Source organism: Gymnodraco acuticeps, unplaced genomic scaffold (genome assembly GCF_902827175.1).
Source record: "Gymnodraco acuticeps unplaced genomic scaffold, fGymAcu1.1, whole genome shotgun sequence".
Taxonomy (NCBI): Eukaryota; Metazoa; Chordata; class Actinopteri; order Perciformes; family Bathydraconidae; genus Gymnodraco; species Gymnodraco acuticeps.
In genome coordinates, this window is record NW_022990054.1 from 784,957 (window position 1) to 1,046,163 (window position 261,207).

General features: G+C 41.8%; 11 protein-coding genes across 24 annotated transcripts in view; 6 read left to right on the forward strand and 5 right to left on the reverse strand.

Moving 5' to 3' along the window:
* Nucleotides 1–58,308: 58,308 nt before the first annotated feature.
* Nucleotides 58,309–59,882, reverse strand: ascl1b (achaete-scute family bHLH transcription factor 1b). Its single transcript, XM_034215956.1, has one exon. It carries the CDS (start codon nt 59,705–59,707, stop codon nt 59,111–59,113), a length of 597 nt encoding a protein of 198 aa, XP_034071847.1. The 5' UTR covers nt 59,708–59,882; the 3' UTR covers nt 58,309–59,110.
* Nucleotides 59,883–65,583: 5,701 nt separating this feature from the next.
* Nucleotides 65,584–69,543, forward strand: irf7 (interferon regulatory factor 7). Its single transcript, XM_034215926.1, has 10 exons — nt 65,584–65,722; nt 66,109–66,262; nt 66,713–66,884; nt 66,970–67,073; nt 67,195–67,246; nt 67,376–67,486; nt 67,572–67,774; nt 68,173–68,374; nt 68,485–68,600; nt 68,721–69,543. The coding sequence occupies exons 1-10, from the start codon at nt 65,715–65,717 to the stop codon at nt 68,907–68,909; spliced, it is 1,311 nt and encodes a 436-aa protein (XP_034071817.1). The 5' UTR covers nt 65,584–65,714; the 3' UTR covers nt 68,910–69,543.
* A 403-nt stretch (nt 69,544–69,946) lies between these two features.
* Nucleotides 69,947–86,438, reverse strand: phrf1 (PHD and ring finger domains 1). Of its 7 annotated transcripts, none has more exons than XM_034215934.1 (20): nt 86,355–86,438; nt 84,325–84,478; nt 84,046–84,204; nt 83,527–83,723; nt 83,295–83,378; nt 83,061–83,194; nt 82,727–82,818; nt 82,351–82,529; nt 81,875–82,007; nt 81,617–81,738; nt 81,272–81,465; nt 80,902–81,024; nt 77,409–77,563; nt 74,776–76,357; nt 74,506–74,718; nt 73,244–74,394; nt 72,522–72,598; nt 71,949–72,062; nt 71,672–71,800; nt 69,947–71,555 (listed from the first exon to the last, which is right to left on the reverse strand). In XM_034215934.1, the coding sequence occupies exons 2-20, from the start codon at nt 84,410–84,412 to the stop codon at nt 71,403–71,405; spliced, it is 5,079 nt and encodes a 1,692-aa protein (XP_034071825.1). In that variant the 5' UTR covers nt 84,413–84,478; nt 86,355–86,438; the 3' UTR covers nt 69,947–71,402. The 7 variants fall into 7 exon arrangements, with proteins under 7 accessions (XP_034071825.1, XP_034071824.1, XP_034071820.1 ...); XM_034215933.1 differs by having other exon boundaries at nt 72,513–72,598; XM_034215929.1 differs by adding an exon at nt 84,624–85,223 and having other exon boundaries at nt 72,513–72,598; nt 74,506–76,357.
* Nucleotides 86,439–90,792: 4,354 nt separating this feature from the next.
* On the reverse strand, nt 90,793–125,819 carry rassf7a (Ras association domain family member 7a). 4 transcript variants are annotated; one of them, XM_034215938.1, is made up of 6 exons: nt 125,722–125,819; nt 96,868–97,064; nt 95,185–96,119; nt 92,828–93,002; nt 92,639–92,746; nt 90,793–91,080 (listed from the first exon to the last, which is right to left on the reverse strand). In XM_034215938.1, exons 2-6 carry the CDS (start codon nt 96,968–96,970, stop codon nt 91,049–91,051), a joined length of 1,353 nt encoding a protein of 450 aa, XP_034071829.1. In that variant the 5' UTR covers nt 96,971–97,064; nt 125,722–125,819; the 3' UTR covers nt 90,793–91,048. The 4 variants fall into 4 exon arrangements, with proteins under 4 accessions (XP_034071829.1, XP_034071830.1, XP_034071831.1 ...); XM_034215939.1 differs by lacking the exon at nt 125,722–125,819 and adding an exon at nt 121,249–121,434; XM_034215940.1 differs by lacking the exon at nt 125,722–125,819 and adding an exon at nt 112,672–113,125 and having other exon boundaries at nt 96,868–96,979.
* A 3,062-nt stretch (nt 125,820–128,881) lies between these two features.
* lrrc56 (leucine rich repeat containing 56) lies at nt 128,882–147,571 on the reverse strand. The gene is made up of 13 exons (XM_034215955.1): nt 147,473–147,571; nt 146,560–146,734; nt 145,840–145,927; nt 144,735–144,795; nt 143,479–143,575; nt 142,912–143,109; nt 132,809–132,986; nt 132,529–132,723; nt 132,224–132,291; nt 131,296–131,438; nt 130,768–130,973; nt 130,279–130,627; nt 128,882–129,788 (listed from the first exon to the last, which is right to left on the reverse strand). Exons 2-13 carry the CDS (start codon nt 146,719–146,721, stop codon nt 129,611–129,613), a joined length of 1,923 nt encoding a protein of 640 aa, XP_034071846.1. The 5' UTR covers nt 146,722–146,734; nt 147,473–147,571; the 3' UTR covers nt 128,882–129,610.
* Nucleotides 147,572–148,323: 752 nt separating this feature from the next.
* Nucleotides 148,324–163,082, forward strand: LOC117545900 (GTPase HRas). Its single transcript, XM_034215906.1, has 6 exons — nt 148,324–148,628; nt 156,228–156,377; nt 157,181–157,359; nt 159,155–159,314; nt 159,992–160,116; nt 160,441–163,082. Exons 2-5 carry the CDS (start codon nt 156,267–156,269, stop codon nt 160,109–160,111), a joined length of 570 nt encoding a protein of 189 aa, XP_034071797.1. The 5' UTR covers nt 148,324–148,628; nt 156,228–156,266; the 3' UTR covers nt 160,112–160,116; nt 160,441–163,082.
* A 780-nt stretch (nt 163,083–163,862) lies between these two features.
* Nucleotides 163,863–165,146, forward strand: zgc:123278 (uncharacterized protein LOC641569 homolog). The gene is made up of 6 exons (XM_034215881.1): nt 163,863–163,874; nt 163,998–164,082; nt 164,183–164,248; nt 164,412–164,575; nt 164,688–164,790; nt 165,031–165,146. The coding sequence occupies exons 1-6, from the start codon at nt 163,863–163,865 to the stop codon at nt 165,144–165,146; spliced, it is 546 nt and encodes a 181-aa protein (XP_034071772.1).
* A 681-nt stretch (nt 165,147–165,827) lies between these two features.
* Nucleotides 165,828–173,435, forward strand: tsg101a (tumor susceptibility 101a). The gene is made up of 10 exons (XM_034215874.1): nt 165,828–166,209; nt 167,382–167,469; nt 167,584–167,649; nt 168,046–168,209; nt 168,454–168,580; nt 169,896–169,953; nt 170,176–170,270; nt 171,319–171,521; nt 171,614–171,853; nt 172,099–173,435. The coding sequence occupies exons 1-10, from the start codon at nt 166,168–166,170 to the stop codon at nt 172,186–172,188; spliced, it is 1,173 nt and encodes a 390-aa protein (XP_034071765.1). The 5' UTR covers nt 165,828–166,167; the 3' UTR covers nt 172,189–173,435.
* A 325-nt stretch (nt 173,436–173,760) lies between these two features.
* ldha (lactate dehydrogenase A4) lies at nt 173,761–182,693 on the reverse strand. Its single transcript, XM_034215875.1, has 8 exons — nt 182,539–182,693; nt 180,325–180,450; nt 177,301–177,415; nt 176,996–177,169; nt 176,678–176,851; nt 176,434–176,551; nt 174,955–175,078; nt 173,761–174,846 (listed from the first exon to the last, which is right to left on the reverse strand). Exons 2-8 carry the CDS (start codon nt 180,448–180,450, stop codon nt 174,682–174,684), a joined length of 996 nt encoding a protein of 331 aa, XP_034071766.1. The 5' UTR covers nt 182,539–182,693; the 3' UTR covers nt 173,761–174,681.
* A 22,060-nt stretch (nt 182,694–204,753) lies between these two features.
* On the forward strand, nt 204,754–207,138 carry LOC117545882. Its single transcript, XM_034215854.1, has 2 exons — nt 204,754–205,165; nt 205,389–207,138. Exon 2 carries the CDS (start codon nt 205,884–205,886, stop codon nt 206,910–206,912), a length of 1,029 nt encoding a protein of 342 aa, XP_034071745.1. The 5' UTR covers nt 204,754–205,165; nt 205,389–205,883; the 3' UTR covers nt 206,913–207,138.
* A 22,452-nt stretch (nt 207,139–229,590) lies between these two features.
* The window catches only part of brsk2a (BR serine/threonine kinase 2a), a 180,591-nt gene continuing 148,974 nt past the window's right edge, over nt 229,591–261,207 (forward strand). For all 5 annotated transcript variants that reach the window (XM_034215950.1, XM_034215954.1, XM_034215952.1 and 2 more), the window contains exon 1: nt 229,591–229,933. In XM_034215950.1, coding sequence (XP_034071841.1) covers nt 229,840–229,933 — 94 coding nt within the window. In that variant the 5' untranslated portion in view covers nt 229,591–229,839. The remainder of the gene's footprint in view (nt 229,934–261,207) is intronic.

A 261,207-nucleotide genomic window follows, 5' to 3' on the forward strand; every position in this document is an offset into this window, starting at 1 on the left:
CTCATCGCGGTATGAGAGCTGCGCACAGCAACACGCTAGGGACTGCACAGATGTGCGATGTAAATATTCCCATGCTCGTGCACATATGCAGACTCTGTGAATGTTTTTTTTAGGGGTGCCCCTAAAGAACCCAGCCCTGTTTGCTGTTTTCATGTTTTATTCAATGTCTGTTCATTGTGTGGGATATTCTCTAATGTGTTGAGTTATTTCACAAACAGCAGAAGATGTATTGCCATGCTATTGCTAACTACCCAAAGTTTAAAAGTATCATACATCTTCAGGACAAAGTTCACTCATCTCAATTTCACCTATTTATTATGGCTCTGTCAAACTAAAATGCTTACATTATAGCCTTGTGGCCTACCTCAGAGAAACTTTAAAAAACATATTGGATTGTTGGGTGTATGTCTTCTCAAACCTCAAAGTAGACCGGCTGTTCTCCAAAAGGAGCTGAATGTCCATAAGCATGTTGACCTCTTAGGGTCAGAAATCATTGTGTCCTCTCCTTCCACTGTGTGGTCTCTGGTGTATAATTGACATTTAATGAAGGCCTCCGTTTGCGTGGGGCCATAATGGCACTGGTTAAAAGAATGGAGACAGAAGGGGGTGACAAAGAGGGATAGGGAGAAATATGGGGAAACATGTTAAAAAAATAGAATCATAAAAAGTGAAAAAAGGAAGGTATGGTTTAGCGATGTTGGTTAAAAAAAAAGGTGTCAACCGAAGTAGAGACCGAACATGGGAACGAAGAAAGAAGCTCGGTAACAGGCGTGGAGGACAACAGCCTGTTGTCTGACTGCCAACCCCATCTGCCTACTTTCACATCACCTCCGTCAACCACAGAGAGTGAGAGTGCTAGTGAGAGAGATGGAGAGAGGGAAAATGGACACGCTAATGTGCCCTGTGTTGACACCATGCCCTAATGTGTCATCTTAATAGCATACCACTGCATGAGAGGAGCACCCAAGTGATCTGTTTAAATATGACGAAGATGAATCACTGTTATATAACCTGTGCTGCTGCTGTTATATTCTACTTGGGGCATGTCTGGGTTCAAGAGCATTAAACACATCTCTTAATGTGTGTAATCATCTGTCACAGTCTACATCTTACACATTCTCCTTAAGGATTGGATCAAAGTGGTCCATTCTATTCACAGACCAAACAGCCGACGAACCTCTAGGTAATGAAAAGTTGTGTGTTCTTCTGCCCGTCATCTCATTTGCCTACCTCTTAGAAATGTACTCTGTGTTTCTAAGGAGTGGCTGTTTTTGTATCTGTTTCAAACCAACCGAAGTTGGCTAGGTATCAAAGTCTTCACTTAGGGGAAAACCACGCCGAATCACAATGGTCCAACAAATGTGAAAAGTAAACAACTGTGTGGTTAGAGGTTAGCCATTGTGGTGTCTGACTTAATAATGCTGCAGTAAAAAGGGTTTTGCCTGAGGTCAGACAACTGTGACCTAACAAACACAACGGAAAGCACTGATAAGAAGAGTTGGGAAATGTTAATGCGAGTGGAGGGGAAACCCACAAAATATCTGTATCGTGGAAACAACTTATTTTCTCTTTTAGCAAAGCTGGAGGATGAGCAAACAACATGTTAGATTTCCTGCTTCATTTTAGCATCATAATCCCCCATACGGTGAGTTAGGGTAAATGTATAGTTTCCCATGAGCAGGCAGCTTAAACAATGCCAACACTTTTGCCTACTGTACATAAGGTTTGAACTGAAGTCCACTTAAGAATAAAAAACTCAGAATTGGTTTTCTAGTTCGATTACACGGTTGGAATGCATTTATTTTCTTGTCTTGTCTTCACTATGGGTTCCTTCGAATATAGAGCAAGCAATTGCTTGTTAGAATAAATTGAGCAAAGAAATATTTTTCCAACTCTTACCCTTACCTTTTTTTGTTTCTGTAAAGCAACCTTGAAGAGTCCAAGGCAGGCAAAAAACTATTAAAGCCTCCATTTCTCTGGGGTTTTAAAACACTCTAAAATAGAGAGCTGTGCAGCAGATTCCCCCCTCGGGGAGGGGCTCAGAAGGACCGTTCTTCCAAAACAAACTTTGCTCACAGCTCCGTGATCTGTTTGCTTGATTATAGATTAATGCTGCCTGTCGTTCACTTCACACTGTCGCCTTTATAGCATGATTTAGTTATTGTGTAGGCTCCCTGCGCACAACACACATGCTTCAATATTACATCTGAGATATTCTGACCAGTTTTCAGTAATTGGCTATATAGATACATTGGATCTTTGAGCAGGAATCACCATGAGCCACATCTTTATGTCTATTTAAAGTCCTACTTATCACCTGTGTCTGCGCTAAGAGAGAAGCATAATCTCTTAATGTCTACTACTGTATATCAAAATAGACACACACACACACACACACACACACACACACACACACACACAAACACACACACACTGAGTCACTTTCAACATCCTGCTTCCCTGCCCGGTTATTCCCCTTACTGTAACTGTCTCCCATCCATTCAGTGCCTGTAATCGCACACCTAAAAACGATGGAAGTAGCATGTGTGCTTGTGTGTGTGTGTGTGTGCGTGTGTGTGTGTGTGTGTGTGTGTGTGTGTGTGTGTGTGTATATGAGTATTGCTGTATGAACATGCACATATGTTCAACACAAACAGATTTAAAGAAATTCATCTGTCAACACAAAACACACTAACGACACAGGAAGGCAAACAGTAAATTATGCACACGTGTTTTGTGTGTGTGCGTGCGTGCGTGTGTGTGTGTGTGTTTTGACAGGTAGAGGTAGACAGACTAGCTTCTTAACCGATTTGGCATTTTGCATGAAACTAAAATATCCACATACTGTTCATACTGTTCTATAAATATTAAACATAAACTGACAGTATCAATATGGAATAATGTGTGCTTTCTAACATATTTGTTGTGTGCGTATGTTTCTCATGCTGTCTTGGAGATTGGCATGTGAGAGTTAATGGCTTGTAACTGCGTGTCAGGATTACCTGGCCCACAGCTATTCTCGCTATAATGACAAATCATTAGCTAAATCACAATAAAGATACCTGCAAGACTCCAACTGTTCACTGCCTTCCTAAATACAGTAAACATAAAGATAACTGAATAAAGACACGTCTTTCTTCAGCTCTAGCGCTTGTTGATGGTCTTCCCTTACTCAAACAAACAGAAGTACAAAGAAGAAATGCTGCAGTGTGGTTTGCCTGTCACTAGCGATCAGGTGTTCACACATGGGGAGATGGAGGAAGAGCAGTGTGCATACCTGGCCCTCTCCCCTGCAGCTCACCTGTCAATCACAGCATGTCACGGCCCTCAACATGGGGATTAGTGCTCACACAGAAGTAATCATCTCAGTCACTTCATTCACATGTAACTGCAGCCAGTTATCTAAACCAGTGGTTCTCAACTGGTGGGTCGCGACCCAAAAGTGGGTCGCGGACCAGTTTTAAGTGGGTCGCGCATGTGTGAGTGAATAAAAAAAAAAAAAAACATGGAAAAAAGTCAAACTTTTTATGAAGGCCGGGATGTCCAATGCTGCGCGCGCAGTCACCGTTTGCTGCGTCTTGGGTAGGAAGCGTCTTGGTCGTTGTCATGACAACGCCCAATGTCATGATAACGTGCTGCCTTACGTTATCAGTATTTACCGCTCATTCATTCAAATTGTAAACATGGCGAAACGCAGGTATGATTCTGAATATATTAAGTATGGATTTTCATACATTGAAGATAAAAGAGAGGGACCAAAACCTCAGTGTGTTGTTTGCAGTGAAATACTGGCACGAGAGAGCATGAAGCCGTCAAAAATGAAGCAGCATTTGGAAACGAAACACTCCGCTTATAAAGATAAACCTGTTGAGTTCTTTCAAAGACGACTCACAGAGCTGAGGACATCGCAACAGTGCCTGACTTCTTCATGTTCGAAACAAGAGCAGGCCCTCCGTGCATCTTACCTCGTAGCTCAGCGTATTGCAAAGAGCAAAAAGCCCCACACCATTGCAGAGGACCTTATTTTACCTGCCGCCATCGACATGGTCAGAGAGCTGCTGGATCAATCTGCGGTGGATAAACTGAAGACCATACCACTGTCAAACGATACAATCAGTAGGCGGATTGAAGACATGTCCGATGACATTCAACAACAGACCACAGCTCGCATCAAGGCAAGTGCTCACTATGCATTACAGATGGACGAGTCCACAGACATCGCGAGCCATGCTATTTTACTTGTTTATGTGAGGCGATGTGTGGGAAGGGGACTTACAGGAGCAATTTCTCTGCACTAGAGATCTTCAAACTACCACAACTGCGGAGGACATGTTTAGTTCTGTGGACTTGTACTTGGGTTCGGTGGGCCTAAACTGGGATCTGTGTGTCGGAATCACAACTGATGGCGCTGCCTCTATGACTGGAAAACATTCAGGGGTGGTGAAGAGAATACTAGAAAAAGCCCCTAATGCGACTTGGCAACACTGTTTTTTTGCATCAAGAGGCTTTAGCAGCAAAGGACATGGTGCCAGTGCGGTGAACCACATTAAACGCAGCGCAAAGAGCACCCGGTGCTTTCAAAAGCTGTGCCAAGACCTGGGCAGTGAGCACATACAGGTGCTGTATCATGCAGAAGTTCGCTGGCTTTCGAGGGGAAAGGTACTCTCACGCTTCTACGAGCTTAGAACAGAAATTGCAGCCTTCTTTGCGCAGAACAGATCGCCTCTTGCTGACATGTTTAGTGATGATGTGTGGCTCGCACGAGTAGCTTACCTTGCTGATGTGTTTGAACCATAGACTGTATATATAAATGGACGTAGGGTCCGTGACGTCACCCATAGGATTCTGCAGAGTTGCCGTGAAGCCCTTAGTAGGCGGAGTCGGCCACTAACAGCTCGACAGTGACGTCAGAGTTCAACTCCCGCCTGCTCCAAATAAGGGCAAAGAGGCGGAGCCGAGGCGGGACCTGCTGCCACCGAGCTGGAAGTTCCAGAGCTAGCTGAAGCTACCAAGCTAAGCTAACATGCTCCCCATCTGCACACTGCCGTCGCATTTTACGTTTCTAAGGTAAGCGGACATGAAACTATTCAGCAAAACTAAATAATAATCTAAGTTATTGAGCTTTTAGCATAATACTTCAGAATCTTAAAACCCCTTAACGTTTGTATGCAATTGTGCTAAATTCAACACTGGAATCAAGCAAATATTAATATGTTTGCATGACATTAGTTATTTATATTTTGATATCACTTAACTATATGTGTAATACATTTAAGTCAAGCTAAGGTACATGTGATGGTAACTAGTTAGTGCTCTTACCTGTGAGGCCTCCTCCAAACAGCATAATAACCAGACTGTATCATTAAAACTAAGTACCAGTTCTAGATCCTTGACTTTAGACAAACCATTCAAAAGACAAAATGTATTTAAAGACCAATCTTTATTTGAATGTGCCTCTCAACCTGAGATATTAGTTATACAGTAATAGTATTGACAATCTAAAAAAACTGAGCAACTCAACTTTATGTTTCTTATTGTCTAAAGCATTTATTATTTTCATTTTCCCCTCTAATATTCAGTGTGGACGGATTGAGACAGCATGGTGTCCAGAGAGCAGCAGAGACTTCAGGGAGAAACCTCCGTGTGATGGACGTCCACTCTGTTGGTTTGGAGAGGACTGAGGGTCTTTCCTCAGCGAGGAGGACCAGGGCTGATGAAAGAGCCCATGCTGGGCAAAGCTGATACCAACTGCACAGGCCTAGTCTGTCACTTTATTTGACTAAATGTGTTTACTTATACATTTAATAGGTTTACTCCTTCTGTCCATATGTGCTTTTTATTTAAAACATGTTTGATTAACTTTTGGTTCACATTTCAATAAATTGTATTTGCACTCCTTTCGTCCATTATTCTTACTGAAAATGTTATATTACACATTCACATCTGACTGAAGATTGGCCCCATTTATTTGTGACGTTGCAAACTCTGCGGTACAAGGCACAAGTGATGTGAAAATCATCAAGTGAGGCAAATATAAATAATCAGCGGATGGAGTGTAGATGTGGAAATAGCTGCATTCGATCAGCTGACTGTTTTTACAATAAAAGTAGTTTCTTAGTGAATGTCCTGTACTGGTCTTAAAATCTCATAACATCAGCTTTTAATGTTCCTCTTGGATGTTCTTCTTGACCCTCAGAGCAGGAGAAAATGTCGTGTCTTTCAGGCATGTCCTTTCCTAACAAAAATGACAGGAAACATAAAACATATTATTGCAGAACAAGTGTGTTATTTATGAAAGTGGTGTGTTTGTGTGTTTAGGGGCTGTCGATATAATTATTTTGTAATTGTAATGTTTTTTTTTATTTCAACAGTGAGCTACAAAGACAATCAGATTATGAATGAACAGTATGAAGTTCATCAACATTGAAATATATGTTATTATCAAAATAATATTTAACTGTTATCAAAACGTAGTGCAACTGTAGAAGCTTGCTCTGTTGTCTCACTGAAAGAATAACTTTTACCACGTTTTTTTACAGACAATATTGAGAGATAAATAGTAGCAGTTCTCACTAGGTGTTATATATCTTTGCCTTCAATACATTAAATTAGAAAGCTGACAAAGTCATATTGCTAAATATCTAAATGTAACTTTTTGCATGGAAAAAACCCTCAACTTAACTGATGTGTAGGTGATCTAGTATTGTTTAATGGAATGTATATCAGTGTATTCAAGTCAATACTTCATTTATTTAAACCAATATCTTTCTTGATTCTTTGTACAGTATGAAAAATAGTGGAGTAGAGTCTTTGTACCTGTGCTGAAGTTCACTGCTGTGAGGAGTCCAGTTCTGTCTCTCACTCTCTGGTCCAGCCTGTCTGCATCACCTGGACACTTTAAACAAACAGATATATATATATATATATATATATATATATATATATATATATATATATATATATATATATATATATATGTATGTAAAGTACCATGTGTACAAACAATATAACTGATTCTCTTCTGTTGAACATGTTGGATTGTGTATTGTCCGAGTCAGGGTCTTTTTTAATTTACTGTAACTTTGGAAGTTGTGTTACCAATGCTTACTGTTTATTTGATACCCATTTGGTAATGCAATTAATAAAAACAACAAGGTTTGGGTTCGTTCTTCAGATGACTGTGACGTTAACGTGTAAGCTCGATAATGAACTCCAGCTCAACCAACCATATTGTAATATCTAAGTAATCATCTTGAAATATGACATTAATAATTGTAATATACACATCTTATTGTGAGGTTGATTTCACATACACTACTTAGACATTAGCTTGTCTACATACTTGAGCATAGCCAATTTAAATTAACCTTAGATGCATACAGTTCCTACCTACATAATAAAATATCTCTCTAAGTTACAAGGATGTAACCTTATTTTATCAACCTTAAACAGAAGCCGTTTGTTCTACAGTATTATCCCACTTAACGCTTAACACTTGTCTATTTCGTTTTAACCTTTATACAGTCTATGATTTTAACTTGGAGGCTACGATTAGCATCGTTGGCACCGATGTAGCTACCACTAGCTTACATGCTAACCCAAGCCTTACCATTCATTACGTAGCTGATTAAAATCATTAACACATAAATAAAGCACTCGAATTTCACTTACCGCAAAACCGCATTCATAGCGAGTCACAATAGTCCGATATATAAGCATGAAGAACAAACAACCACGGCCGGCTACAAGTTGTGTTTCCTGGATGAGCTGAGCAGGCAGAGTCCCTGTAGTCCCTGCTTCACGGAGCAGGTAGCAGAGAGACAAGAAGCTAACAGCGGCAGTCACTTTACATAGCCGTCACTCAATGTGACCACGCCCTAATTTATGCACAAATTTAAGACCTAATATAAATAAAAGGGTCGCGTTAGAAAACAATTCACTCACAGATCCATAATCATGAAGGTGGAATCTAACTATATCGATAATAAAAATGTATGGAGCCAGGGGTAGAAACATGTTTTTTTCTGCTGTAAAATTGGGCATTTTAACATGGGGGTCTATGGAAATTGCTCCTTTCTGCAGCCATCGCCTATCGGCCAATATATGAACTGCAGTGTGTGGCACTTCCGTATTGGCCGCTTGGTTTGAACATTTAAACACAGTAAATGTTTCAATGCAAGGGAGGGGACACAATGTGTTCGAACAATCGGAGAAAATCGAGGCGTTCAAAAAAAAGATCGCCTTGTGGGCAAATCATGTTTCCAGGGAGAGGCTGGACATGTTTCCAAATGCGTGTCATGAGGCAAAAGAACTGGACACTGCAGGCAAAAATGCCCTGAATGAAACTATCAGGGCACATCTAAGCAGGGCCGCCCCTCCCTACAGGCCAATCACGCAGGCTGCATGGGGCCCCGCCTTGCGCAGGGGGCCCCGCCCAGAGGGCCTCAGCTGCTGTGCGCAGTTCTCCGCTCAGTTCTCCGCTCACCCCCCGCGAGAGTGAGAGTGAGAGGTGAGACAAGAGCCGCATTCACACCGCAGGACTTTCCCCGGTACTTTGATTCTTTAGTTCCGTTAGTACCAATAATGTCGCGTTCACACCGCCGGGACTACTCAGTGCCGGGAACTCTTTTGGCCATTTTCAGTCCCTGCTAGAGAGGTGGTACTAACCTGGTGATAAAAGAGTGCCAATTTATATTCTATTTCTATTGGCTGGGCGAATTGCAAACCACGCCCCGTTAGACTCTGAATTTTTTCCTCGCTACAAAACCACATCCACACCTGAGCGAGTAGTTTTGTTGTACTTTAAAGCAGTTATGACCACACGTACTACAACACCGGAGCGGTGGAATGATGAGTAAGTGTCGGCGCTTCTGGCAATTTACTCTGAAGACGGGATGCAGCAGCTTCTACAGAAAGCAGTTCCCAACTCCAAATGTTTTGAGCGATGTTCGCAAAAGCTACTTGAGCTGGGAATCGTGCACAGTGCACACGGATGCCGGGTAAAAATAAAGAAACTCAGGCAGGACTATAAAAAAATTAAAGACCACAATAATAAGAGTGGTAACGATGTTCTATTGTTATTATATATATATTGCCACTGTTTTTTAATACTGACACCTAACTTGCACTAAGGTGTTTCTGCTGCTATATATATTGCCACTGTTACATTGTTTTGAAACTACTTACACTTTATTTTACATTTCACACTTTTATTTAACTTCAATTTACATGCATACGACACACCTGGAACAGCGTGATGCCGTTATTGTTATGTATTGACTGTGCAATAAAACAAACAAACTGGCGAAGCTTTATTTATTGTGTCCCACCTCAAATTTGCAGAATAGAAGAATGTGAGAGCAGACAGGTGTCGGTGGTTGAATTTATCTACAATGTTGCAACCTTGTGCAGCAATGGCACGGGCAGAAACACAAGTCTTACACACATAAACACAAGTAATATATCATGTCATTTGTTTTAGATAAATAAGGGAAAAACACCAAACAAGGGTTAATGTCCTTTTCCAAAATCAGCCTGAGGGGGTAATATATAATAAATACATAAAGATAAAGTCCATTGTTATAATGGGGTATTTTATTTGTAAATTACCCTTATTACCTCCATCATGTCTGAGGTCGGAAAGTAAACAAACGCCTCATACAGCGGGTGGGCTTTATACCCCCTCCCCCGTGTAGTTCTTCTTCTCTCGTTTTTTTTTGTACTCGCCGTGAAGTGGTTTGCGGCCTGTCAGTAAACCCAGAGAAGAAGAAGACGAAGTGACGTCAGCGTAATCTTGCCTCAGGGAAAGTACTGCGGTGTGAATGCGATTGGCACTAGTCCCCTGGCGGATTCAGTGCCGTGGTACTTTAGTGCCGGCACTAAAGTACGGCAAGTCCTGCGGTGTGAAAGCGGCTAAGGGGAGCACGTTTGTAACCCGACACCGTTGCAATGAATCGACATCTGACCAATCACGACTTTGATATGGCCACTAGTGCAGGTGAAGAGATGTTGGTGAAAAGACAGTTTCAGTCCGGCACAAGCAAGAGGGGAAAAAAACAAAACATGAAGAAACTAGAGCATCACTTGCATCAACTTGCGAATGTTGTATAAGTCAAATTGCCAATTGCCATATTAAAACATCAGCTGCAATTCAGGACATGAAGAAGGCAGTCTCTGCAGAGCATACAGGCTAATGGAGATGCAGTTATTTCCAGCATTCTTTATTTACCATTCATTCAAGTATGTTATGCCTTTGATCTGCTAATGTACAGGAGGAAGAGTGATACACTGTCTGTCTAGTTGGCTTACATAACAGTTAAAGTTTACAGCCTAAAAAACATGGAGCATTTTTTCCCCTTTTATTCATTTTTATGTCAATTTGCAGATTTCATGGTGATGCTCAGCCTCTCCCCTTAACTCCTAACAGCCATCATCATGTCAACCACAACACAGAGAAACACTGAAAGAAATGTGTGTGTAGTTGTTGATACATTGCTGACAGAGGGAACTAGAATACAGATTTAAGAAATATCCGTTTTTGAGCATGTTATAAGCATGTTTTGTCTTGACTATATTACAGCTATATTATAATAAAATAATATAGTATTTATATTATTGAATTGATTATGATTATTATTATTATTATTAGTAGAAGTAGTTTATTTGCATTAATTATATTTTAATCTTTTTGAGGCTAGTATTTGGCAGGAAATGCAGACGTATTCACCTGTAAACACATACTGAACGACATACATGCACATTTACCATTTACCTCACTGTATACAAAAGTAACTGTGTTGATAATAATAATAAACAGGAATTATATTTGCAAAGTAGCCTACTTTGTTTCCAAATATATTTTGTTTCACTCCTGTCGGTTGGGGGGGGGGGGGGGGCCTCATCTCACAATGATGTCGCTTGGGGCCCCAAGTTGCATCTAAGCAAACTGCAGGATCGGTTCAACGATTACTTCCCTGAGAAACACGGGGATGATGACTGGGTACGGGATCCTTTCGGAGTCGAGATGGAAAGCGTCACGTTGCCGAGCAACGAAGAAAACTGGTGGAGCTGTCATGTGATCGGTCGCTGAAAAAAAAATTCACTGAGGTAACCCTGCCCCAGTTCTGTGATTACTGAGTATGCATCCCTTGCCACACATGCAATCAAAATCATCCTGCCATTCAGCACTACCTATCCAACCCAGTCTCACGGCATTTCGTGTTCACCAACACGATTTTTAATCTATTGATTCGTGTTCACCAACACGATTTGCCCCTTTTTTTCGTGTTGCACAGCACGATTTTAAAAGCAATGTATTTCTACTGCCTGCAGCACGTCTTTTTCTCCGGTCGGGTCGAGGAAGACCGGAAGCTGTGTGGTTCATAAAAACATGTTCTTACTCAATATCAAGCCACAGTTATTGCTTTTATTTGAAATCGTATAATTTCGGACTTTTGTTGCCGTCTGTGAGGAAAATAAATGGGGCTCAGAGCCTCAGAATACGGAAATCTGTATTTTTAAATATTTTTTTCCTTCTAATTCGATATTCTTTTCAAAATAACACCCTGTTATTTACTCACCAATAACACACAATTATCCTTGCTTTTATTTATTGGTTTAATTCCATAATCTCGGGCTTTTTTGGCGTCCGTCAGGAACTGAATTTCAAAATAAAATTAACCGGAAACAGACGTAGGCCTATAAGGGACATTTCGAGCATCATTGCGATTGTCAACATTTCTGAGTTTAGGATGGCCGAAGACACTACACTACCCATAATCCCCAGCTATCGTTTAGGACTACAGTCCCCGTAAGGTTACGCAGAGCGTCAAACAGCTGTGTGAAATGGAACGAAACCACGCCAGACTATCCAAAACTGGAATCGAACGCCCCCCCAGAACTACACATGCTGGCTATTGTGTTTCGCAAAATGTTCTATGGGACGTCTCTACTGAACGTTTTCGTTTTTCCCACAATTAGAAGTTGCCAGTATTAAACACATTGGTGTTATCAAATGTAAAACATATAATTCATAAATGGGTGAAAATCGCTTGTGTCCATAATGCGCAGCATTAATACCCACATGACAGCTCATTGTTACTTTGTAATTCTACTCCACTACAATTCAGAGGTTAACCTGGTATTTTTACTCCACTGCATTTATTTGAGTTACTTTGCAGATTCTGATTAATTATGTGAAATATAAACAACCCTTAAATCAGACTTTAGTTACACCTGAGTAAAATTCAGGTAAGGTGATTGTCAAGTGCCAACAATCAGGAGAGATATTTGATAGTTGGTGCTTGAGAAGACTAAACATGTATCTGCAATTGACATGAATGGAAACGAGTAATAAAGTATATTCATTACTCGTTATTCTCTACTAATAGTTAATTAAAGACTGTATATTATGGCTATTTTGCACATCCCTTTCAAGATTTTCAAAGGTGTATTGACATATCATATACACAACTACGGTGTAGTTATGCAATGAATGAAACACTTGGGTCACAGGTTCCTCAACAGTGCATTACAAGACATCTATCAATATGTGTGTACCTCCACCATTAAACTGTCATATTCTGCACATTTCTTATTCTATCTACATACATAAGAGTATAATTCATATGTATAATATCAGTTCAAATAAGTGCTTCAACATAGTTAACATTGCAGGAAAGCAATATATTAGACGTTAAGTACTTTGTCAGGCTTAATATTTATCTGTAGATAGATACCCCCAACGTTTTTTTCTTATTTAAAAGAAGACTTTAATCTGTTATTTAATGTTTAAATAAAGGTTAATTCGTTTTTCTGTTTTCTGTTTTGCACCTCCTCCTATTAATATCTTTGTACATTCTGCACTAAACTGTTTTATTGTAGAGATCACTTATAGTATCTTCTTGATTTTTTATATTCTATATTTATACTTTCCCCCTATGAAAGTATGTACTCTTAATATTTTTTTAATCAAATAAAACACAATAATTCAATAACGTGCTTTAACCACTAGGCGGTGCACACAAGGTACACACAGCCATAATAACTTTGTATTATTAGTGTAGGACACTTTTGTTTTCGTACAACATCTGAAAATGTGTAGTTTTATGCATGCTTTCACATAATTTTACAGCATATTGCTATACTATTTCAGACTCAGTATTTACATTCTTACATTCAAAGAAAATCAGTAATATCTTTAAAAACTACAGTCCTTTTATATCAGCTGTGCATCGTTATGGTGTAAATATAACCTATCTGTGAATTAGATCAAATGTAAAAGTCAGCCGAATTAGTGTTGATACTGCAAGGAGACGTATTGTGTGAAGATAAATTGAAGATGTTGTTTAATTGTTGAATATATTTATGATCCACGTCAAGTATTCAGTTTCGGCGGCATTTTCTCAGTTTTTCCAAAGGTCTTCTCATCAGGGCTCTATAAATAAAGAACTACGGCAGATCTGTAATATACAATGCAGCCGAACCGTGTATTACAATGCCGTTATGTGATGACTTTCAAAGAGAAAAGCAAGAGCGCTCGGAATTAAGTATTCTTTTATTCTTTTAAAATGTTTTCCGGATTTCATATCATATAAACACCAAATCCCAGCATGCATTGCGGCTAAAACATCCAATAAGCGAGCTTAAAACCATAGCTGAGAATCTTGGGTAATCGCTCGAAATGCCTACATCTGTTTCCGGTTATTTTTATTTTGAAATTCAGTTCCTGACAGACGCCAAAAAAGCCAGAGATTATGGAATCAAACCAATAAATAAAAGCAAGGATAATTGTGTGTTATTGGTGAGTAAATAACAGTGTGTTATTTTGAAAAGAATAACAAATTAGAAGGAAAAAAAGATTTAAAAAATACAGATTTCAGTATCCTGAGGCTCTGAGCCCCATTTATTTTCCTCACAGACGGCAACAAAAGTCCGAAATTATACGATTTCAAATAAAAGCAATAACTGTGGCTTGATATTGAGTAAGAACATGTTTTTATGAACCACACAGCTTCCGGTCTTCCTCGACCCGACCGGAGAAAAAGACGTGCTGCAGGCAGTAGAAATACATTGCTTTTAAAATCGTGCTGTGCAACACGAAAAAAAAAGGGGCAAATCGTGTTGGTGAACACGAATCAATAGATTAAAAATCGTGTTGGTGAACACGAAATGCCGTGAGACTGGGTTGACCTATCTCTGTGAAAGTGGCTTCTCAGCTCTGGTCCAGCTGAAGACAAAACAGAGGAACAAATTGAACATTGAGCATGACCTCAGAGTTGCTTTGTCTACCATCACCCCAGACTTTGAGACCCTTGTCAGGAACAACAAGCATCCCCAGCTGTCCCACTAGCTTCCTCCAAACTAAGATGTGTTACAGTAAGTTCAGTAAATGCTGACACTAAATATTTGTCACAATACAATGTTGTTCAGAATGTATCCCAGATAAGCTCTTCTACAGTTCAATTTTGGTTCTTGAAACTTTAATAACATTATCCTTTTACACTAAAAAGCATGCCTGTATATGTACTTTTTACTATTATTCGTTATAATCATTCTGTCTGTGCTGTTATTTATTTATTATTTATCATCATAACTATTTGTTTATGGGATATTTGCACTCTTTATTTTGTTGTTTATTTCTTGACTCTATAAGTACTGTTACTGTTTTAATTGTATTTATTTTTTATTCTAAATCTGGTTTGAATGTATATTTTGTGTTTGTTGGGGGGGATTATAATACAACATACACACAGTTCTGTATTCTTCTCATGCCTTCTCAAAAGCATGCCTGTTATTGAAGATAAGTCTGCCTTTTTATGTAATACAACACAAGTGTGCCTTTTTATTTATTACATACAATACAATTTTGACTCTAAAAACGTGATGACCATCACCAATTTAAACTTGTTTAAAAAGCATACTGTAGTTCTGTGAAGGGATATAATCTGCCTTGCATGGCACTAACAATGTTGAAGATGTGGTTGTGTTCCCATGGACTACATTTATTGAAATGTTCTTCTGAAACTGTTCTTCACTTTTATATTACTGCACTACTTTTTGTGAATTAAATTTGTGTGGTTCAAAATGGTGGGTCGCGACTCATTGACGAAGGAAAAAGTGGGTCCCGAGGCCAAACCAGTTGAGAACCACTGATCTAAACAATTAGGAACATTATTAATTTGCATTCAACTTTTCAACTCTGCACCTATATTTTTATTTAACTACTAACTATTAAAGGTCCCCTATTTTAGTTTTTCATCAATATATTATAGGTCTCAGATATATACAAAACATGTCTCTGAATACCAAACAGAACACCCATTGCAGCATCCCATAATCCCCTCTGTTTCAACCCTGTTTCAAAAGTGCTGATTCTCTGTCTTTTACTTTAAATGAAAATAAGGAGCCACTCCCCAATGCCCCTAGGGGGAGATTCAGGTGATAAGGTGTGGGGGGTGTTACCTTGGTTGGCTATTGGCTAATGGTTACACAAGCCAAAAAATCGTTATGACATCATAACGTTTCCAAAATCTGTTCAGCTCATTTTCAGACAGGTTTTTATATAAATGGATCAGGACAAAAAGTGAGCGGATCTTTTTTCCTAGAACAGAGGGGGAACATGTTCATGTATAAAAGACATGAAAAAGTGGATTTTGCATAATAGGTGACCTTTAAATACTAAAAGCTTTGTTCCAGTTTTTTGTTGATTTTTATTATTCATGTCTGTTCAAATCACATGTTAAACACTAAATAAAGCCAATAAAGTAGGAGAACTAAAACCTATTTAAATGTTATTTGTTAGGAGTTATTCATTTTCTTCATGTCTCCATATTTATCAATATGTCTCATAAGGGATATTTTTTGGAATGATCGTCATGTAATTGAGACATTTCTCTATAATTATTTTAACAGAGATGATATTTCAAAACTGATATTTTCTACTATCAATTTTACATGTTCGGTTCAAGTTCAAACATAGCCTTAAGCTAGCAAGAGAGAGAAGTTAAAAGGTCAGAGATGTAAAAAAAAAAAGATGACACTGTTATCTATCATATTTCCACACTGATGCATACTTCACCTTGAAAGATGTTTGGTGGGAAAATAGAAGAACCACTGCCTGGAGGTCCATTTCAGGCAGTTGTGATCTCTGATCAGGCAGTTGATAGCAACCACAAATATATTTAGCAGATGAGAAATTCAGTGTATCTTCATTTATTAGGTAATGAATTGACTTCCTATGGTATCCGAGCTGTAAAATAGTTCCTCACTGTATAATGCAGTCATTTATTGAACTGAATGCATGTTTGTTTAATGACAGTAACACTTAAAGGTCATTATCTCCAGTCTAATATGGTGAAATAAGAATAATAATTTAACAAATAATTTAGTGTGTGTGTGTGTGTGTGCGCGTGTGTGTGTGTGTGTGTGTGTGTGTGTGTGTGTGTGTGTGTGTGTGTGTGTGTGTGTGTGTGTGTGTGTGTGTGTGTGTGTGTGTGTGTGTGTGTGTGTGTGTTTTGACAGGTAGAGGTAGACAGACTAGCCTCTTATCCGATTTGGCATTGTACATGAAACTAAAATATCCACAATACTGTGCATACCGTTCTATAAACATTAAACATAAACTGACAGTATCAATATGGAACAATGCGTGCTTTCTAACATATTTTGTTATCGTTTTTGTAATGAACTAGGCAAATTCACTCTCCCTCAACCTGCCTACTGACTTGTTTCCATGTGTAATTAAATATAAAGACATAGAAAGGAACAACAATGGAAACAGAGGATTTAAAAAAACTCACAAATATGTTGGTCAATCCAGTTTGAATTTCGTTCATGGTTTGTTTGCTTGCAGTTACATATGTGCATGAATACATGTATGAACAGGGTGGGGGTGCCCAGCAGCATCAGGGACAGTCAGCAGTAATTTCTTGTGCTTGACGGAGCTGTCAGAATGCATCGGCTCGCCCCCTGTCTTTCAGGAGCGCAGGGCATGCATTCCTCCATCAGAAAATGGATGAAAGAGACCTGGGACTTCTGGAAGGTGTCTTCATCCACAAGGACAGACAGATCCACACAAAGAAAGGTACGGCAGACTTGTGAACATACAGAATCTGACAGTGCGAGTCAGACATGTCCTGAATCCCCTGACCATACCAAGTGCTAATGCACCTCAGTGAGGGACATCAGAACCTGGTGTACACATGGCATTTTACTTCACAAAGCAACCAGACTAAAAGACTAAAAGTTATTGTGAACAATCACAGTAAAATGTATTGTTTATGCTGTTTACATTCTCCTCTGAACTTTGTGCTGATGCTGACACACATGCTCACATAGTCAAATCCCTCCTAGCTCCAGGCTTCTTTCATTCTCTGCTGTGTGCTGAGACGTGAGCAGACCTGCCTGTAACATCACATGGAAAAATAAAGCAAGAATAGCCCTTAACTGCCAACTGACTTCTAATGTGTTCTGGGTTGTGAACGTTTATTTTTGTTTCAACATATAATAAAAGTGTATGTATGTGAAGAGCAATTACTTTAAAATGAAGGTGGGCAATGTTTTTTTACTAAAGGCATTTTATGACTTTGACTCCTATCCCAGCTACATTATATAACTGCATGTGAACCTAATGCCAAGGGTTAATTCATAAATCATGCCTCACAAGTATCAAAATACATTCCTTAAAGTTCAATCCTTTCTCATAACTGTGACATATAAAACTCATAACTCATACTTATGACTGTGAATACATTTGATTGAATGCCAACTGCAGAATTGTGAGACTTGTGCTGAAAAAAGATAAATGTCTCTCCTGTTTTCAGTATTTAAGACGTTACTGAATTCTTGTTTAGTCACCAGACTGGGGTTGTCACCCTTGGCATGTCACAACAACAACTCACCGATATCTGACTCCTTCTTCATGCTTGATGTAAATATAAACACAGGCAGGAGCTGCCTTTACAGCTCCAGTGTTGTGTGTGTTTTTGGAAGCCTCACACTTGGAGGGATGGAGCGGTTGGGCGATGCTTTGATTGTCTGCTGCCAACGCCTTGTCTGTTTGTTTACTGTACAGTAAAGATAAGCACAACCCAAAACATAGTCAACGCTTGTCCTTTTCTCTGGAATGCCAATGGACTTCTCGGAAGGCAATAAGCTCTGAATCAGTGAGGAGTTGTTATTTTAAACAAAGCAGAGTTGTTTGATCCAACTGCAATATAATTCATCAAGGTGATGATGTCGTTGACGCACATTGGGTAGATTTTGACTAGATCAGTGGTTAACATCAAATGGATGAATCTAGATGTGGTGTACTGATTTTTTACACAACTTTATCTGACGCATTTGACATAATTATAAACTATGCATTGTTGAATAAATGTTCAAAAGGTTAAAAATGTGTTTAGAAAATTGGCAAATGGCAAATGAAATGGAGAAACCAAATAATTCAATGTAATTGCAGCATTTTCCCCCATGGGGCGAAGTAAAAAAACGGTTGCATATAGTTTGGCTGGTGAAATTGGGAATTCTGTTTATATATAGCCTAAGCATCATGTACTACCATTGCTTTGAGGGAACAGAGATATTTCAAAACATAGAAACTCACTGAACTTTGAAGAACAAGGATAATTGTGTGTTATTGTTGAGTAAATAACAGTGTGTTATTTAGAAAAGAATAGCAAATTAGAAGGAAAAAAATATTTTAAAAATACAGATTTCAGTATTCTGAGGCTCTGAGCCCCATTTCTTTTCCTCATGGACGGCAAAAAAAGTCCCACATTATACGATTTAAAATTAAAAACAATAATCGTGGCTTGATATTGAGTAAGAACATGTTTTTATGAACCACACAGCTTCCGGTCTTCCTCGACCCGACCGGACAAAAATAAGTGTTGCAGGCACGAAACATACTACCAATAGAAATACATTGCTTTCAAAATCGTTCTGTGTGACAGGAAAAAAAGAAGAAGGTGAAAATCGTGTTGGTGAACACGATTCAATAGATTAAATGTCGTGAGACTGGGTTGGAATATTGGTGTTTCTGCACATTTTTCTATAGTGCATCATTTTCTACATACAGAAAAAAGCCCATAAAAGTAAGTGTGCTTTAGATTGAGCACCACAGTGTGTAATTGAAAAAAGCGTCTTCTACTATGAAGTGTTTGCCATTTAGTGCAAAAGTTGGGGTTCGATAAGAATTGATGTTGTTTTGAGTCATTATACAGTATATATACGTTTTTTTGCAACTCAGATACGTAATTGTATGGGACGATGTCAGCTTTCATCGAGCAGCCACCGTCCAAAACTGGTTCGTTGACCACCCACAATTTTTGCTTCTGTATCTTCCACCCCCCTACTCTCCATTTCTAAATCCGATAGAAGAGTTATTTTCGGCATGTCGGTGGAAGGTGTATGACCGTCAGCCATACGAGCGCTTGACTCTTTTGGAGGCAATGGAAGAGGCATGTGATGACATTGATGTGAGTGGATACAACACTCAAGACGCTTCTTCCCTCGATGATTAGCAAGGGAAGATATTGCTTGTGATCGATGAGGTGCTGTAGCCAGACCCAGCTAGGCGGCGAGATGCACCCTAAGCACTTTTCTCTCTTCTGTTCTTGTGTTTAAAAAAATTATGTTTTCATTTCACATTTACTGTGTTTGAGGCATCATTTTTGCTTACATAACCGTTACTATTTGTTCTGCATGAATGTTGCACCAATTGTTATTGGAGAAAAATAAAAGTATAACAACAGTATATTTGTGTCTTTATATGCAGAATTCTCTACATAGAGGAAAAAGATGAGTGTGCTTTAGATAAAGCACCACAGTGTGTAGTTGGTTGGACAAAGTGGCTTGTACTATAAGTGAAGTGTGTGCCATTTGGTAATGAAAAATAAAATAAAATGAGAATATAATACATAATACAATCATAAAAACTTGAAAAATAATATTTAAATATATTTAATATGAAAACAAAACAAACAAAAAATGAGAATGAAATACATTACTTTTTAGAAACATTTTTATATAAAACTGGACAATTATATTGAATAAAAAAATGTTTTACGACAAAAAATAATTATTACAAATAAAACTAAAGTAACGAGCCTGTTTAGAAAATGTAAGAAGTAGAAAGTAAAAAGTCGTCCGAAAAATAAGTAGTGCTGATACCAGACAAATGTACTTAAGTAAAGTAACAAAGTATTTGTACTCCACTACTTCCCACCTCTGACCTTCCTCTGTTGCAGTATAAACTGATAAATGTTCCATTTGAGACCCAGGTATGTACAATAATAGTAAACACACATACACTTATCTTACGATTTGTAGAATACAGTTTATCTTGTATGTTTCCCAAAACTTGAATTTAATAAAATGAAAAAATATAATGACATTTCTTCAAAACAATGCCTTTATGGCCTCTATAAAATAATGCAAAGAGAAGCCAAGGGCCTCCTCTAAATCATTAAAGAATACACAACCACACCCCCACATGCTTCCACACACATAGCATGCGCACACACACACACACACACACACACACACACACACACACACACACACACACACACACACACACACACACACACACACACACACACACACACACACACACACACACACACACACACACACACACACACACACACACACACATACACACACACACACACACACACACACACACACACACACACACACACACAATCCAAAAAGTGTATAGGCACATACTCTCACATAATTGCACAGCACAATCCTGTTTTCTTTGTTTTTTCTGATCAGCCTTTTTAATTGTGCGTTCTTGCATCTCGCTTGGTGTATTTACAGAAAGCGTAACAAGGCCATTGGAGCCAATTATACAAAGAACGGCCTCTAAACGCATCGTCCGGGCGGAGGAATCACAGAAATATTTATCCTGTTTAAAAGTTTAGGAAGGGGAGAAAGGGCCTTGGCACTAAACCCTTTAGTGAGGCAAGGGGAATGAAAACCTCCAGTGTAAAAGGACCTATTAGTCTCAGGACATGGGCATTAGCATGATAGTAGACTTAGCCTCAGGGCTGAAGGAGAGGGACGCTGTCTCTGCGCTTTCAGCTCGCAGGAGAAGGGGGGTTCCTATACATAAACACACACACACACACAATTTCTCTGATAGGCAGGGAAATGCAAAGTGGGGCCCTATACAGAGCATGAGGCACCCAGTAAATAAGGAGGTGGAGGAGGCAGGGAGGAGAGAGGGCGGGTCGGGTAGTGAAGAAGGGCGATGAAGAGAGGGGAGAATTAAACTTGCTCACAACAGACCAAGAAGAAGAGAACCATTAAAAGATGTAAGGAGCAATTTGTAAAACTGCAAACTACAACAATGCTTTGCGAGCATGAATACGGTGTTTATACCTTCTTTTGTATCTAACAGTCTCTCTTAAAGCTGCAAATGTTCTACGCTGCACCAGTCTGTAATGATAAATTAACAGGTGAATTGTATTCCAACCAAAAATGCCCTCCTAAAATCTCTACGTTTTCATGCTCAGCAAAGAAGAAAAGAAGGGATGCTTGAGTAGAGGAGGTTCAAACGGATGGGAGGATTCAACCTGTGCAAAAACACGTTGACCAACCCTTCACGCCGAGTTTGCGGAGAAAGAGACGGTAGGGGAAACCCAGTCAACTCCAAACACACACACAAACAAACACCCAGTGTACATTCAAACACAAGCACAATCATGTGCGGCCATACAAACATGCAAATGTGTGTGTGCGTGGGTGGTAGATGAAGGGACTAGCCTCCGTCTGGGGTCACACAGGGCAGTTATGTACAAAGCATGTGTTGATATAGTGTAAAGATGGAGGACACACAAGCAACTCATGCAGGGAGAGGGCAACAAGTGGAGAGAATGAACCTCATTGTATGTCCGTTAGCGAGATGGCGAGCGTGGAGGGGTGGTGGTGGTGGTTTTGGTGGGAGGGGGGTTCTAAAACTAAACAACAAAACTGAAAGTGCATACTGGCATTGAACCGTGCACCAAGAAACAATCAATGGGCAGTGGAAGGAGGGAGGGCAGGTTAAAGAGAGGGGACACCTCCAGTCAGTCCCTGAAATATGATAAATGGGCTGTTTAATGTCTGCATTCATAGTTTTGAGACAAGGCAAGACATTGAGGGATTAGGCCGTGAGAGTCAATATTAGAGTTGGTGGCACTAGGAAAGCCCTGTCTGGTTAAACACAGTAGGGCATAAAGCGTTTCCAGCTGATGTCAATGTTTGAACAATGCTTCGAATCATTTGCACAGAGATGAGGTCTGCCTTAGTTTATCTAATAGATCAGGCGCTGGTGTGGGGCTGATAGAGGGTCCTGCATAGTAAGTAAGTAAGTAATGTTCTGAATGGACTGATAGAAGGTGATGAAAACTATCATATCCTGATTTAGAAGCACATATATCCCAGTTGTTCAACTATGATTATGCATAAGCTGTAATATGTTGGTGGCCAGTGTCACAAAACAACTGAAAATATCCACAGTGCATTTATCATCAAATGTTTTTGATCAATCATATCGCTCAGTGTTCTTCTCTTGGTATAGTTTTTCAAAACTTGAAATGAAACCGAAACAGATATGAGTAAGAATAATTTAATTTTATGAAGTATGATTTGAAATTCAACCCAAACTGAAAGGAAATGTGCTTGCACCTGTTCCTCATTCAATTTCATTGACTTCCCATAGTCTCAAAACCATGAAACACACACAATTAAATAATGGTGCCAACATTCAGACAGCCTCTCCTCAAAGGCATGTTGGTCTTCCAGTGAGGCATTTACTTAGCAATTGATATTTCCATCACACTGCCTTTAATATGTGAAAGCAGTTTCATAAGCAGAAGACAGAGAGAACCGTGTTCTCTCACAAAACTACACTAAAACAAAACGTGTTTACTCAATACATCCACACATGCATGCACTCACACACAAATACACAACCTCACCAACACTTGAACTCCACGACAAAAGGAACTCTCTGCTGAGACCAATTATGCCTCCTGAAAGTGTCTTTGAAAAAGTGGTTAATGAGTTAAGAAGAAGGGCATGGCTTAATTATGAGGGGCGGGGCTAACTCTGACCAATTAAAAACAGGAACTCTTTTGAGAGCATGATGCCTCTCAAAAATATCCACAACAACTGGTAAACTAGTTTAGCTATGGACGGTGAATCTGCATACAATTAAGCACCTCTTTGTGATAGGCCACTCCCCCTGCCACACAGCTGTTTTTATTGTAATAATGAATTGCAGTTTGCACACCCATTGTCCTCCTACACAGATTAGTTTGTTTTCATTCACTTATTATCTCTGAACAGGACTGTGCATATTTGACACCTACTTCACTTATTTATACGGTTTGGTGGGATTACTATTTCTACCTGTGCAGACATCTATTCAGCAGGAATAATGCAAACACCTGCATGGATCAGCATGGCTTTCAATCATATTGTTATGTATACCTTCTATTTTAAGCAACTCACACAATCAAAAATATATTTGTGATGGGATGAAAAAACAGTAGGTGGTCAGCAGAAATCTGTATCATTTGGGAAAAGCTTTGGGCAGGCACAGATAGAGTCAGTAGTAACAGTGACAGATTTACCCCCGCAGTTTCTAAATCTGGAACACCAAGAATGCTGGGCAGCATTGACTGATTTCAGAACATCTCCTCAATTCTCTCTACAGTCCTTAGAGTCCTTTTTCCAGTGTGAAACAGAAATGCAAAAATGTTTGTATGTGGTAGGCAAGAAGTATACTGTTTTTGTTGTGGTTGATCAAGAATGTCTTTAACATCTGAATCTTGACACATACAGAATCCTTTCATAACTCATGTGTTGCAATCAACAAGTCCTCCAACTCATACGACCAACTAGGTCGATTGTTCAAGCCCTTATTACGACCAAATAGGTCGATTGTTCAAGCGCTTATTACGACCTGTAGTCACGTTTTAAGGTTTTCGACCTCTAGTGCTCCCGTTGACTGCAAATGCTCCGGAGGGTCGTATATTCACAAATAACCCTCTCTGGAAAATCTTAAATTGTAGGATAGTTTGGCCATTAAAATGCTTTTTGATTAGATAGTACTTTTGGAATCCACGTCCAGTGGATGTGTAAGATCTATAGTTTAATAGATATGACGAAGATTATTTGAGGTCTCGCCAGGAGAACGTGTAACGGCAGCGTCCATGTAAAGTTAGCGTCAACCCTCACGGGGTGAAAACAGTATTTCCGGTCTCGAAGTTTTCATAATAAAACCGTATTCCCCTCACTGTCAAATGCTTTTAAAGTTATATATGCAGTACTCATACACTAAAAAACATCAGTTTATCCTTGTTAATTACACGACATTAATTGGTTTCAATTGTGTACACTGCTTTTGTGTTTTTCTTTTTCCCTTTCGATTCTGAGAGACACATTTCTGTTTTCACAGGTTTTGATAGGCTTAAACATCAAACTACCCATAATCCTCAGCTATCGTTGAAGCTCGGTGATTGGAGGTTTTAGCCGCAATGCACGTTTGGATATGGTGTTTATGCAATGTGAAATCCGAAAACATAATCTCTTTTTTTTTAAAAATACTTTATTCCGAGTGTGCTTGCTTTTGTCTTTGAAAGTCATCACATAACGGCATTGTAATACACGGTTCGGCTGCATTAAATATTACACATCTGCCGTAGTTCTCTATTTATAGAGCCCTGATTAGAAGACCTTTAGACAAACTGGAAGAAATGCCGCCGAAACTGAATACGTGACGTCGATCATAAATATATCAGCAATTAAACAACATCTTCAATTTCTCTTCACACAATACGTCTCCTTGCAGTATCAACACTAATTCGGCTGACTTTTATATTTGATCCAAGGTTATATTTACACCATAACGGTGCACAGCTGATATAAAAGGATTTGTCGTTTTTAAAGAAATTACTGATTTTCCTTGCATTAAAGAATGTAAATACTTAGTTGAGAGAATAGTAAGGGGTTTTGGGTGATGGGAGACACATCTATGGATTCCGAATTGCAATAGCTTACCATTAAATGACGGGTATACCTTTCTGTCTATGATGTTTTACAAATCAGATATTAATGTGTCGAACTACAATATGTGAAATAATATAGCAATATCCTGTACAATTATGTGAAAACATGAATAAAAATACACATCTTCAGATGTTATACATACATAAGTGTCCTACACTAATAATACAAAGTTATTGTGGCATTGTATGCTGTGTGTTATTTGTAACATCTTCAAAAGCTTGGCGTAACCTTGGCGCACTGCCACTCCAACATCCAATCACAGAGCTTGAGGACTAATCACGGGGTTTGTCAAGCAAAGCGGATGTTGTAGTCCCAAACGATAGCTGAGGATTATGGGTAGTGTAGTGTCTGCGGCCATCCTATACTCCGAAAAAACGATTTGTTTCTCCGAATCGAAGGTTGAATTGAATTGATTTATTTAAAACAAGGGACAGTGTACATTAATCAACATATTAAAAACATGTGAAAGTACTCAAATTAGCCAAAAGGCTAGTTTTCACCGATAGTCCCTTTGCCAGATGGTGATAGACATCCTAAAAGCAATAATGAAAATACCACGACCTTGTTATACCATTGTACATATTTACAATAGATGACATCACTGAATACAGATAAGAGCAAGTCATGATAATAAATAAAACATTCACAATACGCACTCATACTAACACCTACACCCACACATCAGTGCTGACACTGTTGATTATTAATGAGCCACTTTTTAATACTGTGCTTGAATGTGTAGTAGGATGAGGACTCTCTTTTTGGTTGTGGTATTGAATTCCATTGATGGGATGCGTGGAATGAAAAGACAGCCTGGCTGAATGCACTTTTCCTAAATGGGATGGTGCAGTCTCCCCTAGCCGTACCTCGAGTAACCCTGGTTGAGGTGGACTTTAGGCTGATGAAGCCAGCCAGAGGAGGAGGAGCCAACCCACGAGTGATTTTATAAACTAAGCAGATGTTTTTGTAAACTATGAGATTTTCCCAGCTGAACAGATTATACTTTAATGTTACAATGATGATACCAGAATGGCTTTTTGTCTAGTGTTTTGAGTGCTTGTTTATACAGTGATTCCAGTGGTTTTAGAGCTGTAGAGTGTACATTAGACCAGCTTATCAGACAGTAGTTGATGTGGGAGAGGACCATTGAGTGCAGGTATAGCTTAGCTGCGCAGTTGATAGGAAGTTTCTAATGTATCTGTAATTTGACAGATTGAACTTTACTTTATTGCAGACCTTTTTGATATGGGTTTTGAAATTGAGGTTTGTGTCAATATACTCCTAAGCAGTGGCGGCTGGTGGAAAATATTTTAGGTGGGGCTGTGGAAATGGTGACCAAACACCGTCCGGGGGGATGCTACCCCGGTAAAAAAAAAATGTAGGTAGCAAAATACGGAGATATGCTCACCTTTGCTGTTATTCTGATCAAAAACGAGAAAAACGCGGCTGAAGGTTAATCCATAGGTTAATCCAATGTGTCTGTCACTTTGAAAAAATTATTGATGATCCATAATTCAATTTGTATGTAAAAAACGGAGTTTTCATATTAGCTGCTAATGAGAGCTTCCAGAGTGTATGACAGCTCCCTGTTTTGTCTCCTTGGATACGAGTCAAAACAACTCACAGACTGCCTTGGGCCGGGCGCTGAAATTGTAGCCCTTGGACCATCAGATCTGACGACGCTGATTGGCGGAAATTATGTTTCGGCGGCATAGTACTTTTCAGGTAGCAACAGTCAGCACTTGGTTGGCTGCTGCTGCACTTAGGGCTCTTTTCTTAACGCCCAGACGAGAGAGGGTAATGAAACACGGGCAAAGATTTCCTGCGGCCAGGCAGGAAACCCATGACTTATCAGTAACTTTAGACATCGTAATACAATTTTAAACGAGATTTTATTGTAGATTATACATTTTTCTGATACTAACTATATAATATGTACCTTGTTTATTAAAAATTAAAATTAAAATTAAAAAAAATATATATATTTTTTAAATATATTCTTTTATTTTTAATGACAATCTAAAATGTGGGAAGAGGGGGGGCGACGCCTCTAGCACCCCTATGGGTCGGCTGCCACTGCTCCTAACCCCCTAATCGCACCAGGAGCGTCTGCGCTGCGGCTGCGCTGCGGCTGCGCTGCGGCTGCGCTGCGGCTGCGCTGCGGCTGCGCTGCGGCTGCGCCGCGCTGCGACCTCCTCCTGCGTCCTAACCCACCAGGCGCGTTTCAAAACGTTGCGGAAGCGGAGCGTCGTGTGTGCAGCCTCGCAGTTGTTGGATGAACATTCCACTTCCTGCGCCGCGTCAAAAATAGGATTCATCCTATATTTTAGAAATTCCTTGCGGTGAGGAGCTTCTGGGACGCTTCGAGCCGCGGCGCAGCGCGGCGCAGCGTGTCTGGTGGAATAGCAGCCATTGACTAGAGTGGTCGCGATCGCTAAAAACGCCGCAGCCGCAGCGCAGACGCTCCTGGTGGGATTAGGGGGTAAGTACTTGTACTCCGAGACAACCTGAAGTCTCCTTCAAGAAAAGAAAACATCTTGTTCTGTTATACTGCTGTGGCCCTTGGAGAAGATCATACACACTGTCTTTGAGATATTTGGTTAAAAACACAAAAGTATTGTACACAATTTAAACCAATCAATGTTGTGTAATTAACAAGGATACTGATGATTTTTAGTGGATGAGTAATGCAGATATCACTGTGTAATCATTTAACAGTGAGAGGAATACTTCCGGTTTTATTATGAAAACTTTGAGACCGGAAATACTGTTTTCACCCCGTGAGCCAACTTTACATGGACGCTGTGCGGAAAGACGTAGTATATACACGTTCTCCTGGCGAGACCTCAAATAATCTTCGTAATATCTATCAAACTATAGATCCTACACATCCACTGGACCTGGATTCTAAAAGTACAATATACACTTCTTGCTAGAAATCAAATCAAAAATCATTTTAATGGCCAAACTATCCTACAATTTAGGATTTTCCAGAGAGGGTTATTAGTGAATATGCGACCCTCTGGAGCGTTTGCAATCGCACATGCCGCAAATTGTTGTTTCTTACACGACCACTAGAGGTGCTAAACTTTAAAACGTGACTATAGGTCGTAATAAGCTGCTGAACAATCAACCTATTTGGTCGTTTTTTGGAGGAGGACAGGCTGGTTGCAATACAGCATGCAGTGGCTATCCATTTAACACTTGAGCAGTTAGCGTAATGCACAGGTAAAACCTTAAAATAAATCAAATAAAACAGGGGTTTCATCGTTAAACCCACCTTTGTTAAAACAATTTTGCAGCTCATGTTTCAACAGTTTGTTTAGATCCATATGATATACTATGACCCATTATAATAGTATCGCAGGAGTCCAAGGTTGTGACTGCAAATTAAAAATGGCCACACACGACACTGCAGTGCAAATCCTCTTGCAGTATGGCAGATATGACAGATGAGATGCACACCACCTTAATGATTTCACTGATAATGCATCAGTATTTTTATAGGGAGTTAACACTTGGGACTCTAATGTTAATGCTCTTTCGAATAACTGTTCTACAAGTGTTTGCATGAGCATGCCATTTAGGCAATAGCAAACAGGAACCATACAGTTATGTGTGGGGGTGCAGTGTGTGTGTATGCAGAGGTATCCCTATAAGACAGGGGGAATATGCTTGGCCCGCCTACAGCTGTGATGAATGGGTCTGAGGCTTTGTACCACAATGCCGCTCACTTCATTACTGTCACATGGACCAGATGGTCCCTTTCACCGTAGCATCACATGTACACACACACAGACACACACAGACACATACGCACACATACACACTTTCCGGGGATTCCGTCATTTTGTGATGTGTGCACACACAGGGACAAGGAGGCTTAATGAATTCTACACCACATGCAGCTTCTGCACTCAGCTGAGGCATTCATTTACAGATCTGAAGAGCAACCAAACAAAAAATTAGATCATGAGTATGAAATGTTAGACAAACAAAACAGGGGGTAATTGAATGAAATATGGAATAAACAAAGACCTGTGATCCATCTTCCAGATGGAATTTTTGTTGGTACTTGGGTATCTTGATTTGCTGGCAGAGAAGCACAAAATCCCAAGATGTTTGAAGGAAAACAACAATGTGTTTGTGTTTGTGTGCGAGTGTGTGTGGGTATTGATGCCTTAGGGATCGCAGGTTACACGCTCTTCTTTTCACTGTGTACCTCGGTGTTCAGTGTATGACAAACACACACATAGTTTAAAGTTTGAGCAACTGCTTTCCTTTTTTATGCATGCAAACACAATGACTAAATCAAACATGAAATATGCCAACAATCACATTAAACATTGCATTTGTTTTAACAGTTAAAGGGCATAATAGATTGGCTAAAAAAATATATATCTGATTTTCATCTTACCCACTTGTGTTTCTACCATATTCATCCAGACCCCAAAGTCCTTAGCCTGTGGGTGTGTGTCACATTTGTGAAGGCCCACTGCTTTAACAACTTTCTGTTCTGCCTTAAACCAAATTCCCCCACTGGAGCCTGACCGTTATCCTTCTCCTTACACATGGGTCACAAAATAATAAGTCCCCGCTTACTCAGTCACACCGGAGCATCTCTGGAGCGTGTTAATGTGAAGGGCAAATCGTGCAGGAGCAAAGCAGGCTGAGCTGTGGGGTGGAGAAGTGTGAAAGAGCAGGGTGGTGGGTGGGGAGGTCACCTCTGGGGAGACAGTTGGCATGTTATGATGGATGTACAGTAAGTCTTACTGGATCATTGTTATACTACTTTAGACATCCAATCTTCTCCTGTGTCCTTTCCTTGCTAATGTTATTTCAATTAAGTTTCCACCAACATATCATCACACTCAGCCACATTACTGTAATTATGGTTTCAACTTGTGCATTTTAATGTATTTCTTCTCTTTCTTTTTCTTAGTCCAAACCATTTCTCACCTGTCCAGCAAACAAAAACGCTCTTTGGCAAACACTTGCAGTCTGAGGAGCAAAGATCACAGGGCTTCACACTTTGAGGTTACACCTGCCAATAAGCGGGTGCTGTAAACTCTATCTTTAACTTAGCACACACACGTTTGGAAACACTATCTAACTGAAAATCAGAGCAACTGATACAGGCACTGAGACCACACGCCAAACAGCCCCCAGTCCAAGCTTTATCTCTGGATGGAGCGAGTCCAGACTACCTGGTCCCAGTATTATCTTATTGGTTTAACATTAAGCAAACTGTGGCAGCACACCAGACCCACAGCTATTGGTTCCTCTTTGCATTTTTATTTACTCTCTTTTCCTTCAGCTATCTTGAAGAGGGCTATTAAAGATGCATCTTTCTTATTTACAAGCGAACCAAGATAGGGTGTGCGTGTCTCTTTGGGTCCATGTGTGTTTAGGTATTTTTACTTAAGAGGTCAGAAGGAATGGCAAAGAAAGAGAAAATCATGTTGAGGAAAAGGGACGTCTAATGGCGATGATATTATATGCAAAAATAACAAAAATCACTTATTTCACTCACTAATTACTTGTATGTTTATGTCAAAAAAGGTAACAAAACTGCCTTTCAAAACCACATGTGCGTACATGTTAACACAGTGTACAACAATATACAAACAGTGGATAAATGAATGGACTTTCTTTTGGACCATTAGTGGGGTAACTGGTCCCGCAGTGGGCAGCAGATGCAAGGCTACTTCCTAACCATTCAACAATAGCTCCCAGGCCATGCTGTCCATCCATCTGTAATTGTCCAATACAGTAAAGAATCCCTGCAGGAAAACCAACTGGCATTCTTCTGTTGTGTCCATTGTAATAAAAACATCACAGGGATGGATCACTAGGAAGACGATCCAACCTAATTCTCTGATCCCAAACCGAAAAGAAGGTCAGGAAGGGACTTTGATTGATCAGGGAACAAATAGGACAGATTCTACAGGCCTGCCTTTCTCTGCACACACAAGAATCTGAATAGCTAACTTATTTAATTTCCGCGGCCTGTGGCTTCATTCCTGTCAAAGTCTGATGGAGTAGCTGGCTTCAGTAGGTGGCTCGTAATGTCTTGAAGGTTCATACATGCTACTGCTGCTGCTGGAGGTCTTCACTGCAGTCTCTAAGGTGAGTGAATGTGGACCCCCCAGTAGAGGTGAAAGCACATCACACATTCCTGTATCTACAAGGAGATTACTTATCACTGCAGTGACACTGTACTTCTCTGAGTAAAACACCCATGACGTAGTATACATATTTCTTTAAGGAACCAGGCCTTATTACATATTGTCCAAAAAATACAAATAAATGAAGTGATTTAAATTATTCTATGTGTCATATTGATTGTAGCTCAGTGATCTATAGTTTATGAGTTGGAAGTTGTCACAGCATGACTAACAGTATGCTTTTGGGCATCAAACTCTCGGAACATGTAAAGCTTCCACAAGTTGTATGAGCTAAAAATATATTGAAGAAGACCTCTCTGAACCAGTAGGCAACACAACAAATACATTCAGAGATGGAGAGGTGACCAAGAGGGCAAGCCAGAATTTACTTTCCCAAACTTTGGGAAAAGGGCAACCCAGTCTCATGGCCTTTCGTGTTATAGTCACGACATTTAATCTATTGATTCGTGTTCACCAACACGATTTTCTCCTTTTTTTCGTGTCACACAGAACGATTTTAAAAGCAATGTATTTCTATTGGTAGTATGTTTCGTGCCTGCAACACGTCTTTTTGTCCGGTCGGGTCTTGGAAGACCGGAAGCTGTGGGGTTCATAAAAACATCTTCTTACTCAATATCAAGCCACGATTATTGTTTTTATTTTAAATGGTATAATGTCGGACTTTTTTTGTCGTCTGTGAGGAAAATAAATGGGGCTCAGAGCCTCAAAATACTGAAATCTGTATTTTTAAAATCTTAATTCTATCATCTCTGGCTTTTTAGCCGTTCCTCGGGAACTGAATTTCAAAATAACGTCACCGGAAACAGACGTAGGCCTATAAGGGAAATTTCGAGCATCATTGCGATACACACCACTAACCCACTGAACTGATTACCCAAGATCCTCAGCTAAGCTCGGTGATTGGATTGTTTAGCCACAATGCATGTAGGGATATGGTGTTTATGCGATATGAAATCCGAAAAACATTTTTTTTTAAAAGAAAATAATACTTTATTCCGAGTGTGCTTGCTTTTCTCTTTGAAAGTCATCACATAACGGCATTGTAATACACAGTTCGGTGGCATTAAATATTACATATCTGCCGTAGTTCTCTATTTATAGAGCCCTGATGAGAAGACTTCTAGACAAACTGGAAGAACTGCCACGGAAACTGAATACGTGACGTGGATCATAAATATATCAGCAATTAAACAACATCTTCAATTTCTCTTCACGCAATACGTCTCCTTGCAGTATCAATACTAATTCGGCTGACTTTTATATTTGATCCAATTGGTAGATAGGTTATATTTACACCATAACGGTGCACAGCTGATATGAAAGGACTTGTAGTTTTTAAAGATATTACTGATTTTCTTTGAATATAAGAATGTAAATACTGAGTTGAAAGAATAGTCAGGGGTTTTGGGTGATGGGAGACACACCTATGGATTCAGAATTTCAATAGCTTACCATTAAATGACGGATATACCTTTCTCTCTGGGATGTTTTACAAATCAGATATTAGAAGTAAAACATGTGAAATAATACAGCAATATCCTGTAAAATTATGTGAAAACATGAATAAAACTACACATCTTCAGATGTTATGTATACACAAGTGTCCTACACTAATAATACAAAGTTATTATGGCTGTGGTGTACCCTGTAATAATAATAATAATAATTCATTTATTTTATATAGGCGCCTTTCAAGGCTCTCAAGGTCGCCGTACAAACACATAAAAAAACAAGATACACAATACCTAACACCAGCATAAGAAACATAAACAAGACAATGCAACAAATCAAATAAATAAAACAGAGGATGTGTGATGGATAATGATCAGGGTGGATATGCGAGTGTGAAGAGATATGTTTTGAGGCATGATTTGAAAATGGGGAGAGAGTCAGTGTTGCGGATGTCAGGTGGGAGGGAGTTCCAGAGGCGGGGTGCAGAGCGGCTGAAGGCTCTAGACCCCATGGTGGTTAAACGGAAGGGGGGTGCAGTGAGGCTGAGGGAAGCAGAAGACCTGAGAGTGCGGATGGGTGTGTTGATGTGCAGGAGGTCGGAGAGGTACAGAGGAGTGAGGTTATGGATGGCCTTAAAGGCGAGGAGCAGAATCTTAAAAACGATACGGGATTTGACGGGGAGCCAGTGAAGTTGCTGAAGAACAGGAGTGATGTGGTTAATGGAGGGGACATATGATATGTCAATAAACCTTAGAAAATCTTGAAAGGGATGTGCAAAATAGCCATTATATACAGTCTTTAATTAACTATTAGTAGAGAATAACGAAGTGAAGGAGTTCAAGTATCTCGGGGTCTTGTTCTCGAGTGAGGGAACAATGGACCGTGAGATGGGCCGGAGAATCGGAGCAGCGCACCGTTGTGACGAAAAGGGAGCTGAGCCAGAAGGCAAAGCTCTCTGTCTACCGGGCCATTTTCGTTCCTACCCTCACCTATGGTCATGAAGGATGGGTCATGACCGAAAGAACGAGATCGCGGATACAAGCGGCCGAGATGGGTTTTCTCCGCAGGGTGGCTGGTGTTTCCCTTAGGGATAAGGTGAGAAGTTCAGTCATCCGGGAGGGACTTGGAGTTGAACCGCTCCTCCTTCGCGTCGAAAGGAGCCAGTTGAGGTGGTTCGGGCACCTAGTTAGGATGCTACCTGGGCGCCTCCCTAGGGAGGTGTTCCAGGCACGTCCAGCTGGGAAGAGACCAAGGGGTAGACCTAGGACCAGGTGGAGGGATTATATCTATTCGCTGGCCTGGGAGCGCCTTGGGATCCCCCAGTCAGAGCTGGTTGATGTGGCCAGGGAAAATAAAGTTTGGGGCTCTCTGCTGGAACTGCTACCCCCGCGACCCGACCACGGATAAGCGGGAGAAGATGGATGGATGGATGGATGGATAGAGAATAACGAGTAATGAATATACTTTATAGGAATCTGCAGATACATGTTTATTCTTCTCAAGCACCAACTATCAAATATCTCTCCTGATTGTTGGCATTTGATAATCACCTTCCCTGAATTTTACTCAGGTGTAACTAAAGCCTGATTTAAGGGTTGTTTATATTTCACATCATTAATCAGAATCTGCAAAGTAACTAAAATAAATGTAGTGGAGTAAAAATACCAGGTTAACCTCTGAATTGTAGTGGAGTAGAATTACAAAGTAACAATGAGCTGTGGGTATATATTAATGCTGCCCATTATGGATACAAGCGATTTTCACCCATTTGTTAATTATATGTTTTAAATGTGTACACACCAATTTGTTTCCTATCGCCTAAACCTCCAGGGGTGTACACAGTTTAATACTGTCAACTTCTAATTTTGGGAAAAATGAAAACGTCTTTTAAAACTACAATTCCCAGTAGAGATGTGCCCATAGAACATGTTGCGAAACACAATAGACAGCATGTGTAGTTCTGGGGGGGGGGGCGTTCAAGTCCAGTTTTGGATAGTCTGCCGTGATTTCGGCCTTCAACACGAAATGCCGTGAGACTGGGTTGGAAAAGGGACAACAATGTAGTACATTAACTTAGATCAATAATATAAACTTAATTATAAATGTTAAAGCAAAATTAAATGGTGTATCAACAGTGAGTTAGCTACTGTACAGCCCTAAATAATATCACCCAAAGTACTTTATGGTAGTATTCATGCTAGCTGTGTTGTTGCTAGTACCATGTAGGCCTATGCTAGCTTAGTTGTTTTCATGCTAGCAAGCCAAGGCAATTAATCTTTGACACAAGCTTTTTGGATTGGTAGAGTTTTAGTACTGATTTACTTTAATGTAGAGGAATAAGCCTCAAGCTCTACCTGGTATTTTCTAGACACTTATCAAACAAAAAGGGAAGAAAGAAATTGGAAAAACAGACAAATGTAATCAGCCAATGTGTTACAGGGCTTATTCAGTGCTATACAGAAGCTTTCAACTTGAGTTTTGAGGCACAGGTATTTTACAAAAACGTAATACTTAATGATTCACCTCAGCGTCGGTTCAACCATTGACATATTTTGTTCTGTTTAACCGTATTAACTGTAGTAAATATACTGCTGTACAACCACAGTGTTTTTATTACAACCTGAAACCCTATTTACTTGTAATGACCTTTAAAAAAGGGTATCTTTATTTGTACTAGCATGCAACTAACTTGCATCTAGGAAGTCAAACAAGTTATATAAGTTACAGATAATTCTGTGAGCACAGGACAATTACTGTCTTGATATGAAGGCATATTTATATGGGTTTAGTTGAAAGATGTCAAGACGATAATCTCTGCTAAAGCCCAAGCCTGGACTCTGCCCGGTTAAGAGGAATTGAGGAAGGAGGGATGAAGGGTTTCATCCTTTATTGCCCATAAAGACACAAGAGTGGAGTCACATGTGTGCAGTAAAAAGCGCTCGACACCTGCTGGGATGTTGACTTAAAATCTTTATCACCAATATCTAATCGCTCACGTTTTCCCCCTGATAAATGGGCTCATGTCGGAATTCTCCCCCTCTTACTTAAAGACATGCTAAACACAGGTGTGGGTATGTGTTGGTGTGTGTTTGACAGATAGAGAGGATATCTGAGGACCTGTGTATTTATTCACATATGGTTGACTGGGTTAATGCTTAAGCAGGTGTAGGTGGGATATTGATGCCGTTGTGTTTGCCTGTGGATTCTATATACCTGGAGGCAGGGGCGCCGCCAGGGATTTGGGCCCCATGAAAAGATAATCACATTGGTTACTTAAACATTTTTTTCTTAATGTTCTTAAATGGTTTGGGCCCCTGTCAGTCACGGGCCCTTATAATCGTCCTAACTTTTCACCCCCTTACGGCGCCCCTGCCTGGAGGGACCATGAACCGGACAAGATCTAAAAAGAGATTGGGGTTGTTATCTAACAAACTGTTATTAATGTTGAGCAGAACAAACCTGCTGCCACACGCTGAATTTAACTGAAAACTCAACGCACGTGCACAAAAATTCAAAGAGAGAAAGGCTGTTTATGCTTATTATGATGCGGATAATTCAATTGAATGAATGTGGTGAGTCACTGCTTTCTTTTTCTTTCTGTCTTTCTTTCTCCAAGAAATGCTCCTGACATTCCTTTCAATGACTTAAAAAGCAGAAAAAATCAAGTGATGTTCAAAGCTGAAAACAGACTAAAGTTTTCTTTAGATAAATAACAATGAAAGGTATTTTTTGGGTGCTCTGTGTGATGTGAGAAAAGCAGATCTTACACACTTCAAAGTGTTTAGCATTACACTCTTTGATTCTGTTAATCCCGGGAGTCAAATGACAAGAGCTGCCTCTTGTTCACATGGGAGGGCATGGTCCAAAAAACTGTTACCGCCGGCCTGACACAAAAACACAGGGAGGAGAAGAAGCAAAGTGCTCTCTACCTGAGTCTAAATATTGACTGTGAAGTCTGCCACTTCTTCCAGTTATGCTTGACTGCTATTCACTCAAGAACAGGGTGATTAAAGATGAAAGCACTGCACTTCAGGGAAGACATTACAAAAGCACAAACCAGAAAAGGCTGATTGTTGTTGCTAAGACTGTTTTTTTCTGATGAAAACCAAGTGTGTTAAGCGAACTGCTATAAGACCAAACATCAGCCATTGCCTCAGCATTGATGTGCACCTCTGTGTGCAGGTACACACAACAGATTGGTCAGGTTTCAGGAGTGACAGTATTTGTGATGTTTTGTGTGTTGTAAAATAGCAGAGCGGCAACAACATTTGGCACAGGGACTCTAGGCTAAACCTGAACGTGTTTGTGTGTGTGGGTGCACATGTAAAACGTGACTACTGTCAGTAAAACTAAAGTCTCAACACACCCCAAGGTGCATGTTATAATGGTCGAAATACAATGTGAACAGACTCAAACACCCCTACACACACACACAAGCACACTTACATACATTCACACACGCAGAAACAAGCATTGCATTGTTTCGCCTGAAAAGGTCAACTGCAGAGTAAGATGTAAAACTTGTTTGCTTGAGTATTTACATTTTTTGTCACGTTCTTGTACGACAATTAAGAGAACAACATTGTACTTTATTCAGCTACAGTACATTTATTTGAAATATTTGAAACCTATACTTACAAATACAAGCATAAGTTGACGTTTTAAACAATGTATAAAGTACTACACCCACATTTGTAATTTTTCCGCAGAAATTAAGTACTTCTACTTTTGATACTTTGAGTACATTTGCTTAAAATAGGATTTTGAATGCAAAACCTAAAGGACCTGAATTCTCATTTTATTGTTTTTCTGTTTACATAATGCATACATATATTTTTGTGACTTATCTGTACATGTTAATGATGATTATTAACATACTCATGTCATTACAGGCCTGCCTAAAAACCAAATGTACAGCTTTACGATGTTTGAGTGAAATCTGTCCTCAGTGGTTTTACAGCATTCTTTAATTGAGCCAATGCAGCCTAATTATCTTAAATACTCTTCCGCCTTAATAACTCTAATAGAATGTGTTTGCTTGCTTATCTGTAAGTAATGCAATAAACAGTAATCTACAAATGAAAGTGAAGACAAAATACATACCTTAGAGACAGCCCATCTACTGTGCAGGTGAGTACACACACCTCTCAAAATGGTCAGCAGATAGGAGCCGTCACTGAACAATAGAAGCAGGGCTGAGGCCCAGACTGCCTGCGCTGCAACTGCAGGGAAAGGCAGACAGATACTGATAGTGTATGACCTGATAAAAAGAGAGTTGGTGAGAGAATGAGAAAAGGAAGACCTCCTACCAGCAAGGCCACACAGGATCAGCCTTCAATGCATCTGACCCCCAGTCGGCTTCCGTTTGTGTTTGCTTGTTTGTTTTTGTTTACTACAGGGGTAGCGCATCCAAATCCCAGTGGTGGTGGTGAACTGGCACGCTGCTCTCTGTTAGAACTGTGTGTGTTTTTATTTATTTGACATACTGGGCACATAGATTGTTCAGTTCCCTGGCATCAATGAATACGGTTGAAATTGGATTACACAGTGACTTGTCTTCAGCTCTGTCTTTCACCCTTTTTTTTTTTAGCCTTGCTCTGGACCCAACCCTTCTCTTAGGCCTTTAAAGCCATGCTGATGAGCCTGACTGGCCCTAGCTCTCAAGGCCAGTAATAATCTCTCTTTAGAAGGCTGAGAGGGTGAAGTGAGCCATAAGAACCCTCTCTGTCAGCTTTAACCGGCCAGCAGAAAGAAAAAGTCATAATTATAGTATTCTCTCTGGCTGGATTTAAATAAAGCTTCCTGGCTGGGCCCCTATAGACACACACTCTCTCCACACACACACACACACACACACACACACACACACACACACACACACACACACACAAACACACACACGCACTTCAATAAAGAGGCACTAATCAATCAGGGGTTCCCCTGCCACGGCTTCATTGGAGCCTCTGTCTGAAAGAAGGACTGACAGCCCTCAACCTCCCGGTATTGTCAGACAAGACTGATTAGGCTTCTGACTGGCTACCTCAGCCACCAGCTAGAAAAGCACGGAGGTCAAGGGGTCTCCATTTGAAATCGACGAGCACTGAAAAGTTCTGGACACCTGCTTTTTAAAGTGATGCTTGTCACCGAAGTTCTATCCTCCGTTTTTGTTATTTGCTATATGAGGGCAGTGCAGGGGAGAGGGACAGAGTTGTTTGAGAGGGTAAAAAAGGGGTGAGTGGGGTGCACGTGTGTGTGTGTGTGTGTGTGTGTGTGTGTGTGTGTGTGTGTGTGTGTGTGTGTGTGTGTGTGTGTGTGTGTGTGTGTGTGTGTGTGTGTGTGTGTGTGTGTGTGTGTGTGTGTGTGTGTGTGTGTGTGTGTGTGTGTGTGTGTCTTAAGTTTTTAAGGGGGAGCTTGGCTGTGGGCCAAGGCTGGAACAAAGAGGGGACACTCTTTACATGCATAGCCAGACAGAGTAAACTGGCCAGTAGTGCTGCCAGCAAATACAAGGCTCAAAAAGAGAACGGAAAGAAGGAGAAATGAACAGGAATCTCAGGCCGTCACCACTGTCAGCTTGTTCCATCTCTAAAACCTTCTTCAGTATTGGGATAAAGTTATTAAATGTATTGGGTGGCATTCTAGGTAGTTAAATAGCACAAGCTGCTTATATTTTATTGTGTTAGCGTTCAATATGGAGCTGCGTTACCATGTGTAAACGAAATATATCCCTTTGCCACAGGATGGACAAATACAGGCAATTACTGCAGCACAGCAACAGAGAGGAGAGAAGAGGAGACATTAGAATCCTCACACCTGTTACTTACTGTTTGCTCCTGTGGGTATTGTCCACAGTAGATGACCATTACATGTATGTATGATCTGTATGTGTAATGTGTATTTGTAAAGCGCTTTGAGAGTCATTGATAAAGCGCTATAATAAATATAAGGATTATTATTATTATTATTACTTAAATACAGGTATAATCGTGTGTCCTCAAGTTTTATTTGAAAAATGTCAATGATCATATGCCATAACATAGCATCACCTGAATGTCCACATAGACACATTGTTTCACTCTCACATGTCTTCCATTATGAGTTGTGTGCATGTGCTCTCTAAATAAAACACAACAGCACTTGAATGTAACGCTCATCACTAAACTGTATCCCTAACCTGTGAATGGCCCAGTAGCAACTGAACAATTCCTCAGTGCCCTGACACTTCAGATGAATGATTTCTAAAGAACAGCTTTTTCTCCATCACTGTTATTTTTAAGAAGGAGGTGCAGTGGATTCCCTTTCCTTCCTTCTCTCCTTTTTTCCAATGAGATCAGCTTAAAGCTCTGCAACGACTTTGCCATTTAAAAAGGAGAGCCACTCCATCAATGAGGGACAATGGTATATTCTGACAAAAAGTCTGAGGGCGTTACGCCACCCTGCCATCACCAGGTTCCTTTCCATACAGCCTCTGCCGGTGACTGGTAAATGCCACTTTCAATCTTTCTCCTTTCTTTCCTCTTTCCTTTTCACTCCTCCTATTCCTTCCCCTCAATGGGTGTGTTAAGTATTGTGCGTTGTGATGGGGGTGGTGAGTCAGTCAGGATCATTAAAAGCAGGCCGAGTCTTTGGCCAGATCAAAATAATTAACTGGAGAGGTCACAAGCTAATGAAATGAAATGTTGGGCTGAAAGGAGCCCCCAAATGGCGCGCACTAATCCTCCCTTTACCTTGTTTCAGGGAGGGGGCAGGACTCTGTAAGCCCGGGCATCTCTGCTGATAATAGGTTGTGGGGTGCAGGGGGACCTGGGACATAGATTTGGGTGTGTATGTGTGTTCATGTGTATGTGTGCGCGTGCATGTGTGTGTGTGTGTGTGTGTGTGTGTGTGTGTGTGTGTGTGTGTGTGTGTGTGTGTATGTGTGTTCATGTGTATGTGTGCGCGTGCATGTGTGTGTGTGTGTGTGTGTGTGTGTGTGTGTGTGTGTGTGTGTGTGTGTGTGTGTGTGTGTGTGTGTGTGTGTGCGTGCGTGCGTGCGTGCGTGCGTGCGTGCGTGCGTGCGTGCGTGTGTGTGTGTGTGTGAGAGAGAGAGAGAGCTGCAAATAGCATCCGTTTCAACATCTCGTTTGATCACGAAATGTCCCAAAAACAAGTGAGACAGTTTCCAGGAGGGGGTTTTTCTTTCAGTTGCTTTAATGCAAATCAGCTTTACTTAATAGTGTGTCATTAAGGAGTGAAGTGAAGTGAAGCTATTTCCCAGTTTCAAGATATTGAAATGTGTGGTATGTTTATCCCTAAAAAAAACAAGTGTTAAGGGGAAGGGTCAAGTTACTTGAGTGAAGAACTTAAAATATGTATTTTAGTACCAAAATAAAATTATTATATTATACTGTATACCATTAGATTGTTATTTGTGGTTCAATAACAGCATTTGACTGTTTGGTTATAGCTTGTCAGGGTCAAGTTTATTTAAGCTGCTTTTTGTGTAGTTTAACAGATACAAATGTATATTTTATTAATTGATATGTTTTCTATGTAAATACTAAATCTGCAGCCAAAAGCTAAAGCTGTGACTAAATATAAATGGGTAAAACACATATTAATATATAATCTAATGTTATGTCAGGAATTGTTCTCACTGCAATATGTGTAAATGTACTTTTCTCATTGTTAAAGTTAACTACTTATTGGGTTTCCAATGCCTGTTAAACATACACTGAACAAAAATATAAATGCAACACTTTTGTTTTTGCTCCCATTTTTCATGAGATGAACTCAAAGATCTAAAACATTTTCTATATACACAAAATAACCATTTCTCTCAAATATTATTCACAAATCTGAAGAAATCTGTGATAGTGAGCACTTCTCCTTTGCCGAGATAATCCATCCCACCTCACAGGTGTGGCATATCAAGATGCTGATTAGACAGCATGATTATTGCACAGGTGTGCCTTAGGCTGGCCACAATAAAAGGCCACTCTGAAACGTGCAGTTTTATCACACAGCACAATGCCACAGATGTCGCAAGTTTTGAGGGAGCGTGCAATTGGCATGCTGACAGCAGGAATGTCCACCAGAGCTGTTTCCCGTGAATTGAATGTTCATTTCTCTACCATAAGCCGTCTCCAAAGGCGTTTCAGAGAATTTGGCAGTACATCCAACCGGCCTCACAACCGCAGACCACGTGTAACCACACCAGCCCAGGACCTCCACATCCAGCATGTTCACTTCCAAGATCGTCTGAGACCAGCCACTTGGACAGCTGCTGCAACAATCGGTTTGCATAACCAAAGAATTCCTGCACAAACTGTCAGAAACCGTCTCAGGGAAGCTCATCTGCATGCTCGTCGTCCTCATCGGGGTCTCGACCTGACTCCGGTTCGTCGTCGTAACCGACTTGAGTGGGCAAATGCTCACATTCGATGGCGTCTGGCACGTTGGAGAGGTGTTCTCTTCACGGATGAATCCCGGTTTTCACTGTTCAGGGCAGATGGCAGACAGCGTGTGTGGCGTCGTGTGGGTGAGCGGTTTTCTGATGTCAATGTTGTGAATCGAGTGGCCCATGGTGGTGGGGTTATGGTATGGGCAGGCGTATGTTATGGACGACGAACACAGGTGCATTTTATTGATGGCATTGTGAATGCACAGAGATACCGTGACGAGATCCTGAGGCCCATTGTTGTGCCATTCATCCACGACCATCACCTCATGTTGCAGCATGATAATGCACGGCCCCATGTTGCAAGGATCTGTACACAATTCCTGGAGGCTGAAAACATCCCAGTTCTTGCATGAACTGGGATACTCACCGGACATGTCACCCATTGAGCATGTTTGGGATGCTCTGGATCGGCGTATACGACAGCGTGTTCCAGTTCCTGGCAATATCCAGCAACTTCGCACAGCCATTGAAGAAGAGTGGACCAACATTCCACAGGCCACAATCAACAACCTGATCAACTCTATGCGAAGGAGATGTGTTGCACTGCGTGAGGCAAATGGTGGTCACACCAGATACTGACTGGTTTTCGGACCCCCCCAGACCCCCCCAATAAAGCAAAACGGCACGTTTCAGAGTGGCCTTTTATTGTGGCCAGCCTAAGGCACACCTGTGCAATAATCATGCTGTCTAATCAGCATCTTGATATGCCACACCTGTGAGGTGGGATGGATTATCTCGGCAAAGGAGAAGTGCTCACTATCACAGATTGTTTTCAGATTTGTGAACAATATTTGAGAGAAATGGTTATTTTGTGTATATAGAAAATGTTTTAGATCTTTGAGTTCATCTCATGAAAAAGTGTTGCATTTATATTTTTGTTCAGGGGATACATCATTTTAAATATGTATATTAATAAAATGTGGCCAACATCAAAGCTGAAATCAGACTAAACTTAAGTATGGTTTAACATTTCTGTACCACCTTAACCTGCATGAGCTCACATGTTTTCATTCAGAGTCATCACACAAAACCCTTTCATGACTAGAATCAAGTGTACACTAAGCTTTTATACCAAAAAGAAGGCACTTCCATTGTGTCATGCAGAGATATTCACAAGACATATAAAGGAAAAATATCTAAGTGTGCTACTGTCTGTCTGAATCGAACAATAGAAGAATGACGCATGGGATCTGAAGCTGAGGGCGATGCATGTCAGAGGCTGATGAAGCCGTGGTGTGTCACTGTAAACAGGTTCTGCAGGGGCATGCTGCAACCTGCTGAGGACCCTGGGCATGACTGTGTGTGTGTGTGTGTGTGTGTGTGTGTGTGTGTGTGTGTGTGTGTGTGTGTGTGTGTGTGTGTGTGTGTGTGTGTGTGTGTGTGTGTGTGTGTGTGTGTGTGTGTGTGTGTGTGTGTGCAGTTAGGGAGTGACAGTACTTGTTTGAGTAAAGAAGAGAGTAGAAAAGTGGCTTTAAAGGTTTGACCTACAACATGCAGACAAACAGTTTCAATTTGCACACCAACCCACACATACACACACTTTGCGGCATAACAACGTATCGCTGAGTGAAGGAATGCACCTGATCAACAATAGTATGGGCGACAGCTATCTAAACAAACACACAAAGAAAAAAGCACACAAACACAACATGCCCGCACATAACATGTCAAGACCGTTTGCTCTTTGATGAATGAACTTCTCATGTCATCACACACACACACAAACACATGCACACAAACACATGCACACACACACACACACACACACACGCACACACACACACACACACACACACACACACACACACACACACACACACACACACACACAGACACACAGGGCAGCGCAGGACAGTGTGGGTGACAGAAAGTGACAGGAGGTCTGTAGAGCAGCAAATATAAAGTCTCTGACACTGACAGAAAGTAGTGCCATGGCTTATATAGTACAAGGTACTTAACTGACAGGAATACAAAATAAATTCAAGCCACTAGCAGATATAGCATTATGAATTATTGGCAATTCAATTTTTTTACACTAAACCAAACCATACCTGATACCTCATTCACACCAACGGTGTTTCAGGGCCGGTTCGGAGCTGGAGCTTGAAAAGCACCGGGTTTTCCTCTTCACACCGCAGCGGAGCAGCCTCTTAGCTCCGGAATCCGGTTCGTTTCAAGCACCAAAACATTGTCCGGCCAGAGCAAAAGCACCACATACGTCACGCTTACGTCAAGGCGGGGGCGGGGGCAGGGGCAGATCAACTCCTGAACAACAACAAAAAGCCCGCGTTTTATCCAGTTTGTACACAACGATGGAGAAACTTAACAAGAGTTTCAGAGTTTCTGCCATAGACTGTATATATAAAGGTTTCTGCTCATGGTGAAGCAACGTGTCTGCGTGTTAAGGTGGAACCTGAGCATTCACGTTGATCACCTCTCATTATAAATCTATAAAACTATAAATATTAAACTTTACTTCACGTGTTCATTTGAGAACAGCTGTTACATACCTGGGTGAATGTTACAGTTCATTTAAATCAGGGGTGGGGAACCTTTTTCCTCTCAAGGGCCATTTAAATGTTTTCAACATCCTCCGAGGGCCGTACAAATTATTGACCTCTGCTTTCAAGGCAGGTCACTCCACAGAGACTGCTCTCATTGCTGTCACTGAGGAACTGCACACTGCCAAAGCAGCATCCCTCTCCTCTGTCATCATCCTATTGGACCTGTCTGCTGCATTCGACACGGTGAACCATCAGATCCTCCTTCACACTCTCCAAGAACTTGGAGTTTCAGGCTCTGCACTTTCCCTCCTCACCTCATACCTCAAAGACCGTACCTACAGGGTAACTTGGAGAGGGTCAGAGTCCGACCCTTGTCAATTAACTACAGGGGTCCCTCAGGGCTCTGTTCTTGGTCTCCTCCTCTTCTCCCTGTACACAAACTCGCTCGGATCAGTCATTAGCCCGCATGGTTTTTCATACCACTGCTACGCTGACGACACCCAATTAATTCTGTCCTTTCCCCGCTCAGAGACCCAGGTCGTCGCACGCATCTCTGCTTGTCTAGCTCAGTGCTTCTCAAATGGGGGTACGCGGACCCCTAGGGGTACTTTGGAGTACTGCAAGGGGTACGTGAGATTTATTTTATGTTAATGGAAAAAAAAAACATAAATAATGCATTTAAACAAACTACTAATAGTAGATTAACTACTTTCTTCAAAAGTTTACAGTAATTCTGGATAATAAAATGGGAAAAATAAAGGGGGTGCTCTCTTTTCCTCTCCTTCTCCTGACAGCCCGTCAGTATCGTGCAGCTCGCTGAACCTGTAATAAGTGACCCGACAGTAAAGAATAAATATATTTATAACTAGTTTAGCTAGTTCCAAAGTAGATAAACTAGCTAAGTGTGTTAGGTCTAACTCTTAGTGTATTTAATTTTAATCCACTCAACGGTCCGTCACAGCGGCGGAGCTGTGATCATGCAGAGATGCGTGTTCTCCGTCAGCAGCAGCTGATCTCTGATCTCTCTCTCGCGTCCGGTTAGACTTCACTCGCGTCTATGTCCAAATCTATCAGATCTAGCTAGTTCTAGTTAATTATATGACTGCCTGCTTTGCTTATCAAAGGACACCTAAACAATAAGCGTTGCTTGGCAACGGCGTGTGGCCGCAAAGTATAGCGCAGCATTATGCATATGCATGTTTTTATGAGGGGTCAAAATCCCATGCTCATAAAATGCTCATATATTTTTTTCTCTTCATTCCCCACGCCCCAAAATAAATAAATAAATATACCAATTTTAGGAAAAGTAACAAAGTTTGAGCAGTGTTTTATATTAACAGAGTTACACATATTTCAAAACGCGAAGTGTAATAACTGCAGTGGCCTTCCTGTCACTGATAATGACAAAGATCCTCAGTGAAGCATAAGCCCATGTTTCTCACTACATTCTAAGTACAACTTATTAAAAAGATCAGTTCAATGCAACTAATGTCGTCTTAGTGTTATTGCATGATGTTCAAATTGGGTTGCCATGAATTATTGATGGATTGTAAACATTTCAAATGTAGCATAAGTGTTTCTCAGTTACAATGTTGTTGTTTTAATAAATCAGACACTGATGGTGCAGCACTGTAGGCTACTGTACCTCTTTATAGGCATTTTTTTCATTTTTTCCAAATTGTGTTTGCACTGATCAGGGGGTACTTGGCTGAATTTTTTATTCAAAAGGGGTACATTATTGAAAAAAGTTTGAGAACCACTGGTCTAGCTGACATCTCTCAGTGGATGTCTGCTCATCACCTCAAGCTCAACCTTGACAAGACTGAACTGCTTTTCCTTCCGGGAAAAGATTGTCCCACTCTTGACCTGACAATCAACATCGGCACCTCTGTTGTTACCCTGACTCAGACTGCAAGGAATCTGGGTGTGACCCTAGATAACAACCTGTCCTTCACTGCAAACATCGCTGCTACAACCCGTTGCTGCAGATACACGCTTTACAACATCAGGAAGATACGTCCCCAGCTGACCCAGAAAGCCACGCAGGTTCTGGTCCAGGCTCTCGTCACCTCACGCCTAGACTACTGCAACTCCCTCCTGGCTGGTCTACCTGCATGTGCCATCCGACCTCTGCAGCTCATCCAGAATGCAGCGGCTCGTCTGGTCTTCAACCTTCCTACATTTTCCCACACCACTCCGCTCCTCCGCTCCCTCCACTGGCTTCCGGTAACTGCTAGAATCCACTTCAAGACACTGGTACTTGCGTACCATGCTGCGAATGGATCTGGCCCTTCCTACATCCAGGACATGGTTAAACTGTACACCCCAGCGCGTGCACTATGCTCTGCATCAGCCAAACGACTCGCTGCACCCTCGCTGCGAGGGGGACCCAAGTTCCCATCAGCAAAAACACGTGGGTTTGCTATCCTGGCTCCAAAATGGTGGAATGAGCTCCCCATTGACATCAGGACAGCAGAAAGCTTACACACCTTCCGGCATAGACTGAAAACTCATCTCTTTCGACTCCACTTCGAGCGATAGAATTACTAACAAAGAACTGCTAACAGAGCACTTATATACTAATAAAGGACTGGCTTATCTATAGCCAGTTGAGTAGCACTTGAAATGTTTGGCTCTATGAAACCTGATGTACTTATATGATTCTGTTTTCTTCAAGGTTGTGTCTTCCTGGTCGAAATGTACTTATTCTAAGTCGCTTTGGATAAAAGCGTCAGCTAAATGCAATGTAATGTAATGTAATGCTTCAAAAAACTAAAGTCACAGCCCATTCATTTCTTCTTTCTTTCATGCTGTGCAAAGAAAAAGTAACCTCTTAATCCAGATATCTTACCATGACTGCATGCACGTGCACGGTTGTGGCATGACCACCAAAACAGAAAGATATGGACACAAGATATGTGCAAATGTATTTAGTTTCATATCCATGTGGAAATGATTTAAGTGGTGGGGGACCTAACCTCCTCTAGGGGGGGATTTTTAAATGTTGAAGTTAAAAGCATCAATCTGGTGCACTTTGAGAGCAACATAAAGAGATCTATGGATACATCCAGGGCCGCCCCTTGCCAACTTGGGGCCCCAAGCGACATTGTGAGATGAGGCCCCCCCCCTCCCAACCGACAGGAGTGAAAAAATGTTTTGCAAATATAATTCCTGTTTATTATTATTATCAACAGAGTTACTTTTTTATACAGTGAAGTAAATGGTAAATGTGCATGTATGTGGTTCAGTATGCGTTTACAGGTGAATACGTCAGCATTTCCTGCCAAATACTAGCCTCAAAAAGATTAAAATATAATTAATGCAATTATATTCTAATAATAATGATAATCATAATCAATTTAATAATAAAAATAATATATTGTTTTATTATAATATAGTTGTAATATAGTCAAGACAAAACATGCTTATGACATGCTCAAAAACTGATATTTCTTAAATCTGTATTCAAATGTAGTTCCCTCTGTCAGCAATGTATCAACAACTACACACACATTCCTATCAGTATTTCTCTGTGTTGTGGTTGACATGATGATGATTGCAGGAGTTATTCATTAAAAAATGAATAAAAGGGGAAAAAATGCTCCATGTTTTTTAGGCTGTAAACTTGAACTGTTATGTAAGACAACTAAACAGACAGTTTATCACTCTTCCTCCTGTACATTAGCAGATCAAAGGCATCACATACTTGAATGAATGGTAAATAAAGAATGCTGGAAATAACTGCATCTCCATTAACTGCAGAGACCTTCTTCATGTCATGAATTGCAGCTGATGTTTTAATATGGCAATTGGCAATTTGACTTTCGCAACATTCGCAAGTTGTACATTTGACTCATACAATAACCCACCTTCGAGTGATGCTCTAGTTTCTTGATGTTTTGTTTTTTGCGCCGGACTGAAACTGTCTTTTCACCGACATCTCTTCACCTGCACTAGTGGCCGTATCAAAGCCGTGATTGGTCAGATGTCGATTCATTGCAACGGTGTCGGGTTACAGACGTGCTCCCCTTGTCACCTCTCACTCTGAGGCCCATTCCCAAACCGCCCCCTACACCCTACCCCTACACCCTACCCCTCCATTTGCGCGTTCACGCGGAGGGTCCGCCATATTGAGGGCTGTTCCAAAGCAACGAGTGTGGAGGGGGAGTGGGCTATCAAGCCCTCAAACAGCGAGTCTGCAGTGGTGCTGACTTGAGACCGGTCTCTACCTGACCGGAGTCACGCTGTGTGTGTCCGTCAGGAAACACGCTGTTTACAAGTAGTTCCAGCAAACATCCACTGATAAATTGCGATGTTAACAACCTCATGTTTTTAACTTAGGATCATACCTGTGTTTAGTCTAGAAAAAGGTAAATGTGTGCATTTTATTATAAAGTTGTGTATATTTACAGACCGTTGCAAAAACTAAGAAGCTTATAAACATCAGGTTTAAAACTAAAAGAGCTTTGAAACACAATGAAAGATGTTTGGAGTTTTATTTGAGTTATTCATTTAAACTTTTTGTCTAAGAGATGCTGATTTGAAACCGTTGTTACATACAGTTACGGCATTTCCTGTTTCTGCCGGAGAGAGGGGAGGCCGTCCCAAAGCTTGCTGCTGTATTTACTCCCTCCATCTGACAGGAGGGAGCCTCGTTGAGCTGTGAGTGTGGCTACAGACGGAGTTCACTCCATCACGGAGGGGTAGGGTCGAGGGAGTGGTTTGGGATTGGGCCTCACTCTCGCGGGGGGTGCGCGGAGAACTGAGCGGAGAACTGCGCACAGCAGCTGAGGCCCTCTGAGCGGGGCCCCCTGCGCAAGGCGGGGCCCCATGCAGCCTGCGTGATTGGCCTGTAGGGAGGGGCGGCCCTGGATACATCTCTCAACACCCATATGAAATAGAACTGCAAGCAGATTTATTTTTCTTTATGGATATTTTACAAATCACTCCCCTTTTAAACTGTATTATTTTTATTTTTTTATTTTACTGTCATATAGCATTTTATATAGTAGTTTACTTTATTCTCTTATTTTTTTATAACTATAATGATCATATAAAGATGTGCCTTTACCTCACTGGTTGTAGAAAAAGCTTCTTATATTCGTTAGCATAGCTAGCTAACCAGATGCTAATAACAACAAAGTTATTGACTGTTTGATCAGTATGACAGATGAGCAGATCGCCACTGGGCTTTCAACTAAAGACACAGCCACGCAAAAACTGCAGCATGTGTACGGCTCCTTATGGGTTCTGCAATTTTTGAAATGCCGGAGCCGCGTTCTGGTGCTCTCTGTCAGAACTACACCCCTGTCAGACGAGACGTATACCACGTGATGACACGTTAGGCTTGTGTTGTGTTCAAGGACCCTGGCCTTGGCCAGGAAAAACAGGCACTCGCTTGTTTCATTCTTTTGCGGTCTAGATTTCTTAAATCTTTTTCTTTTTTGCGTGTGTTTATAAATTACCTCGAGGGCCGTACCAAATTGTCTCGCGGGCCGTATACGGCCCGGGAGACAATTTAAAACTGATTTAAATGAAAGATACAACGTTACTCCACACTCATGGTTCAGTCCACCTTAAGAAATAAGACCGACCTCGGAAGCAGTTGTGTTTTTAAAAAACCTTTATTGACACGAGTACACTTTTTTATAAGAATATAACTAAACCACAGAAATTACTCCGGAAAAGCTACAGATAGAGCCATAAGAAATGAATGCAACTGATTTCATCCGCGCGGTTTGGCTTTATGAAGCAGGCACGCAAACGGTTACGTCATGACGCAAAGGAGACGCAACGACGCATTACCAGTCGGACTCTGAGCGGTGTGAAAAAAGCCAGAGCTAAACCGAAGAACTGGTTCTGAACCTGAAAAGCTCTAGCACGGAGCTTGAACCGGAGTTGCGTTGGTGTGAATGAGGTATGAGTGAGTAGGCCAATGTAACAAATTATTGAGGTGCAGTTCCTATAATGGCAACAAGATGCTGGCTCAATGAAAACCGGTGGTTTGAAGGTGGTTGGGCAAAACCCTTACTTCTCACTTTAAACACATTTGGTCACACTTTTCTTTCTGTAGTGAATGTAATATAAATGTATGTTTTGATGTGATGTATTATAATTGTTCCATTAACAGCCTAATAAGCAGTGGTGGAGGAAGTAATCAAGTGATTGCATAAGGTAAAAACAGAACTCACTATTCTCAATTACAAGTATAATTCCTCCTGTTTTGCTTGGACAGTAGCTCTTTTGTAAGTGGCCACGGATAATAGCATCTTCTAAATAAATAAATGTAAAATGTCATGGTAAAAATATTCATTTTGGGGATGTGTGACAGGTATCTTTCTCAATCTGTCAAATGTTGTGCCGTGATTTTTTCTTCTTGCTTATCCCACCAGAGCTGCTTCATAGGCCTCACCGCCCAGATGTGTGTGTCACACATAAGCCTTACATATGTCCACAGAGAATAACTGCCATCAATAAGGAAACATCCATTGGTTATAATATCAGTCAAGATAATATAAACAATTAAATTAATCAGAATACAAAATCTAAATGATAGATTATCCCTGCACTCACTCTTCTGTGTTATCAGGAGTAATCTTAGAATCCTTCCTTGCGAATTAAAACTAATCATGCAATCTTCTTCTACCCCTCACTGACCATTATCCACCTAGCATCATTCCGTGCCACTGTTTTAGAAGCAGCTTCAGTTTAAGGTCCAATACCTGTGTCCACCATCCTCTTTCCAACACCTGACCCTGGACATCAGCTCCAGCTCTGCTCCACCTTCCACATCAGCATACATAAGTAAAAAAAAAAACCTCTCCCTCTCGAGCTCTGGACAAGCAGCTCACTTCAGGCTGCAGTCTCTCTGAACCATCATTTACAGTCATTAGGCAAGAATAAGCTCTGTATCACAGGAGCCCACCAGCATCCAGTTTAACCCAGCACAATTAGCACATCCGTTGGAGTAGAATTACCCTGTAAAATGAGAATGTGCCGGACAAAAGAGGCAGGAGAGTTGGAGTTGAAAAAAGAGGGTAAGTGTGAGGAAAAGGGGGAGAGGAGGAGAAGTAAGGGAGGACAGGGAGAGATTAAAATTGTTTGAATTGGGTCCACGCTCGCCCCATTCATCTGGTATTCTGTTCAAATCAGGGCTTTTGTTCGGCCTGGCGTAAAGTAGTGTCAATCATCTCGACCCGGTTTTGTAGAATGGGGAAACTTATTATGAATTTGCTCCTGCAAATAATGAGGACTACCCCCTGCCTGCTCTCCCTTTTCCCTCCTCCTTCACCCCCACCCCCACCCCCCCCCCCAAGCCACCTCTCCTCTCTCCCCCCTTGCCTCCACCCCCATATCAATGCTGCAGAATAGGCAATAGAGAGTGAAGTTAGCAATCTCAGGGCCACTCGCACTCTGGACCCACATCAAAGTGACAGAGACGTCCAATCAGATTTGTCTTACAGGCATTACATGATGAATATGGTGCGGCCGTAGCACAAAAGCGCCTTTGTGTCTCCTCCTAGCAGAGACTATTCACAGCCCGCCACAGCCAGCCAGAGTGGAAGTAAATGGCCAAAAGGGCCCAGGCCAAAAAAAAGCACCCAAACTTGTGCAGCACAATGGCCCATGCAAATCACAGCCCCCACCTCCTCCACCCTAGCACACATCCCCAACTCTTCCATCCCTCCACCCTTCAGGCCTGAGCTCGGTTCCTCCTCTGCTGGGTCGTCTGAAGTTTAGGGCCTATTCACTCAGAGGTGTCAGTTAAAAGTGCTGAGCTGCACGCATTCAAACGTTCATTTGAAAAGAGAAAGATTTCTTTTTTTAGAAAGATAGAAGAAAAAAGTCGAATGACTGACTTTTTTGTCAGAAAGTAAGAGTGACTTGGCGGCTGTGGGGATGGCTTCTGTTTAGTAACCCTTTTGCTGTTAGGATTTCCAGCACACTGGATGACATGTGTTTACATTGAGAGAAATTATCAAACGAATTGTGATCGACCCTATTTGGCACAAGGAAAGGACATATTGAGCTCTGTATGTTCCTTTAGCACACTGATAAATATTACACCTCAGTGCATGACTTTGATTTTAACTGCAGAACCTCCAACGCAGATGTGCAGTGCAATAGATAAAACGTGTATGTACATCTCTGGAACATCTAGGGGGCGTCTGATTGAAATCATAGAAACGTATCTATCAAGAATGTCCAGTTATGAGCTCTACTACATCAGGGCAGATTGTAGTCAAGTCACCAATTCACGAGTCCAAGTCACTCTCGAGTCCCCACTCTTCAAGTCCGAGTCCAAGTCCGAGTCACCTAGGGAGAGTCGTAGTCGAGTCCGAGTCCAAGTCCGAGTCACCCAAGGAGTGTCCGAGTCCGAGTCGAGTCCGAGTCACCATTACCTGTGTTCGAGTCCGAGTCCAAGTCCGAGTCACCCAAGAAGAGTCCAAGTCAAGTCCGAGTCACAAGTCTTCATGTATTAATCTTAGTGGATATATGTGTTGAAATGTAGCTGTAGCTCCTCTACATTGCTTTTAATAATATCACAATGTCCAACAACCAATAAGTGAACGTTTAAATGATATCAATAAAGATTAAGCCCCAGAAAGCACATTGCTACTTAGCATGCACAATGACGACATTCTGCATGTTAAGTAGCCATGTGCTTTCATGTTATCGGCTGAATCTTTCCTTATTGATTTGATCACATTACTCTGATGAGTGTTCAATACAGCCTACCTATATATATATATATGAACTCCATCGAGTAATGTGTTATGGAGCCTCCGTAACGGAGATCATTTTCAGTCTCTAATTTTCACGTTCATTGTAGGCTAGGGCTAGGCTACTCATCATCTGCAGTATCACCAAGGACATGTATAGCTTTTTAACAGTATATATATAGACAATAAAACTGCACTTGGTCCCTAGAATGTGATATCAACCCCTACCTCCATCTAACCCGACATCTTAAAACCTTTGTGGAGTCAATTTAGTGGCTAACGTTAACGTGGGTTAGCAAGCTAACAATAGCATTTCTACTTACTTTTCTGGGTGCCGCCGTGAAAGGTGTCGATTGAAATTCGACGTTGTCCCAGTCTTCTCTTCTATCTTCTGTCCACATAATGTGCATTTTGCGCTGCTCTTTCCCAATATGGAAACGAAATCTTTAAAAGCATACAGCACGATGCGGGGTGTGTCTCTGGACATCTTTAGACTGGTATAGCAGCGGGGGCGCGCCCAGTACGTGAACTCGCCTCGCAGGTGCACACGCCAGGACACAGAGGACATCAGACTCCAGAGAAAACTTGCTCGAGTCCGAGTCCAAGTCCGAGTCATCCAAGGAGTGTCCGAGCCGAGTCCGAGTACGAGTCATCATTACCTGTGTTCGAGTCCGAGTCCAAGTCATCGTGCGTGAGAATTCCCGAGTCCGAGTCGCGTCAATCAGTGCGCGAGTCCGAGTCAAGTCACGAGTCCCGAAAATCGGCACTCGAGTCCGACTCGAGTCCGAGTCCAGGACTCGAGTACTCCATCTCTGCATCAGGGTAGTACAACCATCTGCACTGGTTCAAGTGTCAGTTCCTGCTGTGCTCTTGCTGTGTTGGCTTTTTAGGAAAAGTACAACTATTGCTGAATAAAGAAGAGAAAAAAAAGCTTAGGCAGCATCTGGAGTATCCCCAAGTTCAGCAGGGAGAGAAAAGACTAGAAGCTTTACATTTAAAAGGACAATATTATAATGGCTCAAACCCAATAAACCTGCAGTTACTGACCATAACTTCATATAGGGCAAAAAGGGGAATGGCAGCAGCAGTGATTAGTAGAAAATAGTCATTGTCCATAGAACCTTTTCCATAAAGGAGCTTCCTCAATCAGCTGCACGGGCCTCTCTGTGTGTGTGTGTGTGTGTGTGTGTGTGTGTGTGTGTGTGTGTGTGTGTGTGTGTGTGTGTGTGTGTGTGTGTGTGTGTGTGTGTGTGTGTGTGTGTGTGTGTGTGTGTGTGTGTGTGTGTGTGTGTGTGTGTGTGTGTGTGTGTGTCTAAATCAGTTCAGCACGTTTTCTGTCTATGTCCAATAGAAGGGTGGCTGTACCTCCGCTTAAACATTAACACCTCTGTAAGCATTGCTCAAGGTTGTGCCACATCTCTTCATTCATCATCACTGTGCTGCTTGTGGTCATCCCTTCTTCTTTGTCTGAGCCGTACTTATCCTATCCTATATGTTTATCGTGGCTGTGGCTCCGTTTTAAAAGAGCAATTGTAGGTTGGTATGTTTTTTAATATTTGTATTAGTTTAAGGCAAGGCAAGTTTGTTTATATAGCACCTTTCAACACAAGGCAATTCAAAGTGCTTTACAAAAATGAAAGACATTAAGAGCAATAATAAACATAATAAAATGGCATCTAAAAACACTCATTTAAAAGCAAAGATATATAAAACATGAATAACAAAGGTACAGTGCAGCGTGAGATATGAATAGTTCAATTAAAAGCAGCAGCAAAAAGAAAAGTCTTCAGCCTGGATTTAAAAGTAGTCAGAGTTGCAGCGGACCTGCAGGTTTCTGGGAGTTTGTTCCAGATATTTGGAGCATAATAACTGAACGCTGCTTTACCATGTTTAGTTCTGACTCTGGGGACAGAAAGCTGACCAGTCCCTGAAGACCTGAGAGATCTGGATGGTTCATAATTTAGCAGGAGGTCAGAAATGTATTTTGGGCCTAAACCATTCAGTGCTTTATAAACCAGCAGCAGTATTTTGAAATATATTCTTTGACACACAGGAAGCCAGTGTAAAGACTTCAGAACAGGAGTGATGTGATCCACTTTCTTAGTGTTAGTGAGGACTTTAACATCTGTCTGCAAAAAATAAATGTATGGTGAATTTGCATTCCAGTTCATTTGTGTGGAAATGTGTTTTGTCTCCCAAAGCCAATTAAAACACGTTTTTGTCTTGTAATAATTGTGATGTTTAAAGAATCAGAGACCAAGGTCTGGTTGTTGTTAAGTAATGCATGGTGAGATAAATGATACCGTTCTTGATGCACCTGTTGCTCTACATGTAATGTGGCTCTGGGCTTTAGGATGAGGCCGGCAGGCACATCTTCCAGTTTCTGAATGTATAACTTCAGCAACTTTTCTATAGCCATTCTGATTCAGTATTGTTATCTACTTCAATGTCAACACAGCTGAGAAAAATGATGTAATTGACTAAATTAAATAAACATAATTTTTTTAGATTTGACCTTCCATGAGTCATGTGTTTTGATATTATGTTAAAGTCATTCCAGATCATATGATCAAGAGTTATGCTCTTGTGACTTCAAACAAATCAAACAAATGTCCTTCTGGAAATTCATTAATCTCATCAAACCTTTTTTCTTTTTTGGCTTATTTGCAAAGACCATGATGTAGAACTGCTGGTAAAAAAAAGAAAAACAATGTGTCAACACCAAAGCAACCATTAAGACGATTGACCACTTGAGCTCCTTTGTTGGTGCAAGTCACCCCAGCTGTAAATGTGATACCCAGAGGTGTTGAAAAGTCATCTATTATATTAAATATGAAGGTGTTTCAGAGGTGGAGCCTTTAAATTGAGGCGTTTTACAAGTGAACATTCAATAAGTAGGAATTGGTACAATTGATGGACCAACACAAATAATATTCAAAAATAATTTGATCTGCTAGCTCACATTTTAGTGCAGTTGAACAACAAACAAACAATATAGTTTTATTTATTTATTTGCTAATTTCTGATGCTTTATTTCCAAATGAATGATCCCTACATGCTGAAAGAAAACAGTTGTGTTATTAGTGGCAGTTAGACTGTTATCATGTAAATATTGTCTACGTCTGAAATTATTAATGTCGTGTCTACACACAGTGATAAACCTTTTTTGCCGAGGGCGTCACAACATGAAAGAAACGAAGTTTGAACACTAGAATTATTTCAGCAACTAGCAATTTACGCACACACTGAAATGATTGACGGCCTCTTGTTCAGACGAAAGGCTTAAAAATCCATGAGCACTCTTATGACTGCATGCAGAGCAACAGATGACCCTTCACCACCCCACTCTTGCCAGTTTAGTCCTATACTAAATGCTGGGTTTGTGTGCATTTGGCGTTTCCATGGTTTACGCATCATGGCTTCGCGAAAGAAAACCTATGCATAAATGAGCTGCATGTGATTGATTTCACCATTGGATTACGCCAAAATTAACATCGCCCTTATGTATTGTCAGAGTGAAAATGAGCCACGGACAAGATGAAATGAATACATCAATTTTCGCCCTCTCCCTATGGCTGAGGAGAAAATTGCAAATCCATCTTAGAAGACAAGAGACAAGTGCGTATTTCACTTTGTGCCCTGGCCTCTGCCTGACTCTGAAGGACATCAGAACTTTCAAAATTATTATAATGGAGCAGCGGGGTATTTGTCACCAACATTGATGTGTCTTTGAGACTCCGAGTGACGTAGAGGGTTATAAAGCAGAGCGTAATTAATGTCATTTATCACTTGTTGGATTTTGACACTGCTTTCACCGACGGGGCTCACATACGCGAGCCATTAACCAATGGGAGCGCTCGAGCCCCTTTGTCACCGAGTAAAGGCACGTGGCTCACACCTGCAGTGTGTGTGTGTGTGTGTGTGTGTGTGTGTGTGTGTGTGTGTGTGTGTGTGTGTGTGTGTGTGTGTGTGCGCGCGCGGGCGCGTGTGTGCGCGCGCGTGCGTGTGCGCGTGCGTGTGTGTGTGAGATGACTGTGGCACACTTTCAGATACAAAAATAAATATAACTTTTGTATAAGATTTCAGAAGTTCTGCTGTCCTGACCCACCACTTTATTATATATGTGTGTTGTATTTATGTTGACTGATATAATGTTGCCTATTTCAGTATTTGAATACTATAATAATATGTTTAATCGGCCTCTCTTGTTCCCAATGTTCCACTCCCACAGAGAGCACCAGGTGAAATTAAACTCGTTATTTTTCGTTCTGCCTCGCTGAATTTAGCATCAGTGTTTAATTACAATGGAAGATCTTCTATAATTGGCATAATGAGGCGCAAAGGCTCACACAATAGCGCTCACAATGTGGTGTTGTGCTCCCCATTTTGCAGGAGACGGGCTTTTTGCTTGGGCTGTGTGCTCCATGAAAAACACAGTTGGGGATACAACTAGTCTACAACCCCAGGTTTTATTTAGATTGATCTCAATCGGGCAATAAGAATTTTGACCCCTCTTATTGTCTCGCTGACTTTCCCGGGCCGTATTTCAAAGTGTCTATACCCTTTGAGAGGAGTGAATTGCAGCCCCTCTCCCCCCTCCCTCTTTCACTACGCTCCATGCGCTCTGGGCTATTGGGTAAGGGCAGAGTACGCAAAAGAAACAATGCAATGCATGAAACGTAATATTAATCTCCCCGTCCTGAATGCAGACAAAGCGCTATAATGGTTATTGAGTGCTCACTCAGCTGCGCAATTTCCCCCCGTGTGCCCATGCAAGTCGGGAAAAGGTCATGCAGGGGCTCTGAATAGAAGAGAAGCTCTCTGGTTTGCTCAATTACCGCCACCCCCCCCCCCCCCCCCCACTCCTCACACATCTGAGCACAAACGTGTGCAATATCAACTGAAGAACCAAACCAATACAAAAGCATATCATATAAATAGATTCATATTTATTTATAAAACTTGTTTTACACAAAATATATCTGTTCAAATCAAATATTTACATTTTAGGCTAAAGGAAATGGAGAACAAGTGCATACATTGATAAAGGTCTCCTTACCACTTCTTATAAAAAACAAACAACACTACTGTCACAGGTAGTAGCCTTGATATTGCTGTCCATTCACTCACATGCCAACTCACTGCCTCACTGACAGCCGGCTCGCACAACACTGTCAGCGAAAGTGTCAGTGGCTGTTGATCAAGAACATTGTTTGTTTGACTCAGTTGTACAAAAATATGTCTTCATGTTAAAATAATACGTTGTATGATACACTTTTGAAAGAAACAATGTTCATCAGTGGAAAAGTCTGTCATCTTTGTTGTGCCTTCCCACAGACGTGGCAGCTGAGGAAGGCAGTCTGCTCTGATGAAACACTCATAAGTCTCAGCAGAGCATGCTGTGTCACGTATTAATTGCACTTATTCAAACATAACACCAACATTTCTTTACTTCCACGCGCTGACGTGAAGTCCAAACTCCCTCCTGCTTGCTCCTTCAGGTTCGTCGGTTCATGCTCAGGGCTCCCTCTCTCTCACTTCCTTTCTCTCTCGCTTTCTTACTATTGCTTTGCTCCTGCAGAAGCAGCCCGGGTGAGGGAGGGAGGCAACAGATCACTTCCAAGCACTGAGGGCGAGACTGATCTGAAGCCATTACCAAGTCTTTGTCAGCATTTCTGAAATAAGTCAGCCGCTTTTACGCACAGACGCTGCTGTGTGTTCATGATGCTGTCCGCCTCAGTACCGGTCGAACCAGGTCGTAAAGTCCAACAGCTCCTGCTCCTCAGAGCTCAGAGGCTCATAGCTGCCTTCGTCTGATGAGTAGGCGGAGTGAGGCGACTCAGGTTCGGCGGAGTAGCTGTTGGAGATTGCAGGGGATGGCAACCCGCATTGGAAAGCAGCAGACACAGCGTCATGTTCGTCCAGGAGTTGCTGCAAAGCCCTGATGTACTCCACCGCAGACCTCAGGGTCTCCACTTTGCTCATCTTCTTGTTGGCAGCGCCGTTTGGCACGTGCTGACGCAGCGTCTGGAAGCCCATGTTGACTTGTTTGACCCGGTTCCTCTCTCTTTCGTTCCGCCGCGCCACAGCCACGGGCTGTTGCTGAGGGATGGAGTAGCCCAGCCCGTTGAAGCTCAGACGCCGCTTGCAGCGCAGGAGCTCCGGCGACTCGGAGCGCTGTCTCTTCAGCACCTTGGTTTTACTCTGGAAGTCAGCAGCGGTGCTTGGGTCATCGCAGTCCTGGGCCGGCGCGTGCAGGCTCAGGCTTTGGTGCCTTTCGGTAAGTCCAAAGGAGAATGCAGTCTGCGTGGTGGTGATGGTTGTAGTTTCCATCTCGCTGACAGTTGTTACAAGTGATGGATGCAGAGAGCGAGCGCAGCCTCTAACAGTGGGACCAAAGAGTGGGAAGGGTTGGCAGTGTACAGCTCTCGTGTCCTTCGCGTGGGGACCGTGTGGCTAACTCTAGTCCAAGTCTCTCTTGACTGCTTACTCCACGAGCCGGTCTGACCCAAACTTTGGCAGCACTCCTCTTTTTCAACACGCGCCCCCAACACACACCCCACCCACCCCTTTTCGGAGACGCACGCTTCGTCGCGAGGCCCCGCCCCCGCTGTGTGATTCTTCTGCACGCCGACTCCCCCGGGCCAGGCGCGTGGCTCCGGGAGCTCAATAAACAATCCCGAGCTTTCACTGCCCAGGGAGCACGCGCTGGGCTCATTTACATTCCAATGTCTCTAACTTGAAGGCCCATTGGTCGATTCAAACGGCCTGCAACCGTGCGAAAAGAAAGAAAGGCAAGGCAAAAAAAAAGACGGAGAAAGAAGGAAAAAAGAAGAGAGAATAAAAAAAAAAGTGAATGGTTTGGTTCTTTGAAATGCCTTTTGAATTTGACAATGTACCCCTGGCAAGTCTTCAAATTATCAGTCTTCCCCCCTCGGCCATCTTTCTCCTCCAGTTCTTTACAATCACAAATACCAAGGACGCTCTCTCCTGTATCCAGGCTACAGCTTTGCAGAGCTAAATACACTGCAAGCGTGTCTCTGAGCACAATAATTGGCAATTATAAAGCTCGTAAGGACGCATGTTTATGACATGTAGGCGTTGAAAGAGCATATAACACTTAAATCTTTAAACTCCCGCTGTTGTTGTAGACAGGTGGAAAGTATTCATCAAGTCTACATCTATACAACTGTAACATCCATTATGCAAACTATTTTACGCACATGGGGAACACAAAGTCTGAACTAGATGCACTTGTGCATAATTTCAGCACCACATCGGACTGGACAGCATAGTCTAGTTTTAGTTCAGTTTCTGCCGAGCCGAGTAGCACAACTTGTTTGATCAGAAATAGTTTCATCCAGTATTGTCAAAAGAACTTCCATATACGTTTCGTCTGGAAAAAAAGAGTCTCCTTAACAGCGACGTCTAGGACCGAGGAAGTCTGTGTGGAGACAGTAGTCCATATATATATGTCACCAGCGGCCTCTGGTGGCAGAAAAAGGCAATTACTTCCTGCAAATAATCTGTTTTGTTGTGCACTATTTAGGAAGAGAGAGGGGGATTCCCTGACAGATAGTGGTAAACACGGTGGTTTACAAGACATCACCAGTTAATCTCAATAAAAAAAGTCCAAACATTATCTGTTATTCAGTTGTCATTATCCACAACAAAATACACCTATCATAGACAGGAATATTACTACAATACTGGGGGAATCACACATTAAATAATCTATTGTGCCTACTCTTCCAAGCTTTTGAATCATAGGAAAGTTACAATCACAATAACTTATAGTTTTGAAGAAATCACATACTCACACCATCTGTTTTCCTACATATTTTAAATCTGCCCACAATGAAGATCTTTCACTTCTTATGATTAAATGATTAAGAGTCAAACTTTTGTTTGATATAAAATATTCCCCTAATTTTGGTTTTGACAAAAAAAATGTTAAACAATAGTCTTCAAACTTGAATTAATGGTTACTTTAAATACAGTGAACATGACACATTGAAAAGAGAATGTCATACTTTGTGTTTTTATTTATTCATGTTTTAAGGTGTGAGTCATGTGTATTGTTTGTTCTCTTGGAAACATATGTTAACTGTGTAATATACAATTGTATAGGCTTATGTGCTTTTACTGATTATTTCAATTTGTAGAGTTTTGTATGATAATCCCCATTTCCAATCTCTTATATTCTCTGTCTGGCTGACAGCAGAGGGCGCTGAGTTCAAATAAAAGTGAAAATCTAAATCTTGAAAAGGCATCTTCCTGGTCGAATGTACTTATTGTAAGTCGCTTTGGATAAAAGCGTCAGCTAAATGCAATGTAATGTAATGTAATGCATCTCCCTCCCCTGATACTACATATGAACCAGATTCTGATAAAGCTGTCAATGTCTTAACATGTACTAAAAATAAAGAAAAAAATAAACCGGATGAGGAATTCTAATGTATGCTGCATTGTTGTGCTTTCATGTGACACAAATAATGTAGAATGCCAAAACACTATCTCAAAACAAAATGACTTAATGTTAGAAACAAACAAAGTGGTGACTGTATCTGGAAAACATGCTTTACTTCTTGACATTGTGAAATCAATATCCAATAGCACTCATGGTTTTACCGGGAAATTATTCTTTGTTAGCCAACAATGAGTCACGTGCAGTGTGTGTGTGTGTGTGTGTGTGTGTGTGTGTGTGTGTGTGTGTGTGTGTGTGTGTGTGTGTGTGTGTGTGTGTGTGTGTGTGTGTGTGTGCGTGTGCGTGTGCGTGTGCGTACCTGAATTAAGTTAAAATTAAATAATAGGCAAAGATATAAAATAAATGCATATCCAAAAGGATTGCTTATATATATATTTTGCAATGACATTTGTAAAGCCATCAAATTCCATATGTCTTATCGTATCTCAGATGAACTACTATTGTTTTTCCTGAAGTCTCGCCCTCATACAGAAATACAAACACACCATTTCAAGCTTAAGCCGGACAAAGTGTTATAAATAGGTAAGGGTGTGGCTGTTTATGAAAATATTAGCGGGTTATATGAAATGCACTGGAACTGCAGCGTCATTGTTACGTGCCGCAGTTGGTGCTTGTGTGTGTGTGCTTGTGTGTGTGTGCTTTTGTGTGCGTCTCTCTCTCTCTCCCCCTGATTGTCTCCAGGTGCTCCCAATCCCCAATCAGGGCCTCCATAAAGGACCTGAGGAAGGCTGCAGTGGTCTCTCTCCTTCTCCTCTGGCTGCATCGTGTGCAGCATGTCTCTGTGTGAGGCCTGTGTTCTTGTGAATTGTTAGGAGATGTGCTCCAGTTTACCTTTTTGTGTATTGTTTATTTTAGTTTGCTTTGCAATTTGGCTGGTGAGCCCTTTTTCTTTTTACATCACTTTGTGGCTTCAGAAGACAGTTTCCTCTCCTTTTTCTCTCGCCCGGTTATTTTGGTGTTTTGTTACTTCCCTTTGTACCTCTAGTTAGGAGGGAACGTAACAGTCATACAACAGCCATCATTTCTATAAACATGCAGGTAAGAGAGAGATAAGAGTGGATAGGTCAGTGTGTGTGACGGTGTGTCAATGCCACAGAGAAAGAGAGATAGATACAGAGAGAGCAAGATGAAAGAGACTGGAATTTCAAGTAAAAAGGTCCTTTTGAAAACAATAAAAGTTTAACTCTATTTGTTCTTTTTTCGTACATTAATTTCCCTCTGACGTGTCATTAAAACGTTTTTACTCATATATTTTGTTAAGGTCGCATTGGATAGTAGAAAATGTTCTCAGAGCAAAACAGTTGCTCGCGTCACATAATCTACTTCCTGTTCTTCAGCACAATATTCCATATTTACAGATGAGTTAATATGTATGATATTGCATTCTGAATAAAAGTGTGAAATAGGTTATGGTTCCTCCATGTGGTCGTTCAATAACCGCACTGCATGCTTCATGAGCGCCCCATGTTTTCTACAGGGGCAGTTTTTCCAATGAGCAGTAAAAAGGAAGTGCTCCATTAAAGTGTGTATCATTTCCTTATTCCTGACACATGCATACTTGGGCTGTAGGCATGCACGATATTTCTTAAACAGTGTTAGACTAATGCATGAGCATTAAACGCAGCCTGCGGTCAAAACACAGCCAGACAATAAAATAAACTCTCCCCTAGAAGTAAGTAAAGAGAAGTATGCTATAACTGACCTTTAGCATGCAAACTAATGCATCACACAGGACCTGACCATGTCTGGATAAGACCCAAGAGTGGGAGGATAACATCTCAATTGTGCTTTCTTGTGCATGGAAGTTAACAAATGGTAGAAAGAGGAAGTGCAATGTCCGGAGCAATCTTTTTTTGTATATTATACTAAAGTTCATGTCGTGAAATAAGGGAGTCCCCACTGCACTCTCACTCACCGTATGGTATTAATATTCTGTCTCATTCAAAGACAGGAAACAACCTCACACCTGCAGGAGTCTGACTCTGAAAGTCCCACCTTACACTTCAGCACACTGCACAACTGTTACATACTATGGAGCATTCAGTGGTGGAGTCTTGTGTCACAATTCACTGGAATATTGATGGGTTGGTTTCATGTGACAACAATACCTCACCAAAAGTACAGGTCAGAGCAGGTGGAGCTCATTGCCTCTGCTTATTTACTGAAAATGTAACCTGGTGTGGGCCTTAAAGCTTATCAACATATGAAAATGCAGTTTACTGGTCTGATTTCAAACTCTCCAATTTAACACTCTTGCATTTTCATATATAAAATATAAGATGTACTTGAATTCAATAAAGAGAGATGTGTCTTGTGTTTTCAAATATGACATTTATGTATGGATTTTGAGTCATCTGGTAACTAGACAGCTATTGAAAGAAAATTAGACTTTTCAAAAAATAAGCTACTGAATTATCATGACAATATTTAGATAAAATAGATATAAAGGATTCAAGATTAAAGATTCAAGGCTTTTATTGTCATTTGTACATAGCTACAGTGTAGTTATGACAAGGAAAATCTTAGGTCACAGGCTCCTCTAACAGTGCAACATAATAAAACAGATACAATAATGCAAGTAAATAAAATAAAATAGAATATAGTAGAAATAGTGCAGAATAGTCTATATACAAGTAATTGGAATATTGCTATATATATATATATAAATTGCAAACAGATGAATGTTATGGATGTTCATTCAAAAGTTAATGTGTTTAACATGCAGTCTTATGGCCTGTGGGATGAAACTGAAGGATATAGGAAGGACATCCTCTACAAAGAGGGATGTCCCACTTGTGCAGTGTAGTTATACATTTTTGCAACAATTTGGTCATAAAGTCATAAGATATGAGGGCTATTGAAATAACAGAAGCTATTTAAAATAAATTACTCTTTTCAATAACGAAACTGCTGAATTATCTTAATGCTATTCATATAAAATAGAAACATAAATTAAATCCTTTAAAAAGAGATGTGACCTAAGAAGATATGTATCTTATTTGTACAGTGCAGTTATCTGTTTTGGATTTGGGTCGCTGGTTAACACATGTGAAAGCTATAGAACAAAAACTGAACATTTATTCTATTAAAGAAATACTGTTAAATCAATTCATGACAAATCAGCAGTCAGAAAAAGTATATCACACATCACTCGTGCAGTAATTTGATGATGGTCCCGACCCTTTTTTGTTCACCTCCCTTGGTGAAACCCTGTGGTTAGTGACAGTCTGTTAGTCTGTTTATGTTTAACAACATAAAGTAGGCTTGGTATCATCATGGAATAAAGCAGGTCAAAGGGCGATCCTAAAGTAATAAACTAATTTGAGAATGTTGGCAAGTGTAACACTGCTGCCAAAAATACACTCTACACCTCTAAATTCCAGACAGTAATACTGCTATTGATTTTATTTAAATACACTAAGCTTGCCTGCAGGTTAAGTGGGCGAAAGCGCCTATGAGAACACAATAACTTGGGGTGGATGATGAAATGCGGATGACGTGGTGATGCAAGAACAAAATTACGTGTCAAAAAACCCACTTTCATTTTGCCTCGATTACCTACCTCGGAGACATTTCCCTTTTCCAACCAACCCAGCCCTTCATCCGGTCTGCAGAGGGTGCCTTTAATTTATCCACCGGGAGCCTGTTTTAAGCTCTGTGTGAGGAGGTAAGGTCTTGCTTTTCCTTAAATCAAACTCACCCATTCGTGCATCGGAAATGCCTGGAGCTGCGCCCTCCCACGGGGGAGGAGAGATCAAAACATCACAGTGTCACTGGTTCTGCTTCTATAAAATCAGCAAAGGTGCTTCTGAAGAGCCACAAGAGACCCTGGAGAGCAACACCTACTGAGACATGCAAAGGTAGGGATAGCCTCATCTATGCCCTCTCTTCCTTCTTTATTTATTATATGCCTTTGTTTGTTTTGGTGTTATTTGAATGTATTGTAAAGTAGTACTTGTCAAACCTGATTTGTGTGATGATTTGACTAAATACTTTTGTAGGCTGAATAAGTTTCCATGTTGCTGAAAACTATCTGGGCAGACCATGTAGAATATCACAGGGTGCTGAATGTGTTTTTCTTTTGTATATATCTCTGCGTAAAACATAGTTCACCTTTTTTCCTAAGCTGCCAGTAGCTTTTACCACAGTGCATGTGTGGTTTAGGTTCTTGAGTCCATTTCCTCTCTCTGCTCTTGTTAAATGTGTCATCTAAAGAACAACACTGATTTGTCATGTTTCCTCTCAGCCCTACCAAGCCTCCGTTTTCCAGCTGGCTCATAGAGCAGGTTGGGGCGGGCCAGTACCCGGGCCTGTGCTATGTGGGAATAAACAAGTTCAGAGTCCCCTGGAAGCACAACTCCAGAAGGGACTGCAATGATGAAGACAGTAAAATATTCCGGGTAGGTTGAACAGCTCCTATTACACATTCAACTGCAATTACATGTATGGTATGATCCGGCAAAGTGTGATTAGATCAAATGTTAATGGCTTTGTTGACATCATTAGAGATTCCTTAATGTCATAATGACTGTGTGCTATTTAATAACGGCAGGTGTTTAGAGTGGCAATTATAGCATGCCAACATCTCACTTCCACTTCCCTTGAATATAAGTAGCAAAACCACAATATAGGTTGTTCAAAATACGTTGTTACTTCGTGTTAAGTGGAAATCCAACAATCGAATTGTCCACAGAAAGAACTTAAAGTGGGTTCTCATATGCAATTACAGCTTTTACGATCATTTAATTTTCCTAGTGATCATAATTACATTTGAAGGTGTCCCCCCTGTGACGGCATTTGTAATGTGAGGATATGGAGTGGCTTTTATCTCGTGTTTTTATGGTTAACAGGCATGGTCAGAAGCAAGTGGAAAAATCCACGAGTTCCCAAACAACAAGGCCAGGTGGAAAACCAACTTCCGATGCGCTCTCAACAACCTCTCTAAAGGCTTCGAGATGATAAGGGATAATTCCAAGAATAAGGAAGACCCTCACAAAATCTATGAGATCATCAACACTGACTGTAAGAGGAGTCACTTAATCCAGGTGTTATACTTCCACTGTTAAGAGTTGAATACAAATGAATCTGCCCTTGTTTTCTTTATCAGCAGGCAACCTTGAAAGTCAGCCAGTACAAGACTCCCAGGAGGATGCTGACATGAGTCCAGATATCTACAACTCTCCCACAGAGGACCAACCTTCAGGAAATGAGGTGCAATATTGTCTGGGTTTTCTGTTAATTGATGTGATATCAAACTGATTTTCTCTGTGGTGGTTTCTTCCCTTAGATACTTACTAACTGCCTCAATACTATGCTGTTTCCCTCCAAACAGCTAATTCTTCTGAACAATTTCATGACCTTGGATCTTGGCAGCCAGCCATCAGGTAGAGTGTTATGCAAAAACGCAGTACCATAAAGTCATAGAAGAATGTCCTCTCCACCTGTTTATGGTTTTACATGGTTAGTAATGATGGTTAAATATAGTTTAATTACATTTTTATTGTCTTTAATAGATGTGCAACTATGGGCAAAAGACTATGTTCAGCAGAATCCAGCTGTCCCTGAAAGTTATCCTGTAGCAGCCGAGAGCCATCCACAGCATATAGCAGAGCAGCCTGCTTACTGTAAGGAAATGTTCAGCCTGATAAAATCACATTCCTTTATTGTCTCTATAAAGATGTGATGTATTTTAACATTTATTTTTTACAGTAAATCCTCCGCAAGTCCTCAGTTCACCTCTGCAGCCGACTATATATGACCTGGAGATCTCCATCCACTACAGGAAAAGAGAAATGCTAAAGACTACATTTAGCACTGAACTTCTCCAGCTTCATTACCACCACGAGGTCCCTGAGTTCAACGCACATCGTCTCTGCTTCCCCTCCACCGATGGTCTGCTCGACCAAAAGCAGGTACATGATATCAAATAGGCCTTTTGTGGAAATAAAAAACAAAACAAAATCCTACAAATGTACTGAAAAACACCTCAAGGATCATGTTTTGTGCCAAGCAACCAACATCTTAAAATAGGCTCCTGTCAGTATGGCACATAGTGAATATGTTTTCTTCTAGGAATGCGTTTCACATCACCAGCGTTTTTGTCCAAGCACGAAACCAACAAATTGGGAAACCTCGTCTGTGTTAATTTAGCATGAACTTAAGGAACAAGTTTGATAAAAATCCCCTGCCAAGAACTTTGATCCGAAATGCAATGCTTGATTTTTCCCTTAAGTTAATATATTACTGTACATCCTGGAAACTTTTCTTAAGGTTAAAGTTGTTCTAATGGCAAACTTTTTCTTTACACCAGGTTGAGTACACTAACCGCATCCTGAACAGCATCCAGAGAGGTCTCTTCCTGGAGGTACGGGACACCGGTATCTACGCCTGGAGGCAGGACAAGTGCCATGTGTTTGCCAGCACCAGTGATCCCAGTGTGGCTCACCCTAACCCCAGCAAGCTGCCCCCAAACACCATTGTGACGCTCCTGAGCTTTGAGAAGTACGTGCATGGTATGTATACATCTCTCGCTTTTTATACAGTAGGAACAAAATGACATTCTGTGTGAAGCCAGCATTAACTTCCACCATGCAATAAATGTTCCCACCTGTATCTGTTTCAGAACTGAAGCAGTTTAAAGAAAACAATGGTGGCTCTCCTGAATACGCCATCAACATGTGCTTTGGAGAGAAGTTCCCTGATGGGAAACCTTTGGAGAAGAAGCTTATCGTTGTCAAGGTAACGCTCTTTTCTAGTTTCACCTCAAAGACACATACAGGATTGGAGAGCGGCTCCTTTTAGTTATGCAGTTTTTATATGTGTTGTAAAATGTCTCAATGTGTCACTTCACCCCCGCAGGTGGTCCCTCTGATCTGTCGACACTTTCATGAGGTGGCTCAAATGGAGGGGGCTTCGTCTCTTCACAGCAGCAATGTCAGCCTACAAATCTCACACAACAGCCTCTTTGATCTTATTAACAACGTCTTTAGTCTACCCACAGCTGAAGAGCCAGCGAGGGCTGCTGCACCTTTTCAAACTCAAATATGAAATCACTCAAACTTTTCAAATCTCAACTATCCATTGGACCACCCTCTGCTCTGCAAAAACACATTATCAAACTGGTAAATTGTTGAATGTGTCATAGAAGCTGAAGCACAAAGACCAGGAATTAGTTTGAAGATTGCATAATATACCGTCAATAATCAAACACGTCGCTGCTTTGCAATGCCTCCTGTTTTCATTATTCACAAATGTTGGCAATCATTTTTTTATCACTACACCAGTAGATATGAGCTCTTCTATTGGACTGTTACATTACTCACTCAAAGGCCACAGGTCTTGCCTTAGAATACTTTTATATGATAACTGTACATGTCAAATCACCTGCGAATGAAATGTACGGTTCCATTAATATTATATATGTACGTGGAACAGAATGAGGCCCTAAATGATGGGAAATCCTTCATAAGATGTTAAGTTTTTCGATATTTATGAACTTGTAACATGCTTAAACTGGATGGGGATGTATGAGACTGTCATGCTGCCATTGACTGCAATGTTTCCTTGTTTGTGATGAATGTTTTTGCACTTACCATTTTCACACTCGTTTTTTGCACTTTTTACACTGGAAAAATCCCTTTGAAAAACTGTCATTAAGATATTAAATAAACTGTTTAACTCCGAATGACGTCTCAGTTTATTACCACTGTGCTGCAGTGTGGACTCGGAAAGGCTGGGAGGTAATACTCAGAATGTATAATTGATCAATTTAAAGTTATAATGTACTGCTTTCTTATAAGTCAAATCAAGCCTAACATTGAAAGACCCTAAGTGGTCGTGGATAATGACGACGATTGATGAATTAAAGAGAAAGATGTCAAGTCATCTATAAAAACAGAATCATGTGTTTTCAGTCTTAAAGTAACACCAATACACTTGAGATACTTACAGAGATAATATAAAAGGGCCATCTCTATGCTTGTCATAGAATATCTTCAGATGTTACCACCTAAAGCCAAACCCTGCTTGAGCCGAAAAATGATATCAGGAAAAATAAATAGTAAAAAGATTAGATCGAGACAAACCCTATTCATCATCAGTGATTTATTATCAAGTGTTCCCTCTTAAAAACATCTGGCCTGTCTAAAGTAAATGCGGAAAAAAGTTAAATACAATCAGATAAACATGAGCACCTGTGTTTGTAGATGTTTTCATTCCTAGTTCTTGGCTTTATAAAGCTGATTTCATGGGACAAAGTCCAAGGCAAGTCCAACCACCCTCATAATCCGCCTTTCCAGCAAATAAACTGCTATTGACACAGAATGACTTTCTCATGAACATTTCGATAAAAGAAAGCAAAGAGTGAGGTTCAGTTTCAAGACACATTGACAAAGCAGTCCTAATGAAGCTGTGATTACTGTTAGTATAGCAGACACCTCAAAGAGAACCCTGAACAGATTACAGTTCATTTTTGATATACATACCTTGGGAATTGCTGCGATATTCTATTGTTCCTATTATTCATGGAAATACATTGATCTCAAAAACCATGGATTTACATGCAAATAAAAAAAATTCTTAATATATATTACATACAACAACAAAAAACTGATGTTAAAGGGTATGTTGACATGAGTGCACCAGGTAAGACAGCAAGGCAATACAGAAATGAATGTTTCTGGGGACTGAAACCCATTGAGCTTTTTGAACATGAAGGCTGTATTTTAACTCTTTCCACTTCAAACTAAAATGTATACTTACGGTAGAGTGGAGTAGTATTCACAACTGTTTAAAAACAGAATTGGAAAAAACAAATTGAATCTCTATTATTGAGAAAATTAGTGGACTGGACGCTGGACTGGATTTAGCTCTTTAAACATTGTTTGGGATGTGGAAGACGGATAATACAAAACAGAAACCAGTCAGCTCTATAAACTAGAACCATTTATATCAGTCATTCGCAACATAGATGAAAGGAACATAAGTGGATATATCAAATCTATATTATTTACAACCAAATCTAAAATGGTTTCATATCTTTACGGATACACTTTCTACAAAAATTGCATAACAGTGTTGTTCCTTAATGTTACAAATGTCTTAAATATGCAAATAATGCATATTAATCTACCACTTCTTAACCAACAGAAAGTTGTGTCACTGATAAATACCCACAAAACAGCCGTGTGAAACTCAAAGCCCGAGCTGCATCCGAAGCTACCTGATTTCTGGCTCCATGGGGGGGGTTGAGATTTGCCTCTTTAAGGCACAACCTCCAGGCCTCCCGGTTCTGAGATGATCAACACAAAGAGTCCACTTCTTGGCAGTGGCAGTCCAAGCACAAGTCCTCAGTAGGTGCAGTTCAACAAAAAGTTAGTCTTCAAAACTCAGAAACCTTGACATTGTATAAAATCTTGAAGCTGCTAGTTTACCATTTTGATTGTAGAGTTGGAGATCACAGCCAGTAATATGACTCAGAGTAAAACATGGTGTATGGGTTAGTGTTAGCAGTGGCTGTCCTCGCCTTCAATGTTTGCCTCCTCACGGGCTATCAGAGATGTTCATATCATCAGCCTCCTGCCCTAAGTCCTCGTCTTTCTTGTGTTTCCTAGCGTGTTTGAATTTGTCCACATATGCCTTGACCAGATTGCCCACCTTCACTGGGTTGATCTCCCCACTCTTGCTGTGGCACACCTGGTGACCAGGAACAAAAGCAATATTATATATATTTTATATTCTCAGGAAATACTGACTCAAAGTTCTCGTTTTTCCGGCAGTGGTGACAAACCTTGGCTAAGTGTTGTACTCACCTTCTGGACGGCTTTGCGTAGAATCTCTTTGTATTCATCCTTGTTGATGTCTCTGTTCTGGTAGAAAGGCTTGATGGCAAGCTTCACCTCTTCTATAGCCCTCTCCTGCATGTGCAGCTTCTTCAAATACTGATGGTAAGGTTATACAAATCAGACATTAGTTTCTAAAACTATTGTCAAAGGAAAAGGAGTTATAACGTTTAGTCTAAACAAAATATCCCATGAGAATAAGTGCTCTATTCAGTCCAAAGATTACACACTACAAACACATAATCACCTGATCTTTCCCCATTAAATCCCCTTCCTCTGCTTCTCCTTGTTCTCCATCAGATCTAGAGGAGGTTCCAACAGCCCCCCTCTTGGAGGGTTTACTGACAGCCGCAGTGATGTCCTGTGAAAGCCAACCAAAATGATATGGACGATAAGAACATGGATTACATCACTTAGGGCAGGAAAACAATGATACTTTTGTCAATACAATTGTGAAAAATGCCTTAATATAAATAAATCTTATAATGTCCCACAATCCATGGCTAAGTATCAACATTTCATCATCAAAACTTTTATATATTACATGTCTGTAGAGGATTATAATGGGAGAAGGAGGAAGTGTCTGAATCAAATCTGTTGACAGCAGGTTTCTACACTAAAGCTTTTACTTTCGTTTAGTCTGAAATTATCTCAGTATCAGTTTTAGTTTCTGTCACGTGACCTCACCCAGAAAAATACATTTGCTCTTTTATAGATAAAACACTGCCACCCTCTGGTTATTCAATCACATGACACATGTACAGTATAGTGTTTAGCTAGCACATTTAGGTTAACTGTTATTAGGCAATACCTGTCCTACCTGACTGGATGTCTGGCCTGTTGAGGAGGGTCTGCGAGCCCCTTCCTGCTTCAGCTTCAGTTTATACAGAGACAGCTCTGTCAGGAAAGATTCAAAAGAAAATATTAAAGGTCACCTATTACGCAAAATCCACTTTTTCCTGTATTTTATACATGAACATGTTTCTGTGGAAAGAGATTCTGAAAGTTTCAGGAAAAACGATTCGCTCTCTTTTTGTCCTGATCCATTTACAAACTTGTCTGAAAATGAGCTGATCAGATTTTGGCCACTTTGTGATGTCATAATGTTTTTTAGGCATTAGCCCATTAGCCAATCAATCACCAACCAAGGTAACAACCCCCCCCCCACCCCACCTTATCACCTGAATCTCCTCCTAGAGCACCATTGTGTTCTTTGTAACCAAATATCTCTCAGAGGGGCGTGGGGAGGGGCTCCTTGTTTTCATCTAAAGTAACAGACAGAGAATCAGCACTTTTGAAACAGGGCTGAAACAGAGGGGATTATGGGATGCTGCAATGATCTGTTTGGTATTTCAGCCAAACACTTCAGAGACATGTTTTGTATTTATCTGAGACCTATAATATATTGAGGGAAAACAGTATAATAGGGGACCTTTAAGTAGAAATACACTTTATGATCTGTAACATCTAGACAAAATATCAAGGAAATTGTATGTAAAACAAAATAAATTGCTTTTGACATCTTCCAGCAGCAAGACTTACTGCTTGCAGACTTCTTTTCTGGTTGAGGCCCCTCAGGCTCCTGTATATTCCAGGTGACCCTCTTCCCCTGAGTCTTGAATTTGGCTACGGTCGATATCTGTTCGCTCTTCCCCTCCTCCCCCTCTCCCTCCTCTCCCTCCTTCTCCTGTTTGACAGATGCACCGCTCTCCTCTGAGCGCTCGGTCTTCACATAGTCCAGGCTGTCCAGCATCACATCGACATTAAAGTCATCATCAGAGTCCGAGGGCTCCTGGACTTCCTGCTTCACAGAGTCTGGTTGTTCTCTGGAGGCCGTTAACTCTGGGTCAGACACTGTATCCTGGAGACTGTCTGCTGGGACAGGTGTGGTCAGTGAGGAGGATAAGGGGAGGGGGGGTGAATGGCATAATTTAGGGGAATTTAGCTCAGATTTAATCATGGGGATTTTACACTTCTCCGTCTTGATGGTGTCTTCTTCTTTCCCCTTCTCATCCATGCTCTTGGCCTCCATGAAAGCATGGATGTCAGATTCTTCTTTCTTAATCGGTTCACTAATAGAAAACAAATCTTCAAACATATCAAGAGATGGTCGCTTTTCTTTCTTTATTTCTTTTTCAACCTTGATCTCTGTAGCTTTTCCTGCTGTTGTGTCCTGGCTCTCTACCTTATGGTCTTTCTTTGTCATTTCAGAGGCAGGAGTACGGGAGGGAGTCTTGTGTCTGATCACTGGGGCAACGTGTTCCTCTTTGATGGAGCTTACAGGTGTATCCTTTGCTTTTTTCTTGTCTTGTGACTGTTTCGTGTCTTTAGAGGACGAAACGCGGGACCCTGAAGTCTTCTGAGCGCTCTTGGATGAAGACCCTTCTTCTTTCCTTTTCTCTCTTGAGCTGGATCTGGACCTGCGTCTCATCTTGTCTTTTGATCGAGAGTCCTCCTTGTCTTTGGAGGAGAGCGGTGGCTGTGGCAGTCGTGTGTGACCCTTCTTCCGTTCCCTGGATACGGATCTGGACCGTGATTTCGACCGGGAATTTGAGCGACCCCGACCGCGTCTCTTGTCCTTCGACTCTCGGCCTCTATCACTGTCTCGATCTCTGCCATCACTTCTCTCCTTGCTCCTTTGTAAAGGCTTCTTCTTTCTGGAACGCTCTCTGCTGCTAGATCCAGAACCAGACCTAAAATCAGTGACGAGAGACAAAAACCCTTAACAGAAGCAAACGACGTCAAACAGCAACAACTACATATTTGATACAAGCAATATATTGGACAAAGTGTTACATATTTACCTAGATCTCCTCGTCTCTTTGGATTGGGAGCAGGATCGCTGTCTCTTTGGGCGTTTCCTCACAGGGGACTGAGAGCTTTCAGAGACTGAGTGTGCACCAGTCCTCTCTCTGGACCTGGACCGCCTGGAACTCTTTTCCTTTTGTCTGCCTCCTGGGCCTGATGCCTGACGGTCTCCCCTCTTCCCTCGGTCTGTCTCTGGACTTTTAGAGCGCCTCTCCTTCGAAGCTTGGAAGGTCTTCCCTCGGTCTGTCTCTGGACTTTTAGAGCGCCTCTCCTTCGAAGCTTGGAAGGTCTTCTTCTTTTGGCCCAAATCTCTTGACTTGTGAGAGGATTTAGAGTCAGATTTAGTTTCTGGCTTTTGTTCCTTCTTAATGGGAGTAGAGCTAGATGCTGATGGATCTCGAGGAGCAGTGTTAGGAGTGACAGCACTCTGTGCACTCTCCTCTTCTCTCTTAATCTTGAAAAGATCCAGTCTGTGTTGGACAGGTGGTGAAGTGTCTTCTGTCTTTTCACTTTTAACGCTGCTACCAATTCTTTCAGCTCCCCCTGCGTCATCCAACTCTGGTTCCATCTTAACTTTAGTGGCTAGTAACGATGTTGTTTTCTCAGACTTCATATCTATTAGTCTTGATTTTGTTTCTACCTTGACATATGTTTCTGAGAATCTGACCTCCTGGGATGTGGATTCCTGAGCATCAGCTCTCATTGGTTCTTCCTGTGAGACCTCAATGTCCTGTGATTCGGTTTTGACAGTCACCAGGTCCTGCTGCCTTTGCTTCTTCTTTACTAAACTAGAAGCTTTCTCCTCGCGTGTTGCATTCTGGGAGCTTCCATGCAGTCTTGCGCTCTCAGCTTCGTTGTCTGAGCTGCTCGAGTCTGACAGAGTGGGATCAAAAGGATCGTAGATAGTATCGCTGCTCTCTTCCTGTTTGACCGCTGTACGCGATGCCAGCAGCTTCTGTTTATCTCTGTGCAGCTGCCTCTTTTTGGCATCGTCTTCCTTTTGTGCCCGGGTCGGCTGCGTACTGCTTCCAGCGACAGGAAGTGACGAGCTGCCTACCTGCCTCGACTGCCACGTGTTCCCACTTGTGTTAATGCGGAAACTCACCGATGACGAGGATGATGCCGACGAGGAATAACGAGACTGGCTGGCAGAAGAGCCCATGGAGGAGGAGGAAGAGGAGGAGAACGAGTTGGAGAAGGCTGAGGAAGAGCCAGGTCCCTCGGGCCTCTGCCTCTGACCCTCGGCCCGGCCCTTCTGCTGGTCTACACTTTGCTGCCGTCCCCTGTCCCCAGCAAGACTGTTCATGCCCGTTTCTGGAAGGCTGTGACCATGACGACTGGTGGTGGAATTGCTACTGCTTCCCCTACTACTACTGCTGCTGCTACGATCACGGACATCTTGATTGGTGCCATTATTTGTGACATCACCGCTCTCCCTTTTTATTTTTGGTATCCTAGGAAGCACTGACACATCTACCCACATGGGCTTTGCGGGTGCTTTTTGGGATTGTGATGAGGCCATCCCCTTGCTCTTGGTGCTTAGGGAGGGGCTGGGGGCTCCGTTGCTTCTCTGATGACCGTGGGGGTGCGTGGGTCTGATCGGAAGAGGTAGCTGAGAAGATGGTCGGATGTGGCCGGTCTGCAGGGGCGTGTGGGGGGGTAAGTGAGAGGAGCTCTGGGATAGAGGTCTGTTCATGGAACTGTGGGAGGATCCTGGTTGGTCTACATTGTAGGGGAGGGACGGAGAACTGTCTCCTTGGTTGGGGGACATCATTGGGCTGATCTGGGTGCTGGCCTCTCCTGAGCTGTTGTCGTTGCTGTGGCCTGGGTTTAACTCAGATTGCATTACTGCAACACAAAAACAAAAACCATTTAAAAACACATATTAAGAATTCAATTATTGCTTTGCTTAGCTGACACAGCTCACATTAGTTATTCACATCATGATTATAAAGAACCCCCCCCCCAGCAACAATTCTATCTGTTGCCGTCTGGCAGGTGGTGCCGCAGAATCAGGACTAAAACCACCAGACTCAGGGACAGTTTCATCCCACAGACCATAAGACTGCTAAACGCCTGAGCTCTGTTAAAGGTAGGGTAGGTAATTCACTTCAGAAACACTTTTTGTTATATTCCATGGAAAGCTCTTAACTTCCCGATAGCAATGAATATATTAAATGCTTTGACAATAAATACATTAAAAAAATGTCATCTGTGGAAGCCGTTGCGCTTCAAAAAGCACGACCAATCGTTTTAGCCGGCCCGGCTAAAATAACTGGATGGCCTACCTGCCTGTCAGCCTTCCATCTGTGCTCAAGCTTATCTCGTGCCCTCATTAGTCATGTGCGCTTTCGTGTGTGTTGGAAGAGGGGCTCTGTAAGGAAGTGGCAGATTTGTTCTGGTTGTGTATTTTCAAATTCTAGCGCACTCGAGCTGGTTTCTCCATTCTTACCTACCCCACCTTTAAGTGCTCAATAACCCAAATTCATCTGGTTGCATCTTAGAATTTATTTAATGTATTATCTTAATACTTATCACTGGATCAAACAGTATTTGATTGTATTTCACTGTACAATATTTAACCTTACATTCTGTTTCTTTCACCTGCACTATTTTATTCAAATGTATTATACTCCGTTTCATTTGCACTATTTTTATTTTTGTATTATTATTATTTTGTTGTCTTATGTCCTATAATAATATCTTGCATTGTCGGAGGAGCTCGGGACCTACGATTTTCATTGCCATAACTACACTGTAGCTACTTTGCATATGATAATGAAACCCTTGAATCTTGAATGTTATTCACGTCAGAGTTCGGGCAAACTGGAACATTCATCAACAGCAACACAGTGAGATGATGTGTGATCTTTGGTCTTGCTGTGTGCCACACACTTACATGACTTTGTAGCTTTAAGGGAACCATCTCGATTGATAACGACATCACAGCTGTTCATCAAGAGGACGCTTTGTCCTGATAGGATGCTTCCCAGGAGGTCGGGCACAGGAGCCGCCTCAACAAAACCCGCTGATTGGGGAACGTCCATACCTCTCCTGGTGTAGCAAAGCAAATCCTTAATTAGATCAGCCATATTTCAAGCTAGATACCATTGTGATGATAAAAACATTCAAAACACCTGATATATTGCATATAACAAATGATGGTCACTGTCATGATGCACATAAGTAGTGTTTGTATTTGTTGTTTAATAATTTCAGTTTTTTAAAAATGTTTATCTACTCTTCTTCTTAGCAAAACACAGAGAGATTAATCCAAAAATATTTTTAAGCAAAACAACACTAGATTTGCATTAAAGAATTACATAAAATAAACAAATTGTCATAAAAAAAAAGCAGTGATTTGTGCAATTTCTATCATGTAATGCACACGTATGCAGTGGCGGCTGGTGCAAAATATATTAGGTGGGGCTGTGGAAGATGGTACTGACTGGCACTTCAGGAGAGCCTTCACTGACTGGGGTTGTACAAAGGTGAGAGAGAGTAATCAAACATACTGTAATAGTGGTTTAGATGTTATATATATGAAACATTATTGTACATTTAAACCCATACATTCTGAGGATAATTAGTTACATTTAATATACAACATTTTATTTGAACCGTTCCACTGGGGAGGAAGGGAAGGCGGCGACCTAGCACCCTCTATTGACCAGCTGCCACTGCATGTATGTCATGCACATGTTCAACGTGTACAATTGTAGCGATTGATGAACAAAAACATGTTACTCAAAATCAGAAGTTCAGAATCAGGAGCTGTTCAAAACAACAACCCTTACTCGGGGTGTAACGGTACACGTACCGAAATTATTCGGTACGGGCCCTTTGGTTCGGTACACGTGTGTACCGAAGTGTACCGAACGAATATAACGTTAAACGTAAAAAATTGAGAACGTGAACAACTTTTTGTAAGTAATCTCAGGTGCTGCGTCGCAGCATTCAGAGTAATTTGCTCACATTGGGTTCAACGCGTCATAGAGCGACCAAGTCATTTCATTGGACGAGAGGCATACTATGAGAGCAGGGGCCTCATTTATAATTCCGTGCGTAGGATTCACGTGGGAAGGTTGCTTACGTAGTAGAAATCCAAAAAATAGGTACAGAAATGTTCCGCCACTTCCCGATTCACCAAACATTGCGTACCGGAGAGGAAAGTGCGTACAGCGCTTCCTACGCCGGTTTCCCTTTATAAATCACATTCGACTCGAAATGCGGTGCAGCTTTTGCAGGCTTCACGTAACGCCCATATTTGCCTATAAATAGTCAAAGAAACGCCCATTCATTCATTTTGACTGACTTTATGAAGAAGATCGCAGGAAATGACGACAGAACAGCTAAAAAAGACATCTCACGCCGTGTCAGATGTGGGTTATTTTGGGGAGGTGGAGATAAATCATATTATTTGGTGGATGCAGTTTGAACCAGAGTAGCAGCATGGAGGTCGGATCGTCACCAAAATAAATAAATAAATGGCCCGAAAAAGGTTAATGACAAAAACAATACACATAGCCTTCCTCAGGCAGTGTGTTTGTATCGGGGACAGGAGACCCCCCTTGATGAGAGACTGTAATAAGTGATCAGGGAATCATGACGACTGGATCTGAATTATGTTTTCGTATTTTGTGGTTTGTGTCTGTGATCAGCTGTGCGCAGCGTCTCCGCTGCAGCCTGTGCGTCTCAAATGCAAACGGCATAAAACACGATTAAACATGGTAGTATATAAAACCATGCTCGTATCTACAACCTATAGAAATGCAAAACGGCGTCAGTTTAGACGTAATTCTGTCCTCCTGCTTACCGCATCATTTATGAGAAAACATTTCATAACATTAACACAACATATTCGAGGTGGTTTTAAATAACATATCCGTATTTATTTATTTCTCCAAGTTATGTTTTTGTGTGCACTGAGGAGTCTCAAACAGGCGTTTGTTTAATCATTTTAAGATTGGCTTTAATCAATGTTTGAAAATAAATTCTTCATATATGATAAATGAGAGGTAACATTTTATTTATGGTATTATTTCCACATATTTCTCTCCATTCTTCCTTCTGCCAACGGTGTCGCAGTTTCTCGTCTCTCCCGTTGTTGTGCTTAGTGCGTACGCATGGGTTAGAGTTTGCGTGGAGGACCGCACATTTTCCCGTCAAGTTAGTATTTTATAAATCGCAAACATTGCGTAGAAACTGGCGTACGCCATTTTTTGAGCGTATATCGCTTTATAAATGAGGCCCCTGGTCACAGGGATGCATTCAAATTTAGTCAGTAATTTGAGGAACTGTCGAAATGGCGAACGCAGATAAAGTTGAGCTCGAAAATCCTCCAGCATCATTGAAGTCTCCGGTTTGGGAACATTTTGGTTTCGCAGTTACGTACAAAGACAGGTGGACCGAACCAAAGCTGTTTGTCGGCATTGTTCAACTAACATTGGTTACGCGGCTGGCAATACATCAAACTTGCACACTCATTTGAAAAGACATCACCCGAACGTCAATATCACGGGTACCAAAAGAAAAATTACTGAAGTGCAAACCCAACTCCCGCTAGCATTTAAGCCTCCACCACTCGCAGAAAGATCAGACCGAGCCAAAGCTATTACAAACGTTTGTTATGTTTTGTGAGTATTAGCACAGTAAAGCTCAAATACAGATTATTTCAGTTCATCGAAATGCTGCACCTTAATGTTTATTTTATTATATTTTGTATTTATTTGAGTGAATACATTATTCACAGTTTAATAATAATAAAAAAACAAGAAATATTTTATGTTTTGTGATAATGTTTTCTGCTGTACCGAAAACGTACCGAACCGAACTGTGACCTAAAAACCGAGGTACGTACCGAAGAGTCCTGCACGGGTCTGATTTTTAAGGCCCGCTCCCGCCCCGCACCTGCGACGTGCAATACTGAACCCGCCCCGCTACCCGCACATATTAGCCAATTAGTTCCCCGACCCGTCGGCACAAGATCCGCAACCCGACCCGAACCCGCATATATATGAGCAGTGAAAACGTGCAATTATTAACACACGCAGTTGCATATTTGTCTCAAAAAGCGTGGGATGTTGGTTTCTTTTCTCCATCTAGGATGACACCAAAAGCCTCCCAGAAGTTGGATTTCGCTCTTGAGGAAGTGTTATTGAAAATGCTGTATTCTCCGCTAGAGCTTCACCTCAGCCATTTAGAATGTGGCGCGCTCAGCAGCAGATTGATGCGCTGCAGAGGTTATGATTATGCGCGGTCCCGCATCACTTTTTTTGCGGGTCACCCGTCGGGTACCAGACCCGATGCAGGACTCTGACGTACCGAACCGAAATGTTTGTGAACCGTTACACCCCTAACCCTTACACATCATGGTTAGAGGGGGGTGTTACCTGGAATGGCCTGCAGTGACGGGTCGAGCTACAGGCTGGTGAGAGCGCAGAGCAGAGCGAGAGATCCCTCGTCTCTTGGCCTCCAACAGCGATGTGACGCGGGCCTGCTGCTCCACCTCCTCACTGGTCAAATGAATAATGCAATGCACTATTAGCTTGATAATTAAAATAGCATATGCTTAGCTATGTACAGTTACACTCTGAAGAACTATCCAACTACAGTAGGTGTTATATACTTGAATAGGTCATAACCACATATAAAGGTTTATGATATTGCCGGCCCAGACCTAGTCATACCAATGAGAAATATTTGAAGTCTGTAAAATGGTATTTGTGTCAGCAGTACAATATGCACAAGACTTCTTCTTACCGTTCCGATAATGGATCCAGGTCATATTGATCCCCGTGGATAGAGAGAGATGCAGTACCGATGTCAGCACGCATGTTGCTTAGCGTGTTCTCTGCTGGCCGATACACTGAAGGAAGCGAAGAACCCTTTTTGTCCTTTACAATTCGGAGAGTATTAGCAATACGGCTTCGAGGAGTGGCTGGCTTTTTCACGATCTAGCAGGAAATCACAGGTATAGTTTATTTAGAGAGAAATCAACTGACAGATTCAAGAGGAATAAATAATTGTATTTATACTCTTCTGAAAATGTAAAAAAACGAATTACATTAACCTCCAGTTAACAACAAATGTTGATGATAAACTCACCCTTCTTCTGGATTTAGTCCTCCTCACTCTCCGTTTCCTCCTCTTCACTCCTGTAGTTGCTGCTTTGCCTGTTTTACTTTTAGCAGAAGATGTCGTCTTTCTTCGGACCTTCCTGCGCTTTCCTGTTAAAACAACAATAACATTTAAAGGATTACGGCTTCATCACTATTTCCTGCTTTTCTCTCCGCTAAATATTTTTTTGTGTTTAAATATGTGACAAAAAAACTGTTGTGAAATGATATGTGTGTGATTACTTACTGGTCTTGCGCCTGTGGGTAGTTGGGGGGCGGGGGGTGAAGTCCCGTATATACACAGCCGTGTTGAGCCCAGCCACCACAGCGTTAATAGTGTCATCGAGCCAAGTGGACTGGATGAGAAAGGTTGGAGCCAACTAGGAGGAAAAAGTTTGCAGCACTCCATTGGTTCACTTTGACAACCCATTATTTATAATTACAACTACAAAACACATGCAGTGCTTCTCAACACAAGCATTTCAATCACAAATCAAATTGACAACACCCGTCAAAAACTCATGCCATAATTTCTCCTCTAAGAAGCATTAAATAACATCATCCAAACACACACCAAATGAGTCGCAAATGCAATCAGTAAATCTTATTTGCACAACAACAAACATTGTGGAACATGAAAACGCAAAAACCCAGCCTGCGCTTATACTATATAAGTTAGTTAATAAATAAGCCAATACTGAAGTGCTACGCCTCATGCCAAACCTGTGAGGAGCGTGCCTGTGTGATGCGATGGCGGTTGACATTAGCGCGAACCCTCTCGCTCTGCTGTGTCCGGGCGATGGCTCTGGTGGGACCTGCAGTACCAAACTGGAAGCGACTGGTGGCAGGACGGGCGGTAGAGGGAAGGCTCTCTGTGTCGCTAAGTTCTTCAGCTGAAACCCCTGAATTAAAAATATTTAAAAGATGCTAAATGGTGCAAACAATTCTTAAAAATGGCCACTTGATATATGACGAATAGATATAGGTTAACATGTCCTTTTTATATGATTTTTTTCGTTGCAACATCATTTGGTAGGAGCTACAAAAATAAAGAGCAATTCCACAAAGATATTGAATTTAGGAAGGCTTGAAGGCTTACTTGAGCGACGGTTGGTGGCTTCACACTCTGGGCAGAACCATTCCTCCACAGGAACAGAGTCCAGAGGAGGCGTGAGACACTCCATGTGATACCTATAGAAGAATAAGACATAACAAATACCTCTGATGAAAAATAAATCCAGCGGCAGGTTTTATTTCTGTAATAAAGGCAAAAGCTGACAACATTCAACACACCAAGAAAGGGGTTAGGTTTTCAAGACATTTGGAGCAGCTCCAAATCACAAGACAGATACACACATTATCTGTACATTTATGGAAGCATAGGACTGTGCTGTTCAATGCCTTTTTAGTTTAGCAAAAAATATCTATCTCACCCAGAATCACAGCCATCGCAGAGCAAGAGGCGGTCCTCGCGGTCAATGCCCCCACACGCCTCACAGCTGGTCTGCTCCAGGTCCAAATCTACTACTTCCTCAACCCCTTCCTTCACAGGCTTTTGTACTGTGATCTGAAGCAGAAAATAATCCCACATAAACATTAGCCTAAATTAAAAAGACTAAACTATAAATGTTGCAAAAGTTATGCTACCAAAAACTGAAGGCACTTACCATTTTCTTTACTTTGCCTCCATAACATTTCCTTAGGTATATGCTGTTGAAGGCAATACGGTCCACAGGACACGAGTTTGCATTCTAAAAAGGCAGAAAACTAAAATGTCAGAATTAACCATTCAACTTCCTCCAAGATGTATGCTTCGTAAATGCAAAGTATGTACTCGGAAGAAAAAGATATAACGTGCTTTATAACAAAGTGCTTTCTCCTTGGGTTCATATAACTTACCTTGGCCCATGCAAGGATGCAGTCGAGGCAGAAGTAGTGCTCGCAGTTCTCTGGTGTTGCGACAGGCTGGCTGCTGAAGGAGTTAAGGCAGATGGGACATTTATCTGCGTCTTCATCCGAGCTCATGTCGGCAGGATCAGCAGAGGTTCCAACTAAAGCTCCATCCTCAGCCTTAGCGTCTCCCTCTTCTTCCTCATCTGATCAAAGTAGGTAGAAATATATTGTGAATGCAATTGACATACTTTATTCATTGATGCTGCAGCATAAAAGAAAAGTAGTGAGCAAATAATGTTATACTTATTTCACGCAACATGTGTGTAGTGCATATCGAAGAGGCACATTGTCCTCTTTAACTCTACAGACAAACTAAGGTTACTTTAGTTACAAAACGAGTGTAGGTTTAATCAGATTAGCTTACACTTAAATGTATTTGTTATTGGGCTGTATAAACCTAAAACAGAAACATAAGTTGAGCAAAAAAAGTTACATGATAATCTTGTAACATGAAATAACAAGTACCATCTTCCTCTTCATTCCCATCTTCTTCTTCTTCCTCCTCCTCATCATCGTCTTCCTCATCATCACTATCATCCTCTCCACCTAGATGATCATCCTCTTCTTCCTCACCACTCTCAGATTCTCCCTCTTCAGACTCCGCTTCCCCACTGTCCGAGTCATCTAAGAGCAACACAAATGCATGAGGAGTTAAATAAAAGTATACTTTAGATTAAAACATTTACTCATGCTCTTATATATTATATATATATATATATATGAATAACATGTTAAACAGGCTACCTGAGATTGCCCACAACGCAGGCCTTTTTCCTTTGCTGTTGGAAGTACTGCGGTTGATCAGCTCCTCTTGGCTGTCATCTTCATCCATGGCTGACCATCAGAAAATCAGCTGAACAATTTCTCAACAGCAACACAGCTTTTCTCTTAAGGAATCCTAAGAAGATAGACCAGAATTGCAGATAGTGCTGTTTGGAATTGTTTGTTGTACAAGCTGAATTTGAACAATTATGACACAAGTGGTCTGAAAGAATATCATTAGGACTGAGATGTTTTGGTTGCATGTAAGCCAATCAACTCACTGTTCAGAGAGGACAGGAGATGATGGAAAGACAATCAACCGACTCTATGGAATGACAAGGTGATATCAGGCCGAGTCTTTGAGCAGAGAGGGAAAGTGATCCTCAAGCATGTTGTTTGTTTGTTTATTTATTTAAAGGACAGTGCACATTAATTCACATTGCTGTAAATGAGCCAGTATTAGCCAGCAGGCTAATTTTCAACTGTTGTCCTTGGCAAGATGTTAAATGACCACAACAAGACTAGAAAATAAAAACATAATTAAATAGAGTACAGCAGACAACATCAGTACACCAGAGAGGAACAGACACACATGCAAACAGATGACATATCATCATACCTTGATACAGTTAAAAGTGTTCACATTTTTGATTGTTTAAAAGCCAGTTCTTATGATTGTGGTTAAATGTATGATAGGAGGTGTTATTCCTTATCTGTATTGGTGTTGTGTTCCAGAGTGTTGGTGCCCTCACAGAGAAACAGTGTTTACCAAAGGAACTGGACCTAAGAGGGACTACACAGCCCCCTCTTAGGGCAGACCTTGTGGTTCTGCTGTTTGAATGGTTCTGCTGTATAGAAGTGCAGAGTGGTGGTGGGGGTGCCTTGCCGTTTAGAATTGAAAAAATGAGACATGCATCAGTGTGTTTTAAAATATTTTCCCAGCTGAGCAGGTTATGTTTGTCCAGGATTTTGCAATGGTGGTATAGCTTAGGTTTTCTGTCCAAAACTTTGAGAGCTTGTTTGTGAAGTGAGAGGATAGGCCTTAATGTTGTGCTATTAGCTGGTCATACAGTATGTTAGGTGGGGAAGGATCATGGCAGTCATGTAGAGTTTTGCTACAGGTGTTGTCAAACAGTTCCTTATATATCTGAAGTTTGCTAGATTGTATTTAGTTATTTGCATTACCTTTCTCACTTGTTTTTTGAAGGATAAAGTAGTGTCAAGGATAATGCCTAGATATTTAAAATGTGTAACTGTTTGAATGACCTCCCCAGACACATAGACCTTGGGTTCACAGTGTGATACAGTGTTGGTCTTGCTAAAAAACATACAGACTGTCTTCTTAACATTCAGATATAGCTGTGAGTCAGTAAGCCATTGATTTACATGAACCATTGCATCATTTAATTTGCCCTTGATCATTGGAATATAGTAATGACTACAGTACACGGATACATTAAACCAAGCGAGATTTTCTTACTAAGCACGATTGACATTTTGGAAGTCGTGAGCAATTTATAAAAGTAAAAAAACAACAGTTTTACATTTCCCGAATGCTGTACATTACCTGTATTGTTAGAAGACACACAGTTAAAGGTTATCTAGCATTAGCTTGCTAGCTAGGAGCAGCCTGCACGCTATACTATGGCTACATTTGTAAACAAAGAAGACATCACCGCAGCTAACAGAGTGCTTCCTCTGTGCCGTAGATAAAATATGCACCCATTATCTATTTAGATGTGTATTTTAAAGATATATGCAATAACAAGAATGTGAGACTAAGCTCTAACGCTGTTCTAAATGAACAAATGTCGCTGGCCACTACCATGAGCTTCAGGGTAACGTGTTAGCTAGCCTCAGTATAGCTACATTTAGCGAATGTCAACTAACGTTGCAAGCTCCCTTGGAGTCTGCACAATACATTGTGTAGGGGAACTTACACACATTTCCCAAAAACCGTACAACCTAAATTGCATATTTTAGCATTAAACAATCATTTTAACCAAACCTACCCTACTCAGTAAAGTGAGTTGTGATTGTAAGTGTCTGAAGTCTCCACGGTTGTTGAGTGACACCACCGGCTGGTTAGAGACGGAAATGGCAGAGTGCATTCAGGCTGTGACTCTTAAAGAGACACTGTTCGTTTATTTAGGATCACAGCAGGCCTAATATTAATGCATATCAGAGTAAAGACCAAATACTGGTACTACAACCACATTTAAGCAGCTAATTTAACCATTTTAACACATGATACCCAAATAATTAACTGATTTGTTGTGCTATTTATAGTTATTATAGCACATTTCATATAAGCAAGTTTAAGTTACACATTTAGTACCCGTTTCTTATTACATTATAATGAAAACATTTCCTTTAAAGTCTCAATAATCTTGTCAACTTTTTCAATCAGCCTATTATCAAATCTTTAATACACCTGTCACAAGCCACATGGAGCCAATACTGTAAACAGGTGCCACTGTCGCCCCCTAGTGGTCTTGGTTACATTGCAAAACAGCTGTTACATAATATAGGCTAATGTAATCCTGATTTGTGAGTTTATGGGGTTATGTGTATCCTGGCTGTAAATAATCCGACAGGGTTTTGGCAGACAAATACTGGTCAGAAGAAATCTTGAGAATATGCCTAACTGAACCCTAAAGGTTGCTTGATGATATACAAGAATCAGAGAAAGAACATCGTGTCCCAGCTGACAAGTTCAAGAGGGTCAATCTGGTGAAGAGATCTTTTTGTGCATATCTAAAAGAGGACTTGTTTTGTTTATATAAATATACCAGACGAAATGGTTGATAATACAATTATAATATAAATACAATATATGGTGGACCTATCATATTGGGATGTCAATTAAAAAAAATCACTCCAATGGAACCTCTGTATTGAAGGTCTCAATGCACCCAACTGTGTACATGAGAGATTTAAGGGTCAACTAATTCATATTAAAATTGTAGAGGAATCCTTAAACCCTCACTCTGCTAATAGTGTAAATCATCATAATGGCCCTCCTCCCTGTCGTCATCATCAGATCAGGCTGTCATGCTGCATCCTTGGTACGTGCACAGCCACACTCTGCTCATGGCAACACTGTACACAAGTAAACTGAGTTCAACCACTTTGCACTGTAGGGGTGGGCCGATATTTGTCAAACCGGCTTAAAGCACATTTATCCCACATGTACTAGCAGCTCCAGCATTAGATAATGTGATTTAAGGGTAAATAAACCTGCGTCGCATTGCTGTATGCGATAAATAATCAGTAAGGCCAATAAACTGTTATCGAGAGAATGGTTTATTCCTAATGTACGACGTGCAGAACTGAACGCGCCGCACCCCAACTATAACTCTCAGATCAGTTGAACTTGATGGCCCTTATAAAGCCCACCCCCCTCCCGGTTTTGATTTGACGAGTCTCTTTAACTTCACCTCAACTCGGCAGCGCATTGGCTGCACCCGTTGTTAGTTTCTTTCAAATTTGCATAACCAGGTCGGGTTGCAGATGCAGGGGAGTGGGCAGGGTAGGGAATAGTGCAAGTGAACTGAACTTCAGCGTCGGTGTACTCTATCCTCAAAATGCACCCAACTTAAGCCATGCGCAGTGATTTATTTTAGAGAAAAAACTATTTTGAACTTCGGATAGATGGTTTGTGGCGTGCTGTTGGCAAAAATGAAATGTTCTTTTCATTTAAAATTAATCCAAAAGAAAACTTGGGACTGGTAAGTAGATCCATTTATCTTCCAGTATTCTTTATTCTAAATACCTCATCCAACATCATAGATGTAATTTCTTGAATAATTTATTTACAATTGTCACATGTATTGGTTATTGTGAAACTTTTAATGACAGTTACATTAAAAGCAATGTGATGTGTTTCGGGACATCGTGAACCATCAGTATTGTCAGATGTTTAAGTAGCCTATTGTTGGGACAAAAGAGGGTTTAAGAGAATTGGCGATTTAATTGAACTGTTATATAATCTTTGTAATGTGATTAATTTAAATAACGGTATTTCTAAAAGTGATACAAATAGTCTAGAAAAACTAGCCTTCCATTTCACACCTCATGTGTCTGATTTGACTGTTGTATTTCACAGCCTTTGTCTGTTACTCCACAGATTGTGTGTGCTTATGCTTATCAGTATGATATCTGATATCAAAAAGCAGGTAAGCCACTGACTAACGCACATTGTGCCAGTTGCCAATTCCACTGTGCGTGTGACAGCGGCTAACCTGGTTTTGGGAATTCTTCATATTTTTTGGCTCGCCCAAGTCCAGCCACCACCGGACCAGAAAAACACCTACAGTAGATCTACAGGCAGACCTCTATCATTATGTCCCGTGTTCACTGCTGGGACAGTACTGCTCAACATGCCTGCCCTCCCAGTGGTGTCCATGTGTACTAGCCTACTTCCTCCTATGTTCACATACTGTTCTTTATTTAGGGCCAGTGGCTTTTGCCTTGCCTCCTATAGGGCAGACCTCTCTAATGCCCCCTACTGCCGACTCTTGGTGAGTGTTTTGTTGCAGTTTCTGTTTCATCTGGCTTCTTGGAGAGGTTTCCTGGGGGTCCTCCAGCAAAAATAAGCATGACTATAAAGCTGCTGAAGTTTATTTCAGTGTGTCCACCACTTTATATTACTAGATGTTCAGTTATTTACAAGTTTGTTAGAAGTAAGAGAATCTGTATCTGTAACATGTAAAATGTATTTTTAAAGTGACACGTAAAGTTTCTACTCCAACCAATTGTGGCTTCCTGTATCTTACTTTCTGTTTTACTACAGTGTGTAATGTATTTCTTAGAATCAGTGAGAATGTTTCATGCCCATTTGTTTCTAAGTGTGTCACAGAGGAATAGATAAGTGCAGTATGTCAGACTCATTAACTTGTGGCCCCATTCATCATCATAATGTGGACGTGCAGATGTTCACTCTCCAGATGACAAGGACGTTCTTTCCCTGACACTCACTGCCTGTTTCTTAGAAATGCTCATCAATCACTTCATAAAAAAGGTAGTCAAACGTTTAGCTTTGTAACCCATTTTAGATTAATCCGAAACCTTGAGTTCATAAGGAGTGCAATTGTCTGAGCATTTATAATTCCCTCGGCGTGGTGTCCTGAAGCATCATCATAATCTGTTAATGTCCTGTTTACGAGATTGGAGTCCTCTGGGTTTAGATTTGAAAGTGGGGGAGGTTGGATATATTTCACTTTTCATGTGAGACTGATATAATAGGATCAATGTGATAGGGGTAAGAGGGAAGTACAAAGAGAAAGACATTGTTTTTTGACTTGTTTGTACAGTATCCAAGATACTCCGCGTACAGTTAGGGCTCAGAGTTGCACCATGCTGTGGGCTTGTCCAGACTGAGGGAAACAAGGATTTGGAGCTTAGACAGCTCCAAATCTTCTAAGTAAGATCCAATTGTACATCATTAATCTAATATCTAAACTAGGGATCTCACATACTTCTCCATAGTAAACAAGGTCCCAAAGTGGAAATTAACTATGAAGAAACCGTATGATGACATCTGTTTTTGAAACCGAATTTGTGCATATGGTGTAATCAATGGAAAGGGAAATATGTGCACGTTTAGGATTTCACCAGGCAAGTGCGACCAGATAACGTATTTATAGAAATCCACAGGGTTTCAGTTAGGGGTTAGCCAGAGCACAAGGAAGGCTCACGTCACCCAGTGTGTGACAGACAGAATATTTACTCTCCAGGGTAAACAAACAGGAAAGGGGTGGAGGACAAAAGTGTTATGCAGTAGCCGTCTAAGTGCAACTGTGTGTTTATAGACAAAATGTTTTTTTTTTAAAATGGGGTTTTTACAGAATGTTCTAAATGTTTCTGGTTCTAAGAATAAAAACATTAACCCTATTTGAACGCCAAAACACTTTAAAACAATGACAATAACAATGTATCTATATTATATACACAACTCAATAGATTTATTGTCAGCTTCCACAAATGATCTCACTTCTGTAGTGCCCTCATGCCTTTATGGTGACATGTCTTGTACTCACTGATACTATATATATATATATATATATATATATACTGAGTTACATCACCCATATCAGCGGGGGCAGCTATACCAGGATGTTTGCCACTTTTCCCTCTGCATCCAAGGATGAACTTTGTGAACTCTGGCTTCAAAACACACAGCAATGATTGTGAAATGATGGACCCATGAACCAGAGGTAATGAGGAGAGCATTCATATTTTAGTACCTATAACATATTCATAATGCATTTCACATAGGAGCTTCATGGCACTGTCATTTTTAGAAAGTGCACACTGGTGTGTTAATTATTTACTGCAGAGTATTCCAGAAGCACTGCCCCTTCCTCTCAGTTACTGCAGTTACAAGAATGATTACAAGGACATTTGACTTCCTGAACAGGGCATAATAAAACTTGACGAAATATTATCTTATACACAATGCACATTTTTATTATATTTAAATACACTCATAGTAATAATTGCTCTAAGTAAAAGGTTTCTAAATTATTTTACATTTCATACAGATACTTTGCAGTGTTTACAGTAGCAAATCTCAAATATATTTGTTTATGTATATACAGTATGTATATCATATTCGATTAAATAGTGAATTACAAAGAAGGGTTTGATAAGAGGTGACGGTGACAGAATAGTGAACAACTCCTTTGGCCCTGCGGTCCATGTTTTATCTCCATGACGACTCTCGGGATGTCAGGACTGCAAGACACACAAAAATAAGTGGGGATGATGATCCCTTTGTTTATAAAACATTGTATAGCTAAGACACAGCAGGAGCGACTGGGGGTCACTCCAGAAATTCACACATGAAAAGCATTAGCTGACACAAGACCAGTTATTGGGTCCTTTACCAGCAGAGGGCTGTGGACCATAACTGAAGTCTTGTAGTCCGCATTGACAGAATTGTTTTTTAAGAAAACATTAAGATGTAGTTTCCCAAGCAAGGTGTGAATATAATCCCCCAAAGAAAACACAACACTGTAGACAATAAGGAGAGAGTGCACACGTCACTTTGACCTGTCAGTGAGCCATAAAGATATGATAAGTGCTATGATAAGGTAAATATTGGTTTAGGTGGTTTGGAGGGTCCTTTCTGGAAAACAGTATTGTTTATAATAGAGACATCAAAAGCACTGGAAACAGCAGCTCATGTTCGCTTGATGTTTGTTATAAGTGCTTATGTAAGTAAGCTCATACTATGTTTTAGTACACTGAGGCACAACACAAGTTATGACAGGTCAAATGTTCGGTGTAATGGCAGCAAAAAGAACCAGGCGCATCCATCCCACAGGAGGAAAAGAAAGATATCGTAACAAACCATGGCCTTGTTGCGCTACTTGTGAAATGTATCCCTTGTTTTAGCAGGGAGCGTGACAAAAATAGACTGGCAAAGGCTATAAGCTTGTCAAATAAAATAGTTTTGGAGCAGAACGAGATTAGAAGGATACATTTCTCTGCAGGCAAACAGGGCCAAGGCTTCACACAGGAAGAGAATGGGACAGTGCAATACATTTTGCAGAGCCCTTTCGTGAAAAGGCTCTTGCTCTTTGGAAGTCAAGTGTCACCAAAGTACAAGGCATTGTATAGATACACCCCACCTCACATATAAATAGTATCCATACATAAAAGGCAAACTGAAATGGCATTTGTCTCATATCATTCCATGTCACAGTATAAAAACAGCGCTACAATCAGAATGTCTGCTACAGTCATTCCCAGTGCGGTGATTGATTTGTTACATGGAGATACGGCGAAAAAGCGGCTGTTGGTAGATGAGTGTTGACTTGAAGGTGGGAAGGCCGCTCTGTTTTACAGAGGGGGATAGATAGGAGAAAGTTCCCAGATGTATTCAAGTATAAAGAAAGTAGCGTATGTTAGTCCGAAAGCAGTGAGAGAGGAGGAAGGCGGGGAGTAGAGACAACTAAAAAAGGATAAGTAGACCCACAGAATTATGTGAGAAAATTCAAAGAAGGAATGTGTTAAGTCAGCTGTTAAAAACGAGACGGGAATCAGCAGAAGACTGAGGGTTAGTGGCAGAGAAGAAGTATTTTAGTCTTTATAAAGGTAGAGCACAGGGAAGAGGCAAAATAATTAGCAGCGACCTCCACCAAACAGATGCTTCCATCACCCAAAACCGGCAGATGAAGCCTTACACCCAAACAAGCTGGGGTAGAAAGAGTGGGGGGCAAGGGGCTCAGGGACCAGGGGACGGGCAGGAGAGGAGCAGAGCGGGATGGAGGGTCTCACACATACACACCCTCAGGGTTGAGACTGGACACTAAAGGATTTTGCAGGTTGCGTGGATGTCCCAGGAATTGTTTGGCAGTGGGGCGAGGCGGCGATTCCAGTTGAGTTACGTCGTAGCCTGGTGGAGAGACAGAAATGTGTTTAGAGGGCACATCATCTAGCAGAGTATATAATGTTGAAATGTAATTTGTTTCCATACTTCCGTTCCTGTATCCATCGTGCAGAAGATGTGCCAGTTCTAACTGCTCCAGTTGCTCCTGAAGCTCTGTGCGTGAGTGTGCATGCGCTGGCAGCACACCTGTCTGTTGAATGAACTGCTGCAGGTTACACTGCCTCAGCTCCTTATTCAACTCCTCCAGCTCCTCCTGTTTGGCCTGAGATAGAAAGGGAAATGGATCGGTGACGAAAACAAAGGACAATTGAGAGCTCACATCACTCAGTATTGACCCAGCGAACACTGTCACCCTGTTTGCCTGTAACTGGACGCAGCATATGGAAATGGAATGAGCTTAACAGGCCTGTCAATCAGTAGATATAAGTACGTTTTGCATGACATTGAACTCCTAGCTCTCCTTGTGTTTTAAATGTTGCTTAATTGTCTTATTTGTAAAAAACAAAAAGTAGGATGTATTAATACATAAAGGCAGGAATCCTGTATTTTGCCTTTAAGTCACATAACCTCTCCTGTAAGTGTCAAGTTACTTTTTTACCATAAGGGGGCAGTAGAGTCTACAAGTCTAGTCCCCAGTCATTGAAACAGACTATCATCATACAATATAGATCCAACAAATCATCAAAGTCCCAGAATTACCGTAAGCATTATTTTCTGATTCCATCAGATTTCAGCCGCCTGAGGCCTACACTTATAGACGGATACGTAACAATGCTCTTTCGCCTGCTGCATTTCAGAGTTTTCATAATCGACCAGATGCCGCAGGAGCCAAGATATTCATCAGCTCCAATTATTGACAACGTGGAGCTCAGAGATGCTCAATCAAGACTGTGGCATCACCTCTGTGCCCACACATTAAACTGTGATGCACGCATGCAGGCCGGTCAATTGGTTCTTAATCGACTTTCCATTTGTGCTTAATCAATGTGTCTGCACCCAGTACAGGAAGCAGCAGCAGGAATATGCTATAGTCCCTTACCCCAGTGTGTGCTTGTGTGTGAAGGAGTAATTGATGTTGGACTGAGGCCGCCTGCTGAGGCAGTTCACACCTGCAGGTCTGCCCACCATTAGCTTAATGACAGGAACGCTGTGCTCATCACCACCAACACTTAAACACTCGGCTGGCAGCCTGGACCAATCAGCTCACTGATGACTGACACAGCCAGACATGCACACCTTCTCCTTACTATGGAATTATGCTGTATTATTTTACCGTAATGTCATGTCATTTACAGGAAATCATTTCATCTTATTTCTTCAAGGCAAGAACTGCATGGGTGGCTAAATGCCTCTGTGGTTACATTCGGATTTAACAACATTGCAGTGCTATTATGACATGGCGGTACATAATACCGGTATGTATGAAAAAACAAAAGCCTAATACCTCTGTTCTGCAGCAGGATACTTTCTATGTAATTGACAAATTGATCATGACACAATGCCTCTCTGTTCCATCAACCGGGGACTTAATCTGTTGAGTTCACCCCTAGAGTCACACACATCCCCAGGAGTATGACTGCAAATAAGATTATCATTATGTTTTAATCAGTTTTGTAGCCAGTTATTACTTGTAGCCCAGTGGATTGAGGATGGGACACAAAGGTATTTCAGTCCGGCTGGTCTTTGCTAATCAAGATATGGAAACACTACACTACACATGTTTTCAGTGTGCTCTATTTCCTTGTGGCAGAACATTCAAAACCCAATCCACCATACCACCAATTTTAAAAAAAATGTATTCTTCACTATAATCTGAATGAGCTTCATGAAGTGGACACCCGAGTCTTTGTTTCATGTGGATTATGAGGAAACTTGAGTTTGTTCCTAACTGGGTTAGGCTTTTATTGATTCAGTCGCATCTATGACAACCACCAAAAGTAAACAGACATGACACGATAAAACTACCATGAATTGAGGCCGAGTAGATCCAATAAAGGGGCTTTTGTTCTACAAATCAATCCTCTTTAATCTCTTTTTACACAGGATACAAGAATATATAGATACTGGCAATGTAATATTAACACCATTAGTAACCATGTGTTCAGAACATGCATACAAGATAATACCTGCCAAACCAGTTCGGCTACACTGTAATTTGTCCTTTCGAGAATAAAACATTTTGATACAAGGCAGGATATGAGTGTACAGCATTCATTCAGTCATCGTCATTTGTAGGATAATTTATTATATATAAAAACTGTCACGATAAATCATGTGTTCAAGTGTCTCTGCACTGTTGTTTGTGTGTTGCAGTATGCAGGTAGGAGAGGGATACAGCTTTACACTAAAGCTAGAAGAGGGTCTACGCTACACCCCTCAAATGACTACACACGGGCTGATTGGATTTAAAGCCCTTTCTCAAGAACCGTCACCTCTCTCCTTACCTGCATCAGAGACTCTGCCTTCCCCAGAGCCTTCTCAGTCTCAGATAGCCTCCCCTCCAGCTCTGTCCCTTGATTCCCCCGACTCTGGATTTCTGCCTTCACGACATCGAGGGATTCCTCCGGCCCGTTGGCTTTCCCTTCCGCCTGGCTCTCCCGCTGGATCTCTTGCTCCAGCTGAACAGAGCGCACGGAGAACTCGTGGAGCCGCCGTCCGCAGTCGTCTAGCTTGGCGTGGAGCTCCCCGACCTTCCTCCTCATTCCTCGCTCTCGCTCCATCTCCGCCTGAAGCTCCTCCTCCCAGAACTGCTCGTGGGCGAGCTCGGCCTGGTTCCTCCGCAGCGCTTGCTCCATGGTGTCCATCTCTTCTTGCAAGCGAGCGTCAGAAACAGGTGAAGGACACGGCGATGGGTAGGGACGATCCCAGGAGTGCGACTCCCTCTCTAGGGCTTCTAGCTGGGCCTCCATAGCCCTCATTCTCTCCTGCTGCTGAAGAACCTTCCTAAACACCTCCTCTTTGGATGGGCCTATAGGTGGTGTTGGAGATGGAGATGGAGATGGCACATGAGACGGTACAGGGCTGGGAGAAGGGGAGGGAGAGGCTCTTTGCTCTGGAGAGTCCTGAGGAGATCTCTTAAACTGTTTGGCTTTGGATCTAGGAGAGGTAGAAGGCCCCAAGTTAAAGGTGAGGGCCTTCTTAGGCTGGCTGCGTTTCAAAGGCTCCGGCTCAGGATGCCTGGGCAGGGGAGGGGGAGTTGGTCTGTCCTGTTTTGGGTTAGGTCCGTCACTGCTGCTGGGACCAGTACGGCGCAGGAAGAACTGAACTTCACTGCCATGTTGGCCTAACTTAGCCAGAGACTCCAGAGGCTTCTCTGTGGCCAACAGCTGCCTCTCGGTATCCCTGAGACGCTGGATCAGAACATAACGGCCTGTTTGACCTGTGAGGGAGAGAGACAGAGAGTGAGTCCATATTTAATACACAGACATACTGCAATAACATTTAAAAAATCTAAATTGCCCTTAAAGATTACTATACTTAGCTGAAAGACACTCACTTATATTAATAAATAGTTCTGTTACATAAATCATTCAAGACCTTTCTTTTCCTTCAGTACAATTTGGTCTGATTCCTCCCACTGCTTCGACGCAAGTAGCACCAAGTGAGCAAATGACATCAGCAGCATAATGGTGATGCTGATGCCTTTAAATCTCTGCCTCCGAGGATTGGAGTAAAGGCTGCTGTGCCAGACTTGCACAGCACGTACAAAATGTTCAAATAATCTGAAGTTTCCACAAGGACCTTGAAATTAGGACAAGCCCTCCCAGATGACTCGGCAGCAAGCTCACTCATGGAAGGAGGAGACTGCTAAATCTGGATTTATGTTGTTCAACACTGCTGCAGCGTGAAGCTCGAATAAAGCCGGAGGATATAGCAATCTGACATAATACTCAATTTAAGTTAGGGGTGAATGAAAAAGGTGAGAGCAGAAACTGAAATGCTGCAAAAATGTTAATGAACAAGTACTCTTTGTTTTGCCCACATCACCTGTTATCTAATCACTTAAGGGCCGTAAGATAAAGTGCTCAAGCAGACAAACAAGGTGCCCAGTAAAAACAGCTTGGATGCTGGTATCACAACATGACAACCCCATGATCTCACCACACTTAAGAATTTGAGGGACTCACCGATGGCCTGGGCCAGAGCGATGACCACATCCTGGCAGGACGTCTCCTCCGACAGGCCGCACACGACCCGCACCACTCCGTCCACCCACACTTTGAGCTCCATCTCAGGACACTGACGGGGTGAAAGGTTAAAAGGTCTTCAGGACAGATTTCCTCAGATTGGCTTTTTGTTAAATTAACACTGCATGGCACTGATTCTGAAAAACAAGAACAAAGAGAAATGTGTGTTGAGAGGATTGATATTAGAAATGCAATATTTCCAGTGGTTGGAGCAGAATTTGCTGACAGTAGAAACAATAGACAGAAGAAAGCCTCACACTGATTTCTAGAGTCTTCACTGATCATGATATTATCTTACCCCAACATGTGACAACTTGTTGCTAACCAAAACACAACACACTAGAAGTTGTCACATACCCAGCAGCCACCCTCACTTGTAAGATGTTGTTGAAATACTAGTTTCTACACTAAACAATGATGACGTAGAAAATGTACTTTGCCGCTCGAGGGTATGATTGAATTGTACATTTCAACACCAGCAGTCAATGGGCAGAGCAGCGTTGCATTTTTGTTCAGTTCCTGGTGGTTAGTTAAGAGCCGCTGCAGTATCTCGTGGACCTGGAAGCATAAATGCCAATCTGTAACCCAATTAAACGCTCTGCTGCCCTCCTTCAAAGCCGTTATGATAGCTTACTGCCGAGGGGAACGGACAGGGAAAGTGGAGCAACTCAAGTGTGTCCATGTTTGGGAGAGGGTGTTTGTGCGGTAGAAATACATAAAAACATAGCAAGAGAGTGTGTCCCTCAGTTTGAACCCCCTCAGCAGGACCAGAACTGGATCTCATTAGACTTCAGGGCGCAGATCAGCAGGTATCTTAACATGTCTGTGAAGCAGATTCAACCTAAATGAATGTTATGTTCGGTACTACGTCTGTCTGTCTGTCTGTACTTTTAGCTTCAAAACAAGGAAATAAAATACTGCAGTGCTCATAAAAAGTGAATTGCCTGGAGCGGTGGTAGGATTATCTATAGCACTTGGCACAGTGAATGAAACTTTGTAGCCTAGGTGGTTAGAAGACAACTCTTCACCCAGAGTCAGACAGATGGTGCTCTCTTTCTGCCAGTCCCTCCGGTTCTCAATGGGAGGTGTTTAATGCCGAGCCCCACCATTATCGTGCCCCTCATTCAGCGTCTGGCTCTGCTCCACTGGCCGCCTATAGGGAGCTGCTTTGAAGGAATGCACTGACTTCATCTGCCAGCCGGAAGAATTCCATGCTTTTCTTAACAAAGCCCCCCCCCCGCTGACCTGGCTGCCCCGCACCACCATTACTTCTCCGCTGTTTAGACACCAAACAGCAAACTCTGATGTGGCAACAACATCACACAGAACAGCTCAACATGACACCACATATGGGAGGGTATGACGGCACGGTGAGGAGATTTAACCAGCGGATCAACTTCAAGCGGGAGACAGAGATGTATGATCACATGTGGCAGCAATGTGAGCATTTAGTGATCTCATCTGGAGAGAAAGCTGATATGAAAAGGGGAGTGCTTACCCAAATCAAACATCAGAAATGTCCACATAGCGGAGATGTCAATATTAGTTTTTTTCCGAGGGAACACTCTGTATCCTCTGATAAAACAAATATTGAGCAATACATCATTAAGTCTAACTGCTTGAGTCCCAGAGTTCGGAGACAATCATTAACTTCTGCCAATGAGTTTTATTTATTTTTCAAAAACAAGCAGAGGTGAACAGGAAGTCTCATGTAGAGGAATGTCCTTACAGGCCAGGACAAAACTTTCCTCAAAAGCATCTTCATACCAAGCCTGAATTTATAGGGAAAAAAGTTCCTACCTTATTTGATTTTAGGTGATTTACATGCAAACAATAACTCATTCTATATATGTGTCTGAGATTTCTATGAACCATAACAATCTGGTTATAAAGAAGAACACGAACGTCTCCCAGCTAAAAATGCCACTCTCCCATGATGCTTAGGTCTAGTCCCTCCTGGCTGCTGAAATGTGATAATGTGAAACAAACAGGCCTGTGGGTCTCAGGTTGCTGTCTATTCTCTTTGTCCCAGGCACAACAACACTGAGAACCAGACATCCGCCTGACCCAGCTCCTTTTCACAGCGCAGCTCCTGTGTCAGTTCTCATTGAAATACAGATGCAGGAGAGTCTCCTTCACACCGTTTGTGAAGCGTACCATCAACGTGAGATCTCAACAACGATGAGAGGGACTGAAATAAAGCTCAAAATAGCAGAAGTCTGTCTATCAACATATTTTTGTTCCTGAAAGGAGGTTGAGTGAAACCCTACAGTAGAATGGTTGGTTTCGGTGTCACCATGCAAATGCTGTCGACAAAACACAGGCCGCAGACTGCTTTGCACGTGTTCAGAGTCACTATGCACACACACCCATTATAATGTAAGCCACTGAAGTTATTGGAAGCGCTTAATTTCATCCATATACAACACTCACACTTCCCCACCCCACCCTTTAAACTCAAGTCACCCCTAAAAACAGAAATACATCTCCCACCTCTACGTTCCCTCCAGCCCCACCCACCCATAACAACACAGGACAGTTTCAGTTGAAAGTCTAAAAGTGTGGCATGTTTTCTCAGAGGGAAGAAATCAAGAAGATGTACAACTACTTTGGAGGTAATCAGCAAACCGAAGCAATCTCACACTCCAGGCTCAGACACAAGCCCATCCACAGGAAGAAAAAAAGCACGAGGAGCTAAAATTGAATAAATCTCATAAACAAGTCATACTGTATGATAAAGGGGAGAGAAAGAGAAACACTGAAGAAGACAGACAGTGAGCAAATGAGAAAGGGAGAAAATAAGTGTGGGGTGGAAATAGTTGGACAGATATAGACAGATAAAGAGTGGTAGAGAAAGGAGCAGTGATTGGAGCCATGTGCCTCTCCCCTCTCATCATCGCTCACCCATCCAGCTAAGCGTCTTTCATCACCCTGTCTGTGCCTTCCGTCTGTCTCTCTTCAATAACAGCCTCCCAGCCCCTTGTTGAATTTGACTCAAGGCAGAAGATGTTAGCATCACAGCCCTGGGCATGATTCGGCTTGTCTTTGCCCCTTCCTGCGTGAGCAACAGTGTCAGGCTGTGAATCGATGGGCCTTTTTGGACAAGCCTGGCAAAAAGTGTTCCTATGCCAAAACGACAGCATGGGACACACCCAATCTCCATTTATGTTTTTCCTATTATATATGAAAATCCCCCAAAATGTACATTCTCTCACACACACATATACACACACATATACACATATATACACACACACACACACAAAATGCAAAGACACACCCGTAAAAGGAAAACATCACACAAGTCTGGACGAGTTGCATCCCCGCAAATTCGTGAGGCTGTGTATGCAAATTGTCTTGAACCGCACAAATGCATGTGCATTTAGTGAGCAGACGACTCGATAAACAGACGTTGATTGAAAATGTACACCAACACACAAAATATATTGCATGAATTGTGTTTAACACAGTGGATAATTTTCAATTTATAAAGACTTTTCTCCGCTTTTGGAGTCTTCTTCCAATGTTCAAGGAGGTTCAATTATATATAAAAAAGTCATTTAGCAGTTGAAGCATTCCTGCGAACAAGTATAAACCATTAACTTTTGTTAATCATGAGCAGCATTGGCAAACATGCGGAAACCAGTATGGCTTATCAGGAAAATTCCAAGCAAGGTTATTCATGTGTTGTAGATTCTCAATACAAGAGCCCTTAGGTTATGAAGAGCTTCTTCCTGGGTGTGGGCAGAAAGTACAGAACTCAGTGTGCTGCCAGTATAATGGTCAAAGGTTGGGTTAGGCTTGCGTTCATGTACAAGCCTGTATGTGTAAGTGTGTTTGCAAGCGGCCATGTCATGTAGGCCCATCTTTACGACAGGTTGCTCCTGCGCTATCTCTGCAGCAACAGACCTCCAGGGAACAACAGCAGGAGCAAAGGGCAGAGTGTAAATCACACTGCGTCTGATCTGAACCACAGACGGATGCACAAATACAACATTTAAAGACAAACACCTATCGCAATCAGTATCAGCAGAGAGAAAAAGACCCTGGCCCAGGCTAGGTAAAGTGTACACAATAAGTTAGACATTGACGTGAGAGGACAATGAACAGTGCTGGGAGAAGCTGTGCCACTCTGGTCCAGGTTGGCAGAGACACACTAACTCTCAAAGAGCCAGTGACACACTGGCACGGGGCAGCCTGGCTTCATCCGTACTGCAGAGGCACTATTGTTGTTCTGGTTCCACGTTCAGCAGACAGTGCCGTCTCTTTTGTGGCCCCTGGCATCGCCGGGTCGTCTGCCTTGCCACGCCAGCTTTTACAGCCATTCTGCTGTGTCCACATGTTAACACAGATAAAGCGAATAAACGAGAGCGAGAGCAGATAGGTTATTTTGTCCTCCCTAGCCTCCCGTTTTGCATTCTTTATTCCTCCTCACCCTACTTCGTCATCCAGGGTTTCAGTCTACCAAGAGAGCACAGTCCATTTGCTCAACGAGAGATAGGACAGCACAATAATGATGCATTATTGCAGAAGATTAACCTTTTTTTCTGCAATTACAACTGGTTCTCTGTGGACAACTTGTGATGAATCGCATGGGTATTCTCAGGCGCTGCTTCATTACACAGCAGCAAGACAAGACGACCAGAGCCTGCATACAATTGCTATAAAGTTTGATAACAAAAACACACAGTGGTGTATCATACTGTACCTTCCAGGAGTATCAACTGCCTTTTAGAACATCGCACAAACTATTTAATTGGCCTATGTGACTTCTTACATTTTGGTAAGTATCCAGCTGGGTGAAAAAACATAATTATCTTCAATATTAAATATAAGCACGTTAATGCAGTCACATCCCCAGGGCTTTGGACACCTTCCCTGCATAGTCCCTTAATGAACAAAGCTTTTTTAGAATTCTCACTTTGTAACTTGTGCCATGTCTTTTCACTTAGTTTTTTTTCTTGACATTTGCATGATTTCATTTTATTTATGTACCTGTATTTTAACAACGTTTGATTCCTAACATCTCATTTAAAGGTGGGGTAGGTACGTTTGAGAAACCGGCTCGAGATACACTTTTTGTTATATTCCATGGAATGCTCTTAACATCCCGATAGCAATGAATATCTTAAGTGCTTTGACAAAAAATCCATAAAAAAATGTCATCTGTGGAAGCCAGAGGACTGTAAAAAGCACGACCAATCATTTTAGCCGACCCGGCTAAAATAACTGGATGGCCTACCTATCTGTCAGCCTTCCATCTGTGCACAAACTTATCTCGTGCCCTCATTGGACATGTGCGCGTTCGTGTGTGTTGGAAGAGGGGCTCTGTAAGGAAGTGGCAGATTTCTTCCGGCTGTGTATTTTCAAATTCTAGCGCACGAGCCGGTTTCTCCAATTTACCTACTCCACCTTTAAACCATAATAAATCTGCTAATCTTTGTACAAAAGCATCTGCGCAAGCTAGGACCAACATAGTCCTCCTGGGGCCAAATACAGAAGATATTTGAGAGATGATTCTCATTACATAATAGATCGGACAGGCCTGGCCTAGCCTTATGTCTTTGCCTGCCAATGATCATGTCTCCAAAAGCATTCTTGATAAATCGTTAACAAGGCAATCATTTCTTAATCCTCCAAAAGACGTAAGTAGCTCCAACACAACACCATACCTCCATGTAGAAGTCTTAATCAGCGGGGCCCCTGTGCCTGCGGTGCGAGGGAGTGGTCCAACACAAGGAAACCAGATCCAAGATCTGAAGGCTTCTACTGTGCAATATAAAACATAATAACTTTCCAATGTAGACATACCGCTCACGCACAACATTATTTGCTTTTATAGTGTGACAAGGCAGTAAAGTGTTGGAAAAATAACAAAGTCGCAGCAGGATGGTTTAGTTTGTCTGGGAGGTGGTAACAAAACATCAAACAGCAGTCTGTTCACTTGGTGAAACTTGGTCTACTTTACAAAGGAAAATTGGGTTATGTGTGTTTTTGTTTCATCTGCCAAGAAAACATTTGATTTGTGCGCAAAAATGAGTGTATACATGTTTATGAAACTGTGTACAGTGACTGCGTTTCTTCTTCTTGCTCACAGTAGAGGGCCAGGCTGCAGCAGGCACTCCTGACACACCGCCTGTTAATTACACTGAACGGTTGCCTGGTTCCAAGCTAACAGATCTTTGCTGAAGCTCATACACACCTAATGAATAATGCTGTATTTAACAGCACATTAATCTGGCTAATATTTCTCGGAACAGAATACAAAGGCTTGTGACCGACCAACTCTTTGAAAATGTCCTCCATCCGATGTGTCTCTGCTCTATTAACATGCTATTGACTCAGCGCAAAGGAATCAGAAACAGCACTAATAAGCTTTGTCGTCATACTTGCATACAGGGATCTGTCGCTTCAGCCCTTAGCCTTCTCAATTATAATGATTGGCTCGTCCAAGTGTGAAATCTCAATGAGAGTGGGTCAGTGGTTCATTAATGCCGGGGAGCCTTTTGCCTCTAAATCAAGGGCAAACAAAGGCATCGGCACCTCATATTTACAAAAAGCAGAATCACAAGTAAAAGGTTTCAAACTCTAATGTCGGAATCAGCTGGACATAAGTGAGTACTAAACTCTATGCTGCTAGTTCTCATGTACAGTCACTAAACACACAAGCTGCGTAATCGCTGTGCACGTAACCAATGGATGAAGAGGGTTAAAGGGCTCAGGTCAAATACTCCAGTTGGCCATCACCTGTGGCTGTCACTACCAGTGCAGTCACACAGTGTAAAACAGCCCTTTGTGTGAAATCCCAGTTACCATGAATCACCAGCAGCACTCCAACTGACCGATAGAAACCCGGCCTGAACCACAAGAGGGGAGGACATGGGAGAAGGTGTGAGAGAAAGAGTCTTGTCAAGTCTTGGAAATGCATGAAATAAAAAGAAAGCCTGATTTTCAAATTTCATTCAAAGGCAACACTCCCATGAGCATGTGGCCACAGTAGTTTACACAGGCCAAGCCACAATAAAACATGACTAGATTATTCATGTCACTGTGTGAAGGACTGACTCATACCTGGTTTGGCTATCGCTTGTTCCCTTCAATCCTGGAAACAGAGCGGGGGAGAGTACATTAGAGACCAGGAATTTGTTTGCGCTGACTCATGGATCCACCCACAGAGCCAGTGGCAAATGGTGAGAATGATAATGCAGGATTGCACATAGCCCGTGGAAGGCCGAGTGATATGACTGCCTGCAGGCTGAGCCCTGTGAGTACAGGAGCTCGTATTGTTGTTTGAGCCAGAGAAGAAGGCTCTCAGACTGCTGATGGGCACCCATGTGTAATTATACACTCCCGACCTGACTCAGCAAGGCTTGCTAGGGAAGGAGTACATCGCTCTGTTCCCAGCTAAACTCATATGTACGCACACACACACACACACACACACACACACACACACACACACACACACACACACACACACACACACACACACACACACACACACACACACACACACACACACACACACAGCACACACACACACACACACACACACACACACACACACACACATCACACACACACACACACACACACACACACACACACACACATACCACACACACACACACACACACACACCACACACACACACACACACACACACACACACACACTACACACACACACACACACACACACACACACACACACACACACACACACACACACACACACTTTTAACATAGCCAAAATAGCATGTTGCATAAATAGTCTGCAGACCGTCTTACTCTTACTTGATGATGATGCTTCATTTAGGAGTAAATTTAAATATGAAAGTGAACCCACCAATTTAAAAGATGCAATTCAAACTGTGCACGAAGGGAAATAAGTAGCCTTTAAATTACCCAAATGTTATTTATAGTTAAGTTGTTTTGCAGGTGCAATTGTGGGTCCTCCGCTCTCACTTCCTGTATGCGTGCGTGTCTTTAAGGAGTCATGAGTTCCACTGCCTCCAGTGTCACAGGTTTGAAGCTAAACTCATAAGTAATTCAAAGGTCGCTTCCATGTCTGCTCATATCAATTATTCACCCTGGTTTTTTCTTTTGCCAACTTACTTTCTTGAAGCTCAATCCAAAATAAGGCGTCAAATTATGCACTAGCAAACGTCAATGGCTGAAGGTCATTTGAGTCATTTTTTAAAAACCCCTTCGACTGTAGATTATTGAAGGAAGGCCATTTGTCAGTGACTGAGACTGCTGTTCATCTTTCATCATACTTTAATTCCATGCAATCGATGATGCAATATACACTCACCAGTCCTTATCTGAGCTGAAGGGAATATTGCTGTTAGCGTGCCCGAAGAAACAAATATCAATTTGGTGCTGCAAACTAAATGGAATACAAGAGAGCTGAAAAGCCACAAACCGGGTTCACCTACAAACAGCTCAAGCCCAGCATGTGGCTGTACTACAGTGATAAAAGACTTAAGTTGAGTCTTAGGTGAAGCTTTTATTAATCCAGGAAAGAGCAGGTGCACATTCTTGTGCAGGGTTGAAATTGTCATATTACAACAAAAATGTATGACTCCCAACAGAAAGAAAACACGGATCTGTCTGCTGAATGGATGTTTTCACAGATGAAAGTGAAGCATTCCCCGCAGTTTCCTCCCAAGACATCAATCTGAGGTCACGGACATTACACGGGCAGTTCCAAAACTACTATGGCTAATGCAATCCATTCACCGCTGGTTTTGATTAGATTCAACTTTGAAACTGAAAGCCATGAGTTCCTGACTGTGACATTCTCTGAAAAGCTGCCAGGAAAAGTTTGAGGGGAAAAAACCCAGGTTGTACAGATTAACATGTTACTTCATTGCTGAGGTCAGCCTGCTATGCAAAACATCTCTTCTCTCATCCTTCCCATATTTACCTAGGGAGTTCCAACATACCTGGCCCCTGGAGAGAAGGGTACAGGTAAACACTGCCATGGAGTCATGGAGTCAGTGTGTGTGTGTGTGTGTGTGTGTGTGTGTGTGTGTGTGTGTGTGTGTGTGTGTGTGTGTGTGTGTGTGTGTGTGTAATCCTGCTTTATACTGATAAGATGTTGTCTTCTAGTTACCATAAAAGAGACTCACTTCACAAATATGCTATTGCTGTGTGCTGAGATTAGATTTATACGAGGAGTGGGGGGGGGGGGGTTGAACACACAATCACTGTGGAATGATGAGTCATCTTTCTGGGAACAATGTTAATATTAAAGCTTTTGTAATGTTGGACACTCACCCAGTTTACTAGTCACATTGTTCTTAAGGTTCATATCATATTATCCTGAATAAACAACTTCTTCTGAGTGAAACATATTATTGGAACAGAGACTGGAGCAGAAATAAGACGTTAGGTAAAGCAAAAAAAGCAACAACAAAAAAGTAACATGTATAAGGAGGAACAAAGGGACTGTTACCAAAGGGGGTCAGACAGAGTGCAGGCATCAATGGGAGTATTTTATTTTAAGAAAGCACGAAGGGCGAAAATAATTACCAATATAGGATCATCAGTAGCACTCGTGCTAAGAATTGGAATCTTGTGGGGATTTCTTACGTGTTGGGAAGACGGTAAAGCAATACAATAGAGCAGTGGCGAAGGGCTGCCTGCCACAAACTGCCATGCAATGTCTATGGATATCAGCCAAACTCAGTTGGGGATATTTGAACTTTTGGCGGCGAATTGCAGCACATGCAGCCAATCAGTTAACAGAGTCCTGTGACTCCTGTGAATATTTTGACCTATGTTCCAAATAGTTTTGTTTGCGCCCCAATGACAATAGTATGCCTCGAGGTCGCAAAATACTTATATAATATTGCAATGATACACACTTTGCTAATGCCTGGCATGTCTTTGCTCCGGGTCTGTTCTTGAAATTATGTTTTACACTTGACAATAGAAACAAACTGTTTAATATTGTCACAAGCAGCAATATAGGAAATGGGCCTTTTTTTAAAACAGTTTTAAATGCGCAGTGCTTGGGCGATATCCAAACCAGTATTGAGGGCTGATACCCAACAGTAATGTACTCATCTAAATACACAGAAAGTAAAGGGTGGAATCTGTTTGTGTTGCATGTGGATCAGAAGGCTTAGGGTGGGCCTCTCAATAAGCCTGATTTATAGTCTGATGGGGAGGTGTCTCACATGACTCTCTCTCCCTGTCATTACTCTGAGGAGGGGTAACGATCACGCCTATCAGGGATGTGGAGGGGGGGGGGGGGGGGGGGGATTTGGACAGTCAAGATGTAAGGAAAAGGTAGGAGGGCAGGGTGCAGATTTACGGTCGATTCCCAGTAACCCAGGAACCCCTTTGGGACCAGGACGGTATATCTGTCTGATGCGCCCCTTCACTTCCAGAAAGCATCATTTCACCCGTCCAGCTCCAGATCACCGGGGTGATCTTTGGCATGGATACACACACAGCTTAATACTGAGATAGCTGCTGTTTTCGAGTTTACATAGTGGAGATAAGTCAGCTACCCCCCGGGGATGACAGAGACAGAAGAGGGGGGGGGGGAGGCTGGACAAGACAACACAAAGACTTATTATGTTCGTTAAAGAAGGAAAATTCAACAGCAGGCACAGACACAAGCACAAAGTCTAAAGTATATATCAAAATTAATACAATTGCTGCGTTTGGTTTCATAAAGATGATAACTGAAGCCATTCATACGGATCTGTTTCAAAAGGCAAGTTTACCACATAATCTGGATACCATTGCAATGTAAAACCTGGAGAGGTTCATGTTCCACATTTGAGAAAGATTCGGGTTTGTCTCTGCCAAGGCACCCAGGCAACTCAGCAAACCTTAAGGTCTTGGAGCAGAGCCCAGGTCTGAGTCAATCATTGCACCTTCAAGCGCAAAGAAGCAGGTAACCTGATGCTGAGAGTATGTCCTATCTACTCATCTCTATGGATGCTTTGTCACCGCACTGTGGGAAGCATGGCAGTCGAACATATACATATGCACATCAAGTGGTACAGATTCACCTGTAAAAAAAATTGTAATTTGAGTATATTCCTTGGACTGTTTGAATGAATAAGCAAGTACAGTAGTGACAGTTCACTAGTACTTGAATTTTTCACCTAAATTTGCTCATCTACTTGTACTTTCGCTCAATTATTTATGACCTGTCTTCTAAAACCCATCTTAATGCAGTCACATTTTTCAACCTCATCATGACTTGTTTATCTGTCTTCAAAACAAAGCAGCATGTAACATGATAATCGCTAGTGCGTGTATATTAATCATGTTTATGAAAAAGTTGTTGGAGGGTTACTATGGAAGATTTTATTTTTGGAAATGTTAAAATATTGCGGTCCTAATTGTTGCCCAGCCGTATTCCGTACATGTGTTTGTTTACCTGTAGCTGCCATCTACATAGATGCTTGTTTTGCTTCTAATGTGCTTGATCAAACACATCTACAAGCCTCTCAGCGTGAGGGATGAGTCTGTCAAATCCACCTGCCTCTCTCCTATCCTGTCTGAAGATTTAGTATCTCCGAGGCAGACATTTTCTCTTTTTTGCTGGCGTCTTGACCCCCCTCCTGGCCCTGTCCGGGGCCCTTGGCGAAAGGTACCATGTTATTTACTGCGCAGAGAGCTCTGTGTGCAGAGAATCAACACAGCTTGGCTGGTTGAGCAAGGGAGCAACCTGCTGCTCACTCTCAAAGATACAGTCACATGACCCTCCCAAGGGGCTGGCAGAGATGTTTACCCGCGCAACAATCACTACACACGGTATAATTGAGAGCCATGGACAGAGACAAACAGACACAGGCATGCACATAGCCCTAGCAACTTAAACCTGACAGTGGTTTCAAGCCATTTTGGCAAATATGAAGCTTTGGGTTTAATGAGGTGACAGAGCAAACACCACATGAAGGCTGCAAAAAGTTAAAACTGACAGAACATGACAGCATTCACTCAGGTGAATTTTACAGTCAGCTGGACTCCCTTTGAAACATATCCTTAGGTGAATTAAGCTCGGGAAGGACATTCTGAAACTTGGCGATTGAATCTAACCTCTGACCTGCACATGTTGGATGAATAAAGAGAGATCCAGGCTAAAGGAAGTGTGTTCTGCTCAACGACCTAGACTTTTTCAACATTATTCCCTGAAAAGGTTGACTGAAGTGCAATGGCAACAAACCCTTCCCTTCGGAACACTATTCTCAAATCTCCAGCTGGGATCAAAAGACCAATACATTAGTCTCTGATGGATTATAGACATTTCTGTCGTTTTTCAACAGACAAAAATGTGTTTTCAAGTGCTCTTGAAAGGTCCATGTTTTAAGATTAGAAAGCAGATCCGCACTGACATTCCTTCTCCAAATCCCCTCCTTCCTCTCAGTAATTATAGCCTTGCAGCTGACAAACTACAGGTCTGTCTGTTGTGTTTGTCTTTACCTCCTCAGATACAACAGGTGAAGTAAGGCCTGTTTGCGCTGGGCTGAATACCACGCTATTACTGGTTCTTCTAGCCAAGTACATAATACCCTTCCTGGTACAACAATAAAACACCTGGGGAGTAAAGCAGAAACAGTCCTATTTCTTTTCTTTTACAACAAAAAAAACGGAATGTTCCCATTTACTAAAACCCTGAGGGAGAAGTCTGCAATAGTTAACTTGGTGAGGATGATTTATTCAGAGGACTAGAGATTATTTGATACATTGAAGACTGGGTTGATTGGATATAGGGTTATGATGAGGGAAGATGAGGGAGCTGGGTGTGAGGGATACGAGCGCGATGCAAGGAGGACTGGGATCAATCTTTTATCACTGCAGTGTGCTTTCATCCCTAATGGATCCGACATGAGCAGAGCACAGAACCATCTTCCGTCACATTGCACAGGCAGGGGAAGGACGCACGGAAAGAGCAAGACGGAGAGATAATAATAATAATTCCTTACATTTATTATAGCGCTTTTCCAGATGCTCAAAGCGCTTTACAAATACACATTACACATATCATACATGCAATGGTCATGGACAATACCCACAGGAGCAAGTTCAGGTGAAGTGTCTTGCCCAAGGACACAACAGCTTTACAGACGCAGCAGCGGCGGGTTTCACCCCTTGATCTGATGATCATTGCAGAGCGCACTGCGCCACACCGTCCATCTTCACGCCTCAAAGTCATCGAGGCGCTTTTACAAGTACACATTGGTATTATACATGTACTGTGGACATTACCCACAAGAGCAAATCCGGGTGAAGTGTCTTGCCCAAGGACACAACGGCCTGACGCAGTGGCGGCAGGAGCGGGTTTCGAACTGGAGTTCCCCAGCACCCCCCTTGATCTGATGATCAGATGCACAGACCACTGCGCCACCCGTCCCGATAGAGCTAGACGGATCAACACGTGAGAAAGACGGACAGGGAGGGAGGGAGAAAGTGGTTCTAACCACCTTCCCAAAACCAACCACAACTCCAAACATGCAAACATGTTATTTCAGCGACATGCTGTCATAGTTTTCCAATTACCCCTGGTCCTGAGTACATCTGAAGGAGTTGGGTAACAACTCATGATAAGGACGCTGAGAAATGATGTCAGAAAGACTTTGAAATGTCTCATCAGGAGGAATCCCAAGAGATATCTGGTTGTGCATGGGCGGACTTTCTTTCCTGGCCATGCAAGCTGAGTGACAGATAGACACACTGACAGACAGACAGAGAGAGAGACAGAGAGACAGACAGACAGAGAGACAGACAGACAGACAGACAGAGAGAGAGACAGAGAGACAGACAGACAGACAGACTATTCTAGAAGAAGTCCATCTGTGTATTCGAGCAGTGAAAGAGCAGTATAAATAATATTGCGGAGAACAAGGCACGACAACTCTCAAAGGACACTCTGCTCTCTATGCCGAACAGACTCATTCATGTGATAGAAAATACGAAATATCTAGGAAGTGAGGGAGTAACAAAAGAGAAGGAAAGAAAAAAGAAAGTGGTAACTAAACAAGGCTGGGAATAAAGCAGAACGTTTTATAATGCAGAGTTCAAGGCTGCTGGCAACCACATCATTATCCTGCTATCTGATAGTTGCTTTAGGAATATTATCTTTAGCACTTCAACGAGGGGGGACAGCAGTACGTTTTATCACCACTCCTATGCTCCGTCCATCAAGAAATGGAAGCTAACATGCTCAACTTTCTATGTGTCACTGGTTTCAGGTAATACAAATACTGTATTTAAGATGGCTGGTTGGCCAGGGAGCGAGCAGTATGCAGGGTCAGTATCAGACACCAGACAGGGAAACGAGCAAAGGTCAAATGAGACTTATACAGTTGAACAAGTGCAGACACATTAGACTGAAGAACAAAAAAGAGGTAATAATTAAATTGGATTACTAGACATTTTAAATTATCAAATAGGAGCTATATGAAAGAGAAAAACTCATACTTTAGTACGATGGTATAATACATTCAAATAATATAAGTACAAGTGCAAAAATTCAAAAATGTTATATCACCGAATATAAAGTCAGGAGTTGCTCAATAAGAATTGTGAAAGATGCTTAAGATGACAAAGTGAACCCAGAGGGGATGTTCTGGGTATATTGGAACATTTGCGGTTTCAAACAAACAACACTGCAAAAAAATAAAGCTTATTATGGGATAAATAAAAACACTCCAGCTCCAGCTTGTATAATTTGTGATGACATCACAAGTTTGAAACTAACCTCTCTGGGTTTTTGGCTTTGGGAGAGTGTAGCTCGTGTTTACAATAATTAGCTGAACTTTCCGAGGCCCTGGTAATAACATTCATTAGTTTTAAATGTAGGTGATGTTCCGATTAAAAGCTACGATATGCCTGAGTCAAAGTCGTCCATTCCTTCCCCTTCCACCATTTATCATGCTGACAATATCTCTCTGGAACCAGGTACACCGTGTGAAACGTCAAACAGAGATAACACATGAGGTATAACTGTGTAACTCCCACAGTGAGAAAAATAATCACCTCCCGAGGGGGGGGTTGGAGAGGGGTTTCCAATCGATGGCCTTGATTGGACAACAAATACAGCCTGCTAATGAGCTCCAAGTTCCACTATCTGACATAAACCATGCTGGCAAATGTTAAATAAGATGTTAGTCATGCATAACGATGAGTCAATGTTTAAATAGGCTTAGAGTGCTTTGGTCATTAGTGTGGGCATTTTAGATGTGTAGCACGTTAACAGTTAAATAGGGTAGGAACATGCAGCCGTGCATAAATTAATATATATTCCTATGGTGGTAAAAGCAGCAGCCTGTGCGAAAGGGAGATCTGTACAAAAAGATCTACTGCACTTGTCTGTTTGCCCGTAGAGGCCAGCTATCTGACTCACACTGAGAGTACTCCAAATACACAAAAAAGCACAAAAAAGTTCCTAAAGAGTGGAGTTTCACCAAAACAGGTTTGAGTCTTCACAGAAGTGCTTGGGTGGCGGGTCTAGTGTCAACAGGTACATGTAGTGACACAGCTCAGGCTCTAAGACAACACAGTAGATTCACTCCGTTTCTATGGCAGTAACCAAAAACATACCCACACAATCTCGTACTGATTCATAATAATTGCTGTCTTTACATGCATGCTAGAACATACAGCAAAGCCACAGACAGGTTGGCTGACTCCAGAGAAACTTCCTTGACGTTGACATTCAAACAGGCAAGGACACATTCAAACAATCTCCGAGCCCAGCCCAGACACTCACCAAGTGAGAGGATCCTCTCCTTCTCTTCTATGACTATATTTCTTCTGTTTTTATTCTCTCCGTCTCCTTTCCTCGCTCAGGGGGAATCCTTTACTTCTGACAAGAGCAGCAGAGCCGGTTGTGCAGCTGGTGTGTGAGCCAGCGAGTGAGGGCGCGTGTGTGTGTGTGTGTGTGTGTGTGTGTGGTGTGTGTGTGTGTGTGGTGTGTGTGTGTGTGTGTGTGTGTGTGTGTGTGTGTGTGTGTGTTTGTGGAGCGTGCAAGTCCAGAGTCCGGAGGTCAGAGGCAGTCGAACGTGATTTAATAGGATGTCGCGACTTCTCCGCTCTATCCTTCTGCCTTCTCTCCTTCTGCCTTCTCTGCTTGCTGCCTCAGGAATGCACTTCTCCTGGGTGTCCTCTCCACAGCCAAGATCTGAGGGACTGCTATGGTTCTCTCCCTCTCTCTCCGTCTACACCCCTCCTCCTTCTCTCTGTCTCTCACCCACACAGAAACACACCCTCCCAGTCCCTCCTCTCTCTCCCCTCTCCCCACCCTTTCTGCTGTGCTGACACTTCAGGTACCTCCCCCTTTTCAGGTAGGTGAAAGCCTGTTTTGAGTTTCACTGTTCTCTCTCTGTATCAATTTCTCTCTTATTCTCTTTGTGTTCTGCATTCCCATGACACACAGAGCAGATTGTAACTAATCTCAGAGAAAAGAGCAGAATCAACCCGAAACTCTGTGGATGCATCTATACCAGCTTTTACTGTAAGTACGATCTATAACCTCAGGCATAAAGCATCCACCCTCCTGCCTCTGGTCACATGAACAGCTGATTACACAAATGAGTCTGTCAGGTGATTTTCTTCCTTTTCCTGGAATGAGGTCATTATCTGGCAGACCAGGTGCAGTTGGAGTGTGTGTGTGTGTGTGTGTGTGTGTGTGGTGTGTGTGTGTGTGTGTGTGTGTGTGTGTGTGTGTGTGTGTGTGTGTGTGTGTGTGTGTGTGTGTGTGTGTGTGTGTGTGTGTGTGTGTGTGTGTGTGTGTGTGTTTGAGCAGGACTGTGCCCTGTGGGAAAATGTTGAGACTGATACAACCAATATCTGACCAACCCATTTCAGAGGGTAACAAATGTACAAAACAATGCATAATGACTACTCAACATTCACTCATGTAACAATGCCACAGTCCTGAAGCTTCTATCTCCACTGCCCCCCTCCCACACCCAAACAGAGCTAAGACATGCGTGACCAATCGGTCAGGCAGAATGTGTGGGAGAACCAGCATGAGCCGACTTCTGTTTTTTCTATTGACACCTCTCCTCACCCTATCACTTAATTTCCCTAAATTGTACATTTGAATTGTTATTGGCCTCTTTTATTTGTCTCCTTACCATCCCCCCCTGAACCTGAAACTGAAGAGTGGCCACTGAAAATAAACCTGATACTAGGCAGAAGTCTTAAGTGTAAAACAAAACAAAAAAGTGAACTGTACCATCTCTAACGACCTAAAAGCACACAGTAAAGTATATGCCTGCTATCAGCTGTTCATGTAAATTACAGTGCATCTATCAGACATGCCCATTGATAAAAAGAAACCATGATCCAAACTATAGAAGGTCAAAAGTGTCAAAAGTCTTTGTTAACCTGGATATTTTTAGGCCAACACTATTTTCAATATGTGAGAGTTACGAAATAATAACAAATTATATAAACAAATATTCATGAATGCCCTTATATAACTGTTTTTTTTTTTAGCAAAGTGACCAAAATATGTTCTTAGCAGGACATTTTATAGCTAAATGTATTCATTCTCTGTGGTGGACAACCTGCTCTAGGACAACTGTTTCTAATCTACCTCAAGAATATCCAACAGAGTAAACCAATACTGATATATCCATGATAAGCCAATATATCAGCCAGGTTGTTATTCTGACCCAAAAGTCAGACAAGTTTCTGGTAAATAAGTTCTGCAGCCAAGCCATGCCTACATAATGTCTCAGAATGCTTGAACATCTAACTGTTACTTTACTTTGTTTGCTTATTTTTCCTTGATTGAGCTAAGGACATTTTATAACTATTATTGAAACAATGCATCACATAATAAAGTTGTCAAAAAGGTCAAGGCAAGGCAAGTTTATTTATATAGCACTTTTCAACACAAGGCAATTCAAAGTGCTTTGAATGTGTCAAGGAAAAGTATTCAACATATTTTTTTGTCAGAAGTCACAATAAATCATAGTGGCAGTTTAAAAAATGCACAACATGGCTCTACATTATTCAGCAGCAGCAGCAGGCCCTAGACAAAACCTACTTTATCCTTGTGTTAACTTTGTGATTATCTGACGTCAGATTGTGTTCCGATCAGACTAATGAGGACATGCAGTCATAGTGCCTAATAACCAGTGTGCACATTGTATAAAGCAGATGTTCCAGAAATAGACGTCTTAGATTAATTGCATTAATTTGATGAATTAAATCATGCAAACAAATTCCACTGTGAAGACTGCTCTAGCATAGCCAGGCTGAGTCACAGAGCCCCGCAGAGAGCCAGTCCAACTCTATGTGCACTGTTTCACTCTTCTGCCTGTGAAGCAAAGCTTTTGGCACATCTAAGAGCTGTGTTGTCTGACAAATCACTTGAACCACACTGGTGGGGGTGTGGGGGGGGGCTCCTGAGGCATTGCTGAAGTACTAAAGGCCAGTGTGAGAAAAGGCCTATAGGTGCCATAGAAGAGTGACATTATAAAAGCAGCAGTGAAGTAAGTACACTTTATGGATACTGACAGTCTATTACCCTTCAGTGGTTGTTTGCATGTCTATCATCAGACCCAAATCAAGTCAGTTGGATAGATGTTGTTGAAAGACATGACTCAGCAGTGGTTACAACAGGGCTGAAATCAGAGTGATGGGTAAGGGTTTTGTAATGAGATGTGGATGATTATCAGTCCAGAGCATCCGAGGCTTCTCTGACACCTTCCAGGCATTCCTCAGGGCACCTCCCACTGCTGTGCCTCCCTCCTCCCACCCTCCCCTGTCAAACCCCACATGTCATCGCTCTTTTTCTGCGTGACTCAAACATTCTTGCAACCCCCTTTCCACCTCCTCCTTCCCTCCTCCCTCTGCATTCAGCAAAAGAAGCTAAAGAAACAAAGACGAGGTCTTAAAAGCTTTAAGAAACCTGGGCATTAAGAAGAAATCCTCCCCAATTTTGTACTTTTTATTCTTGTTGCACAAAGGCTGAAAATGCACTCAACTACCAACTCTAAATGGCTATTTAACTGCCTTCAATCATCACCAACCTCTAAGTTCATTCCTCGACAAGTGATAGTAGGTATAAATTTGCCAAAAGAGCGGCGAGCCAGCCATAACTCAGCTCAGACCAGACAGGAAGATGGCTCTCGGGCTGAGAAATAGACTGGTTGGGTCTGGCAGCAGTTCAATAGGTTCTGGGTAGGGGAGCAGAGTGAGGGGAATACATGCTGATAGTGTCTTTGTTGGCCATTATTTACCAAGAATGAATAGCATTATGTTCCTTCCATGGCTCACCCCTTCCAGTCTTCCAAGTTGACCCCCCCCCCCCCCCCCCATCTTCTCTCTCTATTTATTCAGGCTTTCACTAAAAACAGCCTTCAACAGGTGGACAACAGGTCAACATAAAGCCTGGACAGTGAGTGGAATGAGGGCGGCTTACTTTAGCTCTGATTTCAGAAGTTACACAATCCTGAACTTTTGTTGACATGGGTTTTCAAAGTCATGGCAGGCAACGCAAGGTATTGATGCTCTGTTTTTGCCAAACATGCCTAAGTATAGCATTGCTGCCTCATTATGGTCAGGCCAATGCTGTTGCTTCGGCAGTATGGCCTTGACTTGTGTATCATTATGACAAGCGAGATGGCTTTCCCCAGTAAAGGTAATTGCACTGTTGAGACATAAATATAGCACATCCCACACAACAGACAAAGACTTTTGTTTTCTTCCCAGACAACCTGGCTTAGAATGTGATTCATGTTTTGGAAGCAAATGCATGTCACTATATTATCTCCCTGCAAACAATAACAGCTGCTTCGAAAATGTATTTCCAAAGTGAACCTGAGAACAAAAAGATGAACAAAGTGAAAAGGACAGTAAGAGTGGGTCAATTGGGTCATTATTAACTCCTGGTAAACAAACTGCATTACTGCAAACACTGGAAAGAAAGGAAGACAAACAACAATATACCTGAGCCTTACTTTTCTTCTCTGAACCATTTTGGTTTGCATTAATGAAGCACATAAGAGGATTTCTGTTGGCTTTAAGCAGCTTCCAAGTTGTCGAGACTTTGGCCGCACTCCGGAGCAACTCTTTCTCTCCCTTTTTAATCAGAACCAGTCTAGACTGGCTCAGGACTACGTTTTCAAAAGGTGCTTCTACGACAAGCATGACACTGTGTTGCATTTTTGAGGGCCTGTTTGAAAAGCTATTTTTATTAAGCAAAAACATTAAAACCTAAAATCAAAAGCTGTAATATTTTCCTTCAATACTTTCAAGTGGTCATGTTGGAACTAGTTAAGTAGTGTATCATCTCTCATCCCCTCTAGCAAAGCCAGTCTGTTTTCATCCTACTTTTAGTCATTCTGTTTCTCGAGATTCAACTGTACCATTAGGGTCAAACCGTGCTGTTCCCAATCAGTAAATGGAGACCTTATTGGTACTGGTGTGAAAATTGTATCTTTAGAAAGCACCTCAAGTTTTCACTTGTGCACAAAGTTGGATGGTATGATGACAGAGAGGCATTTTCATTTGTCTCCCTGTCTTTCCGATGGAAGAAGTGCAAGTGAGTCAGGACAAAAAAGAGTCAAAGTCCACAAGAGGCTCCTGCCAGTGACCCCAACCCCCACACCCCCCTACAAGCCGCGGGTCCTGGCTAAGCTGAGGATTTCTCAGGAGAGACCCAACCCACAGGCCACAACTCTGGTCAAGGCGTGCCATGTGCACTGACAGAGCAAGGAAAACAAAGAGTAGGCGAGATGAGATATTGGCCTGTGTGGGGGTTGGTATCGCTGATTTAATGACGATCTCAGTAAAAAACAAAAGCTGGTGGTAGGGGGGCACTGGATGCACAGGAAATGCAAGTTAGTGACAGGGGAGCTATCAGGTGGGAGCAGGTCAGGGGTCGGAGGTGAACAAAAGCTTTGTAAGCCCCACAGAGCGAGGGAGAGTCCCCCCTGGACGCCCTCACTGACGCCCAGTCTGTCTGTCTGCATGCCTTCCGCCTGTATTTTGTTTTTCTCACAATGTTTTCGCAAATACGTTTGTCAAGTCTTGATGCCTTTCAATTTGTCTTCCATATAGACTAATATTTCACCCTTGCTTTTTTTTCCATTCATTCAATACAATGTTGACAATCTTGAGCTTTTTCATTGAGTTTCCGGGGGAAAAGGCTATTCAAACACCTGGAGTAAAAACAGCATCTAAAAGCTTTCAGTGCACCGCGCCTTTCATCTCTCACCTTCAATGGCTCGACTGGATCAAAGGAAAGCTGGGTTATATAAAGACACTAGTGTTTTGTAGCTTCTATTATGACCTATAGGAACACAGAACCACAAAAGGAGACATTTATGCATGCATTCACATTATGGACTTATCTTATCGTACCATGAACCGTCACACATTTGAGTTCAAAGCAGAGGATAAATGCAAAACCAATTTTCCAGAACTTCAAGTACAGACACTTGAAGAACCTGTTGAATTTTAACGAGGCCGGTGAGATTGCCATCGCCATCTTTATCGGGGTGGTAGAGAGTCTGAGTGTGTGGTGAAGTGGGCATGTGCATGACACTGAATTAATGACTTGCAGTATGTGTGTGTTGGTGGATATGCCAGATTAATAATCAGCGCTGAGACAAAGGCCATATGTGTGCGAGTCTGTGCATCTCGCCCACATAACTCCCACATACACCCCTTCACGTCTGCGTGAAACCCTATCAGCAGGAATGTTAGGATTGTCGGGTCAGCAGTGGTGACATCATGGCAGTCCGTCAGATGCAACAACGAGGGCTCATTGCCAGTTTCCTCCTGGTTGCATCAGCTGTGCGATACCAGTCTGTTGATCAGTCTGTGACACACACTCCAGCTCTGCTTCCTGCTCACTTTATGAGCCTTCAAACATGCAATGTGGGCAAAGTTGGGATGTTTAAATGTAAGTCTGCTTGGACAAAGTCACGTGAGGTCAACCATTGGTTTGTGTACTATGCATTTGGCATTTTGGCTATAGCCATATTGTTTGTTTTTTAAAGTGACAGTTTATTACAACCAAACACTGAACAAGACAGGTTTTAACAACCAAAATGTACTTTGCGTTTTACTTTAATTAACAACAAAAAGGGTAGTGAAAGAGTAAAGTTCGAGACAAAACCATGGTAGCAACAATTCAATGACAAGGTAGCCACGCCCAAAAGCATGCCCTGATTTATCATCTATATTACTTTGAATGGGAACATAATTTAACAAATAAACATCCACCATATTGAAAAATACTTGATTGAAACGATGACTGCATTAGGAAAATGTTTGCTGTGGTAATAAATCAACTGACAAGTATGGTCATTCTCTTATAGACTTGTACACAATCGGACGAATGTATGCATCCAGTATAGTTGCTAGCTGCCAGCTATTAGAAAGAAAGAAACTGTAAAGGCACTTTGGCATTGGCATCACTTTTCAGACGAGGAGGTTGCCACCTGTCTCAAAAGTAAGGTTTTAAAAACCCTGATGCATGACCTCAGACAAGACACAGGCTAATGAGACTCCAGACTCTTTACCTGCCTGAGGAGGTCTGAGGTCAACAGCCAGACACAAATGGCTTTATTGACTTTAAAGAACCAGAGTATAGCCCGAGGGGAGGCTAACTAAAAGAAGTATACAAAGGGATTACTTGAGTCCATGGGGCTGCTTATTCTGTGGTTGCATAAGCAGCAAAAATGTAACCCACCCAACATGCATGACTACATTATTGTTTCTAAATATCTGTCTATTCTGCAACTGGCAACCTCTCCTTTCAAGTTTTTCTTGTCAATGTGAGGGGTCAAGTGTCATCTAAACAGACGATGGTGTGTGTTTGTGTATGTGCAAAGGATCCTTCAGGTCATCAGATAAAGTGCACCTGAGCGAGGGGCGGGGAGACTGTTTTCAGTGTTGCCAAGGTAACCTAATACAGACTCGACCACCTGGTTGGTGGAGCCCGACAAGGGGTGCAGAGAGGGCACCACTTCAGCACGGTAACCATGCCAGACAATCCTCACAAAGTGGCCCAAACACAACACATACTGTGTAGAGCAGAGTGAGGCAGTGAGCACACAGCTGTTGAATCTTTCATGGAACATAAAAAACTGTGCAACTCTTATTACAGCAGAGAAAAGACTTTGGTCCATCTTGGCTGAGTTATCTACACATGCTTTTAAGTCCTAATCCATCATGTTTGACGTGACATGGTTGCTTAATTACCATACCATAACAAATGTATAGAATGTGTCCCGGAAACACACAGTAAGAAGTGATCACGGTAAATGATCATAATGGTGCTGAAAACAATTCCTGAATGATTCATCATCAGTGAACATGGAATGGACTTCACCCAGACCTTTCAAGTATCACTTACAAATTATATTTGCAGATTACTCCAGCTAACAAATATTGGGTATTCCCAGAATCAATTAATTTTTTTAGAAATAATAACTTCTCAGTTTGTTTATTTATTTAATATTGTTTACATTACTTTTTATTCATTTTTTCCTTCTTATTTCTTTTCATCGTTATGCGGTTTAATTATTATTTCAGCCCTGGAAATTGCCTTGTAATATTTGTATTGGTGTATATGAGTGCATTTGTGTACTTATACACCTGAACAAATGGTGCTTATGTATATGCTGTGTTTGTGTGAATGAAAAAAAGGTCACTTGAAAATAAGTGTTCACAATGTTTATATATATATATATATATATATATATATATATTATTATATATAGTATTTTCCTTTTCAAAAAAGTTAGTCAAATGCCATTGACATGTGCAGAAAATGATCCTATATCTAGTTTTCATATATATATATGCATTTATTTATTTTTTCTTCAGTTTTCTTTATTTCTTTGTACTCCTTAATTTCTATACGTTTTTGACGCAATAATGCCAATGTTATATTAGGATGATTCAGGGAGGGCTACTTCCCATAAGCTATGCTTCAGCCCTCCCGCTTCTACTAACTTTTGTTTATCTTTGTGTGTATGAATTATATATTTTTTCTTTTTTGGATGAATTACTAGAATAAATATTTTTTTTCAAAAACATCAGTCAATCTTATAACATATGATCACGAGCTGAGCATGTATTTTCCTTAACCATGGTGCGTAACACGACTTATAAATGCATTCGTCACATAAACATACACTGACTTATATCTAATACAATAAGTCAGTGTTTAATGAAGGACTCGTATGTTAACCTTGAAAAACGTTTGCAGTGATGAAAACAAGTTGAGCAAAGAGTTTCACTAGAAACAAAAAAAAAGTTTAAACTCACAAAAAACACTTAATTCTCAACAAACAAGGACATTTATCTCACTCACCTCCCGCAGTCTAATGGTCTCTGTGACTGCCTGCCTGATGAAAAAGGAGAAGGGAGAGGAGGAAGAGCTACACCACACTGTGTGTGTCTATGTGTGTCTATGTGTGTCTGTGTGTGTCTGTGTGTGTCTGTGTGTGTGTGTCTGTGTGTGTTGTGCTCCGGGCTACCTGATCCACCACCGCCTGTGGAAGAGACAGAGACAGAGTGACAGAGAGGGACCCGCTCAGAGCAATACAGAGGGGAGGCGGGGGTGCAGCTGCAGAAAAAAAAAAAGTGAAGTGGTGCCGCCATTCCCCATCTCCCGGGAAACCAACGCTCTTTCAAAGAAAATCAGCCAATGGAAAACACCGGCAATTGTGTTAAGACAAAAAGTCACATGACTGCCAAAACACCACTCCCTTTGCACGGAGTGAGAAGGGGAGAACATAATAGAAGATGGTGTTGGGGGTGTTGGTGAGGGGAGTCTGATAAAGAGGGGGGGTGTACAGAGGCAAGGAGAAAAAGAAGAGAAGTTAAGCAGATAGTGGGAGAGAATTTGAGCTGGGTTCCAGAGGCAGGGCACAGGTCATCGTGCCTGACCCGTAACTATCTGCAGAAAAGGGAACAGACTGTTTCCTCCTCATCTTCCTCACAGCAGCTTTGTGCCAAACAGGTTGCCTTCAGCCTATTTCTGCTCGCTAAGAGGAACAATGCTGAGCAGCACAGTGAAGCTAATGGTACAGCTCTATATCCAGCATGCACTCAGACATTTCCTATATACTTTCATACAAGTATTTTTAAATTGCAATCTTGGTTTTTTCTAACTTCTCTTTATCTTAAGTAAATGTATTACTATTCAGGTGTACATGTTCTCAGATGATGGGAATACTTTTGAAAGTGAAAGCCGGACAGAAAGCATGTCAAGACTTGCATCTAATTTGGGAATCTAAGACTTCAAATCCCTTTGACCTAAGACTTTCATCGTCATAACTACACTGTAGCTATGTACGTGATACGGATAACCAATAAAAGCCTTGAACTTGAATGTTAAGTGTATCGTGATTTTACCCTGCTGGCATCTGCCAATGTAGTAACCTAAATTGCAGTGAAGCCTTCCAGCATACTTCCCCAACAGAACAGTGAAACAATACAGTCTACCAATGTTAGGCAACAGGTTTATTATCAGATTGATATCACTCGTATCACTTTCTCAGAAATAAACTGAACACTTGAACACAATCATCTCCCTTGTAATACATCGCCTCTGCGCCACTAAATTGCCCTACTTCAGCGGTGGCAGGCAGATCTAATTCTCCGAAAAGCATTTACCAAGTGAAAGGAGGCCAAATGACCTCTCCACAGTGTGAATGTGACAGGAGAGCTGATGAGCAGAGAGAGAGAAGGTGACAGAGTCCAATGCAGGGACAGTTACAGCCATGACATTTCTGAGCCTCCAGCATTGATTTTTTTTTGCTGGTAATTGAGAGGACTACCTGAGGATTAACAATCCTTTATCAGCTTGTCAATAGATAATAGGCACATTCCGGCTCGGGATTCAGGACTTATTCTAGGAAAAGAAACATGCAATGTGTAGATGAGATCTAATCACATGACACTGAAAAGCATTCAGCTTTACAACTTCAGGGAACAATAAGTTACAGTATGCAAACTGCTCTGCTTCATTTTATAAACCACACTTGCCAAACTGAAATGAAAATTCAAACCTGAGCCTGGGTGCTATAGTTTCACTTACGTTATGCAAAGTCAAGTCCAATATGCGATGAAATACTTGGTACTTAAAGGTCCCCTATTATACTGTTTTCCCTCAATATATTATAGGTCTCAGAGAAATAAAAAACATGTCTCTGAAGAGTTTGACTCGAAATACCAAACAGATCATTGCAGCATCCCATAATCCCCTCTGTTTCAGCCCTTCTTCAAAAGTGCTGATTCTCTGTCTGTTACTTTAGATGAAAACAAGGAGCCCCTCCCCACGCCCCTCTGAGAGATGTTTGGTTAAAAAGAACACAATGGTGCTCTCGGAGGAGATTCAGGTGATAAGGGGGGGGTGTTACCTTGGTTGGTGATTGGCTAATGGTTACACAAGCCAACAAATCGTTATGACATCATAAAGTGGCCAAAATCTGATCAGCTCATTTTCAGACAGGTTTTTATAGAAATGGATCAGGACAAAAAGTGAACAAATCTTTTTTCCTGAAACGTTCAGAGTCTCTTTCCAAAGAGGGGACACATGTTTATGTATACAAGACATGAACAAGTGGATTTTTCATAATAGGTGACCTCTAACTCGTAATTGATATGATATGATGACTACTGTTCACATCAGAAAAAAATAAAGACATCATTGATAACAGCCATTGCTTAGGATTTGAGGATCATACATTCAAAGGGCAGATCTGGCTGCACCATATAAGTATCATACTCCTGTTAATTTGATCTATAGAGGAGCTAATGTTTAAAACGTCCATACATTAGCATGAGGGGTGAGAATAGGGTGGTGCTGCAATGATTTAGTGTCTGCGAGATTGCGTGCGTGTGATTCTCAGCTGGTACTAGACAAGCCTTTATGTTCTCTAGTGCTGAGCAGCTGGACAGATGAGTCACCATGAAGGGATCTCATAGTGTGGGGGGGACAAAGAGGTCAAGTAACTCAACACTACACAGTCAAAATGGTGTCACACTTTTCATTGTATTCCAGCATTATGACTAGAGGGAGTTTCACATTTAATATAAAAAAAAACACCAGAGGAAAATACTATTAAATGATTTTTGATTGTAGCACTAAGCAAAATCATTTCCCAGAAAAAGAAATGTCTGTTTAGATATGAAATCCCCTGACTATCACCAGACTTAATTCCTTTAGAGGTTTCCGCATGAATTGGATCAAATGGATTAAAGGACATTTTTTAAAAGATGGCTAATACAGAAATACTGCAGAACAGCAACCTATCTCAGCCTCATTTTCAAACATAATCTACACCACAAAGCAATCTGACAAGGAAGACCCTAAAGACTTGTTGAAAAGCATTATGGTTTCAAAAGATATACATAAAATATGAAGTATGATGACAATACATAAAGAGGCCACAACGACTATTAACAAAGTTGATCTTTCACTTGTGGTCAATCAGTAATATAGGAAAGATAAAGAAAAGGGAAGAAAACAGCCTCAAAGAAGGAAGTTGAAGTGAAGAGGTACAAACAACAGAGAAATGGAGGAAGTAACAAACAGACCAAAAATCCCCGGGGACAAACCAGAAAAGGAAGAGACGTAAACCTACGCATCATCAGATACAAACTACTACAAAACGGCTAGACAGGTGAACAAATACCTGCTGAACCAATTGTTACATGTTTTAATGGTAATGATAATGCACATATGCAACATATCTTTTTTTACACTTTTCGTATAAGTGCATTCAGAATATGTTTGGTCAATAAATACTACTACACGCTGTTTGGGGTGTTTTTGGGTACAGGGCTGTCTTTAGGTTATTTAGGTTTTTCTATGTAAACAACAAACAAATATATGTGAGAGAAGCTATAACAACAACTACATTTTGATCAACAACTACATTTTGATTTGAACAATTCTGATTTAAGATTCTCATTTCTGGGGATCAATTAATCTACTTAGCCGGGGGAAAATGTTGATTAACCAATACTGAAATGAATGGCTAGTTGCAGCCTTACAATACAAATGACATCAAGAGATAGGGTAAGATATTACAATATGTTTATGCTACCACATTTACTAAGTAGCCTAAGTAACATGACTACTTCACTGATATATAAATAAATGTGCTCAACTAGCAACATCGAGAAAGGCAGCACATTATGCAGTATTACTTTTAAAATGTTTGAAAATAATACTTCCCTCAACTGCCAACCATTTGAATGTGTGTAAAAAAGATGGGTGTATTAAAACGTCATTATATAAAAACTTCTACAATTCAAATTCAATGCAAATATGATTACTCAATGTGATAAATAGATGAGGATGACGATGATGATGATAACAAGAACCTTTGCTATTGCTTTTTTCATAAAACTTAATTTAAGCTTGACAATAGAGTTTTTAAAAGTGTACCTAATCTACAAAAGTGAGTTATTTACTACTTGACAGCTTAGCACAACTTCAACTAGCCTACATGAACATATTTTGGTGTTAAAGTCACTATGCTATGAACTATTCGACCACTTATTTACAATACAGTCTTTTAAATGACGTAGCCACGAAGCCAATTAAACATACTAACACAAAATGAAGATTGACGACTAACTTGTAACGTAACGTGTGTTTACTTAACAACAGAGCCAGGGAGAAAAGTTATGTATCCACTTTATCGCTAGCCTTCCCCCCCTGCAGGTGCAGCGCCACGGGCACACTTGAAAACACTTACACCCCTCCAAAAACATTGAAATGTCACTATCATGTGGCAGAAAATAAAACAAAAGGTTTTAAACAACTTACAAGTGATTTAGTAGTCGATCTTGTCACGACGGACATCTGAGTGTCTCATCCTCCAGTCTGAGTCTGGTCCCCGCCGTCAAAAGTCCGCTAGTATCAAACCACACAGGAAATAGAAATAACACAGTTTCTAAATAAAAGCATGTCATGAAATATTTTTGTGAAAATGATTCGAGTGAAGTAACAAAAAAAAGTGATATGTCTATGGAGAAATGCTTATTATTTTTTTTCGATATTATGAAGTAGCCTATGTATACAAAATACCATTAAAAAAATATAAAGGATTACAGTGCTGGCAACAGCATAAGCGTGGCGATAACTTGGGATCTTGCCTTGCCTGATATGACAAAAAGCTGGTACACCAGTGTCAAAACATAGTTTGAGAAATTACCACAAACACAAGGCACGTTGGCAGCAGTAGATTTTATTTTATCACAGATTATGAGTACAGTAAGGCTCTTATATCAGCCTACTAACTGATTTGTCAGCAGTTATATTACACTGATGGATGATCTATTACTATCACAAGATTACAACTTGAGGTCCAACCTTTTTGCAGGTCCCAGGCTAAATCTGATTTGCTTTGAGATGTTCTGCATTTGACATCATTTATAGAGGTCATTGGCTCCATTAATATAGACTGAGAAAAAACGTATGCAGGGAGTGTTCTCTTTAAATACAAGTTACAACATGTTACTGCATGTGTGTAGGCTATTACAAGGAGGAAGGGTTGGAACCAGGAGGTGCTAATTGCATCTGTGTCATGTTTTTGTTTTATCACATATCACTGTAATAAGTAAATGCTGTTTCCTAAACAAATGAACAGAACACCTCCATGTTTTAAATTTGGCAAGGGCTTACTTAATTTACTGGAATTATTTTAATGATTGCTTTTTGATTCTTTAATACCCGTCTTGGCCGAAACACAATAAAACATTCTCACAAAATGATACAGCATTAAAAGTTGAAATCATATAATAATCCACTTATTTTAATCACATTAAGAAATCCTGTCTGCAATGTGTCAGTGTGCCAAGCAATCCCTGAATCCCTGAATCATGTTGATGGGGTGACTTTAGACTTTGCCAACATACGTAAAACCGTCATCTTCTTCTCCTCAAATGTATGGATGCAATATGAGTTGGAAAGAAAACACTATTCTCTCTGAGTCCCACAGCATTTCATTTCTTCCTCTTGAATAACAGGTGTGCCTCTTGCTGCTCATATAGTTACAGAACACATGACTTTGAAGCAGGTTGGGCATAAAATGCAAATGTAGCTGCAGTTTATATCAATTTAGCTTTGCAAAACATTTACTGAGAGCACTCATAGCTGATAGAGCCTCTCCATTTAAAGTTATTGTTTTTAAATCTATACATGTATTCAATTTGATGTTGGTTTTTAGTTCAAATTAATTACCTGATGTATCTTGAAAGTAACTGGCAACATCTTTATAGCAGAACTCAGGCAGTTAATGCATATAAATACAATGGATCTACTTTAGAATACACATTTAGCACCACCTGTTATTAAGTTATATTCATCCCAACAAGAAGGAGTAATTGGGATGGAGTAAATGTGATTAACTCTATATGCATTATATCTTTTTTTACCATTCTGGACTGCAATGTCTGCATGTGGTTGGAAATGGTCAGTGAAAAAGAGTTATGGAGCCTAAATATCTTGCATTGAATGGAATGTTCCTTGTTGCAGCCTGTCTGAACTCATACTGTATTTCCAGTAACAACACATGCAAGGAAAATTACCTGTCACAAATCAAAAGAAAGCTCTCTATGATTGTAAAGAAAATTACCCTTTCAGTCACAAAGTGAAGTGTTGAAGTGCGTTTCTGTCCTGTCTTTTCCCTGTAATGGATTCACACCTGTATGTTGTTATATACAGTTATATACAACACAAAAGAGCAGTACTATTTAATCTAAGAGGATTATTATATGAATCTCTTGTCTCTGATGGCTTTGAGTCTTTTGGGAAATGCAACTACAACTATCACTACTATCAGTAATTGAATCACATAAACCAGATTTGTTTTAATGTTATTCACAGCATGTGTTGACACAGTTTTCTCCACTTCAGTCTGACAGAAATATATGTGTTTATTTATGACACGAGGGACTTATTTTGCTCCTCTACTATCCATTATTATTATTATTGCCTTAATATGGCTATCCTCCTCCTCCTTTTTTTTTTACAATCATCTCTGGGGAAACGGTTGCAAAAAGCAAACTTGTGGTTCTATAATTGTCTTTTTAATTAGATTTGTGGGGAAAAGAATACTGACAATGTTTCATATATATCGGATTATGTACAAGGAACTATTGTTTTTTTACATCAGAATTTTTTTTAATTCTAAAAGCGTTTAGCATCAAAAAGCCAAAGAGGAAAAAAGGCCCTTCTGGTATGTCTCATCTGTTAATAACTGAGGAGTGGGAGAAAGCTTCTCACAGGCCAGATGAGGTCCCAGATCCCGAACAGCTGTGAGAAGCACCCCTTTCAGTAAAATTACAAGACTATTTAGAAAGAGTAGGACACTTTCCCACCATAGAAGCCCTTTCTTTTCACACTACTCCATCTGTGTCCTGAAACGTAACAGCACCAGTCAAATGAAAGCGTGAGTGAGAACACCTTAGAGGGGCAAAGCCATGGCGCAAATTAGGGCATTCCTGCGAGCTGATCGAAGGTGTTACAGTCAAATGATGGAAAGGCATGCTAAGAGATAAGAAATGTGTCAACATGTTATATAAGAGCCTGTCATGGCTGAGTGGAAATGCACACACCATACATGTATGTGCGTGTTATGTGTATGTCTGTGTGTGTATATACTGTATATATTGCCTTACACCTTGCAGTGCCTGAATAACTAATACAATTATAGATATGGCTGCCTCTCCAGTCCTCAAGCACTGTACGTCTCAGGACAAATTCAGTCAGAGTGTCCTTCATGGTGCAGAGGATGGGTAATTTCCCATAGCTTTAGGAAAACAAAAGGATATGCCACAGACAAAAACAATGATCTCTTAATGGACTGACAAAAACAATGATCTCTTAATGGACTGGATTTGCTCCATTACATTTCTCTGTAGTCAATACATCATGTCTTATATTGTAATTGTGCAGGGTTGCAAACGCTTATTCTAAATCTATGGTGTACTGTAGATGCTTTATTAGATATGAACAACAAGTCAACAAAATGAAAGATCTTGAGTTTCAAGGTTGTGGATTTGAAGAATTGTTTGACCAAAGAGGTTTAAACAACGGCATGAGTTTTTGATTCACAGAAATGATTACAGATGGTGCCCTCAAGTGGCAAAGTTAGACTGTTACACCATGCATGTCAAAACACTCAATGTCACTGCAGGACATTTTGGATGAAGTTAACCTTTACAATATATTAACCTTACGGCTCAGGAATAAAAAGAATATACAGAAACAAATAAATTGGGTAAAACACAAGATGGCATTTGAGTTCTCTGTAAGTTGATTCAACCTGAGAAATGCAAATGTGCAGTCACATCCCCTTTCTTTTTCATCAGGCTCATATAGCCTTTATAAAGCAACCAGCATCGCGGAAGCACTAGATTGATCATCTCAGGGATCCAATTACACTGTTAGTTTGTGATGTGTATTGCTCAATTACTTATGTTAGAGGACTGTGATGTTGGCCACTACAAACATGTATTGGGAATGCTTTCAAGGTCTTATAGATCTTAAGCTTAAAAAAGAGACAGAGAACATCACATGGCAAAAATACAGTTCATTCAAATCATGTTGAGCATGTGAGTGAGCAAATAAGGGGAATGACCCTTAATGGCCTCCCTGCATTTGACTGATCACTGATCAACTGGTCAGGCAGCCAGACATCTGCCCACTGGTGTCAGTCTGGGTGTGAGCTCCCTCTGCAGGGCTGGTGTGTGAGGTGCTGCTGATGTTTCTGCAGAGCTGCACTGGCTGTGTGAGGGCGAGTTATCGATGGTCTGTCCGAGAGTTTGGACATCTGAGGAGTTTGAAGAAGCTTTCGGCCAGAATGTATACTGGATATGTCCGACTCTCCACTGAAAAACACAAACGTTTTATTTGTATCATCACCCATTTCTGCTTTATATTTTGTTACTGTAATTTGTATTTTCACATGTATATTTTCCAGATGTATATTTTTTAAGTTTTTAATGCTATTTTATTTCTATTTCAGAAATATTTTGGATTGTTTATTTCTAGTGTTTTAATTTCTCTTATGTACATTGCCTTGTCTTTGTATGCTGCTGCAACGCAAACATTTCCCAATTTGGGATGAATAAAGTACTAATCTATCTATCTATCTATCTATCTATCTATCTATCTATCTATCTATCTATCTATCTATCTATCTATATATCTATCTATCTATCTATCTATCTATCTATCTATCTATCTATCTATCTATCTTTTAATAAAGTTTAAAGTCAAAATGTTAGAGATTGTATTTAAAACTCAAGTTTAATGCTCACTTAAATAGCTATATTTTTTCTAAAAACGTGTGCTACCATAACCTTTCAAATGCCATACCATGAATCCAAGAGCCCATTACCCAGGGCACTTGCTAGAGGTGGGTGGGGTTTGTGTGCAGGCAGGGGCAACAGACGGACATCGGCCATCTGCTGCTGGACCCTCTGAGATGCCAGGTCTGTGTCTCCTGTGGCGGCACCTGACCCAGAGAAGCCCCCTCTTCTCAAATCAGGTAAATGTTCTGAGGTGGTATGGCTGAGTCGAAGCCTTCGTGCGCGGACCCCTGATGGCTTTTGCTGTATACCAGTGGTTAGTGTGACGCTGAGAGGGGGGGAAGGGTACAGCGTGGTGTCTGGAGACAGGGACAGTTGAGCAACCTCAGGGGATAAAGCTTCTCTATGATGCAGGTCTGAAAAACAAAACATTACAGAAGGTTTAGTAGCTGCCATTACTCTTGGTAACCTACTGGTATGTCATTTGTTATGGTTTTAATCCAGATGTTATCGTGGATAAAAGATCATCATGTATGTTCATTAAGTGAGTACTCACCTGGAGAAAGAGACTGGAATGAGGAATCTGGTGAGGCAGCATCTCTGCTGTCACCATGCTTCTCTGCTCCATGTTCTTCATCACTACTGTCATTCGTTACACAGCCAAAGCCTTCTTCTTCATCATCATTGTACCCCTCCTCTTCGTCACTATGCATTATAGCCAGGACCTGGGGCAATCTTCCTGTCTCTATGGATTGGAGACGCCTGAGAAATTGTAGAAAGATGTTTAGTTTCATCCCCTTAAGTCATAGGAAGGCAGGTTGTGAGCTAAAGTGAGGAACAAACTAGAATTCTTGCTAGAAAGTACAACATTTTTTATATCATTAAAATCATTATATTCATTAGCTTTTTCACCCTGACTTTCTTTCAAAAAGTCCTCATGGGTTGGAAATTAAACATATGCTAATGGTGATCCATGTGTCTGTAATACATTTTCTGTAACCAGACATTCAAATGTACTTTTATAATCATTTAGTATATGTCCAGCCCTTAAAGAAAGTCTGTGATGTGTGTAGAGTGTTCGTACTTGCTGTGCTGCTCCCTCCAAGATCTAAGCTCAGCAAACACATCGACGCGTTCTCTAACATCTGGCTCCTCAAGGTCGTACGAGTGTTCTGGTACATGGATGGGTAGGTCACGGGGGGTGAAAGTAGACCTGCTGGGGGCCGTCTTTAAGGCCAAAGAGAGGGACGATGAGCATGAGGGGCAGTAGAGAGGAAGTAAGGAAAGATATTGAATAAAAGCCTTCATTAACTATAGATACTAACTGCCAGACAGAGAGGGAGAATACAGTGAGAAGAGCGTGACAGCGTGTATACTTTATACCAGTAGATAACATGTGGTTGGCAGGGAAAGCCCCATATGTCAAGCTGCTCTGCCACTATTGCACCCTTCACACATGTCCAACCATTTGTGTCCTCCCACCACCGGGCCTCTCAGGTTTCTGTCCTCCTGTTAATAATTAGCTCCTTCTGGATATACTGACATGACATTATAGAGACGAGCTGATGGTGTCAGGTGGCTATAATGGCCTTTACACACACACTATAAATGCTTGACTGTACAGGAAACTGTAAAAAGGTATACATTGGTGTAGATTTATTAGAGATCTGATAAACTAAAATACATTTAAAAAATATTCTATCTAAATGACGCGCCACAGTGATACAAAGTTAATGAATACGTAAAACAACATATGTCCCTTTAGCTCTTTTCCTTCTCTCTCGCAATTATTATTCAATCCTCCATCTTTTCTCTCCCAATGTTTCCCTTTCTTTCTTCACCTTCTCACCCTCAGATTGACCCCCACCTAACCTTCATATCACAAGCTTTCACAGGGTAAATATAAATTGGGAAAGGACAGGTAGAGACGTTTCAGAAGAGATCTATATTTCTAGGAACAAGATATTATTGAAGTGATTTAGTTGTTCCTCTTTCCAACCAACGCCACCTACCTTCAACTTTTCTCGCCTCGATCGTATGGCCTGGACTGGGTTTCCACAGAACAGAATCTTGCCAGCTCCTTCAGAAAGCAGCAGATTAGAGAAGTAATGTACAAAGTGGAAAAGAGTAAATCAAACAGTTTTCTAACACAAAAACAGTCCTCTTGGTGGCAGTGTTGAGTAAAGATTACAAAGTGTATCTGCTTGGGCCGAAGCCAAAAGAAAAGAAATATAAAAATGATGATACATTGGAGCTGGATGTTGAAAATATCTAATTGAAAACATCAGTGTGAATGACAGCCATTAAAGGGCCTCACCATGTGTCAGGATGCTGGTTTCTGCTTCCACTGTTGCTAGATTTGAGTCTGCAGAACCAGGTTGGGACCTAGGAGGGGAGAGAACCCCAAGCCTGGAGGCTGACATGGGCCTGGAGTCAGCTGAGGAGAGGGGCCAGACGCCGGAGAGACTGGAGCTGGGTCTGCTGTCAGGACATTCACTGTCTGCTGTGTCCTCTATAAAGACAGAAGTGAGTGACCCATTCAATAAACAGCAGTTGTCCCCCTGAATGAATTAACAACCAACATAACAAACACACACCGTCGTCAGTAGCGGCGCGAGGTGAGTTGCAGTCTCTGATGGAGTTTCGAAGGATGGCCCAGTCCTCTCCCATGATGCTGCTGCAGCTCAGCCCATCCTCCTCCACCCTTACATCGTCTAGGTAACGCAGCTGAGGGATCAACTCCCTCACTGCAGCCCGATAACTATAGTCTGCCATCTGTGTGTAAGGGAGGAAAGATAATGAGAATGTATGTGACAGGTGTTTAAAGAGACAATTAAGGGAACAATAAATGAAGTATTACATGATGGCTGGGGTATGATATTAGTAAGAAAGTGTAGCCTCAGTATTCATACTCAACACAACAAGGGAAATTGTTGATTGAATTCTGTTGAAGTGAGATGCCATACATACTGTTTAGTTTCACTCTCTTTAAAGTGGCTGATCTATTGAGCTATGCAGATATATGTATCCCAGTGTAATGGCATGTAGCCTTTTGTGTAGGAAAAGTGCAATAGATAATGTTGTTTTTTAGGATTACCTTGAAAACTCACAGATTTTCCTGCTGTCTTTATGACTGTTGTTTCAGTTTATGTGCCAGTGACAATACAACTCATTTAGTAATTGCAGTTTTCAGAACTGTGCTGGAATGATCCACGTAATGATGATGTATGATGGCTCCACAGATCTTAATTGGAAAAAACCTAATATGACTAATCTTTTCAGCTACAGTATACTGTACTTTAGCTGTACTGTACGTCAGGTTACAATATGCCCTATAGCAGGGGTAGGCAAGTAAGTTTGGCCTTGGGCACATTTTTTGCTGAGCCACAAGATGGCGGGCCAGAACAAAATCAAAGCCTAATTCAAGGAATTGATTTTGGTAAGAGGGCGCAGCGCCCCTATTCCCCGGTTCAGAAAAAACTCTGATATTGCTGATAACCCTCCCCATCAACACTCTGATGCGCAGTCAGATCCGCTGATTGGTTCACTGATGATATAAGCGCCCAATCCAGAGCCTCTGGCTAGACCCGCCCAAAGGGAGGCTCGTCCTCTCTAGCCCCATTTCAGTCCCAAAGCCAGGGCTATTATCTGTATTTTAACAGACTTATCTTTTAAATTGAGGTGTATTTATTGTTCTCTTCAAAGTAAATTTTTCTCTGAAATGTTAGGGAGGATGGTCCTCCCTTTCCTCAATGGACGAGCCTCCACTGAGTAAAGTAGAGTTATTAACTAGGTAGCAGTGTTATTTAACATACTTTTATTCTGATAAGTATTGTCAAGTTCTCTGGGTTTTTGGCATTTATTTGAGTGTTTGCCCACATTTGAGAGGCTTGAGGGACAACTGGAATCCTTTTTCCTTTTCAACTTTTCAAGGACACATTAGGATTCTTTCAGGTTGAAAACCTTTAAAAAATATCAAAGGACAAAATAAATCAATTACAGCAGTTTTGCTTTGCAATTTAATATAGGCTATTATAACCTAAATTAATCAGTAACCAAGTATTTTACTCAAACTCAATGTATTTAATAGTTAAATAAATACTTTAATTGACCTGGTTCCCCACAACCACACATTTGCCATATGTGACCCGCTCTATCGAAATCAGTCGGAAGTCGCAACGGCTCATTTCAAAATAAACGTGGATTTGCGTAAAAAAACTAGTTTTTCAGGGTTCGGGTGTTTTGTTTGATTTTAAATAAACAAAGTCTTGGCTTTCAGAATATGGAACTTTTATTTCCAAAATCACACGATAAATACATGTTTGATGAAGCTTGTAAAGGGAAGATGACAGCTCTCCCTCCACTCTGCTCTTCCACAGCGCCGCTTCCCCTCCCTCCGCTGACATTATGAATGTAAGCGGATATGTCGGGACAGAATTTATTTTACCGGACAAATTTGAAACTTACCGGTCATGTTTCAATAATAATAATAAGAATGGTGTAGCAAAGTTTCCGTTAGCAGGTAATCACCGGACTATGACAGGATATGCTGATGTTTAAAACTCAGTTAATGGGAGTCATTTTTATATCGCTTCAGTTTATAATCGTTACAGATCGAAAAGTTCAGATTCATTTTTCAATAAATGATTCCACAAACAACAAACAACATAATTATTACATTCAAACAAACTACTTGTAGTAGCCTAGATGAAGTACATTATTCAAAAGTTTACATTAACTTTGGATAATAACACGGGAGAAACGGATCCTCTCTTTTCCCCTCTCCCTCTCTCTCTCTCCTGACAGCCCGTCAGTTTCTCATGCAGCGCGCTAAACAGTGGGCGGGGCTTCAGGTGATTATGCAGCAGCTGATCTGACCTCTCTCTCGGGTCCGGTTATACTTCACTCGCGTTTATGTCCATATCGATCAGATCCAGCTATGCTGATCGGCCTTTATAGAGAGCACCGATCAAACTATTAGGAGTGAATATCGGCCGATAATGACCGGCGGCCGATCGATCGGAGCATCCGATCGATCGGAGCATCCCTAATTATTACCAGACATTTTGACCAGCAGGTTTTGAATATTACCGGGTTTTAATTAATTTTACCAGATAAAAACCGGTGATTACCGGCTAACGGAAACCCTAATGTGCGACTCTCGGTCCTATGTTGTTAAAAAAAAAAAAAAAAATTTATTTTTGATTCTCAAAATTACGGGCCAAATATTATTGCTGGCGGGCCAACAATGGCCCGCGGGCCGCCTGTTGCCGACCCATGCCCTATAGATTATAAATGACCATGATGTGTTGAACATGAGATGTTATCAGAAGTAATTGTTTCCAAAAAAGAAAGTATTTATTTATAGAATCAAACAAATCCATGATAGCAGTAAAAACTATAGGTTACTTACGTAACCCCAGTTCTCAGAGTAACATGAAGTGAGATGTCTCACTATGGGATGCGCCTCATCGCGGAGCAAACAGAAGCATCAATCTCATTACGCCAATCCTGATTGGCTGGTGATCTTGACGTCAGCGTCAGGGAATTCACCCCCTATAAGTAGCTTGCGCCACGACGCATGCGTCATTCAAAATAAGCACCTCTTATCGCTTCACCATAGCAAGGAGGGCCGTCTGGTGAGACATCTCACTTCATGTTACTCTGAGAACTGGGGTTACGTAAGTAACCTATAGTTCTCATTCATAACACTCCATTCGATGTCTCACTATGGGAAATTGTAGCTCCCGTATTGTCAGACGAGCTTATCTCGAAAATCACCAAACCAACCAGAACTTAACAGGTAGAGCTCTGACTGAACCAGGTGCCCAGCACTGCTTGAGTCACACTGGGAGCAGAACGTCCAGCCTGTTAAGAGGCGGACAAAAGTGAGCCCAGGATGCAGCCAGACCCTGAGTCGAAAGAGCTCGCGGACCCGAGGGTGCCTGCGAACTCTAACTCGTATGGACCCCAAAGCAATTGCTTCCACAAACCAGTGGGAGAGCCGTTTTTTTTTTGCCCTGGGGCGAACTGAGTGCATGAAGACTGTACAGATAGCGCATGAGTGCCACTGGCTCGCCTCTGGACAGTAGATCTGCCCCGAGGTTCATCACTCCCGGTACGTGCGTCGCTCTCAGAGAGAGGAGACAGTTTGCGCGCCAGTGTGTGTAACTGGAGAGAACGCACACCCCCTTGGCGGTTAATATACGATATTGTGGTCGTATAGTCTGTCCTCACGAGGACGTGATGTCCCCTGAGGAAAGGCAGAAAGCGTTTTAGGGTGAGAAACACCACTAAAAGCTCCAGGTAATTTATGTGCGCCCGCTGGAGGTCTCTGCTCCAGAGACCCCTCACCGGGCGACCTTCATAAATACCTCCCCAACCTGTCAGACATGCGTCCGTGGTGACCACTTTCCGTGAAAGGACAGCACCCATAGGCACACCTTGTACTAGAAAAGTCGGGTGCAGCCAGTGGCGCAGTGCCATTACGCATTTCACAGTAACATTCACTCTCCGCGCGCCATGGCGCGCAGGGTTTAGCTTTAGGGCGGCCACCCAGCGCTGAAACTCCCTCATGTGTAAGCGTCCCAGTCGTACGACCAGGATGGCTGACGCCATGAGCCCCAGCAATCGCAGGCATGATCTGAAGAGAACATGTTTGCGCAGCTGGAAAAGAGCGAGACAAGCTCTGAAAGCTTTCACTCTTTCCGCTGACAAGTGAGCTGAAAAGGGCACCGAGTTCAGGTGTAAACCCAGGAAGAGTATAGTCTGCGCGGGGCACAACATGCTCTTCTCTGTGTTTATTATGAACCCAGGTTGAGCAGCCTCCTGCTCCGACTGTGCGAGAAGCAGCCAGTCGTCCAGTTAGGTCGCCAGGCGAATACCCTGTTGTCTTAATGGGGCTATCGCGGCTTCCGTACATCGTACAAACACCCTTGGACTGAGAGACAGACCGAAGGGGAGTACTCTGTATTCATAACAGATCCCCTGAAATGCGAATCTCAGATATTTCCTGTGTGGGTAATATACTGGGATGTGAAAATACGCATCTTTCAGGTCGACTGATGTAAACCAGTCGTCTTGTCGCACGAGCCGCAGCAGAGATGTGTGAGTGAGCATTCTAAACTTGTATCTTTTTAGATATTTGTTCAGAGCCCTCAAATCAAGTATTGGCCGAATTCCGTTCCCTCCCCGTTTGGGAACGAGGAAGTACTTGGAATAGAAGCCGCCCTGACTCTGCTCGGCGGGTACAATAGATATAGCCCTCTTTTCTAGGAGTGAGAGAATCTCTCTCTCCAGAATATGGGCTGACTCTCCTCGGGCCTGCGAATGCAGAATGCCCGAGAAGCGAGGGTGACTTGGAGTCTTTAGCTCCGTGTAACTGTCTTGAGAAACCCAAGCAGATGTCGTGAGCATCTCCCGCTGTATGCTCCTTAAAGCCAGCTGAGATGTCACGTCTCTTCCCCTCTGAGTCTCTATTTGCTGTGTTATGGGGCCCTCCAGTGTCTGAGCACTGTGGTGCCCCATTTCGACAATCCCCACCGACACAGCGCATGCGTGTGGCGGTGGTGCCCTTACGGCTCCAGCCGGCACTGCGCATGCGCGTGACGGTGGTGCCTTCACAACCCCAGCCGGCACTGCGCATGCGCGTGACGGTGGTGCCTTTACAGCTCCAGCCAGCACTGCGCGTGACGGTGGTGCCTTCACGACCCCAGCCGGCACTGCGCATGCACGTGACGGTGGTGCCTTTACAGCTCCAGCCGGCACTGCGCATGTGCGTGACGGTGGTGCCTTCACGACCCCAGCCGGCACTGCGCATGCGCGTAACGGTGGTGCCTTTACAGCCCCAGCCGGCACTGCGCATGCGCGTGACGGTGGTGCCTTCATAGACCCGTCAATTGTCCGCCCTTTGAGAGAGACCGTAGCTGCTCTCAGAAGGGGAACAGTTGACGGACTGTTTATTGTTTTTATTGTTTTTCTTTTCATTTTTTCGAGCTGCGCCCTTGGCTCGAAGCCTGGATGCATCAGCGGAAAATGTTTTATGACAGAACAATCAATAAGTGTGTGACATGTGTTTATGCGGACTTGAGGATGGTGTTGAGGCATCTCTCGAGGCGGCGGTAACACATTTAGAGCTGGGGAACCGTAGACTTCCAGCTCTGTCACAGAGGGGAGAAGGAGGGGCTGTCACGCCGCTCGCTTCTTCTTCCTCGACTGCTGGCCGAAATTCTGGGTTGGCTGCGCCTGGGCTGCAGCCGGAACCGGAGATTTTCTAGGCCAGCTCGCCCTCGTCCCCTGCCTGGGCTGGGGACTCGGGGCGGACTGCGACCTCTGCGTTTTCGGTATTTTGAACCGAGCAGGGTTCGGGGCAGCTTGGACGAAGGGCTGCCGCTGCGAAGGGAGGCAGAGGTGGAGGGCCTTGTCCTCCTTCTTTTTCGACTCGCATCTCCTCTGCATGGAGGCAAGAGCGGAGCCGAAAATCCCCTCGGGAACGATGGGCATGTCAAGCACATCCTCCTTTTCCCGGTCTGGGAGGTTGGTGAGGTTGAGCCATCTAGCTCTTTCCTGCACCACCATGATCCCCATTGTTTTGCCCGTGGCCTGGACGGAGGAGGTGGGCTGCCACCAGCAGTTCCATCGGCGGTATGCGGAGCAGGCCGAGCCTCTCCATACCGTCGCAGTCTAGGGAGGAAGCACCCTGGATTGGGGCCTTGTTGCTAAAGGGTTGGTCCCTCCACGAGACCGACACCTCATCCAACATCTCTAGGAAGACCGGGAGGAGTTGCCTCCTTGTCCTCGTTGCGTAACGGGACCTGGCGGTCTCCTTGGCCATTTCGGGCCACGGGATGTCTAGCCTGGACGCAGCGCGCTGACACGCGGCCTGCAGGTCCATGCTCAGACAGGGCGAAGCTGGTGTGCTATCGCCCGGGAGAGCAGCCATCGCTCCCGGCTTTGCCGTTTGAGCCGATGACATGAAGATATCTTCTTCTTGCTCATCCGAATCAGACAGGAGGAACTCAGAGGTGTCCTCTTCGTCCTCCATGTAGTCTAATTCCAGGACATCCTCCGCGGGCGAGACCATGGTGAGGTCTCGCCGGGAGCTCCCGCCTGGTGAGGCGTGGGGCTCCGTTCCCGCGTCTCTTGCCGCCACCGGGTCCCGGCCTGACACGGCGTGGGATCCCGGTTCCGCAGCTGCCGCTGTTAGTGAGCCCCAGACCGACACAGTGAGGGGCTCAGTCTCTGCGGCGGACGCCCCCGTGTCTTGATTGCCAAACGGCGAATCAGTGGACATGAGGGAGTCCTGTTCCAACAAGCTAGCTTGGTGTGCTAGCCGTCGGTGGAGGCTCTTTCGGGTGAAACGGGCACAATGCCCGCACGAGCCAGGGTTGTCGATAGCCTCCTGGGCGTGTTCCAGCCCGAGGCAGGACGAGCAGACCTGGTGTGAGTCTGTGCCTGCTATCTCCAACCCGCAGCCGCATGACCGAGCCTCCGAGTCCCTGACTCCTCTGGTGTGAGGGGGAGAGGCGTCCATCTTGTTCGCCTCGTGGCGTGGAGAGGACCCACTCGTAACAGGTACGTCGTTGAGAGAAAAAGTGTTACCAACCCGTCCTTAATCCGGAGAAAAAGGGACGGTGTGGGTCCTTTGTTCTCAAAGAATATTGACTGGTGTGTCAATATACTTCTAATCATTTTCTCCTCCGTGAGAGAGAAAAAGAAAAGCGTCCTCGCTACCGTGGTGTCGGTAGTAAGGGGAAGCTAGCTAGCAACAGGTGCGTAGCTAGCTTGAGAAAAATCAAAACCTTACCTTACTTTCCGGGGAAAGAAACGGCTAGGTCGATTTTAATACTAACTGGCGTTAGTATTACCGTCTTCTTGCGAAGCAGAAGGAGTAGCCGGCGAGCGCCCGTCGACCGAAATGGTTATATTTGGGTTCAGTCTGTGGACCGTTAAGCTTGTCCGGCTACTATAGAGATGTGCTCTGAAGCGAGAAGAGGTGTTTGAATGACGCATGCGTCGTGGCGCAAGCTACTTATAGGTTGGTGAATTCCCTGACGCTGACGTCAAGATCACCAGCCAATCAGGATTGGCGTAATGAGATTGATGCTTCTGTTTGCTCCGCGATGAGGCGCATCCCATAGTGAGACATCGAACGGAGTGTTATGAATGAGAACGTTCTAAGGTTTCAAATGTGTGTAAATGGAAGTGGACCTATCATGCTATATTTGAATAATATATTGTAGGGCCATACATAAAACATGTCCGGGGAGGTTTATTTTCAAAATACCAAACAGATCATGCATTTTAGCCATGCCTCATTTCGCACTGTTTTTGCAAGGGCTGATTCTGTAACTACAGCGCCACTTACAGGCCTGGCATATGTACTACAGCGTCTCCAGCGCTTTCGAGTGCTCTTGTGTGAACGGACACGTTCGTGGCCCAACCCCCCATTCCCCTGATAGGTGGAGAGTTGCCCATATAGGCGGAGCACCCCTTTTCTGACGTCAGGAAAATTCAAATCGGTATCAGCTCCGTTGCAGCCCCGTTTTTAGAGATTTGGGTATGGAGGAAAAGAGAGAGGGTTGTGTTTTCTGACACTTGGTGAGTTCCCTGACACACCGGGGACACATATTCATGTATAAAAGACGTACAAAAGTGCATTTTGCATGATAGGTCCCCTTTAACTTCTCTGATGGAGAGAGAGAAAGAGAGAGAGTCCAGCAAATTGCTCCAATAAGAACACCATTGCCCTTCATCAAACCAAACAGATGCAATGAATGAAAAAGAGAGTTAAGGCCTGGCATGGAGGGAACGAAGGAGAAAAGAGGAGGAGAATGAGGGCTGGTTAGAGAGGAAGCGGATGTGTGTGTGTGTTTGTGTGTGTTCGATAGAAAGAGAGTGAGAAAGAGCAAGAGGGGTGATAGTTTGGCAAGAGAGCACATCCAAGAACCCCTCAGTCACTACAAAGCACAGGCTAATGCATATTCAGCTCAGCATCTCCCCTCATTGCCCTAGTTTCCTAATTAATGCTCTGCTGGTGGGTGTAAATAAACACATTCACAGTGGCACAAAAACTCAGCACACTGTGTCTCGAATCAGCACAAAGTGGAAAGCTTCTACCCTGGATATCCAGCCACAGCAAATATCTCTGAAAAAGTCCATTGTGAGCTGCTTTATGCAAAATGTATTGGCCAGTTTTCAAGTAGATAAGATAAGATTTGCTTTATTGATTCAAATTTAGGACATTTTTTACGTCACAGCAGCATTTAAACAAGGCATTGCACATGATGTGATAATGAAAAAGAGTATAAAATAAACAAACATAAACAGATAAGTCTGTCATTTGGGAATACAGCATTCTGTCTGTGTAATTACGACGTATGTTTGGTTATTTTGATTCCTCCTGCTGCCTGTGTTCCATCTGATGCGTTGAAGGCCCAAACACAGAGCGGCGAGATCATACGGATACTTTCATGTCTCAGCGCATGCTAATTACATTTTGGTCATTATCTGATAAAGCCATGAGGGCAGACAGTGGGCCGGCACAGGATCTAACTGAATGATACCTACAGGAGAACCACAAGTTGCATTTTCAAGTGGGCTTCAACAACATCCAGGATTTTAAAGTGGTCATATTAATAAAACATGTCAATGGTGGTAAACAGTTGAAGTGCCTATCAATCAAAACTGTGGCATGAGACAACCCAACCATTTTTTGGTGGGATGCCTAGGTAAGAAAACACATGATTCAACAAGCTAATCAGATGTGGCTTCCCTTTCTATGTCACATGCAGACATGGGATGCCCCCAATCTGAGTATCTCTCCCAATGGCTTGAGATCTACTTTTGCAATTCTTCTCACAATCCTATCTGGACATTTGCAGGAGGAGAGCTGAAAGAGACAGGCGCTAACACGGAGCATTTCAGACAGAGGGTTCACACAGGTAATTTAGACAGAGAGTATGATCATATAAGCAAGTAAACATGTTCTTTTAGAAACCTAAAATAAAGTAAGAACATTCAAATGTGCATGATTTGTCCCCTATGAGTGTATTCTGTTGTTATATGTTAATCTGGATAACACATCAGTGAAATGTGTGCAACACATGCAACTTCCTCAAATGTTTCCCTTGCATTATCATCAATGCATCATCATGCTTGGATGGTGACACGATAGAGTGGTGCATGAAGGATGATTTATGTAGGTCGACCAGAAAGTTGGCACTGGTTCTCTTGACAAAAAGAAATGCGATTTTTCAAATGGATTATAGAAAACTGTAGAAAACAAATAAATATGATACTTACACACTTTTTTCTTTTTGAAGCATAAATGTAATCACCAGAAGTGAAATGCTTAATAAACGTAAGGCTTACAATACACCATGGTCGCATGACTTTACATCAAAAGCATGAAAGCTAAAGGCAGACGCATGTTCCTCATCATGATGTTTAGCAGTCTCAATTAGCCACGTGTTAGCAACCGCTGTTTTTTATTAAAAAATAGAAGCTTTAGACTGTTGCTATGTCGTAGAACAACATGTTTAAGCCTGTGTTAACCACAGACTTTATTATATCCAAAAACTACTGACTTTGGGACAAGGGAAATGGGAATTCTAAAATATAATTTCCAGATTGTAGGACTCATTCCTGCACCATTGTAGAGCTGTATTGTTATTTTGTGTTATAAATAATGTTACACTACCTGTTTGGCAGGGGGGTTTGGGAGCACACACACAGGGTTTCCCTCCAGGGTTAGTGTCTGGAGTTTGCCACACAGCCCCAGGTACTGAATCTGGACCAGGTCGTCCACATCGTTCCCTTCCAGATCTAACAGCTGCAGGTTCTCCAGCATGCCCGCCTGACTCAGGTCCGACACATTGTTATAAGCAAGGTACAACTCCTGAAACAGAGAGAGGATATGCATACAGCGTAGAAGAGATTGGTAGAGGGGAAGATAAGGTTATAAGACAGTTTGAAAAACGAACACACAGGAGAGGTATTAAAGGCAACATTTGTGGGATTTTCATAAAAGAAACTATGTAAATGATCAAACAAAAATCTCAGGTCTCTAATTGCTAATCAACCTTATCATTGTTTCTTCCGAATATGTCCTTACTTTTTTTTCTCAATTATTCAATCACATTTTAATTATATAGCCCAATATCAGAAATTGCATATTCGTCTTAAAGTTTGTGGCATAAAAATATGAACTTGTGAATACATTAATTTCATCCCAACACAGAGACTTTTTATTTATCTCTGGCTCTACCTTTAGGGAGGACAAAGTAGAGAGGCCATCTAGGTGTTGTAGGGAGCAGCGGGACATCCACAGCACCTCCAGGTGGGAGAGGGTGGTTCCCAGGTCTCTAAGGAGACAAAATAGAACAAGCTTGATTTAGAGGCAGGGACGGGTGTTACGCAACGCAGTGAATCATGGGAAAGGCTATCCATCGCTTGGCTACTGAAGCTCGAAGCTCTTTTCTCTCCCCCCAATCTGGAGGCCACTCCTCTGCCTCTCACTTGTCTCTGCAGCACAGCCCTGCTCTGAGTCTCAGTCCATGTGTCTACAGCTCCTCAACACCCTCTCCACTACAGCTCCCAGAGCAGGAAATGCTATCAGAGGCAGTGCAAGTCCGGCTGGCTCTGCTTCGCTACTCTCAGGGCGGAGCAGACAACCGCCTATCTTTCTGTTTGTACTCTCTTATCCCTCTGTGGTCTCTCGGGTAACAATCCTCCACCTGTCCTGTTCGGAACATTTCCAATGTGTGTCATCCCTCAGGTTAATTACTTTTCTTCCATCAGTTTTTGATGACACAGCTGTGGCTGCAATCAAGTTGGTAGGACACTACATATGGACTGTGCAAATGTTCTGTCTTTTCGTCCGAGTAGACAAATGTGAAAGCTGATATGCCACAAACCTGCCGTTTATTATTGTGAGATAGGTAGGTGGGGGAACCTGTTCTCAATGTGTTTTAGCTCTAAGACTGTACTGAACACCTTTGTTGGTGTCGGTTTTACAAGCAGCAACATGCATCCTACATACATAAACATTACATAACAAGTCCCTGTTGGAAAGTCAGGGGGACCAAAAAGAAAAGACACACATTTTTCCTCTTACCTGTTCTCTTTTTTATCAACCTCAAATGTTTAACTGTGGGTTGCCCAATGATGGAGACATTAGCTGCAGAGATGTCTGCCTTTTCTTAAAATATAATGGAACTAGATAGCTTGTAGTGCTCAAAGCTCCAAAAATACATTTAAAAGACTCAACATATCTCTTTGCAGTAATTATGACCCGCTTACTCAAAATAATGGACAGACTTCATTGTGTATTTTGGTTAACTCTTACCTTAGCAACATATTTAATTTTTGGTTTCAAGATATGAATCTTTTTCGGAGTATGTAGTATTCCATGAGTAAGATTTCTGTATAACACGAGATTGAATGAGCGTGTTCTCGTGGGAAAAGTTTGCAATTGAGGAATTCAATACAATAATGATTTGGATTACATAACATTACACTTACCTCACTGACAAAATTGTGCTGTTGTTCATTTTGAGCCGCATCAGTTTGGGCAAGTAAGCACCTGCAAGATGATTAGATAAACAAAGCTATTTCAATCACTAAACATGTAACAGTGGGGTGATTATTTATTGGGTTTTCAACAAACTCTTTGAATTACTTCCAAAATAACCTTTTCAGGCCTTTGACAAATAGCTAAATGTAGAAGTACCTAAAGGGACATTACTCACACATGCACAGACACTGCTCTGTCATGCTTGCACTTGTTGTGCAATCTACAATTTTCTGAGGACAAAGCAAGGTGAGCAAAAAGGAGATGTTCTTCCAACATTATCAGCTAAGTCATCCTGCACTGAGGTTGGCACACCTGAGAGGAAATCAAGAACGGATGTGTTCCGTGCGTCATAGCAATGTTTCTATTTGTCTCTTATCCAGTTCTGGTTCATGATTAGCTATATGTGGTTATTAAAAGTGTATATCATGAATCATCATTGTACAGAGTGTAAGAAACTTAATGTCTGTTTTTTTACTTAAAGATCCATGTGCAATGTTCCAAACTCACATTGGTTTCTCATACAGCATCTCTGTATAATATGTGTATTCACTCTCTGTCCTAAACGGCTTGTTGGAGCTCGTTTGGAGCTCCTGCCCCCCTCCCCCCCCCCTCCCTGTGAGCCCAGTGGCCGCACACACCCGCAGTTTGTGTGTGTGCCCAGGCTGAGTTCCGCTGTGTCTCGCCGAACCCACACCAGTGAGCCAACGTAATGGACCAATCTGAGGAGCCGTTACGTTGTCACTATACCCGAAATACGTCACTATACCCAAGAAGTAAACAATGGAAAAAGAGAAATCCCCAACGAGGCGTTCTGGGGCAGCATAGACAGGTCTTTTCTGTGTTAAGAGTTTTACTCCCTACAGGGTGTACTTTGAGGGTTTGTGACTCTGCAGACCGTTTACATGCAGAAAAAGCTACATAACACACAAGGGGACGGGTAATAACCAGAAAAGCATGACATGGGAACTTTAAGAGTTACTGAGTCCGTGATCCCCAATGGGTACCCACACACTCTTTGCACATGGTCAAAATATAGATGTATCTGTTTCTTACCAAAGTTACCCAGTGTGTTTTCTTGTGTGTCCAAGCAGATCTCCAGTGAGGTCAGGTGAGAGAGGTCCTGAGTTCCACACAACGATTTCTGAGGGACAGAAATTAAAAAGCATTTAAATGGGCCCTAATATCCTTATTTTCAGGTTTCATATTAGTATTTTGTGACTCTATTGTGACATGCTTATATGCTTTAATGTTCAAAAAGTGCTTTATTTGTCTCACACTGCCTGTGCTGCAGCACCTCTTTTCACCCTCTGTCTGAAACCAGAGATGTCCCACCTAGCCTATCACGTACAATGTGTTGGAGCGTTAGCCAATAGATGCACGAGAGTTACAGTATGTAGTGGTGTCACTATGTCACGGAAGTAAACAAAGGACTCCAATGGAGGCGTTTCAGATGTGGGGGAGTGTGTGAGAGAGAAACACCATCTTTGGGATTTTAGCCTTTGCAGACCATGTATATGCACAAAAACTTATTTAACACACTACAGGAAAGGGAAACCCGAAATAGCATAATAGGGCCCCTTTAATGAACTGGATGTTGTGTTTACTCAAGTTTGTTGCATCAACATTGACCTTAGACACCTATAACTTGATTAATAATAAACAAGCCTATTAGTAAGACTAACCACATGTAACAATGAGACAATGGAAAACTTTGTGTACAAATGTTGGTGGTATAAACACTGACTGTATCTTTAGGCCATTCTGCAAATTTACCAGCTTCTCTGGAGAAAGGGAAACATCCACTGCTTCTGCGTCCTCACATGGTTTGGTGGCAGGAGTTGGGTTGATGTGGCCTGATCCACTCAGCTCAGTGACTAGGACCCGAGCTGTGCCAGGCCGGACTCCCTTAGGCACAGAACCATGACAGCAACTCATCTCTCACAGGAACCTGCCATGAACAAAATGGATGTATAGGAAATACTCATCTATCCATAGATGTCTATCTAGACAGACGTTGATGTAAATATCTATTTACTCAGTTTTGGACTCAAAGGTCCACATCAGTCAAATATATCATAAAGAAAAAAAATACGAAAAGGAAGGAACCAAATGTTTGCAAAAACAAGAGGAAAAGTCCAGCTATGAGTCACTTTTTAAAGGCTCAGTTATGTATGATTATATTTGTTGTACCAATACAATCGATACAAATATTACATAAATTCCAAAAAAGCAAAAAAAGTAGGAAGATTATAATCACAGATGTATGACTAGCGCTTGTCCATGTTGTTAGCTGAGTAACAATAAGAATGGTTCATTAAACAGCAAGCCCAAAAGATGACTGTGTAACCATCATTTAATTCCCGATGTTCCTTAGTCACTTTGTTCAGCACATTTAGCGCTTTGTCTGCCATAAAGAATAACATATATTTATTTTAACCTGTTTGGTCAAAGCAAACATCACATTTAATGTCATATCGTATTTGTATCTAGCTTAGCGTTATCCAACTCGCGTTAAAGATGGATGGATGGAACTCGCGTTAAATTAGCTAACAAACTAGCATAACTGCTATGGTTAATTGTTGACAAATGCGGGAGGCAATATAATAATATTTTATTTTAAGCTAAACCCAACAACAAGTAATTTAAACGCAATATTATTATACATATTTAGATAGTTCATATGTACCTGTTGCAGGAAACTGCAGACTAAAAATATAAATACATTTCACTGACTGAGATCACTTTGCTTAGAAGCAAAAGTTTGCTTGACAACCACATACGACTTCCTGGAAACGGTACTAAGAGACCTGTGGCTCCCTGGGATATGTAGTTCACATGTAACAATTGGCGCATCAGTGAAACTGATTGAGCTTCATGCTTAACTAAACGCTATATGTTATGTTACTATCATCAAAGATTCATTTCTAAGCATCTGTTTTCTACTACAGAAGCCTTAACCCACCTACGCTTGTGTGGTGCTGCCTTCATATGTTCTTTGTAAGCTCTGACTTTGGAGCTTTACATTTTTCAGAATGTACCTCTGACAATAATATTGTGAATGTGAGTGTTTTGGTTGACAACATGTCTTTTATTAAAATCAAATCAATTCCAAATTAATGTATATATTATCCACTGGATGTATGCGTTCTTAAATAACAGTAAGGCTCTGGTAATATAACATTTGGGAGAAACAAAAAACTATTCAAAGTCAAATGTGCCAGTGCACACATTTTTGTTAAATGCTTGGATGGTTTACTGAGTTTGGAATTGGATGGTGGTTATTTTTCTGAGGTGGGTGAGGTTTTCATGGGGAAATTGTACTTTGTTTAAATCCTGGCTTTTCTGCTTGTTCTACATTTAAATAATAAAACATGCATTTATAACTTAGATGAGTTATTGTCTGTCACATTCAAGGGACACTGTAAACCTGCTTTAAGTGCATAGGTCAAACAGTAAATACTGGTCTTCATCGCTGAGTGTCCATATTTCCGGCAGTACGTGAACGTAGCAGTAACATGCATGGTAACCGGGGTGGTTCTATGTTTGATAGAGCTGGGCGTGGGCTCGACACTCCTCATCCCTCTGCTCTCTGTGGAAGCACATTGTTCAACGCGGGCTCATTTTACTCAGAACCAATGAATGCATTGGTGCATTTTAGCTACTGAAAATTAAACACGTTATCGGGTAGAATAAGGTGCAGATATCTGAAGACGACGGGAAACGGACCAGGACCATTTTATTTTTCTTCTCATTTCATTGGAGAGGCCACAGAGTTGAACGATTTTTGTTCTTCTCCGGTAGACGAAACGTCGCTCTTGTCGCTAATTAGACCTCTGCTTGTTGTAAGTATGCAGTGCACATTCCTGTGTCCGAAATATGTCGGCAGTGACTGTTTTTGTCTAGCCAAAACGTTCTGCTTTAAAAAGCTTTCAGTGTTTTGGGCACCACTGGAGGTTGCGGTCCACAGTTAAAACATGTTAGCTAGCTATCATAACATTTTTAATTCAAGCCCGGCGAGCTTTATCTGTCGAGCTCAACAACTCATGCTTGCTCTTTATATTGGCTACATATACGGGGAACAACATGGATTATGGATTTTGCATACAGTATGTTGTTTTTAAAACAATTATCTATTTTTGATAAACAGCCTTGAGTTCGTGTGTTGTAACTTGGTTATGTAGGCTTAACATTAGACCGCCCTAAATTCCCCTATCATTTCACTTTAGAAAATAAACCGAATGTATTCAAAATACCAATATTGGGGATTTTACTTTCTTTGGCCTATGTTCTTGTCCAGTGGAAAGACAGTGTTGAATATGAGGTTTCTGCTGCCGATAGTGGCCACACACACAAGTAACGTCAGGGTGACGCCCCGTCACACTGAGTAAAAACAGAATGTATCACTGCGGAAGTTAGAGTCCATTACGAGGCATTTAGAGAGCTGACTTCTGAATGATTCCTCTCTGCAAGCTGTCCTTTAAAACTGTTTAGTATGTTTAAAGCCTATATTATGGTTAAAACAGCACTAACGTTGAATTGGCCATGATTGAAATGATGACCATTGGAGCTGTTACACTAGAGCAGAAACGATGTACTCATCCTGAACTGAGGTAAACATGAGGCAGAATGAATTGTATTCATCTTAAAAAGTAGTAGTAACAATACGTTGGTGCCCTATTTAAAAACAAAGCAGAAAGGTGTTTGACTTTGTCTATTGTTGGCTTTTGTGGCATATTATTGTACCTGACTGCTGAGCAAAGCCTCATATAACACATGTAACAGATAGTTTTTCCAGGTTGGAGTACATTGTTCTACATGGATTCCTTTAAGGCGGTCTAGTGGGAAGTTGACATCAGCAGTGTCAGAAGCATTCAGAGTGAAGGCAAGATTCCAGGCAGCTGGAAAACAGCTGGAGATAGTCCGGCCAGTGATAGAGGTGCAATGGTAATCTCTTGTCCCCTCCTCTGAACAGCTGGAGCCTGGGTGGTGCCCAGCTGCTTGCCAAAACAAGTGGACACTTCTGGGTACCAACTATTTATAAAATGACAATGTTTGATACTGCTTTCATCTCAAGGTGTTGTTTACCTCTGTTGACATAGCCTATTGTAGAGCTATTGTTGTATGTTAAGCGCTAGCATACCCCTGCATTTATATTGTACTTACATCTGTTTATGTGAGGTTGGTTGTTGTGATTTTTTTATTTTTAGAACTGACTAAGCATTTGGTGTCAGTTGGACAATATTCAACTGTTCCCCTGAATAAAAATAAAAAAAGGCCACTGATGACTTTGGGGGTGTTTGGTGTCTGATTATAAGCCCCGTGGCTCCTCTGACTGGCAGGCCTTTGTGAGGAGGTCAGATGGCCTTTTCATCTCTGCTGCTGCCTCCACCGTCTCACCCTACTCGACAAGCTGAAAGGATGACCCAGTGGGGAGAAGGTCACTTGTTCTCCAGTGCCAGAGCGGCTTGTTAAAGCACACGCAGAAACTCCTTATATACATGTTTGTAAGGAAGAAAATCTGGAGAGGATGCATTGTTTATCAAAGGATTTTCTCTTAAGATGTTTTGGTATTTTCACTGGCTTCCTACCCCATAGTGCTGTTTTTCTAAAGAGTCTAACAGCTACATACATCCCTGAGTTTATAGACTTCATAAGAATTGCTTAAAGTCTCCCTCACTTACTTGTGTTTCATTGGTCTCAGAGAGCAGGATAGTGATTCCTCAGCTGCCGGCCGGTCAACACTTGTGTTTGGATGCTGTTTAGGCCGATGATGTCATTGGAGAGCAGTGGGAGGGTGCGGTGGGCTATAAGGATCTAGGATGGGTCTTGGAGTCTCAGTCTTCGACCGTGATGCCTCCCTAGAGAGGGTCTCCTTACCATCATCGCTCCATTAAAAATCTATTATCTCTGCACTGGGCTTGTGGCTCTGCCAGTATGGATTCTTTAACCAATTAAGAACTTTAATGGAGAGCAGAATGCATGTTGAGGAGGACTGCCATGCCCTCCGTCTTGGGGCATGTGTTTGGAATTGTTTTCCAGGTTATAGAGAAAGTTAAGAGATGAATATTTGCTGCTGTTATCAGAGCCATGCATGCAGCCGAATTACCAGCGAGAAAGCTTGAGAATATTTTCTTTATTAATTTCTTTCTAAATGTTTCAGTTTCCATTTCGACCCCTCCCTCCTGTGGTTTTCTGTGCCCTTGGCATATAGTAAGAGAAGCCCTCGCCCTCAGACTCTCTCCTCCCATCACCCCTCTCGCTGCTCTGTACTCGCACCCTCCGTAAGCTGTCATGTAAGATTATCCTCTTGGTCCAGGCGGGGCTCTAGGGTTTCAAAACGAACTGTTAATTTCCCAGGCTGGAGGTGCCGAGCTATAAATACCCCTAAACACAGACATAGTGCTGCCTGTTGGTCAGAAAAGGAGAAAAGCTTTCCAAAGGTTTGGAGAGTTTATATTATGTCGACTTGTAGATGACACAGCTGCTATGGCTGTCTCAATGTCAGGCATGTAAACAGTGGTAGCTCAAACGAACTTTGTTCTCCATTAATGAGCTGATGTGTTACTACAAGTCGCATTGCTGTGGGATTTTTATTTTTGCAAGACATACATTGAATGAAGAGCGTCACTGGGTTCTGCATTCACAAATGCGGCCAGCTTTTTATTTTATGAGGCAAATAAGGACAGGTTAACCATTCGGTGACTGGTAGTACTGTAAGAAGTGTTGAACACAGTACATCGGTCTTCCACTTTAGTTACATTTGTAGTAATATATCAAAGTGTAGAAAAACTTGGTTACTAGTACAATTCCTGCATACAAAATCTTACTACAAAGGTATTGGTGTCATTTATGAAGTAAAATAGCAATACTAATTCTGCACAGGCCCATTTTAGAAAATAAGAAATTATATTACATTATTTTATATTGTATTTATTGCTGCATCATCCCCAAAAATAATTTAATTAATCTTTGAATTAACTTTAAAAATGATTGTTGATGAATTGAACTACTAATCTGATTATTCTCAAGTAACTAAAGCAGTCAAATAAATGTAGTGGAGTTAACAATACAATATTCTCTGAATTGTACTGGTTTTGAAGTATAAAGTATCAGGAAATGGAATGTGAGTACTTGATTAAATGTACTTAGTTACTGTTGAATACTGACTGCAGTTGAGGACATGACACAGTTATAGGGGATATAGGATAACCATCTTCGTGCAGAACAACAACAAAAAAACGTTGACAAATTGTTCATGCTTTGTCCCCATGTGCGAATGAAATATGTGAAAAGATTGATGCATGATGTTGAGTGTGATCTCCAGAGTCTCCGTCCTCATCCCTCCTTTCTGCGTGCACAAAGGGCAGCTCTGTGTGAGTCCCTACTGACAACAAGTGGCCCTGAAAAAGCGACAGCATCGTGCTATCAATGATTAATTTTGCTATTCATCTCCATATGTATGTGTGGATTATTAATCAGCAGCTGACTTGGCCTAGTTTGAGAAGAGATGGCACTTGTGTCTGTTTTCTTTCCTCCAGTTTCCCAGTAGTGTGTGCAGTGTGTTAAATCTGCATTTTAGGCTCTGCAGTTCCGTGGTTTGGCAGGTGTACACTTGAGATCTGGTTATGTGGAAGACATGTGGAAACCAACCGTGTCAGGTCTGGAGAGCTGGGGGTGTTGGGAGAGTGCAGGTGTCACTCTGTATTGTTTGTATCTGTGTGCGACCTACATTTAGCATCAAAACAGTTAAATTCAGTGCACTTTATTGGCATACGGGTTCATGAACTTGGAATAGAAAGAACTTCTAATTAGGATTGAAGATTTGGATTAATATTGGTTACTAAAAGGCATGTAGTTGTGTGCATAAATATGTCACGATGGGCATTTGTCATAAACTTGACATGGTAGTAAAGCACACCATCAGCTTGAATGAATGAGTAAAGCTTGTGAGTATCCTGAATGTATTGGGATGATTTGATTAAAAAGATAATATTACTTTTCGTACAGATTTACCATATTTATGGTATCAATGCTAGCGTTAAAAACCATCACTATAATCAATTAGAAACATGAATGAAACTTTATTTAGATATGTGATCGTGTTAAGTGCCATTAATCAAGGAAAACTACAGACTGACACTAAATGTTTGCCCATTTTGATATTATATATATTAAAATTTAGAAAAATCTGTTAACAGTATATCAGCCAATTTAGGTTCAATAGGAGAAACACATTACAAAAATAAAAAATGATGTAAGCAGTCTACTGAATGGGACATTCAACAGTTTAAAAAGAAACCCTTAAGTGCCCTCTGGTCGAAGCTATGTAATGGCTACACCTTTTCGAAAAGACCTCAATCTTTGGCATTTCTGTACTGAAATATGTGTCTGAGCTAATAATGAAGGTAACTGTTAGTTGATGGCACACCCCTCATCCCTTTGAAAGTCGACATTCTCTTCTATCCCAGTGACCAATCTATTTAGCATCCATGCTGTTTCCATCACATTAAGCCAGCCCTGATGTGAATCCTCGCCCTGTCTCCAGCCTGCAGTGACCGAAGGTGTTCCAGCGTCCGCCCTGCACCAGTCTCTGCACAGCTGCTGTTTATTTGGTTAAAGGAGGCTGTGAGGAGCGATGCTGGCTCTGCGGCTCTGCCACGCTCCCTGAGCTCCAGCACTGTGCACCAGGTTGATTTATTTACAGTGAGGGAAGAGGAAGCTAAATGTTTGGCCCCAAGATTGACGGGTCAGGATAATTCCTTTCCTGTTGTGCTTGAGAATTATAGCAGTGAGGGTGTTTTTACGAGGAGGCCATTGTTGATATTGGGGACGGTGTTCATTGCTACCTGTTTCATTAAGGCGTGCAATGGCTTTCGGGATCATGGATGCGTTGCAGGAACATGTGTGTGTGTCTGTCTGTGTGTCATTGAATGAGAGCAGCTTAATGGCTGTGTCTTCAGTTAGCAAGTCTGCTATTCTGTCAATCATTAACATCAGTGAGCCAGTCTCAGTCCTGGCTAATCTTAGTCTGCCCTCACTTGAGCACAGTCACACACACCTCAGACACAAATAACACTACGTTTTATACACTGGTGCATGCAGATTCTCCTAGAGACTAATAGCACAGGTGCATGTCTGTTACTCATGACTCCCCATGACTGATTTTATACCCGTTATGCTTTTGGATGTTCTGCATGATGTCCTTTCATGAAACTGTCATGTCACCTCCTTTTCTACAAGCTAAAGATTCACTCTGTGTGTGTGTGTGTGTGTGTGTGTGTGTGTGTGTGTGTGTGTGTGTGTGTGTGTGTGTGTGTGTGTGTGTGTGTGTGTGTGTGTGTGTGTGTGTGTGTGTGTGTGTGTGTGTGTGTGTGTGTGTGTGTGTGTGTGTGTGTGTGTGTGTGTGTGTGTGTGTGTGTGTGTGTGTGTGTGTGTGTGTGTGTGTGTGTGTGTGTGTGTGTGTGTGTGTGTGTGTGTGTGTGTGTGTGTGTGTGTGTGTGTGTGTGTGTGTGTGTGTGTGTGTGTGTGTGTGTGTGTGTGTGTGTGTGACAACACACTCGAGCAGGTGAGGCAGGTTAGTGATTCTCGTCTTGATCTCACTTAAGGAGCATTCAGCAAAGTGAGACGCTGACGATGAGCAAGCAGAGATTTGTAACCCTGTGTGATCTTATTTTATTCAGAATTAGGTCATGAGTCATACTACTTTTAAGAAATAGAAATGTAAGTTTGCTTTGGCTGTTGGGTGTGTATGCAGATCTAGATAACGGGGATAATATTGTTCCAATGTCATTACTTACATTTGTGTTGAAAGTGGCTTTTACAGTGTCCGTTTAAAATGTCTTAAGTCGGGTTTTTTTTTTTTTGTCACTACTTTCAAACAGAAAGTGAAACTAAAATGCCCCTCCTGGGTTTCTAGTGATTTTCCTCTGAGCGCTGATATGACACCTCTGTAATGACATCATCTTGACCAGTCATTGCTGATGTCAAACTTAGGCTATAACCACAAGAGGCTCCTGTGGTTGCTAAGGGCCTCCAGCAGTGTGTTAGCTATACTGTTGGTCACAGTCGCCATGACTTGTATGGTATTTTAGCTAGCAACATTTCCATTTAAGCTTTATGTCTTTTTGTGACTCATCATGTCTACACTGGTACCATGTCATTTCAGGGTCATAGATTTGGTAACCTTGTGGTAATATTGCACCGAGCTGAGTCACACTTTGCCACTGTATGTAGTGGAAACACCCATATGACTTCTGCTAGCCGTTGACTCAACATGCCTGGAATTTCAGTGTCCAGCAGTGTTGGAGGTGATGTCAGGGGATCAGTGTGTGTGTGTCTTTGTGTTGCCCTGTCTCTATGCATGGGCCATGCACGAAGTGTGGTTCCAGCTGACTCGATAGTTGACATTGTGATGCTATCTTTGGCATAATCTGCAAAGTCCTACATTTTTGAGCATGCCTGAACTTTCTGGGAAAATTGGATGAACTTTATGAGGTGGTAAAAACGACTTGTGAGCTGCATCATCATCACAATTACACTAAACTAACTTAACAAAAGCTGCTTTTATTAATAGGTTTCTTGGATGTTAAACACTGTGAAATGTGAATTGCTAATTCATTTTAAGTAGACACATTTTCAAGTTTCAAGTTCAATCTGCTTTCTGTTACCCCCTGTGTCCATAAATTCATGTTTACCATATTTCTTGTAGACTTTTTGACAGGTTTCTTTAATAACATGCCTTGATTTATAGTCAGGGCAGCCTGTTACATCAGCTAGACCTGTAAAGTGGGTTGAGTGGGTCCATAGGGGACAACTGCAGGCACACCTGGAGTTATACAATCCTCTTTTAGGCCTCTCGTTCTGTTGCTATGGATTGATCCCTATGGAAGAAGCAAGGCACACTAACAAACTGCTCATAGAAATAGCCTAGCTTTGTTTAGTAAAAAGTAAATAGCAACTGTTGAAAGGATTCTGCAGACTCCTTTTAAAAAGATTTCACTTTATAAATCTTTTTTTTTATTTGATCATTTTTGCTCTGGCATCTGTCACCACAACTTCAAAGGAAGGCATCTGTAATGTGAAGCCTGAGTGATGAGGACCAGTCTGCAAGTGTCATGCCCCTTCTCCCTCGCCGCCTCTCACCCTCTCACACACACCCTCTCTGCTGCTCACACTGAGCGCGAGAGTATTGGAACATTGAGTACCTTCAGCACATTTTTCACATTCCCCTTTGAGGGTCCCAACCTTAGCCCCCACTACACACGCACACTGTAAAACACACACACACTAACCTGACTGATGTTTCTCTTCAGTGCTAAGCAATGGTTGTCGACCACCTTATGGCAGTCCTGTGACATAGAATAACTTGTCTGTGAATGTCTATTGTTCTGTTTCTTATCAGAGTGCTAACCTGCACCTTCCTCTGCCTTTTCTCTCTCCAGCTGCGGTGTGTGTGTGTGTGGTGAGCAGCAGCGGCAAAGATGACGGAGTATAAGCTGGTGGTGGTGGGAGCTGGAGGCGTGGGCAAGAGTGCACTTACCATCCAACTCATCCAGAACCACTTTGTGGATGAATATGATCCCACCATAGAGGTATGACGCTCTTTTGCCTTTTACATTATTATTATTACGGGGGGGCTATCGTATTGGTAAAAAGAAAGGATCCAGATCCCCAATATTTAATTATTGTGTGGTTAGCCTCAAGTTTTTTTACATATTAAAGTGAAGTCGTGACATGTTTTGTACAAATGTCCAATCCCACGGTCTTAGCTGACCGATATTGTCTGGAGTGGACAGCTCACTCTAAATCAAGTTAATTTAATTTAAATAATTGAATGTCTGTAGTAATTCTCCTAACAATCAAGCTGGGTAGACATCCCTCATTTTCTTTTTGAAGAAATCTTTCATCTGCCTTTCAGTAATTCTTATATTTTCATGGAAATATTGACAGAAAAAGATTGCAGACATTGCAAAGAGAAGAGGGAAGTCAGCGAGAATGTGGTCTCCTCTCTTTTTCTCCACTCTCTCCCTCTCTTTCTCACCACGCCTGCCTCTGGCCAGACAATGTCCTTTTTGTGTATTTGCATTCCTGGCCCCTATGCTCTAACAAACAAAGGGACGGCACTCCATGTTTTTGTGGCTGTGTGTTGGAAGGCTAAACATTGGCTCCGATACCCTGCTCCTCTGATCTCTAGATGAGCATTCGACAGAATTAATATCACATTCCAGTTGATACACACGTTTACATACAGACACAACTTACCACTGAGTGGCCAAGAGCCTCAGTGACCCGCAGCTGCCTCAAATTCCACCTGAACCACGTTTTGTGTCTGACTTTTGTTACGGTTTGCTCACTTTCATGTTTTTACCACAACTTGAAATGTTTTTTTCTGCAGGACTCGTACAGGAAACAGGTTGTGATTGACGGAGAGACCTGCCTGCTGGACATCCTGGACACTGCAGGTCAGGAGGAGTACAGCGCCATGAGGGATCAGTACATGAGGACAGGGGAGGGCTTTCTCTGCGTCTTCGCCATCAACAACACCAAGTCTTTTGAGGACATTCACCAATACAGGTGTGTACGAGTCAGTCATAGATAGGAGGGTGTAGGGGTGCAGTGGCACCAACAATCATGGCATAAATAACGGCAAGATGTTGGCAACATTATAATGACAATTATATTGATATAGGCATTATTTAACACTCTTACTCATTGACTTTGGAAACCTAATTTTTTTTAACTTTTAATCTAATTAAACTACAAACATGTCTTAAAATAAATGAAACTAGATAAATAATACATTCTATATATTGAAATGTAATTTAAACCCAAGAAATATTGTAAATACACTTGCTCTAACAACTGAAAACTCTTTGTAATTTGTAAATATGTACAAAAATAAATGTAACCAATATTATATAAAGATGAATTATAGCAAATATATTGTAATTCACGGCTACAACCTACTGGATACTCTTTGACACACACACATTTTGGTAACCTGTATTCTTTATCTTGTTTTAATAATCATTGAAGTCCAAATCCGTACCTAAAGATAACATTTCCCCATCACCTGTGTATTTACTGGAAAGATCACAGAGCAGCCGGGGTGGAGTTCAGACTCACCAAATCATTCCTGTTAGTTCTCTTCTAAGGCTCTGTGTATTTGTAAATGCAGTGTGTGTTGCAGGGACTCCCATGGGGTCTGGAGAGAGAGGGGTGTGTATACGTGTGTGTGCCAGCTCTCTGCAGTAGTTGGGTGATGTCATGCTGTAGCGTTTAACACGGCTAAAGAAAGCTTAGCCCCCAACTAGAGGATTACAGCACGATGCCAATGAAATCGATCCTGACTCAATTAGAGGAGCGGGGAGAGGTAGCACTTTCAAGGACAGGGAAGGAGAAGGGGGGGGGCGGTGCAGCTGGAGATGACAGTGTTCTATCTCTTTGCCACATTTTGTCTATCTCGTCCCATTAGACACCCACATCCCAGTGCATGGGGCAGGTAAAAGAGGCTGAATATAACTAGACAGATTTGGTGTTATTATTGCACACACAAACACTGGTTTGACTTGCTGCCATTGGCTATTTTTGGCTTAACTGTAACACAACTGCTGATTTGACTGCAAAGTCATTGTGCAACTTGTGAAATCCTGCATGGATTGGATGCTTGAAAAGATGGTGGCACGGTTGAGCTATTTTTAAAGATCTGACTTACGAGTAAAAAATAGAGGCATTTTTGCAAAATGGCCACCTCACTGTTGGCAGTACCTGTGTAACAATTGGGAAATGTATGATTTGTTTCCTATTTAATTTACCCAGTATTAAACCATATGCACCAAGGTATTAGGATCAAATCTTCCTTTAGTGTTTGCAGTCAATCTGTTAGACTTGAAATGCCTTCCTCATCAGCAAAAAAACAACTGATGTGGTCATAAACACCATTAGCCGTGTTGACTGCAGATGGGCAGGGCGTGCTGCATCCTGCTGTACTCGAGCTGGGGGAGAATGAGCTGATAGATTGATCTGACCCACTCCTCTCACTCAGTTCCCCCTGGCTGCCTGGTGTTTGGTGCTGGCTGCTGTAGTGATGAGGTAATGCTGTTGCCTGTTGTCCATCCCTCCCCCTCCCTCCCTTCCCCTCCCTCCTTCAGCAGTGCAGCACAGCCCAGCACCGGTGGGCCCCGGCTCCTCCTCAGGGTCCTAGAGCTCCCCGGGTGGTTGGCTCTCCAGCGGTGGGGCTGCTGTTGTTTATGAAGCAGGGAGGATCCCCAGACTACACAGATGTCCCTGTGACTGAGTGCAGGGCTGGGGCGGGTTAAGGAAAACAGACAAAGTTCTTATGGCATTTTTCTCTTTCTGCAATTCACAGAGAACAGATCAAACGTGTAAAGGACTCGGACGATGTTCCCATGGTGCTTGTGGGAAACAAATGTGACCTCCCGACACGCACGGTAGACACGAGGCAAGCCCAGGAACTCGCCCGCTCTTACGGCATCCCATACATCGAGACCTCTGCTAAAACACGACAGGTGAACAAGAAGCACACTCCCACAATACCACACTTTATTTTCTTTCTCCCTATCTCTGATATTTCAAACTACCTGTGAACGTAACATATATTTCTCCCATCTTTACAAGCCATGAAACCCACATTCAATGCACATTAGCCCTCTTATAATACTGTATTAAACACGGTATGTTTTTTAGTATGGGCCCTGTATTTTTTACATTTTGTACGTGTATTTTCATGTGAAAAGCAACTAAATGTCCGCAGTATGATGTGATTTGTGTAGCTGGAAACATTTTATTATCCCAAAGGCAATGACTCAGCCAGGTTACCTTGGCTTAAGAACAGCTACAGTATTTGAAAGGCTTCATAAGGAAGGACAAGTTGCCGCACAGCTCCCACTCTGTCTGACTCACTGTCACACACAGTGAAGGTACAGACTCCTGCATTCATCATGGTTCCTGCAGAAATGTGTCAGTCAAAAAGAAGAGTTTGCAAAGCACGACGTGAATGACTTCTTTTTACCTATTATGATTTCCGACGTCTGAAATATCAGGGTCGCCATGGTGATGTGGCCAGGCCTCTCAGGGATGAGTACACCGAAGAGCCATGCTGTCAGTTGGAAGAGGTGCATGCAGTGCACTCATAATTGACCGTTGAAAGTGCCCACGTAACCTTTTGTGTGTTGTGTGTCTACAGGGAGTAGAGGACGCCTTCTACACGCTGGTTAGGGAGATCAGACAGCATAAGCTGAGGAAGCTGAACCCCCCCGATGAGAGCGGTCAGGACTGTATGAGCTGTCGCTGTGTGGTATCGTGATGCAGGTGAGACACACATTTATTTTTCTTCTCTGACAGTTAAGTTAAAGGGGAAGTCGCTAAATTGGTATGCTTATACAGGAGCTCGTCTGTTTATGCAAATGAGTGCCCATTGAAAGTAAATGATTTTGTATTATCCTTATATATTTCTTTTTGTACCTACTTTGCAACTTATTTTTCTAGATGGTTTATGTTCACACCACCAGATACCAAAGCAATAAACTTGATTCTGATTCTGATCAATGTTACAACTCAGTTTCACTTTTCCCCAGGAGTATAAATGTAAAAAGAGCACTAACGTCTGTCCCCTTTTGTCATTTCCTTCCACAGCTGACTGTTGCACGTTGAGGAGAAATGCTACAGCGCGTAGTGGCAGCATGGACACAAAGATAGAAAGATAAAAACAACTCAATGATGAAATATAAACTTTTTTCAAAAAGAGGATGATTGAAGCAAAAGCGCTCAAGGAAACCACCAGAGCTGACTGAACCGTAGACCTTCATGGATAAGGAGGATTTGGACTGTTGCCCATGTGGCTACCTGAACTAGCACGGTTCCGGCCCCCTTTTCTTGGTCCGCACGTGGACTTGTGAGCAACACCACTAATGACTCTTTGTCAACTCCAGTGTGGTCCTACTGGGTAGCTCAACACATTTCCTGCTAACTTATTGTTTTCAGTCTCAACACTGGTCTTAATTGGGGTCTTTCTGACCTCCTCCCACCTTGAAAGCCTAATCCCCCCCCCCCCCCCCCCCCAATGCCTGCCCACTGGAAGGACTGACTGACTAACATGGAAAGGACTGGAATGGACGTTCTGTTGCCCAAACACCTCTCATATGAATAACCCCCCCCCCCCCGTCCCATTCTACCTGTCTTTTGATTTCCCCCTTCGAATGGCTGTGTAGTCTCTTCTATACTGGGTCCAGGGGGCGGGGGCTGACATGAGAATGACTATAATTGTGTTGTTGTTTTAACAGTTAGCCTAGCTTTTTGATATGGAACATTTTATTTGTGATTTGCAGAATTTGAAAGTCACAGAGCAATGTGTGAGTGAGGGTGTTTATTCCAGATGGCACCTTGTTTGACTTTTGTTTTCATGGCCTGCCTGATGTAGTTGGAATGTAAAGATAGATGCATTTCCAGAATGCAACCACCTTCTCTCTCTGCAGATGTTTCCTTTGCTACAGTCTTTATGAAATAATAGTAACAGCTATTGGCTAGTGCACGTAGGTTCTGGTGCAATAGGATTCTTTCCTGTCCAATTCACACGAAGTATTGGGAATAAACCACCTCTCATTGCTTCTTGTTAGCCTTTGGTTTAGAAGGGCGGAGGGGTACTGTGCATGAAAATCTAGTTCTTGTCACCTCTCCAGTTGCTACAGCTGAAGAGGTTTCCTGTAGAAATAAGAGGAAACCCTGCACTTGTACAGTTATACAATTAGGTTATGGATGCTTTGCAGAGTGTAACGCACATGTCCTGCCTCAGAGTCAAACTTCAGATTTCCACACACCATACTATCCTCAAACTGCTCATCTTTCTCTGCAACCTCAGCTCTATAACGGAACAATAACAGGTCAGGTGCTAATCATGTCGGAACCATATTTACTGTATATGTGGGACTATTGTGTGTAACAGGTGATGGATATTTGGTTTTGGGAGTGCATCGCTTTGTTTCTTAATACTGACCCAGCTTGTGCTCTCCACAACTGCATTAATTTGTTGCCTATATGAAAAAAAAGACTGCTCTGTGTTTACTTTGCCTTATCTGTTAGCTAGTTTGTACCTCATGTATGCAGCGAGCGCTAGAGGAATCTAGATGTTTCTGTGATCTGTTGGCTGCATTGTTTTGTTTGTTTGGTGATGTGTGCAACTGAAGAAAATATAAGTGAGTTGAGTCAAGACTTGCGCTGTATAGAATTTGAAAGGCAAGTCCCTGGAAACACTACACTGTTTTTTAATTTGTTTTAAAAGGGGGCTTTCTGTAATGATGTGTATCTAAATGTGATTCTGTTTTAAAAGACTGAAAAACAACAGTTAAAGAGCCCAGTATAACCCAAGTTGTCTTCTGAAATGTCATTCCAAATACAATGGAACATGTGAGGTTGATTACTAGAAATGGTTAGTTTAAAACCAGATTATTATTTTTTAATTCAGAGAATTGGTATGATAACATAAAGAGATCCAGACACTACAGGGAGGTTTCTGCAAACCTCAAAAACATTTTAACATGTATCACGCACAAATCAAAGTGCTTATCTCCTACCTAGTTAATTTTGTACATTTTAAAGTGACTCTTTCCATCATATCATGGCTCAAAAAAATATGATCAGTCTAGTTTCTGTGTGGATGGTAGTGATCAAGTTGTTTTAATCAGTTAAGTGTTCATTTCTCTGCGTGGAGAAAAGACATGAACTGTGAATGTGTTTAGGTATTGTTTAAAAGGAGCCTCATGTTTCAAATGTACCATAACAAAATAATGCAGGAGTTGTTCCTCTGTCCCACTTTTGGCTGTGTTGTTCTAACTTTTATTTGTCATCCATTGTACTCAAACCTTTTGATGGAAAAAACGAGTGTGGCGTTTGTAACCTGTAACAACAGTCCTGGTAGTATGCTTGTCCTCTCCCTGTCAATCTTGAAACAGTGCATCCATGATAATACATATAATTCCACTAATCTATGTATTCAAATTCCTGTTTCATTAGAATATTGGCGTCATTTTGCCACAGGAAAACTACAGCCAGCAAACCACAAGTATACATGTCAGAAAACCTGGCGAGCATGACAAAGACTGTACGGACCATTGGGAGTTTTGCACAAGGATACAGTGGGATCAAGGGCTTGTTTCTCCCTTGCAAACTGTGGATGGAGGTGTGGAAAGAATGTGTGAAACTGTTTAGCTATTTAAGATGTATTTACTCTTTGAATATGTGGCAAATGTATTGCAGGACAGGAATAAAGATGTCAAGATGAATCTGTGTCTTTGGTCGCTCAAACATCTAACTCATGTCATTACATTTGGGATTTGCTGCCGCCTGCAGGCTGCTTTGTGTATCGTACAGACTATAAGACAAATGTAATAATAAAGGAGCTTATATCTAGCATAAACTCAGCAGAACTTTAATCATGTTCTAACCAAATAGTTCCTTGTTTAAAAGTGAGGGTGATTACTGGTTTACACAATGTTGGCAAGTACAGCTGTGATGAAGGTTCAAAGAACAATCATAAATGTTGCGTTTACACAAACGTTTTACTGTTGCAAAACACTATACTGTAACAACATGAGGAAGTGGTTTCTTAGGTAGAAGGGAGAAAAGAGGTGAGGCAAACCAAGGGAAAGCACATAAATGTATTTCCTGTGATCCGACAGTTTCATAATCCAAATAACAACCAAGCATGGTTCCTCTAAACAATGTGTAATACGTTTTTTATAAAGAACTACATTTGTATTTAGAAAGCACTGTAGCAATTGTCATGATAAATAATAATAATTTGTAAATGTGGTCACTGTTATATTGCTGTTCAAGCCATTAAACCTAGTTGTTGCTTTTAAGGTCACATGCTTTGCATAATTACAGGGCTGTTTTCTTACTGGATTCTAAAGTCATAAAAGACAAAGACTAATCCATAAACCAAAGACAAACAGGGTGGAGGGTTATAACAGTGTAGGCGATTAAAAGCATACAAGAAAAAGTGATATGTTCAAACTGGATTCTTCATAATCATGCCATACAACGAGCGTTCAATTACGAAAATGCTTCCTAAGGTAAGATTAATGATCAACAGATTATTCTCTCTTAGTCAAACTTAACATTTTAATAGTATATAAATAATCCATGTAGATTTGTAATGGTGCTCCCGGACCCATTGTATTCTTTTTATTTTTAAGACATATCCACGGAAACATGTGGCCCGTGAAATCTACGATGCATTGACTCACTTTAAAAGCCTTGTACCCTTGATGGATAGATACGGTAAGAAGGTCAATTAAACCTAACAATCTGTTGTTGAATGTATTTAACATGAAACTCCAACAAGTGACGGAAATTATATTCATGGTTTCATTATTTACAGTTTACAATGATGGCAACACAAAGAACTTGATGAGTCTAACTGGAACCATCCCTGTCATGTTTGAAGGTAACAATGACTTTGCATTTGTATAACTCTATGAAACAGCTACAGTATAAGCTGGAATTTAGTGGGGGAAGTGATCAATTTGAATCACAAATAATGATGATACAACTCATCATTTCTTAGAATCTACAAGATACAAATATATTTTCCCCTTTTTTAATACAAGACCAAACCTACAACATCCCGGTATGCCTGTGGATTGAAGAAAGCTATCCACAAACTGCTCCCATCTGCTTTGTCAGACCCACACATGAGATGATGTTAATCGGTGGACAGTATATCTCCAACAGTGGTGAAGTCGTGCTGCCTTACCTGGAGGAGTGGAAATGTGTGAGAATTTTAATTGTATCTTGTTTTCTTTGAAAATACTGAATGTAAAAAGGGATGGATGATGGAGTTATTACATCCTTACATTTGTTTGACTTTTCCTTTTTCCCATCAGGGTGAATGTGACCTACTGAGCCTACTCCGGGTGATGGTTGTCGTATTTGGAGACTTCCCTCCTGTGTGCATGCAGCCTCATCCAGAGCCTGAACAAGCCCCTTGTAAGTTATGCTTACACAGGCAGGAAGCTATCTCCATGTTGTTTCAAAACAACACTACCTATGCCCTAGATATGAGTTTATCGCAGATCCAAAGATCCATATCCAGACCACACCTGTTCAATGTCACTCTAGGTTCATTGCTCTTAAATGTAGAGCTGAAAACAATTTCCTTCTCTCAACATGTTTATGAATTTGTTGTGACTGATTCAGGCCTCTCTAAAATTAATAATATATTTATAGGTTGGCTGCAATTCCACAAACAAGCAGAGGTGCTTTCAAAGACTGATGGAAGCATGTATCTGGATTTAACCTGTGAAGATGATCTACCTTTCCAAGAACATGAAACCAACTGTTAGTCTTTGTGGAATTTTAACCATATTTGTATTGTGTGTGTTGCCTGTGATGGGGTGTTCAATGTGTAAAGTGTCAGATGGTATCCATTTGTTGTTTGGTTAATAAATGTATACAATTCATACAAATGGATTATAACATGATGTATGTATATTTTCCAATGATTTAGACTGTAAACTGGTTAAAACATACTGACTGGGTTTAGTTGTGAATGTATGCACCATATCATTTGTTTTTCAAATGAACATAATACATATTGAGGGCCTAGGTTTGAACACCAGATTTCTTAACAAGCAGCTCATAAAACGGTACCATAACTGCACCCAGTTTGTTTGCTTTTATTCACAAATGTTTCCGGCTTTTGACCAGTGAAGAGAAAATGTAACAATCCAAAGAACACACACATAGCCAGCCAGTGTATATTGAAATTATAATTTATAACCCAAACTGTCGTGAGAAGTGTCAAGTGATTGATTGATGCTGGTACTGTAAATAAAGAGTCATATCAAACATGTATGTGTGTATTATTGTGGGGCAACACATTTCATATTATTTTCCAACATGGTTTGTATAATGACTAAGTACGCTTTTGCACTAATATAGCCTATTTTGTGTGAAGGAAACTCACCTAAATAGGACCACGCCTTGAGAACAACTCGTCTACTGTTTACGTCATTTGCGTAGCGGAAACAGTCAGGTGGAATACCGGAAATTCCTTTTGTTTTCTATCGGATATTTGTTCTTCGGTCTCATTTTAGAACTCCTAATAAACTGTTTACTAAAGTTTCTCAAATTATTACATCTTGTCGCATTGACAACAGATACATTACTCGTGTTGGACTAGAAGGTTTTCTATAGACACCGAATCATTGTCTTAATTGTAGTCGGGCCCGAGGCTGGGCTAACTTTAGCCTAGCATTAGTCGTGCTAGCTTAGCGTGCTAGCTGTTAGTCTAGCTTACTTCGAAGCCATCCGTTCTTTCAATTTACTTATTAACAATAGCGGTGAAAACAAAAAGTGAAAACCATGGCAGTTGTCAACGAAGTTGTTCTGAAGAAAATGCTAAAGGTACGTGTTGCATCATTTGCTGGTCAACAGAAACGTTAGCACGTTAGCAAATGTTACCGATACCAAACAGGACACTATCGTTGAGCATGTTCACATTTCCTGGACATATGGAATAGGATCTGTATTGCTTAATAAACAGACGATTTACAGTACTTTAAATAATAATGTGGATTCTTTGAGATTCCTCGTACATATTATTGTGATGACCTAGATCCTACAGCCACCTAACGTTAGCTACACTTACGTATATGTTTAATATAAACGTTTCAATAAACAACCATTCCTATATTTCAGGATGACATTATGTGTCTCCTACATTTCGCTTGTACAGCATTGATCCCATTTGCTAGGAATACTTGTTTATCAACTGTTGCCAGAGCAATACTTAAACCACTGTTATAAGGATTATAATTAAGTATGTATAATGTATGTCTATCATGTACAAATATTTAATGCCACCCATCGTTGACTATTCTAAGTAACGTTTCAGGCTTGTTAATGTACATAATTAAAGTCCAATTTACATATTAAATTAAGCATTGCGTGTAGCTAACAATTGATGTGTTAGCTTTGAGGCTGCACATTTTCCTGGAATAATACAAATACATATGTATAATATGCCTTTAGCTTATACAATATATAGTTTTCGAAAACAAATATCTAAACAACTCTGAGCTATTATGACCCCATGGTCTAATGATCATCTCTGTAATATTTTCAACAACTCAAGAAATAAAAAGTTTCAGGTAGAGGGCCATAAACTGTTATTTGTCCTTGGAAGAGCACACTGCATTATTATCCTAGAATTAGGATATAGAAACTTCGTTATGAGTTAATACACCAGTAGATATTACAGTGTATTTTCTGACTTTATTGGCTATCATTTTATATCAGATATCCTTATAGTTCCTTCATTTGACACTTTATGAACACTCTGTTCTCTAATCTATTTTAGTTTTGTTACTCCTTATGCTAAGCTCTAGCACAAGACAAATATTTTGGACACCAAAATAAATGACTACACACCACACAAAATTACTTTAGGATTCAAATACATAACTTATTAGTTGTGGCAACTACGTCTGAATGAGTTACCGAAGTGTCTAAAATGTAATGATGTATACTAACATACATGACTTTTTCTCTTTCATCTTTGTGTTGTTATTGTCCAGCAATACAAGTACAGGGACCTGACAGTTCGTGAGATAACCAATGTCATCAGCCAGTACAAGGACTTGAAGCCGTTGATGGACGCTTATGGTAAATCGAGTTATACAGAGCTCATGGTTTTGTGTGGTTATATATTGTATGCTCATATGATGGCAAATATATACATTGTTTTCGTTAACCGACATGTCATCTTCTTTTATTTAGTGTTTAATGATGGCTCCACACGAGACCTATTGAGCTTGACAGGAACTGTTCCAGTGAGCTACAGAGGTAAGGAACGTTTACAGTGCTTTCTAAATACAAATGTAGTTCTGTATAAAAAACGTATTACACATTGTTTATTTGTGGGCGTAGATAGGTGTCATTTCTGTTTAGTTTGTCTGATTCCCTCACCTACTTTTTCTCAGGTGTGCTCACTCTAACTTGCTATTTATCTTGAACTTTAGAAGAAAAAAACCTTTCATCAAGTAGCAGATGCTTCTGTGTGTCAGCTTAGGAAGGCACCTGACGTATACAATTTCATATTCAGATGTATTTACTCTAGACTAGACATCGTATAAGTGTGCCTCAAAATAACAACGTTTGTCAAGTTCTGAGAATGTTGAGACTTAAAAAACATACAATGAAATCAAATTATAATATAGTGTGTGTTTTTCTCCCCTGTAGGAAACACCTACAACATCCCAGTGTGTCTGTGGTTGCTGGACACATATCCCTACAACCCTCCCATATGTTTTGTCAAACCTACCAGTGCCATGATGATCAAAACTGGCAAGCACATCGACGCCAACGGCAAGATCTACCTGCCTTATCTACATGAGTGGAAACATGTAAGTGTTTTTAATCATAGACTGGCTATGAAATGTTTAGAATGTGAAAATATAGATTGCTCATGTACTGATGCTATAGAGGTTTTTGAGGATTCACTGCATTATTTACATTTTTTAAATCTCTATAATGTGGCTCTAACTTACGAAAATCTGTACAGCAGTTGGTTTCCTGTCGATCATTTGAAATAGCATTCTGCATTTGTGGTCTTGCTCAATAAAAACATGGCCTCTGTTTGTCTTACAGCCTCAGTCGGACCTGTATGGTCTGATTCAGGTGATGATCGTGGTTTTTGGAGAGGAGCCTCCTGTGTTTTCTCGGCCCACAACACAAGCACCATATCAGCCGTTCCAAGCAGCTGGACCCCCTAACCGTAAGTGACTTACGTTGTTGTCGTAAACAGGGTAATATACACGTTTTTTTAATATAGTGTCAGGAAGGATAGAGTGACCCACAGACTGTTTTAACACAAAGTGATATGGTGCTGATTTACACTGAACACCAATCAATCAGAACACTGTCTTTAATGAGTCATGGCCACCCATTTTTTGTCAATGACTGTCTCAATAAGAAAAAGCGCCATTACAACATTTAAATTCATATGCATACATCCCTTTAAGAACATAATAACCTGCACAGAGGTAGGGTTAATAGCTTGAACTACTTTAAATGTAGCTAGTTGTACCAAACAAATTGCCAACTGTGAATATGTTCCAATAAACTGCTTACATAAGACTGTTTTCTAAAAAAATCCATTCTGATTCGTCTTCAATCGTTTTTTTACTGTGTTTTTTTCTATAAATGTGCTGTTGAACAGTTTTTACCAGTTTTTATTTTCATTTCAAATGTTGTATAAAGGTTAACAGAATTACAAAATATGTTAAGGCCAACCTAAAGTCCTCAAATAGATACAAAAAATAAACACCATTTTTTTTTTCACCTATTATCTTAAGGTACTTAAGAGTGAATGTTAAAATGTTTTTTTAAAACCATTGTTTGTGATTACATACCCATAGTAGTTGCCTAGAGAAATCAATGATGTGTGTGTATAATTCATATGTCAGTATTTCATACTGTGTCAGGAATCCTCATAAGGTGTATGATGGATATTGTACACCATGGTTTTAAAGAGATGCATTTATTTTCTGAGGCACTAGATGGAGCTCAGGTACTACCTCTTCATTACAGCATTGGAAAGGGAATGTGCTGGGGAGGCTATGGCGCAGTGGACTAGTGCGCTGGTGTTGGGAACAGGTTCAAACCCCACTGCAGTCAGCATGTCGTTGTGTCCCTGTGCAAGACACTTCGCCCCAAATTGGGGATTGTCCACAGTATTGAGTGTGTTAGTCGCTTTGGATAACTGACTACATAGTATCCTAAGATACTGTTATGTTTGGCTGTGAAAAAAAAATTATTATTATGAAGGGCAGACCATCTATTTGTATTTATTTGTTTTTTTTTAGAAAGGGGCAGGTCACATAAGATTGTATTCTTCTCCCTGCTCCTTTTCGCTAAATGGTAGAGTCATGTTTTGTGGCAATTATTGTACATTTGGTTTTGCGTACCATGAGCGGGACAAATAAAAATGAAATGACATAATGTAATGCTTTTCTGAGAGTGACAGAGAGACAGTATATTTGTCATGTATTGGCCTTGGATCTAATGTTCACACTATTTCTCTACCTCAGCTTCCTATATGCCTGGCATGCCTGCGGTCTCACCCTACAGCCCAAATCCTAACCCGGGGTAAGATGTTTGCAAAGCAGTTCAAAGCTCTCTACTCCAGCTCTCTAGCAAACAAACATTTCCTGGCATGTTTGTTTGGGTGGTTTCTTCTCCAGCATATCACATGGAGAATATTTATAAACCACTGTTCAACTGATTCCATTCCATATAGTCTGCTAGATGTGGGAAAAGGAAAAACAGATAGAATGAGCTGCGTTCTGATCAGTTATTTATTTTCTGCAGAGGCTACCCAGGATACCAATACCCAGGAGGCAACTCCTACCCAGCCACTGCTGGCCCTGCACACTACCCCAACCAGACCCCAGTTTCCACAGCGGGTACGTATCACATTTTCCGGGGTGCTTTATTTCTCTTTCCCAAGTGTACATTTTAAAGTTTAAAATTAGATTTTGCACAAATGGCACAAGCACAGCAAGATACAAAAGAAGATGTCATTTTTGTGTTATTGCTCTTGTATTGCAATACAATATTTGTATACTAACTCACCCCCACCCCCTCAAAAAAAGACAACAATAGAGTGTCCTCGTTTTCATGTTAGTTAACTCGTTATTAAGACCTTTGACCTTTTGACTTAAACTCTCTTGCCCTCTGTGTGACTCCGGTGGCATCCCGATCTGCCAGTGAAAAGGTCGTTAGTGTAACGAGAGTGGGGGGTATTAAAGGCCAAAGGGTAGAACAGATCTGAAGGGAAGGGCAACGTCCAACCCCCAGCTATCACAGTATCAACCTCACACAGTTCTAAATTTAGGATGGGAACAGTAACTCCACACAAAGGCAGACCTGTGATCTGCTGCCCAAACATCAGTTGGCAGTACTGCACTGCAAGGCAGCGGGCAGGAGGAGCTTTATCGCCTATATTTAGTCAAAGGGAAGATATGGGTTTAGCCCTTAGACCTGTCACATCTCCCGGCTGCATCAACTCTGACATTTGCAGTGCTGATTCCACACTGCACATTAGGTGGTCTTTACTTTGAAGACATCCAGCAGTGTTTTTCCACATATTGTAAATGGTAGTGTTCAGGGCGCTTTGATAACACTTTACATTTGCATCTATGAACTCGATGAATTCAACTCAAATTTCTGCTAAAAACTGACAAGAAATACATTAAATTAACAATTAAAATAAAATGGTTTTACAATTCCACATTAAACCATTTCCGTTAGCTCGTTTGAAATGGAAAATGAAATGGCTCAATTCAATTGGCCAATCAAATGGTTTCAGTTAAATCGCTTAATCAAATGGCTTGTTTCAGGACACCAATAAAATGTCTCAATCGGCTCATCAGAAGGCTTGTTTTTGTATCTGTTGTTTTCTGTTTTGTCTGCTCACCGTCTGACTTCCCTTCTTAACGTCATCCTCTAAAGGCCCGAGCAGAGATGGCACCATTGGCGAGGACACCATTCGTGCATCTCTGATTTCTGCTGTGAGTGACAAGCTTCGCTGGAGAATGAAGGAGGAGATGGACAGAGCTCAGGCGGAGCTGGACGCCCTGAAGAGAACCGAGGAGGATCTGAAGAAAGGACATCAGAAACTGGAGGACATGGTCTCGAGGCTGGACCAGGAAGTGGTGAGAAATCCTACATTTGTTTCAAAGTTGTATATCATTTGTTTTGTTCCTCTGACAATATGAAATGGTTTAAATCACAATATTTCTGCTAGTCCGAGGTTGACAGGAATATTGAGCTGCTGAAGAGAAAGGACGAGGAGCTGAGTGAGGCCTTGGAGAAGATGGAGAACCAGTCGGAGAACAACGACATTGACGACGTCATCGTGCCCACCGCTCCGCTGTACAAACAGATCCTGAACCTGTATGCTGAGGAGAACGCGATTGAAGACACTATCTTCTACCTAGGAGAGGCCCTCCGCAGGGGCGTCATAGACCTGGAGGTTTTTCTTAAGGTGACCACATCAACAACATAACTACCACTAATGTATAACATGATGTTTATAAAGTAAGGATGCGTTCAGACACAGAACTGATTTGGCCAACACACAATCATAATGTGCACCTAAAAGTGACAACAGACTGTGGGTGTTTATAATGAATAAAATGGAAGCCTATTTGTGTATCAGACAGATTTCAAGAGACAGACATTCACACACTTGATTTTAGCCTTAATGCCTCATGTTCTCTTTTGTTACAGCATGTACGCCTTCTGTCCAGGAAGCAGTTCCAGCTTCGTGCGCTCATGCAGAAAGCCCGCAAGACTGCCGGCCTTAGTGACCTCTACTGACACACTCTGACAGCCAGGAAACATTCATATCTTCATGCTCCCTTACTCTCTCCTCTTCCTCCTCTCATTATTCCCTTTTATGTCTTCTAGAAGCTGTCCTCTTTTTTTATCTCTATACAATCTGTTCTTATGAGACAGACTTCTGAACGGCAAACATTTAAAATGCAACATTTATGTAGAACTGGGCCGTCCCGTGTGGTCCAAACGTTCTCGTTGGAAATAATTTGTGTTTTTGATCTGACCAAATAATGATTTGAGATCTTAATGCATTACCCGTCATGACCCATTTGCACCAACAATGAGTAAAAGCACTGGGACAACATTGTGACCCAGGTGCTCCGGTTGACACAGAAACATGCCTAACACACATGACATACTGAGAGTGACGTGAGAGCCTAGTTTCCTCTGTAGTGTATCTGTGTTGGTTACTGTGACAACCTGTACATGATGCACTGCAGGGAGCTGGTTCTGTTCGCACTCCCTTTGCCAGACAGTCATTTGGCTAGTAAGCACAAATTGTTAGGGGCGTGTAGAGAGGGGCTTTGTAAAAAGAACCTATGTGTCCACTCTCCTCATAATGAAAAGGTTGGCCCGGGGTATAAATACCCGGGCCAACCTTTCAGGAAGGACATGGGGCTCAGCCTCAGGATTTAATGCTGTTCAAGTCATGTTCAGTAACCATGGAGTCAAGAGATCACTTTTCATACAGTACATACTGTCTTTTAATTGGTTCAATTTTGAGCTACTCTGCCACACTATTATTTGCATTTCCTGTTCAGCCGTCATCTGCTCAGGTCTACCCTCCAGTCTGACTGAATTAACCAGTCAATCTTGTACAGTAGTTGTTTCACTCTGGATGACAGACTTGACATGCTTTATTGTAATGTGTTACAAAGGAAATTCTGTTTTTCTTTACTTTTCTATGGTCTTTGTGCTTATTCTCAGTCCTGCTGAGAGGTTTAAGTTTTCAGTAAACATGGGAAAAAACGTTGTGAATAAAGCTGGAGCATTGGAGGGTACAAACAAATCAAAACAATATATTGTACTAATCAAAATGTTACTTATGTAAAGTTTGCAAACAGGTATCATTTAAATTAGCCTTTTACTAAATGCACTTTGAATTGTATGATAGATTATCTGCTGTTATTGTTTTTCTTGTTTCCAATTCAACCATAGACCACCTGTTCTTTTATATCTGTAGATTTATGTAAATCAGTAAAAATAAATGGAATCTGGTGTAGATCTCATTCTTTGATGGGTTATTAATAACAGAAATGTAAGTGTTTTCTCCGTTGCACACCTGTTGGCAATGCCAAACTACAGAAAGTAATTTAATATTTGTGAAGTAGCTGTAATTTAGAATCCAGTGGTTGGTTATCAATGATCAAGTAAATCTTTTAAAATGACTGGTATCTGTTAGCAAATGTAGCAGAATCTACCATTATGTTCACCTTGTGCTGATTTCACACAGGAGTTTCAGACTTTGATCTCTCATAAAAACCTCTGTCAACAATCCCAAGCTGCCTTTTGCTCGCTTGCATGACAAACAGTTAAAAAAGGACAACGAACATGTTTCACTATCCAGGCAGATTTATTCAATGTTACAGCAAAACATAATCAATATCTCGCTGCCATGACGGGTACAATTCCTCAGTGAAGGTTGCAACGTTAATACATAAATAGATCCTAACCGTATTAACAATTATAAATAACACTGTCCTTTTTCTCTTGGTGACTTCACCAGAGTGAAGTCAAATAAATACAAAACCCTTTATGGTATTTATGGTGCGCAAACAAACAACACCTTCCAAGATCATTAGTTTTTTATGATTTATAACCTGACTCTAGGCCATGATTGTAGCTGACTCTTTCCCATTTGGTTCTCTGTTATCTCTTAAGAGTTACATTAAGTCACTTTGTTGGCAGCCATTATAATTCTCCTTTCTAACCAGCATCTTAAACATTGACTTTTAAAATATGTTTCTGTCAGTGCACTTCGATGGGTTAACAAAGGTTTCAATGCCAACCAGTAAACGTAGCATTGATTACTCAAGGTACTTTGGTATCACAGGGTTCTATCCCAGTGATATGTGCAGCAGCGTTATGACTAAGTAGGAAGCTCTCCTCATAGTGAATGGAATGTCTCCATTAGACTCCAAAATAAAGAGATGACCAAGTGGAAAAAAACCACTGGCAACAATCACAGAACACACAGAATAAATACAAACTACAGACAAGGAGTGCAGAGAGAAGCAGTAACGGGGCACAGAAACATTACAGTACATAGAGTGTTTACGCTTACAATGTAGAGGCCACACTTTTCTTGTGTAGCCAGGACAACAACAGATGTTTTAATATCTCAAGTTAGAATCTAGCCTCCACTGGTTTAGCTACATTCACACTTTGCCTTCTTAGACATTCAGAGGTTTCATTCGCCTATTGCAGTAAGGGGTACAGGAGGAGGGAGTCAGAGTGGCTTCAGAGGAAGGCTCTTCACAGGGTGAGCTCCTTCTGTACGCCCCACAGGGTCTCGGCGCTCTTCTGCAGCTGCTTCTCCTCTTCGGCCTTCAGGGTCATGTGAATCACATCTGTCAGGCCGCTGTTGCCCAGGACACAAGGGACGCTCAGGAACACCTCATCCTTCACTCCATGCATGCCCTGTCAGAGGAAGGGGTTAAAAGGTATTTTCATGATATTCAAAGAATGTTCAGTATGTGGATGCAATCCGATGAATTGTATGATATAGGATTTGGCCAATCTTTTTACCTGGACCAGTGTTGACACAGGGTGGACTTTGTGCATGTTCTTAATGATGCTCTCCACCAGGTCAGCTACAGACATGCCAATGGCCCAGGAGGTGTAGCCCTTCAGCTTAATAACCTCATAGGCCCTGCAGAGAAAACAAACAAAAGTCAGAACAGCATATTTCCTGGACAAAAGACAAACATCTGTGTGCTTTGGTACTTGGGACTGTTTGTACGTTGTCAATTGGAAATTAGCTCAAAAACATAAGGCCTAAATTCAAAGAGAACACTTTTCTTACAGAGTTTTATTGCAATATAAACAATTTACATGTCCAGGTTCATTTGGCTGGCCAGAATGAGAGAGAAAGTCATTTGTACTTGTACAAACAGCAGTGCAACATAAACATCCCTTTTCTCCCCTAGTCTCTCTTTTATTTCCTGAAAATCAACCCTTGTGTTATACCATTTTACCTCCTTAAGAACTCAGCTACTTGAATATAAATAAGGTGTACTGACCGTGACATAATGGTAAAGTATCAAAGTTTACAGGGTAAACTTTAACACAACACACAGAAGTATTATACATAGCAATGCTATTATGTTGGTATGGTTAGTTAAGGTAAGAATGGAGAAACCAGCTCAAGTGCGCTAGAATTACACAACCGAAAAAAATCTTCCCCTTCCTTCAGACTTCCTTACAGAGCCCCTCCCCCACCACACACGAACACCCACATGACCAATGAGGGCACGAGATAAGTTTGTGCACAGATGGAAGGCTGACAGGCAGGTAGGCCATCCAGTTACTTTAGCCGGGCCGGCTCAGAGGATTGGTCGTGCTTTTTACAGCGCTACGGCTTCCACAGATGATATTTTTTGTATGTATTTATTGTCAAAGCATTTAATGCATTCATTGCTATCGGGATGTTAAGAGCATTCTATGGAATATAACAAAAAGTGTTTCTGAAGTTAATTACCTACCCTACCTTTAAAGTCTTCAATTAGGGCGAACCTGTCTTTTATCAGGATTCAATATTGTCTGGCGTTTCATTAATGCAAAGCCATGAGGACAACTGCGCGGTATTATGTTACGGGGACTAGCATAGCTTTTGTGTTTGCACTGGCTGCCAGGCACCAGTAAGCCAACAGCACAGAAGTGTTCTGTATACCCGCCTCTGCTTGCCTTTTGGCCCACATCACTGATTACATTCCTTTCCAGGGCTAGTGAGCTCCACTGGATCTTGATCAAATCGTGTATGTATGTTTTTGATATTTTTGTAAATAGGCAACTGTCACTGTAAGCCAATATATCCTATAAGTGTGTTTTAATAAAACATAATATGTATGGCTTCAACCTCAGATGGATGGATGGATGGATGACCTGTATGCACATGGCCGATTGATTTGCTGATAACATTCATCAGTGTGGGAGAAAGAAAAATGTGGTTTGTAGGGAAGTTCTTTCAGGTCATTGGTGGATTACTGGAAACTATTGTTTACTCACCCATCAACCACCTCTTTGTGAATAGCCTTCCAGTTCTCACCGTCACCCTCAGTCCCCATCTGTGGGTTCAGACCCTGCAGAGACACTCCAGCAACATTCACACCGCTCCAGACAGGCACTGTGAGAAACACACGTGATAAATTAAATAGAGAATAAATGTAATTGTGGCAAAATGATGCAGCTGTATTGAACGATTTGCAGTACACCAACAACAGGAACACTATTTTTAGTCGGAGCTTCATACCACTGGAGTCTCCATGTTCTCCGACGATCCAGGCGTGGCAACTGGAAGGGTGGAGGTGGAGCTTCTCTCCAATGAGGTGGCGGAAACGGGCGGAGTCCAGGTTGGTGCCAGAGCCAATGACGCGGTGACGGGGGAAACCACTCAGCTTCCAGGCCACATAGGTCAGGATGTCCACTGAAAGGGTAAAGGGGACAACTCTTCCAAATTAGAAAGGTGCTACTCTCTTCCAGTACCCCCAAACACTATTTTAAGCCACAACTGCTCTTCTCACATTGCACCTCCTCCCTCCCTCGCTCATTCAAACCCCGCCTGTCTAACCTGGGTTAGAAACCACCATCAGGATGCAGTTGGGGCTGTACTTGACGATGTTTGGGATGATGAACTTGAAGATGTTGACGTTGCGCTGCACAAGGTTCAGACGGCTCTCGCCCTCCTGCTGACGGGCTCCAGCTGTCACCACCACCACTTTGGAGTTGGCTGTCACACTGTAGTCTGAAAATCAACAAAACAAGAGGGGTTCTAATGGAGCTGCAGAGTTATAGTTTCAGTGAGAGTCAAGTTTACATACCAGATTCGAAATAAATTATTCAGGAGTTAAAGGGAAGATATTTGTGCGTTCTCACCTTTGTCTCCCACAATCTTTGTCTTGAGGAAGAGGGATCCGTGCTGCAGGTCCATGACCTCACCCTTCAACTTGTCCTCCATCACATCAACCATGGCCAGCTCATCACACAAGTCCTGTTTGTATAAATATATATAATGAGTCATTCTGGCTAGGTCTGCAACTTACACATACTTTTATTCTTCAGTTAACCAGTCCCAGAGAGTCATTTGGAATATTAAAAAAAAGACAGAAAATAGTGAAGAAATGTCCATCCCAGTTTCGCAAAGTCCAAGATAATGTCTTGTATTCTCAGTCAGAACCTAAATATATTCAGTTTAATATGATATAAAAGCAGAGGAAAGCATGAACTCCATATTTGAGGGTCTGAAAATATTACTTTAATGATTAAATAATCATCAACTGTTTTGGTCGATTAACTCATCTGGTAATTCTGAAACCCATACACTATTTAAGAGTGGCTTTTATTTCATCAATAAAGCTACAATGAGGCGTATTAGTTGGGTCATCTCCAGCAATTCGGTGACCGTGAAGAGCGGAGGTTCGTTTCTCAGTGGATTTGTAATCTATAAAGGGTTTTTAAAAAAAAAAATGTAGCCCCCATGCCCCTCGCAGAAATGCGGAAAACATTTTTTAGAGCCCTAAATCCAAAATGGCTGCCATCAACATAGGTTGAAAATTAGCTTTTCAATGTTTTGGCCTACAATGTTGTTCAATACATGGTTTCTGGCACTTTTTGGGTCGAGGAATTCATATTTGATGTGGTTTTGATGATTTATATATTCACAGTAACTGGTATAACATGGATATAAAGTCACGAAACACACCATTCATCTCTGCCTTGACTGTTGAACAGCATTGTTAGTTGTAAGACCTGTGACCCTGTGTCCCTGCAACTCTTTTGTTTCTGATTTGGAAAGGATCCAGCTTCCTTGCGGGAGTTGAACAGGAATAAATAAGGGAAATGCAATGTTTCCTGAGAATTTATTTATAATTGGAAGCTTGCAGTTTTTTTAAATGTTAACCAAGCATTACACACGCAGTCAGTTTCCAGTAGATGGCACATCTTTAAAGTTAGTTTGACTTTAGGTTTCTCAGTTTAATTCCTTTATTACTTCATCTAATCTGAAATCATAGAACTTTCTAATGTTTATCTAAGTTTGTTCTTTTCCAAGGGTTTACCCTAATCTTATGAGTTATTTAGCTTGATGTACTTAGATGTTTAGCTGATTTCACCAGCTCTTTTACTCACACACACATCCCATCTTTTGCGGCTTTCACACCAGCGCTTTTCCCTTTCTAGCTCCGAGCTAGAGCTTTTCTGGTTCAGCTCCCGCTGTGTTCACACCGCCCAGAGCCCGACTGATGCTGCCGCTGCTGCGTCATGACGTCACCGTTTACATCGCTGATTTGCTCCCCAACGGCATTACGGCGCTCACAACAACGGGGAACTGCATCGGGTCGATGATCGTGTTGCTTTTAATCACACGAAGCCAGATTAAATTAAATAACGACTTCTCCAACCTTATGCTTTTCTCCAGAGTGCCGTGGTTCATTGTTTATTAATGTGTTTCTGCAGCATTTACCGACCGCTGCAGTGTTGGCTGCTTCCACGGGAGTTTATTCTCCCGTTAGCTCCCGGTTAGCTCACACTGCAGCGCCCCCAGGGGGGGCGCAGAGGCATGACAGGGGGGGCGCGAGAGACCAGGAAAATGGTTATTTAAAAAAAATATATAGGCCTATATATTTTGAAAAATTATTGATTCGAAAATAATATGATACAGTACTATTACGTCTGGGTCTCTGTGTTTCATTAAAGCTCGGCTCTGTGTGTGTGTGTGGAACGAGCCATTTTGTGTGCGTGAGAGAGAGATAGCGCACCGGTACCGGAGATCGTTGATGTTAGCTTCTGGTGCTAGCGAGCTACGCTAACGGATATAAGGAGTTTTTTTAACAACAAATAGGAGGAGAGTCCTCTCCTGTCAGACTGATAGTCTCAGTGAGCTAAAGGACTCTCAGTGTTATCTCAGTGGGTCTCAAACGTTTTGGTCACCATTAATGTAAACAATTATTTCCGAGGCACACGTTTATATGATCATTATAGTTATAAAAAAATAAGAGAATACATGAAAAACAGCTATGAAATACTATATGACAGTAAAACAAGAATAAAGTTTAAAAGAGTGATTTATAAAATATCCATAAAGAAATAGTAAATCTGTTTACAATTCTGTTTCATCTGGGTGTTGAGAGATGTATCCATAGATCTCTTCATTTTGCTCTCAAAGTGCACCAGATTGATGCTTTCAACTTCAATATTTAAAAATCTTCCCGGGGGAGCATGCCCCCGGACCCCCCTATGTGAGGTCCACACACCACCTATAAAAATAGCACTTTACCCCTGCTTACACCTATATGCCGAGACTTGATATCGAGCCTTCATTGTAACAGTCGCGGGTACATAGTGTATGTGCGTGGGGAGTGTTGCAGTAGAAAATTCCACTGTAGCGACCGGTACATTAATGGGAAACCCTAAATGTTTGAGCACGCTCTATGAAAGGTCAAGCTACCCCACAGCACCCCCAAAAGAAATCTCTGGCGCCGCCACTGAGCCTGACTATTTGTGTTGGGGGGGCCCGTCTTTTTTTTTTTCTCCAAAGGGGGAGCCTGACCGAAAAAGTTTGAGAACCACTGGCCTAAGTGAATGTGTGTCAGTCTGAATTGACGCTGTTTGGTATCACAACGCTGTTATGAAAGTTTCTCTGGTATAAAATGGGTGATGTTAGCATAGCAACCGAAGCTAAACTGACTACTTGCTATTGCTATCCTATTGTGGCATAAATCGTTTTCTACAGGCACATTTTACCGGCGTATTTTTATTATGATTCTACTTGTGATAGTCGGACACGACAACCTGTGCAGCCCATGTATTGATTCCATCCGATAGCTGCTATAATACAAAACAAAACGTCTGCCTCTCTCCACAATGATCAATAACAGTGAACGGATGGTCAAAGTGTCTCACCTTGAGCAGTATGCTGATGGCAGAGGCCATGCCCACCATGCCAACCCCCACCACCGTCACCTTGTTCCTGCTGCCAACAGGCTCCTCTTTCATCACATGGCTGATCAGCTTCTCCTTGGTGGACATCTGTGTGAAAGTAGAGAGGTGTTAGGAAAACCAGATAACTAAAAGGGGCAGGAGGGGGGGACGAGTGTGGAAACAGAGAGGCAGTAAAGGAGTGCTACATTACGTATGAGACAGTTTGAATGGGTTGTTCCCCGGCGTACTTGACTGCTCTCTCATCTAACCATTCGTCAAAAGAGGAATTCCCTCATCTCAGAAAAATGATTGAAATTGTGCCCTCCCCCTGACAACCACAATTTCCGGTTCCCTCCTCCTTAAGTCAACAACTCTTATCTCTTGTTTACTTCCTTAAATGGCAGTAATTCTTGCTTCACAGGGCCACGCTGGGTCTCTATGGCGACCACTGCCTGGAAAAGTACTGCAACCGGTTTCCATCCAGCAAAGACCATCCCCCACTCACTACTATTTGTGTTTCCTGGTCAAGCAAGCATGGCTGAGTGCTCGCGCTTACAGGCTGTTACATCAGCATGACTAGCCTGGATCTTCAGTGATGTGGAGACGAGCACATAGTGTAGAGCCTGACAGGATTAATGCCCTGTAATACCTTCCTTCAAAGAGTGTTTAAGACCTCTGCATGGGGAATTTGCACACAATAGTAGGATAAGGTAAGTAGGAAAGACATACCCAATATCCCTTTATCCTATTATCTCTCGCTCAAGAGAGCAAGATTTGTGTTAATCTTCGGATTATATACATTTTTGGGGATTTAAAACAAGTAGATGTTATACATAACTGGACCACAAAAACGTCTCTGCAAACTTGCAGAAACAGGTCAGTGGGGGTGTACTTAGCTCTGATGGGGTGTCAGGTATCACGGTTGAGGGCCAGTAGCTGTCCTTTACTTACACCATTGGCAGGAGACTGTGGGTATATTTGTCTCTGCACTTTTGAATTTTAGACTATATGATCAGACAAAACATCAGTATATCCAAAAAATGATTTGCTTAAAATGCGGGAGTAACTTTAATAGCTTGATTTAGTTTGCACTGTGAAGTCACAGAATTTAGTTAGAACATATACTGAAGATGCCAACAGGATGGAACTTAGATAATGAATGAAATACTTATTTTAAACTTGAAAATACAGCGAGGTATTGACCTGATACACAATATAGCAGAGTACAACAAAAATATCCAAGACATACAAATAAGAAACTAAGATGAAAAAGCAAAATTATGAAGGTAGTACAACCTAAAGAATATATAAAATGTAAAGCAAATGACACAACAAATAAGAAATACAAATTGAAGTGAGATGGGATATCATTTAGGATAAAAAAGAGGGAGGCTTCAAACTGTAAATATGTTGAATAATATACCATAACAATTACATGAACGCAAATCACTGATAGTGATAGTATATCTGCAGCACCAACAGTGCTCCTAATATCTGCTTTCCCATGGGCCAGCAGATGGATGCCACAAATGATCTATGTCAGCTTCATTTATGGCCCACTGCTGTGTGGATGCTGGTCTCCATGGGCAGCAGAGGACATGATATTCTGTACAAACTGTGAAGACCACTGAGACAAATGTAACATTTGTGATATTGGGCTATATAAATAAACATTGATTGATTGAGGACATGGTGTCTTCTTGTGTAACACTGCGTATATTGAATCAACATACAACCTGATGTAACAACAGAAACAAACCACTTTCACTTAAGGGTTCTTATATTAACGATACTATTGGGGTATTTCTAATAGAATATTTCATAACCGGTGTTCCTACAATTTAAAGCATCGTTCTTAAAACCCATTCATTTACTGGCATCAGAGTCACCGCAACAAGTAAATTACGCAGACGGGCCTACATCCTGTTGCTTCGGCCACTGTGTTTCACAAACATAAAAACATAAATACACACATTTTACACTTGCAGCCAAAAGGGTAACCTGTAAAAAACTGAAGATGGATGCCTGCCTCACTAACAACCAATCAACATGATCGATACTGATCAGCGACACGCCCCTCTGCCATCTTTCTAAAATGCGCATCCAGTCCCCCTTTCAATGTGCCGGCGAATGGCTCGTATCACTCACTGAGATGGCTGTGGTGTAGGCTGCCGTGGGATATGTAATGTATCTTACCTTGAGTCGTTCAGTTAGAGAGGTGGAAACACGAACTGGAATGTGTATGCTCCTCCTGAGTTCAGCTTTTCCGCAGAAGTGGTGGTGCAGAAGGGGAGTCACCCGGTATTTAAAGACAGCCTCCTCCTTAGACGACGTAACGTCACGTAATGTCTGATTACGTGACATTCTACATGCGGGGCGCGTGCTGAATGGCACGTAATCAGAATCCTTTATTAGTCCCACAGAGGGGGAAATGTACGTAGTTACAGCAGAAAAAGAGCCACAGACAGCTTCATGTAACATGTTACATGATTTAAAAAGTACTAAGTTATGATATAATACAAAATAAAAAGTTACATAATTTTCAGAATACACATCCTGTAACAGTTCTTAGGATTTAGCAGATATAGCACAGTTCTACAGAAAAGGTGGAATCTGGGTGATACAAATCTGCTGAAATATATTCCTTCTAAACCTGTTAAATAGCAATAACTAACTCTTAACTTGATGAATCCACAACAAGTAGAGGTAGAGCTTAAAGTATTTTTTATTATTGTTACACATTATACAAAGCTTATTTATATAGGAACGTCACTGGTGTAACGTGTTACCAGGGAGAAGAGTAACACCAGTGATGGTAACACCAGTAGGGTTGCAAAATTCCGGGAATTTTCAAAGATGGAAACTTTCCATGGGAATTAACAGGAATAAACGGGAATTTATGGGAATAAACTGGGAATTTTCCAAATTGAAGGTTGGCTCTTCATAGAGAACTTAAATATATTTGGGGAAAGTTTATTTGAGCATAATCTTGACTAAAACAGATGGCATTCAAGTACACTTGAATATCCATGCCATAGCACACTGCTTACTGCATGGCTATTGAGACCACACAAAGGTTCGCAACAGCAGGCTCACAAATGTGAGAGTGGAAAAACTGGTTGGCATTCGTGCAACAAGGCTGGACAGTGACACTGAAGAGGAAGACTCAGAGTTGGATGTTGATGAGGCCCAGGAAGAGCCCATTGACTGAAAGGGTTTAGCAAAAATGCAGAGGATTGCTTGAAGGAAGATGTGCATGTTTAATGGAACTTTTTGGAGGGAGAAGGGCTCTTTTTATTTAACATTTTGAATGGGACTTTGTGGGGATTTTTGGATGGGGGGTGCATTTTTGTTCATTTTTTTATGGGTTAATATTTAACTCAACATTCCTGTTTTCGTTGTTCAATGAAACAAATAATTGTTCAATAAAATAATTATTGATAATAATGAAATAATCTGTTGAAATGTCATGTTTTTTGTTTAATTTTACATCGAATATTTCCCCAGCTTAACTTCCCATGGAAACTTTCCGGAAACTTTCTCCAAATTGTCACTGGTGTTTAGGGTTGCAAAGGGGCGGAACATTTCCGGAAATGTTCCGCCCCTTTGCAACCCTAAACACCAGTGACAATTTGGAGAAAACACTACAATTTTAACAAAATGGCTGCCATGTGTCAGATGTAGTGGCAATTTCTTATGTTACCTTATATGATAAAACCAAATGCTTCTAAAAGCATTGTCCAACACTACTGTACCATTTCTTGATATGTGCTGTTTTCTCTGCATACTCTAATGAGGGTTATTATTCTCAAGCGCTTCAAGGCCACAGAGCTGATTTGGCAGACTATGTTGAAACTACTCCTCTTTACACAAAGTTTGAACTTCCATATTCTGATAACCGTTATACACAGGTGTCTAATAGCGATATGAGACATCCATGTGAAAGCAGATTTCTGAGAGGTTCCGCTATACTACACAAAACTCTGTCTGCCCGCCCTATCTTGTATATAAGCTTTGCTATTCTGTGACTATTGCGCACACTCCTGCAGACTATCCTATACTCTGTGAGACCTGTGCCTTTGAAGCTTCAAATCAATAACCAACAAGACAACACTGTTTGCTTTCACCAGTTTATTATTGATTACTCTCATTGTACATCTTTACAGTATTGACGAGTTTAAAATATCCACAACACAGACCACGGCCGTTTCTCAATGTCGAGTACACAACAGTTGACTGTTACAGGTCTATACGGGTTCATGGTACAATGCATACGCTTCAAATCGAGAGACTGAAACTGTATTTTCCTTCACCGTTCTGTTTTAATTTCACAATAAAGTTAATAGTCATTATGTTTGATATTATTATGTTTTATTAACTACACCACTGTTTTTTTAACCCACACCGCCTAGTGGTTGAAGCACGTTATTGAATGTTGTTGTTGAATACGTTTTATTTGATGAAAACATTTACATATTAAGAGTAGCACGTACACAATTGGGGGAAAGTAGAAGGCATGATAGAAATATAGAATATCAAATATCAAGAAGATACTGTCGTGATCTCTACAATAAAACAGTTTAGTGCAGGACGTCCAAAGATATTAACAGGAGGATGTGTAAAATAGACAAACTAATAAGGCTTTATTCAAACATTAAAGAATACTTTAAGTTAAGGTCTTCTTTTGAATAAGAAAAAAACGTTGGGGTTATCCACAGATAAATATGAAGTCTGACAAAGTACTTAACGTCCAATATATTGCATAGTTTATTTTGGCACTTGACAATCACCTTCCCTGAATTTGACTGTCTGATTTAAGGGTTGTTTATATTTCACATCATTAATCAGAATCTGAAAAGTAACTAAAATAAATGTAGTGGAGTAAAAATACCAGGTTAACCTCTGAATTGTAATGAAGTAGAACAAATTATGCTGCAACAAAAACATTTCCCAACTTGGGATCAATAAAGTATATCTTATCTTATCTTAAGATGATCGATGGCTACTGCCATATTTGCAAAATGTGCCTCTGAATCTTTGTCCACTGCACTACCTCAAATTATCTCTTGTTACAGGAAGCACTTCAGAGACAGTACATTATTTCAAAAATAAAAGCGTTTTATGTAGCAGTAACACCAATGACGTAATTTTGGGTGACTGACATTTATTTGATATTATTAATAATAATTTGCGTTTTTTTACCATTTCAGTGTTATATTTAATGTATGTAATGTTGTGTAAATATAAATTTGATTTATTTATTGAAAAAAAAATAATATTTTAAATGAAAATTATAGGCTCCACTTCCATGTATTATCAAAGTGACAAGGCAGTTCCTTGAACTTGGCATTTTAAATAAATTGCAATTTATGTATAAAAACATTTAAAATGTTTATTTTATTTAGTAGGCTACCATTGCAAAGACAATCTCTATTTATTCAACATAATGAATGTGAGTATTAGGTCAACGTCATGTATTTTGGTGTCTGCAAAAGTAAGTGACAGTACTTCCACCTTTTCTGTAGAATGACCCAGTTATATATTGCACATAAGGGGCAGGATGCAGTATGAATCAGATGCTATGAATCTCTGTTCTTTTTGAAATGTTTACATTATGCATGGTTTAAAAAAACGTGTATGGACATTATTTGATACAATTTTGATACAATCGTGAGTGTATCACCATCTCTGACACACACGTGACATTACGTTGTAACTTAATATGAAATTACATAAGAGATAACTACGACTTCATTGGAAGACTGTTTGTCATTCAGCAAAGAAGGAGACCAAGAATGGTGGAGAAGATAATCGAGGAACAAGATGTTCTCAGAGGGCTGCTTGCCTGTCATGCCCGTAACTCTGCCATCTAAAACTACAAGCGACAGAATAATATTTACGATTTGATTATCGCTGCTATAAGACTCAGTTTCCGGTTTAGTTCTGCATGTGCAGCTAGATTAACCGGACATATGAGTTATATGACTCATGTTATAGCCTACATGATGTAACTTAAACTTGTGTGATGTAAAGTACTAACAAGTCCTCCAACTCATACGACCAAATGGGCCGATTGTTCAGGCCCTTATTACGACCAAATATGTTGTTTGTTTAAGAGCTTAATACGTCCTATAATTACATTTTAAAGTGTTCGCCCTCAGCTGCTACCGTTGAATGCTAACGTTACAGATGGTCGTTTATTCACAAATAACCCTCTGTAAAATCCTAAATTGTAGGATAGTTTGGCCATTAAAACGTTTTGATTAGATTTCTAGCGAGAAGTGTATATTGTACTTTTAGAATTCACGTCCAGTCGATATGTAGGATCTATAGTTTGATAGATATTACGAAGATGATTTGAGGTATGCAGCAGCCTCCATGTAAAGTTACGGGTTGAAAACAGTATTTCCGGTCTCGACCTTTTCATAATAAAACCAATGATCAAATGATTTAACAGTGATATCTGCAGTACTCATCAGTTTATCCTTGTTAACTATACAACATTTATTGGTTTAAATTGTGTGCAATGCTTTTGTGTTTTTCCCATAGGTTTTTGTCTTTCGATTCTGAGAGACACATTTCTTTTTTCAGAGGTTTTGTTTTAGCCGCAATGCATGTCGGGAAATGGTGTTTATGCGATATGAAATCAGAAAAACATTTTTTTTAAATAAAATAATACTTTATTCCGAGTGTTCTTGCTTTTCTCTTTAGAAGTCATCACATAACGGCATTGTAATACACGGTTCGGCTGCATTAAATATTACATATCTGCCGTAGATATGTATTTATAGAGCCCTGATCAGAAGACCTTTTGACAAACTGTAAGAAATGCCGCCAAAACTGAATATGTGACGTGAATCATAAATATATTAGCAATTAAACAACATCTTCCATTTCTCTTCGCACAATACGTCTCCTTGCAGTATTAACACTAATTCGGCTGACTTTTATATTTTATCCAATTGGTAGATAGGCTATATTTACACCATAAAGGTGCACAGCTGATAGAAAGAGATTTATTTGTAGTTAAAGATATTATTTACTGAACTACCTTTCCAACTCCTCATGCAGTTGACTGTTATAGGTCTATACAGGTTCATGGTACGATGCATAAGCTTCAAATCGAGAGACTGAAACTGTATACTGAAACTCTGTTTTAATTTCACAATAAAGTTAATAGTCATATTATGTTTGATATTGTTATGTTTTATTAACTACACCACTGGTTTTTTAACCCGCACCGCCTAGTGGTTAAAGCACGTTATTGCATTTTGTTGTTGAATACGTTTTATTTGATGAAAACATTTAAATATTAAGAGTAGCCTACATATAAAATTGGGGGAAAGTAGAAGGCATGATAGAAATATCGAATATAAAATATCAAGAAGATACTGTAGTGATCTCTAAAATAAAACAGTTTAGTGCAGGACGTCCAAAGATATTAACAGGAGGATGTGCAAAACAGACAAACTAATAAGGCTTTATTTAAACATTAAAGAATACTTTAAGTTAAGGTCTTCTTTTGAATAAGAAAAAAACGTTGGGGTTATCCACAGATAAATATGAAGTCTGACAAAGTACTTAACGTCCAATATATTGCATAGTTTATTTTGGCACTTGACAATCACCTTCCCTGAATTTGACTCAGGTGTAACTAAAGTCTGATTTAAGGGTTGTTTATATTTCACATCATTAATCAGAATCTGCAAAGTAACTCAAATACATGTAGTGGAGTAAAAATACCAGGTTAACCTCTGAATTGTAGTGGAGTAGAATAAAGTATGCTGTGTAGTGCCGAGAGACGGGAGTCGGAGGCGGGGTATCAAAGTTACAAGCTCTACTTTTATTTAGCATCTGAACACACATGTAAACCACTTCATGCCCGGGAAGCGAAGACCGGCGGAAACAGGAAGTCCGGCTCACTCAAATGTCCGTGCGGAACAATACCCCAACCCATAGATCCGTGGGTGAATAATGTCAATCACCACACAAGCCCCCCCAGTATTCACCCGTAGTCAAAATCCTCGTGCCTGGGAGGAAGTACCACCCGACGCCGGCGCGTACGGACCACAGGGGCCGAGGAGGGCGGGGCCGCAGGTGAGGGCAGGGGCGCCAACGAGGGCATCCCCACAGGGGGCGGGGGGCGGGCCATGGGAGGGCGGCCCCGACGTGGGGGCAGAGCCAACTCCAACGGCCTGGAAATGTCCACGTGAGCAGGCTTAATCCGATCAATGGACACAGTCTCAGGCCTGCCACCAACGTCCACCACCAGGCTCTTGTCCCCGTGACGTATGACCCTGAACGGACCATCGTAAGGGGGCCACAGGGGACCGCGGTGGGCGTCGTGGCGAATAAAAACGAAATCTGCCGACCGTAATCCGGGGGACACCCGGAAAGCTGGGTTGCTGTGCTGCGACGTGGGGACGGGCGTGAATGTCCCGGCGGTCTCCAGCAGGGAGGAGCGCTGCCCGGCTGCAGACCAGGGCACAGTGGCGGTGGGAATGAATTCCCCAGGGACCCGTAGCATCTGACCATAGACGAGCTCCGCCGACGAGGACTGCAGGTCTTCTTTGGGGGCACACCTGAGGCCGAGCATAACCCACGGGAGCTTATCCACCCAGTTGCCGTCTATCAAGCCGGCACGCAGTGACGCCTTCATGGACCGGTGAAACCGCTCACACAATCCGTTAGCCTGGGGGTGATATGCAGTGGTGCGGTGCAGCTTGACCCCCAAACCCACAGCAACAGCGTTCCACAGCTCCGAGGTGAACTGAGAACCGCGGTTAGAGGAAAGGTCAGACGGGGTCCCGAATCGCGCCACCCACGTGCCGATGAAAGCGCGGGCGACGTCGGAAGCTGATGTCGAGGCGAGGGGAACGGCCTCTGTTGGAGATTAAAAGGGATAACTGGTCCGCTTTTCAAATCTCCGCGCGTTCCTATGAAGCTGGTTATAATACAGGAAGGAATCCATATCTACAAAGTAACCGTTAACAATAATCTACTTTAATGGCAATATGACAATGCAATACAATCATTACAATACAACATGATATATTACAGTTATATTGTAATGCTTAAGGAGTAATGCCGGCTTACTCCTGCACTGGTTCGCATACTGCAGAGCTACTTTCACCCGAGGGCAGCATGTGAAGAAGAGGCCGAACGCCAGGGATCCACCGGATATATACCAGAGTAAGAAGGAGGGGTTTGGTGTTAGGTCAGCTGGTCATCTTTTCAGGTCATCTCATTGGGAGACGCAACGCTGGCCAGCAGGAAACCAAACAGGCTCACCTTACAACCAAAAGGTCTCAAGGCCTGCATACCCACACCTCCCCCACAGAGCAATAAAACCCTGTTTACTCCAACCAGCCCAGAATGTTTATAGCCATTTGTAGTCCTTACATTTATGAAAGGATAAAACAGAGAAATCAATATAAAACACAAACACAGGTATTGTTTGAACAGTATTCACTTAACTGCTACTATTGATAACCACCAGAGAAACCCAAGGGACCTCTCTTAATATCACAACCACTGTAGCTCGTTCTAAGTTGAATGCAAATCAGGACATGCTCTCACCTTCCCCCATCTTCCTTTGTCCTCAAAAACACATGTCAACAGGCCCCAAGTCCAGCTCACAGTTTTACCCAAATTATTCCCATTTTAAGCTTATCCATAGTTTGCTAACATGAATAAATACAAATATAACTCTACAAATCCCCCTTTTTATCTCCTTCTCCAGAGATAAACTTAGACAAGGCATTTTGAAATATACCCACTGTCCTTATTTTCTACTGTGTCCGTAAATCCATCCGAAGCTGGTATTTAGAGTACTTGAAACCTTCATGGAGACAGAACACCACTTTCCATGACAGTGAAGGGGGTAGCTGAGTGCTAGAATCATCAGCCCCCCCCCTCCTCGGAGGAATAGCCCACAAGGACAGCTAATAGGGAGGGGGAGATGCAGCTTGCCCTTCACGGGTGGAACTGATCAGAGCGAAGTAGACTCCTCTGCTGCCTCGACAAGTCCCCTGTGCCGTCCTGGCTTGCCGTGTCTTTGTCCCCCCAAATCCGCTGACAGCAGCTTCTGGGCTGCCTGCTAGAGAGATGTCTTCCTCCTCCTCGTCCTCCGGCCCGCTGATGTCGGCTTCCGGGTCGATGCTGTAGAGATGTCTCCAGGGTCCTGCTCCTCCAGTCTGCTGCTTCCGAGTAGTCCACGTCTGCCCGGGCCACGTCCGTCCTGATGTCGTCCCCTGGTCCTAGTAGGTGGTTTCCCCGCCGCACACTGGCTCCCGTGGTACGAGCTGTCCCCCTTTTCTCCCAGGCAGACGGCATAAGAGGTCCGCTGGGTCACTCGGTCGGGGTCGGAGAGCCTGGGGTTGAGCCACTTTGTCCTGATGACTTTCAGCCAGACGAACTCTGCTGTCGGCCTCGTGCTTCTCGGGTCCCCCTTTTGGCGCCAGCGACCTGTGTGGAGAAATCTGATACAACTCCCTCAAGCCTACGCTCAGCTGTTTTGACCCACTAGGAGCCTGTTGGTGGGGTGTCTTGAAACAACAGCCGTCTGTAAACAGGTTTTCCAAATTAATTGTAGACCTCCTATCTGCCAGTGCAGCTTCAGAATCTTAATACTTGGATTGTGCCAACTAAATAAGAACCTCAACATCTTTAGGTAAACTAAATAACATATTTCAATAGCTCTGAATTTCTGACAAGCCTCCGTGTTTATTTTTAAATGAAATCCTATTTAAAATCTAAATATAATATGAACTGCTAATGTTTCTGGTAAAGAAACCCACTAATGTTATGGATTCAAAAACAATCAAAATCACAATACTAACAAAGTGAATGATTTCCTGGTGATACTGCTTCCACCTGTCAGTGCTTAGATATTATCACGCTGAAAAAATGAATACAGAATTCCAACAAACTGTCATCAAATGTCTTTCTATTATAAATTTAGATGAAATGTATATCCCTATAATGACCTAAATAATAAAGTATATGGCTTTTACTTCTTTACCAGGCTAGTTACATGATGTTGTCTAAATTAAATTCTGTCTCATTACATTACTATGTTTTAGCTTAACTTAACTGTAATATGTTCTTTCTACATTTCAAACCTCAGTTGCTCTAATGTCTGTTAAAATATTACAAAATTGTTTAATTATCACAGGTCAACTTCTTCGGTTTCACAGTAGCCCCTTGGCCACTGCTTCTTTGTTACCTGTTATAATTCAAATCAATATTTAGAAACATCTCAACATTCATCAAACAGTATTTTATCCCCAGATATGGAGCAGGTTAATTACATTCAATGCTCAATCCTTAAAAGAAAAATGTAAATTGTGAATTTTACAGCCATGTTGACATTTATACCTTATACTCACTCCCCCTTTTTACACATGAAATCATGTGTAACAAAACCCTGTAATGGGAGGGGAACAAAAACTGTCAGGTAATTGGTTAGGGACATAACCAACATTATTTTCAATTTGACATCATTATCATTATTTCCACAGTGAACACTTCAGTGAAAAGAAGTGTTCCTCTCCGTCCTTCAGGCCTAAAAGAAACAGAATCTTCAGCTTTTAGTTTTACATTTGCAAACCACCAACTCATGTGAGAGTAAAATATCACATGTGCGGTTTCCCCTTTTTGTGGAATTTTTAGGAAACCTCTCGTTTCCCTTGGAGCTCCAAAATAATATGTTAGTCCAAAAACATGCTTGGTTAGTTATTGTTTTAGAATCATGCAGTTACACTGATCACATGCCGGCATTCATTCACACTCACACTGTCTGGTTGTCATGTCAAGTTTGGTCAGGTTCACCCCAGAGTCAGTCATCCACAGTGCCTTGTCAAGTTACACTGTCGGTCAGGGTCAAAGGTCAGTTGGTCTCCGTCTTTTTTGGCCATGTGTCGTGCTCTGCAGAGACTTTGACATTTCAGCATAGGCCAGTATCCTTTGTCTACAAAAATATGTCACGATTTCAACTATAATTTTCAAGATGATTCTCACTTGTCATTGGGACTTTTGCCTCCCACTTTTCCTGAAACTTGGTACAAAACTCACTTCCTTCGAGTACCACTACTACTGCAATCCAATTACACCTAATTAGTATTAAAATGTCTAATGATCTATTTCAGAAACTTGTGTACATAACTATTATCTTGAGTCAAAACATTACTAGGATCCGTGTCGCTCTGCATTTCATAGCTCACTATAACTCTGGTCTACCTAAAAAACAATGTTAAACTCTTTTAGCAGTGTGTGGAACCTTGGGTGTCCGAACATGCAACAATTACTCCCTCCTTTATCAAGGATTTAAAACCGAAGTCTGGTAATAACTATGCCACAATGGTGAAATCAACACTTTAGATTGGAATTTAATATGTGGCTTGGCACTAGCCATTAATACAAACAAAGATTTGTCCTATAGAGTGGTTCCTAAAACTATCCTTATAATGGTGATCAATATTGTAACCAATGAGATCGCTACTTCATTCACACGTGAATAAAAATCTCTTAAAGAATGATTTGTTAACCTGATGAAAATATTGAAGAATAAAGTTCTACTCTGTCAGTGTGTTTTAGGATGATTCTCATTTCACCTTAATATTTTCCTCTTTACTGCTATTTTCAATTGACCAATTGATTAACAAATCCTTCTGTCTTTACGTATTTATGAAGTTAATTCAAGTTATTTAAATGTGCGTTTTGTGAATAAGTGTGTTTATGTGTAACTCACTCATTCCCGTTCTCCTTTTCTCCTCCCCTGGTTTTCTCAAGCCGTGACCCCGGCCTCCTCACTTCTAATCGACCATGCCAACTCCTCTGATTCTGTCTTCTCTTCAGTCCATCAGCTGTTGAATCCATCCGCTGTAACTTTTGTAGGCCGCCATTGGCCCAGTTACATCTGCAGCCCCATCATGCCACTGTTGTTGCACTCCTCCTTTACAGTCTCTCTGCTGTTTTTATGGAGGGCGGATTCTGCTCTCATGTCCTGTTTGAGGGGCTGATGAGAGTATCTCTTTGTCAGCATGCTGGTTTGGTTCTGGATGCCACAGGTGGAGATAGTTCTGGCTGCAGTCTTGATGTAGTCTTGTTGTTGTTGTTGGTTCAGCTCTGGTTCTCTGTCTGTACGATGGAGAAGGAGGAGTCTCCTGTTGGGTTAGGTCTTTTTGTCTGCTTGGAGGGTCGGGATCAGGGGCGGACTGGCCATCGGGAATACCGGGAGTTTCCCCGGTGGGCCGGTGCTGTGCATGGGCCGGAGGGCCAAAACAATAAATACATTTTTTTTTTTTTTTTTTAAATTTTTTTTTTTTTGCCTAAATCCTACCGGCCCATATTTGTGAGTATACCGGCCACTCCCTTTTTTTTTTTTGCTTAACTAAATCCTACCGGCCCACATTTGTAAGCGTTCCGGGCCGGCCACTCCCCATCAGGCCCGTAGCTGCTGTCACTGCGCAGTGAAAGATCAGGAGTGAGTTACTGATGGATAAACAAGCTCCAAAGCGTAAAGGAGGTGCACAAAAACTTAGGGATAAAAAAATGAAAGCACTTGAGGAAGGTTCAGCAAAATAAAAATAAATTACAGACTTTTCGTTTGGTCCTGCAGCTGGTTGTAGTTGTAGTACAACCACCACCGGAGAAGCTGATGTAACGTTAGCCGACACAGCGGCCATTCCCAGTGGCAGTGAGTCCAGCAATGAAACTGGCACAGTACAGCGGCATCTAGAGCCCAGTACCAGCAGTGATATGATGGTAAGTTAATGTTATGATTGATGCTGAAAGTGAAAATCCTCATTTGGCTAATGCTAGCTTGCTTTTTAATGTAGCAGATGAGGTAATATTAGCTAGCTAGCCTATTTCTAGCTAGCTAGGCTATTGCCTACAGTACATTGTGTGTTCACAGGGACAGCTAATGCATTAGCTAGCTAGCCTATTGCCTACAGTACATTGTGTGTTCACAGGGACAGGGTAAAATTAACAACATTCACTGACCAAATTCTGGTGAAATATGCAAGCTGCTGGTAGATTTGCTTCACTCATTGACAACGGTAATCTATTTGAACATTATAGCCACTTGACTTGGGCTGGTGAATCAATGAGACTACGATGATTGCTTATACTGTCTTTTGTTTGATTAGCTTAGACGTTAGGTTACCTTATTAATACTACAAATAATAAAGGGTCCATTATTTGTCAACCTGCAACTAAAGTTACTGTCTGGTGGAAATTAGCCTGTTACTGTCTTTAAGACTTTACTTGGTTTACATACATAATAATAACATGGTGGTAACATAATAACGTAACATACTAATCAATACTAATCATTTATGTAGGCTGAAGATGATCCTGCTGCTGACACTGACAGAGTTAGTCAAGGCCAGGATGTCAGTGCCACCCCAGTTGATTATTTCACCAGGCCGATGTCAGGCACATTAGACCTATTCTTCCGTTTTCACCCCCAGCAGAAGGCAGACAAGGCTGTAGTGCAGAGGGCTTTTTTTTGCAAAGACGGCACAAACAGGAAATAGCTATCATACAGTGAAGCCAGAGAAGTACTCTTCTGCTCCCTTTGTATGGCTTTTGGTAATCCTAGAGATAGCAACTCCTTCATCACTGGCATGACCAACTTCACACACATACATCAGAGAGTCGAGGAGCATGATCAGAGCCATGCTCACAGAGGTTGCGCTGAGGCATATTTCCTCAGATTCTCAAAAAACACAATTCAGGACCTTCTCATGGGACCTCAGATGTCACGTCACAGAGAGGAAGTCCGCAGGAAGCGTCAAGTGTTGGAGCGCATCATAGATGTGTTGAAGCTCATTGGTCAAAGTGGTTTGAGCTACAGGGGCACGCAGGCGGAGGCATTATATACACAAGATGATGACACCATTGATCATGGTAACTTTTTAGAGATGATTGTTTTGCTGGGAAAATATGATGTGTGTCTCAAGGAACACCTCACTCTCTGTACAGAGAGGGGTTCAGGTAGAGTGGCTGCACCCGTAGGATAGAAAAGGGGGAAGTGACGTCTGACTCAGAGGTCGCACGGCTGTGGAGAAGAACGTTCATTCAGAACCCACATTCTGTTACTGAGTTTAGGCTAGTTAGCTAGCAGGTTTATTGTTCTGGGTGCAGTCACTTTTGCCTCCACTTGCTGTTCAAATAAATGTTGAAAGAAAAAGTAAATCTGTTTACAGTTCTGTTTCATATTGGTGTTGAGAGATGTATCCATAGCTTTAGTCCCTAATTTTGCTCTCCAAATGCACCAGATTGATGCATTTAACTTCAACATTTTAAAACAAATCTTCCCGGGGGAGCTTGCCCCCGGACCCCCCTAGAGGAGGTGAGGTCCACCACCTGCCCACACCCCCTGTCAAATTGTCTCACCCACATTGAGGATGCTTCCTACCCCCATGTTTTATTCCATGCGTCAAGTCAGGCAAATTGGGTCCAAATGTTATTGCATCAATGATCTGTTAACATTAAAATCACTAAATATATGCTGTAACTATTTTGCTTAGGCAACTCAAGGGCTCAGGTAATGTGATGACTATATGAATAATGGTCCAAAATAACATAAAATGCATAGGGTTTTTTGTTAAGTAACATACTTTCGTCGCCGGCCGGCCGATACATGCCGCGCATTAAGTGGGCCTGTCTGTCAATTAATCCCCGGGCCACTTTTTCCCCCCAGTCCGCCCCTGGTCGGGATCAAAGCCTTTCTAACTCAGAGGGGGAGTCCAGGTCCCGGTACACATTACCTATAAGAAGTCTAGCCCACTGATGTTAAATAAATCCAACCCTTTCCACTCTGTGTCTTTCTAATCATACTATCTGTCTTAGTTGTTAAATGCCATCTAAACAACATAATTAATGTCTACTTATGATATTACAAAAACTCACTCCAAAAATGGTTTCATCCATTGTTACATATTTACCCAACACAACTCCGAAATACTTACATGTTTCCAGCATTACATATTCCACACACTATGAAAGAACATCTCCATATCTTTTCTCATTTTAAATCCCACTGTTACTTCGAACAATAGTAAACCTGCAGAGCACACCAATCGGATCACAGTAATGAAATTTGAATCAAGTGTAGGCCTATGTCTTCTTTCTGAACATTTATTTATATTGTCTAAATTCCTTGTCTATGATGTGCAAACAGTTCGAGTGTAAAATGTGTTTTGCACAATGTATTTACACTCTACAGATTCTTGAGTTTACTCATCTCCTGGTGCTGTCGTTGTAAAAAATGTTCAATCCCTTATTGTTTTGTACCAGTTTTCCAAAATCAGTTCTAATTAATATACTGGGAACGTGCTTCCCGTCTTCAATACCGGCCAGCAATGTAATGATTAAACTCTAAGCTCGCAGAAGTTTCAAGGGTGTGATACCCCCTTTCAGCCACTAGATGGAAGCAGCAGAAGTTTCAAGGGTGTGATACCCCCTTTCAGCCACTAGATGGCAGCAGCAGAAGTTTCCAGACAAAGGGAAACGCTCTCCCTCGATTTAATATATAACAGACCTCTGGCTTTAAGCTTTTAGCATTGGTCTGTTATTTAAACCCCAGTTTTAAACGGCGACTCGATTTGATATATCGAGTTTCCAGGTTTTGTCGTGCAGGAATCAAACCTTGCATTCAAACAAACTGCACCATCTCCACGCCACTCAGGAATAAACTACCTGCAGATCCACGCCAAACTGCTCTATTTTACGTCACGCAGGACTTTCGTCTACCTGTCGATCAACGTTTACGTTTTGTATATAACTTTCCTAACATAGTAAAATATGCATTGTATATTCCATTTAAACTATAAAAACACTGTGAAACGCCTACAGACAATCCTAAAGTTTTAGCGTATCCAATTACAGACAGGCGACTTTCATCGTCTGCTTACCTTATTTGCAAAGTTGCAGAGTCCTGCTGATTGTCTGAGATGTTTGAAAGCGTCTGAATTCTTCCTCAGCTTCGTTATATCTAGACGTCGGGTCACCATTTTGTTGGAGATTTGGAGGGATAACTGGTCCGCTTTTCAAATCTCCGCGCGTTCCTATGAAGCTGGTTATAATACAGGAAGGAATCCATATCTACAAAGTAACCGTTAACAATAATCTACTTTAATGGCAATATGACAATGCAATACAATCATTACAATACAACATGATATATTACAGTTATATTGTAATGCTTAAGGAGTAATGCCGGCTTACTCCTGCCCTGGTTTGCGTGCTGCAGAGCTACTTTCACCCGAGGGCAGCATGTGAAGAAGAGGCCGAACGCCAGGGATCCACCGGATATATACCAGAGTAAGAAGGAGGGGTTTGGTGTTAGGTCAGCTGGTCATCTTTTCAGGTCATCTCATTGGGAGACGCAACGCTGGCCAGCAGGAAACCAAACAGGCTCACCTTACAACCAAAAGGTCTCAAGGCCTGCATACCCACACCTCCCCCACAGAGCAATAAAACCCTGTTTACTCCAACCAGCCCAGAATGTTTATAGCCATTTGTAGTCCTTACATTTATGAAAGGATAAAACAGAGAAATCAATATAAAACACAAACACAGGTATTGTTTGAACAGTATTCACTTAACTGCTACTATTGATAACCACCAGAGAAACCCAAGGGACCTCTCTTAATATCACAACCACTGTAGCTCGTTCTAAGTTGAATGCAAATCAGGACATGCTCTCACCTTCCCCCATCTTCCTTTGTCCTCAAAAACACATGTCAACAGGCCCCAAGTCCAGCTCACAGTTTTACCCAAATTATTCCCATTTTAAGCTTATCCATAGTTTGCTAACATGAATAAATACAAATATAACTCTACACCTCGTCCTGTCCACCATCGTAAACAGGTAAGTGAAACCGTGAGAGGGGGGAAGCGGACCTACGAGGTCGACATTGACATGGTCAAACCTCCTCTCAGGAACCGCAAAAAGTTCAAAAGGGGCCCTAGTATGGCGGTGGACTTTGGCCCGTTGACAGGCCACGCACGAGTCGACCAAGGACCTCACGTCCTTCTTAAGCCCCTGCCACACGAACTTCTGTGACAACAACTTCACGGACGGCTTCCTACCGGGGTGGGAAAGATTGTGAACCGCCTCAAAAACGGGTCGACGCCAGTCCGCAGGGACCAGCGGTCGAGGCTGGCCCGTGGAGACGTCACACCACAGCTTTGCGCCAGAGTCACCGACCGTGACCTCCTCCAGGCGTAATCCCGTGACCGAGGCCTTGAGGGTCTGGACCCCGTGGTCAGAGGCCTGGTCAGCGCCCATGCGGAGGTAATCGAGGCCCAGCTGCACAGCTCCGATGACCGCTCTGGAGAGGCAGTCCGCGACCACGTTAGCCTTGCCAGCGATGTGTCGTATGTCCGTGGTGTACTCGGAGATGTACGAAAGCTGGCGTTGCTGTCGGGCGGACCACGGCTCGGCCACCTTGGACATGCAGAAGGTCAGTGGCTTGTGATCCACGAACGCCGCAAACTGCCGGCCTTCCAGCAGGAAACGGAAGTGGCGAACCTCCAAATAGAGACCAAGGAGTTCTCTGTCGAAAGCGCTGTACTTGCGCTCCCTGGGAGTCAACTGGCGACTGAAAAAGGCGAGCGGTTGCCAGGCGCCGTCGACCCATTGTTCATGCACCGCGCCCACTGCGTAGTCAGACGCGTCGGTGGTGATTGCGATGGGGGCCCTGTGTGACGGGTGAGCCAACATGGCGGCTTCGCTCAGGGCGGCTTTGGTGGCGTTGAAAGCGACCTCCCTTTCAGCCGTCCAGTCTATGGCCTGGCCGGGGGATTTGTCCCTGAGGGCCTCGTACAGCAGGCGCATGGTGTGGGCCGCCCGGCGGATGAACCGGTGATAAAACGTCACCATCCCGAGGAACTCTCGGAGCGCCCGAGCTGTAGGCGGTCGTGGAAAGGCAGACACGGCCTCCACTTTCGACGGGAGGGGGGCGGCCCCGTCCTTGCTGATGAGGTGCCCGAGGAAATGGATGGAGGACAACCCGAACTGACACTTCGCCGGGTTGATAATCAGGCCGTGTTGGTTGAGCCTCGCGAAAAGGACCCGGAGATGTGCCTGGTCGCCCTGTGAGAGTGAGCTGGAGAGCCCGCTGAATGACGCCTCGCCGCGGGTACACGTGAACGAGGCAAACGTCAGTGCGTCCACCAGGCGGCTGTTCTTGACGTCCACCAGCAGTCCGTGAGCGCACAGGAAGTCTGCGCCGAGGAGAGCGAAGGAGATGTCAGCCGTGACGAAATCCCACTTAAACCACTGACCCTCGAAGCACAGGTCCACTGTCTTTGTGCCATAGGTGCGAATAGGGGTGTCGTTAGCGGACGTTAAAGGTGGGCCGTGGCCTCCACCGGCAGCGTCCTCCACGGTAGCCGGCAGGACGCTCCGCTGGGCTCCTGTGTCACAAAGGAGTCTGCGACCTGATGAACAGGAGCCGGTTGGATGTGCCCACGCTCGCGGCCACTACCGAGCGCAGGCCTTGGCGTTTCCCGTTACCTTGTAGGTGCAGGGAGGACGGCACATCTTCGCTTTCGCCCCATAGCGTGCATGGTAATAGCACAGGCCAGGGCTGGAGTTGCTGACGTCGGCCCCGGAGCTTCTGCTAGGTGGCCAGCACCTCCGGGGCAAAACGCTGGGTTGCCAGGAAGAACCGGTCAGCTTCTTCGGCCAAAGCGCGGGGCTCAGTAATAGCCGTGTTAGCGAGCGCTGTCTGTACATGCGGCGGCATGTGCCGAAGAAACAGTTCTATGAACAAAAAATTAGGTTCTTCCGTACCCAGCAGGCTGAGCATCATCTCCATGTGGTCAGAAGGCTTGTTGTCCCCCAGGCTATGAATAGCGAGCAGGCGTCGGGCCCGTTCCGACCGTGACAGCTCGAAAGTCTTTAGCAGGAAAGCCTTGAACGCTGCATATTTATCCTGGGCAGGAGGAGATGTAATAAAGCCCACCGTCCGGGTCGCAGTAGAGCTCCCCAGCGCCGAAACGACGTGAAAATAGCGTGCTGCGTCGTCAGTCACTCCGCGGAGGGCGAACTGAGCCTCCGCCTGAGCGAACCATGCAGCTGCAGATGTCTCCCAAAACTCCGGCAGTTTGAAAAAAACGGCGTTACTTGCCATGCTCGGTTCAGTCTCGGATCCTTCAACAAGACTTATGTCGGGGTCACCAATGTACAGTAGTGCCGAGAGACGGGAGTCGGAGGCGGGGTATCAAAGTTACAAGCTCTACTTTTATTTAGCATCTGAACACACATGTAAACCACTTCATGCCTGGGAAGCGAAGACCGGCGGAAACAGGAAGTCCGGCTCACTCAAATGTCCGTGCGGAACAATACCCCAACCCATAGATCCGTGGGTGAATAATGTCAATCACCACAGCTGCAACAAAAACATTTCCCAACTTGGGATCAATAAAGTATGTCTTATCTTATCTTAAGATGATCGATGGCTACTGCCATGTTTGCAAAATGTGCCTCTGTACCTTGACAATTGCATGTTTCAGGCTTATCAATGAACAACAGGAGGGGTCACAGACATAAGACCAGCTGTTAAATAAAGCTCTTCTGACCTTAGATGTCATGTGGGTATATTAATCCACCCATTTATTAATTATATGTTTTAAATTTGATAACACCACTGTGTTTCGTATCCCCTAAACCTCCAGGGTGTACACAGTTTAATACTGGCAACTTCTAATTGTGGGAAATACGAAAACGTCTTATAAAGAGACGTGCCATAGAACATGTTGCGAAACACACAATAGCCGGGGGCTGGACCCGTCCAATTCCAGTTTTGGAAAGTCTGCCGTGGTTCCATTCCATTTCATAGAGCTGTTTGACGCTCAGCGTAACCTTGTCGCACTGCCACTCCAACATCCAATCACAAGGCTTGATGACTAATCACAGGGTTTGTAAAGCAAGGCGGATGTTGTAGGATAAACTGATATTTTTTAGGTGATGAGTAATTATGAAAACTTCGAGACCGGAAAAACTGTTTTCACCCACGCTAACTTTACATGGAAGCTGCATACACGTTCTCCTGGCGAGACCTGAAATCATCTTCGTAATATCTATCAAAATATAGATCCTATACATCGACTGGACGTGGATTCTAAGAGTACAAAATACACTTCTCGCTAGAAATCTAATCAAAAAGCATTTTAATGGCCAAACTATCCTACAATTTAGGATTTTACAGAGAGGGTTATTTGTGAATAAACAACCATCTGTAACGTTAGCATTCAACGGGAGCACTGAGGGCGAAAACTTTCAAATGTAATTATAGGACGTATTAAGCGCTTGAACAAACGACATATTTGGTCGTAATAAGGGCCTGAACAATCGGCCCATTTGGTCGTATGAGTTGGAGGACTTGTTGGATGGTCTCCTTAGTTATGGGCTAGGCCTACGTGAAAGGTGGCCGGCATGATAGGAAATGGTCCCAGTCTAAATTAAGAACAGTATCCTATTTTATTTGGCTGATAGCCATGCTCGTCACCATATCAGCTGCATCACACCGCCCCCTCCTGTTTAGTTTAAGTTCTTACAACACAGAGAACTATTACTCATCATTTCACAACGCAACAATTCATTCATAGTCTTTCTGAGCTGTCATAAGAGTTGCATGTAAGTTGCATCATATAATTCCCATGTTTCATTGTTCTGGGCCTGCACTAGAGAGACCTGGGTGACTATTTTCACCTATATGTTTTTTGGTCATCATCTCTGTTCGTTTTTGTAATAAGAAATGTTTGATTCAAATCATGCTGTGCCAAACCCAAAAGGAACTAAGAAGCAAATCTCCCACATACAAATCTCTTCCTACTTCTGTTTTAGGTGTATGGATTTTTGTTTTGTTGGTGATTTAAAAAACCATTATTGCATATAGTCTTTTTCTCGTTCTTTAGCAGGTCAGGTGGCAGAAGACCATCATTTTTTATATTTTTCTGCTCTTAGCACTTTCTTTTGAAGCCAGATCTTCAAAATGATCTATATGATTTGCATTCTCCATATATCGGCCTTCTGAACTTTTAGTATCACTGTGTCAATTATGAGAAAATGTTTTTACGTGATCGATTCATATAATTCACTACATGTCCCATAATAACAGCATGATAATATATTTCCTCTGATGAGCTGATAAATATGTTGAAATCATCTCAATACAGTTATGTTGTAAACTTCAGTCGTGCTTCATACACCGAAATGACAAAGATGTCTGTTTATGAACAGGTAAAGTTGTAATTCAAGAGCCATCTAATTGACATCTCTTCTATCGTATTTTGAATTAATTTTGATATCCGTAATTTTAAGATAATACATACTGTGTAGTGCTTTAGCAATCTGCTGACTAAACATTAGGCAAATACTTCCGTCAACTGTCCGGTGAAGTACGCCTTTTGCAAGGCAGGTTCCTTCCTATACTTTTTTAAAATCGGCGCAGAGAGACAGTAAATAAACAAAGATGGATAGAGAAATGTGTACATTTAAACATAAGAATAATTTGAAAATTATATGAAACAAACCCAAAATATATATATATCCAGTCTCTGATTGTGTTACGTTATTATGAGTGCTCTCATACTTTACATTGTATATATTTCTACAAATATATATGTGTGTGTGTGTGTGTCCGCATCTGTAGCCTGTTATTGTCTCATTATACCGCACTCTCAATGAATATATATATATATATATGAAATATGTGGGGGAACAATGTTCAGCTGATGTAACTGGGGCCCTTTCTCATTTCATCAAATCCCCCTCCTCGACTCCTCGACTCCTCGGTCCTCCGGTAGTGACCCGGAAATGAATTTTAGCGCGCCATGTTGAAGGACATCTAATTTCTCTCAATGCACTTCGAGGACCGAGGATCGAGCGTCGAGGAGGCTCTCTGGAGGAGCTATAACCGAGGATACACTGATGGGTCCTCCACGGTCCTCCACGGCTCCTTCGTGGATGCATTTCCGGGAACAGAGATTTTTCAAAGCGTCGTGACGCACGGCCGGACTTATCTCAGCCAATGACAGCTCTGCATGCATCCCCTGGATATTATTTTATTAACTGCTCTCATCGCAACGCAATGTTTACAGAGAGAACAGCTGTGAGGTCCGTGCAGAAAGCAGAGCAGTGTGTATAATATTGTAGCGACCCTGCATAGGATGTCCAGGGTGTCACTCAGGCATCCCCCGTCTCTCTGCCAATCATAGAGCTGCACAGTGATGCTGGTTGAGGTGCGGGCCTGTGGTTGGGGGAGCGGACGGGGGAGGGCGGGGAGTTGTGACATAAACACTGCTATATATATATGTGTAGGGGTAGGAGTTAGGTTAGTGTGAGGTTGAACCCACAAGTGTACATGTACCTGTGATCATCTGTTGTCAAACAAGAGTTATTAAAGCCTAATAACGAGAAGCCTGTTTCCGACTCACCTTGTGAACGCTACAATATATATCACTCAGTATAACAGGCCTACTCTCTTTATTTGCTGTAGTTTAGTAGATAACTACAAACAAAGAGTCGATATTTTTCTAAAACCATTTAGTGCTTCACATAATAAAATACACAACGGCTGTAGCCTGATAATATGCTTTAGGAGCTGTAGGTGTGTGTGGTACAGTGTGTTGGTGTGTGTGTGGTACAGTGCGTAGATGCAGCGGACAGACAGGTCTCAGTTGGTTTGGTGTCCTCTGCTTACTTTTAATACTTGTAAATAAAACTTTTGGCCCGTAATTTATTTCCCTCATTGTAGCGACCAGAGAGGGAGGGGGGGGGGGGGGATATATCCAGTCTCTGATAGTGTTATGTTATTATGAGAGTGCTCTGTTTGATTCTGAAATGGTATATATTTATATATGTGTGTGTGTGTGTGTGTGTGTGTGTATGTGTGTGTCCGTGTAATAGATTGTTTTTGTAACATTGACAGTATTTTAACTGTTACCTTTGACCTTTGTTAATGTAGTTTAATTGTAGGATGTTTGGAAAGGATGAGAAGGTATCCTGTCTGCGCTTGTTTGTATTTGTTTTGGAGACGTGTGATCTGTTAAACTGTGATCGACTAGGCCTTGATCTGGGAGACGGAGATCGATTGCTCTTGTCTCCGCCCACATATCTGGGGGGTTTCGCGGTACTTTCCTCACTCGAGTAAAGTACCGGAGAATTAAACCTAACTTTGACTCTTGTCAAAATTCTTCCCTTTTATCAGGTATGTAGATAGTACAAAACATAGCAAATTGGGCCAAACTATAACATAACATGTGTAAGGAGTGTTTTAAAGTGGTTGTGTGAAATATTGAGTGTTATTACGTTTTATCAGCTTGGGCTGATGTGTGTGATAGCCGAGAATGTGTGTAGTAACGTCTACGTAATGGTTACATGAACAAACACTGCGTAGCGCGCATTTGCCGCCATCTTGTGTATTGTGTATGCACACAGTTATATGTAATATGTTGTCAATTATATTATCTTATCAATGATATTGTTGTAATTAAGAAGTTTCATGATTGAAATACAGTGTTAATTGCCAAGTTGTATGTGCGATTGAAAGGTGTTGCATTTGTTGACTCACTCGAGTAAAGTACCGGAGAATTAAACCTAACTTTGACTCTTGTCAAAATTCTTCCCTTTTATCAGGGGCATAACATTTGGGGGCTCGTCCGGGGCGAATGTGACGAGGGCCAGCTGTTCCAGATAGATGTCCCCGATCATCATTCAACCCATCTTCACTACAACTAGGGTGGACGACGACGTGTGGTGGTTCAATAGCTACGGAGAGGGACTTGTATACAATCTGAGGTCAACTACGGGTGCCAGGAGAGTTACTCTGTCTCATCTGCAAAGTGAAGGTTCTACATTACATTGACAATGTCCACAGGAAAAGAGATTGAAATGGACTCCTCAGCGCTAGAAGATTTGAAGCTAGAAGTTGGTGGTAAATAGTACACACTGACAAGAGATGATTTGATTGAAGTGTGTGATTTCCTAATTATTGCCGGGTCAACTTTTGAGTATGTATCAGGTAAAAGCCGTTCGTCTCTCATCTCACATGTTAGAATGCACTTAGAGAGAGAAGAACTAAGTGAACTTGAGGATCAGGGTATGGCAGAGCTACTTGTTCTAAAAGATAAAATAGTTGAGTTACAACAGGCTGCTTTATTAAGAGAAGATAACAGAGGAAAAGAGCAGATTTCAGGTGACAAACAGACAGATGTGGTGTAAGAACATGTCATACAGCCGTCAGAAAGAGAACGTTTGCTTAAAGAGATAGAGAAACTGCAGTCAGCCTTAGCGTTTTCACTACAGGCAAAACCAGACCAGACCGGTGGGGCCCAAAGGTTAGTGAGTGGGGAAGGTAATACTATCAAACAAGACAATGTGACTGTCCAACAGACCCCCCAACCACGTGTCTCATTACAGTGGAGCAGATAATTCAAAAATATCAGGCCAGATTGGTGAGCCAGGTCAAAAAGACAAACTTACATTATCTAGTCTAGCACATCAAATTGAGCAAGGCATGAGCAAGGGATTTCCTGAAATAGAAATAGTGGATGCAGTGATAAGGGCAATAGCACCAGGCCTACAACTACGCAGCTATTTGGAGGGAAAAATCAACCTGACTTTAACTACCTTGAGGAGGATACTCAGGTCCCATTACCAAGAAAAAGGTGCAACAGAACTGTACAAACAACTGACCTCAGAGGTCCAAAGTAACAAGGAGACTCCACAAAACTTCCTGATCCGTGCTCTGGATTTAAGACAGAAAATTCTGTTTGCTTCACAGGAGGCAGAATCCGGTCTAAGATATGATCCTGTCCTCGTACAGAGTATGTTTCTCCACACTGTTCTCACAGGCCTGCAAAATGACAACATTAGAAGTGATCTTCAGCCATATTTGCAACAGACAACATCAAGTGATGAGCTGCTCCTCGAAAAAGTTAACATTGCTTGTGCCAACGAAGCAGAGAGACAAAATAAAAATAAACTACTTACCCAGCAGCGGCCAACCGCAGTGCACTCAGCTCAATCCAGCGAGACAACTGCAGAGAAAAAGGAAAAAAATACTAATCAAGACCAAAACAGCAGATTTCAGCCTGATGTTCTGAGTGAACTGAAAGAAATGCGGTCTGATATGGCATTACTGAAAAACATAGGCGTAGAAGTTGCACAAATCAGAGAGTCAATGCGACAGCCTAACCAAGCACAGCCACAGTATTTCACCTCACCTATACCACAAGAATGCATCCCCCCTCCTCAGTTCCAGTATCCACAGCAAAACCGCTGGCCACCCCCAGGACCAGGGCAGAGAGGAGAGACAGCTCAATACCAAAGAGGGTTCGCACCACAACACAACTTCTCCGGGCCAAGTCGTGCACGCTTAAGAAAATGTTTTGGCTGCAAGCAAAATGGAAGTGAGTATTGCACCCATTGCTACAGGTGTGGTAGTAGTGAACATTTTCTCGCAGGTTGCAGGCTGAGAGGAAACGGACCAGACAGAGAGGTCCCTTTAAACGAAACAGGGTTACCCCCACGGGACAGGGAGTAACCAACAACAGTGTAATGTCCCAACAGCATTGCTCATACTGTGGTGTCCCTGAAAACGAACAGAAATTCAGAAAATGTGCATCGTGTAAAGAAGACAATTACTGCTCTAAAACCTGTCAAACTGAACATTGGCCAAAACATTACAAAAAATGCAAGCAGCCCCCTCACGTGCATGTTAATCAGTGCTCTCAAGCAAGTGCAAGCACAGCCCACACCAGAAAAGAGGACAGCCATTCTCGTCTTGTGGCGTTGGTAGGAAAAAGGTGTATAGTTGAGTGCTACATCAAGACCGTAAAATTAAAGCATTGTGGGATACAGGCTCCCAAGTCTGCATTGTTGATGAAAAATGGAAAAAGAGACATTTGCCACATGAGAAGCTAAGTGATGTTTCAGAGTTACTGGATGCACCGGATAATTTGAATATCACTGCTGCTAACGGAGAGAGCATGCCTTACAAGGGCTACATTGAGGTAACTTTTGGATTAGCTGCAGAAGGAGCTGATCCCAAAGAACTTATTGTCCCAATGCTAGTGATGAAAGGCAGATATCTCTCACAGCCTATTCTAGGCTACAATGTCATTGAGCGAATAGTGAAAACCAGCACTTCAGAACAAATGGATGTTAGAAGAAGAGAGCAGTTGCATGAGACTTTAACAACAGCTATTCCCAGTCTTGAGAAAAAGAATGTCACAGCCTTCATTGACCTAGTGACTACAGAACAGTCATGTGACTATATGGTAAAAATCACAAAAGGGAAAGTCATGGTTCCTAAACACTCTTCTGTTCAAATTGACTGTAAAGTACAGACACAGCCACTGAAGAAAGACACTACCCTCATTTTCGAGCCTGACATAAATCCTCAGTGGGCTGAAGGCCTTGAGTTTTGTGATACATTGGTGATGCTTAAAAGTGGTGCTTCACCTTACATTATTCTCGATGTGCAAAACCCCACTGATCACGATATTGAGTTGGCAGGAAGAACTGTTGTGGGCAGAGTGCAGCAAGTCCAGGCTGTGTATCCAACTACAGTGTTAGAGAAACCAAATCAGCATCCTCCAGTGTCAGTCAATCAAGTGAATGCAAAGAGTGAACATGATGCTGACATTCCATGGAATCCACCAATTAACCTGAGTCATCTAAGTGAAACCGAGAAAGTAATGGTGCAAGATATGCTTCGTGAGGAATGTTCATCTTTTTCGAAGTCAGATGATGATATTGGATGTATTGAGAAGCTGAAGTTGAGCATATCACTTACAGACACAGATCCTGTAGCACGAACGTACGTGTCTGTGCCAAAGCCACTATATAAGGAGATGAAAGACTATCTACATAACCTTATTGCACAAGGATGGGTAAAGAAATCCAGCTCACCATATGCCTCACCTGTTGTCTGTGTAAGAAAAAAAGATGGCAGCTTACGTCTTTGCATAGATTACAGAGAGTTAAACAAAAAGACACACCCTGACAGACAACCGATACCCCGAGTGCAGGACATCCTTGACAGTCTTGGCGGTCATACTTGGTTTTCATTGTTAGACCAAGGGAAGGCCTACCATCAGGGTTTTATAGATGAAGACAGCAGACCTTTAACTGCATTTGTGACGCCGTGGGGCCTATATGAATGGATAAGAATCCCATTTGGGCTGATGAATGCACCAACAGCCTTCCAACGGTGCATGGAAGAGTGTTTAGAAGAAGTGCGAGACAACATCTGCATCCCCTATTTGGATGACACACTTGTGTACAGTCAATCGTTTGAGGACCATGTGAACCATGTCAGAAAAGTGCTACAGCTGTTGAGAAGATATGGAATCAAATTGAAGCCCAGCAAGTGTGAACTTTTCAAGCGTGAGGTTCGATATCTGGGAAGAGTTGTTTCTGCCGAAGGTAGCAAAATCGATCCAGCTGACACCATCGCTGTGAGAGCATTGAAAGATAAGAGACCGAAAAATGTGGGAGAGCTTCGAGCCATCATGGGCTTGCTAAGCTACTACAGACAATACATACAGAACTTTTCCCGAATTGCTGGACCACTTTATGACTTGTTGAAAAGTACAGCAGAAGACAACAATGTAACAGAAAGCAGGAGAAAAACAAGACGAGTCACAGAAAATAAGAAAGGAGTGCCGTCACACAAACCAATTGTGTGGACCGAAGAACATCAATGCATCCTGGCACGGCTAATAGACTGTCTGGTTGAGCCCCCAGTCCTCGGGTTCCCTGACTTCTCACTGCCATTTGTCCTCCATACAGATGCGTCAAACCAAGGCCTTGGCGCAGTCCTATACCAACAACAGGATGGTAAACTCCGTGTGATCGCCTACGGTTCCCGGACACTGACAGCCTCTGAACGAAATTACCATCTCCACTCAGGAAAATTGGAATTTCTCGCATTAAAGTGGGCAGTAACAGAAAAATTCAGAGACTATTTGTACTATGCACCTACATTTACTGTATACAGTGATAATAATCCACTTACCTATGTCCTGTCGAGTGCCAAGCTTAATGCAACTGGATATAGATGGGTAGCAGAGCTTGCCGACTTTCACTTTACCATTCGATACCGTCCAGGGAAAGAGAATGTGGATGCTGACAGTCTATCAAGGATGCCTGTAAATGTTGAAGAGATGTTGAACAAATGTACTGAAGAGCTCCCATCAGACTGTGTGGCAGCTACAGCTCAAGCAGTCGAGACTCAAGACTCAAGCTCATCGTTGGTCTGCCCAGTACTTACCACTCTCCAATGTTCATCAGTGAGTGAAGCAATGTATAAATCATTTTCAGTTCCTGAAATAAGAAAAGCACAGGAAGACGACAACAACATTGGTCCAGTGATGCAGTGTAAACTGAGGGACAACAAGCCAGATAGACATGCATTTCATGCATTGAGTAAACAAAGCAAGTGCCTTCTCCGCAAATGGGAAAGACTCCATATCGATGACGATGGCATTCTTCGCAGGAAGACAGTTAACAGAACACAGCTTGTATTACCTGAGAGGCATACAATCACTGTACTGAAAGAGTTGCATGATGAGATGGGCCATCAAGGCATTGATCGTACAACATCACTGATTAGAGACAGATTCTTTTGGCCATACATGCAAAAAGAAATTGAACACTATGTAGCGAGGACTTGTACTTGCCTTAAGCAAAAAACACCATGCAAAGAATCACGTGCACCTCTCACAAGCATTGTCACTACTCAACCCTTTGAACTGGTGTCAATAGACTTTCTTCATTTGGACAAATGCAGCGGCAGCTATGAGTACATTCTGGTAATCGTTGACCATTTCACTCGTTTCGCCCAGGCTTACGCCACCACTTCCAAGTCTGGCAAAACTGTTGCTGATCGCATATTTAATGATTATGCTCTCAAGTTTGGTCTACCAACACGTATACATCACGACCAAGGCGGCGAATTTGAGAACCAGCTTTTTGCCCAGCTGAAAAAGAACTGTGGTGTACTTGGGTCGCGAACAACACCATATCATCCTCAAGGAAATGGGCAAGTTGAGCGTTTCAATCGAACACTGCTACAGATGTTAAAGACACTTACTGATAAACAGAAGACAAACTGGAAGGAATCGTTAAACAAGCTGATCTATGCATACAACTGCACACGTTGTGAGGTAACCGGCTTCTCCCCTTTTTACCTTCTGTTTGGAAGATCCCCAAGGTTACCCATTGACCTACTGTTTGGTCTAACATCTGAAACCGGAACAACAGACCATCAAACATACCTGGAGAAATGGAAAAGGGAGATGCAAGACGCGTACGAAATAGTGCAGGAGAATGCAAAGAAGTCAAGAGAAAGCAGTAAAAGACATTATGATGGAAAAGTGAGAAGCTCCATGCTGTACCCCGGTGATCGTGTCCTTGTTCGAAACCTGACACCGAGAGGAGGCACTGGAAAGCTTCGTAACTATTGGGAAGAGAACATCCACTATGTAATCCGCCAGGTCGGAGAAGACATTCCAGTTTATGAAATCAGACCTGAGCAGGGAAGAGGAAGATCGAGAATAATGCATCGCAATCTGTTGCTACCTTGTGATCACTTACCTCTGGAAATTCAGCCAAAGACAGTGTCCAAGCAAAAGAATGAAAGAAGGATGACAGAGACAGCTGCTGAAGACACAGCTCGGGAACAGGAAGATGACGAAGAGGAGTTTGAGTACTACTACAAGCCAGTAGAACATTCTCAAAGGCCCTTTATTGATGTAACCATGGAGCAGTCTAACACACAAGATGGTGCTGAACAGAACACACCAGTGTTGAGTACAGATGAGCCGGTGGTTAAAGAGATGCCTATAACAAATGCACAAGAAGATGTGCTGCCAGAGGAAAATTGTGAGTGTGGAGATGTTCAACCTGTTGAGGAAGCACAGAATGAGAACCCAACATCCCCATACTCAGATTCAGGTGGAGATGAAAGGGAGCAAAGAGATGATCTACCAAGGAGGGAAAGGCGAGCCCCTAGATTCTTCACTTATGATCAACTTGGGACTCCAACGTGCTATAGCGCAGCACATGCTAATGGAATGCTTTGCCAGTATCAACCAAGTTTATTTAGGGAAGGTCAACTAGTGACAATGTAGACAAATCCATTTCAAGTTGCCCAACCATTATATGTGCAGGGATACTAGGCATAAAACAGACATGGACAATGTATTATAGAGAATGGTAGGACTGAGACCGTTTGACACAAATAGAAACAGTAGTTCAGTAGATTTATTGTGTTCATGCCAAAATTAATCACTTTATTGACACACCTCAAGACCAAATGGAACATTTCAGGTTTAAAACCTTTAGTTTATAGATTTTGAGATGTCGGGACGACATCAAATGTAGCAGGGGAGTGTGTAATAGATTGTTTTTGAAACATTGACAGTATTTTAACTGTTACCTTTGACCTTTGTTAATGTAGTTTAATTGTAGGATGTTTGGAAAGGATGAGAAGGTATTCTGTCTGCGCTTGTTTGTATTTGTTTTGGAGACGTGTGATCTGTTAAACTGTGATCGACTAGATGGCCTTGATCTGGGAGACGGAGATCGATTGCTCTTGTCTCCGCCCACATATCTGGGGGGTTTCGCGGTACTTTCCTCACTCGAGTAAAGTACCGGAGAATTAAACCTAACTTTGACTCTTGTCAAAATTCTTCCCTTTTATCAGGTATGTAGATAGTACAAAAACATAGCAAATTGGGCCAAACTATAACATAACATGTGTAAAGAGTGTTTTAAAGTGGTTGTGTGAAATATTGAGTGTTATTATTACGTTTTATCAGCTTGGGCTGATGTGTGTGATAGCCGAGAATGTGTGTAGTAACGTCTACATGGTTACATGAACAAACACTGCGTAGCGCGCATTTGCCGCCATCTTGTGTATTGTGTATGCACACAGTTATATGTAATATGTTGTCAATTATATTATCTTATCAATGATATTGTTGTAATTAAGAAGTTTCATGATTGAAATACAGTGTTAATTGCCAAGTTGTATGTGCTATTGAAAGGTGTTGCATTTGTTGACTCACTCGAGTAAAGTACCGGAGAATTAAACCTAACTTTGACTCTTGTCAAAATTCTTCCCTTTTATCAGGGGCGTAACATCCGCATCTGTAGCCTGTTATTGTCTCATTATACCGCACAGTGAATGAATTAAAAGTAAATATATAAGTCGTCATGAACACATCTGTCCATCAGACAGAGGGCTGCTGTGTCTCCTGTCATCATTAATGGACGTCTCTTTAAAATGACCGCTCAGAGGAGAGGAGTTCTCATTTCTCTAACCGCCTGCTGCTTCCCCTCCTCTCTCCTCGGTTCCCCTCCTCGACTCCTCCGTTCGCATCTCCTGTGGGCGGGACTAAGTCTCGAGGATAGGAGTCGAGGAGGGGAGTTAGAGAAATGAGAAAGGGCCAGAGATTATAAAATACAGCGCTATGACAAAACACTCGACAGCTGATGCAGCTGTTGCCACGTAATAATGAACGGACGTCGCTTTAATATGACCGCTCAGAGGAGAGGAGTTCTCATTTCTTTAAACGTCTGCTGCTTCCCCTCCTCTCTCGGTTCCCCTCCTCGGTCCTCCGCTTGCATCTCCTGTGGGCGGGACTAAGTCTCGAGGAGGGTAGTCGAGGAGGGAAAATGTAAGAATTGAGAAGCCTCTAAGGACAGGTCAGCTGGGTGGGGACTGTTTTCACTTTGTTTGAGCTTATCTGCTTCAGACCTCACCTAGAGCCTTTTTTGGCCCTGACACAGCAAGTCGAGGGTGCTGGTATAGGGTAATAGGCTGATAGAAACCCACCCTCCACAGGTGGGTTTTATATAATATCCAAGTGATATATTTAAACTATACAGTGTAGTGCCAGGAAAAGGGAGTCGGAAGCGGTGTATTAAGAACAGAGTTCTAATCTTTATTAGCCATTAATAACAGAGAGGTTATCACATCAACTGCTCTGCTTGATGAGCTAGCAGGAATGGAAGCTAACGCTACAGGTGTTCCCACTAAAGGGTCCGTGTGGCAACACAATACGAGAGGTGAATTATGTCCAATAACGTGTCACCACAACAGTGACATATGTCTATGCCATATGTATGGTGTATGGACTGTGTGAAGGTTTAACAACTTCCTTGCCGAACCAAACAGCAACATTTAAAAAAGTGTTTTACAATAAAGGGCTAAGGTAGTTCAGACAGTTAACTAACCTTAAGTAGTTTAATTCAAAATGATTGATTAATGTGTCATTTTTAAACTCATACAAATTCATTTTGACCAAACCGACCCTCCTCACTTTGTCCGTGGTCATGTGTAAGGCTCTATAGATTGAACAGACAATTTCTTTTTGAACTTTTTGAGTGATTGCAGGATCAAAAATCTTTTTATCAAGTTTCGACAATGCATAACCAAGGTTTGTCATTTTGTAATGGAGGGCAAAACATATCAAAATTCAAATGAGAATGGTTTGTACTGATTATATTTGTATATGTGCAAACAAACAATAACAACGTCTAAAGTAATCCCCTACATTCACTGCCAGTGAGCCTCATACACACGAATATTCACCAGAAATGTTGTTAAATGTGTACATACATGTAATACATATGCATATACAGTACATGCAACATATACTGTATACATACAGTACACACATACATATGCTGCAGATAAGCTATACCAATAACAGATCATTTTACCGTATATATATATATATATATTTAAAAAAGGTATAAAAATGAATATCTGATCTTTTCAAGTTTCATGCAGGACATTGTGTCCGATTGCAGGATATATAGTTGTTGATATTTGAGGTCTAGGCTTTATCAATTACTAAGGGGTAGACCAAGCTTGGGAGTGGCCAAATTAATTTAGGCCTATATCATACCATATGAAGCGCCCCTGTTCAAGCCTATTATACGTTTTATGTGAACTTCTTTTAATATGTCAAGATATTATCAACCACAGGCTCAATACAAGCAGCTCACCAGCAGGAGGTGCTATCATAAAGCCCACCTACAGGCTCTTTCCCACTATGATTACATTGATAACTCATTGAACTCATTATACCCTACTGTCCTACTAGGGCATTGCGTTCCAAGAATGCAGGGTTGTTGGTTGTTCCTAGAGTCTCTAAAAGTACAATGGGAGCCAGAGCCTTTTCTTATCAAGCTCCACATTTGTGGAATCAGCTTCCAGTTTGTGTTCGGGCAGCAGACACCCTATCCGTTTTTAAGAGTGCGCTTAAGACCTTCCTTTTTGATAAAGCTTATAGTTAGGGCTGATTAGATCCAGCCCCTAGTTTTGCTGATATAGGCTTAGTTTGTCGGGGGACATCTTACTTCTTCCTTCTCTCTGTCTATACCTGTGTACTCTCATGCTCCGATTAACCCAGCTTCCCCAAATGTCTTTCTTTTTGGTGTCTATATACGCTGGGATCCGGTGTCATGGATGATCCTGCGCTCCTCTGTCCTGGATCGCGAGCCCTAGATCTTGAGTCGTGGCTGTGGTCCTGGATCATAGGTCCTGGATGGATATCCTCGTGGATTCATCTTCCTATTATACACACATGCATTTCCAAACATTTGGACTACCTATGTTGCAAATGTATTATCTTTTCAATTTACACACGGCATCTATTGCACGTCTGTCCGTCCTGGGAGAGGGATCCCTCCTCTGTTGCTCTCCCTGAGGTTTCTCCCATTTTTCCCTTTAAACTGTGGGTTTTCTCCGGAAGTTTTTTCTTGTACGATGTGAGGGTCTAAGGACAGAGGGTGTCGTATTGTCATACTGATATTCTGTACAAACTGTAAAGTCCACTGAGACAAATGTAACATTTGTGATATTGGGCTATATAAATAAACATTGATTGATTGATTGATTGATAACCACGTGGATTTGAACTTCTAATATATGAGCACATATTTTACCTGAGTTACATCACGCATTACCCGAGAACTATAAACATTGGGGTGAAGCAGATTTCTCATCCCAGTACTAAACTAAGATGAATCTGCCTCACAAAAGCTCAGGCAGGATCCTTTCTTTTTTTTTACAGCATGACTTAAAGTAATTGATTTAGTTATTGCTTAATAATTATGTGATACATTCATATTGAAGGTTCTTTTTGGTAATTGAATATTTATCACATTTAAACTTGAATGCTGAATCATGGCATGTGCAGTAAACGTGAAAAGTAGACCGCCAGAACTTCATGTTATCTTAGTGGTTAAAAAACATTTTCCAACATATTGGAAAATAAGAAAAGAAAACTATACTTGTGTGTAGGGGCTTGTGACTATTGATATGACAGTATACACACTGCTGACAGAGAGAGTTTCATTAGCTGTGTGTGAAATCATACTTCATCTCTGGTTGTTTAATGTCCTCAGTTTGCCCAAAGCGATGAATTAAAAACGTTCCCACACTCGACACACAACTTCTTGCCCTTGCTACTGAATCACTTTGTCTCCATCTTCCACCTCCTCTCTCCAATGGTCTCTGGAGCGTGGGCCAATTCAATCGCACTGAGGCCCCCAGTGGAATAAAGAAACACTAGTTTGTCACGTTAACCTCCCCTCACACCACAGGGTCAGTTGCCAACACGCTGTTATTGCACAGGGCATTGGGACCAAGGTGTGTCTGCAGAGAGTGATATCCTACCTGTCTCCGCGTGCCGTGTAATGGAGAATAATCTAATCACCTCGCCACAGCCTCCTCATCCTCCAGTTTCTGTTTAGAAATAGAACTGAGGCCGAGGAACAAGGCCACATCAATCATAAAAGGAGTCTCCGAGGAGCAAGATCACTCTCCAAACTCTGTCAGAACAACATCCAGCTTGCTGAAGTTACCCTACTGTACTTCAGACAGACACATCCTGGATCACAAACATTTAAACCCACCATCCCACTTACTAATGTGTCCTTCCTTGTCTTTCAACGTGATTCAAACACTCTTCTACCTCTTTCACTTTCATCTCACTTTTCACCTTCCTTTACTTCATATCTTTCATCCCTCCCTTCCCGCTCCCAGCCCTCCCTCTCCTTCCTTTTCATGGAACCAGTTTCGCTCCATGAACGCCTTCTGTCGACGATTGATAACTTCCCTGATGGAGCTCCTTTATTAGCCACCCACAGGCAGATTAACCAGAGCAATAATACACCAATCAACAGCAATTATGCCGAGATAAGCCCAGGGAGTGCTCTGCTGGAAAGAATGTGGCAGTTGTAGAGTGATTGGATGTGTTTTTAGTATAGAATGGTTCTATGCATACATTACTGTATTCATACAAGTGCATTGAATTGAGTCTACTACTTTTTGTTGCCTGCAGTCTTAATCCCTTCAAAGGGTGTGTCATTATAATCAGATATGAAATCAGTCCTATTTCCCTGGTCCTTATCAGGTGTTCATTGAAGTGATGAATAGGCAGGTTGTATTCTCATCTGTGTCGTCTCAAAGTTATTATTGAAAAGTAGAAACACGAGTGCAGCAAACTGGCAGAATAATGGGTTTTAAATCAAAATGGTGGTATTACTCTCTGAATGTACTATTATGATTGAAGGCATCATTACAGCATATTAAAGCACTTCAGTTGCAATGCTGGCACTTGTTCGTTTTTGGACTTCGCTGACTACACAGCAGCTTGGCATTGTTATAGAGCAGCTAAATGATGATGAAAACGAGTGGAAGGCTAGATATGAGTTTCCTGCCTGCAGGCATTCACCCAAGTCTGATTTCAAGAACAGCTGTGGGGATTTAACCTTCCCTCCCCCATGGTGTTTTGCACTTACAAACACACAATCACAGCAAGTACACAACAGCACATGCTTACTGTACATGCACATAGAAACACTTAAGCATGGGCTACTTTTTAATGCTAGAAAAAGACCCTGGAAGCTATTTCCTGCTGAGTATTTAGAAAGCCCACCAATCTTCCAATTCCAGATCTGCTTTATGGGTACTACTGATGCATCAGATAAGGCCTCCCCCCAACTTGCTTCAGAAACAATGATCCGACTCTCATTTCAAAGTGGACCTCTAATTATACTCTGCTTATTTAATTTGGCTCTTTAAAGCTTCAAACGGAGCGCAGCAGATTTGGATGAATTCTTGCAATTTTAGTGTCAAAAGGCTGCAGTGTAATTCTGGAAATTGTGATCCAGTGTGTGTAGAATGCTCCTTTCACCTTAAATGCACTGAACATGTAGGTCTCCTCCAACCTTCAACATTCTGTCCTCCAAAGGGTTATCCTCGAGCATTAAATGAAGCACACATTAGCCATCTGTTCGAGCATGAAATTAAATACATTTCCTTTGGCTGTCCCAGCTCTAATTATTTTGGAGGATTTATGATATTGTCACTGTTGTTTGTTGAAGGACAGTGTATACACTGAACTGTGGACTAAGGCAGTTAGCCTCACATTATTTTACGTGTCACTGGAACAAAACTGTGTGAAGCTTCTGCTCCCAGTCCAGTGACCTTAACACCTGTGATTGATATGGGAGGGGGAGATGTGCGTGTGAAGGCATTTGTTACCCGGGGTGTGTGTGTGCGCGTGGATGCGTGTGTGTCCGTGTGCATGAAGGGGTAAAGTTAATTGAAGTTGTTAGAGTGAAAATGATTCCCTCAGGGGGGAACATAGCAGGTGGAGGTGGTGGGTGGGTTCAGCAGTGGGTGACGGAGAGAGATCAGTAGAGAGGGATGAAATAGAGGGGTAAAGCGAAGGGGGGTGGGTGCAGGTCAAAGGGATTGCTCCTCGCCCCCAGTGCTCAGAGGCAGTTATACATGAGGACGGAGAGATGAAATGATTCATCTAAAGGTCAGGTGTGTCTGTCCATCCCAACATCCGACCCCTCGCCCATCCCCGTTTCTTCTGCTTGTTTAACTTCAGCTTAATGCGGACAAATTCACTTGTTTATTTCAGAGAATGTCCTTTTAATTTATAATCTTTGCTAAACCAATCTGTGTGCCCCTCACTTCCTCTCACTGCCACATACAGCACCTCTCTCTCTCTCTCTCTCTCTCTCTCTCTCTCTCTCTCTCTCTCTCTCTCTCTCTCTCTCTCTCTCTCTCTCTCGTTCTGTCCGCCTGTCCCCTCCTGTGGCCTTTCCCCTCTCCTCTAGCCTTCATTTCACAGATGACAGGTTGGCTGACTGTAATCCAACAGATGCTGGGGCGTGGAGGCCTGACCAACTGTTTTAACTCCAATCAGCCTTTATTGCTCTCCGGAGGAACCCCGCACAACCCCCTGCCAGCCTGACATTTCACAGAGCAGGAGAGAGCTGGTGGAAGGAGGGAAAACGGCACATATATAGTGTGTAAATGTATCTGTGTGTACATGTGGGACTATGTGTGTTGATTAAGGCAGGGGGCTGATGCAACCCGACAGTCTTTGCAACCTGTGCCTGGTGTGGGGCCAAACCGCTGGCGTACAGGTGTGTGTGTGTCACTGTCACTCGTCCCGACAGCCCAAGCCACCCCTGCATCGCCCACGTCTGTCGCCTCCTTCCTATTCTCCATCCATCTCCCTCTCTTCACCCCACCTTCAATCTCAGCTTCCCTCCATCCCTCCTTCTGAGACAAAGACAAAAACCACGGCACACGACTCTGAAGCTCTTGGTTAAACCGGATGATGCTCCATTGCTGTTTGTGTCGTATGCCTTACCTCTGGAGTCTCCTTCAATTCCGCTTAACAAACGGTTATTATCAAGAATGTCACATGTTTACCACATAACCAAAAGAAGCAGCTACATTGTTTTTCAAATGATTAGGTACTTGAGGATCTTTCAAAGACAGAATAGCCTAATTTCTTTTGACATTATGCAAGCAATTTGATAGTATCTTCATGCTCCTGTAAATATAATGCAGCTGCCTTAGTGGAACGAGCAATGCCAAAGGTGTAGGGAGGAGTCATTCAAGCTAATTTAGAGGAGATTTGTGATTGCATTAACCTTCTGGTAATTTAACTGACTGTAAATGGGATACCGCATAGTGAAGAAAGAAATACAGTTAACATTTCAACTATTCTCTGACACACAAAGGTGTTCTACTCCCAGAGTGTCAACCAGCCTCATTTTGTTCAGTTCAACTGCACAATAGCTGACTTCCAGCAGCCATCAGTCATTTGATAATAGGGTACCTCAGTTTATCAGATGATTAATGGAGTTTTAGTGCTCTCTGTAGAGCCGTGGGCCACTTGAACTCTGCAGCCTGACCTGCAGGCTAATAAAGGCAGTGAAGACCATAGAAACATTTTACAACCGCTCACACAAAGACATGATTTGACCTTGGCGGTGATAGTGCTGATTTAATGGGAAATTGATGTCATACAAGTCAACACAAGTCACATGCAAATACATCTTTTAGTACATGTGCATGTCCATTTGAGAACCCGCTCACCATATTTGGACTTTTGGACTTATGCACTTTAACTCACACTGTACATTTCTATTTAATTTAATATTCCATTCCCTACACACGTAATGTAAATAATATCCTGCTCTATATTGTGTTAACTGGAAATTGGCCCTTTAATAGTGTTATATTGTCAGAGTTTATAGATTTGTTATCGTCATGGTCTACTGCAGGGCTATTCAATTGGCGGCCCGCGGGCCAAATCCGGCCCCGGGGTGATATTTACTGGCCCTTTGAGTATAATGTAAAGAAGTAATCTAATTATTATTATTTATTTATTTTTAAGATTTTGTTTTGGGCCAGAGTGCCTTTATTCCAGAGAGGGTGTTACATTGAGAGATAGAGAGGAAGACATTGCCTCTTCGGCGGGCTCGGGTTTCGACTACTTCCTAGTTTTTAATGCTGTTTTATTTCTATTTTGAGATGTTTAAATGTCTACTCTTTGATTTCTACTTATGTGCAATGTTTTATTTTCTATGCTACTGCAACAAAAACATTTCCCAATTTGGGATCAATAAAGTACATCTTATCTTATCTTGTATGCGGATCCAGCAAATGTAACTGAAGTCTACACAAATTCACAAGTCAATTACGTTTTTTGTGTTTTTAAGCAAGTCAGTAAAAATGCTACCTTCACACACAGCATCTTGAGGCAATCTTCCTTTGCTGGCTCATATTGCTCATAGGAATGAGCCCAGAGAAGCTTTGGAAGCTCTCACAGGGGGACAGAGAGCTGCGCAGTCAGCATTCATCTTCTCTTTCCTTTAAGAAAAAAAAATGCTTATATAATTTACCGCAATTACAAGAAAGATGTAATGTCCTGAAGGAAAATGTACTTGGATATCTGCAAATGATATCGTTATCATGATATTGTAACTGCCTGAACAAATAGCCTATAGATGTGAGGAAATTCATCTATTTAGCGTACAAAAATGAAAATATGTTGTATACACTGCTCTGCTTTTTACATGTGTGAGCTGCCAAGTATGGCAAGGAGAGTAAGAAGGGGGGAAATCAGGGTTCAGGCACTACAATGTACATGATACATGGTGTGCCATGTGTTTTCCTTTCAAGTAAGTCCATTAGATCATGTAGCTACATACAACTCGTATATCAAGGTTTATAAAAGCTGGAGCAAATTACATTGCCAAAAGCAGATTTCAAATTGGCTAGAGAGGAAAGCATGCTTCAGTATGTGTGTGAGTCATTTTCAAGGGTACTCAGCCAGTTTACGACAAGGAAAGGTCACCTATGTAGCAAGCCCTAAAAGCAACTGGCTCTTAATACTGACTAAATGAGTGTAGGCAAACAGTCTTTTAAAGATGTCTGTGTATTCTCATGCCAGTTTAAGAATGGGCAACATATATATATATATATACATAACAGATTCTAATGGAAGAAAGGTGGAAGGTCCGTTAGGAAATTAACTGTGGCTTAAATGGATTTTTTTTTTAATGTAAATGAATAAATAATGCCTGCAGTTTGTATGGGTTCATTTACAACATTAAATCGGAAACAAACACCTGGGGACGGATGTTTGTACGGTTTGCACGTATTTAAAATACATAATATAAATGCACAGCAAAGGATAATTCACACTAAGGAACCTTGCACCATGCTGAGATCACAGGGGAGGGTACTGTTAGGTTCTTGTACTCCAAATATGTGTTGTGTTTGTCTAAACTCAGACTGACAATGAGCCAGAGAAACAACAGGGATTGTGAGTGCTAAATCAATGATCAGTGAATTTATTCCAGCTAAATGTAGTTGTTTTAGTCCTTCAACCCATGCTGCCATTAAAAGTCCCGGTGATTAGTGAGATGCACACAGCCAACCTAATTATCTGACACCACAGCCAAACCCTAAGCATGATTACAACAGTTTGCTTCTTATACTGCAATTATGTTCATTGCAATAGTAAAAGCTATAATTAAAAAGGAAATGTTTGCTCTGTGCGTGTTAGTTTATCTGTAAATGTTCAGGTATCTATGTGCATGCAAATGTGGATAAATAAGAACAAATGAATGCTGTGAAAGAAAACCACATTAGTTGCAGCTCCTCTGTCTTCTGATTTCTCTTTAATTGCAAAAAACTACAAGTGTTTTTCAGGGCATTAGAAATGGACCTTTGCTGTGCGGTACATGGATGCGTAATCGGTTTAAATCGCATAGAGAAATCCACCTCTATTCCAAGCATTTTCTGCAGTTAACAGTGTGTTCAAGGCTGCTGCACCACAGAGAAGAAACAGAGGTAAACTGGGTCAGATGGCTGTGGTTGTGATTCCATGATGTCAGTAGAGAGGGGTGATGAGATATGCGAGACAGTGGGAGATGTGAGAAAATCTGAGTCATATTCTGTGCTACTCTGCCAACATCTTACCTGAATTATTTGGGAAATTAGTCATAATTGCAGGGTAAAAAACAGTGTTTGCATATTCTATTATAAGAGCATCATTGATGTCCCTGTGGGGGAGGTTGGGGGTTTTGGGATCTGGGATGAAGAGACAAATGTTATTTTTTCTAACCAGCAGGGGGCAGTGGAGCTGCAACTGTGTGCCTCTATACTGAATTTGTGTGTGTGTGCGTGTGTATGTATGTATGTATGTGTGTGAGGGGTTAGGCTTATTCCCTGTGGTGAGTATTCCCTTCAGAGCTTCACTCATGGGCATGTCAGAGTACGATCAGTTTACTGTAGTGACATTTGAAATGAACACAAGCCGACCACTGATCATGGCACATGAACGTGCTGGATGGTGGAACATTGCCATGTGTGTGTGTGTGCACATGTTTTTGTGTGTGATCATCACACTCATTTGCATACAGAAGTGGCCAGGGCTCTTGTGTCCCACACTCCAAAGTTCTTGTGCAGATTCGGGGACGTGCTCAAGTGTCCTCCAGTGTCTGGATAATTATAAGATTTCACCCCCACGTACATGTGATAAGACACATTCGTGCTCGGCCAATGGCACCATCCCTAAAAGCTACATCTATCTTGGGCATACATATTGGTAACGCTTTCTATTTATGGTGCTTTGCAGAAAAAAGTTGCACTCACTCACTCTTACACACACACACACACACACACACACACACACACACACACCACACACACACACACACACACACACACACACACACACACACACACACACACACACACACACACACACACACACACACACACACACACACACACACACACACACAGTAAAATATTACCATGATTTCACAATATTTAGTTGTAATATTTTACAATAAATTACTGTTTTACCACTTTACAGTCTTTACCTGTAATGTTCACAATATAATACTGTAATTTTGAATTTCACAGTGAAATCCATACAGGCACAGTTAATTACTGTGAATGTACAGGATCAATGATTACCAGGATTTCACAACATGTTACTGTATTATTTCACAGTAAAATACTGTATTCAGACCATCCTCTGTGATAACACAACAAATTAAGTGATTTTCTTGCTTTCATCGCTCTTGCTTGGCTTTAAATACTAATTTCTTTCTTTTGGTGCAGGTTTTACTGTATTATTTCACAGTAAAATACTGTATTCAGACCATCCTCTGTGATAACACAACAAATTAAGTGATTTTCTTGCTTTCATCGCTCTTGCTTGGCTTTAAATACTAATTTATTTCTTTGGTGCAGGTTTTAATTAAATTGAAAGGGGCACGGCTGCATGTGCCTTCAAATAAACGATGCAACATATAAATCTATGTAAAATTGAAATGGTTGTCTTGGCTTATTGTTTTCAGGTACTTCCTGGGCATTAACCCCAAGACGGGCTCGAAAGCCAAAAAGAGGCATGGCAATTTAAACCCCCATGTCAGCACATTCTTCAGAAAAATTGTTGACTTCGAGTGGATGTCTGTAGACATGTGTTACGTGCTCCCCTCCTTGTTTTCTTTCTGTCTCCCTGCTGCAGGTGCACCTGGGGCCTATACTACGAAGCTGGTTCAACCTAACCTGGATATGTTTGAGTTAGCCGGTTGGCCTAATCCAAAACATACGCGCTCTCGCTAAACTGTACTACGACGCTGGTTATCAAGTGGATCGCTCAAGCCAGCCGTTTCCTATCTAGTTAGGTGCGTATTCACATGAAAGCAGTGGTATCTGGAGCATTCGACCAATCAGAAACATGGAGAAGCGTACTGACAGCGCAGCGTCATACTTCCTGAATGAAAAGTGAACTTTAATACTAGTCAAAAATGAAGAAGTTAAACTTTAAACATCCATGACTTAAACACTTTATCCAGGATAAAAGCCACAGAGCTGCACCTGCAAGGTGAATACAGCTGGCAAAAGAAAAAGTGTTTGAATGCGTACATTAACAGGTTTATGATATCACTGCCCCGTCTAAAACACGATTTGACTTTAATTACATTTGTCGCGAGTGTTTCGTCAACTTAATGTGTTGCTTAAAATAATACTTCTGCATACAGTATGTGACACTGTGAGTGTTGCACGGCCAAATACGGCTCAGTTGACTCGGATAAGGAAATATATGATACATTATGAAGTGATATGCCGCGGACTGTACTTAATGTTACTCTGATCCGGTTACTTATGTTGTGGCAGATATTTAAGTAAGCTTTCTTAACGCTAATGTTATAATAGTCAGATTGCTCTGAAGATGGGAGGTGATATTCTATTAATGTTCACGTTCACACAGTCGGTGATTTTTGCCGGCCGTCTTTCCTGCGACGGCAGTATTTCTGTATTTCCTTTCTCCTGTAATATGACTTGATCGCTTTAAACTCCGCACACTGAGCTCTGATTGGTCAGCAGGCAGTGCTTTCACTGAGTTGAGCTCTTAGCCTGCAACCTAACCTTGTCCCGACCAGGTTAGCCGCTAAGCATAAGTTACCATGGAGATCTAGCCTGCTAAAAAGAGAACCAGCTTCGTAGGACCGGAAAGCCGGAGTTTTCCCTGAATTTAGCCGGCTAAGCGAAAATCCTGCTTCGTAGTATACCCCCCTGGTCTGCCCCTGGCTCCGCCTCTGCCCAGGTGTTCCAAATTCCACTCAGCCGTGTATATATAAAGAGAAGCTGGAGGAGAAGGATGTCTCGCCTGTCCTAACGCCGGGAGACACTCTCCTTAGAATACCTCTTTGCCATTTTGAGCTGGAGGCCATATTTTTGCAGGCGTCTTTATGTTTAGCCTGGAGGATCTGGTAGTCCAGTTTTCGTGGGTTTATTTTGTTTCCCATAGGGTTTATAATTGATTTTTGGTTAGCGGGGGAAGTTCTGGGTCCTACGGCCCGTGGTGTGGCTGGCTCAGGTTCCCTCCTTCTGTTTGTTCCTTTTGGCCAGTCCTCCAGACCTCTTTTTGTTTCCCTTTTTGCTTGTGTGAGCAAACGGCTGATTATCAATAAATGCTCGTTACCAAGTACCGGTTATTGCGTGTATTCTTTCATGTTGCGGGTCTCAGCACCAGCCACTACGCGGAGTAGAGGTTGGGGCCGTAACAACATGTCCAAGACACTGTGAAATGTACTTTGCACTTCAATGGAGTAATACAAAGTTAAAATGGGCATTTTCTTTGTTGATTGAGCTGATTGAATTGTGTAGTTATGGTAAAATCCCAGTGAACTAGTCAGATTTGCAATATATTATCGTATTATTTAACATTTTTATATTTACAGTAAATTACTAGCTACTGTGTTGCATTACTTCTACAGTAATAGTGTGAAAATAGAGGTAATTACTGTAATTTATGTACAGCAAGGTACCATAATACCACAGCTCTGTACTGCTATATCACAGTAATTCCATGGGCATGGCAACTGTAAAGTCACAGTCACAGTATTTAGTTGTACTTTTCTTCTAATTTACTGTAAAATATCCACAGTAATTGACTGTGAAATATTCACAGTCAATTACTGTGAAATATTCACAGTCAATTACCGTGAAATCCATGCAACTAGTAGCCAGTAATTTACTGTAATTTTACAGTCAAACATTTTACAGTACACACACACACACACACACACACACACACACACACACACACACACACACACACACACACACACACACACACACACACACACACACACACACACACACACACACACACACACACACACACACACACACACACACACACACACACACACACACACACACACACACACATACACACACACCTGTAAGTAAGGAATGGAAATGAGACCTATGTCTGTCATGTGCCTCTGACCGAGATCCATGGGAGAATATGGAAAGAGTAACCTGGCTTTTTGTGTCACTTGGGTGTGCCCTTCGTGACCTCACATGAATCCTTTGTGTTTGCCGTGGAAGGACTCGCTATCTGTGTCGTGAAATACAGCATCACCTGAGCAAAGACGGAACAGAATCTTTCAGTGTCCCTCCTTTCCTGATATCTTTCCTTTCCCTATTACATTTTTCTTTTATGTTCAATGTTTTGCCCCTTTTCTTTCATTAATTTCTGTGCTACACTTAATATGACTTATATTCGTCAGGCAGAGGTCTGCTCATCCCCAAATCCACCTTCCTCGTCCTTTTATTAATTTACCTCCCCTCCGGTTTCCTACACGTTTGCAGGTGGACATTAATAGCCTCCGCTGTATGTGGATGACACACTAATTAATCAAGCACACTATGCTGGCCAATCCAGTAATGGCCAACAGCTTCTATCACGCAGCTAGCTGGCAATAACCAGTTTGTGTGTGTAGCAGTTGTTCCTAGGTGGATACATTGTAAGTTGGTGAATTTGTGTGTGTATGTGCAATATTTAGTGTGGTAAACTGTGTTTAAAGGCCCCTTTTGAATTGGTCAGACTCCTCTAAATGAAGCTGCTTATTTTATAGTAAGGTGGAGATATTATGTCTAGCCTCACTCTCACCTCCAAAGGTTATTGGACTCTTGCCACACATCACATATGTTCCACTTTTTGGTATACCTCTTTCTATCTCTCCCTCTGTTTTTCTTCTCACTGGCACACTTCACCTTCCATCACATCCCTAGAAAACAGCTTTTTCTTAAAAAATAAACTAGATAATCATTTATACCTAGGAGGTCTTGCACTGTGTAAAATATTCAATGATTTCCAACACTTCATTACAGCAATGTCAAGTTTGATCTGTTGCATTGGGAAGAGACTCTTAGTATGCACATCCTGCAGTTGCGGCTATCTGCCCAATGAGAAATGTGTGTAATCTAAAAGGACCATTTGATAATCATTTCCTTGTTGAACACTCCACAAACATCCAGAATACAATAATTTGTTTTGAATTTTGTTTATCACGTTGATTGAATTTTACAACGTGGCACATCTATGAGCCAACAAATCAAAATATGGACATAAACACTTCTCATTCATTTATTTGCAGGGAAGAGAGAGAGAGGGATGTGAAGGAGTGGAGAAGGATTGATGAGAAGCAGGGAGGTACAGGCAAGGTGATTAAAAACTCAAGCTACAGATGTTTCTGGAACACTTCAAAGTGATGCGCCTGCCAGTGCCAGCGCTGGGCATGATGCATTATTGAGAAGGTGCCCACCTGGCACCTGGCGCTGACATCACATGCCCGGTCCACCTGGCACTGTGCGGTCACGTTGGTGATACTATGGGTCACACCTCCCTGCACCAACCCAGCTCCCAGCGTGATGAAGGGCATCAGGGGAAACAGCACACATGCTCACACAGTTCTCAAAGGCACTAAACTGGGGCATGTGTGAGTGTTAACGTGTAAGAGGGTTAGTTCATGAATGAAAAGTGAGGAGGCAGGAAATGTTGCAATATCTTACTTGTTTGTAAGACGTGGCTAGATGTGAATATTTATTTGCTACCTACAGAATTTATAACTGAAATCAGATTTTATTTCCCCCCTTGCTTGTTGCTGTCTGTTTAGATTTACAAGTTGTGTAATGTTGAAGCAATATTGTGTTTTGTCTTGCATGCGGGGAAGATGAAGGAAAATTAAATGATGCACTACAACAATGTAATTTCCTATGCAGTAAATAATTTAAACGCAATGACGATAATTCAGCAAAGTCTGTATAGTTGAGAAGAAAGCCTGGGAATCTTTCTGGAATCTCTACGCCTTTGAAGTAGCCTCCGGTGTGTTGACGCAATACCTTCTACTTAATATTTCAGGAGCCCCCTCAGCCTTGTATAAAGAATATTTAGAGGTCACTCAGTGTGTTTTTGTGTGTGTGCATGGACATCTGTGTGTGTGTTTCTCCTGCATGTGTCCCCTGACACCTGTACTCTCTCAGGGTGTGGGGAACAGACAGAGGCCAGAGCCACAGTCACAGGTCTCAGACCAGTGGGGTGTGAAATGAATCAGAGGGGCCAACACTCTCCCCCTGCTACACACACACACACACACACACACACACACACACACACACACACACACACACACACACACACACACACACACACACACACACACACACACACACACACACACACACACACACACACACACACACACACACACACACACACACACACACACACACACACACACACACACACACACACACACACACACACACACACACACACACACACACACACACACACACTCGCACACTTACACACCCACACACACACGCACACACACACACATTGACTTTGCGATAATGTTGGTGTGTGAGAGCAATGGAGAGCAGAGACAAAAGATGAGAGGTCAGAGACAAGACACTATCCTACTCTGTTGTACAATTCTTGGATGAAATAATATCACCTCAGTTAAAAAGATCAATATAAATATTTGTGAATTAGTGTGGGGTAACGCTGGTTTAGCTTCAACAGTTGAGTTTACTACAGTCCCAAAAGCTGGATTATAATACAATAAGGTAATGCAGGCGACGGCCTCAGCTCTGAAGCCTCCAGGAGCCCCAAAAGGTTCACTGCATGTCAATTGCTTTAGGTAATTTGATTAATTACAGATGTGTTAGGGAATTTGCACCAGAAAAGTCTTAGTATGTGTTGTTTTATTTGAAAACATAAAATTATGTTTAATCTTAGATACAGCTGTTTTTAAATGAACATCAATTAAAGTGTAATTCCAGCACACGAGTACTGATTGTACTGGGAAATATGGGAGTTTGGTTTGGTTGACAGGGTTCATACACATTGTACAGAGGCTCAGTAGGGGCTTTTTAACACCAAACATGTGTTTTATTTATTGTCACTTTCCAATTATATTAATTGTGGCGAATGGCTGCACGATGAAGACTTAAGGCAGCAAAGACACAGAACTGCATATACTTTAATACCTGTTTGTTTATCTCAAGTAATATCTTCATCCCAATTTTCAACAAAGTTAATACTCTAACAATGTCCCTCTTGTAATACATTCCCTTTTAGGAAACGTCAGTGGGAGATATTTATCAAAAGGTCAACATCTAACGATCGGCTGAACTTGAATTGCTGACATTATTCTGTATTTTCAAAAAGGCTTAATTTGATTTTTCCCTTTTAATCCTTCTTTTCATACATTTGTGCTTTAGAATGTGTTATTGTCTCGAATTTGAAGCAAAACACTTGTGTAAAAAGTGTAATAAAGTTTATTTATGTCAAGAGTTCATATGGGTTCAAGCTCCCTTGATCACAACCTGCAAGTTTTCCAAAAAATTATAAGCAAAAATAGTCCAGCAACAAGAAACAGGGCGGGCAGCAGAGAGCGTTACAGGTATATGGTTGGCTGAATCAGCTGTCAATCATCCTCCCTGAAGGGGTAAAGGCTCCGCAGCACCTCCCATAGACGCACAGCGGCAGCGCAGCTTCCGACAATGATATTCAAGGCACTTGCGGCTCGTCTGCAGCGGTAGGAGAAAAAAGAGAGGAGAAAGAGAGAACCTCACCTCCTCAAACAGCGAGTGAGGTTGAGCAAAAGAGACAGAAAGCGCCAGAGAGAGACCGAGAGGAAGAGAAGAGGCTGTGTGGAGTTTAAGGAGAGACACCAGCGGCTTGGACCTCCAGCGAGGAGTGTTTAATTCATTGTAAAGTGTCTAATATCCACACAGAATCGACATGTCATCGTCCGGTAAAGACAACAGCGGTGCCCAACATGCCAATTACGTGGGACCTTACCGTTTGGAGAAGACGCTCGGGAAAGGACAGACAGGTTAGTTGGGACAGCTTGCTCACTGCATACCCTTTTAATTGCACCATTTATTTTCGGACCGCTCCGCAGCGAGTTGAAATTTGGCCGGCTGGGTGTATGCAGGTGAATAACTAATAACAGCTTACTTGCAAACACCTGCCAAGCATTGTGGTGAATTATTTGGGTTTGTTTTTTCTTCGGCGGTCTGACATAATCGTTTTTCTCATACTGATATTCTGAACAATCTGTGTTGTTGTATTTGCTGTAAAGTGTCTCTACTGTAGGCTAATTTTATTATATGTAGGCTACAGCACTTTGGCTCGACCAAACATCGTTTATAAATGTGCTATATAAATAAAACTTGATTTGATAATCATTGTTCACACAGTGGGACGAGGGGGAAAGGGAGGGGGGGATTTAGTCGCTTTAGTTGCTTTACATGGGTTTGTTGGTTGTGCGTTGGCGTTGGACTGGGTGTGTGTATCAGAGCAACGTGGTGGACACCATCCAACGCCGAAAAATGGTGACAGTGTGATGTGCTGTGGAAATTAACTTTTCATGTCCCCTGTTGGAGTGTGTGTGTCCTGTGATTGGAGCACAACGCCGTTAATCCCGATTTGCCTGATACATTGATCTATTCTTAGTCTCAGGTTGGCACTGAGTCAGGCGTCTCTCCTATAGGCTCTGACTGCAATACGTGGGTTTCTACCGAAATAGAGGGTCCCACCTTGACAGATTACACCATAGTCTGCATACAGAGCTGGACAAGAGCTACACTGATTTTAATTGTTTTGCCCCAGAATATGTAACTGGGCTTCCTTAATAAGGAGCACATGCTTCATCTCAGCATAGACAGGAATGACAAAGTTGCATAGCACATGAGCAATTTATAAGAGGAGTTCATTCTCTTAATATTTCATGCTATTTTGTAGGTGATGCTTGCATGTGTGTGTGTGTGTGTGTGTGTGTGTTTCCTATACAGTATTTCAGCCTTGTTGTGAGCATGGGTGCACAGTGAGAATGCAGCCAGAGGAGCCATGTGAAAGGAGAGGCAGGCACAGCCCTGTGAAGAGGCAGAGATGGAAGGAGTGATGCAGCATGCTCTGTAAGCCCTCCACCCGTAAAGAGAGACTCAGAGACTTTTCCTCTCCTCTTCGGCGAAAGATTTCCTCCCATCTGCTGCCTAAAACGGCTACAATAGGCGTTGCTTCCCTCTACTCGCTCCAGCTGGTCATGCTGAGCTTCAGTGTGTGTGTGTGTGTTTCCTCAGACAGTATGCTTTCTTGAAATATTCTCCTCTGTCACTTCATTCACCTGGCGAGTCCCTCTGTGTTCATTGATGGAGTTTGTCTGTTTGCCTTCCCATGGTGTCAATGTTTGTGTATGCCTTACTTGGAATTTGGGTCAGTACATTTGATGTACACACACAATTCCCAAAACATGCATCAATCATAATCTGTAGCTGTACATGCAATGCAAAGTACCTGACATATCTGCAGCGTGATGCTCCAGTTGGATCTTTCCTAGCAAATGTTGTATTAACGCACAGTGGCTTGTTTCCCTTTCTCCTGCTACTCGTATTTAATCATTTGTGTTTACAGGAGGATCTCTCACTCACAGCCAGACTCCACTCTTTTTCTGATAGCTCTCAGGAGTGTCGTCTAATGGCTGTTTATTGTGGCATAGAGCTGGCACTATTGTCTGCTAGGTACAGACATTTAATGACACAGTGACTCTAAGATCATGTACGGCTCAGGATCTATCTGTGAATGTCGAGGCAGGTTTAGATGCATTTTTTTCTGCCAGCCTCAGATGTCCGATGAATGGAAACAAAGTAATCTGCAGGTCAGCGTGGATCATGACTTTAAGCTGCTGCAAATCAAACAACTCTGACAAAACAATGTTTCACTCAGAGACATTTCGGATCAAATATATTCATTTTGAATGCTTTTGGGCCTGGTTTTTCAATTACACTTTCATGTTTCAAATGTGAAATAGCAATAATGGCGCCCAGCTTTATGCATGTGTTGTGTTAGAAAAATCATTTGGTTACTGGCGTCTGTGTGGCTGTTCCACGCCAAACCTATTCAGATTAATGGTGGCGCGTAATATCCCAGTCACCCATTAACCATTCGCATAATCTGTCAGATCTCTTTCCCAGGCCCCACGGAAAGGGTTGTCCCAGCAACTGTGTGCGCCCAATGGGCCGGGCTCAATGGTGAGTGGCAGCTAGGACCATCCAGTGGATTAAATCCCCTCTGAGCTTTCCCAGGCTGCGTTTGGCCGGTATTATTAGAAGTGGAGAAAGCGGAACAACTCTGGTTGATCTGGCTGTCCTGGCTGTCCTGCTCAGAGGAGTGGTGCTGTTCCATGTTCATTAAGTGATTAGGCCATGTCCTGACACACACACACACACACACACACACACACACACACACACACACACACACACACACACACACACACACACACACACGGCCACCACAATGCTTCTGATTTGGCTTCCTGATCTAATCCCCTACACAGCCAAAGTCTCCTCGGCTCTCACTCACATGCTCACGTGACCAAGAGGTCCAGAGGTAGCCCACTGTAGCTTATCAACTTAGAACCTCTATGTTACTGTAGAAAATAAAATGCATGGGACAGATTAAATGCAACAACATAAGCAGTACCATGCATATTTTTCAACATCTATTTTTCTGCTCTGAATAATGAGTGTTTGTACCCCAGACTTAGAATCGGAGGGATGAAACCCTCTTCAATGGTCACACATGCAGAGCACACGGCACACACAGTGACATTTGGCCTCTGCATTTAACCAATCCTAGTACCAGGAGTCTAGTACTAGGAGCAGTGGGCAGATATATTGTACAGCGCCCGGGGAGCAATGGGAGTGGGGGGGTACCACTTGCTCAAGGGCACCACGGCAGGGCCCAGGAGGTGAACTGGGACCTCTCCAAGTAGCAGTCCACACTCCATATTTAGGTCTGGTTCGGGGACTTGAACCGGCGACCCTACAGCTCCCAGTCCAAGCCCCTACTGACTTGTAGTCTGTATGATTCCCTCTGTATCAGGTGTGCATTGGGGACTGTTGCGGTCTATAGATATGGAGTGTCTGCATGGTCGGCTACTGATTGGGACTAAAGCCACAAAAACATGGACGCCATTTTTTAAGCCAAACACAGTCATTGTGTTTGAATGGTTGAACTGGACCATGATTTTGTTTTCTAGCAGAATCATAGTGTATGAATACAGCAACATCAGGGCAGCTTCTTTGTACCTCTTGATTGCCACAAATTGACAATCAACTTTCTGTTTCTACCAAACATTAAATTAGCCCCATGAGCTGCCTCTTGTGCACTTTGTTTGACTCACAAGCTTGGAACTTGACAACTGAGGAAACATTTGTTGAAGTTTAGACCTCCCTTTTGAATGTTTTCAGGGTTTGGAAGAACAGATTTTATGTGTTTAAGAATTGTAAAGCTTTGTTTGACAAGGCTAAAGATTGTGGTTTTTGTTTTTTCCAGTGCCATGACTTAAGTCGAGCTGAATCACCGCTCTGTTCCGCTAATGCTTCAGAAAACACCGCAGTGATTTGCCTTTTAACTCTGTTCCTAAAGGCTGTTCATTATTGAATAGAGGCCTATTGTGTGGAAAACACTGCTTGTTAATCCAGAGTAAGTCCCTGTTTTTTTTACGAGACATACATATTGACAGGCTAAGTTGGATGTTGACGTGTAGGCTCCTTGATTCTTTGATTGACGTGAAATCATCTGTGCTTCGGGGGCTTTCATATTGACTGTTCATCTAAAAATAAAAAAGCTGCCTGTGATGTTGTGGTTTGCTCTGTCTTTCTCAGTTCTGAAGCCTCTGTTTCTGTTTATTTACTGGAGAGCTATTGTTCTGGGTTCACCGGGTTTACAATGTATTTAAGCCACGATCCAGCTATTTTTGTTGTCTCCATGTCAGCAAAGGGCTCGCCAGTTTGTAACTCTTACTGAGGGTTCCTGTGTTTGTGTGTAAGAGGGAGTAAAAAGCACTCATTTGTCTTTCTTTTCATTTATTTACACATGAACACATTAAATGGACCGTTCTGAGAGTCTGTTGTATTGCACGGTAACGTAAAACCGTTAATTCGACGTTGATTAATAGCTGGTGAGTCGGGCATTGGTTAATTCAGATCAATGGGCACTCCCAAAGATTTCCTGTCTGGGGGAAGAGATCCATACTGTTTCGCAGCACATGATATCCTGATGATGACAAGTGAGGAGGGAATGCTCAGTCAATTCTGTCAATGAAAAACCACTTGGCAAATCCACAGATACTAAAGGCATCTGTGTGTGTTGCTTGGGAGCAGCGCAGGTGCTCAAACTCTCGGTGACCTGGAGCCTCTGTGCCATTAAAATAATCTTGATACCTGTATCGAGCTCAAACACAGGTGTCTATCTCCCCTGTGTTCACAAGATTACCTGGAAAAAGTTGGCAGCTTTGACCTACAATTGGGGAGCTGAGGAAATAAATGAAAGGCTGTGATGATAAACCAAAGTTTCCATGGGCCTGCTCAGAGATTGGAGTCAGAGAATCCCTGACCCAGGGGCTGTGTCGTGTTGCTCCCAGCTGGGGAGCACCCTGTGTTAGCAAGCTGGATCAGAGCTGTGGAGCAGGAAGCCAAGCCTGCATGGTCTCAGCTGTTTGACTGTGTGGCTAAAGCCAAAGCCTGCTCCCTGAGCCCTGAAATGTATCCTAAATGGTGGGAGTGTAATGTGTAAGTGTGTCTGTGCCTCAGCTGAGGCATATGTAGGCTATTTGTAAGTGTTTTGGAATGTGTTTTCATTAACAGAACCGTTGAGCATTATTGTCGTTTCATGGCGCGGCTAAGAAACTAAACTGAATCAGGATTTAGCCTGTAGTCTTTTCGTTGTTTGTGACTTCGGCTGAGGTTATATAATGATGATGGTCCCTGTCATTTAGTGGTCCCCTTCTCTCATGCGCCTCCATCCCTCTCCCTCGCTGTCCCTCTTCTGGTCAGTCAAGATTCATACAGGGATTCAGCCATGTGGTAAATCAGACAAGACCTCGGTGGAATTGCATCGATTGGGAGGAATGTATGTAGCCAACGATTTTCAGAGATTAATGATGAGGAAAGAGGTGGAGAACTGGGAGGGGGAGGAGAGAGAGAAGGATAAAGTCAAGAGGAGGAGGAGGAGTGTAAGAAAAGAAAAAAAAAACCTTGAACTGAGAGAGCATAAAGCGGTCTTGAACGTTCTGACTGCAGTGGAAGTTATTAATTAAGGCGATGTCTTGATCACCTCTTCATTATTCTCCCCTCCTCCCGGATTTTCATCTCTCTATCGCTGACCTCCAGAGGAGAAAAGAGCTCAATCTTTAGATGGGAGGTCAGTGAAAAAGTGAGGCACTGCTGCGAACAGTCTCTGTGGCCCAACATGACCAAGTGTGTGTATTTTCTGGATAAGCCCCATCGCATTCTATTTGGGTTTCACTTTCATCTTAACCCTGCACTTCCACTGTCAGTGTTTCTCTGCCATGTTTTACAGTGTGGAGAATCAGGTTAGTACGGCATGGTGCTCTGGTCCATTTCCCCTTATTTATACCATGACGCCCGGCCCTACACACACATCCATGCTACAAACACAATCTTTTCCCCTCACTCTGTCCATCTATTTCTCTTTATCGCTGAGGCCTGCTCGGCTGCTGGGTTTCATGTAATGTGTTATTGCCTCATGCTATTTAAAATGGTATTGTGTTTTCCAGCGCAGCAGAGAGAATGCAAGCAGAAACACACCATTTCTCTTTTCACCGGTGCTCCAAATTGTTACGTTTATGTCTTCACCCTGTTGCTTCAGTATTTGCTTCGAGACATCTCTGTACCTGCCCTAGCCTTTGTGCACTTCTGATGCTACCAGTCAGCTAGTCATCAAATCATCTGCCACATTCTTGGTCTTTGTCCACATGAGGCATTTTAAGACGTACAGTATACTAAACGTCTGTGCGCACAGCAGGCTTAATCAGCCTGTTTCTCTCTCTCCTTTTTCACCCAGCTCAGATTAACTCTTGCTGAGCTGCCTGTCTGGCTCTGACTGTGAGAATGCTGGGTTGGTTGCCAAGGTTGGTTGTCTGGTTGTCATGGTTTCCCTGCTACTTGCTGTTTCCCAGTCTGCCCTCACGAAGAAAGAAAGGGAATGCTCTCTCTCTCCTCTCTTACTGACTCTTTCATGATAGCTCTCACTTTCCCCGGTGCTGCTCTAATTTCTCTCGCTCTGGAAGTGGCTGCAATCTGAAATCTAAAGTCACTTTCTATTCGTGCAACTTTGTCTATATTTCTTTTATCTGTTTATCTGCCTTGCCTTGGCCTGTGATTTGAGGAAATGAGAATATGTATGTATGTATGTATGCATGCATGTATGATGGCATATTTGAATGTGTGCTGCATGTGTGTGTGCTGCATGTGTATATGTGTGTATGTCGTGTGCTCAGGCATACGGTAATGGATCAGACAGGCTTGCCCTGCTCTGTGCTCTGCACTGTGTGCTGTGTTCCCATTTAAATCTGGGAGATTAGCACATGTGGGGAGCCTCAGCTTTAGTTGCTGTCAGCTCAGCTAGCATTGGCAGGCTGTCCTCAGATCGAGGGGGGAAGCGCTGTGCTCACCCCCCATTGCTGTCTGCCCTGCTGTACTTTATTCATTAACAAATAGATGGTTGGGCCGGTGACCTTGACTTTGGGACAGTTTTCTAACTGCTGCAGCACACCTTTACAATTCACGCGGCAGGTTTGGTCATACCCCTGTTTTCCAAAAGACTTAAAAAATAAAGTTTACCATTTGGTAAATATCTGGAACACTATATGGTAAACTATATCAAAAACTCTGAATATATTAAATTGTATTAGTTATATGTTAAAAACATCTGCCCTTGTTCACTTTTCTTATAAGATATACCTGTTGGTATATTTAAAACATTTTCTTGTGATTTTCTTTTTTGTGTGTTTTACATTTTAATGCATATATTTATTCATTTTATAACTTACTTTTTTGAAGTGAATATTTATCCCGTAGTTGGATACCATTTTATATATTAAAAAAATGCATACTATAGCATTTTTCTATACAAAAAATACAAATGGTATTTAGAGTACATCATGTGTAAAGATAAGTAATGTATGCAGAAATAAACTGTGGTTTAGTATTACAATTTACAACCTGTTTAAATATACATGTTTAGCCAAATAGGCCATTTCACTTGGGAAGCCTTTCCATTAAAAACACATCACATCACATATCAAGATTTACTGGAGTAACACTGCAACTCCAGAGTGAATACAGTAAATGAATGCCTTTTTAAAAATTACATTATAAAAGTACCTTTCCTTCAGCAGACCTGCTGGCAACTCCCCTTGGACTGTTTTCAAAGAAAAAGTCCATGAATGAAAATGCGCACTCATGTACTGTGTGCAGTGTATCCCAGATGGCAGAGGCAGGATAATTGGGACGCATTCGTAGTTTTTCACTCGCTCTGTTGTCAGCTCTTTAGACTATGAAGCACATTGTCACCCGTGCCTGAAAAACACCTGAGACGTGGCTTGGCATATGAAGTGAAGCAGACAGCCCTGGATGTGATGAGTTTAGATGAGCATGACTGGTCACAAACCAACAACCTGCGCTGGCTGTAGTCTCTGTGCACTGGGATATGACATTTGGACAGGCTAAAGAGAATCAGCTCTATGTTAGCCAGGTTGACTTCTTTTACCTCCGCTTGCAATATCAGTTATTCATTGAGAGGTGAAGCAGGGCAGGTTCAGTTAGCTATTCTCATGACGATTGGACGTGTTTTTGCCAGTTTACAGAAAAACCACCTGGATCGCAGGTGTAACGGCATCAGTGGTCCAGCCAAGACAAACTGTTTCTTCTGTTTGCTTTTCCTTGACCAGCGAATGAGTCACTGCTCTGAGGCTGCTGCCAGTTCAAATTCCCTACCATGACTATGTATAAGGATGAAATCAGACGACAGGGAGAACTCATACTTGAAGCAGAGTGTCCACTGAGTGTTTGTCCCCCCCCCGGCCTGAATTTTAGGTTCAGCCCGGGCTACTTTCCTCCAAATCAATGACCTTATAGTGCTGTAGTGGTTTGTGGAAGTATTTCAGCATTAATCTTTTAATACGTCCCACACGCTCTCCCATTTGGATTGTTTGCCCTATTTCTATTGGCTGACAATTCACCAACAAGCATTCCGCTTTTCTCCATTTATTGTGTTGAAACCTCTTCTAATGGGGGGGGGGGCAGTGGTACACTGGGTAACTCCAAAAACATCTTAAGATCAGGGGCAGTATAATGCATAACCAAACAATAGGCTCTCATATGACCTGAACAGAACTCTTACACAAAGTCTAAGTAGGTTTGAAAAAAACAGGGTCTATACTCTGAACTCATTATTCATTACAAAATACATTTTCTTTTTCCTTCAATAGGCTCCAATCTGAGTCAATAAATCCAATGTTATCCTGCTGTAAGGTCAGAAGCTGTAATGGAGGCCTTTTGTGCCAAAGGAATAATCAGTCAGTGAAATTACCCTTTGGCCTTTTGCAACACCGAGTGCACTTTGTCACTGAAAAAAGCTTATTTCAAGTGTCAAAAGGACACTTGATCTTTATTGTTTTCACTTTTTTAAATGTATTTGGTCAGTGTTACTGTCTTAGTGTATTATCTTATATTTTACTGTCTTTTCTTACACTATTTCCTGACTAATGGAACAGTTGATGGAGTGATTAAGGGAAAGAGCGAGGAAGTAGAGAGAGGCTTTGTCTCTTTATCCCAGATGGTTGACTTATTTTAAATTATTTTATATTCCTCACAAAAAGCTGCTTATTTCTGTGGTGGCTGCTGTGTGTTTGTGCTTGAGCCTGTGTGTGTACTTGGCTGAGAGCTAGTGTTATAGTGTGCACTGCATGCGCCTGTTTTACGGGCTCTCTGCCGATACATAACAGCGTCTGAGAGCTGTAACTCACGGGACACGGATGAACATGAGAGAGACAGAGAGAGGAAGGGAGGCAGGCTCAAAAAGGAGACAGTTGCTGTGTGCGAAAAAGAGTCACAGCAGTAAAGCATCTCTCAGGGTCAGTACCTCTATCATTCAAATCCAGCACACCCAACCACACAGTTGCTCACACACGGTGCAAAAATTGGAGGTATGCATGCACACAACCGCAGACACAGGAATGTGCCGTGCAGCAGCAGAGTGGATGCTTCATCATCATCACCTCTACAGGAATCCCAGCTCTCCATCTGACTGCAGCAGAGCTCTGACGTCATCAGTGGAGGAAATGCACCCACAGCAGGAAGAACTGCTCACAGTACAGGGCCTGAGGACACACACACACACACACACACACACACACACACACACACACACACACACACACACACACACAGCAGCAGCCTCAGAAACACACTTCCATGTGCTAACTCGCATGCTGAGAACATGATTGTTCCTTTGCTCGAGTAAGTTATTATTTTGGTTGGTCAGCTGTGTTGGCTGTCCTCAGTGCTGTTTTGATGTATTATGGTTTGTATAATGAGAGCATGAATGTGAGCCAATAGTGCATGTCCATTTGTCTATGTCCCTGAGCACATAATGCCTGTGTGGGTTGTTGAAAAACTGACGACATATGCAGCCCTGCGTGCGTGTGACACCGCATTACTCATGTGAGTGTATTATTATGATCATTATGACAGTTACTTTTCTCTTTGGGTAATGCACTATATTCGCTTGCTTTGATGGACATGCAGTAGGAGATTTCTCTGGGGCCTATTTTGAAAATAGGGGCTGTAATAGACATTTGGTGAGCTGCTCATCTTATCTTTTGAGAACACATTGATCAAACAGCAATGACATTATTGTAAGGATATATGCGGAGGATACCATTGTGTCACACTCATTAACTGATAATAGTTGTTCCTGCATTTAAATGTATAAAATTGTTTTTTAAAACATTTTATTCCATATTGGCTGGTATTCCTTATGTAATTTAAAGGGGACCTATCATGCAAAAGGCACTTTTTGATGTTTTTTTTACATACATTTGTGTCCCCGGTGCGTCGGGGAACTCACGCAGCGTCAGAAAATAAAACCTTTTCTCTTTTCCTCCGTACCCAAATCTTTTAAAAACGGGGGTACAACTAGTGGATACAGATTTGCTGCCGATATGACGTGAAATCGGCAGCGGACCCACAGAAAGTTGCTATCAGAAACAATGCCTGACGTGTTTTGGACGTAATCTCGTCTTTGTTTACATTAGCAAGCCTCTAATGGCGCGTTTCCACTGCAGGCCTCGCTCGGCCTCGCTCGGTTTGGTTAGGCCTTATTAGGCCCGGCTCACTTTAATGCTGCGCTTCCATTACAGTTTGGGAACTGGGGCAGTTACTATAGTAACGCAGTGTAGGCGGAGCCGTGACGTCATCTTCAATGAGAGCCCCAGAAAAACAACACAGCCGTTAGCTCTTAGCACTCAGAGCTCACAGCTCCTCATATCTGTTCAGAAACTAGACACAAGTTAAACAAGTACAAACCACAGACTGCCTGTGTCATGGCGAATACAGTCGCTGGTTTATTTATGTCTGTATAGGCCGTTGTTGTGAGTGTGGACGGTCGGAGCATATATAACGTTAGCTTAGCCAAGCTACATTTAGAAAACATGCATTTTAAAAGGGTTTTTCGCCTGCCGTCTGTCTGCAGACTTGTCAAAGCATTAATTCATGGTTTTTACTAACCGGTATCAGTATGTTGTTACTTCGGCATCATTTTGAAACGTGTATTACAATTTAAATCACGGTCAAATATGTTCATCTTGTTGTAGTTGTAGCCCCCTTGCCAGCGAGTCTCTCTCTAGTTTAGCATACTCAGCCCGACTCAGCCTGGTTGTTCCTGGCCCTAGAACCACGATTTAGTCGGGCCAGATAAAAGATGAAAAAGTAGCCCCGGGCCAAAACTAGGCCAAGTGGAAGCGCAACCAAAAACGGGCCCCGCACGGCTCGGCACGCTTAAAGCGAGCTACCCGCTGCAGTGGAAACGCGCCATAACACTCAGAGCTAGTGAAAAGCACATGTGTTTGAAAAGCAGGAAATAAAAAAAGGAACTCACCTTGTGATACACCCGCAAGAGAAAAAGCATTTGAGCTCCATACTGTTTCATAAATAATCCTTGATGTGGTTTAGAACAGAATGGCATTTTATCACAGCAGAATTTAACTTTATCTCCGGTAGAATTCTGATCAGGCATTAGCTCCGCCTCCTCTTTTTCTTTTTTTCAAGCTAAGGACCCAAAATCCCCGTTTCTCTAACAGTGCTGCAAAAGAGGGGTATGAGCAGTATGAGGCATGGCTACAATGGGTGATCTGTTTGGTATTTTAACCCTTCTCTTCCGTTTCGGGTCAAAAGTGACCGAATGACTTTTATTTGAATCTTAAATATTGTGTTTTTCATCCAATTGCCTCAATACCTTATGTTATCCTCCACACTAGGCCTCTGAATATACACTTGATGATCACCACTTGCATTGCATTTTGAGTGATTTATTCAACAGTGAAACACCCTTGATGTTTTCGGTCAGATTTGACCGCCATAGCAAATGAATGGGTATGAGTGTATTATGTTCATCCTGCAGATGGAAAACATCTATATACACACACACGTTACGGGAACCTCTCCCTTTCTCACGCTCTATGATACAATGTCTCATACCTTCTCACAGGGGCGAGCTTTGTGCCCCTCGAGAAACACAAACCTCTCACTTTCTCGCACTAAATGCGCCTCCCTTACTGTCTCTCAAGCAGTTATATTTGTGCCTTGCTCACATTTGACTCATTGACACAATGAGCAGGCGACTGATGGGTATTTTCTGTATGAGGGCCTCTGGACACATTTTTGAACCAGATGAAGAGGAGATAGAGGAAGATGTCTCATAAATGGAAGACAACAGCAATCCAGACTGAGCCTACAACAGACCAGGAAGAGGCCCCTGAGATAGAGGCACCTGAGATAGAGGCACCTGAGATAGAGGCACCTGAGATAGAGGCACCTGAGATAGAGGCCCCTGAGATAGAGGCCCCTGAGATAGAGGCCCCTGAGATAGAGGCCCCAGAGATAGAGGAGCCTGAGGTGACATTCCACAATTTTGCATTGCCAACTATGTGCGTGAACTAGGGCTGCACAGTATTGAAAAAAACTGACATCGCGATTCCCCCTCCCCCCCCTGCGGTATATATTGCGTTTTTTTTAACCTGTTAAACCCCAAAGTCCCGGCGGGTACTTTACTTTTTTGTTTTTCACGACACTGTGTCTCAGGGGATCGTAATATTTAAGAACCTATTAATGTGTTATACCAGATTAACGGAAATAATCTCAGCTAATTGACGATACAAACCATTTTATACCAAAACAAAACACAAGTCTCATAAGAAGCATCTAAATGACCCCTGAGCGAAAAATGCTAACGCACTTTGGCACAGAACTCAAGTTAAAAGTACCCTTATTATTACTTATCGTAGCTGCATTTACAAGATATCCGATTAAAGCTGAGGTTCCACAGATTATTTAGGTATATAGTATCATCACTGAGTGATCTGAACTTGGACAGGGGAAGCAAACATAGACATCACAACACGTACCTTTACGTAGCTTCTAGGGGAGATGTCTCACCGTAGCTGTCAATCTGATCAAAATACGTGTTCAATGGCATTAAAACGAGAAAGAAAAAACGCGGCTGAATCGGTTAATCCATAGGTTTTTAACGTCTCTGTATAAAAAAATGATTTAATTTATAATCCATAATTCCATTTTTATGTAAATATCGCAGAGCAAAAGTTAGCTGCTAATGGTAGACACCAGAGTGGCTGCTGCTTCCGGTCTCGGCTATGCGGAAGTCTCACACACACACACACATTACCAAATAAGGACTGTGTGATTTCCCCTCGATTCCATTGGCTCTGACGGTCAGAAAGAGATGTCACATGTCAAAATCCAGCAAGGTGGGCCAGAGATATGACAAATCCACCCAAATGGCCCCAGAAGAGGTTTTTTTGTGCTAAATCTGTCTAAAAAGGTCAAATATCAGGGGAAGTTCTACACACACCAACACATGAACAGATAAGGAGTGAGAGTGACGACGCGTAGCCAAAACCGGAAGCTGCATACCACCAAGGTGGCTACCATTAGCAGCTAACTTTTGTGCTCCGATTTTTACATAAAAATGGAATTATGGATTATAAACAATTGCTTCAAAGCCACAGATACATTATCAACCTATGGATCAACCGATTCAGCCGCGTTTTTTCTTTCTCGTTTTAATGCCATTGAACACGTCTTTTGATCAGATTGACAGCTACGGTGAGACGATCCCCCGTAAAAGCTCCGTAAAAGGTACGTGTTGTGATGTCTGTGTTTGCTTCCCCTGTCGCGAGATCGGATCGCTTAGATACTATACTTAAATAATCTGTGGAGTCTCAGCTTTAATCGGATATATTGTATGTGCAGTTTCGATAAGTAATAAGGGTATCTTTATTTTGAATTCTGTGCTAAAGTGCGTTAGCATTTAAAAAAAAACAAAAAAAAACCGCACGTCCCTGCGGTGTGAATACCGCGCATGCGCATACCGCGGTTATCGCCATGACACGGTATATCGTTCAGCCCTAGCGTGAACACACGTGAACACACACACGTTCTGTTATGGTATTTCTCTTTCAATAAATGTTAATTGAAGAAAACAGTATCAGTGTCTTATTTTATATTCATCACAGTGAATGCTGAACTTGATGGGCCCACCGGTGGGTCCGGACCATGACATGAAACACTGTCTTGCTTGTATCAAATCAATACATCCCATACATAATTGGAACGGGAAGAATCTCAGCTACAACACTAACTAAATCATTTCCATCTCCAGTAAACACAGTCTACATGGCAAGCATTTTTATAATATACAGTAATGTAAAATAAGCACTATCTTTGAACTTACTGCCAAATATAATATGCAATTCACCCCTGGTGTCATTTTGTCTGTCATCCCTTGATTCTACTTGCTTTGACTGTTCAAATGAGATGTCAACCATCAAAATTGGATAAGGGGTTCCAGAGATATCACTGTGCAAAACACACCGGTCAATTTTGAACGCAAATAGGGGGGTATGACCTAACGCAAGAGAAGGGTTAAGCAAAGAACTTCAGACATGTTTTGTATAGGTATGGCCCTACAATATATTTTCCCAATATAGCATAATAGGTCCACTTTAAAAAATTAAATAAAAACTAAACTGCTTTCCTTTTTGTAAACAAAATACATTTAATATTATGATTACCTCAACACGTCCCTTGTCTTTTACACCTCTGTAACCATTATTCCGCTTTTCCTACTTGCACTGCAACCCCCCTCTACCTTGACCCTTCTGCCTCCTGCTCCCTTGTTTCCTCATTTCCTCGTTTGCTACCTAATGGAGGTATTCCCCTGCAGCCGGCAGGCCTCACACTACCATTCTGCTCAGGTAGGGCTCATTGCATGCAGGTTGATTAGATTTAATTGGGAGCAGTTCCAGGCCGGATAAGCCATAGTGTTGTGGGCCTGCACAATAGCAGAAGGAATTTAATTAAAACTTTACATACACTCTCTTGTAGTACCTGCCAATGTGAACACACACAAGGACACTATGCCTGTACATTCATTTCATATTTATTTCACATTCGAAACAGATACAAAGGCAATTATGAATGTAAACACATACAATACTGTATTCATACATACTACAGTGGCTATGCACTTGTATATAGAGCATGATTCGCCTCCATCCCTTTCTGTTCGATTTTAACACTTTCCCCTGTGAAGAAAAAAAGAAAATGTAGCATTGAAAATAGCAACTCGCACACACAACCATTTGGTAGTATTTGTGTTAATGGGCTAATTGAATCTGAAAGGAGACAGTAGTAGATAGTACATCTAATGGAAGAAACATATTCTGTTGGCTTTATGGGCCAGAGCTGGTAATTGCTTTTAAAGAGTGAGCTGAATGTATCATCATAGGTCATTCAGCCTAACCACAGGGGAAGATGGCAATTGTAATAGGAGACTGATCAGTAAAACGTGTATTTGTGTGAATTTCTCCTATTTTATTATTCGTCATTACGTTGCTTTGCAATAGTGGCATATTTTCATAAATATGCTTTGGTACCAGTCTACCAATTTAAAGTATGTATACGTTGTTTTATATAATGTTTAATGTGTGTATATAAAGATGGTTTTCATGTTAGATATTTTCCTCTTTTCCATGGTCCTAAATAAGGTAAATTGGAATAGATAAGTGCAGCCCACTACTCCATTTCTCCTAGTGGGAAATTGATGCTTGATTTTTGTGAGGAAAGGTAAAAGCTTTAAAAGTTTAGTTGGACGAAGGGGAAGCCTCATCTTTGGTGCTGTAAATGGAAAACGTTGGTGTACTCGGCTCATGTTTCAAATGCCCTAAATTTTGTGATTGTGTATGTACGCTGATTAGGCTTGCATGGGATCTGAATTTATTACTCCGTCTTTGCCAGTGTCATTATACCTCAAACTCTTCTATTCACTTCTTAATGAGACTTTATGACATATTAAAACCTTAACCTGGGGGTGTATTGTCTGTGTGTGAGCCCAGCTCTGCTAACTGCAGATCGGCACTTTTTGATCTCTCTCTCAGTGCTGACAAATGCAGCTTGACAAGAGACAGACACGAACACATTTATATGCACCTGCAGACAGCCCTGATGCGAGTCGGCATAATGATGTGTTATTTCAGTTTTCACCATCCCAGCTGATGATGAGTCCAGGCTAGATGAGGCTCATTAAACCAGAAAGAGATTTGCTTGTTGGCTGTGTGTGTGTTAGCCTTACTCTGGGCCTCCTCTCTGTTTATTTCATCCTCTGCCTTTCTTTCTTTGTCAGTCCCTCCCTGAGTGCAACACTAAATCTAGCAGACCTTTTTAATTAAAAGTCACATTTTATCTGCCTTAAAACACACTATAAATAGGCTGAGGACACAAATGCAGACACACATCTGTCTCCTCCTAAAAGTATACAGTAAACTATATATCAAACTAACCCAAACAAAAGAAGAGTTAACTTTGAGATCACTACCTGATTCCTCATGCCTTTTTAAATATCCCACTTGTCCAGGATAGGTAGTTGTGAGGTTTGACTTTAGGAGAAGACCTTCCCTCCTGCCCTTATCTCATTTGAAGAGCTATTTAATGAAGTGCTCTTGTTCCCTGTGAATCACACTGAAGCAGCTTCTATGTCACATGTGGAAGTCCCATGTATGAGGGCATAAAGATGAGCGAAGAGTACTGAGGGCTCACAGAGGCCCTTCCCTGGGGCCCGGGGTGTGTGTCCAGACTAAGGAGTGATTCATTTAGCAAGTCTCAGGACTAACATCTCTGCTGTTTTACAAACCTTACTGTGTCTATTTGTTCTAACCTTAGACACAAATAGGTTACCTTGCACCCTCAACAAGTCATTTGAAGAATTGTCATTAACATTACATGCATTCACTCCCATACCCCCTCTTGCACATACGTGTACATGCATGAAGATCGTTCCTATGGGGCACAATAAGGGTGCATCAATACGACTATTTAGATCAACTGTGAGACTACTCAGGCTAAAATGTTATCTCACAATCCTTCCCGCAGGAGCCAGACACACACACAGACCACTTGGTGCACATGAGAATATGAACACGCACTCTCCACACCTGCAAGTGTGAATATGCAATGTGTGTGCGATTAATCTCTGAGGGCTAGAGGTGATGGGGTCAGAGTAGAGGTGCCTGCGGAGCTAAAGACAGTGATTAAGAGGAGAGGTTGGAGGGGTTTAACCTTCATCAGGTTCTCCACCTCAACATGCCCCCCCCCCCCCCTCAGGACATCAGTAACCTTATCAGTCCCGAAGAGATGAGCCAAGCACAGCTGAGAAGAAACTAGCGAACATGCTCCATCTGACATGGACGCCCTAATAACTGGAGTCTACTGTCTTCTCCTCTGTCCTGGAATCTGTGTTTCCAAGTTAGTCACTTGATCTTATAACATTGTTTATTTCACACAATGCTATATTGTTACCTTCTCTTTCAGTCTATTTCAAATAATGTATATTCTATATTCATTTTAAACTTTCACAGCTAGTTATTTCAACAGTCTTAATGTGACTGGCTATTAGCAAAAGCATTAGTTGATGGATTCACTGTGCAAGTTAAATGTGCCTTAAAGACTCTATTGGCTATTTGCAATATCATGTTAAACAGCTGTGTTCTCTCTTATGTATTTCTCTCTTAATATATACGCCTTTGTCAATTGGAAAGTTATTACAATTTACAAACCTAAAATGTCTCAAGTGGAACAAGACAATGGCCTCGATACGAAAGGAAAGGAAGATCTTGTGTTTGCATTATTTGGCAAAAAACAATATTTAATTTCCAAAGTTCTTCATCATTTGGATGAGTGAACAGTCCAATTATAATAACACAAATAATGGTCTGTGTTTATATTAGTTCAGCCAATAGTAAAAACCAAGTTAATTAAGTCAAGTCATTAGCCTATATGAGATATTATTTTATTTGGACATCTAATAGCTTTTAAATTGCCCGACATATTTTCCATTAAAAAAAAAAGTCAATTGATCCCCATCATATTTAAATCACTGGTAAATGTTCTTTATAGGGGTTCCCTCGGTTTTACCAAGCCTGTGGTGAAATACAATTTAAATCCACGGCCCAGAGAAGAGGTTGGACCGAACTGAGAGCCGAGGTTTTTTTTAATGGGTTTTACCAACCCCATTCTCTTTCAAAGGTGCTTTTTTTGTTGCCCCGCCCGCTTTAATTTTTTCCACCTGCTTCTTCATCGCTCAATCCCCCTCATTTCCATCCTATCCTTTTTTTTCTGCCTGTCCAACTCTTGCTTTCTTTCCTGAACCCCCCCCCCCCTCACCACTTCCCCCCCTGGCTCTCAGTGTCACCCTGCTATGTCTCTTCTCCTCCAGCTCTCTGTATTACCCTTTCTCAGCCGAATGGGATCACCGGTGAACATGTATCCCTTTCTAGCTTTGCTCTGTGCTATACTCTCACTTATCGCTCTGAAGTTAATGAAATGGAGTACAAGAGTGACCTCTTCCTTACCTCTTAGTCTCATCCCGACCTGCTCTCCTCCTAAATATCTCTGTTCTTGCGTCCTTGCTGTTCCTTCCCTTCCCTTTTGAATCTTTATATTTCTGGTTTATGCCATCCAAAGACTGTTTGAATACATTTTTCACTTCCATCTTCTTTGACGCTTAATCCTATTCTACCCACACAAATCAATAAAGCTGTAAATGCATTCCTTCCCTTTCATCATTATTGTTATCCACACAATCCTTTTTGAAATGTCCGCAGGCTAACCTGATATTGAAAGGCCTGGATGCACATAATGTTTGCTCAGAAAGCAGAAACACCACCTGCCTGTCTACTCCCCTGACCTTCTTTAATGCTTTTGTTTCTTTCACAGGCATTATTAGTCTTTCATCAGTGACCCAGAGTCTTTTTGTATAGGTTGTAATGCACAGAGTGGGTGGAGGTCTGGGTGTGTGTGTGTGTGTGTGTGTGCTGCGCATGCATCAGCGCTTTCATCTCAAATCTCTCTACCTGTCAAAAATGTCACAAGTGATGTAGCCCACACAGATGGCTTTGTTGGTGGGCTGTGGATGCAGCTGATGCTGTCACCTCGTGTGTGTGTTTGTGTGTTTGTGTGTGTCTGCATTGTCTGACTGGTATCCAACCTACAACTGCTGCCTGTAGCCTGGCTTATAGGGGAGTCAATAAGATGTATACATTTGTGCTCTGGAGAAATGATCTGTCACAAATCCACTTTACTGATACCGAATATAGTCACACAGACATACATACCATAGGAATGAAGCACCTGCGAGCAGACCCCGTGCTCTGGCACACCCGGAGAGTTCTGACAGCATCTCACAGTGATGCTGAAATCAGACCCCCCTCTGCTTTCATTCATTCCTCCTCCTATAACCCCACCATCCTTCGCAAACACACACACATATTGTATATTCACACCATACTTGAGAAATAGACAATGCTGATTTTAATTTAAGCCCATGCTCGTGGGAGAGCAGGAGTGCCCATTATTTATATTTCCTGTGTGTGTATTACTGCTCCTGTTTGCTTCTGTACCTGCATGCCCTTATCTGTGGACAACATTATAGTCACTTATGGTCACCATGGTAGTATACTGAATATCTTTATGGGCAGATTGAATAAAACTCTTTCTGCTTAAGATACTTTCATTGCCTCATTGTAATCTCAATTATTTTCTTGATATCCCCAATCTAAGTTTCTAATTTCATTACAATTATTGCTGCAGGATTCATCATTTCATCAATGATCACAGACACAAAGAAAGACATGCCTCCAATAGAGATATAGGCGAGGCTGTTGCTCCTGAAGTTGCTGATTCACCTTATTTACTAATCTTACATTTTACTCCAGGCCTCATTATGCTGGGGTCTGCCTCTAATTGAAGGGGAACTTGTGTCATAAAAGGGCCATTGGAGAATCTATGGCTGCAGCTAGAGACTTTTGTCATTATTAATCCATCTGTTTATATTTGTTGTCTATAACATTTAAAAAAAACAGTGAAGAATGACTTACAATGTCCAAAAGCCCAATAAGGCACAGTCATAAGGTTTGTTTTCTCTGACCAGCAGTCCAAACGTACTATAGTGGCTGCGGTAGGGTCCACTCAGAAATAGGATTTTACTCTGTGATGTGTGAATACGACTATGCTTTTATTTAGGAAAAGTAAGTAAAAGGAAATACATGGAACAAGAGGAAATTGAGCATGGAGGACAAATAAGAACAAATGGATAAATAACCCATGTGATAAACAGAGAGAGAGAGTTCATCTACTAGGATTAAATCTTATTCTGCCCTGGCCTTTGCGAGATTACCAACTTTCCCACTCAAGTGCTATGAAAGCGCAGGCAGATTATGCATGTACACACGTGTGCACACACACGCAACCAAGCGCATGCACATAAACACACAAACAATATAGTGGATTAGGCATCGCTGCTTACTCATGGGCCTGGGTGAAGCAGATGGCTGGCCTTTTAATTGTTATGTAACTTTACTGAGGACCAAAACATGCAAACACAACGCATTTTTCTAGCACTTATACGCATTGCCAGTATGCATACATTATGCTACATAATGTTTTATATATTTTTTAGTTGCCTTATCAGAGTTGATGAAAGAGTGTGATTGTGACTTATTCTTATTATAAAATAATACGAGTTAAGTAAGGTAAGATGTGGAGAAGGAAGGAAGACAGTCTGTAAAGAAGTTGGAGGCCAGTGGCACGTTGCCAACTAGTTTGGAGAAGTGCCAAATAAGCCTGCTTACACACACATGCATATATCAAACACACACAAAACACTCCCAGTAGGGTGCCAGTGTGATCCAAGGTGACCTGACAAGGTGATGGGTGGATCACCGTGCCAACAGGGCTGACTGATGTCACCGTGGCAATCTATGTCAGAGGCCACTGAAGGAGAGCGAAGGGGGCCACGGGCTGTTGGACATATGTGACCCACTCTATCGAAATCAGTCAGAAGTCGCAACGTCTCATTTCAAAATAAACGTGGATTTGCGTAAAAAAATAGTTTTTTTTGCGGTTCGGGTGTTTTGTTTGATTTGAAATAAACGAAGTCTTGGCTTTCAGAATATGAAACTTTTATTTCCAAAATCACACGATAAATAAATGTTTGAAGCTTGTAAAGGGAAGATGACAAGCATCTCTCACTCACACTCGGCTCTTCCGCAGCGCAGATCCCCCTCCCTCCGGCTGAAATGATGAATGTAAGGCAGGGATGGGCAAATGGCGGCCCCCGGGCCCCACCTCCTCTTTTTGCGGCCCTCAGATTAATTTATAAACAACGTAATTAATAAAAAACATTTTTTTTTTTTAAATATTTTTTTGTTTGTACTTGTAGTACTACTGATACCGTCCACTAGACTCCTAGTTACGTCGCAAGCTGCGTAGATGATTTCAAATACCGCAAAATAATCTGTGACGCATTTGTGTGTATTGTGTTTGTTTCCCGGGGAAACCCTCACAAGAAACACCGGCTGTTGTTATGCCTGCTGTGACGTTAAGTTGCTTCTTGTAATTATGCCTTTACAAGCTTAAAAGTTGTTTTAAGGGTCCGTGACCGTTACAGTTTGTTTTCATCTGATTTCAAATAAACAAAGTCTTGGCTTTCAGAATATGAAACTTTTATTTCCAAAATCACACGATAGATAAATGTTTGAAGCTTGTAAAGGGAAGATGACAGGCACCTCTCACTCACTCTCGGCTCTTCCGCAGCGCAGATCCCCCTCCCTCCGGCTGAAATTATGAATGTAAGGCATAACACGGCAGGGTCCGTGACCGTTACAGTCTGATTTCAAATAAACAAAGTCTTGGCTTTCAGGATATTAAACTTGTTTCGGCAAATTCAGATGATAAATACAACTTCGAAGCTTGTAAAGGCATAATTACAAGCGGAGAACGGAGTAACTCAACGTCACAACAGGCATAACAGCCGGTGTTTCTCGTGAGATGCAAAAATACACACACACACACTCACTCGCGAGCTTCCCCAGACCAGTAATCCAAACGAAAATATTTTCCCTCCATACTACTTTGATCATTTGCGCCACTAATAATCAATCAGATCGATGGATTCCAGAGAAGAGGAAACTTTGAAGGCCTTCTTCTCAAAATGATGACTCTGTAACAGTCATTATATAATGTGACATATTTTGCTTAATATTTGGTGTACAACAACAATCCTGATATAATTAGAACGCTAGGAATCTGCTCTTTCCAACAGTGTATACAACTCAAAATGTGTCTTCGGGTCAATGCGACATAGATGGAGCAGGTTGTGTGTGTGTGTGTGGACCGGTTGTGCTCGGTAGTTGGACGGAATCAGACCCCGAGAGTATTTGCTGACGAGCTGACATTGAGAAAGTGTGTGTTGAACAATATGGGGCCGGTGTAGGGCAAGAAACCCATTAACTGTGGTTGGTCTCTGTGCTGCTCTGAGACAGAGCAACACCTTTTCCCAGCAGCTCTAACGCCAATTAAGTGTAGTTTATTTAATCCATACAAAAACTACAGTATACATAACGACATCTTGCTGCTGTACAGGTGTTGACAATTGTTTTGTTGGGAGATAGGCTCTGCTTCCAGCCAAGAAACACAAAACTATACCTGGCTTAAAGCTTACCATATTTCTCGTTCTGAAGTAAAAGGTTTTACTATTAAATAATACAGCATACGTTGTTTTGTTATTTACTTGAAATATAATCAAATTGATTAGTTAAAGATTACAAACTGTCATTATGCATGCATATTGTGTATTCATATTAGGGCTGCACGATATTGAAAAAAACTGACATCGCGATTCCCCCCCCCCCCCTGCGGTATATATATTGCGGTTTTTTAACCTGTTAAGCCCCAAAGTCCCAGCGGGTACTTTACTTTTTTTTTCACGACACTGTGTCTCAGGGGATCTTAATATTTAAGAACCTATTAATGTGTTATACCAGATTAACGGAAATAATCTTAGCTAACTGACGATACAAACCATTTGTACCAAAACAAAACACAAGTCTCATAAGAAGCATCTAAATGACCCCTGAGCGAAAAATGCTAACGCACTTTGGCACAGAACTCAAGATAAAAGTACCCTTATTACTTATCGTAGCTGCAGATACAAGATATCCGATTAAAACTGAGATTCCACAGATTATTTAGGTATATAGTATCATCACTGACTGATCCGAACTCGGACAGGGGAAGCAAACACAGACATCACAACACGTACCTTTAAGTAGCTTCTAGGGGAGATGTCTCACCGTAGCTGTCAATCTGATCAAAAGACGTGTTCATTAAAACGAGAAAAAACGCGGCTGAATCGGTTAATCCATAGGTTGATAATGTATCTGTGGCTTTGAAGCAATTGTTTATAATCCATAATTCCATTTTAATGTAAAAATCGCAGAGAAAAAGTTAGCTGCTAATGGTAGCTACCAGAGTGGCTGCTGCTTCCGGTCTTGGCGATGCGGCAGTCCAGCGCAGTATAACCATGGATGTATAATAAGAACAGGTGTTCATACTGGGTTGTTTATTTAGTTTTTAAAAAAGTATCCAACGAGTTACAGACCACTCTTTCCCCATGCAAGTCAATGGGAACAAGTTTTTCCGGGCCCAGCAACCTAAAGGAAGTGTAGTACCGCCGTTTGGCGACAACGAATATTCTCATCAGACTCCGGCGCACTTCCTGGGGGCTTGAGTATAACACAAACACATTACCAAATAAGGAGTGAGAGTGACGCGTAGCCAAAACCGGAAGCTGCTTACACTCTGGTGACTACCATTAGCAGCTAACTGTTGTGCTCCGATTTTTACATAAAAATGGAATTATGGATTATAAACAATTGCTTCACAGCCACAGATACATTATCAACCTATGGATCAACCGATTCAGCCGCGTTTTTTCTCGTTTTAATGCCATTGAACACGTCATTTGATCAGATTGACAGCTACAGTGAGACGATCTCCCGTAAAAGCTCCGTAAAAGGTACGTGTTGTGATGTCTGTGTTTGCTTCCCCTGTTGCGAGATCGGATCGCTTAGATCAGCGGTCGACAACCAGTCGATCGCGATCGACCGGTCGATCGCGAGTGTGGTGCGGGTAGATCGCGGACCGTTAAAAAAGTAACAAAATAAATAAAAATAAAATAAAAATAATAATGTTTGAAAAATACGTTTTTAGATGTAAACCTATCATCCACCACCCCGTTAGCATGTGCCACTTGATTGACGTATATTTGACTTGAGACACCTCAATAATATAATACATTAACCGTGCTTTACGTGAACCTCATCATGGCACAAGAGAGGACGGCAGGCCTGCAATTTCCCGTGTTCAGTGAATGCAACAGAGGCAAGTCACCAGACCAATCAGAGAGTTGCATGGAAATACACGTGTGCTTGTGTCATTCAAACTCGGCTCTGTGTGTGTGTGGCAATAGCGCATTTAGTGTGATGGAGAGAGGGAGAGAGGGAGAGAGAGGGACCGGTGCTAGCGGGGACCGTGATGTTAGCATCTGGTTAGCTAGCTGCACTAACGGACATAAGGAGCTGTTTCCACAACAAGCTGGAGGAGAGTCCTCTCCTGTCAGACTGAGGGGCTCAGGTGAGCTAAAGGACTCTGAGTGTTTATAATGGTTTTGTCACAAATTATTCAAAAGATTATTTCCGCGGCACACCTTCATATGATCATTATAGTTATACAAACAATAAGAGAATTAATGAAAAACAGGTATGAAATAACAACAACAAAAAATTAAAACAACAATAAAGTTTAAAAGGGGAGTGATTTGTAAAATATCCATAAAGAAAAAGAAAATCTGTTTACAGTTCTGTTTCATATGGGTGCTGAGAGAGGTATCCATAGATCTCTTCATGTTGCTCTCAAAGTGCACCAGATTGATGCTTTCAACTTCAATATTTAAAAAAAAATCTTCCCGGGGGAGCATCCCCCCGGACCCCCCTAGAGGAGGTGAGGACCCCCCTAGAGGAGGTGAGGACCCCCCTAGAGGTGGTGAGGTCCGCCCCCTACTCATAAAAAATAGCACTTTACCCCTATATGCCGTGAGCTGATTATGGAGCCTTCATTGTAACAGTAATTCAGATGCAATTAGCCTATATAAAAGGCCTCAAGTTGGAAGCACTGTCTGGGCCGTCTTCTTCACTCAATTCTGCAATAGGTAGATCTCGCCTTTCACCTAGGCCGAGGTCGGTGATCTTGGGCTTAAAAAGGTTGGTGACCACTGGCTTCGATACTATACTTAAATAATCTGTTGAGTCTCAGCTTTAATCGGATATATTGTATGTGCAGTTTCGATAAGTAATAAGGGTATCTTTATTTTGAATTCTGTGCTAAAGTGCGTTAGCATTTAAAAAAAAAAAAGAATAAAACCGCACGTCCCTGCGGTGTGAATATCGCGCATGCGCATATCGCGGTTATCGCCATGACACGGTATATCGTTCAGCCCTAATTCATATACTGTTAATACCAAATTGGGGTCGGTTAGAAAATCTTGAAAAATGAAAGCATTTGGAACAGCTGTCAAAATATATATTCTTTAATAACTCTTTTGACTTTTCAGTGAAGCCTACTGCAGTGAGAAATCTTTCTCTTTAGAGGTAATCGTTTGTTCACCTCTGCTTTATTGGTCTATCGCCATGAATCACCTATACCTTTTCTCCGATCCTTTCAGCCAGTCTATATTTGAAACCGTGATTCATTCAGAAAGGTCTCTGTCAGTCTTGGTGAGCTTCGTTGTCTTGCTGTCGCCCTGCTGTCCCATGTTTGCCTCATTATTAGCAGCTAGCTAGTTGGCGAGGGTCTCATAATCTCCCCCCCTCCTCAGTCCCCCTGACCCTGTTCCCTCAAGGATGAGACTGCAGACAAAACAGAAACTAATTACCCACAATGATTCACTAGTTTCCATTACACATTACAGAAACAGACAGATAAGACAGCAGGGTGATCTAACCAATCCCTCTGGGTCTGGATGACACCACATCCATTTGTATGTTCACACAATGGTGGATAGCACAAAGGAAATGAGCATTTACTGTATGCCCTAAGATCCGCGTCATGTCCAGTGTCATTGCCTATACAGTGGGGCAAAAAAGTATTTAGTCAGCCACCAATTGTGCAAGTTCTCCCACTTAAAAAGATGAGAGAGGCCTGTAATTTTCATCCTAGGTATACCTCAACTATGAGAGACAAAATGAGAAAAAACAATCCAGAAAATCACATTGTCTGATTTTTAAAGAATTTATTTGCAAATTATGGTGGAAAATAAGTATTTGGTCAATAACAAAAGTTCATCTCAATACTTTGTTATATACCCTTTGTTGGCAATGACAGAGGTCAAACGTTTTCTGTAAGTCTTCACAAGGTTTTCACACACTGTTGCTGGTATTTGGCCCATTTCTCCATGCAGATCTCCTCTAGAGCAGTGATGTTTTGGGGCTATCGCTGGGCAACACGGACTTTCAACTCCCTCCAAAGATTTTCTATGGGGTTGAGATCTGGAGACTGGCTAGGCCACTCCAGGACCTTGAAATGCTTTTTACGAAGCCATTCCTTCGTTGCCCAGGCGGTGTGTTTGGGATCATTGTCATGCTGAAAGACCCAGCCACGTTTAATCTTCAATGCCCTTGCTGATGGAAGGAGGTTGTCACTCAAAATCTCACGATACATGGCCCCATTCATTCTTTCCTTTACACGGATCAGTCGTCCTGGTCCCTTTGCAGAAAAACAGCCCCAAAGCATGATGTTTCCACCCCCATGTTTCACAGTAGGTATGGTGTTCTTTGGATGCAACTCAGCATTCTTTCTCCTCCAAACACGTCTAGTTGAGTTTTTACCAAAAAGTTCTATTTTGGTTTCATCTGACCATATGACATTCTCCCAATCCTCTTCTCTCTAGCAAACTTCAGGCGGGCCTGGACATGTACTGGCTTAAGCAGGGGGACACGTCTGGCAATGCAGGATTTGAGTCCCTGGCGGCGTAGTGTGTTACTGATGGTAGCCTTTGTTACTTTGGTCCCAGCTCTCTGCAGGTCATTGACTAGGTCCCCCCGTGTGGTTCTGGGATTTTTGCTCACCGTTCTTGTGATCATTTTGACCCCACGGGGTGAGATCTTGCGTGGAGCCCCAGATCGAGGGAGATTATCAGTGGTCTTGTATGTCTTCCATTTTCTAATAATTGCTCCCACAGTTGATTTCTTCACACCAAGCTGCTTACCTATTGCAGATTCAGTCTTCCCAGCCTGGTGCAGGTCTACAATTTTGTTTCTGGTGTCCTTTGACAGCTCTTTGGTCTTGGCCATAGTGGAGTTTGGAGTGTGACTGTTTGAGGTTGTGGACAGGTGTCTTTTATACTGATAACGAGTTCAAAGAGGTGTTCAAACAAGTGCCATTAATACAGTTAACGAGTGGAGGACAGAGGAGGCTCGTAAAGAAGAAGTTACAGGTCCGTGAGAGCCAGAAATATTGTTTGTTTGTAGGTGACCAAATACTTATATTTACCAATTAATTCATTAAAAATCCTACAATGTGATTTCCTGGATTCTTTCCCCCCATTCTGTCTCTCATAGTTGAAGTGTACCTAGGATGAAAATTACAGGCCTCTCATCTTTTTAAGTGGGAGAACTTGCACAATTGGTGGCTAACTAAATACTTTTTTGCCCCACTGTATGTGTCATTTTCACACAAAATACTTGCTCATCAGTTTTCTGAGTCTGTATTCTGTGCTAGAGATATAGACTTGGATAGACACTAACCCTAATGATACAATTAGGGAGTAAGATATAGTATGTCCTTTTAGAAATTGCTTCACATTTTAACGCACTTGAGCTCAGATTTCACATTGAGAGGTGTTTTTTGTCAAACTAAGACAGTATTGTAATCTTAGCGCCAAGAGGTGCGAGTAAAAATTCAACAATTCTGTGAAACGGTATAGGATCCCAAGAAGAAACAAAAAACAAGATATGGGGGGGATAAAGAAGGCTTAGACGGAATTACTGTCAGAAGGAACCATGAAGTAGTGTTTGAATGTGACCCAGAAGTTAGAAGCTTTCTATTGATTTTTAACTCACAACCATAAAGCCTTTAATAGCTCGTTGGGGGATGTAGTGTGTATGTGAGTGTTTAGCTCCGAGTAAAAGTGTTCCATATCATATCTTTACACAGTGTTTTCAAATATGGACTAAATGGTTTTGGTTATAATAACCTTATGATGTGATAAGTCATAATAGGACAGATGGGGAAAGTGGTCATCCCTAGTGTCATTGATGGTTATCCGTTTGGCTACCGATGCAGCAATGGTTGCACTAAAGCCCATTTTCTACGGGCAAAACCATAAGGATTTTGCCTTATTGTGTCTAGTGGTACATTTTACAATCGTCATTCATATCGGGGACCATTTAGATTAGTCTTTTCACTGCTCCAATAATCACCAACTATGGTTTTGTTCAGAATAAACACTTCATTCAAAATATGTTATTTGCTGACAGAAATAGTAATTTTACCTTGCTGATTATTGTCAAACACACTTAATTAAGCCCAGAGCCTGTTTTCCATGTCTCAGGCTCGAAAATGACATTCCCAGAACAAATGACCACTACACTTCTAAAAGGGGAAAATTAATAATCTTTTTTCTCAAAGCTATGATAAACCTGTGAGTTGGATGTAGAAAAGTCAGAATCAATATAGATTTATTTAATTTTAAAGTAAATTCAGATTGAACATAGTAAAAAAAATTTAAATGATTGTGTCCGTCCAAAAAAAACACATTACTTATAGTGAAAACCACCCTTGAATGATGGGATGGTAGACTAAAAGCTTTAGGAATCCAAACTATAACATATAAGTACCCTGTATCAAGATTGATGCAAAACAAGTGAAATTCGACCTTTTTAGAGAGATTTAGCAAACAAAACCCACTTCTGGGGTCATTTAAGTGGATTTTCCATATCTCTGGCCCCCCTTGGTCGATTTTGATGATTGACATCTCTTTTTAACCGCTAGAGCCAATGGAATCGAGGGAAAGTTCCACATACACACACGTTACCAAATAAGTGAGAGTGACGCGTAGCAAAACCAGAAGCTGCGCTAACCTCTGGTGGCTACCATTAGCAGCTAATATGTATTCTCCGATGTTTGCATAAAAATGGAATTATGGATTATCAATAATTTTTTCAAAGTGACAGACACATTGGATTAACCTTCAGCCGCGTTTTTTCTCGTTTTAATGCCATTGAACACGACTTTTGATCAGAATAACAGCTAAGGTGAGCATATCTCCGTGTTATGCTACCTAAAGCTACGTCGTGTTTGCTTCCCCTGTCGCGAGTTCTAATCGCTCAGTGATGATACTTATATTTCTATAATCTGTGGAATCTCAGGATGTTATCTAAGCTTGTTTGTGCAGATCCAATAAGTATATCGATCGGTATAGCTAGAGTTCTGTGCACTGCGTTAGCATGTTTTCGCCCAGGGCTCATTTAGACGCTTCTTGTGAGACTTGTGTTTTTGTTTCGGTAAAAATGGTTCGTATTATCAGTTAGCTGAGTTTCATTCATAGTTTTTTTTAATATTAAGAAGCCCTGGCCTGAGACACAGTGTCGTGAAAAAAAAAGCCCCGCCGAAGGGGTTGGGGTTTAACAGATTAATTTAAAACCTTGACCAAAACAAAACTCATCAACACCGTCTTTGTAAGTCCTTCCAGAAACACTGAATAAGTAATTGTTACAATAAAGGAGTGCAACTTTAGCTCCTTTTTACTTTGTAGTAACACTGCTTTCAGGCATGTTTATGAGGTCGAGCGAGGCACACCCCAAAAAAGGAAAGGCATATGGTTCCCCTGGAAATAAAAATGGAGTCTTATCACTTTTAGCTCATCATTTTTCAGGGAAAAGGGGTCTAAGGTTGGCTGAAAAATCTCTGGCTTGTTTAAGCGGAATCTCCAGGGAAACTAGTATTCAGCAAACACTGTTACTCTGTCTGACTCTTGAACGCTATTAGTTTCTGGTTTTAGTTAATCTCTTATTTAAAAGTACATATCTCTACATGCATACATATTCAGGCATATTCAGGATGATCGGGGCTCTCCACTGACTGTGTAGAGTGAAGGCGGGGGGAGCACACAACCTCAGCAGTGAGGTGAGTGAGGCCATCCTGAAATGTGGGTGACGCACTGAGACACATGCATTGCACATATTCCCACATATGTGCTGACATGCATATTGCAGAGTGATAATGATAGCCTAGCATCAGTTCTTTGTTTTTTGAGAGCAGTCATTACTCTCATTACTGTTTCTCTCTGAATCACTTAGTGTCACCCGTCCCGTCATCCGGGACGGGTGGCGCAGTGGCGCAGTGGTCTGTGCATCTGATCATCAGATCAAGGGGGGTGCTGGGGAACTCCAGTTCGAAACCCGCTCCTGCGTCAGGCCGTTGTGTCCTTGGGCAAGACACTTCACCCGGATTTGCTCCTGTGGGTAATCCTGTGGGTACATGTATGATACTAATGTGTAAAAAGCGCCTCGATGACTTCGAGGCGTGAAGATGGACGGTGTGGTGCAGTGCGCTGTGCAATGATCATCAGATCAAGGGGTGAAACCCGCCGCTGCTGCGTCTGTAAAGCTGTTGTGTCCTTGGGCAAGACACTTCACCTGAACTTGCTCCTGTGGGTATTGTCCACAGTACATGACCATTGCATGTATGATATGTGTAATGTGTATTTGTAAAGCGCTTTGAGCATCTGGAAAAGCGCTATAATACATGTACGGAATTATTATTATAGGGAACAAAAACAGGAAGACACGCTCTCACTCACTTTAGATGTAACTTACCCTTTCAACCTCTGCTTCTGTATTTCTATTCTACTACTACTACTGGTGAATCACTGACATGACAGAGCCCCCCCTCTCGTGCGGCCCCCCCATGGCTGCCTGTCAGCCAGCAGACAATGGGGACCGGGGCACATTTGCCTTTCTAAAGAGGCAGCACTGCTTAATCCTTCCCCCCTACCACACATCCTCTCTCTCCCCTCCTCTTCCTCTTCGCTCCATCTTTCCCTCATCGCTTTCTGTCAACTGTGATAACTCATTAATATGTCACAGACATATGTGTGTCTTCCTGGGTGTTACAGGTGGCCTATCAGTGAGCAAAGAGCTCTGTGATTGGGTTAAACACAGGGACTCGATTAAGGTAAAGGCCAACCAGGCTCTCGCATGTGACCAGACTAATCACTGTGTACATGCCAGATAACAAAAGTAAAGGTCAGAACGAGGTAGAGCAAGCATCCTCATCTGCAATGTTTATTTTATATTAACAGCATGTTATGCTATTGATTCAATTTTAAGACATTTTTTGGAATGGAGACATTTGTAAATTGCCTGGACCTTTGCTAATGACTGGTCGCGTCTAAATAACCCTAATGGATACCATTTTGGGATACTCTTCTTGTCAGCTATATTGCCTTTGTCAAGTTAGAAGATTTTAGCTGCCAGGTTAACTGTTTACACTTGTGTTTTGCTAGGAAAATCAGCTACTGGAGGTAGCTACAACAAGAGCCTGTTAAATA

What these genes read in the sequence shown, in the direction of transcription:
- ldha (XM_034215875.1), bottom strand. Translation starts at nt 180,450, where the DNA reads ATGTCCACCAAGGAGAAGCTGATCAGCCATGTGATGAAAGAGGAGCCT. An exon ending in CCATCAGCATACTGCTCAAG is followed by an intron (nt 177,416 to 180,324) that starts GTGAGACACTTT and finishes TTATACAAACAG; the next exon opens with GACTTGTGTGATGAGCTGGC. An exon ending in CACAAAGAGGTGGTTGATGG is followed by an intron (nt 175,079 to 176,433) that starts GTGAGTAAACAA and finishes TTTTCTCTGCAG; the next exon opens with GGCCTATGAGGTTATTAAGC.
- LOC117545882 (XM_034215854.1), top strand. Translation starts at nt 205,884, where the DNA reads ATGAGCAAGGGATTTCCTGAAATAGAAATAGTGGATGCAGTGATAAGG.
- rassf7a (XM_034215938.1), bottom strand. Translation starts at nt 96,970, where the DNA reads ATGGAGCTCAAAGTGTGGGTGGACGGAGTGGTGCGGGTCGTGTGCGGC. An exon ending in AGGCAGAGTCTCTGATGCAG is followed by an intron (nt 93,003 to 95,184) that starts GTAAGGAGAGAG and finishes TTTCTATCTCAG; the next exon opens with GCCAAACAGGAGGAGCTGGA. An exon ending in GTCCAGTCTCAACCCTGAGG is followed by an intron (nt 91,081 to 92,638) that starts GTGTGTATGTGT and finishes TGTGTCTTGCAG; the next exon opens with TCCTGACATCCCGAGAGTCG.
- phrf1 (XM_034215927.1), bottom strand. Translation starts at nt 84,412, where the DNA reads ATGGATGAAGATGACAGCCAAGAGGAGCTGATCAACCGCAGTACTTCC. An exon ending in CACAGGCACGCTCCTCACAG is followed by an intron (nt 82,008 to 82,350) that starts GTTTGGCATGAG and finishes TTTTCCTCCTAG; the next exon opens with TTGGCTCCAACCTTTCTCAT. An exon ending in ATTTAATGGGGAAAGATCAG is followed by an intron (nt 71,801 to 71,948) that starts GTGATTATGTGT and finishes CCTTACCATCAG; the next exon opens with TATTTGAAGAAGCTGCACAT.
- irf7 (XM_034215926.1), top strand. An exon ending in TGAGATCATCAACACTGACT is followed by an intron (nt 66,885 to 66,969) that starts GTAAGAGGAGTC and finishes TTTCTTTATCAG; the next exon opens with CAGGCAACCTTGAAAGTCAG. An exon ending in AGAAGCTTATCGTTGTCAAG is followed by an intron (nt 68,601 to 68,720) that starts GTAACGCTCTTT and finishes TCACCCCCGCAG; the next exon opens with GTGGTCCCTCTGATCTGTCG.
- lrrc56 (XM_034215955.1), bottom strand. Translation starts at nt 146,721, where the DNA reads ATGAGTTGCTGTCATGGTTCTGTGCCTAAGGGAGTCCGGCCTGGCACA. An exon ending in CAAACCCCCCTGCCAAACAG is followed by an intron (nt 132,987 to 142,911) that starts GTAGTGTAACAT and finishes CCTTACACACAG; the next exon opens with ATGGCAGACTATAGTTATCG. An exon ending in TGGAGGGAGCAGCACAGCAA is followed by an intron (nt 130,974 to 131,295) that starts GTACGAACACTC and finishes ACAATTTCTCAG; the next exon opens with GCGTCTCCAATCCATAGAGA.
- tsg101a (XM_034215874.1), top strand. Translation starts at nt 166,168, where the DNA reads ATGGCAGTTGTCAACGAAGTTGTTCTGAAGAAAATGCTAAAG. An exon ending in TTCTGAAGAAAATGCTAAAG is followed by an intron (nt 166,210 to 167,381) that starts GTACGTGTTGCA and finishes GTTATTGTCCAG; the next exon opens with CAATACAAGTACAGGGACCT. An exon ending in GCCGTTGATGGACGCTTATG is followed by an intron (nt 167,470 to 167,583) that starts GTAAATCGAGTT and finishes TCTTTTATTTAG; the next exon opens with TGTTTAATGATGGCTCCACA.
- ascl1b (XM_034215956.1), bottom strand. Translation starts at nt 59,707, where the DNA reads ATGGAAACTACAACCATCACCACCACGCAGACTGCATTCTCCTTTGGA.
- zgc:123278 (XM_034215881.1), top strand. An exon ending in ACCCTTGATGGATAGATACG is followed by an intron (nt 164,083 to 164,182) that starts GTAAGAAGGTCA and finishes CATTATTTACAG; the next exon opens with TTTACAATGATGGCAACACA. An exon ending in ACCTGGAGGAGTGGAAATGT is followed by an intron (nt 164,576 to 164,687) that starts GTGAGAATTTTA and finishes TTTTCCCATCAG; the next exon opens with GGTGAATGTGACCTACTGAG.
- LOC117545900 (XM_034215906.1), top strand. Translation starts at nt 156,267, where the DNA reads ATGACGGAGTATAAGCTGGTGGTGGTGGGAGCTGGAGGCGTGGGCAAG. An exon ending in AATATGATCCCACCATAGAG is followed by an intron (nt 156,378 to 157,180) that starts GTATGACGCTCT and finishes TTTTTTCTGCAG; the next exon opens with GACTCGTACAGGAAACAGGT. An exon ending in GAGGACATTCACCAATACAG is followed by an intron (nt 157,360 to 159,154) that starts GTGTGTACGAGT and finishes TGCAATTCACAG; the next exon opens with AGAACAGATCAAACGTGTAA.